Source organism: Mixophyes fleayi, chromosome 5 (genome assembly GCF_038048845.1).
Source record: "Mixophyes fleayi isolate aMixFle1 chromosome 5, aMixFle1.hap1, whole genome shotgun sequence".
Taxonomy (NCBI): Eukaryota; Metazoa; Chordata; class Amphibia; order Anura; family Limnodynastidae; genus Mixophyes; species Mixophyes fleayi.
In genome coordinates this window covers 110091835-110354752 of record NC_134406.1, presented here as the reverse complement: position 1 = coordinate 110354752, position 262918 = coordinate 110091835, and the positions used below count along the sequence as shown (strand labels likewise).

Here is a 262918-nt window from a genome sequence, read left to right as displayed (position 1 = left end):
TTTTGACCCCACAATCTTTCCACATCAATTTGACGGGTGCCTCATATTTCTCGTACCTTGTTCTTACCACTGCCACACATTGTCAAAGTTAAGGACTATGCCACTGTTTTAGGAGAGGAATTAAGGTAAGCAGGAAGCAACAGGCAATCACACAAGTGGACTGGTCACTACCTTTCACAAGATTAGTACACTCCTAATCTCCTAAAACCCTATTTGTTTCTGTGAGCATTTAATTGGTGTTAATCTTCAGAAATTTGAAATTGAGATTAAACATTAGCCTTTAATAAATGAAAAAGTATTATATAGATAATGCACTTGGTAATTATTATTATTGTTTATATGTTGCCACAAAATTCTGCAGCGCACATAGTGGGGCAATAGACCAACGGGCAAAAGAGAAAGCAAGCAAAAGCGATACATAATACTGAACATAAGACATAACTGCTAAGGTATAAAACAAACAAGTGTCATAAAGAACATGCACGATGCATTACACAAGGATGCACGAAGAGTAGAGAACTTACAATCCAATGGGGAGTGGTGAGGCTGAGACAAGTAGGGTTGACATGGAGTGTGAATGTGGGCAGAGGTTGGTTGGGTCAGCGAGAATGGAGGTCGGTGGGAGCCTCACAGGTTTTGATGAATAGGTGGCTTTAGAAGAAGCCTTTAAAACTTTGTAGTCTAGTGAAGAGTGATTCGGTGTGGGAGTGTATTCCATCAGTGCAGAGTCACACTGGAGAAGTCTTGCAGATGGTAGTGTGATATTATTAATTTGGAGGTGTCGTCATTTGCAAGGCAAGAAGGCAGTGTGGAATAACATGAAGATGGAAATGTAGGGGGAGGAGTAGTGGGTGAGGGCTTTGTGGGATTTTGTAGGGAATGGGAAGCCTTGGGTTACAGATTGGCAGGAGAGGAAAATTAGTCTCACCATAGTGTTGAGAATGGATTAAAGTGCAGAAGAAACTGCTGAGTAAGATTGGAGGATATTAAAGTAGTTCAGGTGTGAGATGAGTGTTTTGGTAGTATCAAGGTTGTAAATGGTTCTTATCAATCAAAGCAGTGGTTGGAGAAGTAGAAAGTGAGCCAGGGGAGGACTTTGCTAAGTGAAGGAGTGTTTGTCAGTTGTGCCAGATTCTGGGCTAGAAACCATGACAGCCTCAGTTATACCTTTGCATCTCAGGTCAATTAGATTGTTCATCAGTTGCCTTCATGGACTCCAGGAGTAAACAGGTGCTAGGCATTGATTCATTAGTTCTGTGAGGGCTGGGCTGTTTAATTTGGATTGGTTTATAAGGCTGTCAGCAGCACATATTCATTGCCAGTGATAGAGTATTTGTATCTGGTTTTGTATGCTGTGGGTTTTTGTTTTTGATAATCATGCTTGTTACTGACCCAAGTCATTTTTGACCATTCTTCTCTGCCATCTGCGCTGACCTCAGTCTGTTAAAGATTATCTTTTTCTTTTGACCCCTGCTGTTCTGTTTGCTGCCTGCACTGCCTGAATTAGGATTGGTACCTAACTTTTCTTTACTCTCTTTCTGTGACGTTTGTTACACCTTTGGTTGCTTGGTGTATTTTGCTGTCATTACTTAAGGGTTCTGCCTCAAATATTCTATTGTTCGCACAAGCTTCTAGTTAACCCTATACTACCTTGCACACAAGACTCGGGGGCAACTGAGTACTGCCCCCTGGCCTAATGAGATCTGGATGCATACACAGCTATGTTTTTTGAGGGTAATGGAGGCCTTGAGTAAAGATACGTGATGAGGGCACTATCTAGCTGCTTCTTAATGCATGTCTGCTTATTGACTTCTCCAGCTGATCATACTTAATTTGTAAGCATTGCAGCTATTTTACATTAAGTTGTGGACTTATTTTGGGATTACTTATTACTGCAGGAAAGCAGATTTATAAAGTGGTAAATGATGGATGTGAGAGTGTTAGTATTTCAATACATGGAAAATGCAACATTTGCATTTATTAACACTGTATGACACTTCATTACTTTATATTGAGTGCTAATAGAGATGCAGCTTGGATGTTAGTAGTAAGTGTGAAAGTCGCATTACCCTAAGTTGATGATCTCTCCTCCCAACTAGTATCTAATGTCTACGACTTCTAAATTTGGGAGATACCGTATGTTGCCTCTTTAAAAGCTAATACTGAATATCAGAGGTTATTGTATGTAAAAAGCGCTGACAAGATGATTGCAGCAGAAAACCCCATAAGCATTTGTTAACTGATAAACAGCATGCAAGTGTTTCTTGAAAATTGTAGTTAAACATACAGGTTTGCAAGATTTGTCTCATTAACTGGTTTAAAAACAAATTCACAGCCTCAGGACTTCAAAACCGTGAGAATAGGATCATAATTCTAAGTTGCATTCAGTGTTTTGACAACAAAATTGCTCTGGTGAGACTGGAACAGTGTTCCCCATTCACATTAAGGTTATGCTGTCTAAACATATTATCTTGGTGGAACTTTGATGTTTACCAACCAAATTAGCTTTGCAATTCATCATTGAACTTGATTTGTTTAAACCCTAGTGACTGGATCACGTAGAAATTATTTATTGTAGAAATTTATTTCAATTAGTGGTGCAGGCGCCAATTTACATAACCGCAAATGTACTTATTTTTTTATGTTGGTATGTGTTTGTATGGAAATGTATTGATTTCGGAGACAGTATGTCATGTTTGTGTTTTGTAAAAAAAATTTCCTATAGGGAGTCCCAAGTAAGCATCTGAGTGGAGGGGATGTGTTTTTGAAGACTGGTAATCTCATGTTAATTAGACCTTTTCATCGCTGAATGACCAACATGTCTGTTGAGCCTGAAGGCACAGGGTGGTAATTAGACTGGCTGGTAGACTTCCTATACTTCCTCAGGATGCAAGTGATCACAGATTAATGTGTTATTTCTCTTTCATCCATCTGGGGGGACACTGCTAACAATGTGGTAGGGTAGGGAGGAGTCTGGCACCCAAATAGTTAATCTTTTGCTGCTGACAGGCATATCCCCCCGCCCCTTCCCCACAGAACTCAGTTTGAAGTAGGTGCCCTAGGAGTATGGGCTGAAGTTTGGAGAGCTGCACAGTGAACTGAGTTCACTGGGTTTAGGCTTTTTTTGTTTTTATCTGTTGACATAGTGCACGAGTGGCTCTGTGAGACAGAGCGCACTCTTGAGCAGAGAAGCACTGTACAGCGGGGGAGCCGCGGCACCCTCTGACAGGTTGGAAACAGTGAGACTTCTCGCAGTGTGAGATGCGCTCTCACACTGCTAGCAGAGTGAGGCGCTGCCACAGGCAGTAAGCACCGGTGCTCTTGCCGTCCCCGGGGCCATGGAATATACCAATTCCCCTCCTCAAGGGAAGAGGAGGGGTAACTTGAGCTAATGGTCGCGCTTTGCAGAGGGGAATAGAGGAGCGGATAGCAGTGATTCCACTCACAGGAAGTGGAAATTACTGTCAGTCTGCACAGGTGAAACAGAGAGAGCCAGGGAGGGGGAAGTTAGAAAACCTCCCCCCTCCCCCGCTGAGTGAGCAGGTGGAAGATTCCTTTTGGCGCCAAATTACGGAAGGAAGGACACAGCAGCCATTTGGAGGAGGCACAGCTGCTGGCAAACATCTCCTTGCTAAGTATCATTTATTTTCTCTATATTGCATGGCTAGAGAAGTATAATTGTTATGGGCATATATATTAAGTAGAGCCTGTATAAAACAACAAAATTTGGCTCTCCTGTGTTGATTCAGAGATGCTGTAATGTGTTAAGACATACTTAGTTAGTATTTCTGATAACTATTGAGTGTTTGTGCTTGTCTGGTTGTTTGTGGCTTTGTTTTTTCTCCCAATAATGGCTGATAAAAGTAAAGCAACACGTGCCAAACATATGATCTGTTCAAAGTGTAATGTTAAATTAACCAGTGAACGTCTGGATCAGGGGCTTTGTGCTGGTTGTGCTGTGACACCTGTAATATTGCAGCCTAAAGACAGCCCCATTAAAAATCAGGGGACAGAGCCTCCAGAGTGGATGGCAACCTTTTCACAGGGTGTTAATACCCTTGTGAACCTGTTATCTAAACCAGCAGAGATCCCAGTGGTGGCTATGAGACTTCCATCTACCTCTGAGATACAACCCCAGTGAAGTTAGGAGGGGAAATGAGTAGTTCATTACTTCCAGATGTTGTACAATTTCCTTCCCCGGCACTGCAAGGGTCACCCCACAGTGGGGAGGCGGGATGGTCGGCAGTGGCTAGAGGTCTTGACTGACTAAACCAATTGCTGGAAAATCTTAGACATATTCGTAGTTATAAAAGACATAGATCAGCTAATACGCTGTTGTCTCTATCTGATTCAGAGGGATCCTCGGTGGAGGAAGGTGAATTGTTAGAGGATTCTGATCTTTCATTAATAGAATCAGAAGGAAGCTCCGGGCACCAGGGTATGGACGATCTGGTAAAAGCAGTACGTCAGACCTTGGGGTTTATTGAAATAGAGGAGACGAGGTCCTTGGACCAGTCTATCTTTAAGAAGGCTTCTAAAACAGGTGGTCAGGTTCCCTCCCTCAGCAGAGCTGAGAGATATTGCAGAGGCCTCTTGGAAGCATCCGGACAAGAGGTTCACTGTGCCTAGAAAATTTGGTTCATTATATCGTTTACAAGAGGAGGACATGACCAGATGGGAACAGGTGGCGAGAGTAGATGCGCCTGTGGCGAGACTGGTTCGCCAGACCACGCTACCCGTACCAGGAACAGCAGCCCTACAGGATTCGACCGATCGTAAGTTGGAAATTTTTTTGAAATCAGTCTTTACGGCTGCTGGTACAAGCTTCAGACCGGCATTATCTTCGGCCAGGGTAGCAAGGGCTATGGAAGCCTGGGCTGGGCAGCTAGAGTCCGCATTACAGGATTCGGAACAGCTCCCCCTGGCCATGCACCTTAAGGAGGCGGCAGGATATATATATATGAGGCGGCTCAGATTTCAGCCTCCATATCATCTATTTCTGCTACAGCAGTAGCAGCAAGAAGAACATTATGGTTAAGAGCCTGGGATGCGGATTTGGAGTCAAAAAGATCATTAGAATCCATTCCGTATACTAGTGGGATGCTATTTGGTCCAGAGTTGGACTCCTGGATCTCACAGGCCTTGGGGGGTAGGAGTACGTCCTTGCCTGTGAATGCTCCCAGACCCAGAGTTCCAAGGTTTAGTTCTTTTAGACAGCCTTTTCGCGGTGGCGCGTCTGGCAGAGGCCAGACAGTCAGGTCAAGGGCTGCTGGAGGTAGGAGACAGTCGCTTAGAGGAAGGTCATCCTTTTCCTCCACGGCAGCAAGGTCCTCTTCCGCCAAGCTGCCGGATAGACCAACAGCATGACTACCACCCTCCTCTGATAACGGAGTGGGAGGACAGCGGACAGGTGGATTCAGGGGATCATGAGAAGGGGTTACATGATAGAGTTGGTGGAGCCTGCTCCACACAGGTTTTTTGTAACCAGTTTACCCCGCTGTCCTCAAAAAAGACAGGCAATGCTCTCTTCTGTCGATTTTTTTGCTTCTTTTAAAGAAGGTTATTGTACAGGTTCTGGAGTACCAAAGAAGGGAGGGGTTTTACTCAAACCTATTCTTGATACAGAAACCGGATGGTTCATTCAGACCAGTGCTGAACCTCAAGCAGCTAAATCTGCATCTGAGAGTAGATTCTTTCAGGATGGAATCCCTAAGATCTGTCATAGATGGCCTGGAAGCAGGCCAGTTCATGGCATCAATAGATATCAGGGATGCCTATCTTCATGTGCCGATCAGGGAGGGGCATCAGCCGCTTCTCAGATTTACGGTAGGCTCAGCTCACTATCAGTTCGAGCTCTTCCGTTTGGGCTTGCCACAGCCAGGGCCGTCTTTACCATTGGGCACAATGGGCAGGTGCCCGGGGGCCCTGCAGCCCAGGTAGGCCCGTCTGAGGCAGCACCAAAAAAAAAACCTGAAAAGAAAGAAGAAAATACTTACCTTGTGGTCAGCTGGCGATACGGCTCCCTCCCTGGTCTCCTCCTCCGTGCGGCGCTCGCAGTGCATGTCGGGCATGACGTCATCACGCCCGCCCGACATCCATTGCGGAGCGCGACGGAGGAGGGGATAATGGGACCCAGCTGGTAATAATAATACTGGGCCCGGGTAACAGCTTGCCAGGTCGCAGCACTAATTTAATTAACTCACGCGCCCGGCTGTGTTTTGCCTGCCGGGACACGTACAGGGGCTGGAGGAGCATCCTGACTGTTGCCCTGGCAACGGCCGGGTAGCAGCGGAAGTGACGTACCGGTCGTCATGATGAGGGGCAGTGAGGAGCAGACTGTCCTGAAGAGAGATAGAGACAACTGCAGTATTTGTGCTTCTTTATAAAGGCCCAGACCTAGTCTTCACCACAAATATAAATGGAAATAAGCAGTAGAAATTTGAATCAATCCTGGTGGATATGTGATCAGTTTAACCAACCGGGGAGAGGAGGTAGGCTGTACTGAGTCAACCAATGGTACTAGTTTTGGCTGGGCCCATAGTAGAGCTTCAGGGAGTGCATTTCTTTCCTGGCTTTTCCAAGGGACATACCTCTTTTATTTATGACACATGAGAATGTTTATTCTCATTATATATTATTTGTGGCTTTGCTGACATTGTGGCTCCTATTGTCGCCTTGACCCGCAAAGGAATGGATTCAACTAACTGGTCGCCTCAAGCAGTAGCCGCATTTGAGACCTTAAAGAAAGCTTTTGTATCTGCTCAGGTCCTTAGACAACCAGATCCCGAAGTACCATTTGTTCTTGAAGTCGATGCCTCCGACGTCGGTGCTGGTGCCATCTTATCTCAAAAGGACCCCCATACTCACCACTTGCATCCATGTGCCTACTTTTCTCGTAAGTTCTCTTCAGCAGAAGCCAACAATGATGTGGGTAACCGGGAACTATTGGCGATCAAATGGGCCTTTGAGGAGTGGCGACATTGGCTGGAAGGCGCTACACATCTAATTTCTGTTATAACGGATCACAAGAATTTCCAATACATACATTCGGCCAAATGCCTGAACCCCAGACAGGCCCGTTGGTCGCTATTCTTCACCCGCTTCAATTTTGTGATCACCTACCGACCAGGTTCTAAAAATGTCCGGGCAGATGCTCTGTCTAGAAGCTTCTTTGCACACCATGTTCCAGTTACAAATTCAGAGCCTATCATTCCCTCTTCCATAATCCATGCTGGGCTAACCCAAGACCTGAGCATCACACTTCAAAGGTTTCAAAGCTTAGCTCCTGATAATACTCGGAGGGATGTTTATTTGTTCCAGTTCATTTAAGGAAGGCGGTACTTGCAGAAGCACATGATAGTAAGACTGCTGGACATCCTTGAATTCAGAAAACATCAGAGATCCTCTCCCGTACTGTCTGGTGGCCATCATTGTCTGCTGATGTCAAAAGTTATGTCCTCTATTGTGAGGGTTGTGCCAGGAATAAAGTTCCCAGGAGTTGTGCTGTAGGCCAGTTGGTTCCATTGCCCATTCCTGCAAAACCCTGGACACACTTGTCAATGTACTTTATAGTCGATCTGCCACTCTCTGCAGGACACAACACCATGTGGGTGGTAGTTGACCGCTTCAGCAGAATGTCACACCATACCACTACCCAGGCTCCCTAGTGCTCGGGATTTGGCTATACTGTTCATCCAGCATATATTCCATCTCCATGGACTTCCTACTGACATCGTTTCTGATTGTGGTTCCCAATTCATAGCACAATTCTGGAAATCCTTTTGTACCCTTCTTGGGATCAAGATTAGCCTCTCGTCTGCAAACCACCCTCAGTCTAATGGGCAAACTGAAAGGGTTAACCAGTCTTTAGAGCAGTTCTTATGATGTTACACTTCTGAATTTCACGACAACTGGTCCTCCTTGTTACCCTGGGCAGAATTTGCCTATAATAATTCATGTAATTCATTTACTCAAACTTCTCCATTCTACTGTAATTTTGGTTTTCATCCCAGGTCCAATTCCTTGTATTCCCTCAAATCCGCTGGTATTCCGGAGATTTGTTCCACAGCCGCTGATCTTAAGGCCATCTGAAAAAAAGTGCAAGCCTCATTCTTTGCAAAAAAAATTCGGATCGCCACCGTACCACCTTTTCCCTCAAAGTGGGCCAGAAAGCGTGGCTTTCTACATGCAATATTTGGCTCAGACAGCCTTGCAAGAATCTGGGGCCTAAATTCATCGGTCCCTTCTTCATTGTCAAGCAGATTAATTCTGTAGATTTTAGATTGAAAATCCCTGGTTCATTGAGGATCCCCAACACATTACATTGCTCTCTGCTTAAGCCTGTGCTATACTCTGACCAATACCAGCCTTCAAGTTCGCATCTGCAGAATCGGAACAAACCGCAAAAATACACCATTCAGAAGATTCTCAACTCTAAAAGAGTGCAGGGTCAGGTGCACTTCCTAGTACAGTGGAGGAATCGTGGTTTGGAAGAGCGGTCCTGGGTCCCGCGAAGACGACTTCATGCTTCACAACATCTGAAGGAATTTTTCAAAAAATTCCCTAGGAAACCTGGGTGTCGGGGTTCCTTAACCCCTCCTCAAGGGGGGGGGTACTGTTAGTCATGGCGGTGCCCGCGGGCACCACCGCGACTCGCTGTGTCTCCTCCCGACGTCCTGGCCGTCGCTATGACGACCAGGCCGTCGCTTCCAGAAATTCCAGGGCAACGGCCGTACGCCGAAAACTGTCCCTAGGTGCTCCGGGCGCATGTACAGCAAATAGCTGGGTGCATGCGCAACAAATATCACAGCCTGTGGGCTGATTAAGTGGCCTTCTGATATGTACTAGCCTGTAGGCAAATTAATCTATTTGGTATATTAGGCAGGGGCTGTGAGTAATTTCAGAGCTAGGCTCTGATTGGCTGGTAGTAGTATTTAAGGCACTGAGGACTGAGCCTCACTGCCGGTTATAGCTTTGCTGTCCCAGTCTTGCTGACCTGCTCCTGTTCCCTTATACCTGTCCTGTGGATACTCTGTCGGATTTCTCGTGTATGACCCCCTGCTTGGATTTTGACTCTGCCTGTTTTATCGTGACCCTGACCTTTCTGGCCTGTACCTCGGACTCTGCAACTTTGCCTGTGACCCTGACCTCTGGCGTGTTATTTGACTACCCTTCTTGCTTGTGACCCTTGACCTTGGCTATCGTTTGACTACCCGCTGCTTTCTACCAGTCTCCTGGCCTGCCGCTGTGGTCCTGCATTACCAACCCACGCTATATCTGGAGTTAAGTCCTGGGGGCATCTGAGTACCGGTGAGTGCATCTAGCTCTAAGGGAAAGGCGGCTGCTAAAGGTGAAGACCTTTATCATCCAGTTCTGTGGGTTGGTGATCAGAGCCAGCAGCCTAACAATTAGCTGCTCTTTTGTCAGTGGTACAGAAAGATTATGTTCCATCATGTGAAGCTTAGCTGGAATAGTGAATTGCATTAGTCCCAGTTGCTCACATGTAGAACTAGACAGTAAAGGTTATCGTTGTCCTTTCACAACTCAAAGGTAAGCACATGCATATGTCCACGAACAGTACCTTCTGTTTTAAACCGTCCTAATAATTTCATCAATTCTCCAAATTAAAGCTTTTGTTTGGTATTACTTGGCTGTAGTGGGGATCTAGGAGCTAGATTCATCTTTTCTCTCAGACTCATCACATCACATGTTGCACCTGAGTCTAACTGGCAGGGTAGCCTCTGATTATTTAAGGTGAGATATGCAAACCACTACTGGCCTGCTGATCTTACAGTTCAAATACTTTCAATACATCAACTCAGCACTGTGGAGATCTGTTTCAGTTGGATTTGTTTCTTCTCACTGGTCAGTGAGTTCTGCTGTGCAGTACATCTCAACAGCTGATAGCAGGTCTAATTCTCGTTCTCAAGAGATGGCGGCATGTGCTCTTACTATTTATCTGTCTCGTTTAAGTTCATTTTTTTTTTTTTTAAAGACTTTATTACGTTTCGTCACATAAAAATACAAACAACTGACATGGTCAAAAGGTAGCAGAAACAAATGATACCTTACAGCAGGCCTGTCCAACCTGCGGCCCTCCAGATGTTGTGAAACTACAAGTCCCAGCATGCTCTTCCAGCTATCAACTGGTTGTCTACTGACAAAGCATGCTGGGACTTGTAGTTTCACAACACCTGGAGGGCCGCAGGTTGGACAGGCCTGCCTTACAGCATAGGCAAGAATTGAAAACCAAACTCGATTAGGATATTTGCATAATATAAACATATACTGGGTATAGTAGCACAGAATTGGAAAAAGTCCTTGGAGAAGAGTATAGAAGTGTGACAATGTATAAAGTGGGTAGGGAAAAGGGAGAAAGGGTGGAGTGGGGGCGGGGGGGGCGGGTTGAGAACGAATCCGGGACCCCCGCGGGTCGATTGACGCAATGAAGCATCTTTTTATTTTATTTTTTTTATTTTTTTTTAAAAAAGTCTTTATTAGATTTTGTCACAAAAAGTATTATAGACAAATGATATCTAACAGTAAAGGCAAGATCAGGTGACTAAATTTGATTATGATGATAGGCCAGTATAAGCATATGTATTAGGAGCAGTGACACAGGACTGAAAATAGACCCAATAAGGGAGTATAACAGTGTAACGATGTGTATAAAGGGGAAGGAGAGCGGTAAGAAAGACAAGGGGGGAATTATGGGGCAGCGAAATAGTGAGACCGAGACCCCCGGGGGCCGAGTGACAATAATAACATGGGCACCATTATAAATGAACCAATCACCCCAAATTTGAGAGAATATGTGGGTTTTATTTAGATATGCAGATTTTTTTTCCATAGATGCCAGGCAGGGCCGGATTTACCGCTAGGCAACTGCCTAGGGCCCAGCGGTACCCTGAGGGCCCTGCCAGGGCTGACGGTGAGTGGGGAAGGCAAGGCAGAGGGGCTCCCCTCCGCCTGCCATCGCCCTCTGGCCGCCAGCATAATGCTAATAAAGGATTTAAGAAAGAAAAAAAAAAAGTCAGCTGACCGTCGGGACCCGGCAGTCTCTTCTCCTTCTCTGCCACTGAAAATGACGTCGGGCGTGATGACGTCATCACGCCCGACGTCATTTTCAGTGGCAGGGAAGGAGAGGAGCACTGCCGGAGCCGAGAGGAGGAGCAGTGGCAGCGGCAGCGCGCCATAGAAAAAAAGAAGTAAACAAGAAGAGAACAGAACAGAGAAAAGGAAATTAAAAGGTAAGTTAACTAACGGAGGGCCCATGAAAGAGGAATTTGGAACAGCCATTAAGGGAGGGGGCATGATGACAGAAATGTGGGGCATGAGGGGCATAATCATAGAAATATGGAGATGAGGGGCATAATAATAGAATATGGAGCAGAGGGGCATAATAAAAGAAATATGGAGCAGAGGGGCATAATCATAGAAATATGGAGATGAGGGGCATAATAATAGAATATGGAGCAGAGGGGCATAATAATAGAAATATGGAGCAGAGGGGCATGATGGCAATAATTAGTAGCAGAGGGGCATGATGACAATAATTAGTAGCAGAGGGGCATGATGGCAATAATATGTATCAGAGGTGCAGGCATAATAGAAAAAAAAAATGTAGCAGAGGGGCATGATGACAGAAATGTGGAACAGGCAGTGTGAGGTGAAATAAACAAGGGGAGAAAAAATATGGAAGGCACAGTGTGATGATGAAGGGTGCACAGTGTGATGATAAAAGGGCAAAAGCATGATGGAGGGCACAGTGTGATGATGAAGGGAGTACAGTGTACTAAAGGGGAAACAGTGTGAAGGAGGAGCCGATGGTGGGGCGGCCGGGGGGGGGAGGCATTTGGGGTCCCAAACCAGTATCTTACCTAGGGCCCTATGAGGTCTAAATCCGGCTCTGATGCCAGGTACCAAATTTTATTAAGTAGTTGTTGTCTAGGGGGGGGAATCAGGATTTTTCCAATACTTTGTAACTAGACATCTGGCAGCATTGAGGGTTTGATTGGACAATTTGTCTGCATATTTATCTAGGGCCTCGGGGGAGCCGAGGAGAAATGACCAAGGGCACTTGGAGACCTGGACGGAAGTAACATCACTGATGAGAGCAGCAAAATCATCCCAGAAAGAGGCAATACGTGGGCAAGACCACCAGACGTGGAGAAAGGACCCCTGTTCCCCACAACCTCTGCAGCATGAGTCAGAGGTGGAACCATATATTCTTTTCAGTCTAGTGGGGACCAGATACCAATGATAATATATGTTATATGCATTTTCCTTAACAAGGGATGAGATGGATGTCTTAGTGACTCTCTCTCTAATTGTTGCCCAAGAGTTCCCATCCGGCGGTCCACCCAAGTCAGCCTCCCACCTGAGTTCATGGATGGGAGAGTTAATTTGTTTGAAGGAGACTAGGAGGCCATAAAGTGTGAAAATAATCCCCCTTTCCAGAAGCGAATGTACACACAAGGATTCCAGGGGGGTAAAAGGTCTTGTTATATCAGGTTTAAGGAGGGAGTCAACATAGTGTTTTACTTGGAGAAATGCAAACGCGCTGACATTAGGGAAGTCAAATTTCTTTCGCAGCAACGGTAGTGAAATACATTGCTTGTAAAACATCCCCCATCATCCTGATATCTCTGTCCAGTCAGGCATTGAAGTGGGAGGAGCATTGTCCTGGGGTAAAGGCAGGGTTGTTCCAGAGAGGTGTTATAGGGGAATGAGTGGAGGTGAGCTTGCAGTAGTCCCAGATCTGGCATGTGAAGAGGTCCATAGGGTGAGATTTCAACCAGAGAGAGCTGGCGCCCATTGGAACCCCCAGAGCTGAACCTAAGGAAGATACATGGCAACAGGAGGCCTCCAGATCAATCCATCGAGGACCTTGACACTTTGTGAACCACGCCACAGCCTGGCTCAGTTGTGCAGCCATATAATATAAGCGGATGTCCAGGAAACCCCTTGCCACTGATGACCGTTGCTCTGCGCAAAGTAATGAAACTAGTGCGTGGGGGTTTATGCTGCCACACGAATCGAGAGTACCATCGATGCAATTGGATTAGAATGGATCTAGTTCCCTGCACTGGGAGGGTTTGGAAAAGATAAACCAAACGGGGAAGGATAATCATCTTGAGAACGACTATTCGACCCAGCCAGGAGATACATTTTTGCCACCTGTGCAGATCTAGTTTAATTGTTTTAATTATGGAGGGAAAGTTTTCTGCATATAAGGATTCATATTGGGCAGTAATATAGACCCCAAGGTATCTTAGTTTGTTTATGCCACCAGGAAAAGTTAAAGTTACTTTTAAGGAGACCCAAGGTGGGAGATGATACATGGAGAGCGAGGGAATCCGTTTTCGATAAGTTGATTTTATAACCAGAAGCCGAGCCATAAGCTGTAAGAGTGAAAAACAGGTTTGGGAACGAGATGTGGGGAGATGTTAAAGTAACAAGGATGTCGTCCGCAAATAGACTAAGTTTATATTCCTCGGAAACGACCCTAACCCCTTTAATATCTGGGGAAAAGCGGACCATGGCCGCTAGGGGCTCAATCACAAGAGCAAATATCAGAGGGGAAAGAGAGCACCCCTGACGAGTGCCATTGGTGATTGGAATCGGGGAAGAGACCATCCCATTTACTGAAATCCTAGCAGAGGGGTTTGAGTATAAAGCTTGAATGCCTTGAAGAAAAATACCCTCAAAACCAAATGCCCTAAGGGTTTCCAACATGAAGGGCCAACTGATTCGGTCGAAGGCTTTCTCTGCGTCCAGAGAAAGCACTACAGACAGTTTTTTAGGAGTTAATGTAGTGAATGAGACTAACAATTCTGGTGTTATCACAAGCCTGACGGTCTGGTATAAAGCCCACCTGATCTTTGTGTATCAGAAGAGGTAGTACCGGTCAGCAAGGATTTTCATGTATATCTTGATGTCTGTGTTCAAGAGTGATATGGGTCTGTAATTGGCACAATCCGACGGATCCTTGCCCTTTTTTGGGATGACAATGATATGTGCTTCAAGAGCTTCCTTTAAAAACGAGCCACCCTTTAGTACAGTGGATCCCAAACTTTTTCAGCTCAAGGCACCCTTAGAGTTTCCATAATTTTTTCAAGGCACCCCTAAGCCAAAATAATTACCAAGTAGTCCTCCGCCTTGCTTACCACTAGCCCTGGCCGAGGCACCCCTGTGAGATCACTGAGGCACCCCCAGGGAGCCTAGGCACAGTTTGGGAACCACTGCTTTAGTACACTGTTAAACATGTCAACAAGATAAGGTGAAATAAGTTTATTATAGGTTTTATAAGTAGCTGTGAAACCATCAGGACCCGGCGCTTTGTTAGATTTCAAGTTTTTGATAACACCAGAGATTTCTTGTATTGTAAAGTCAGCCCCTAATTGCTGGATTGCCTCTGGTAGAAGTCTAGGCAAGTGGCATTGGGAAAGGAAATGCTTAGAGGCCCTTAGATGCTAGTAATCTGTCCGCCTTATCACCTTTTTCATAAAAGGTTTGATTTAAACTTTTAAGATAATTCTCTGCTCTGGTGGAAAGTAAAAGATTTAGCTCTCCCCTAGCTGCTGCAAGTTTAGTATGATCCTCTGGCAGGCCCGAAGTTTTATGAATTCTATCAAGGCTGGCTAAATGTCTGGCAACCTCCAAGAATTTCTGTGTCCTCACTTTTTTAGCATACACAGCTGCTCTGATCAGACTTCCCCGGATTACAGCCTTATGGGCATCCCAGAGGGCCATGGGGGAAATAGAAGGTTCAACATTTGACTCATAGTAGTGGCGAATTTCTGTGTCTATTTGTGATTTGAGAAGAGGGTTAAGTAGGACCCTATCATTAAGGCGCCACAAAACTGAGGGCCCACGATATCCCCCTTTCACCGGGTCAATAGGATATATCCACGTAAAGTATATGTTGAGCTAAATCCACGCACAGGAAGACCATGTCCAAGAGCTTGTGCACGCCATGAACCGGTGAAAAGAAAGTAAAATTTTTTGCAGTGGGCTCCCCGACTCTCCATGCATCAAATAAAAGGTGTTGAGAAAGAAGAGACCTCAGGGCCTTAGAGTTATTATCAATGGAATGGTGGGTTAATTGGGGGGGAAGTAAGGACCTGTCCAGAATATTGTCTAGAGTAGTATTAAAGTCACCCGCCAGGATTACTCTACCCGCCCAGTGCAGGGATAAAAGATCACTTATGGAATGGAAGAATTGAGCTTGGTTCGTGTTGGGAGCATAAACATTTAGGAGTGTGTAAGGGATATTACTGAGGTCACCTATCAAGAGAATATAGTGCCCCTCTGGATCCCTTATCTCCTTAGAGACTGTAACTGTAAGATGTTTAGCTATAAGAATAGCAACCCCCTTTTTCTTTCGAACAGGATCACAAGCATGAAAAGAGCAAGGATAGTGTCTGGATTTAAGTTCAGGATGGCGGGGGCCAGAGAAGTGGGTCTCTTGTAAAAACACTATGTTGCCCTTCAGTTGTGTGATAGTATGAAACAGGGTGGACCTCTTCCGTGGGCAGTTCAGCTCTTTAACATTAAGCGTTAAGATTTTGATACCCATAGGTATGTAGTTAAACTGCGAATGCTTAAAGAGAGAAATGAATGGTGTTTATGCCACCGGGAGCCCAGAGTGACGGCCTCGAGTGAAGGGCCGAAACAGGGTCGGGAAAGTATAGAAAAAGACAAGGAAATGAGGGCTAGGGTCACAAAAATGAGTAGCCCGAGAGGACGGACCCGGGAATGAAGACGGCTTAGTACCCAAAGATGTCCGAGGCTGGTCCTAATGACATGGTGGTAGTGTGGCTCCTGGCATTCGCTGGATTACAAAGGTGTAGGAACCTTACAGGTCCATGGTGCATTAGAGGACCAAAGCATAAAATAGACAAAGTAGTAGTGCAACAACATAGTGGAACAACAATGCAGTTTGTGACATCACTAAAAACAACAATACCTAACCAAATGACTGTGGTGCATGGTGCATGTAAAAAACAAAAAAAACAATCTAATGAAATATTAGACTTATCTACAGATAAATATGTAAAAACGGCATTTGAGAGGAGTCCTTGCAAGTTCTGTGCCCGTAGTAGAGAGCGATGTAGTGGGTAGATTCGATAAAGAATTGCAGAAGTCCAGGATGTTTGGTAGGCCTGAAAAAGTAAGACAAGGAAAGGGCACACAAGCAAACATAACAAATACAAACAAAACAGTCCTGAAGGTGTATATACTCAAAAGCACTCGCCGAGTAATAAAAAGAAGCCCAACTAGGGGCAGATAGAGCCCAAGTTTGATAGGCAATAAAAGTTCAGGTAATTGGAGGGTTGGCCTTCTTGGGGAAAGCGGTGTGCCAGATTTGCCTCAGAGCTCTCTGTGGTAGAGGAGTAGCGCCGTGTTCAGAAGACTGTACCGGCCCAGGAAGGTTCATTTTCTTAAGCAGAGATCCAACTTCTTCTATGGATTTAGCGGACTACACTTTACCCTCTCTCTGGACTAGAAGAGCGAACAGGAAGCCCCATCTGTATTTTATGTTGTGATCTCTAAGGGTTTGAGTCCCATCTTTCATCTCTCTCCGTTTGATTAAAGTAGAGGGGGCTGGGGAGCGTGACTTGACCAGACATGGCGTAGGACATTCAGTGCTGCTCTCCCTGCAATATCCGATTTAATTATCCGTTATCTATGCACCTACTTGGAGTATACAGGCACCCACTGCATGATTAGGCTTCCTGGAGTCCGAGTATTGCTGTCCGGTCAGCGTGGAGTACCTTTAATTGCAACTGAGAGGAGTGCTGGTGGTGGAGGATCTCTGACATGGCCCTGCGACCTGGGAGTTCGCGTTATCTGTGCCGACTGATCTGAGGGGAATCCGCCTGGCTTCCCCCCCTCCCGTAAATTGTTGGGGGATAACAAAGGCGGTGAAGTGTGCCGCTGCAAGGTGCCCAGATTTCGGGTGGGAGGCAGCCATTTTGAGGAGTGACTGTGCGGCCTAGGAGTCAGCGTCAGGGTGAGTCTGCACCCCCCTTCTGACATTCGGTTCTCTGGTGGACCTTCCCTCCTCCCATCCTTGCTCCCTCCTCACTGGATCTGGCTTCATCGCCCGTGGTGCCCTGCCTGCATTAAGTGTCTCCACTCTGGGTTTCAGCCTGCACTGTTGCACAGAAGTAGTGGGTGTTTGGGCTTCCCTGGCTCCATATACTAAAGTCTGGAACTGTCTTTGATTATCCTGAGGGGAATAGTGCACAAGTAGCCCTCAGTAATTTGTGTTGCACTAATACATCTGTGTTCTGGAATAAGGAGTGCCCTGCTGGTTAGAACTTAGCCACGCAAGTCAATCTGTGTAAACAAAAAATGTCTGACATGGAGGGCCGACTCCGCAGGAACAACGGCCGCTTTGTGGGTCTCCCTGGGCGTGCAGAAGGATCCGCTCCTGAAACTTTCCTTGAGACCTGGCTAGTGCAGAAATTCGGAAGAGAGGCCTTTACCGCTCAATTCACATTCGAGCGTGTACCATCGCCTCCCACCCCAGGCCCTTGTGCCAGGGGCTCCGGCCCGTACATTTATAGCCAAGTTGCTCCATTATAAAGACAGAGACACTATACTTTGATTGGCCAGAACGCAAGGACCCCTCAAATATGAAAATCATATGGTGTCAGTATTTCCGGACTTTGCTATTGAAGCCCAAATCAAGCGATGACTTTGAGAGATGCAACTACCTTATGCCATGCTTTTCCCCTCGAGGCTCCAGGTGGTGGCGGACGGTCGGTCACATTTCTTCACCACTCCTAGAGAAGCTACGGCCTGGTTGGACGGAAGGCCCCGAGCGAACCCACTGGAGTGATGAGACTTAATCCTGGTTTGAAAAGACTTGTCTCATATATCAATAGGCATTATATTTTGTTAGTAATTTAGAGAAGATGTCTTAGTGCCTTACATGTCCTATTATTTAAATTGTAGAGTGCAGAGACTATATTGAGGGAGGGCCCTTCGTCGCAAACTAGGACCAGCTAGCTCTCCTCTCCTTAATATTGGTAAGGTTGTTATAGTTTCTTAGTTTTCTAGTTAGATAAGGGGGTGGTTAAGGGAAAAGGTATACAACTGTTTTTGTCTTGGTATGCGGGGTGGGGATGGGAGGCTGGGTGGTTAGATAGCATGTTTAACGTAGTTCTACTAACATGTTTAACGAATGCCACATTCTCTGTTTTTCACTTTGAATTTGTAAGTTGTTGTGTGCTTTTACAATATCAAATGTTGCTGTACTTAACCCTTGGAAATATGCTAACAGATGTGGGGGTCTCTTAGGATGAAAAACGGGGGGCTTCGGCTCTTTTCGTGGAATGTACGGGGTCTTAATGATCGTACTAAAAGGTCTTCGGTCCTGACACAATTAAAAAAGTACAATCCAGATATAGCTTGCCTTGTGGAGACCCATTTGGTGGGAGGTAGGGTCAGGCCCTGAAAAAAATATTAGGTGGGCTGGGCATATCAGTCGGTGCATTCTTCATATTCACAGGAAGTGTCGGTATTGTTAAAAAAAGAATCTAAGGTTTGAGATAGAAGAGGCCCAGCTAGACCCCCTGGGAAGATATGTGGTCCTCCGAGCCTTGATAGACAATTCTCCTCTTATACTCCCCTCGCCGTGTATGTCCCCACGCCCTCTATTTTGGAAGTAATCAGGAAGGCCTCCAAATTTATTGCCCTCTCACCACATGTACCGGTACTGTGTCTTGGTGACTTCAACGCAGTCATGGATGAGGGTCTTGATAGATGGAGAGAGTCGGCTTCTGGGATGGGTGGCGGGCCCTCCTCTCTTTCCAAACTGGTAACGGGCATGGGATTAATAGACATTTGGAGATTTCGTAACCCCTCTCAGAAAGTGTTCTCCTGCTACTTATTATCCCATCATGTTTTCTCTCGCATAGACCTGGCTTTAGTATCCAATAAGTTGGCCTCATTGGTTAGAGAAATTGTGTATCTTTCAAGTGGAATATCTGACCATTCCCCAATATTGTTGGTTGTGGTCCTGACTCCTAATACTGGAATTAGATTCTGGAAATTTAACCCATTCTGGCTCACTCTAATGGGAACGTCAGAGACTTGACTGGGGATTGTAAGTTTTTTTTGTTTCACATAATGCTGCCACGGTCAGGCAGTCGGTCCTCTGGGATGCCTTCAAAGCGTTCCTTCGCGGCACGCTGATAACCCAGTTTGAGGTACAAAAGAGGTCCTCCAGGGCAGAGGAAACAAGATTAGATCAGGTCTGCAGAGACTTGGAACAGGTATATTTGACCACTAGGCTCCCCGGGAATCGGCTGGCCTGGCTGCATGCGCAGAAGAATTGGGCAGACTATCTGTTAGACAAATCTACACGTAGATTTCTCTTTTCCAAACATACTATGTACGCACAGGGAGATAAGAATAGTAGTCTCATGGCATATCTGGCTAGAACCGAGCTGCAACCCCAAACCATAACCACCATTTCTGATTGGACAGGGACTATCCAGTGTGAGACTGAGAAAATTGCCATAGTTTTCCGAGCCTATTATGAAAATTTTTACACCTCCAGGACGGACTATTCCACTTCGCAACTAGATGAATTTCTGTCATGGGTGCATTTACCTCAACTTTCGTTGGAAGCGGTGGATTCCCTTGAGGCTTCTATCACTTTGGAGGAACTTGAGGCGGCCATTGCTTCCTCTCCGTGCAGCAAGGCCCCTGGGAGTGGATGGGCTGCCCATGGAGTTGTACAAAAAGTGCAGTGTCTTTTTTTGTCCCTACGTTATAACACCAATATAATAACTTCTATGAAGCTGCTGCTTTACCGCCATCCATGTCAGAGGTAGTGATAGTGGTCAAACAGGGTAAGGACCCATTGCCTGAATCCTATAGGCCATCTCTCTTTTGACCACAGATGTTAAAGTTTTGGCAAAAGTACTTGCTAATAGATTGAATAGGGTCATTGATCAGCTGATCCACCCAGACCAGATGAGGTTTATGCCAGGGAAGTCTACTGCCATTAACCTTTGTCGACTTTATACACATTGGCTAATGCCCGGTGGCCATGGTGACGGGACAGTGATAGTATCCCTAGACGCAGCCAAAGCTTTGGATTCGGTAGAATGGAAGTATTTATGGGTAGTCATGACAAAATTTGGTATAGGTCCCACGTTCCTGTCTTGGGTGAAGCTGCTATACTCGGCCCCAGTGGCCAGAGTCAGCGTGAATGGTCATACTTCTTCCCTGTTTGCATTGGGAAGAGGCACGAGGCAGGGGTGTCCCCTCTTGCCAGCCCTGTTTGCCATAGCTATAGAGCCTTTGGCCTGTATGATAAGGACACATCCGGGTATCTGTTGACTCAGGGCTGGGGATGGGGTTGACAAGGTTGCACTCTATGCCAATGACATGCTCCTATTTTTACAAGATTCTGGGCCTTTCCTGACCTCCCTACTGTCTTTGGTATTTGATGGCTTCACTGTCCTGAAGATAAACTGGACTAAATCTAATATTTTTCCTATTGGTGGGGAGTTCCCGGAGAACGTTACTGGGTCCCTTCCATTGCAATGGACCGTGAAATTCAAGTACCTAGGAATATGGATCACTAATGTACACACTGAATATATATCTCTTAATATTAACCCAGTGATTACTTGTCTTCGGGCCAAGATATCTACCTGGTCTAGACTCCCTCTAACGGTGTCGGGTAGGATTAATTTGAAAAAAAAATGGTTATGCAACCGAAATTCTTGTATCCACTTCACCACTCCCCAAATTAATAAGTACATGTCCTTTCTGGTCTGGGGGGAGAAGCGAACGCGAGTTAGTCTAACTTCCCTGTGTCGTCCTAGAGCAGCGTGCGGATTGGCTCTCCCTGACTTCAGGGCTTATTATTTTGCTGTGTAACTGGCTCATCTTAGGGACTGGGTTGGGAAGACACTGACACCTGTACTAGTTAGTGTTTTGAAAAATTGTGTGGGGTTTGATAAATCCCCTTTACAGGCCCTATTAGGCACAAAGGTCACTAAAACAGTCCACCAATACTTAAACAAGCTTTAATGATTTGGGGCATTGCGAGGAGGGCGATGTGACCCGTGGGGCTGGACGAAGATACTCCAATATAGGCCAATAATACCTTAGCAGAACTTTGTAAATTAAAAGTTTTCCCCAAGTGGAGAGTGCCCCACCTCTCTGGGGCAATTATATTCTAGTGGCACCCTTAAATCCTTTGCAGAACTACAGGTGAATTTTCATTTACCAAACAATTTATTTTATACATATTTACGATTACGGCATGCCCTAGAGGCGCAGTTTGGTAGCGCCCTTCTCATCTTCACTCCTGACCCTCTTCGCTCACTTCTTAGGCGAGTTGGTTCCACAAAGACCGTTTCAATGTTATATTCCAATATAATTTCTATACTTACCGCTGATGACCTACCTTGGTTGAGACAGGGATGGGAGGTTGACCTGGGACCTTTTGACAGATGAGGACTGGACTTATATACTTGATAGCACGCAAGAGGCCACCTCGTGTACCAGGCATCGACTGGTTCAGTTGTACATTTTACACAGTGTATTATTCCCCCTGCAGGCTGCTCCGGATGGGTGCCAGATCTGACTCTAATTGTCCAAAATGTGCAGGATGCACTGCTACTTTCTGGCACCTGCTCTGGGGTTGTCCTGTTGTAGGGGACTTTTGGTCAAGGGTGGTGGACTTTATTCAAGATACAGGCATAGATATCCCGCTATTGTACCCTAAGACTTGCATATTTGGTTTAGGCATTTTTATTGGATAGGTCGGAGACTAGATATGTCCTTAACCTCTTCACTTTAGCTAAGGTTGCAATCGCTAGGGTGTGAATGGCACGTGAGGGGCCAGACTTTGGTGCCTGGCAAGTTTTGGTGAATGCTGTAGTGGGAGATGAAAGATTCATGTATCAGTCCCGGGGTATCATGCCAAAATACTACAAAGTATGGTCACGATGAGTGAAGTGATTGACTCCCTGGCAGCAGACTTTGATCCTTTCTAAAATAAGGATTAGGCCATTCTTGTTATGTGGCAATGCTTCGCTAGTTATCAGTCTCAATATGAGGAATGCTTGTAACTTAAATATGTTTGACAATGAATATTACTGAAACAATCACAGGTATATAACTGGTTCCAGCAGCAGCAGTAGTGTTAATTTGCATATTTAAAGTGTGAAGTGAAACCAGAGGGATGCTGATTTTGTAACACTTCCTCAGTGTCCTTACTAAAGTCCTATGAACAATTTGTTGGTTATGTGAGCACTGCCAAATAATGAAATGACAAAGCCCAAACAAACAATTTACCATGAGAGTAGTGTGTACGGTGTGATCTATTATACAGGAAGTTTATGTTTTAGGGTTTTGCAGCTAACAGGCTATTCAGTGATATGAGCACCATGTCAAAAATGACCTTAATTGCATCTAAAAATACTTCCCATACTGCCCCCCAAAAACAAACAAATTAAACAAATGCACTCCAATGGCGTAGCAATCTTATCTTATTTTAACCAATAATGACCATAATATATACAAAAAAAAGGATTTATTAACATCAAAATATTCTGGCCGGTTGCTCTGATGCAAAATAAAACTATATATTAGATTGTTAGATGTAAGTAACTTTATATAAAAATAACGTTGACATGTCTCTAATAAAGTCTCTCCAGTCCTGAAAACTTACAACAGGAATAAAATGTATTGAAAGGCTGGCAATATAAATTGTAAATATATACTTTATAACTATGTTTTTAAAATCATTAGACAAGCTTTATGGTGCTCAGATGCCGACTCCCTTCATATCCGTCCTGCAGTGTCCTAGTGTCTGATTCCTGGAACTCAGAGCTACACAGAAGTTTGCAGCATGGGGAAGCCATAATAGGCTCCGTAAGCAACCAATTAGAAGCAGCCTAAAAGCATATCAGAATGAGATGGCAGAATTACTGATTCCCTGTCCGACTGTCTCCCACATGTTGTGCCTTGAGGAGCTCTTAGTGTCTCAAGTGACACATGAAAAAAGTCTCATCTTGTCTACAACATTCGGTTATCAGAGATCAACTAGAGGGGTTGATATGGGGACAATTAATGCAGGGGGTTTGTGTTAAACTGTAGAATCATTTTAGCGGGCTCATGATCTGGGAGAGAATCAGTATAGGGAAAAAAATTCACATTTTCCCATTTCAGAAGATGGGAGGAATGAACTCTCATCACTACTGAAGTGGATCCTGAGACCTGGCCTCCCTGTGTACAGTTTTCTTTTTTGCACATAAGTTAAATACTGTCAGTTTTTTCATGCAGCACACAAATGCTTGATAGCTTATTTGTACACTGAAAGTTGATATTTGTGTGCTACATGAAAAAACAGACAGTATTTAACTTATGTGCAAAATAGAAAACTAATTTTTTGCACTCCTTGCATTTTAACATGGTTTTGTTCAGGAGACTACTTACTCAATTTTTTTCTTAACTTTCCTTAATGAATCAGGCCCAAGAAGAAAATCAATGAAAAAGTGCTTCATTTTTTGAATGAGACATTTTTTCACAGGTAAAAATTAAGTGTACATAGAGTGTGTATATATATATATATATATATATATATATATATATATATAAATGTACTTGTATTACAGGAACTCAGTGCTGACACCCAGGCTCCCTAGGGATTAAACTCATCATTGTACAAAGCATCCATGTACTATTAACCACAATTTAAAATCATCCAAATTAACTTATTGCCCTTATTGTACTTATTGTTTTCATTTTTAAACTTTAGTGTAACAGCTAGTTCCCTGATGTATAGGTAGTTATACCAGCTCCACTGTGGCTGCTAAGGGTATATTTCTAAAAGTAGCCAGAAAAATGAATAGTGGTATTATATTATAAAATATCTGCATATATAGTATAACTGTTAAAAACTTTTTTCTGATTAAACCTGGGCACACATTGATTCAATTATCATGCAGAACACAAGATAAACAACCATTTGGTCAGGGCCAGATTAAGAGCCACTTGGGCCTGGGGCTGAAAATCATAAAGGGCCTATCCGTTTCACCTAAGGTGTGGCCAGTGATGTGTGGGTGTGACCAGTGGTGTGTGGGTGTGGCCAGCTGTGTGTGGGCATGGCCAGCACCATGGAGGGCATAGCTTGCACTTCCCTCCAACCACCTACATTTCCCTCCCATCTTCCTTTATATAAAGAGTGCACCACTAACTGGTTCGCACAGCATGTATGTAAAGTGAAGAGTGGCAGGGGCAAACGCAGGATTTGTAGAAGGGGGTTTCCACACCACGCCGCCAGTGGGCGTGACCAGCATGCATGCGGGCGTAGCTATAATTTTAGACAGTGCTTGGCTGCTCTCCAACTCTTCCTATCCCCATAATATACATGGACAATGCTGCATGCACTACTGTTAGGTGCACGCAGCTCTCCCTTTTCAAGCAGAGCCGTGTGAAGCGGGAGCAGAGTCCAGCTATTTCAATTATACAGTGCCCAAGGCTTGGTGGGGGGTTTCCAGGCACTAGGAACCCCTCCCCCCTCGGTTTGCATATGAGTGGAACTACGTCCCAGCTGTCCCACATGTCGGGACAAGCTCCTAGCTGATCAGAATAGTCCCCTAAAATCAGGACTATCCTGTTGGTATTGGGACAGTTGAGAGTTAAAGGTATATTTATTTTATTTACCATTGAAGATAAAAATGCAAACAATGTTTTTTATTGATTCAAACAAACTACAATTAATGTGTGAGAACATGATTATTAGCTGCTGATCATTTTCATACCTCCTGACACCTCAAAAGGCTAAAGGGGAATGTATAAGTTTTGTTATATATAACTATCCTTTTTTCAAGTGTTTATGCATCTGAGCAGACTTTAAAATACAAATAGTCAAACACAATTACCAGTTATAATCTCCTTTGAAAAAAATGGTAATTTTGTTGGAAGAAAAGAAACTGATCCCTATACTAATACATATGAGCCATTCACACATACATATTATATTTTCACATATCCATTGTTGGACCTGTTGTCATATATTCCATGTTGGACCTGTTTAACGTATAATAAGGAAAAGGGGTTGTAGATGGTAGTTGGAAAAAGGGCCCCAAAGGTTCTTAACCTGCCTTTACTTCCATCCAAACAACATGTTTGACTTTTAACTCAATATAGACAGATCTATTCTTTGAATTGTACACAATCAGCATAATTTACGAAAGTTATTGTATTTTTTAAACTGTTTCATTCAAATGGGCATATATTACATTAAAGCAATAACTGACATAAATAAAACTATTTGTTTATAGAAAAAAAACACAAAAACTATGTACAGTAGCCGACATCTTGTCGCTCAATGTCTCTAAATAGCTAAATATGTTATTATCGTGATTCTTCTCTTCTAAAATGCATTTCAATAGTTATTTTTCTCATCATTAAGATAAATTACAACATTTCTCGCCTGTTATTACATGTTCCTGTTCATTGAGGTCTTTCTCTTGTCATCATTTAGGCAACTGTCACAACAGCTTGTTAGCTTTACCAGTCTCCTAGGAGACATATTACCAAACCTTAATGAGAAGCTGATCATCAAGCAGAACACCAAGTTAAACAGTGACTAGGTGGGGGCAAATGTTTTTATGGAACATTATAATTTATCTTTCTTACATTAAGAACATAACTCATCAGTGTTTTAACTCCTTCTCTGACTGTACATAGTATGTTATCATGTCAACAACTTACTTTTCCAATAAAACATATTAGAGAAATGTAAAACATTAAGCAAGAACAAAAGGTAAATTAGCAAAAATAAAGCAAAACATGAACAAAGCATAATGCATTTCAGTTACAGTGAATGGGGGGAATATGAGATAAATTATTATGATCAATTTATATGTTGCCAACATATTACACAGCACTTTATAGGGCATATTTATACATCCCTGCAAGTTCTGGATGTAGCTTACAGTCAAAGTCCCCTATCATTGGCACACAAACAAAAAAAAATAGAAGCTGATTAACCTGTCAGTATGTTTTTGGTGAATAGGAGGAACCCATGCTTACCTGGGTCAAAAGGCCCAAGTGTTGCGAAGAGATATTGCTTACCACTGTGCTAGCGCTAACACTAGCATTGGATTAACACTAGAACTAGCATAAGCACTAGTGTGCTGTAATGCAAATCCATCACTACACGAGAGAGGATTTTCCTGATTCCCCATTTTGTAATGTCCTAAAATCAAAGGTTCCAGTTCTGCTACTTCTCTGCATAATTGATAATATGTGCGATTTCATGCAGAGAGCAGATTGTATTATATCAGATAGCAATGCAAATAAACATAACTGATATTAAAGAATGCTTTAATATAGAAGGCTACAGAGAAAAGTGGCAATAAAAAGTAATATGAATGTGGAACACCCTCTTTAATTATATTACTTTTATAGCTAAATTAACTTTTTTTCCCCAGAATAAATAACTAACAGTTATATACAAAAAAAAATCCAGTTTCCTTTCTGGATGTAGCTGAATATTAATGGGAAAAACCTGCCTAAAAACTCCACCTCCAGGTGTAAGAAAAAGGTGGGCCACCAAGTGGTTTCAGCATTTATCTGCATCCTGGGTATCAACAGTTAATATGAGAGTAGCCTCTGCTTTGGTGAAACTAATTCATCAGAGTGAAGCTGAAGAGATGGAACACTTTTCCCTCCAGCAGTCTATTTATGCCAAGAAGAACTACTTGTTTCATTTACTGTTACTTTTATACATAATCCACTATGTTATCTCCAGCAGCTTCATGACAGGTTCGTTTTTTTATTACATTTATATCCACAGCATGACAAGTTGAGACACTGATACGGTTTCTTACTAACATCAAAGCCATCCTCTAATTTGTATTTGCAGGGTTGAGTGTCGTTTTTACATTATACATTGCATACTTCTGTGTTCCAATTTATATATTCCATATTATTTACCTGTGTGTATTTATGCAAGCTCTATACTCTTTGTAACTGTGTCTGTATATGTTATGAATTGGCATGTCTAGATGATAATGTAGCATTACCTTCACTATTTATTCCAATACAGATAATCATTGCATGTTTGGCATTCTGTTTAGCTGTAACTGTTACTTGTTCTAAGGTGTGTTTGTATAACTGGTTCCTACAACAACTCTTCCCTAGAAGTAGTGTGAACTTGCATTGTGAAGGTGTGAAGTGAAACCAGGAAGATGCTAATTTTGTCTCACATGCTCAGTGTTCCTAGAGAAATCCAATAAACACTCATTTTTTTTAATTTTAATGAAATGACAAAGCACATACCTATTATGCCATGAAATCATATGTATCCTGGATTTCATAGTAATTTGCTTTCACTATAATACACAGCATACCGCTTATAGGGGCATATTCAATTGTTCGTGTTATCGGAAAAGTAGCGCGGCTTGCACACTATCACCGTTATTACAGTAATAGTGCGCGTAATTACCGTTATTACGGTACCTTTAACGCTGGCTTTCAGCTCGTAGCAGGGAGCTCGAGCTGAAATCCGTCTTAGAATTACTGTAATACCGGTAATACTTTTAATAACGCGGACAATTGAATATGCCCCTTAGAATATAATATAAATTATATTCTTAAAATTGCTACTATTTAACAAATTCTCAACCAGCTGAATTTATGCCATACTGTCCTAATCATCTAACATTTTCAATTATTTAATCAGAAATATTGTTCACATGTGTTTTTACAGCCAACACATATTAAAGAATAATATGCTGTACATGTTCATATGGTTTGTTTTTATTACTTTATTCATATATAATTCTGTTTTCTTGTGCAGTTAGTTAAGTTCAGAGCAGGTAAAATCAATATTAATATTATGTCATTTACTGTGTCTAAGACATTGGTGACAGTAAGCTTTGAAAATTCAATTATATATCTTTTACTAAACTGGCAGTAAACCCTCGCAATTAAAGCACTTATTTTACCATGTGCCAAGTACATAGAAAATGATACATTACTATTATGTAGTATATTATATAATGTTTTGTAAAAGGCTGTGGTTGCTATTTATTTTTAAAAGTGTGTTTTACGGAAAGGCAAATAAGGTTAAAATATCTGCTATTTTTTATATTGTGTACATTTCATATTCAATAACATAATTGGAAACTTCTGGGAGCTTTTGATAGGAGGATACAAGCAATGTATTTGGTGACACAGCTGCCAGGAGATAGTGGGGAATTAGTTAAACTGTTTAATATGCACAATGCATTGAAAATATAAAATTTACACATGGGGCTTGATTCATTAAGGCACGCAAAATGAACGTAATGTGAGGGTTTTTTTTAACAAAAAAAACGCACATAATTTGGGCATACACACGTCCACATTCAACTACAAGTGGATCTGAAGAAACGTCTCTTGTTGAATACGGGTGTAGGTACACTCTGCATATACGGCACTTGCAGTATTGAGACAGACACAACACACTGCAGGATACAAATAATACATATGTGCAATATAAGTTAGATTGCACAGAAAAAAAGCATTAAATTATTGTCACCTCTTAATACTGTAGTCATTAATTAAAACATTTTATTAAAAAAAATTTTGGTTTATCCCTCCATGAAATACATTTATCAGAATGTTATTAATGTTTACTTTACATAAAATGCATTTTTACAGTTGCTCTTCATTGCAAATACATGTTCTGGCATGTATATGAGACCATCATCACTATCACTCAGCACTTACACCTACCCTGTAGCTAGTGCAAGTGATACAACTGAAAAAGTGTTCTTTAGAGATGCCCAAAGCTTGAATCGAATGCTGCTACGTGTGCTTGACATTGGCACGCCCTTACTGTACATTGATTACATGTATACACCCCTTCTCCTCCTTGTTCCGCCCTTCAAAGCGTAGGCAGTCAAAAGTGTCATTCTCATGTAAACATGATTTATGTTTGGTGTATGTTTCGGTTTTGCGATTGCAAAATATGCAATGTAAATGGACTGCGTTCCTTAATGAATCAGGCCCAAGGTGTTTAAACATTGTAGACACATATGCTATGTGCATATAGATTTTTTTGTGTATATATGATGTGCTTCGATTTGCAGAGATTTAAGTACATAGTCAGAGATTATTAAATGAGATAAAGGAGTACAGATTTTTTCATGGACATTCCTTGCTGTGTGTGGTAGGGTGCACAGCCATTCACACTTTGCAAGATGATATGATTTTTGTGTTGTAAGCTAATTGTAAACTAATTGAACTTGGACATTGTTATTCTATACTTTTAATATCAACGCTTTACAACCACTTCAGCAGGGAGCCATATTTCCAAGTGCACTCCAAGCAATACAGCTTAGGTTGGTTTCCACCACCAATATGTGGTCCATAGGAAGCCTGTCCATGATTAACTATACACAATTTTGAAATAAACTTTATTTGTAAAAAAACAAATTGTTGCTCACCACTTTATTAAATAATAACATATTTCTAATATCTTATTTTCTTACTTCTTCTTTCCTGATCAGATGTAGTAAAAATAAAAAAAAAAGGCTTGACAAATCTTTATAAAAAAAATTAAAAGAAATAAAGGAGATTGTAAGGGTTTGGCGTGTCTTTTATTCAAATAAAGTTTAGTTCAAACATAAATAATAATAATAATAATAATAAACATAATAATAATAATAATAATAATAATAAAAAACGCCACACAGCACTGTGGTCATGAGTTCGATTCCCGACCAGGGCCTTATATGTGTGGAGTTTGCATGGGTTTCCTCTGGGTGCTCTAGTTTCCCCCACACTCCAAAAACTTACTAGTATGTTAATTGGCTGCTGACAAAATATACACTAGTCTTTGTGTGTGTTAGGGAATTTAGACTGTAAGCTGCAATGGGACAGGGACTGATGTGAATGACAAGAAATATTTTCTGTAGTGCGCTGCAGAAATGGTGGCTCTATGTAAAAAAAAATATGAATTATTTTCCTTGTTTTCATCTTTATTCTGTGCCTAAATTTTCAGGAATCTTATTTTCTTCTTTCTTCCAGTAATCCATGATTTAAAAAATAATTACAAATCCCTCAACAATGCTAGTCATAGTCTGCTAGTAGCCCCAATGTGAATAACAACCAGGGAGCCTGTCTACAAGTTGCCAAACAGAACAGCATTTCTGATACAGCACAGAAACCCACTCTGATTGAACCCTTGTTTTAGGTGGGGTATGAATGAATTGCAATGTAACAGTGAAGTTCATTGATATATTTTATGAATTAGCTTTATAGATACAATGTAGTTTATTTTAATGTATCTCCATATTCAGGGCCATCTTAACAGCATTATAGGTCCCCGGGCAAAGCAGTGCAACGGGACCCTGCCTAAATCTGAAACAAAGCTACTGTCACGTCATAGCCTTCAAACTTCATTGCGCTCAGTTCCTTTTCTTTTATTATTAACATTTAGCAAGTAGCAGGGGAAGGCAACAGACATGGACTGTTAAAAATATTATAAGAACGTTATTCTAGCTTTACATCTTTAAAAAATGATGTGTTTTTATTTTGTCTTGCTTATGTTCCTTTAGTATGTGTACGTGGTTTTCATCAAGGTCAGGATATGTATTCGCAACAGCAAGATCACATGTACAGATAACAGATTATACTGAGGTGATTAGTCCACCTAAATGCTTTTAATAAAGGGGGTTTGAAGGTCCTGAATAAATCTCTCGAAATAATATACTGAAAAGATGGCAAGCCCAGGACTGCCAAGAGGAATTAGGGCCCCAGTACAGCAAATTCACGGGGCCCCTTATAGTCGAGTATGGTAGTAGTGGTCATGCAATTGGAGGTGTGGCTGTGCATCACTGGGACGTGTTTAGCAGGCAAAAAGCACTAGGCCACCCTCCTACAGAAAAATGCATTACTCAGCAGCTTTAGTCACAAATGCCCCCTCTCCAGCACACCACCTTCTTACCTTATTCTCCACTGCACAGCACACAGGACGGGAAGATATCCAGCAGCCCGCACGCAGTGAGTACCGTGTAACTGCTTGAAGACTCCAAGTATTTGTTTCTATATAGTTAATATTTTTTCTGCCATTTTTTTTACACAATTCTGTATTGCCTCTTCTAAACACTCCTCCACTATTTCCCACTATCTTTACAGTAAGGGCAGTCATATTATAGAATTCACTGCCAGGGAAGGTTGTGATGGCAGATTCAATTGGTATGTTTAAGAAAGGTTTAGACAAATTTTTAGCGGAAAAGTGAATCCAGGGTTACGCCCGTTAATTAAAATGAAGGATAGTAGTGGATCCAGGGATAAATAGGACTGCAATATTGGGTCAGGAGGGATTTTACCTGATTGAAACAGATTGGCAGTTGCTTCATCTGGATCAATGTCAAATATAAGTGAGGGATCGCAGGGGATCCAAAATAGGTTGAAGTTGTTGAACTGGTGTCTTTTTTTCAACTTCATCAACTATGATACTATGTTATACACATTGCTTTTATCTTCACCTTCTCTCCAGTTCCTAGTTTAAAATCTCCTCCAATACTCTGAACATCTCCACCCCAGCGCTGCTAGACCCTCTATATTAAGGTGCAGCCCATAACTATTGCAGATAGAAATTCACTCAGTTCTGCAAAACCCAAACCCTCATTTCTTCTCAACAACTTCTCAGCCATTTATTTACATCACTCCTACTCTCTTTCAGATACACAGTCACAGGTAGTATTTCTGAAAATACTACCTTAGTAGTCCTTGATAAATTAATAGCCCTATTATCATTATTAATATGGCATCACAAAATTCTGCAATGGGGAAATACAGCATAATACAAAGATGTAGAGGGTCAACATGTTCAATACAAAAGCAAAGGCAAAAATAAAGGACAGTCAAGAACTATTAATGTAAGAATAGTATGAAATGAAGCATAACATTATGCATACGACATAATAGGTAAGGCATATAACAAACATGTGTCATTTAGAATATGCAAGATATATGAGCACACACAGGTGGGCGAGGTTGGAGCAGACAAAAAGTCATGACGATAGAAATCCCTGCTTGTGAGAGCTTACAATCATCATCATTTATTTATATATATAGCGCCACTGATTCCGCAGAACTCATTCACATCAGTCTCTGCCCCATTGGAGCTTACAATCTAAATTACCTAACATATACACACACAGACAGAGAGAAAGAAAGAGACTAGGGTCAATTTTGATAGCAGCCAATTAACCTACTAGTATGTTTTTGGAGTGTGGGAGGAAACCGGAGCACCCGGAGGAAACCCACGCAAACACAGGGAAAACATACAAACTCTACGCAGATAAGGCTATGATCGGGAATTGAACTCATGACCCCTGCACTGTGAGACAGAAGTGCTAAGCCACCGTGCTGCCCAATCTCACTACCTTAAATAATTTTTTTAAGGACTGACTAAATTTGTCATTGGCACAGAAATTTACAATAACCGCTGGGTCCTTGATAGCTCCTCCCAACATTCTATTGATTCGATCCACAATATGTTGCTCCCAGCACTAACTGTTTCTGTCTTATAAATAATTGTATCCACTACCACCAGCAACTACACTTCTGTTACAATTTTTACTGGAGCTGTCATTTGTCTTGTTGCTAGATCATCTAACAATGTAACTTCAGAACATGCATTCCCAATATCAGCGACCTGACATATTTACTGTTGTGTGTCAGATCACGACTAACTTACCTGGCATTCTTCCCTCTACCACTACTTCTAAATGGAACCTAGCTACCTACTTCAGGATCATATTCTCCAATATCTCCACCCACTTCTATACTACCCCAACCAGAGTCCTTGCAAAGTCAGAGATAATGTTAAATTATTATAAATGGCTAAGTATATTAATATAATTAGCATTTTGTCCTTGCAACTTTTGTACAAACTATGAAAGTCTTGTTCATTTTAATAAAAGACTGGAAATCATTTATGATGCACACTGGATGTGCACACATTGGTTTTGCACCTAAATGATCTGCCCAACACTTCAAGGTGGCATCTATTCTCTGTTTGAGATATGCCTCTGCAAACTAGAAGTGTACCTAGGTGTGCAGAGGGGTTGAAAAGAGAGGTACGCTGTACAGAAGTGTAAACATCATCAAAGTCCAACCTACTGACACTTTAGAACCACCACTTTCATTAAATTGAACATTTTTGTTTTTTTCCTAAAATTCACTCGGGTTAACCTCATTTATGATCTATGTTTGTGAGTGGAAATCTGAATTGTTTTTATTATACTGTATATGTTACTTTTGCATGTGCAAAGCTTTTTAATACACTGCTTAAAGTTCAATATGATGTTCCACATGGGTTTGCAAGAACCCTGTCTTTAAAAGTATAGGATAATACCCAAAAACTACCAGCTCTAGGTGCAAAATCCAAGACCTTTTCTTTTCAATAATCGTGCTCAGCAAAATAAATCTTATTTTTGTACTGCTCTACAAAAGTAGGTGCACTGGTGTGCTTACTCTGTATTTAGCAAGGAATGCACTGTCTCTGGTCATCTCTAGCCTATAGCCTGTTTTTATGCAGGTTTAGCCATCCAATTTCATGGTGGAAATCTAACAGCACTTATGCAGATTATGGTGCTTGGATGGTATTATTCTGCATATCGGCCATATGGCTCTTGTAAATGTCCTCCACTAATTTATATGACTCACTTAGTCTTCCCCATTTTACTACAACATTCATTTATTTATTTCATTTCTCTAGATCAATGGTATGTTGGCTGCTATAATCTGAGTTCTCTTCGTTCAGAAGCTATCAGATACAAGACTGCACCTGCTGGAGAGGCAGATTTACCATCATGCTGCAAGTTTTGTCTGCAGAAAAAGTATGTTTATTTTTATTCATTAACATTACTAATCTGATCGTCTGTTGAGATGAAATTGTGTGCTATAGAAAATGGTAATGTACTATATTGTATCTTTCCTTGCTGTTAATCATTTTGAAGGGAAAGCCCATCTTTGGGATGCAAAAAAAGAATAATAGCTCTGGCTGAATCAGTTTTTCCATTGGCTTCCAAACGTGCCTTCTAATAAACTTTATATAACAGAATGTTCCATTTTCTTTAATACTGGATCAATTATAAATAATTTATTGTATACATGTATTTCAATTAGTGGTGCAGTGTGCCAATGTATATCTTTACAAATGTACTGATTTTTGTATTGGAAATGTATTGATTTCTGATGCAGTAGGCATATGTTGGAGGAAATTTATTTTTATAAGAAACGAAGAATGGAAATTCCATGCTAATTAAGTCTTTTCATGTGAGTGACCAGCACAGCAGGAGGTTGTTACCTTTTTAACATGTGTATCCTGTCCTGTTAAAAAGATAGGTGAACTACATGTAAAAGTAAAACTTTACTGGACCATTCACAGTGGTTGATTTTTGATACTATTATACTGTTTTGCATACTACCTCACTGTGGATATTATATTTAGTCTGAAAATTAAATTTTCTAAAATGCTCATCATCATCATAATAATAATTTGTTTGCAGAATATGTGTTAATTAAAGTCGCTTACTTGAAGTTATAGATTGCTATAAACTCCAAAGGAGATGGTAAAATAACAGTGTTTTCTCCTATGTTCTGTTCTAAGCACAATAAATTTAAAAGCTTGTAATCCTTAAACCAGATAAGCTTTTCTAATTCAGTTACTCATTAAAAAAGTGAAATAATTAAAGATTATCTTTCAGGGTTCAATTATTTTTTGAATAATACCATTGTTAAACTTTCTTAAAGTAGTACAAGAATGATGTACATATTATAGTAATGCTAACACAAAAAAAGACATTCACAAGATGCAATGTAACAAAGCCTCTCTTCAGATAAACAGTTCAAAGAGCAAGGATTTTGGTATTACTTTCACCCCTTTGCAACCAAAACCTTCTTGGAATTATGATGACATTACTTCTGGAACTTGGTTTTGTATGCAATTAAGACTGCATCTGGTAAAACACAATCCCATGAACTCCAGTGGCATTTAAAGATTTTTAAAAGGTGTATCTGCCAATAAGGATGTAAGGTCACGTGAATGCTGTAAGATATATTGCAGTATTAAATGCCTAGACATGCAAATATGTGTTCTCTAAGAACAATGGTCTTATAAGTTAGCTGGTTTTAGTAGAGAAGAACAAGTTGATGTATATTCTTGTTAATTAGTCCAAATATTAAATATAAATATTACTAGATTGACCCAAATTCAATTACAGAAAATAATGGTATTCATCATATTATTCTGAATGTGATATAAACTGTTACATACATTATATATATGCATATTAAATGCCTTTAAGCTTTTCTAGCAACTCAACTAATCATCTTTTTTCTCCTAAAAAAATGTTTTTTTAATTTATCCATTGAAAGAAACAGTGAAAGGCTACATGTTCCTCATTTGAAGGCAGGAACATCAATATATTAAATAGTACTCCCAGTTACATGTTAAAGTTCAACTAAACTGCTCCTTTCTCTTAGTGGTACCCTGGGACTTTAAGCTGAAACAGTTTTTCTCGGAGTTCTAGCAGTACTGTAATAAAAAAGGATGTTGTTATGCCCACCATATATGGTGGTGGGATTGCATGGACCAATAGGAAACTAAAAGAGGGGTGGACCAATCCGCTCCAAGGTAAGGACAAACTTAAATTACCGTATTTCCCCAAGTATAAGACGCACCCATGTATAAGACGCACCTTAATTTTGGGGCCCAAAATGAAAAAAAAGCTTCCTGAGATGACTGGGGTCTCCCACTGCCGGCTGGACGTCCCGCGCCATCTGATACTCTGAGCATGCTGCCCTCCTGGCGGTTTCCAGATTCCTGAGTGCCCCCGCCTTCTAAAAGTCCCCCCTGGCCCTGGTGGCTCCTAGCTGAGTGCCTTACCTCTCGGAGCGCCTATCACGGCAATTGTGGCCTGTTTCCGGTGGAGACCAGGGGATGGAGTTGGAACAGCCAGGCGGACCCGCTACTTCTGATTACGCGGCGGGACTTCCGGTTCACCCGGATTGATCAGAGTCAGCACCTCATCACTGGAGCCTCTAGTGCAAGTTACCCCCACTGCTCCTCTTAATCGCTGGGTTAAAGCTCGCATAGGGATGGCTCCTGCCAGCGGGGACACGCTATTCCATACAGCCAGCGAGGACTCCTCTCTCCTCTCTCACATCTAGGTGCCGACTTCTTCATTGAGTTAAGTAAGACTTGCAGTGTATAAGACGCACCTTTTTTTTAGACCCAAAATTTGGGGGGAAAAGGTGCGTCTTATACATGGGGAAATACGGTAAATATGGTTAACTATAACATATAATATAAGGGGGTGCTCTCAAAACTAGAGGAATTCAGAAATTGAAAAAGTACAGTTGATAATAGATATCAGCTGAATTAGAGCCCAGACCAACTGTCACGGCTCTCAGGTGTATTCCACAATATTATTGCACAGAAACAGTGCTGATGATATTAAATTGCAGAAAGGCATCAGGCCATAACAGTACGCCCCCTTAAACAAAGCAGATTCCAGACACGTTGTTCTTTTCCTCTCCCCAACCTCGACAGCAGATTTTTTCTTCTTACGGGCTTTGAAACGATGATTTTTCTTTTCAGATGCAGGTCTCCCGACCGGAGCTGAGCACATAGCTGCTTCAGGATCTGGAATATCGGCAGATGCTGGAGCTTGCATTAGAGATAATGTTGGTTCCGGTGAAGACATAGAAGTTTCTATGATATCAGAGGCTGGATCAAAAAGAGAGGGTGGTCCAAATTTCTTTGCCACTGCACCGATGAAGATACTGGTATGATAGAGAATGGGGTGATCAGATTCTATCAAGGACAGCGCCCACTCCAGAGCCTTTCCTTTAAAACCCATTAGTATGGTAGCTACTTGATTAAAGCTATTGGCATAATAAGTAGGATTAAAACGGAAATTATTGAAACACTGCCGTGTAAGAGCACAAAATTGATCCAGGTCCCCATCAAAAGGCAGAGGCTGAAACATGGGAAGGTCACAAGCGGTAGCCTTGGCAATTATAGCACAGGAGTCCATGGGTGGGCACTCAGAAGACTTTGGCTGTGGGTTGGCAACTGTTACCTTGGACTGGGCACACAACTCAGGGAACTCGGATAGAGCACATTCATCTGAAGGCCTAGACTGGGCACACAGCTTGAACTGGACAGCGGTAGGAGAAGCCTCGGGTGCGGAGCACTTTGAGGAGCCTGGGACGCGGCAGCACTGCGAGGAGCCCCAGACCCGGCAGCACTGCGAGGAGCCCTGGACCCGGCAGCACTGCGAGGAGCCTCGGATGCGGCAGCACTGTGAGGAGCCTCGGATGCGACAGCACTGAGTAAGAACTCGGGCTGGACCGCACTGACCAGCAACTCAGGCTGGACCGCACTGACCAGCAACTCGGGCTGGGCCGCACTGACCAGCAACTCGGGCTGGACCGCGTAGACCGGCAACTCGGGCTGGACCGCGTAGACCGGCAATTCGGGCTGGACCGCGTAGACCAGCAACTCAGGCTGGACCGCGTAGACCGGCAACTCGGGCTGGACCGCGTAGTCTGGCAACTCGGGCTGGACCGCGTAGACTGGCAACTCGGGCTGGACCGCGTAGACTGGCAACTCGGGCTGAACTGTATTGACCAACAACTAGGGCAGGACCTTCAATAATGTCTCTTGAGCGGATTGAAAGGGTAGCACCCTCTCTGAAGCAGATAGTATCTCAGGACTGGAAACAGAGGCTGGAAACTTGGCACAGGAGCTGGAAGCAGGAGCTGGAAGTGTGGCACTGGAAACAGGGGCTGGCACCTCAGGACAGGAGGTGGAGTCTGGCACCCCAGGACAGGAAGCGGAGTCTGGCACCCCAGGACAGGAGGCGGCGTCTGGCACCCCAGGACAGGAGGCGGAGTCTGGCACCCCAGGACAGGAGACGGAGTCTGGCACCCCAGGAGAGGAGGCGGAGTTTGGCACCTCAGGACAGGAGGCGGAGTCTGGCACCTCAGGACAGGAGGCGGAGTCTGGCACCTCAGGACAGGAGGCAGGAGCTGGAAGCTTGGCACTGGAGGCAGGAATAAATGGTGGAACATAAACAAATTTGGAATGCAGAGAGGAAACAACAGAGGATGGATCAGTAGGCTGATATGGTCTACGGATAGGACAGTCATGTAAGAAGTGCTCTTTGCTGGCACAGTACAGACACAATTTGTTTGTTATTCTGCGCCGCCGCTCCTCTTCGGAGAGATGGGGGCGTGGACCACCTGTGAACCGGGAATTAGTTAAACCATAGTTCTTAGTAAACTGCAAATTTGTAGGAGCACAATTACAACGTGTTGCTTGCACAGATTCCACAGCAGAGAGGGTTGGTGGAGACAAATCACTTGCTTCTGCATTAGAAGAGACAGAGTCTAACAGCCTCCTGAGTGGGTCCATAAGCAAGGTAGAAAATTTAGCCAGCTGGGAGCGTAGCAGGATTATGTCCATTTGTAATGCCTGTAGCATAGATGAGTCTGAAAAAGCTGACACAGGTGTGGCCCCAGCGAGATCCATGAAGTTTGGCTGGTTCATTCTGTCACGGCTCTCAGGTGTATTCCACAATATTATTGCACAGAAACAGTGGTGATGATGGTAAACTTAAATATTTATTGTAAATACAGGCAGGGGTGGATCTCAGTGGCTGAAGGGCCAGACAAGGCATGAAATGAAATGTCCAGAAATAATATTCAAAACAAAGTCTTTTAAACTTGCCAGGCTCCAGAGATGCAGAGTGAAGTCAGAGTCCAAAATCCAGGTAAGCATAAACAGAGTTCCAGAGCTGAAAAACATGCGGATATCCAGAGCTGCAACACATACAGATCTCCAGAGCTGTAACACATACAGATCTCCAGAGCTGTAACACATACAATGAACCAGCAAGGAATGATTGCCACAGGTCAGTCTTTATGGTCTGATGATCAGCAAAACACTTAACAGCACCTGTAGGGACTTAGTGCAGAAAGGCATCAGGCCATAACACCAACTTTCACGTATTAAGCCACATGCAATTATAATACGTATCTGATATTTAATAATTGTGACCGGCTTTCTCTATGGGTCCATTTTTTATTTCTCTAACACTTTATTTCAATCTTTTTCACTTCTATATTTTTAAATTCGCCGACTTCAATGATATTTGGTTATTTATCTAATTCTTTTAAATTAATAATCATCAATAAAGTTGATTTTATATTTATAATTTACAAGGACAGGAGTGCCTCGCATACTACTTTGTTCAGCTGATATCTATTATCAACTGTACTTTTTCAGTTTCACCAATAGGAAGCTGCAAGCAGACAACGTACAGCATCTTATTGGTATGCAAGGCTGCATTCCCATGTGCAGAGATATCTGCATACCTCTCAACTGTCCCAAATTAGGTGAGTTAGTCCTGATTTGAGAGGACTGTTCAGCCGTCCAGTGGGTCGGCACCTTTGTCCCAACTCATGGGAAATTTGGCAGGTGTGTACTAGAGGCAGGTACCTCTTGTGCACGTGACCAATTAATAATGTTTTGGGGGAATGAGAGGAGGAGGGAGAGGTGGAGTTGGTTGCATTAGACATCTTCCCAGGACCACATCCCTAACATGATGCAACTACGCCCCTTTTTGGAGGAGGCGTGGCTATGTCCCAATTTAGTTACTTTAATATTTAACTATCAGAGTGTCAATTTCAGTCCTCTCATTCTCATTATCCCCTTCCCATTTGTTTGTTGATATGATCATTTCACTTTGTTTCATAGCAATAAAGAACAGCTTCTTATCACTCGCTACCCTATAAAAAACACCAAAAAACACAGGTAACTATGGTATTGTCTTGTTAGAGGGTGGTAACACATGCTGCTGCATTTCACAGCTGATCACAGCACCAGTTTATTAAACAGGGTAGACCAAGTGATCAATAGCCATAATCTGCAGTGACAGTAGGCAAGCAGCAGATTCTAAAAATAAGTCATACAATGTCCTTCATACAAATCACTATAATGCTTTCTCTTCTGCTTAAGTTGGGAACCATGGGATGGTGACTGGAAGGGACATGGTTATATGTCCATCTCTGAAAGGGGGCACCACAATAATATAGGCATCATCTTAGTGGTGAAGGCTCTCATACAAGGTCCACATGGTGTAATGGAGCATTGGTGGGGATTTGGGGGAATGCCTAGCTGTGCTTCCCTTGTGTATTTGAGGCTGCACAAGCCAATGAACACTAAACCAATGTGCTGGCCATATCATGAAGCCACTTTAAGCATTGTGAGGCTGGTTTATATTAAAATAATCCCTACTTGAAGTGTTAAGTTGATGGGGGACAATTCTTTGCCTAGTATTGAATCTAGTGCACACTATAGAGCCCTTGTAGAGATGAGACTGTATTTAAAATCCTTCCTAAACCTCCTGTATTGATTTGTGGGCAAGACAAATAACTGTCGCTGAAGGCTCTTACCTGACCCCTGTATTAAACCATGACATGATCCTTCCTTATTCCTGGCTTCACTTGATCCCCTTATTGCAGTAGGGTTCTGTACACTTTCATTTTAACACTAGATAGGACAGTGAATGATATTTACAGGGTTCTTCCCAAGCCCTCTCCTGCTGGGGGATTGGATGCCAGTTACTGCCACTGAGACATCTAACCACAAAGCAAATCATAAAATCTTATTACTTACCAATTTTTCTGTGAATAATTAATTGATGCCCAAAAATTATAACTGTAACTATACGGTCAACAAATTGAAAGTAAAAATCACCTTAATTTAATTGATAGATTATATAGAATAATCATAGACATTATTGGAAAGTTTCAACCATTTATAGTGTTGGGAAAAATTAGAAATCTCATTGGTTGCCACGTAATCAACCAACCAGAGTTTCACTCATTTAGTGCTTGACAGATCTAGTGAGTGAGAGGTGGGATCATTATTTTTTACCCATTTCCATTAATAAATTCCAGCATGCAAGAAAATAAAAGTAACTGTACGGAATGATGTTTGTCCATATTCTTTATTGTAGTTTGCAAAAGTCAACATGTTTTGACAAAGGTGTAGTAGGTGTAATCTGGGTGGACACTGATAACACCTACAAGCCAAAACCCAATACAGTTTATTTATGAAAAGTAAATATGTGGACATGAACTGTTTCTTTATTTGTAAGAGAGTGCCTAGTTGTCTGCGAAGTGAATTTCAAGGTGCACACCCACTTTTTGGTCTATAGAAACACCCATATAAAAGGGGAATATGCCTACATTTATTTGTGAATATAATGGAAAATATACATAATGGACACATTAAAAATATCAGTACAAAGTACATCCTAATTCAGCTTTAATATAAAGTTTTTCTCCTAAAATACTGTTTGGTTTAGTTTCATTTACGTCTTAAACTAGTCATAATAGTGTATTTTATCTTTGTGCTACGTTTGAGTGTTTAAAACATTGTATTACTTTGTACATCTAGAATTGGTAATTTTCACTAAAGTGCAACTGTAAGATGTAAAATGCATCCAATTAAAAGGTATAGACTGAGACCTGGATTACAGCACCTCTGAGCAGGTGCAAAAATTAGAATCTTTTGTGTGGAAAAACTTCTGTGTGCCCAACAGTAAAAAAAAATAGAGCGCCTTATAGAGGGCACTCAGAAAAAATAAATACTGCCTGACCAGACATTGTGAGCAGCTTTTTTAAAGCAAACTTCTCAACCTTGTTAGACACTCTGAAGAAATATCTTACTGACTGAGACACACAATTCATATCATGGATAGGTAGAATAACAGCAGTAAAAATCAACACATTACCTAGAATCTTATATCTGTTTCAATTCTTCCGATCAAAATCCCATAGAATGTACTGAAAGCATTACAATAGCTAGATGTGTCTGGTCGGGCAGGAGGAGCAGATTAAGAGTATTTATAGACACAAATTGGAGCAGAGACTGGCTCTCCCTAACCCTAATACAATACAAAAATGTTAGTGCTATAAACAGTCCTACTCTAATAGCTACAGTAGTTTATGGGTAGCCATTGAATCTTGCTTATTGGGCATATTCTCACCCTATACTGGATTTTAGTCAAAGAGAGACCACCTCCCACTTATTCCTCCCCCTCCCCTCTATGGCACGCTTTTCAATAAGCAAATGAGATTACAGCACAGAAGAATGATTATCATTATGGACCACAATTTTTTTTAAAGTGTTGACAACATAAAATGATGAGCTATTGGTGAGATATCTATGACAGTAAATAACATAACTAGCTTAACTTTACCAGACTGTCCTTCATATACTTTACTGCAATGCTCCCTCCAAGCCACATCCAAATATACAACCGCACTGTTGGGATACATCCTTAGTGCAGCAAAATGCTCAATTGCCTCTAATTGGAAGCAAACTGACCTCCTCCTATAACTGCTGTCATTTATTGAATATGACAGATATAACATTTTAATTATATAAAGAGTATTCCCCCAATTAAATTTCAATCTACATGGTCCCCTTGGCTTGGATACTATAAGGCCCCTGATTAAACCTCTCATTCCCATTAACTTTTTGTTTCAATTCTATCTTGAACTGAAGTTCAATAAGTAAGTTGTGAAGAAGAGCCGATCTGGATTTTTCCCCATCCCATACATCTCCTTACTAACTTTACCCTCTACCCTTCGATCCCCTACCATCCACATTTCCCACCAGGGTTTGTATTATGTTTAATACTCAATAGTGGTGTTGACCTAATTCTAACCTCTGTCTAACTATTGTTCCATTGAAAACCTGAAAAAAATGTATAGTGTATGTTATGTTACTGGTCTAACAACAGTTTTCCATCTAATCAGGAACTTAACAAGGGACACGCACACAGTAAAATGCTAACTTTTGCTGTCATTAATGAGCATTATTGAATTCTCTGCGCTGCAATAAAGTATATGAATTATGTAAAGCAAAACTGAACTGACACAGGGCTTGGGGGTCCTGGAATGTATTACTATAACATTTTACTAACATTTACTTTATTCCTGTCTGTAATAATTCTCTTGGACTATTATTTGGGCACAGGTGTGAAGTAACCCGAGAATAGCTCACCTAAAATGCCTATTATTTAATACTTCATTAACATCTTCTCATAATCTTAATATGTTTTCTTTTTTCTTATATTTCAGCTTTAAATTTACCATCCAAATAAATGAGTCAGACTGCTTTTGTGCCAACAGCAGTGTATTTGATGGATTAAACTATTATTCAAGCAGTTTCTCACCCAACGCTACACCAATGAATACAACGTATAACAAATGGAATAATGAAAACTATAGATGTACACCTAGGTAATTATCCTTTGTTTGTCTTACATGCAATGCTAAATAATAGATTGCGTTCTAAAAAAATAAATAAACACACACACACACACACACACACATATACTGTGTATGTATATATATATATATATATATATATATATATATATATGTGTGTATATTTAATCTTCTTCGTCATATTATTTCGGTATGCATGTATTTTAAATGAATTTATTTTCTTGTTTGTGTATTTATTCAGATGTACAGAGCCTATGTGTTTGCCATATGGAGATGGTAAAGAAATGGTAGCCATTTTCACTAGTGCTGGTCCTAGTAATATCAGCATAAGCCTCCACACTGACCGAATGCAAACAGGGAGGACTTTTGTATTAGAAGTTTCTGGGTATTTGGAAACTTCAATGGCGAAGTCTACAGGTACGATCAGATGTCATTTCACCACTAATGACAATCCTTGTATTAGATCTTGTAATACTAATTTTTGTCCAAAAGTTTCAGGTTGTCAGATCTGTGAAACATCTGTAAAAAAACAATTAGGTAAATATTGAAGCAGCTCAGTGCTGCTCTGCTGAATACTACGGTCCAGATTGGCTGGAACGCACGGACTGCTAGCTGGGAGGGCTTAATTAAGGTTGTCCTCCCTGTAGTTTTTTTCGTTAGAGTACAGGAGCGCTTTTACTCCATCTCCTGCGTGCTTTCATAGCAACGCTACTTTCCCCGGTTGTCTAGGAGGAAACAGGAAGTGGGGCAGGACTCCAATGCCCGATTTGTGCTACTTGGCATGTCCAGACCTCCGAAACCGGAAGTTCGGCTTTTCGCGCCGCACATACACTTGAGACAGTGAAGGGGACAGTCGCAGCATTAGTAGCTGCGTGCCATCAGTTATATAAAACCCCAAACCCCATATAATACTGTTGTACTACAAGCAACTGTGAGTAACTGCATTCATCTGTTGTTATCATCTTTAAATAAACAGCAACCTGTTTAAGTTGCAAAAGTGTTAACATCCACATTAACACTGCTGAACACCTTTAGTAACAGGTATAACCAACATTTTTCAAAAAACTTTATTAGTAAAAACATATAAAAAAAAAGGTATATAATCAGAATCTGATAAATATAAAATAGTATACTATTGTTCCTAATAATATTCACACAACCTTTAGGTCTTGGTATTCCAGAAGACAATTTATGTCAATTGGCATTATTAAAATATGTTAAAAAATATATTAAAAATATTACTGCATTAACATGAAAAATAATCTCTTTTAAAAATGGTGGTGATATACATAAAAAATTATTATTAGTAGTAAAAAAATTATAAAAAAAGTTTTCCATCTGTAACCAATAATAGGCCTTCAAATTAGACGGCTATAGTTTTAGGAAAGGATCTAGATCAAAATCAATATTCAAGCCAGCAGGAGTCATTGTTTTCATCTCAAAAATCCATTTTGCCTCTGTTCTGGCTAAGGTCTCTACAAAATTGCCCCCCCTCTAGAATTTATGAAGTTGCTTTATACCTTAAAATTTCAGTTTATGCTCTGAAACACTGTGTGTTGTGAGACCTTTTTTGAAATTGTAAATATGTCATAAGATGTCTTTTGGTCATACCTACATATTGTAGGCTGCTAAACCATAAACAACACCTTCCAAATCACATGAGATGCTTTGTTTGATTAAGGAGTTGAGTAAGGTAAAGGAGATGGTAAGGAAAAAGAAATGGTTGGTTTCGTGTTCTCCGGTAAAATGTATAAGACCACTGGGTAAAGGACAAATGATTTGCAAGGATGACGAATCTAGCCGCTGCATGCTAAATAGATTGTAGGAATGAGAGTTTAATTTGAGGAAGATCATTAAGGAGGGAACTGCAAAAGTCAATGCAGGAGATGATGAGTGCAGGAATTAAAGTTTTTGCACTGTCTTGTGTGAGATATGTGCATATTCTAGAAATGTTTAGATGTATGTAACATGATTTAGATATAGAGCCAATAAGGGAAACAAAAGATAGATCTGAGTCAAAGATCACACCTATCATCATCATCATCATCATTTATTTATATAGCGCCACTAATTCCGCAGCGCTGTACAGAGAACTCATTCACATCAGTCCCTGCCCCATTGGAGCTTACAGTCTAAATTCCCTACTATAGACACACACTCACACACAGAGACAGACAGACAGAGAGGGAGAGACTAGGGTCAATTTTTTTGATTGCAGCCAATTACCCTACCAGTATGTTTTTGGAGTGTGGGAGGAAACCGGAGCACCCGGAGGAAACCCACGCAAACACAGGGAGAACATACAAACTCCACACAGATAAGGCCATGGTCGGGAATTGAACTCATGACCCCAGTGCTGTGAGGCAGACGTGCTAACCACTAGGCCACTGTGCTGCCCACCTAGACAACAAGCTTGTGGGGTGGGCTTTATTGTTATGTTGAGAAATGATTAGAGACCAGCAGAGGATAGATCATTTTGGGTATCATCCACATAGAGATGATACTGAAATCCAAAGGAGCTTATTAGTTTTCCAAGAGAAGTGGTTCTACCAAATGTCCCATCACTCACGTTCACATCTTTTGAAGTACATGCTATCCGCATTTTTTTTTTTTTTAAACTTTTTATATATAACAGCAGGTAGATATAAAGCACAACAGTGCATGTCACTAACAGTAAACGAGTACCAAGAATACACATTATAAAAACTCTGGTAAAGAAAATAAAAGACGTAGAAAAACAATATAAAACATATAAATATAGTTTTCACATCATGGTACATTTCAGGGGGAAGCTGGGAGTTAAAGATCTACAGGGTGATTATAAGAGTAAGGAATTTTCCCAAAACCAGAGGTAGATCATGTAATGTTGTAGATATAAAACGAGTGGAGCAAACTGCTGGATTTTTTTATTTTTTGTTGGGAGTAAAGAGGGGAGGTGTCACGGGCACTAGGAGTCTTGCCCAGGATTTCACCAGATGACTGGGCTTACCAGAGTCGTGAAGTTCACACAACGGTCCTCTGGCAGCGGGGTGACTAGCGGAACAGATATCACAGCAGATGGAGAGAGAATTCCAGTAAATAATAGGAAAGTCAGTGACTTGCAGCAATCCTTGGTCAATGAATCAGCCTCTAGCTGATATAGTGGAAAGGCAGATTTGAACACGGAGATCAGGATGGACGTGAGTAGATGCAGGGAGGTAGCAGGGATATAAGTTGTTTGTGTACAGCAAGTTGTACCACTGCTTATGGTGAAGAGACTTGTCCAGGTGCAGGTAGGTAGCGGGGAAGTCAGTGGTCTGCGTATAGCAAGTTGTACCACTGCTTATGTTGAGAAGACTTGTCCAGGTGCAGGTAGGTAGCGGGGAAGTCAGTGGTCTGCGTATAGCAAGTTGTACCACTGCTTATGGTGAGAAGACTTGTCCAGGTGCAGGTAGGTAGCGGGGAAGTCAGTGGTCTGCGTATAGCAAGTTGTACCACTGCTTAATAGGTGAGGATGAGTACAAGTGTTGATGAGTGGAAGCATACAAAGATAATAGGATGCAGACACTGAGAGCACAGAGGAACTTGATCCAAAAGGTATGCAGCGTATCCAACAAAGTCTATATAACGGTATGTGTGGCGCTGCTTGGTAGAGACTTGCTCAGCACAGATATGCAGGCCAATAATGGATAGTACAATCACAGTTATGCATATAACGACTGAGTAGTACGGTTAATTCCAAACAGGTATGCAGCGTAACAATAACAGTCTATAGCGGGTATGGATACCGCTGCTGAGCGTGGAGACTTGTCCTAGCGGATATGCAGAGTAAACATAGAAAGTCAATAACAGATAGGCATACCGCTATTCAGTAGAACAGTCTGTCCACAGGGAGATGCAGGAACTGCAGAGACGGTGGACGGCAGAGACGAGTATAGGAACCACAGGTGAGTAGATCCGGTAATCAGAGTCCAGCTGAGGACACAAGCAGGAAACAAGAGACTGTAGCAGGTATGGAAACCAGCGATGAGTAGCACAGGGAATCCACAGGAACTGAAGACACTAGTAGTACACAGGAGATAGTAGCGGGTATGGAAACCAGCGATGAGTAGATCAGGAATCAGCAGGAAACTGAAGACACTAGTAGAACACAGGGAACACCTTCAGAGACTCACAGGGAATGAGACTCCAAGATCAGGCAATCAGGTAATGCACACAGGTGCCTTAAATAGGGAGTTGCCTGATCAACCAATTTGGATTAAAAGCAACAGTCACAAGAGTTCTTGGGAGCTGCGCATGCGCAGTCCATTAGGATGGCGGACAGCCGCGGTTTAGGACAGGTGCCGGCAGGAAGGCTAGGGAGCCACGCACCAGCGCAGAGGCACTCACGGTCCGGTGAGTGACAGGAGGGGACTGGAGGGAGGAGGTAGGGACAAAAAAGAAGGGGGAAGAGCATATAGAGCTTATAAGAGGCCAGGCATAGAACTGTTGTTAAAGCTATACCAAGGATCCCACACCTTGTGGAACATGGGAATTGTGTCATGGAGGAGACTAGTCACATATTCGCTATTCACATTTTTAATCCATTCTCTCTACGTGTTGCGGTGATCTATCGTCCCCCTGGAGCACACCGACAATTTATTGAGGATTTCTCTGCATGGCTCCCTCACTTCTTATCTTCAGACATCCCCACCATCACCATGGGTGATTTCAACATCCCCATTGATAACCCACCTTCCAAAGCTGCTTCCAAACTACTCTTTCTAACCACCTCACTTGACCTCTCCCAGTGGATTGAATCATCTACTCATCAGGATGGCCACTGCCTTGATCTTGTTTTCTCTAGACTATGCTCAGTTTCTAATTTTCTTAACATACCCTTCTCTCTCTCGGATCATCACCTTATCAGCTACAAAATCACCCCCACTGCTCTGACCTCTCTACTGTCTAACTCTGCCAAGCCTCCTTATACCTGCATAAATCTTAATCTAATCTATTAATCTTCAACAATTTTCCACCTCTTTCCAACACCTTCTCTCCCCTATCTCTACATTCTCATCCCCTGAGATGACAGTACGTTATTTTCACCAAACCTTAGCAACGGCCCTTGATCAAGTGGGTCCAGCGACACTACATACTACACGTCGACTTCGATGTCAACCGTGGCACACTAAAGCAACACGAAATCTTCAAAAACTTTCCCGTAAAGCAGAACGTCACTGGCGTAAATCTCACACCTCTAATGACTTCTTCACATATACTTCTGTCTACCGCTCCTATCGAAATGCTCTGGACACTGCAAAACAAACATACTTTCAATCTCTTATCTATGCTCAGGCTTCTAACCCCAAATGCCTTTTCAATACATTTAAATCTCTTCTCAATCCTCCCACCCTGAACCCTCCATCTACTCTCAGTGCCCAGGATCTTGCTTCCTACTTCAAGGGCAAGATTGATAAGATCAGACTAGAAATGGTATCCTCTTCCTCGACAAGCAATCAGCTCAATTCCTTCCCACTACCCTCTTACACCCTCTCTTCATTTAACCCCACAAATGAAGAGGAAATTTCTACTCTCTTCTTATCTTCCTACTCTACCTCCTGTCTTCTTGATCCTATTCCCTTGCAAATTGGTAGATCCCTGTCTCCTGTGCTCATTTCACCTCTAACTAAAATCTGTAATTTCTCACTCCCTACTGGCTTCTTTCCATCACTATACAAGCACGCAGTGATTACTCCTACTCTAAAAAAACAAGATTCCGAATCAAACTCTCTCTCAAATTACCGTCCCATCTCTCAGCTCTCGTGCCCCTCCAAGCTTCTAGAGAGACTTGCCTACACTCACCTCACACGCTTTCTTTCTGCAAACAATCTGTTGGATCCTCTTCAGTCTGGCTTTCGTTCTCAACACTCCACAGAGACTGCGTTGACTAAGGTTGTCAATGTTCTGATCACTGCTAAAACTAAACGCCATTACTCTCTCCTAATTCTCCTGGATCTCTCGGCTGCATTTGACACCGTTGACCACTCTCTTCTCCTACAAACGCTTCAATCCCTAGGTCTTCAATACACTGTTCTATCCTGGTTCTCATCCTACCTTTCTAATCGCTCTTTCACTGTTAATTTCTCTGGGGCCACCTCTGCTCCACTTCCTTAATCAATTGGAGTACCGCAAGGCTCAGTGCTAGGTCCTCTGCTGTTCTCTATCTATACCGCTTCTCTTGGAAATCTAATAAGTTTGTTTGGATTTCAGTATCATCTCTATGCGGATGATACCCAAATGTATCTATCCTCTCCTGATATCTCGACATCTGTGTTATCCCGTGTAACTTTCTGGCATATCATCTTGGATGTCCTCTCGCCAACTCAAACTTAATCTTTCTAAAACAGAGTTAATTATATTCCCACCCACCAACAAGAGCATACCTAACATTTCTATCTCTGTTGATAACATGACCATAAATCCCACCCCACAAGCACGCTGCCTAGGTGTAATCCTTGACTCACACATCCTTTGTTCCCCACATTGACTCTATATCTAAATCATGTTATATACATCTAAACAACATTTCCAGAATTTGCACATATCTCATGCAAGACACTGAAAAAACCTTAATTCATGCACTTATCATCTGCCACATTGACTATTGCAATTCCCTCCTTACTGGTCTTCCCCAAAACAGACTTAAACCCCTACAATCTATTTTGGATGCTGCGGCAAGACTGATTTTCCTTGCAAATCATTATTCCTCTGTTGAATCACTCTGCATGTCTCTACACTGGCTGCCTGTTTTGTACCGAATCCAATATAAAATACTTTTACTAACCTACAAGGCCATCAACAAAGCTGCACCAGCATACATCTTCTCTTGTCTCAAGATATCTCCCAACTCGGCAACTCCGTACTGCACAAGATCTTCGTCTCTCATCCACCCTCATTACATCCTCCCATTCCCGGTTACAGGACTTTTTTCGGGCTGCACCCACTCTATGGAATTCTCTCCCTTGCACAATAAGACTTTCCTCTGGTCTACAAACTTTCAAGCGTTCTCTGAAAACCTACCTCTTCAGAGAAGCTTATAATATTCCTCAACCACCCTCTTAACCTCCCTACCTTACCCTATTACCACCCGTTACACAATTTCACACAAGACAACTACCCCCGCACCAACTTTGTTGTGTGACAGGATCATTTAGCCTATGAGTCACTTTTACCTTTGCAGCCTGGCTGGGCCGAAATGCAAAATGTAGACTTAGGCTTAGCCTCATGTGTCAAACTCCCATTGTCCCATAGATTATAAGCTTGCGAGCAGGGCCTTCTCACCTCTTTGTCTGTTTTACCCAGTTTGTTTATTAGTTTACAATGTTTGTTCCCAATTGTATAGCTTATAAGCGAATATGTTGGCGCTATATAAATAAATGATGATGATGATGAAGTGGTATAGATAGGGAAGAGCAGACATAACCAAGATCTGATCCTTGTGGTAAGTGTAAGCAAGTGTAGGCAATTCATTGTCATCATCTATTATTTATTTATATAGCACCACTAATTCCGCAGCACTGTACAGAGAACTCATTCACATCAGTCCCTGCCCCATTTGAGCTTACAATCTAGATCCCCTAACATGCACACATACAGACCGAAAGTGACTATGGTCAATTTAATGGCAGCCAATTAACCTATCAGTATGTTTTTGGGGTGTGGGAGGAAACCGGAGCACCCGGAGGAAACCCATGCAAATATGGGGAGGACTTACAAACTCCGCACAGATAAGGCCATGGTCGGGAATTGAACTCATAACCCAGTGCTATGGGGCAGAAATTCTAACCACTAAGCCACCGTGCTGCCCACGGTGCTTCCCAATTCTCTCAAGAAGCTTGGAGGGGCATAAGAGCTGAGAGATGAGACAGTTATTTGACAGAGAGATGGGTCAGAATTTTATGTTTAGTCAATGTATGCTTGAATAATGATGAAAAGATACCAGTAGAGAGAGAGAGAGAGATTACAGGTAGTTAAGGTTGAGATGAGCACAGGAGTCAGGGATCGACTGATTTTTGAGGGTATAGGATAAAGAGGACAGGTAGTAAAGTAGGAAGATAAGAAGATAGTAAATTCTTGATCTTCATTTCTGGGATCAGATGAAGAGAATATCCCTGACGGTGTAGGAAAGGAATTGAGATGCTTTGTCGAAGAAGAGGATACAATTTCATGTTTGTTCTTTTCAATCTTATCCTTGAAGTAGGAATAAAGATCTTGGGCACTGATAGTAGTCAGAAGTTTTAGGTTGTTTGAGAGCAAGAGGTTGTGTATAGAAATAAGCATGTTACAAACAGAGAATGGATTCCATAGGGCACATATAAAGGAATTTGAAAGAGATGGAAGACTCGTGATATGTTTGTGGTTTGCTGGATTTCTGTTATGTACTGAATAAGACATATGTATGTGGGAGATGTGGTTGGGGGTGGGGGTGCTGGATTTTTTGATATATCACCAGCTAATAGAAGCAAGAAATGAGAAAGATAAAATGATTGTAAGATGTGTGACCTTTTATTTCCTGGAGACAGAGTAAGGATGTTACAGTTAATTAATTCAAATAGGAAAAAAGTTCATGAGTGTTAATTAGACGAGAGTGAAGTTGTGAGGGAGAAATGTGGACAAGGATGTGTGTTGCAGGGAGGGTGAAGGATAAAATAGTTCTAAAGATAATGTCATGAAACGTTAGTAAGAAAAGCAATTGTTAAACATTCGGATTTAAGAATAAAATGCAAGAAACTGAGACAAATAAACTAGGAAATGCAGAGAAAAAGAAAATAAACAAATAATACCTTTAGTTTTAGTAGATGTATATTATGTCTGGTTGACTTCAGAGGTTGTTCCACTGTGTCATTTAACTGTGCATTCCCTATCACTTTGTGAGAAAACCCACTTAGTGTAGGAAACCCCAACAAATACCCCTTAGAGTTTATGCTAAGATATAGTTGGGAAGAATACAAACTAGCCACATCTTTGCTAATTGGTCAGCTGATCAGATGGGGAAAAACTATTGGTCTTATTCAGGCTAGATGAATGCCAGACTAGTGTCATAAACTATGCTTCACAGATAAGCAGTCTGACAGGTTATATCAATATATAACACAGTCACCATAACTACTTAAAAAAAAACACAGTTGCACAGATAAGTTACAATGTGATAATGATCAGTTTAGGAGAGGATGAAAGTTGTAGCAGCAGATGTACATATAAGAAGCATAGTTTCACAGATGAGAAGTACAAGTTTTAATGAGATGAGGTTCAGATTAGGAGCAGATGAGAGCTGTAACAGCTGATGTAGCTTGTTGGGGTTGTCATGTTCTCTGTTTCCTAATTATATATGAAGTGTATCAATCCAACCTCTGTGCAGCAAATTGTCCATGGAAACTGAATTTAAGTGTTAGCAACTATAAAACTGTTGCACATGATTTTATATGTCCTGAATTAGGAAAATATGTGCAGATAAGAGCTACATAATAGGGAGTGAGCAAAACTGCATCCATGTAACAATTGTTTTTTTTACAAGAATATGACATTGTATTGTTGCTTTATTATACAGTATAACTTTTTCTTATGCTAAATTCACAATGAATAGTACCTGCCAAACATCGTGTTAATATTTTCTTTTGTTCTTTTTTTTTTAGTTGGTGATTATATTTTTAGAGTTGCAGCATTTAATGAGTTATTGAAAACCAAAGATGAGATTGACCCTTACTATGCGCAAATAGCCCCAACTGGCTTGTCAGTGGTGATGAATTCCAGCATTGTACATAAAGATGAATCAATTTTGTTCAACGCAACTCTCAGTACTGGCACTAATGTATCATACATGTGGAACATTGGGGATCAAATTATCTACATCAGCAATGGCAAGAATAAACAAATTGTTTGTCTATTTATGTTTATTGATGGATAATTTAGCAAAGTTTCAAAATACACATTTTTCTCTTTTTAATTTGTTTAGGACCTGTCATTAATCACAAGTTTCACACTACTGCGACTTACAACATCACTGTCACAGCTTGGAATAAAGTGGGAAAGCAAGAAGCCTGGAAGGTTGTAAATGTGTTGCCCAGAAAGAAAGGTATTTACCATGTTGCCATATTATTTACTAAACTATTTTTTTCCTATATTTCATATTCATATGTAATATTTTGTTTATTGTAAAATTATTTTTTTCTTGACATTTTTCTTGAAATTTGCAAAATAACACAGTTTGACAGTGATATGCGTATCTCTATCACGATGTAGAGATAGAATTAATCCTACAAATATGTTTATAATGAAAATACAGATACGCAAATAAAAATAATTAATTAGCTGATTTTTTCCACAAAATTACATATAAACTGTTACGAGCCGCGACTGTCTGCGGTTCGCTTCCTCAGTTCATGTCCCGGCTGTTGCCATAGCAGATGGTGACAAGGTCTGGCTCTCTACACGAAACATCAGACTCTGGCAGCCATGCAAGAAACTTGGTCCCAGATTCATTGGGCCGTTTGTCATCAGTAAACAAGTTAACCCCGTGGCCTTCAGATTGAATTTTCCATGCTCTCCCAGAATCCCCAACACCTTTCATTGCTCACTTATTAAACCGGTCTCTTTGCCCACCAAGTTCAGTCCTCAGCGTGTTCACGGACCTCGTCCTGTTAACATCAACGCACATCAGGAATGCAATGTAAAAAAAAATCTTGATTCTTAAAGAGTCCAAAGACAAACCACTTCCTGATGCACTGGAAGGACTATGACCCAGAATAACGTTCCTGGATCCCTTAGAAACATCTACATGATAGTAAATTACTCAGGGAGTTCTTCAAATGATTTCCCAGGAAACCTGGGTGTCAGAGTTCATTAATCCCTCCTATTGTTACGAGCCATGGCAGTCCACTGCTCGCTTCCTCTGTTCGTGTCATCGCTGGTATGGCAAAAGCCAGGATGTCAGTTCCCTCTTCTTGTCCTGGCCGTCACAATGGCAAAGACCAGGAAGCTCAGCATTTACAACGTGACCCGGAAAGTGTGACAGCTGGACACGTGCGCATTATGTCTGCTCCATTCTATCCGCAGCTGGGGCTAATTATTATTGTACTGGAGCTGGGCTTCTGATTGGCCAATGCTATTATTTAAGGCAGGGAGGGCTTAGCCTCCCTGCCGGTTATAGCATGCAGTCCTGTGGATTTGCTGACGTGCTCTCTTTGTTTTCTGTCTCCTGATTGATCTGGTGTTTGTTTGTTTTTGGACCATGATTGTACGTTGATTGCTCTGATCTTTGGCTTGTTTCCTGGATATTCTTGTTCAGCCCTGACCGTTCATCCTGTTCCTAACTATTCTGCCTGCTACAGATCACTGACCTAGGCTTGCGTCTGTCTATCCGCTACAATCCCGGTTACTGCTTCCTATTTCCTTGCTGTGGTATCTCTCATAAGCTTACACTACAGTACTCTAGAGTCTAAGACCTGGGGGCATCTGAGTACCTGTGAGCGTGTCTAGCTGTACGGGGAAGGCAACTGCTAAAGGTGAATACCTTAACTCCTGGTTCTGCAAGCTTATATAGCCGATAGCTGTAATATAAACAAGAGCTCTAATAAACAGCCTTAATAAAACAACAATTTTAAGCAATATAGTCAATTGCTGAACTTTTAATATTATTCACTCATGATAAACAATCCTAACTGAAGAATATTATAATAGAAATGTTACTGATGTTACCTTATAACACAATATTCAAGTGATTGTTTTTAGTATTCATATGTGTATCCAAAAGAGAACATGAAAGTATAAGTACAAAGTATCAAATGACTTCTCTGAGGATATTGCTTCTAGCGATGAAATGCGTTAGAGTGTAATCATTTTACTGAGATCTTTTGAGTTTGTTCACTCCTGCTAAAAGAAACTTTCAAGGGATTGTCTGTGGCAGTCTTGTTAAGGAATTCATCTACAAAGTGAGACTTGTGCGCAACTCTTAGTCTCTGCCAGCAGTAGATTCTGCAGTGATATTTGCAGTCATCGACATTCAGGAGCAGTTGCGGTTTGTCACACAGAACCTTGGCAGTTGTGATTGCTGTTAGCCCAGATCTCCGTTCAAGTGAGAGACATACGAATGCACAGAGGAGAAGCTGCAGCTTGCTACACACAGAAATATCGGACGGCTATATCAGGGACTTATACTTTCATGTTTCTTTTTGGTTACACAATTGAATACAAAGACTTGAATAATGTGTTATGCGGTAACATCAGTAACATTTCTATTATAATATACTTCAGTCAGGAGTGTTTTTTATATGTGAATAATATTAAAAGTTCAGCAATTGACCATATTGCTTAAATTTGTTGTTTAAGGATGTTTATTAGAGCTCTTATTTATATGTAATTTTGTGAATAAATTCAGCTAATTAATTATTTTTCTCCATGTATTTGTACTTTGATTATATACATATTTTTATGATTGATTCTTTCTCTACATATTGGTTCTTGTGCGCTGTCACATATCTTTTATACACATTTCCAAGTTTTTGTCAGGGGAGTGCAGACCCCCAGCGACTGGCAGCCTTGATTCACTATACATACCCAGCGCTGAAAGGTTTTGTATTGTATACTTTGACAGTGATATGCATGTATAATGGGAAAATAAGTTGAGGGGGAGATTAACAGACAAATGGGAGAAAAAATAAAGAGCTGAGAGGGTGCCTTATTCTCGATTCTTCTCATGACAATCATGTTGGCCTTTGCTTCGTTTCTTGTTAGTCATTATCCAATTTATCTATTCTCATCACTTCGCAAACATTGAAGATAGGAAATTCCCATGCTTTTGCAATGATTTTTGACCTCTAGGAAAATTAATACAATAAGAGTCTTCTCATATTTTATTAACCCCCGTAAATCTTTTAATTCAAAGGGGGCGCCCAGGGGTGACATATATAAATATTAAAAATAGAAAAAAATTATATGATATTTCCTTGAATAAATGTTTGATGTCTGATACTCTCCCAGTCCCAGCTTGCCCACAGTGGTGGGCAAGCATTTAGAAGCTCGCATACCAACAAGATCATTTTCAAGCCTCTATGTTCAAAAGTGGAAACTGGTTGGAGTGGCTTATGCTCTCTGTTGAGGGGGTCATAGTGCTTTATTTGCAGGTATCTAAAAAAAACAAAGGTTTTAATAAAAACTGTATAGCAGAGCAGGACTGAGTGTCATTAATGCTTTAAAATGATTTAATTTGGAAAGGCCCATGGAATTCCAACAAGGATCCTGAGTCCAAGCCTGGAGGTAGTGAGCATTACCTGAAATTCTTGCACATCTTAGGTATGGGGAGGCCATAATAGTAGCTCATTGTTTCATTATTTTCAAAGAGTTCCAAACTTGTTGGATCGAAGGGGAAGTGGCATCACAATAAAGTGTCAATCACTGTTGGATGGCTTAGTATTGATTGAGCAGGTTATAAACCTCAAACCCATCTGTGAGTATATATAGACTCAAGTAGCCTGAATCATTAAGAAATGTAAATGCTGAGACGTGCTGTGTTTTGGGTAAAATCGCTTTGTGCATACCAAAAAATTAATTATACACCAAAGAACGCAGCAATGTCCAATTCGTTTTTGAGCACAAAGAATCCTAACTAGAGCCTACGATTTCAGGGGCGGAATGGAGAGGGGAATGCGTGTATGCATGTAGTCAATGTACAGTAAGGGTGTGCCAAGCTCGAGCGCACACTGCAGTGTCCAATTCAAGCTTTGGCCATCTCTAAAATATGTGATTTTCAGTTGTATCACATGCACCAGCTACAGGTTTGGTGTATGTGCTGATTACAAAGTGATGACGGATGTGTTTGCAATCAGTAGCAACTGTAAAACATTATTTTATGTAAACATTAATAATATCCTAATGTATTTTCTGTGGCAAAAAAAATATTGTTTTAAAAACCCACTGTTGTATATTTTTCTGTTTTATCATTAATGATTATATTATTAACATTAATTTAATAGTTTTTTTTATGTGTGGTCTTTTGTGAGTTGATGTTGGACATATCCTGCAGTGTATTGACTGTTAGATTAGAGCAGACCTAAACCCATATTCTATTGGCATTCTGCGATGGATGATGCCATAGGTGTGCAGCAGGAGGTCTCATAGATAAAGAATAACCTCAGGAGTTACCTTATATTCAGACAGAACGAGTCTTGAGATGTATATCTTCTTTATATAGTACTAAGTACCAGGATCAGTATAACAACAGCTTTCAGTAATAGCTTCTTAACATAACATATCAGTAACATGAGCTGCTCAGCTCACCTCCTTTTCCCGGAGAGTCTCTTCTAGAACACAGAGAGTTGAGACAGGAAATATACAAACAAGTACATGCATATACAGCAGACAAACAATACACCTCTGTATGAATACAGCGCCATCTGCTGACCCTCCATGGTAACTACATGCATATAAACAAACCCATAGTCTGTTGTACATATTTCAACACCCCTTCTCAACAGACTGGGTTTCTTCAGTTAGACCCATCTTTGACGTAAGTCTCCAATGTCTCTCTCTGGCAAGAGGCTTAGTCAGGATATCAGCTGTCATATCTTCTGTTGGGCAATAGTTCAACTCTATAAGACCTTGTTCCTGTAGATCCCTCAGGAAGTGATGCTTGACATCAATGTGCTTGGTTCTTGGGTTCACTCTTTCTGTTTGTGCTAATGCAAGGATTATCCTCATATATCTTGATAGGTTCTTCTTGAAGCATTCCTAGGTCTGATAGTAGTTGCATTAACCATACCACTTCTTGACTGGCGTGAGCTGCCGCGATATATTCAGCCTCTGTAGAAGATAGTGCCACGGAAGACTGCTTCTTGCTTGTCCAGCTGATTAATCCTTCTCCGATAGAGAATAGATATCCACTTGTGGATTTTCTGTCACTTGTGTCTCCAGCCCAATCTGCGTCAACATATCCTGTTAACTTGTGACTTGTGCTTTCTGAGAGCTTAAGCTTCTTGTTAATCGTTCCCTTTAAGTAACAAATTACCCTCTTAACTGCATTCCAATCCATCTTGGTTGGTTTAGAAACTTTTCTGCTTAAAATCCCGACTGCTGTGGAGATATCTGGTCTAGTGAAGGTTGCAATATATAGCAATTTTCCTATGGCCTTTCTGTATAGATGGTTATCCTGTAACAGGTTGCTCTGATCATTTGGTTCCTTTACATAACTTGTCTCCATAGGAGTGCTTGCTGTCTTTGCTTCCTGTACACCAAATTCCTCAATGGTTTCCTGAATCTTGTATTTCTGACTTAGTGTGAATGTTCCATCATCTTCTCTTGAGATTTGCATTCCCAAGTAATGTGTTATGTGGCCGAGGTCTTTTATTTCAAACTGACGGTTTAGTTCTTGTAGCAATTCAATTTTGTCCCCTTCTTGTTCGAAACAAACTAGCAAATCGTCCACATAGATCAATACATAGAACCATCTTTCCTCTGCCAACTTTGTATAGAGACATGGGTCTGCTTTACTTCTGACGAATCCCTTCTCTGTCAGAACTCCATTTATCTTTGTATTCCATGCTCTTGCTGCTTGTTTAAGACCATATATACTCTTGTTAAGCTTACATACATGATCTGGGTTTTGAGAATTCACAAAGCCTGGTGGTTGTTCCATGTATATATCTTCCTTTAGTTCACCATGTAGGAAAGCCGTCTTTACATCGAAATGTTTCACTTGCATACCTTTTATGGCTGCTGTTAGGAGTAAGGTTCTAATGGTAGTGTGCTTCACAACTGGAGCAAACGTTTCATCATAATCTTCTCCAAATTTCTGTGAATATCCTTTAGCGACCAGTCTTGCCTTGTATCTTTCTATTTTTCCTTCAGAATCATACTTGACCTTAAAAGTCCATTTACATCCTATGGCCTTATTGTCTACTGGTAGTCTGGTCAATGTCCATGTCTGGTTGTCTTCCATTGATTCCATTTCTTCCTTTGCGGCTCTTAACCATTTCTGCGCTTCTCTTTCTGAAAAATTGGCAATTTCTTCCCATGATGTAGGTTCTTGTATGTTAATAGCTTTTGCTTTGTAAGATAAACGTGCAGGTGGTTTTCCCTTATTTTCTCTTGAAGAGCGTCTCACCCCCTCGGATGTATTCTCCCGAGTGTCGCTGGTATCTGTCTTGTGTTGTACTTCAACTTCTTGAGTGATCTCTACTTCATCTGTTTCTTTGGATTCTGTACTTTCTTCTTCAGTAGAGTCTACTGGAATTATGACATCATTTCGTGTTTCTTCTATGAATGTCACACTGTTGCTTCTAATTACTTTTCCAGTTTTTGGATTTAAGATTCTGTAGCCTTTTGAATGTTCACTGTAGCCAACTAGAACGCCCTCTACTGCTCGGTTCTGCAACTTGCTTTGTTTTTCAGCGGGAATGTAGGCGAAGGCTCTGCATCCAAAAACTCTAATGTGCTTTAAGCTGGGTTTCTTACCACGCCACAGCTCGTATGGTGTCTTCCTTACTGCCTTGGAAAATAGTCTATTTTGAAGATAGGTGGCTGTCGCTGCTGCTTCACCCCAATATTTGTCAGGTAGTCCTGAATCTGTAAGCATGCACCTTATCATTTTTGTTAGTGATCTGTTTTTCCTCTCAGATACACCATTTTGCTCTGGTGTATATGGTACTGTCTTCTGATGCTCAATACCGAGTCCTCTTAAGTACTGTTCTATTTTCTGGCCTGTGAACTCGCCTCCATTGTCACTGCGAAGAGTTAGCATATTCCTCTTGAACCTGTTTCCGGTCATGGTCACATAGTCTTGCAGCTTTTCTAAGACTTCATCTTTACTTTGTATTAGATAAGTGACTGTGAACCTGGAATAGTCATCAATGAATGTCAGCATATACCTTTTGTCTCCTACGGTTCACGTTTTCATAGGTCCACATACATCACTATGTACCAGGTCTAGTGGTCTGGAAGCTCTGTTTTCACTTTTCTTAGGAATTGTCATCCTTGTTGCTTTTGCTTTTATGCAGCATTGGCATTTCATCATTTCCGAACAGTCTGACACTGTGAGATCTCCTCTGCATTTCCTTTATGCAATCTGGGTGTCTATGTCCTAATCTTCTATGCCACTTGTGAATACAGTCAGCGTGTTTCTGTGCGCTCAGCTTTGCCTGCTGTTCTGCGATATCCAGACAGTATAAATGTTCTCTTATTCTGGCTGTAGCTAGCGTTTCTCTTCCATTTTGGATAAAACACTTATTATTATGAAACTTTACAGTAAGTCCTTTTTCTACTAGATTCTTTACTGACAGCAGTGCTCCTTCAAGCTTGGGAACATATAGTACATCTGTTACGGGTATCTCTGCATAGCTGCCATTACCCTTGGAGCATAGGAATTGACCATTCCCTTTCCCTTCTGCAATGAAATTTGTCCATCTGCCAGGTAGATTGTTTCTTTATGGTTCAAATCAAGTTCAGTAAAGAAGTCCTTGTTGTTTGTCATATGACTAGTCGCTCCTGAGTCTACATACCACTTTTCCGACAATTGGGTTACTGTCGCTTTAAATGTTCCATTCCAATTGTGTGCTCCTGTATCTGTAAGTGTGGCTTTGGCTCTTTGTTTGTGTAATCTTTCTGGTGGTTTGTGCTGCTCTGTCTTCCATATGGTGCAATCTTTTTTCAGGTGACCCACTTTCTTGCATCTGAAACATGCTCTTGTTTCCCTGGTGTGTGGCTTAGTGTCCACCATTTTAAGTGCTTTCTTTATGTCACTCTCAGTATTGCACTCTGCAAGCTCCTTTCTGCATTGATACTCCTTTATAAGCCTGTTCTTCACAAAATCTAGTGTGATTTCTGCTTCAGGTCTCATTTCTAGTGCATTTATTAGTGCACTGTATGTATCTGGTAAGCTGCACAGGAGGATAGCTACTATGTGGTTGCTTTTGATTTCTTCTCCCATTGACCTGAGCTGTATGGTTATCTCTAGTAGTGCACTGATGTGTTCTTGCATTGTCTTGCCTTTGTTAAATCTCATTTGGTATAGTTTTCTTAATAGGAATAGTTTGCTGTTCAAACTTGATCCTTCATGCACCCTCTGTAATGCAATCCACATGTCTTTAGCTGTACTCTCTTGTCTTATGTGTATAAGCTGATCATCTTCCACCAGTAAACTTATGGTGGCTCTTGCCTGTTTGTCCTTCTTAATCCACTGCTGATCCTCTCCTTCAGGTCTGTCTGCACTTATGACTTCCCATAAATCATCTCTGGTTAATAGCATTTCTACTTTAAACTTCCATGTCTGATAGTTCTCATTAGAAAGCTTGCTAGCAGCTAGTCTGAGATCTGTGTAATTGGCCATAACCCTTCCTTGTATGAATCTCTCTATTCTTCTGTGGTATTAAACTTGTTTTACTCACAGTTTTCTCTCCAAGGTTCTCCTGGGTGTTTCTTGTGTACGTTACACAGTCTGCTGTCTGTGCCTGCTGGGACTTGCAGTGCAGCTCGTGATCTGGATGCTGCTTAGGATGCACTCCTGATAACTTTATCTTGTATAGACTCCAGTCTGGGCCCATAACCTATTGCCATTCTGCGATGGATGATACCATAGGTGTGCAGCAGGAGGTCTCATAGATAAAGAATCACCTCAGGAGTTACCTTATATTCAGACAGAACGAGTCTTGAGATGTATATCTTCCTTATATAGTACTAAGTACCAGGATCAGTATAACAACAGCTTTCAGTAATAGCTTCTTAACATAACATATCAGTAACATGAGCTGCTCAGCTCACCTCCTTTTCCTGGAGAGTTGAGACAGGAAATATACAAACAAGTACATGCATATACAGCAGACAAACAATACACCTCTGTATGAATACAGCGCCATCTGCTGACCCTCCATGGTAACTACGTGCATATAAACAAACCCATAGTCTGTTGTACATATTTCAACATATTCAACAACAGACGAAACTTAAGATCTGCTCCTTGTTGAATACGTACGTACGTATACCCAAAATATGTGTGTTACTAAAAAACGCATGTTATGTTCGTTCTTGTTGAATGAGGCCCAGTATGTATTTGAGATTGCTTAACCACTAAAACCCAAATAAATACATGATTTTGCTCTGCATCAAATGTAGGCAGACCTGGCATGTCCACTGGGTGGGACATGAAACAATATAGCAGTTTTGAAAGGAGAGAGAGTTTGGCAGCACATACAAAACCCAACCAAGAAATTGAGTATTTGCTGCAGGCTCGCTGTGTGCTGAGCAGGGTAATGGAAACTGGTGTCCTCAGCCTGTCAGACGACAGCAGACACCACCTTGATCTGAGCTGGTGGCGTTGAGTAACGGCTACCAGCATCTTTCTCATGGTAGTTAGGCAGCAGAAGTAGGTATATAGCTAATCCGTGTTTCAGAGCTTGCTGCATTAAGAGCAGACAATTAAGTTGGTCTGTCCTTGTGGCCTCTCTGGAGAAAAAATCCTCTTCAAGTTGATCACCTGTGTTGTGATAGTTTTTACTAGAGCTAGTGTGCTGTCTGACCTGATATTACTGTGACCTGGATTGTTTATTGAATTTCATTGTATACTCCTGCCCCTAACCATTGCCGTTTAACTGGATTTTTGAAATTTGCCAGCTCTGACCTCAGCATGTATTATGGATTTATTCTATTGACCACAGTCAGCAGTGACCTCAGCTTGTCTTTTGATCATGCCTTTATACTCAGAGTGCACTGACATGTAGCCTTAATTTTGGACTTATCCGGCTACCCTTCTGGTTGTCTGCTACCTTCTTCTGTGTCCTCTCCACATCGCCGAGCAGTGTTGTGTTTTATAAACTACTACTTCTATGAGTTAAGACCTGGGTGCAACCGAGTACTGTGGAACATATCATGTCCCTTATAAAAGTTAAGACCTCGTGAAGCAGTTCTAGTAGTTTATGATACCTGCCAATATTGTCCATAACACTCTGGCAGAGAAATAATAAGAACATGAAATTTAGTATTATTAAGTACAAGTCTGTATATATGAGGATATTAAAGTTAAGGGCTTTGTTATACAAAATAAAAAATCATCTACATATAAGAATTTTGTATGGCAGATCCTGTAACGAGACGCCGTGCTAATCGTGATGGCTCACTCCGTAACTTCCTGGTGGCCAGGACACTGTTAGGCAGTGGCAGCTAGAACACTGTTTAACGGGCTGAGCTCTGTGTGTGTCCCAACCAATCCCCCCGGAACAGCGATCAGCTGAGCTACTGCAACGTATCGCTGCAGAGGCACTCATTCTGAGCAGCCTTGTGGATTGGTCAACTGTACTTTAAATAGCAGGGAGGGCTTAGGCTCCTTGCCGGCTTTGATGTTGTGCCTACATCTCGTTACCTGCTGTTTGCTAAATACCTTTGCTTGTTGATTACCAGTTGCCAGACTTTGCCTGTTTACTGGATATTCTCTGTTTGCTGTCCATATTGACCTTTGGCTTGTGTTTGGACCATCCCTGCTTTCTGCCTGCCCAGAACTTCTGACTTCTGTTTATGGTTATCCCTACTCGCTGCCTGTATAGTCCAGCTGGTGTACTATTACTTGGTCCATCAGTTAACAGCAGTCTCTACACCTCACCACCAAAAATAAATCTTTACTAGACTGAGGGGCTTCCAAGTACCTGAGACAGTATTGCTCTCTACAGGAAAGGTGATTGCTATAAGTGAATACCTCTCTCATACCTTGTTCTAAAGGTTCATCTGGTGACCAGTGGTAGCCGTTACAGATGCCCCAACTCTCCACCCCTGAAATATCAACAATGTTTCTAATAAGAGGTGTGAGGTGTCAACAGGTAGTACAATAATTTCCAGTTTACATTGAACATTAACTGAAGGCTTGAAACATCTTTAAAATAACCAAAATGCATAGCATATAAAACATTATGGTACTATTCTGATCTCATAGGTAGCAAAAAACACCCTCTTGAGTGGTCTACAGGACTACTCCATGAATTTACCCTTAATAAGGGCCAGAAAAAGTGAAGCTGGGAAATTGTAAAGGGAACAATTTATCCTAAAATAATCTTGATCTTTTGTATGGAAGATATGCATGGTAAAAGATCTATAGATTGAGGCATGGTTGACATAATAACCACTCAGCCAAAAATATTAGATAGGTATTAAAAATATACCAAATCCAGTCTATAACACAAAAATCTAACGAGTTTATGCAACAAATGGGACTGATATGATATTCTAGATGTAAGCACCATTGGTAAAGTCCAGCAACCAGTCTGCCAAAGATGTCATTGTAAGGGAAAAAAGCAAGAACAAAAAACACCCAAACACAATTACCATATCTTGTGGTGTATTTGGATACTCTGCAGTACAGCATAACAAAACATGTCACGAGGTAGTTATAGATATAGTAAACAAGGCTATTAAAGAGGTTTTGAAGCAGGCAGCTAATTCCAACAGAAAGAATTGTTAAAATACCTAGTCAGGATCTCCAAGTGAATGAACCGGCCATACAGACACTGAATTCAAACATCTGCAATGATAAAAAATAACTGTGTCGCAATATATGGTTAACTTCTCAAATGGTTAGTCTAAAGCAACAGGGGCTGTCTTGGCAGGATTAAGGTTTCATGTTCTTTATCAAAGGGTTGGACAAAAACAGTTTCCCCCCTCCCACTTCCTAGGTAGTAATATAACAGAGTAGCATGAAATAAACTTTAGCCTATCCTGGATGAATGGGGTATGTTTTACTTGCAGTTCATGTGTTATGAACTAAAAGTCTTTACTTGCCTGGAAGCTGTTGTGCAAAAGTATAATTGCGTAGAAAGTGAAACATTTATGGTGCAGAGTAAAATTACTACTTTGGTATTAAAAGGAATACTGAACATTATACTTTTAAAACCAAAAGACTTACATGTGACCTTCATCGTCATCATTATCAACAATGCTGTACAGAGAACTCACTCACATCAGTCCCTGTCTAAATTCCCTAACACGCACAGACACACAGACTAGGGTCAATTATGTTAGCAGCCAATTAACCTACCAGTGTGTTTTTTGGAGTGTGGGAGAAAAGCGGAGCACCCGGAGGATACCCACGCAAACACAGGGAGAACATACAAACTTTTCACAGATAAGGCCACCTTGGAGTATCATGCCCTGGTTAAAGCACTTAGTAAAAGAACTCCGCTGTGTCCTTATATTTCACAGTAGAGTGTACATTATTTAATGTATAAAAGCAGCAGAGCAATGTAAAGATATAAAATATTAAGAGGGCTTCACTATATTCATATTATAGTTTGTATTAATTTGTGTTCCGTTACTACTGTGTAACAATATATCTATTTGTATAAACTGTTTCCAACACATTTTGGTTTTCTCCAGCTGTTGAATATATTTTATGAGATTTTTCTTTTTGGATTTTTATTTTTCATAGCGTATATGGTGGCAAAGCAGAATTTCTAGAGGTTGGTTTCAAAAGTCTTGATTTTGAAATTAAGGAATTAAGCAAAAAAATAATTTACTGCAATAAACCTGGAACATACACTTTTTTGTATTCAAATTGTTTTACATAAATAAGAAGTATGGTTGGCTCACGAAGTATTGCTCATCCATAAACAAACTTAAATAAATTCATACAAAATGGATAATGTTACTTTTTCCCGTTTTTTTCATGTCTGAGTTACATCTCAAACAGTCCACTTTTTAAGTCAACCCCCCCCCCCTAGATTTTTCTTTTCTCCACCAAGCCCCCTCTCTTCACCCAGCTCTCTTTTCTAACCCTCGCTGTTTCCCTGGGTATTACTTTTCTACACTCGGCTTGTTTTCCCTTAATTATATAATTTTCCCCGGAGCTCTCTTCCCATTCCTCATCCCTTTCTTTTTCATCCTTCTTTACCCAGCTCTCTATTTTCTCTTTCCGGTGTTCTTTCTTTTTTACTACAATTTGCTATTCTTTCAGCAACACTCTTTATTATTATCTCTGCTGGCATCTCCCACTCCTGGCTCTCTCCCTTGATCCCACTCTTAGATAAGATAAACTGCAGCTTCCTGTCCAGTCAGTTGGTAGTAAGCTTTACCTCCTTCTCAGCATCTGGCTGACTCCACAGTGTAGCCTCCGCCTTATGTAATTCAATCGGAGTAGACCTGGAGAACATACATCATTTAATCTGATTGGTCCACATGGTGAAGTGGGCTGCCCTGGTAGTTTTACCTTCCTCTGGCAAGCTGGGACATAGGCAAGTCCTTGAATAAGTTGTGGTAGTCTGGCAAAAATAAAGATATTATGGAGAAGTATATATTAAAAGTCTTGAACAAAACTTGAATCAACAGTCACAGCACCTGTATAGGCAGTGGTAGTTTCTAGGACTGATGTGTTATAATGTAAAAAAAAAGAATAATCCAGAATGCAGCCAGGGATTGAGAACCAGAAGAGACATCAGCTAATTCCAGGGACAAGAAAAATTGTCAACCAATGTCAGGAGAAACACGACCCTGGTATGCCTCACAGCACTGGGGTCATGAGTTCGATTCCCGACCATGGCCTTATCTGTGTGGAGATTGTATGTTCTCCCCGTGTTTGCGTGGTTTTCCTCCAGGTGTTCCGGTTTCCTCCCACACACACTCCTAAAAATACTAGTAGGTTAACTGGCTGCTATCAAATTGACATTAGTCTTTCTCGGTCCTGGTGTGTATATATGTTAGGGAATTTAGACTGTAAGCTCCAATGGGGCAGGGACAGATGTGAGTGAGTTCTCTGTACAGCGCTGCAGAATTAGTGGTGCCATATAAATAGCTGATGATGATGATGATGATGACAGGAATACATGACCAATGTGCTGATGTGCAAACATTTGGTTGCTTCCGTTTGGTGTGAGTGGAAATTTCACATGGGAAATCTTTGTGTCTATGATTGCATAACTAGCATGCAATCTTGGAGAACCACTGTGAATAAAGGACTCTGCCCAAACATGCATACAAAATGCCTACTATATGTAGGGTAAAGAAGTTAAAGCAGGTAAGACCTTCTGAGAAACACTAGTCCGGGATTTAGTAAAGCTGGGTACACACTACAGAATTTTCCACCAACTTTTTATGCCGATCGATTTTACATGCGATTGATGGTCCGATCGCTTGGTCCATGGACTACATACACACTTGCCTTGTTTAGGACGATAAAGGGAAGAACGGACGTTCCTTTAGCTGTTGTGGATCGGTCGGAAACTTATACACACTACACAATGGAAACGAGATTGGAAAGAAAATATTTAACGGTATGACCGATCGAATGAGGAGACAATCGTCCACTTGGGCAGACTTTGGACCATTGTGTCACAACACACACTGGCCCGACTTTTGAACGAGCGGTCCTATGTCGGCTGATTGAGCCGATTATTGGACGAAAACCGTATACTGTGTACCTAGCTTTAGCAAGTAACCTGACAGAGGCACTAAACTGGAAGTAGAAGAAACCGCCCCCCAGAAAATCAGAAATGAATGCCAGGCAGGCAATAGCTCCGCCCCTCAAGGCAGATCATGTTATTCCCTACGTGTATGCCCGTTGTAGGTGTGTTTACTAAAATACCTGTAGTCTCACCGGCCAAATATACACTGTAATTTACCCTTTATGTAAAAAATGAGATTTTTTTTTTATTGACTGGTTTATTGCTGTCTGCAGAAGACTTGATAGTCTTTGTCATTAGCCATATGCCTTGTGTGCTTAAGGTGCACCTTTTCTCCTTTTCTCTAAGAATTTAAAGGATAGCTTAACCCCCAAAATTATTTCAGTATCTGTTTGTAAATTGTGAAAAATATTTTTTAAATAATGATGTTGTTTCATTTTTGACCATATATAGCACCAGAGTTGGACATGCATCATTTTTTGTGGTGTCAATATATGCATTTCCACACTGCTCATACATAACAAAATGTGTACATATCTAAATTTGTGATTACATATTTGTTATTTCCATTTTGACTACTGCAGGAAAGAAGATTCCTATTGGATTTTACAATGAATAAGGAGTGTTTGTATTTAATTACATTCTATATGGAAAATGTGACTTGCATTTATTAATAACACTATCAATTTACATTTGTGTATATGACACTTCATTACATAATATTGTGTGTAAAGTGAGTTTTGCAATTATTTACTAACACTTTAACCGCATCTCTTTGGCTGATGAAGAAATACTGCTGTTTTTGAATTGGTCGTATCTTGAGTTGTGTGCTATTCAACATACACAAGAAAATATGCACATTTGCACCATCATTTTTATTCCTTCGTTTGGAGTGCAAAATGTGGCCACATGTAAATGGGGCCTATAGTATTCATGAATATTAGAAAAACCAAATTATGACCGCATACATTTCCTGAAAGTAATAAAAATCGTGCTTTTTACATATCTTTTTTCAACAGTTTCCATTTTTACCAATGGGACAATCTTCTCAACGGACACATACATCACTTTTACAGCAGTGACTGAAGAATATGGACCTTTGCAATTTATTTGGCAATTTGAAGGCAGATCAACAAAGAGAACAACAAGTAGAAGCATAGTAAAAAGATTCACCCAAGCAAACAGGCATGTAACACATGTATTAATGATATTCATAAGTTTAAAAGAATGATACCAAATTTACTTAGCTTCTTTCTGATATTTACAATATACAGTTCATTCTGTGAAAATGTCCTCTAAAAAGTCACCATAAATGGTTGTTGTTTATCTATGGTTGCTGAGGATAATTGCTAGGTTTATAAAGGACACATATAAATCATACATGATTTGAAAACCAGCAAGTTTGCTTCTCACTGCGATTCATAAAACTTGAATTTGGTTTAGTAAATCTGCATTACCATTAATTGTCAAATGTTCATAAGCTGCTCCTATCTGTGGTTCACCTCACAGCCCGTGTTTGAATCTGGGGCTGTGTGACATTGCAGAGGGAAAATCTGAGCTGGAGGACAAATCAGAAGTCAATCCTCTGTCCTCTCCCCTTCTGTCTGTACACCTCTTCCCTTGGTGAACTTACCAACTCCTTATGCCAATGATACCCAAATTTACCTCTCCACAAGCTTCTCATAAAGTCTGTTGCCTGGGCGTCATTCTTAAATTCCTCTCCTTCACTTCCCACATCAAGTCCCTCTCCCAATTCTGCTGTTTACACCTGTACAACATCAACAGGATCACACTTCCTCACCCTAGGCATAACCAAAACTCTCATCCAGTCTCGCATTATCTCTAGTCTTGGCTACTGCATCCTCCACCTCTCTGGCCTCTCTCTAACCAACTTCTCCCCAATTCAATTTAGTGAATTTCCTGCCTCTTTCCCCACTGCCCCCTCTCCACACACCTATACATCCACTGCATGCCACCCACTCTTGTGTCAGCCCCTTCCCTTTAAATTGTAAGCTACCACGGGCCCCCGGTTCTCTTGTTCTCCTGCCTACCCCATCCTGTTCTGCTGTGCATACGCATTCATTACATTGTGCCTGGTCTCTATGTCACCCCCTACTGCGTCTATTGCGCTGTATGTGCTTTTCTGTGCCAGCGCACAGTTCAGTCTCAAGCTAGTTTTCTTCCAGCTTCTCTCTGATCTGTCACTTTACCCATTCTATATTATGTAATTGTTACTGTTTTGTTCTTGCCCCCTTTGTGCTGCGATGTGGATCTTGGAGGCGATTTATAAATAATTGTTATTATTATTATTATTATTATTATTATTAATAATAATAATAATAATAATAATAATAATAATAATATTATTATTATTATTATTAATAATAATAATAATAATAATAATAATAATAATAATAATAATAATAATAATAATGCTGCATGTCAATTTTATATGGTTCCAGATGAACTGACTGATTTGGCAGCCTATCATTTGCCTCCACTGCCACCATGTAAAACCACTTCCACAAGAGAATCTCATCTCTCTATCATTACAATCACAGATTTCAATGCCTCATCATTATCAACATCATCAACACCTATATATTCTATACTCCCAGCATCCTGCCATTTGTAATCCATTAACTCACAGTGCAATAATACTTTAATATCTGACATAATCCAGCATGTGAGGAATAGTTTGGATTGCCTTTTCTAACATAGCTGGTGGCTTTTAGTAAACCTTTTTGGGCTTTTTTTGGGCAGTCACAGACTAACACTAAGTCCACAAAAGTCATTGACCACTAACATGCTTCTATGCAGTACAGCTGATTGCTATAAACATGTCCATTGTGTACAGTTCATGTTGTCCCACACTGTCCTTCTCTTGTTTGCCAAACATCTAATTCTAAGGAATAAATGGGCCACTAGATTTTTATTCTATGAAGTTTTATTGTCAATACAATACTGTGATGTGTACATAAATATGTTTGCATTCTTTATTGCATTATGTCACTGTATTATTTGCCTGTTCTTGCCTCATAGTACTTACAGCTAAAACACAAGACTAAATAATTAAACCGAGGCTTTGTCCTGATGAGGGTGCAATGTAGTTTGTTGGTAGGCTTGCTGAATTTTCTCATTACCACCCATCCTAGTGAATATCCAGTGGTCTTAGCTCCACAAGAAAATATTATACTTCACCTAAACTGCAGTTATCAACAATGAAATGTTGGCTGATTGGGCTCTTCATAGAGCATTGTCAGATGTTTTATAGGAATCTAGTCCTACTAATCCTGGGTTATATATTTCCAGCTGCAAAAAATGTGACTGTCTTGGGAAACCCAGAACACAAGATGCCAATAGGTATCTTGCTGCTTATACTCTTGTTGGAATAGAGTTGCTGGAGTATGCTGTAAGTGACAGTCTGAGTTGTGTCCATGGATCACCTATGGGTTTCAAGTGCAAGTCTCTCCCCAACACCTCTACTTCCTACTGTTCTCTCTCTCACTATACTGTTCATTCACTGACTGCAGCAGAGTATGCAACTTACACAAACCAATGATTGTGTGCGCAGTGTATTTTCAGCATTAAATGAGCCAGGTAGGTACTTAATTTATCAAGGATCCTGAAGGCCTATGTATGAACCCTTAGGTACCTCAGATGAGTTGACTAAATGTGAATTATCATTTGACAGTGTCTGAGTCACCAGAGTACATTTTAGAAGAAAAGAATAACCTTTGGGAAAATGCAATGCTTCACATAACCATTCAGCTAAACCAACACAACCATGCAGCTACATTTTTTAATGCAAATTTTCATTTTTTTTCACAGGTATAATGTGGTGGTTAACGCTTCAAATCGAGACAATACCTTTATTTCTGGTGTTCACACAATATATGTACAGAGAAAGGTAATTCCCAATCGCCTTGTCGCCAGTTCTTCAGTATTAATAAACTCCAGTGTGAGCTTTCTCTGCAGAATAAATTCTGGAACAAATGTTAGCCATTTGTGGAACTTTGGAGATGGTACTGAGAGGCTTGGAAAAGACAATGATACCCATGTGTATACAAGGTAAGCTTAAAATTGAAACTAGTATATTTACTAAATGAACCTTTAATTCATGTGCTGGAATAAATCTTGAACAAAAGACCTAGGGCCTGATTCATTAAGGATCTTAAATTAAGAAGTTTTTTTTATTTCAGTCTCCTGGACAAAACCATGTTACAATGCAAGGGGTGCAAATTAGTTTTCTATTTTGCACATAAGTTAAATACTGACTGTTTTTTCATGTAGCACACAAATATCAACTTTAAATTTCAGTGTACAAATAAGCTATCAAGTATTTGTGTGATACATGAAAAAACAGTCATTTGCACTCCTTGCATTGTAACATGGTTTTGTCCAGGAGACTGAAATAAGAAACTTCTTAATTTAAGATCCTTAATGAATCAGGCCCCTAATGCGTAACATGATTTGTGGTACTTGCTCCCCTTGCGGCAGCTAGGCCTAGCAATTTCTTTTGGTCTTGCTAAATGATTAATAAATTTAAGACTAGAGGGTTCCAGCTAATGCCATCCAATGGAGCTTTGCGGGCAAGCATGTTGTGAGTTGGAGGTCTTTCAGGTATACGCAGAGCTCCTTATTTTTCAATCTGGGACATTAACTAAACTTCATAGAGGCCAAATAAGACTTCCTTATTAATTGGTGTCAAATAATGTAAAGCTTTTCTAAGCATCTATTCCCAGGATATCAATTCATAAATCTAGGAAAGTAGGCTCTAGAAATGAAAGATTGTGTGTGGAAGAGCCAGGACTGTCCTCAAATACCACATGAGGGCCATAGGTTTACTGGCCCTTTAAGTAATAATATAAAATATCTGTTTAATGTGAAAAACTTCATACTAAAGAAACTACATTCAAATAAATAAGTTACTGTAGGTTTAAAATATGCAGTTTGCTGTATTATATGTCACTCTTATGTACATTTCTAGAATACATAGTGTATTCTGAAAGAAAAATCTAAATTAAGTGCAGTCCTGGTAGACTTTTGAAGAGGAGGTAATTCCAAAAATAAATAAAAGATATCAGCAACTATGTAAAAATAAAAATAAACATGTCATACAGCAATGTAATGTAACAATGTCATAAAACAATGTAAGGTAATACTGCCCAGCATTCAATCTGCATAGATTAATGGTTAATTTGCACAGTGCCTCAGAAAATGGCACAGTAGCAAGCATCTGTTAGGTGCACCCCCAAATAGGAACTTTTATATAGTGATAAATAATAAATGCTGATACGTGCCATATTTTGCATAAAATTGCTCTGCGCATGCCCTGGCCCCTGTTCATGACTAGTGGTTAAGTTTCACCCAAGAAACTAAGCCCTTCCCCCCCCCCCCTCTAAAAAATTTAAGAGAGTTAAGCTGTCATCAACAACACAGCAAACAACTCTGCCTTCTAAAGAGATGGCATCACAAATCCCCAAGGCGAGTCCAAGGGTGTTGGTGGTTGCGAAGCCTGACCTTCCCATCACTGTACAGGAAGAGGTGGCTCCTTCCACCATTTGCAGCATGCCCTCTGCATATGCTGGAAGGATCACCCACAGTCCAGTTACAGATTTGGCTAATGAAGGTGTCAATGTTGTACACCGGGAGGAGGATATTGATGTAGCTGGCGCTGAGGAGGAACTTGACGAGGAGGATGCTGATGTGGTTATCTTAAATGAGGCATTAGGGGGGGAAACAGTTGTTGTCCATGTGATGAAAAAGCCCATCGTCATGCCTGGCCAGAAGACCAAAAAATCCACCTCTTCGGTCTGGAGTTATTTTTATCCCAATCCGGACAACAAATGTATGGCAATATGTACCTTATGTAAAGCTCAAATAAGCAGGGGTAAGGATCTTGGCCACCTAGGGACATCCTCCCTTATACGTCACCTGAAGAACCTTCATAATTCAGTGTTTAGTTCAGGACCTGTGGCTAGGACCGTCAGCAGTCCAGGGACACCTAAATCCCTTGGTCCTGTTGTATCCACACCAGCAACACCCTCCTCGTCAATTTCCTCCACAATCTCGATCAGAGATAGTCCTGCAGTCCAGAAATATTATTACCAGAGATTAAACTACGTTCACTGTTCCTGCAGTCCAGAAATATTAGTACCAGAGATTGAACTACGTTCACTGTTCCTGCAGTCCAGAAATATTAGTACCAGAGATTAAACTACGTTCACTGCTCCTGATTGGTTAAAGTGCGAATGTCCTATTTCAACAACATCAGGGTGGGTAGGAGGGCCCAAGGACAATTCCATCTTGCACCTCTAGCAAACTCTTGCAAACTGCCATCCTGTCTAGCACTGCAGTGCCATTCCTAGATGGGCCACGTGTTTGTGCCGCCTACTTGTGTCGCTTAGCTTAGACATCCAGCTACCTCGGTGCAACCTTTTGTGAGGTGTTCAGAATAGACTGGAAATTAGTGGAAATGAATGTTATTGAGGTTAATAATAGTGTAGGAGTGAAAAAAAACCCAAAATATGGATTTTAGCACTTTTTATGCTTTTTTTAAAAAAAATCAGAACCCAAAACCCAAAATCAGAACCAAAACCTTTCGTGGGGTGTTTTGGCAAAACAAATCAGAACCAAAAACCTCAAGCTAATCAGAACCCAAAACCCAAAACACCAAAAGTGGCCGGTGCACACCCCTAGTTAAAAGATGATATTAATTTAATTGATTTTTTTTTTACTATGAGAATTCTTTTGTTACTTCATATTCTACATATGTATTGGACATATCCTGCAGTGTTTTGTCTGTTAGAGCAGACCGTACCTAGACCCATATTTATCAACAGACGTATCTTAAGATCTGCTCCTTGTTGAATACAGGCATGCGTATGCCCTATATTTGTGTGTTTTTAAAATAACGCACAATACGTTTATTTCCATTGGGAAAACAATAATCTCCAGGTACAAAGGATTAATAACACGTGACACTCAAATTGTCTAACATGTATATAGTTTATTTAATGTAAGAATTAATATAAAAGAGTAAATATAATAAAAAAAGAAAGTGACATTAATACAAAGAGTAAATAATAAGTGTTACTTAGCTGCTAAAATCAGATTGTCCCAGTAAATATTTTTAATCACAAACTCACAAATTATCCTAGGCCCCTATCTTTCTCCGTGTCAGGATGGCACATAACCTCGAAAGCTAGGAAAACAAACTGAGAACAAACAGGTGCTTACCAATTCTGCAGTATTCCAAGCTGAGGTGACGTTATGTCGCAATTTCCTTGCTTTTATAAACATGATTTTGGACTTACTATTGGTTTAATACTGATAAGAAGTTATGCATGTGCAATACGTACGAGGCAACACCCTGAGAAAATATGTGAAGAAGTCTCTAGAAAGGCCTTGATTATATAAACATTGCAAAATCACTTGATTATATAAACCTTAAAGAAATATGTACATGAAAGTACAAATAAGAAAAATCATTTTGTCAGACCTGCCACAACATTTGTTTTGCGTTCCTTGAGGAATCAGGCTCCTTGTGTTTAAATATTATTCCTTCTGACTCGATACTGACCTGGCTTCTTCTTGACACCAATAATTTGCTTGTGGTGACTCTGGCTTGGTTTATGTTTCCTATTCTGCCTGCCCTGACCTTGGCATTTATATTGACCACAATTTGTGTATTGTTCCTCTGTATATTCAGCTCCAGTTTGGGGGTCCCTGGTGAAAAGCAGGATTTTCATTAGACTCTGCTCCATTTCAGCCCGCACCAGTGCTAAAAATTGAGATTGTATACGGTGGTATGCCATATTGCCACTTCTACTGCTATCGTTGTAAGACTATCAAGTTCCATTCACTTACATTTTCCATACCACTACTTCTAAATTTCCACTTCGACCACTGACCAGCACCAATTGCTATCAGCACAGTGAGTTAATATCAAAGACAATTTGTTACAGCAAACTTCTGTTTCTTTGCAAACACTGCCATCTTGCTCTGTAAATCTATGTACTTTGGCAGAAATCTAGGTGCACTTGCACAGAATGAGGTACACAGCAGGTGCAGATCTTAAGTGGCATGAGGTGCTTCATAAATTGCCTATGCAGTGTTTATTGATGTTTAACTTGAAAAAAGCTTTAGTTTTTTAAAGGATAATATACTAGATATAATATGCGCTCTTGTCACAATTTCTCACAACAATGTAAATCAAGTTCAGTAGCTTCTCCACCTTGTATATCCTCATGTCCTTGTAAACTTCGACAACTATAGTTTTGTGGTTTAGAATAACACCTGTTTAGGATCAAAACTGTCAAGCAAGATATGATGTAAGGAACAAGGTTACAGATGATAATAGATGAATTATTAGCTAGATCATGGGGTTTGTTGAAAAACCTATATTATTGAAATCAAAATAGATTTCCATAAAAAGTGGTTAAAATACAATTTTAATTAAATGATAGTTTCAGTATTTACTATGTGATAGATACCTGTAACAGTTTAAACAATTTTTAACCTTCTTGCAAGAATCTCTTCCTAGAGGTACTACCCTTCCCTCTTTTCTGATGTGCCATCCCAACATCAATGGTATTGATTGACAGCATAGCTCCTATTTGTGGTAGCATTTGATCAGCCCCCATTATGTCAACAGTGCTGCCATTGGACTTACAATTAATGGAGCTGAGATTTCCTACCCAGATCTCTTGACCTTGACCATAGGTTTTAATGCAATCTACACTCTGATCGTGCTTTGTTGACTTCTGTAACTTCTGAAAATTCTCCAGCTGTCCTCTTCCTCTCTTTGAGCATTATGTCATATCCTTTACTATCACACATACCCTACCCTTCCTCTCACATATGTCCACACAATCATCTAGGCAAGCACATAACCTTGACCTCACAGATTTGTCCGAACTACTTCTGCTCTGTCCTAATATTTCTTTCATGCCCTAATATTTCTAAATTTATCAACTGTATAAACGGCTTGATAAATTTGCTTTAGTCACTATTATCCACTGCATAGCGGAAGCCCCAAATTTGACACACACAACTAACTTGCTATTATTAAAGGTGCTCTCATACTATTAAGCCTCTCTGTCTATTACAAGTTCATGTTATTAAATGTCCACTGTGCTCATTTCTCTTTCCACTTCAAGTCCTTCATTTCAACAATCCAAATAGTCTTTTTCACAGTCACTCTCCTACAAGACTGTATGCCAAGCAGCACTTCACCTATGGAAATACAAGCATACATTCACAGTGGCTAATTCAAACCACTTAATTTTGCTGAGAATTGATCATCTCTGACTCAGACCTTCTTGATGCTAATGCAGTATTCCCTTTCTTTGTGGCTTGAAAACCCGTCTTCACTTAGATTGTAAGCCATTGTGGGTAGGGGCCTACCTACATAACCTCAAGATGTCTCTGTACATTTCTCCTGTAACAAATTGTTTATGTTCTTATGTACAGAGCTATGAAGTATGTTGGAGCTTTTTAAATATAGTAATATAATCATTATAATAATATTAGAAATAATACGTCAGAATGACCAGTTTTACAGTTTAGGCCAAAGTGGGCTGAAGTTTTCTTCTGTGTGGAGCGCCACTGACCACCATAAAGGGGTTGAAATCTGCCTAGATTATAATTATTCTTGGCCAAATATACTATCAATTAATGGCTATCATTGCTATGTGTGTGAGACAATTTGCCTACTGCAATGAAGAAGCCACAGGAGAAGTGAATTGTTCAGCACAACCATTCAATTTAGCTACACGAGTGGACAATTTTACACATATCTGGTCTCTGGGTAATGAGGCTGAATATACTCATCATTCCCTTAAATTTATTATTGCAGAAGTTCATATATATTTATATTTTGTGAGTTATCCTTTAATGCACAATTGAAAATGTAAATGACACTTTAATTCTGCATTAATTGATGAATTGTGTCTTCTTCCAATTCCAGAGAAGGGGAGTACACAGTGAACGTTTCAGTCTTCAACAATGTCAGCTCTGCGTTCTTCACCAAGCAAATTTTTGTTGTGAAGGAAACATGCCAACCACCCCCAGTAAAAAACATGGGACCACTGAAATTACAGGTATAAGTAATGCAATCGCTTATATTTGATTTTTTTTTTTGTTAACTTGAAAAGTTTTATTAAATAAACAGATGTGACAGCAAGCTGGAATAAGGTATATTTGACTTTCTTCTTAAGCATTAAGAAAAAAATAGGCATGATAGGCATGTATACATTTTAAGGGTTAAATTAAATTGTTTTGCAAAAGGTTATGCTGAGCTCCAAATCATACTTTGCATTTTAAGATTAAGTGGAATGCCCTAAATTATAGAGGGATCTGTAATTGTGTAGTCCCTACAAATAGGATTTTCCCCTTTTTGTCCTAGTGAAAGGTTTTAGTGTATAACAATGTTAGGAGGTAAAATTATAAAATTGTAGATGACAAAATAAAGTAAATAAGATAGTTTGTAAAATAAATGATAAATATTATATATCAATGTTGCAATAGTTTGCCATTGCATTGTTGATCAGTATAGTAATAGTGAATACTATTAGCCAAATTGGTGGTTAATATGCTCTGCAGAGCCATTACAAATATATAATAGATGATGTGGATGCGTCCTACCTCGCTTGCCAATCAGGTGGAGACACAGAGAGCTTGAACCTACACTGAGTGGGGGCTCAACTGGTAACCCATACATTGAATGGGGATAGAAGATGTATAGAACACAGTGGAGAGCAGTCTATTACAGAGCCCATCCACACTGATTTGATTCTCTATAAGTTAGTTCTATCCTAATGTAACCCCCTGTCACTGTGTGTGGTGTGGGGTGCGAAGGTCACTCAGTGCACCTCTTTCTCAAGCCCTGGCTAGCTGATGGGCATGGGTGTAAATGATCAGGGGGTCCCAGCACATGCAGGTGTTTCTTTGTAGTTAGTGGGACACAGGAGATATCACTTTGTGGTGCAGTGCAATAAAAGTCAGAATAATTTGGGCGCCAGACCATCTCTATCACAATCTGAACTCTCTATTTACACCTTTCTTCCTCTAGCACGATAATCGCAATGGTTGCAGCAATAAAGAAATATATACAGCTCCTTAGTCCTCCAGCACAGTTCTTAATTTGCAATATGAATGTGGTTGCACGAATATCTCCTTACTCCTCCTGCACACATCTTACACTTCTGGTATTGTCACAGTACATACCAGGTTCTCCTGGTCACAGTAGTTCCACAACTACTCCCAGTTCAGCCTCTGTCTGTTTCCAGTAAACACAAGCAGGACTCACAGTGTAGCTTTCAGCTTTGCTAGCAAGGGTAAAATCTCTTGGGCTATAACACTCTTCTCTAGTGTTCTCTCTGCCCCTCTCTGGGTTTCCCACAACTGCCTCTCTTTGCTACAACCCTCTCTCCAGGAGTCTCTGCTCTTACATCCCTAAGTGTCTGCATACTGCCACTTGCAGCAATCCCCCCCTCCTTCTCTCCAGGAGTCTCTGCTCTGGGGACTCGCTCCCTATTCAAGGCACAAATTCCTTTCACTAACACAGACACCGCGCTTGCGATCCCAGGCAATGCTGGGGAAGCCTGGGAGGTCCCCAGCTTCTCACATCATCACTCTTCTCTCCCTCTCTGTCTGTCTGCTCCTTATCTTTCTCTTTATCTTTTTACAGCCCCTCCTTCTTCTCACTCTGTCTCTAGCATACTGGGCTGGGTTGTCCCCATAGCAACCAGTCTGAATCACTGCTCTTTCTACAAACACCTAACTCGCCACTAGGGGGTGTTACACTTACTTCAAACTAGCCTACTTGAACACCGGCAAAGGAATACACACACTATATTAAAACATGCCTGAAAACAACCAATGAGGATACATTTTTCAGAAATTAGAAAGTCACATCTATAACACTTCAACCTTTTAACTCTTGGGGCTAGATTTACTAAGCTGCGGGTTTGAAAAAGTGGGGATGTTGCCTATAGCAACCAATCAGATTCTAGCTTTCATTTATTTAGTACTTTCTACAAAATGACAGCTAGAATCTGATTGTTTGCTATAGGCAACATCCCCACTTTTTCAAACCTGCAGCTTAGTAAATCTAGCCCTTGGTCTTGTGTTTTTGACTTTTTTAATCTTTGCACACTGATTACAATGATAAATAATCCAACTTTTTAAAGCTTTCCTACCACCTCGGAAAAAGATCTTACCAGGATGCCCCAGGTTGGGTCAGAGCCGGATTAAGAATAGGGCTAAAGGGGCTACAGCCCAAGGGCCTCAGGCAGCTGGGGGCCCGCCGACATTTATCGGGTCTCTGACTGTCACTTGTTCAAGGAAAATGGTAGGCAGCTAACAGCAAATGTTATACTGTTAACTTCCTGCTGTCACTGTAGGACTTACCGCGTAAATGCTACAGGGAGTGGAACAATGGAAGGAGGTAAGTTCACGGGGGGCGGGGGGGCCCTCACAGTATCCTTAGCCCGGGGGCCTCCCTTCCCTTAATCCGGCCCTGGGTTGGGTACTAATTTCTGACAGTGAAAATACAGATGCAAATAATACTGACACCAAAATCCTGACAGTGTAAATACTGATATGGAGAAAATCCCTAACAGTGTAAATACTGATATGGAGAAAATTCCGACAGTCTAAATACCTACATGGAAAAGATCCAACACGAATAAAATACTGACATTGTGACTGCCAACAGTTATAATGGCAATGCGAACCGGTTCGCCGGCTGTAGGAAACAGTGAAAAAATTAAATGAATTAAAAAAATGTACCCTAATGCCGCCAGCCTAGGGCTGGCTGGAGGAAAATTGGGGGGAAAAATAGCGTAGGATCCACCCCATTCTCTTTCAGCCCGCCCTAGGTTTAGCCAGCTGGGGCTGGTGGCACCATAGCAGGGGAACCCGTAGCAGGGGGTCCCCCTGCCATGATAATAATGATGGTCAGCACGGGGCTGGATTCCCTAAGGAGTTGGGGTTCCACAAAAAAAAATGTGGGCCCCCTCCCTAGATTTTACATTGGTGACCTACAGGTCCCAGCAAGCCCAGCTTGTCATAAACAATCTGGGCATGCTGGTGCTTGTAGTACTACAAGCACCAGTATACCTATGGCTGCCAGGACATGCCGACACATGAGAAACCACAAGTACCAGCATGCCGTGCCTTGACGCCCATGGTCCGCTGTGTCCTGTAGTGCATCAATGTAAAATGTAAATTAAACACAGCCTTTGTTCAAACCACTAAATGTTATTAAAAATAAAATAAACAATCCTATATACCAACTCTGTTCTTCTTTCTTCTTAACTAACCAGTCTTGTCAGCTTTTAATCCAAAGTGAAATTTGCCCCCCAAAAATTAAGCCCATAAAAACATTCCAATCGCTGTACAAAAAAAAAAAAAAAAGCCCCCAAAAATTTCCAATCTTCCATCTGGCTGCCTGATCTCCAAAATAATGCAGCTTGAACAAGTCATGAGGAGACAACAGCATCAACAGTTTATTGTTGACTAAAATAAAATATTCATATTGCTAAATTCACCAGGCCTATAAGCAGCAAAATATTAAGATAACAAATATAGAACAGTAATAAAGATAGGAGATTTAGTGCTAATAAAATATTATTAATCAGACCCTTAGGTGGAGACGGAAAAAAAAGTGTATAATCAACTGTTGAACTGTATTATATACGTGTCCACCAATATATTATTGTCCACAGTTATAGATCGTATTGTATGCTTGTATCAATAAAGATGATACACTATTCAGACTTGTATCTTTATTAGTCTTATCTTGCCATGCATACACTTTATTTCCTGATCTGTACACATAGTTATATTTTTCTCAAATTGAAGTCAGGAGACAAAACATTTTACGAGCAGATTTAATTGGCCACTATGTTCCTGAGAACATCGTGGCTGCGCTTTATTACCGTTTATACAGTAAAAAGTAACACTTAATTTTGCTCGCGTCTCTATGTGGTACGAGCAAAAGTGGGCGGTATTTTCACTAAAAAAATAGCTGCGGCTGTTTCGGGACACTATGCAGGGATTTTTTTAGAATTGAATCTGCCCCTTAGTTTGTCACAGTGGTTAATTTTAATCTTGAAACAAGGGACATATATTCATTTTTATATTCACAATTATGTGTCTCTTATTGTTTCAAACAGTTGCGCAGAACCAAACATGAAATCTCTTTTTATATATATGCAGACATAGTGCAGACATTTGTCCAGAGCCCAGTAGGGGATTCAAGGTGGCAGCATGGCTTATCTCCACTCCCCCTTCAACCCCCTGATCCAGCACCCACCAATGTTTAAGAACGAGACAGCCAGTGGTTTGCTCAGGGAGGGAAAGGACTGTGGAAATTTGACGAAATAGTTAACAGTTCAATACATTATTATATTATGATACAGTACAGTACAGCCAATACCAAAAGATAAATACATACCGCTGCTATCGCTTTGCATGCGCTTCGCTGCGCTTCCACGGGTTCCAGTGGTAAGTATATCTTTAGAATACTGTGGTCAGAGTAGACTGCAGACTGGGAGCGCAGCTATGGATATATATACATTCAGTGTTACAGAGAGAACAATAGAGATGACGTGGCTTGCTTCTATAGGTCCAGACTTCGGGTGGTTCCAGGGTAAACAGGTCATAGGCTAGTTCAAACTAAAGAATCCAAAGGTGGGGGTCATCTCTCCAGGGGATGTTCTCCTTTCTTCCCGCCTGACTCTCCAGTTACAATTAGTCTATTAACATTTTGTGGTCAGTATCATATTAAAGGTTTATTCCCTAACATTAACTAGAGTATGCAATGTGCGATCTCTTCGCCGAATGCACCGGACAGCTGCTGATGTAAAGGGGATGATTATGATATCAGACATGACACATTTCCTTTAACCTGAACCTTAAATAACACTGAGGTGTACATATAATCATAGCATATAAACTAATATTAAACTAAATACTATCTGCTCATAAATTACTGTGTAACGGAACCAATATGAATATGAATTACATAAATAACTAAATGTTGTAATGTGAGTGTGTACGTGCGTATTTTACCGTGCGATCGCAATATGCCACGTGTAGCAATCGACCAATAAGACAATATCAACCAATATACTTTCGTTCATCCAATTATACGACTTCGACACTGGATATAAGGAGCCACTCCAGGGAGGGGGGAGAGGGTTCATTCTGTGGATTGATTCCAGGAAGGTGCAAGGTCTGGTGTTGAGTTGCCGTTCTCTACCATAATTCTACATCTGCAGATCCATGGGGATTCAAGTTAGGACAGCCAGATGACTGTAATTCCTTAAGCTATTAGGGTGGTCAGCCAGCCATTTTGCTTTTCGCGGGAATCAGTCTCCTCCCTCCTGTGGGCGCACCAATATACTCAGAACCTGGGGAGTGTCTCCTGATGGAGTGAGGTGATGACAGGTCCCCGGGTGGAGCAACAGCCTTCTTCCCAAGACACAGGGCAGCGATGATCACTGGGTTTGCTGGTAGAGCACAGAAACTCAACACTAGTCAGTCCTGCATCTTCAAATGAATCCTCAGAAAATACACACACACACACACACACACACACACACACACACACACACACACACTTTTTACACTCTGGGTCTCTCATTCTTTAATATTGGTGGTTGCTGGGCCAGGGGGTTGGAATGAAAGTGGAGATGAGTCAGCCTTTCACATTGACTTTACTGCTGTGTCCTTGCCACAATGTCTGGGCCAATCCTGGGGTAGACATTGGGTAATCCTTGGCTTTCCCCACCTCCAGATCTTAGAAAGCACACAGTCCCTACTGAAATGAACCTCTTACACACTTTTGGTATGTGTCAGGGATTCCAGCTTTTCCTCACTTCCTGTCCCTTCCTTCTTACTCCCCCATGTGTCTGCAATAAGCCCTCCCCTTATCCGCCGGGCGAAATTTAAGAACTGGTAATGAAGTGGCAGTCCATGTAACCTTGCGAATTGATGGGCCGGTGGGAAATGTCATAATGGTAGTGTGGCTCGGTCCCATCACAGCACTCTTAACGCATAGGTGATACTGTTATTGACCGACTGACATACAGATATTCAGCGCTCTTAATTTCTCACTGGGGTTATACCTATTCCAATTCTTAAACTTCTCCCCAAGTCATAAATTTTTATGGCACTCACAGCTAAGTAAATGTAATTTTCTTATGAGAAATACCCGACATGCAGCTGCTGCCGGCTCCCACTTCTGGGTCTTTGACATCACTAATGAAGTCAGGGGCGGACCTAGATTTTATTTTTAGGGGAAGGGGGGTGAATTAGAATAATCACGCTCCTCCTTCATTCTGATTCTCTGGCCCCGGTTGGCACCCTCCCCACTCCCTACCCTGTTTTGATCGGTGCCTTGGACACAATTTAAAGATAGGCTTCTGCTGCTAACTGAGCTGGTCCATAACCATATAAGTGCAGAATGTTGCAGTCTTTTACACTTTACCGAGCTGCCATAATACATTATGAAACAACTGCACTACAAGTACCTCTGAGTAAATTATGACAATTATAATAATATAATGTAAATGTATATATGCGTGCACCTTTGGAAAAATATAATTTAATATGCAAAATCAATGTATATTTTACCTTTTATAGATTCGAAGATATGAAGAGCTACATCTTGGAGTGACATTTGAAGCTGCAATATTATGCAATATCTCTGAAGGACTTCAATACCACTGGTCTTTAGTGAAGTCAGATGGCAGTGTTATTCCCTTGCCGGCTCATATTAACAATAAAAAACAAACAATAACATTACCAGCATACTCCCTATATTATGGAAACTATACAGCTCTAGCTCGGGTATGTAGCCATTCATCATCATCATCATCATCATTTATTTATATAGCGCCAACATATTCCGTAGCCCCTTACAATTGGGGACAAACATAGTAAACTAATAAAGAAACTGGGTAAAACAGACAAAGAGGTGAGAAGGCCCTGCTCGCAAGCTTACAGTCCATTGCAGGAGCTTATGTAATGCTGATTCTGTGGCTTGTTTATATGTATGTATGTATTTCTACACAGCAACCCAATAAATTACTTGATGTAGTTTTCAGGTTTACAAACAATAACTATAAAGCACTAACATAAACAACAGTTTTAAAAACGCACAGCAGAAATATTCACCTTATTATGAAATCATTACATTTTACAAACATTTATATTAAATTTATATTTTATCTTTCAGGTTCAAATTGTTGGAAATGTGGTGTACAGTAATTACACTGTGGCATTTAAGGTTCTCCACAGCGATCCAGTGAGTGTGATTGGAGATGGCCATCATTTTTTTATAGACAGAAATACAGTGAAATTTTTTAGGTTGAATGGAACAGCGTCATTTGACCCAGATAATCCCGGAGCTCATTTAAGGTAGTTCACTAAGTTAAATGCATATTAAATAAAAGAAGCAATCATAGTACACTCCCAACAAATTATGCATCTCCACCAAGAACCAGAGTATGAATGATTTAATGTGATTACAAATAGGTTCAGATTCCAAATTTCCACCAAATTTTGGATAATATTGTTGCATGTTATTCACAGCCATAATTTTAACACAAAATAACATGTTTGATCTTAATATAGCTTATTGCTATACAAATCGATTCTAATTTCACATAAGTAGACTGTGGTGGCATATTAGATGATTAAAAGACCTCTATGCTACGTAATACAGTATAAACCTTCTTATGTAAAGGCATTTACACATGAGACAAGTACAATATCAGTACAAAACCAAAACTACAACACAGAACCAATACACACAAAAAAACAACATCTAGAATGAAGGTGGGTAACTGGAATTTATAACGTAAACACATATTTGTCAACATTTCATATTGGAGAATTGGGAAAAATTAGACTATGCCTCAATCAACTAAACCCATAACCCGATTCACGTAAAACACACCACACCAGAATCCACCTACATCATCCTAAAAGGAGAATTGCTTATGATAACATGGTTTCCAGTACATCCTTGGATGTATGCAAATAATGGGTTATTATGTGTTTGTATGTATATATATTTTGATGTATGCTTCCAAACATCCAATAATTTCAAGAGACCAGCATAGTGCTGGTCTCTTGACCTTATTGGATGTTTGGCAGCACTTGAGAAAGGTGGTTGAGGGAAACGGCAGTTTGACATCTTCCTAACATATGCTACCATGGACTACTCTCTATGTTACTAGCACAAGATGAGTATGCTGTTTAGCTGTTTATATGCTGCTTATGATATATTTTTGCATAAAGATTTCTTAATGGACTTTATTCTATTTTTTTTATACCATATGCAATAAACCTTTTTGTAAGGACTGCTGGTCTCCAGGATTTACTTGGATTAAATAAATAAATAAATAAATATAAATATACATAACACACTATGTCCAAAGTATTCGGACGCTTGACCATTACACCAAAAGGGACTGTAATGATATTGTATGTATACTGTAATGTGCGTATTGTCGCTAACCAATAACGATTGTCGAACCTCGATTTGTGTTTCCAACGCACAAAGATTTATTCGCAATAAGTTGAAAAAAAATATGCTCAAGCGATGTAATAGTAAATACAGCCGTTACTTAACGCAGGCGCTCTGGATCCAGTGCAGTCATTCAATCCTGAAGTCTGGGGACAAGAAGTCTGCACTCTGGATCACAAGCTGCTGCTTATATACACAATCAAGTACAGTAATACAATGAAGATGGTATGGCTTGCATCTATTGGTCCGGGTCTTAGGAATGTCCAAGGGGTCGTCAATCATTGGCTGGTTCATCCTAAGGAATCCAAAGGAGGGGGTCATCTCTGCAGGGGGTATGCTCTGCTCTTCCCGCCAGAATTCCTTACTCTTAAGTAGTTCATAATTCCCTATCATTCATAACTTGCGTATGCACTCTGCGATTCCTTCGCAGAGCGCACCAAACAGTAGGATATGTAACAAGGTTCATTATGATACCACTCATGATGTTATTCCTTTAACCCGTTCTGTGTATTTCACTAATATGCATGTAACTCTGATATAACATATAAATACTACTATATTTCGACATAACTGACTATGTGTTGCAACTACCAATAATGTGTACTATTTTATAAGTATGCGTGTTTGTGCAAATGTATGGTAAAAGACCAATTACTGTTGCTGCCACGTGTAGTGGATGCGTACGCCCTTTCACGCCATAGCGTGCCCTTGTACGACATAGCGTACCGTACGCATCTTTTCAGACAAAGACAACCAAGTTTGCTAGACTTTAATTGAAATGACTTTATCCAATTTGCTGACTTCGACAGTTCCACCCTTTGATAGTGTAATAAACTATCACCCAATCACCGTTTCAAGTTCAGGATTATACAATACTTCTTCACAGACCATGATCTCGGTATCTGGTACCACCCTTTCAGTCTCTTTCTCAGTGTTACTCTTATGAGACCGTTTTCCACACTTCAACACAGTAGGAACACATTTGACAACTAAACCAATTGCTAAGATGACACCCAGTATAAGGAGAAGGAGCTTACCTACACTCGCAATCATTTCCTGTACACATTCCCCCAGACCAGAGAACCATTTTGCTGGGTTCAACCATGAGAACCAACCCGCCACCTTTTCCCCGACCTCATATAACGAAGAATTATGGCTCTTTCGAAATTCCCATTTCAGCTGCAAAATTTCATCCATCTTCCGGTCTATAACCTCTTTAGGGTCTTCCGTATTATTAGTAATGTACGTGCAACATTTGACACCGAACTGGGTGGCCAGTGTCACACAGTACCCACCAGTAATAGAGGTGAGATAATTTAGTACCAGTCTATGTTGCACCAACTCCTTCTTGTACGCTTGTAGCTCCCTTCCAGTATACCTGAAAGTGTCATCATACATCTCGGTGATATTATCTATTAATTTAGCTAGGTCTTGGATATACTTAAAGTTTAATGTTCCCCGAGCGGTCCTGGTGAGATCTAGAGCAACCATAACTTGGAAACCAGCAGTTTCACTAATCAATTTTGTAGCTATGGGTTCCTCACCAGGAATCATATTTCTCTTGCCACGGTGTTCATACTGTGTGTGTATGTATGGTGGTGATGTAGTCTTGTGAATATCTACCATTTCTTAATGAGTAATAGTCATGATTTCAGGAACCAGTTTAGCTAAGAAACACAAGCCCTTGGAACTCGGAGTCACCCAGGAATAAGCTTTCCTCCCACAAACAAAATACACATCATCAGGGAGAACATAAGGAACAGTATGCCCATGAATTATATCACACAGAGTTTTGATAAAACTACCCATGCCTAGTGTCTCCATCTGCTCTAGACACGTGTCGGCATTAATGATATTTTCACATTTATCTGTAGAGACTTTTCCAATAGATACCTTCTTATGTTTGGTTATACGCCCTAACTTGTGACTTCCATCAGCATTCCTGCCTAGTAGTGACCTTGTGGGTCTCTCTCTAAAATGAGTGTGGCGAGCCATTGTCTGATCTGATAGGTCAGCCTCCCAATTCTCCAGGCGCTTTGCATGAGATATGTTTAGGCACAGCAAAGATCTGCCTATGGAGAATTGTCGAAGCGTCAGACTAGGGGACCTAGTGTTATTGTACCTCCCTTCTATGGGCCTCCCACCCCTTAATTCGAGTACTTCGGATATGTTTAGCGGGAATGGCACTAGTCCTATGTTATGCTGCCCTTGAGGCACGTGAGAGCACACCCAACACTCAGTTTGGTTTAGCACCTTACCCACCAGGGAGTGATAATCCTCCAAAGGATGTCCGCCTATATTCAGAGTACTGGGGGACTGGCATCGTTGGATGCATCTCTCGTCAACTAGGGAGTTGCAGAACTTGCAGATACAATACTCATCAGACAATAGCCCCTCACACTGCCTCCGAGTTCCTGAGCTAGCAGACCTTTTCATAACCCCTGGACCAAGTTTGATAATGGGCTGCTCAGGATATCCTATTAACTTTTCTTCGGCCTCCATTTCATCCGTATCACTCCCAGAACTCTCCTCCATCCTCCATTCTCCTTCACAAAAATAGACTGTCCTAGAAAAAGTAAAAACAAGGAAAATCCTGGAACAAAAGAAAAACAAAAACCGCCACTCCATCGCTGGAAAGATAGTTCTGAGGCAACGTCTCTGGTTCAGGTGTCTTAACTGCAGGCTTTAGGTCTCCCGGAACAGGCTCACAAGTGACAGCTCTATGTCGTCGGTCTGAGTCTTGTCTTGCACTTTCTCCGGATTATGGACTCTCCTGCAGTGGGTGGAATGGACCCAAGTGTCTCTCTCTGCAACCTTCAGTGATGTAGTACTGGTCAGCAGCACTTGGTACGGGCCTTCCCAACGGTCTGTTAAACAACCTGAACGTAAGAAATTGCGGATCATAACATAGTCTCCAGGTTCAACATCATGACAGTTCGTTTCTGGCATACCAGGTGACAGCATTTTTAGTTTTTGTTGTTGTTGTTTCAGCTGTCTACTCATTCTTATAAGATATTGTACAGTCACTTCATTATTACACTTTAAGTCGTCTTGTGGACTCACGATCAAATGAGGTTGTCGTCCGAACAGTATCTCAAAGGGGGACAGATTAAAAGGAGGTCTAGGAGTGGTTCGAATGCTGTGGAGGACCAACGGCAAAGCCTCAGGCCATGCCAACCCAGTTTCAGCCATTATCTTACCTAGTTTGTTCTTGATAGTACCGTTTACTCTCTCCACCTTACCACTGGCTTGTGGTCGGTAAGGGGTGTGAAGTCTGCTACTGATTCCCATGAGTTTACACATATTTTGGAAGACATCACCAGTAAAATGGGTACCCCTATCACTTTCAATGATTCTAGGGATACCGAACCTACACACAAAGTCTTGTACAATTTTCTTTGCAGTGAACACAGCAGTATTAGTGGCTGCCGGATATGCTTCTACCCAACCGGAAAACACATCAATACACACTAACACATACTTTAGATTCCTGCACGGTGGTAGTTGGATATAGTCAATTTGTATTACCTGAAAAGGTCCGTCTGTAGGAGGGATGTGGGATGGCTCAGTTGGAATAGTTTTCCCAACATTTTTCCTCAAACAAGTAAGACATGACATTGCTTTCTTACCAGCTTGAGAGGAAAATCCGGGAGCACACCAGTATGCTCTCACCAGTTTGCACATACCTTCTTTACCCAGGTGAGTCAGGCCGTGTGCTGCTTCAGCCAGGCTTGGATAGTATGTTCGGGGAGCTACAGGCTTACCTTGTCCATCCCTCCAGAGTCCTGAGGACTCTTGACCACATCCCTTCGCCTTCCAGACCGCCTTCTCCTGCAGGGAACACAAATCTTGCATTTCAATTAATTTCTGCGTGTCTAATGTCTGAAAAACCATCATAGTCTCGGTCGATACAGTCATAGGTTGCCCTGCTGCCCATTTAGCAGCTTCGTCTGCCCTGTTGTTGCCCAATGACACTGGGTCTTCTTCAAAGGTATGGGCTTTGCACTTTATGACGGCTACTGTTCTGGGTAACTGTATCGCTGTCAGAAGTCCTTTTATGTGTTGTGAGTGTGCCACTGGTGTACCTGCTGCTGTCGTAAAGTTTCTAAGACGCCAAAGGGCCCCAAAATCATGCACTACCCCGAAGGCGTACCTAGAGTCAGTATATATGTTGGCTGATTTACCCTCTGCCAATTCACACGCTCTCCTTAGTGCTACTAGTTCCGCCACCTGGGCTGAGTGAGGTGGACCAAGGGGTTCAGCTTCTACCACATCCTGATCGTCTACAACAGCGTAACCAGTACATAGCTCTCCTGTCTCTGTCTGTCTATGGCAACTTCCGTCTGTATAAAACGTAAAATCTACATTTTCTAAGGGGGTGTCACGTATGTCGGGCCTTGCAGTAAAGGTCTGATTCAGGTGTTCCATACAGTCATGCGTGTCAGTATTCTTGCCTAACTCATCATCAACCAGGGTCTCCTCACCTCCCACCCTTTGTGTCTCTTGAGACACATACGGAAGGTATGTAGCTGGATTTAGGGTGCTACATCGTTTGATGGTGATGTTTGAGGGTGCCATCAGGGCTAGTTCCCACTTTGTGAATCTAGCTGAAGAAACATGTCTGGTTTGGGCTGAATTTAACAGAGCTGATACAGCATGGGGTGTATAGATGGTTGAATTATGTCCTAATACTACATCCTCGCTCTTACTTACTAGAAGGGCCGTTGCTGCTACACTTCTGAGACATGTTGGGAGTGACCTTGCCACATTGTCTAATTGTGCACTGTAGTATGCTACCGGTCTGCTAGCGTCACCATGTTTCTGTGTGAGGACACCCGCTGCACAGCCATCAGCTTCTGTACAAAATAGCTCAAAAGGCTTTTCATAATCAGGTATTCCCAATGCAGGTGCTTTTGTCAGACTATCTTTAAGATTAAAGAACGCTTGCTCCGACTCTTCTGTGTGTATGACACGTTCTGGTTTTGAGGAAGAGACTAGCTCCTGCAATGGTAATGCCAGAATAGAAAAACCTGGGATCCAGGACCTACAGTATCCACACATCCCCAAGAAAGTACGAATCTGCTTCTGGCTCTGCGGCAGGGTCATGTGTTGTATGGCCTCAATTCTGTCGGTTGTCAGGTGTCTTAGCCCCTTAGTGAGGCAGTGTCCTAAGTATTTGACCTTAGTCTGACATGGCTGTAATTTATCCTTTGCCACCTTGTGCCCTGTTTGTGAAAGATGAAGCAACAACAATTTAGTATCATGTAAACATGACATAAAAGAATCAGAGCACAACAACAAATCGTCCACATATTGAATTAGAACAGACCCATTGTGGGGTTGAAAGGATTGCAAACAGTCATGTAAGGCTTGGGAGAAAATACTGGGGCTGTCAATGAACCCCTGGGGTAGTCTGGTCCATGTGTATTGTACTCCCCTGTAGGAGAATGCAAAAAGGTATTGGCAGTCAGGGTGAAGAGGGACTGAAAAGAAAGCAGAACATAGATCAATGACAGTAAAATGACTGGCAGACGGTGGAATCTGCATGAGGATGACAGCTGGATTCGGCACTACGGGGAATTGGCTCTCAACAACTTTGTTAATTCCCCTTAAGTCCTGGACTAATCTATAGCCCCTCCCCCCACTCTTCTTCACAGGGAAAATGGGACTATTTGCTGTACTGGCTGTACGAATTAAAATCCCTTGTTGTAACAGCCTCTCAATAACAGGATATACCCCTAGTTCCACCTCCGGTTTTAATGGATACTGTGGGATTTTTGGGGCTATCCTACCACTTTTTAGATTGACCATGACAGGGGCTACGTTTGCCATCAGTCCAGTGTCCTGTCCATCTCTGGTCCATAGGGAACCTGGTATTTCCAGCAACATCCCCTTTACTTGAGATGGACTTTGTTCTATAACAGGAGAGTGTAACATTAACCTTGGAGGGGTGTCCAATATGTCCTGTACCTCATGTGCAACCTTCTCGGGTATATCTAGGAACACACCATCTGAAGTACAGTATATGACACATCCCATTTTACATAACAAGTCTCTCCCTAGCAAGTTAGTAGGAGCCGCTGCAGCCAAGAGAAACGAATGCTTAGTATGCAGAGGCCCGATAGTAACTTCGGCGGGTTTAGTTAGAGGATAATGTAACACTTTTCCCGTCACCCCCATAGCTGGAATAGTTTTGCTGGTCACCTGTAGATTGAAAGGAGAGGTTATCACAGATCGGGCCGCCCCTGTATCTACAAGAAAAGTTTGTTTCCTGCCAGCTATGTCAACTATCATTGTTGGTTCTTCACTCTGACTCTCAGTTAACCTCACTGGCTGTAGACTACAGGTATGACCTGACCCCTAGCGCTGACTAGTGATTTCCCGCGCAGCATTTGCTGCCGTAATATGCGCGGGTAGATGTGAGTCTTCTAGTCTATGTGAATCCTTTCTTGGAGGATATCTATGTGACCCACCCTTATGTGTATTGAGTCTTTCTTTATTACAATCTCTAACGTAATGTCCTTCCTCGTTACAGTTGAAACACCTGATCACTTTAGGTTTCCTGTTATATGGGTTGTATGCTGGTGGTCGTGTATGCACCCCTTCTAGAGCCTATATACAGCGCTGCGGAATCAGTGGCGCTATATAAATAAATGGTGATGATGATGATGATGTATACTTACCGTCATTAACCTATCACTTTTCTCTTCCCTTTTTCTAAAAAGGTTCTTGTCATGCTCCACAGCAGACTCCCTAAGGAAGTCTACCGTGACGCCTCTCCAATTAGGTAATGTGGTTTGTACTCTCGTCTTTAAATTTTCCCTAAGGCCATCCATCAGTACCCCTACAGCTACCTCTCTGTGGTGTGGGTCCTCACTTATGTTGGATATCCCAGTAAATCGTGCAATCGCTGTTATAGCTCTAGCAAAGTAATCTGAGGCAGTTTCACTATCTTTTTGTTTGATGGTGAAAATCTTACTCCAATTTACTACTACTGGAAAACAGATGGCTAAGTGTTTGACAATTTGTTCTATATTCCGTTGGTTAATCTCATCAGTCAGGGTGTCATCTTCCTCCAACAAACAATCTCTAATAAATTTTTGTATGTTAGTATTGGGAGGAAGACACGCCCTCAACACTACCCGCCAATCCTTACTGGTTGGTTCATGAGCATTCCCTAAGTTTTTAACAAATTTTTGACATTTAGCTAACTCTTTTCTAGGATCTGGGAATTCAGTCATAATGGAACGTAATTCTGATCTAGTCCAGGGACAATGCATTGTAACATTTCTTAAAGGAACTACACCATCCTTATCCGGTTTCCCATTGGGAACTGATATTGTGCGGACCGGGAACACACCCTCTGGTACACTAACTTCAGGGGACGCTACAGGATTTACAGGCCCTAGATTTAGAACACTTTCACTCCTAGTGATCACGCTACTCTCACCTATCTCAGCCATTTTCTCATACTTGCGCTGAGCCTCTAGTACATTAACAGCATGGGCAATGGCCGAAATCACAGTGGGTTCATCTTCGTTTTCAGATACACTTGATTGAAACTGATTTAAAACAGGGTACAACTTAGTAATTTTTCTATTTTCAGTTTTAACAACGGCTGTACTTACCCCTCCCGCCACATAAGGTGGCGGGGGCGCGCTTGCGCTGAGTTCGCCACGCTTCTCAATGGTTACATCCGCCTTGCGCGCGCTTTTCGCCACGCCTATTTCCGGTTTGCATTCGCTGCTCTGCCACGTGTTACCTTCCATTTGCCACAATTTTAAACAATCATTATGTCTATTTCTCTTTTTCGTTGACTTGATCAACCATATTTTATCTTTTACAGTATTCAGTACCTCTGCATTAAAACTCCCTATTGTTGGGAAAGGCCTATCACAAGCTTTGGTCATCCCGACCCACGTGTCACAATACACAGTTGCATATGCACCATACTTCTTACACATGAGAAACCTCGCTGAACCAATAGGGCCTTCCTTAGGCAGTGCACTGACCATCTCTAGCGTATGCTTAGCACCCATGTTGAACAATATACCTTCTACCCGGAACACAGACACACCGCAATGCTCTGTTCCTTCCGGCCAAATGTGAAATACAGACACACCGCAATGCTCTGTTCTTTCCACCTAATAATTTCAACTCTGTTGCTATACTCACCGCTAGAGATCTATAATCCTCGGTGAACGTATTTCCTTTAGCCGCGTTCACTCGCTTTTCTCGCCCCTGGCGAGGATCCCTAATACAGAAATATCACTGTGGGCCCCAAGGGCTATCAGCTCCTCGATACCCTGGCTAAACCACAAAATCTGCTGAGTTTATTATCGCTGGGAGCGCAAAGTCGATACAATCAACCTGCCTTTCCAGTATAATTCCTCCTAGCTGCTTCACCAATTCGCACTAACGGTGCGACCGGATCGCACTGCCTACCAATACTAATTATTAGCAAACCTTGCGATCTATTGGTAGCGCTTTGCGAAAACCCAGTTTTCGCATTCGGTATACCTGCCCTGTATACCGTCCTTCAGTTGGGCAATCCGCCTCGTCAGACAGCAACTGAGCACCTCAACAATAAAACAGTGTATCTACGTTACAACATCACACACTATACACCTTTTCTGCGCAGAAAATCAAAAGTTCCCAACAATAGTAATAATGTCTCAGAGGCTTTCACAAGTAATTATACTATGCATGTATAATAACTATCAACACGATTGTTTAACCACGTGGCAAGTTTACCGGAAGTTCGCGTACGCACAGCAGGAAGTACACATACGCTAAACAATGCAATACAGTTAAAACGCACAATGACAGAAAAAAAGAAACAGTTTTCTCTTTTGTCCCTAGGTTCTAGTTAGCGTGCCCTAGATAATGCAAAACGGACATTCGGTTTCGCAACACAGAGTAAAATTCAGGTTTTGAACACCATGCGTTCTTACCCGTTTATGACGCGTCTCCACCCTTTGTTGAGGAACCGAAATCCGTTGGTCTTGCGTATCATCGGCAACGAAACCTCCAAAGCTCACGAGCCCCCAAATTGTAATGTGCGTATTGTCGCTAACCAATAACGATTGTCGAACCTCGATTTGTGTTTCCAACGCACAAAGATTTATTCGCAATAAGTTGAAAAAAAATATGCTCAAGCGATGTAATAGTAAATACAGCCGTTACTTAACGCAGGCGCTCTGGATCCAGTGCAGTCATTCAATCCTGAAGTCTGGGGACAAGAAGTCTGCACTCTGGATCACAAGCTGCTGCTTATATACACAATCAAGTACAGTAATACAATGAAGATGGTATGGCTTGCATCTATTGGTCCGGGTCTCAGGAATGTCCAAGGGGTCGTCAATCATTGGCTGGTTCATCCTAAGGAATCCAAAGGAGGGGGTCATCTCTGCAGGGGGTATGCTCTGCTCTTCCCGCCAGAATTCCTTACTCTTAAGTAGTTCATAATTCCCTATCATTCATAACTTGCGTATGCACTCTGCGATTCCTTCGCAGAGCGCACCAAACAGTAGGATATGTAACAAGGTTCATTATGATACCACTCATGATGTTATTCCTTTAACCCGTTCTGTGTATTTCACTAATATGCATGTAACTCTGATATAACATATAAATACTACTATATTTCGACATAACTGACTATGTGTTGCAACTACCAATAATGTGTACTATTTTATAAGTATGCGTGTTTGTGCAAATGTATGGTAAAAGACCAATTACTGTTGCTGCCACGTGTAGTGGATGCGTACGCCCTTTCACGCCATAGCGTGCCCTTGTACGACATAGCGTACCGTACGCATCTTTTCAGACAAAGACAACCAAGTTTGCTAGACTTTAATTGAAATGACTTTATCCAATTTGCTGACTTCGACAATACTTTTCCCCCTTTTGCAGCGATGACAGCTTCCACTCTTTTTGGAATGCTTTCCAGAACATGTTGGAGTGTTTCTGTGGGAATATATACCCATTCATTCTGTAGAGCATTTATGAGGTCAGGCACGGATGTTGGACGAGAAGGCCCAGCATGCAATCTCCCTTCCACTTCATCCCAAAGGTGTTCGATGGGGTCGAGGTCAAGTCTCTGTGCGTGCCAGTCAAGCTCTTTCACACCAAACTCATCAAACCATGTCTTTATAGTCCTTGCTTTGTGCACTGGGGCACAGTCATGTTGGAATACAAAAGGGCCTTCCCCAAAATGTTGCCACAAATTTGGAAGCATAGCATTGTCCAAAATTAGTTGGTATGCTAAAGCATTAAGATTTCCCTTCACTGGAGTTGAGTTGTCTAGCGCAAACCCTAAAAAACAGCCCCATACCATTATCCCTCCTCCACCAAACTTCACAGTTGGCATAATGCAGTCAGACAGGTAATGGTCTCCTGGCATTGCCAAACACAGAATCGCGCATCCGACTGCCAAACAGAGAAGCGTGATTCGTCAATCTACAGAACACGTTTCCACTGCTCCACAGTCCTGTGTCTGTGTGCTTTATACCACGCTTGGCATTGTTATTGGTGATGTGAGGCTTGCTTGCAGCTGCTCGGCCATGGAAACCTATTCCATTAACCTCTCGTTGCACAGTTTTTGTGCTTACATTAATGCCTGTGGAAGTTCAGAACTCTTCAGCTATGGAATCAGGAGATAGCCTTAGAAGTCGTTGACACTGCTCTGTGATTTTACATGGTCTTCCACTTTGTGGTTGAGTTGCTGTTGTTCCTAAACGCTTACACTTTCTAATAATATCACTTACTTACAGTTGATCGTGGAATATCCAGCAGGGATGAAATTTCACGAACCACCTTATTGCTAAGGTGGCATCCTATCACAGTACAATGCTTGAAGTCATTGAGCTCTTCAGAACAACCCATTTTGTGTCACAAATGTTTGCAAATGAAGACTGCATGGCTAGGTGCTTGATTTTATACACCTCTGGCAACAGGTCTGATTGAAACACTTCAATTCAATAATTAACAAATGTGGCCAAATACCTTTGTCCATATAGTGTATATACATACAAATACACAGTTCATATTCTTGATGGACCACAGATAATTCAAAGAACATCAGCATTTGAATTTCATGTAGCTAGCAGAACATTAGAAAGACAGGTTCGTGCTAGTCAATACATAAGTTCATATTAATACTGAATCAAAATGGAATGCAATCTCAGACCCTGAAAGGTAATCATAATTCCAAATGCTGAAAGGCTGCCGGATACTTACAGCAATGGTCGTGAAATGGACTAGCTGGGATTTTGGGCAAGAAAGAACAAGATATAAAAAGTGATGAAATGACCTTAGAAATTGTCAGGTTTTGGGGGTCAGGCACCTACTAAGGAACTGTTCACTTTCTATCCTTCCCTCAGGTGACAGATTACCTGAAAAGTATAATATATATATTGTTTTTCCTGTTTTATTTCAAATAAATTGGTTAGAATTTATATGTCTGTTTGCCAATGTACTGTCATATTTAATAATGTTCTGTATTTGTTTTACTAAATAATTAACATGTCATTTCATTTTATAATGCTAGATTTTTATAGTTCATTTTTGTTTTGTTTACAATAACCCTGATTAATTTAGGTTGTGATACCATCTAGAGATCAATCAGGGAGCAATTTAAGACTTCCTAAGAGTGTCAATTCTTGAATTGACACTTAGGGCTAGATTTACTAAGCTGCGGGTTTGAAAAAGTGGGGATGTTGCCTATAGCAACCAATCAGATTCTAGCTTTCATTTATTTAGTACCTTCTACAAAATGACAGCTAGAATCTGATTGGTTGCTATAGGCAACATCCCCACTTTTTCAAACCCGCAGCTTAGTAAATCTAGCCCTTAGTAGTAGTAGGATTAGGTGTTTATAATGAATGTGAGATACAGTTTTGGGGAATTTTAGCAATTTTTAGACAGAACAGGTGTTTTTGTTTAAATTAACCCTTTCATGTCCATATGTCAATCATGCCCAAGTGGGTTTTGTTGTGACACCCCTTTACAACATGCCTATTTTAAGGCCAGTCTATATTTATTATGTCTTTAATCTATTATTAGTCTGCTTTAATCAGGTTTTAAATTATTTTTCAAGCTTCCATTGGAATTGTGCTCCAGTGACAACTATACACGAAAATGTATGCTTTGACTCAAATGTGAGTAACCCACTTCAGAGCGGAGATGCAATTGTTTCTTTTCAAACTGCTCTGCTCAATGAGAAATACGATCAGTTTCATTTTACTTTAAGTGTGTCCAGTGGAGATCGCAAATCCTTAAATGCTGAAACGTTTTTGTCCATCAGTCCCAACACAAACCTTAGGTATGTATGCAACTGCTACAAAAATGCAGTGTTTTGATGCCAGTTTGTTTACAGTAGTGGCCATATAATCAAATAGACTGACATTGTTTTCTCAGGATGATTTCATTGAGGAAATATTTTTTGTCTTGTAGATAAAAGTAACAATAAAAATGTTTGTGTTTTTAGTTTGTGTAAGTGGTGATATGGACACTATTTATGTTCCATAGGCAACAGAATGGTTAGGTCCACCTCTGCTGAATATTAAGAAAAAAAATCCTTCCTAGTAAAACAAGAATAAATGCAATTTCAATCATATACTGTACCCCAATTTAGAAGGTTAAAACTCCTATACAACCATAAACACATGATACCATACCAGAGCCGTAACGACGGTGGTGCGGGCGGTGCGACCGCCCTGGGCGCAAGCCCAAGGGGGCGCAGCCGCCCGATACCTGCCTCTGTGCCCAGACAAATCGCGGCTCTAATCCAGTTCCCCTACAAGCAACAATCGATTCCCGGCATCAATATAGCTTCAATACCTGGAATAGCTTGGCGCTTCTGCCCGCAGTGGAACGCATCATTCCACCGAAAGCAGGAAGTTCGGCATTCAAATGCCGAACTTCCTGCTTGTTCCACTGCGGGCAGAAGCACCAAGCTATTCCAGGTATGCTTAAAAGCTGGTTTTGTACAAAGTGGGGTAATGGGCAGAAATCCTACGGGGTGAATGTTGGACTAACGGCTCTTTCCCATTTCTCTGACCACACTGAAGTCATTACAAGCTATATTGGATAAGCCAACTGCCATAACACATTGTTAGCTTCATTATACAGACCCCACTGCGCAGTCAACACATTACACAGATGTGCCCTTTTTCACATTTTTTTTTTTAACTCTGCGCTGTCCTCGTTCCGTTGCTGCATTTCAAAAAAAGTGATTAGCAGCTCCTGCTTTACATGATGCCTGCAAGTTTCCCCTGGCATTATAGCAGCTTCCAGTCCAGTAAACATTTGGCCGGTCAAGTCCTGGAGGTACTTACATTATAAGCAGTACTTGACATATGTGTCTAGAATCTAGGTGCCACTTATCAGTCTGGGAACCACTTTTATTTCAGCTATACCTGGTGGAGTATATCCCACATGTGGTGCCAAACATATAAAGATAAATCATATCTGGCTCCAATTATAACATACTGAGTCATGTCTGGTGTCACATAAATAAAGCTGAAAAAATCTGTAGCCAAGTATACATTTTATACAAGTATACACATTGACATGCAAAGTATTATATGCTAAGCCATATGTGGTGCAAAGTATAATATGCCAATTATAATATGCTTAGCAATATCTGGTGCCAAGCTTGGAAGCCATATGTGGGGCAAAGTATGATGTACTGAAGTTTAACAAAATTGAGCAATATTTAGAAGTATACTATAAAGAGGCATATCAGTGGCAAGTGCAATATGCTTAGCCATATCTGATGACAAGTATAATATTCCACAACTGGTGCTAAGTATACAAAGTACAGACTTATCTAGTACATATAATAACATGCTAAACCCTAATCGGCCAGCCATACAAAGTTGAGCCCTATCTGGTGACAAGCTGAGCATATTTTTGGACTGTTGAAATTGATTCTCTCTGCTTGGTACCAGATAGGACAGGAAGCTGAGCTGCTATAGACCAGAGATTGAACAGCTAATTAGCTGGTACTGTGTAGGAAAACATGTTTTAAAAGCAGGATGAGAGGAGAGAGGGGTAAATGTATTAACCTGCGCCGATATTCGGTGACTTTGCAGGGGAAATTTAAAGCAGCTATGGCTTTAAAGGCAAAACTTGCTTTTAAAGCTATTGCCGCTTTAAATTTCCCCTGCAAAGTCGCTGACAATCGGCGTCTTGCAAAAAGCACAGGTTAATACATTTATCCCTAAGACTATTGGGTTCCACTGAGGCTGAGTGCCCCAGACAATTGCAAAATTTACTTCACCACCCCCACCACACATTAGGTTGGCCACACCCACTTGTCAAATGCCACTCCCACTTAGATGGGGGACGCCGGTGCCCTGTCTCGCCCAGGGCACCAAAATGTCTAGCTACGGCACTGTACCATACAGCCGTATGGGGCCTTTATATCTTAATATAATGATGACCTAGTGTATCCACTCAGAGTGATAGTTATATGATCAGTACCTATAGCTACTATTCTGGTCTGGAATCTGAAAGTCAGGTGGGGGGGATCGATAGTGGTATGTTTTATAAATTAAAGACAAAACGAATGAACAAGTAAAAAGATTACAACTACATGTAAACTTAACTTTCTACCTGCAGTAAATTATTATGGATATATGAAGTAATTGAGTAGTTCCATTGTCTGTAGAAAAGCACTTCTTGTTCTTTTCTATGGTCATCCAATTCTTAGGTGATTTGATATTTTATATTATAGGGTACATTATCATATACAGTACATTAGCAAAGTATAATTGTTATAGGTCCGCCATAATGCCAGTAGTTTGTCTACTCTATACTTTCCCATCCCCGCAAACTAATTGCTTTATTGGATATTCATAATAATATGACAGATCTACATTACTTTTTATTGTATATGTATAGTGAATTCATTTGTTTATTTTAACAACTTTTATGTTGTTTTTGATCATTTTTTTCCCATCATAATCTGACCTATATCATTCTTTATTTTATTTTTAGGTTGATTGAAATTAATTGTATTGACTGTAAAGGGTCTTCTGTTAACTGGAACAAACAATTTTCTATGCATGCCACTTGCTCAGACTGCAATAACACAGAGGCTATATCATATCATTGGAAACTCTACTGGATAAACGCAACTGAGTCCAGCAATCCGGAAGGTAGGACAGATTATGCATGGCATGACATGTGGATTGTGCCACCAGCTTCTATTTGGCTACCACTAGCAGTCAATAAGAAGATGATGGTGCACATCTAATGTCATTGTACGTGAGGTGCTGTCTCTGGTTCTCTTCCCTCCACTTACTAAGAATTCAGGGTGTTCATTGTCCCAACACACAAGTTTTATGCTGTTCTTGGTTAATACTGAAATATAGAGATATTTTCAGTCCCAAATCTTTAAAGCCTAGGACAGACTTTCAAAATTATGAACAATTGGCAGCTACAGTGTCAGCATGTCCTATTTGACAAAAGAAAATGGCACAAAGACCATGTGCTCTGCGATTAAAAGAGCTTCTCCACTATTGGACAACCCTACCAAGCGTATTCTGCCTTCTCTTGTTTAGATTAATATTCTTCAAGTTCAGAATTTCTGCTTGGTCACAGGTGTCTTCCCAGTTATTTTTATTGGGCTTTTTATAAAAGTGATTTCAAAAGTTATTTGTTGTGTAATACCAAATATATCTCCCACATTTTTTCCATCAGATTTTACCACTGTGGTAATGGTGTCCACGGCTCTTCGGTCTTTTGGTTGCAGTAATACCTCCATGCAAATTGATATATATTTTTAAAGTATGTGTATAAAATGTCTAAAATCCCATCTAGAATATTCCAGAAACCAGGAAGAAAAACAATGCTTCTGTCTATTAATAAATATACTACGTATATACTATACATATACATAGTGGGCCTGAGTCATTAAGGAGAGCAAAGCATAAAAAAGGAGTAACCTTGCACCCGGGCAAAACCATGTTGCATTGGAGGGGGAGGTAATTTTAAAATGTGGGGACAGATTTATAGTTGGGATAGAGCATGTCGTAGATCAACTTTAAATTTCAGTCTAAACATAAAGTTATCAAGTATTTGTGTGCTACATTAAAAAACAGACAGTAATTAACTTATAAGCAAAATAATAAACTAATTTGCACCCCTTGCATTGTAAAATGGTTTGTTCCAGAGAACATTTACTCCTTTTTTTTGCCTTACTTTCCTTAATGACTCAGGCCCAGAGAGTTTGCAGGCACTGTGGTTCATTTAGAGGTGAACGCACTTGTGTTCTGAACATATAAAAAAGCATATTTACATGCATATGTTCAGTCAGATGCATTTCAAGATGAAAAGAGCTAATTTTTAATACAAAATAAAATTAAATAGAAATAGTAAAAATAGAAATGCAATTAAATAAATGTGAATAAATCTCTTCAAGTTAATATAATATAGCTACCAATGAAATCAGTTGGTAGGGTCTATACACAATCAGCCAATCAGAAGCAGCTAGAAGAGGTAAGAAAATGTGTATTTTGCACACAAAATTTACATACATCCAACTCTAAGCCTCATTTGGGATATGAAAAAAATCCTATTCAGAAAACCAACCCATATGTATGCATGTATGTATGTATGCATGTATCTATCTATGTGTGTGTATGCACATATTAGAGATGCTCGGGCTCGGTTTTCTGAAAACCGAGCCCACCCAAACCTAGCAGATTCGAGTACCGAGCGGAGTCGGCTCGGTACTTTCACACACCCTTGGAACTGAAAACGAGGCAAAACGTCATTGATGCGTCAGCGGATTTTGCAAGGTTTGGATTCTATAAGTACCGTCCTCCACGTAGATCCAGCGCCATTTCACAGACAGACACAGAAGGGGTAACAGCGTTCTTGGCAGTCTCCAGTGACATTGTACTGAACCATAACTCACACTGAAACAGGAGGGGTGATAGTGTTTTTGTCACTCTCCAATCTCCAGTCACATTGATCTTGTTACTCTCCAGTCAGTGCCGTTGGTCACACAGAAACAGGGATAGCAGTGTGTGACAGGATGGACCGCCTATGCCACCCTGTCTGTTGCTGCTGGGAACCGGCTGGGCTTACTTTGCCACCATTCCCTTTCGTTATCCCAAATGCGCCCTCTTGCCGCAGTAGGAGGGGCTTATAATGCTGCCACCACTGAACTCCTTTATGGCGCTCAGAACCACGTTCCTTCTGGTTAACTGTCACTGCTAGTGTACTCCTGTGCTGGTACACTTGGGCTGGTAACTCTGGACCTCTTACTATGGATCCGGGTTGCTGTAGATGGATCCTCCCTGGCCTATCACACTGACCAGAGCTGCAGGTAGCAGGCAGAGCGGTGGTACTGGAAAAGCTTGGGTCCAAACCTCAGAATCAGCCAGAGAACTGATTAGATTTTAGGGTCTAATCGGCAGGTCACAGGATTACAGTAAAATTGAAGAAGTTGTCAAGCAGGTCTTTGAAGCAGAGTGATGTTTATTGCTCAAGTGTCCTGACAAGGACAGTGCCACTGATTTAAGGTATCAGTGGTCATGTCAGATGGAACATCAGAATGATACATTTCAGTGTACAAGTCAGTACATTTATACCTTTCAGACAGATGCTATTTTTAGCATCAGTATATACTCTATTTACACAAACATAGATTTACATGTATTGCAAAGCCACTAATATTTATACTCAGCTATGAAATTCTGAAAACCCTTGCTGTGATTTCCTGGATCTTATTTCAAAAGGTCTGACTGGCATGAATACTTCAGACAGTCGCCGAATACCCATTCCCACAGAACAACAAAAAACCCCAAAACAAGCTACTTCCCCACATCACAATATAACAAAGGCCTGGTAAACACAGGCTCATTGTATCAGATATATACATGAGAAATAGGAATATCCTATAGCAAGGTTAAACAAGAGACAAATTTCTTCCCCTGGTCTCAGAAATAACGATTTCCTATCTCACAATATCAAAAAATAAGTGCACGTGCAATTACATAAATAAGTGCCCTGCGCTATTTGCTTTAAATAAATTTTTACCAAAAGTTATTTAATAGTGATCCAGTCACACCCCTCCCCCCCCTTGTCCATGTGGCAACCAGGGTGCCATGTCCAAAGATTTGGCTCCCAGTCTGCAGTATCCTAGGGTTGCCGGAGGTGATCCAGAGGTTCTGGCTCTTCTTGCTGAGAAAGTCCATCCGCATTGCTGTGAGCCTTTCCTTGCTTGTGAATTATGTCAAAATCATAAATTTGAAGTGCAAGGCTCCAGCGCAACAAACGGCCATTTTCCCCTGAGGTGTATTTTAGCCACTTTAAAGGATTATGATCAGTCACCACAGTAAAATGTCGTCCATACAAATAAGGTTGTAGTTTTTTCACTGCCCAAACAATGGGCAAACATTCCTTTTCAATTGTGGCATACCCCACCTCCCGGTTTAGCAGTTTTCTGCTCAAATAGGCCACGGGGTGCTCCTGCCCATCAGGCCCCACCTGGCTAACTACTGCTCCCAGTCCATACTGTGATGCTCCATTTTCACAATAAAGTCCTTGTCATAATTAGGCGCCAGCAGTACTGGAGCACGAACCAGGGCTTCCTTTAACCACTGAAATGCCAGCTCACAAGCGGGTGTCCAGTTAACTACTTTGGGGAGTTTCTTCTTAGTGAGATCTGTCAGGGGCTTCGCTACAGTGCTAAAGTTTGAAACAAAATGTCTATAGTAGCCTGAGGTCCCTAAGAAGGCCAGTACTTGATTTTAGGTTGTGGGCCGGGGCCAGTCTCGGATTGCCTCTACCTTAGCTGGTTCCGGCTTAACCCTACCTCCCCCCACACAATGACCCAGCTACTGCGCCTCTGATATCCCCATTTGACACTTGTCTGCTCTGATGGTAAGACCTGCCCACTGAATTTTCCCCAACACTTGCCCTATATGTCTCAGATAGTCCTCCCAGGATTTACTGAAAATGGCAATGTCATCCAAGTATGCCTGAGCAAAGCTTTTACACCCTTCCAGCAGGTAATCAACCACACGCTGGAAGGTGGTGGGCACATTCTTCATCCCAAATGGCATGGACTTAAACTCGAACAGGCCAAATGGGGTGATAAATCCCGCCTGGTCCTGAACTTTAGGGGTCAGCGGTATCTGCCAATACCCCTTGCTCAACTCAAAAGTGGAAATATAGTTTGCTCCAGCTAACTCGTCTAACAAAGCGTCAATTTGGGGCAGGGGATAGGCATCAGATACGGTCACCTCGTTCAACCGGCGGTAGTCTACGCAATACCGCGTTGTTTTGTCCTTCTTGGGAACCAATACAACGAAGGATGCCCATGGACTATGCGATGGCTGGATCACCCCTAGCGCAAGCATTTCTTGTACCTCCTTGTATATAGTTTCCTTGTCCTCTGGTGAGACCCGATAAGTGGGTTGCCTAACTGGCCTATGCTCACCAGTGTCCACATGGTGCATCCCCAAGGAAGTCCGACCGGGCTGCCTACTGAACTGAGTCGCAAAGGGCCACAGCACTGCTTGAAGCTGCTCCCTCTTGTGGGCAATCAACTGCTCATCCCAGTCTACTTCCTCTACACCATCTTCCTTTCTGGCATCCACGAAAAGGTCAGGTAGTGGGTCACTTCCTGGTTCCTCAGTTGGTAAGCAGCAACCCGCTGCTACCAACTCCACACCCTCGTGTTATGCCTTCAACATATCTATGTGGTAGGTCCGCTGGCGCCTACCGTCGCTATCAAATGACACCACATAAGTGATGTCACTCAGGCGTTTTGAGACCGTGTACGGTCCAGCCCAGGCAGCCTGGAGCTTGTTCTGGCGCGCGGGCGTCAGAACAAGGACCTTATGTCCTACTTTAAACACTCTGGCACGCGCGCCCTGATCATACCAAGTCTTCTCTATCGCCTGCGCTTCCGCTAGATTAGCCTGCGCTAGCTCCATGAGATTCTCTAACTGATCTCGGAGCTTCAACACATACTCCACCACAGAGACATCCTGGGTGGGTAGCTCCCCTTCCCAAGACTTCCGGAAGAGGTCAAGAGGCCCACGGACTCTGCGGCCATATAGTAGTTTAAAGGGGGAGAAACCGGTAGACTCCTGCGGCACCTCACGATAAGCAAACAGGAGGTGCGGCAGGTAGTGTTCCCAGCCCCCCCCCTCCGAAGTTACAAATGCCCGTAGCATGTGCTTCAGAGTACCATTGAACCGCTCGCACAGTCCGTTAGTCTGGGCATGGTAGGGGGCAGTACGGATTTGCCGCACTTCACACTTTACCCAGAGACACTGGACCAGTTCACTCATTAACTGTGTCCCTTGACCAGTTAGAATCTCACTAGAGAACCCTACTCTGCTAAATACTCCTAGCAGCGCATCCGCTACCTTTTCCGCAGTTATGGAGGACAGAGCTATAGCCTCTGGATACCGGGTAGCGTAGTCCACCACGGTGAGGATCTATCTCTTCCCCGATCTACTGGGCACAGGCAGGGGACCTACTATGTCTACAGCCACTCGCTGAAAAGGTTCCCCAATTTTTGGCAAGGACCTGAGGGGAGCATGAGCACTGTTGTGCCCAAGAAGCTGACACACATCACAGGACTTACAGTGGGCCGGACGTCATCCGACAGTCCAGGCCAGAAAAAGTTCTGTGTCAGGCGCTTCAGTGTTCGGTCTCTGCCCTGGTGTCCCGCCATAGGGATTTCATGGGCAACTGACATTAGTGGTACCACCAGTTGAACTTGTTCCCAGACTGGTCTATCCCCATCTACCTTCCTAGCTACACGGTACAACAACCCTTTACACCAGCTCACACTCCCTACCTCCCTCGCTGGAAGGCTGGCGCCTCATGCATTCCAGTGAGGGATCAGAGAGCTGCGCTGCCCTGAACTCTTCCCTTCCTCACTATCGTCTAAGTCAGGATATGCTGCAGGGGGGTCTATGCTGGGGTGACTAGGGTCAGTCAAAGTGTGGTCAGTCAAAGGGGTGTCACTGTGGTCATCTGTACTCACCGCTGGAGCTGGCATACTGCTAGGGACAGGAGCATCACCGGGCACCCCCACAAAATCAGGTTGGCAAGAGACAACATCCTCTGCGTTGCTAGGGGACATAGTCTTTCCAGAGGAAAAGGGCTGGCTGTTTCCTGAAGAAATAGCAGATGGGGTCTTTTCCTCTGGGCTGGCTGAAGTGGTGGTTGCAGGTGATGACTGTTGTCTAGCAGCTGTGGTCTTTTCATCTGGGCTGGGCTGTGCAGGTGTAGATCCTGAAGACTGTAGCTCTGTCACTTAGCATCCAGCCAGCTCGCTGCTGTCTTAGTCCGAAAGTGTATGAAAATAATATTGTGACCTGTGAGGTGGTCAAAATTTACTGGAATTGACTGAAAATTAGTGTTATTGAGGTTAATGATAATGTTGGAACAAAAAAAAGAGCAAAATTATGTGATTTTAGCATATTTTAGCAAATTTTTCAAAAGAATACAGATCCAAAACCAAAACATGCAAGGGCGGTTTTGCCTAAACCAAAACCAAAAACACAAACTTAGTACAGATACGAAACCAAAACACGGGGGTCAGTGAGCATCTCTAGTATATATGTATGCAAATAACTTCTAAATATATAAAATAAATGGTCCAAAAGTAAAGAATTGTAATCAGTAAGTTGGAAAGAAATGTTAATTAATGGAATACATTTTACAGTTCCCTTTTGCCGGATAAAAGAAAGTATGGGAGTTCCAAGCTCCCTTGGTGCAGATCATTCTTACAATGGAACATCAATGGAAGTCCGTAAATCTTACCCTACACCAACCTATACAGAAAAAGAATTCACAAAAGAAAATTTACTTGAATCAGATGTGTTACCAGAATTGAGTCATGGTAATACTGAAAACACTGAATCTATAAGCAATTTGTATACGCCGGATTTACCTGGACCACATATGGATCTGCTAGAAGAAGGCTCAACAGGTGGTAGAGAAGTTATGAGTCATGAGCCAGCAAAGAATAGATCAAGAGATTCAGATTTTGATTCTACAGGTATTTCAATACACTCTTATATGAAGATAATATTTGTTGGCATGACACAATATTTATTGATTTATGTTTTAAAAGTTAACTGTAATGTTTTTGAATGTTATGTACATAGTTGCCTATTTTTTCCACTTCCCCTCCGAGAGATCCTGGAGGGGAAGTCCAAGGGATATTCAGGGGTGCATCAATGCATTTTGTGCATCCACATGTTACGTGTAATTGGGATAGTAGGCAAGTAATAATTCACTTGAAATACACAGAAGAACTAAAAGACCTGGGGCCTGATTCATTAAGGATCTTAACTCAAGAAACTTCTTATTTCAGTCTCCTGGACAAAACCATGTTACAATGCAAGGGGTGCAAATTAGTATTCTGTTTTGCACATAAGTTAAATACTGACTGTTTTTTCATGTAGCACACAAATATCAACTTTAAATTTCAGTGTACAAATAAGCTATCAAGTATTTGTGTGATACATGAAAAAATAGTCAGTATTTAACTTATGTGCAAAACAGAATACTAATTTGCACCCCTTGCATTGTAACATGGTTTTGTCCAGGAGACTGAAATAAGAAGTTTCTTAAGTTAAGATCCTTAATGAATCAGGCCCCTGGTTTTGTTTTATTACTATTTAGAACAGTGCTCAAAGTGGAAATGTAGAAATGGTTGTATGGAAAATGTAAGTGAATGGAATTTGATGGTTTTACAATGAAGGCAGCAGGAAAAGTCGCTATGTCGTTCCACCATATACAACCCAACTTCGACCACTGATTCAGTATCAATCCTACCCACACACGTTTTCTTGTTCTGAATATCATGTTATGCTGTAGTATTTATTAGTGTGAGTTAGTAAGTAGGTAGGTAAGCCACTTAAAACCAGGCATTTATAAAATATGAAAGCTTTATGGTTGAATGGCTATTAGTTGACATGTCTGTTACTATACAAACATTTAGCTTACAGTCCATCTCAATTAATTGCATAATTCATATAAGGAGACATGTATAAGACATACATGTGAATAGAGCACATATTGAGCTATTATTATTGTTATCTTTTATTTATATGTTGCTACAAAGTGTCTGCAGTGCTGTACATAGTGCATAGGAGAAAAAAGAACACTGCATACAGGGAAGTGCAAATACAAAAAGTGTAATTGAATTGATAACCTGGCTGAGGCAGATAGACCTGGCAGAGAGGTATGAGCGAACAAAGAATGCTTGGAAGCCAGAAAGGGGAAAAAAGAGAGGTAGGAAGTAGTATGGTCTTGGACCCAAGAGTGTGGGCACAGCTAGCATGACTAGAGCCAGTAATGTTGGGGATGGGAGAGAAGGGGACCGAGCTAGGTACCCAGAGTCAAGGTTGAGGAATGAAGCTTGGGTGCCAGAAGCAACAGGAAGGGCACAGAAGGAGGAGGACACAAGGAATAGAGGGACCTGCTCGCTGGAGCTTACAATCTATAGGAGGGGGCAGACAAACAGGAAACACCAGGGGGAGTTGGAGTGAGGGGACTAGACATCTGAATGGAAGTAGAAGAAGGATAAAGAAAGGGGATAGGGGAGGGGAGAGGTTAGACAGAGGTAGGGTAGACAGTACTGAACAAGTGTGTTTTGTGGGATTGTTTGAAGGTTTGCAGGCTAGGGGAAAGCCTGATAGAATGAGGGAGATCATTCCATAAGGGGGCAGCACAGGAGAAATCTTGTATGCGGGAGTGAGATGTGGTAATCAGATGAGAGATGAAGTGGTGGACATTGGTTGACCATAGAGGGCGGGCGAGAAGGCGTAAGAATCGAGATGAGGTTGCAGAGGTAAGGAGCTGTGCAGTTAGTGAGGGTATTCTAGGTGAGGGAGAGGAGCTTGAAGAGGTTTATATAGCATATTGGGAGCCAGTGGAGAGCTTGACAAAGAGGAGAGGCAGAAGTAGAATGGCAAGAGAGGAAGATTAGTCTCACTGCAGCATTGAGCTATGGACTCAGGGGCGAACGCAGGATTTTAAAAGGGGGGGTTTAAAAAAATAGAGAGAGCTCCATTTCGGCGGCACTGTATTGTACAGCAGTCGCGGCGCTGTCATAGAAGCGTCCACGGCGGTGCTGTATGCCGCGGACGCGTCTTTGACAGCGCCTCGGCTGCTGCACAGTACTGTATAGGGGCACTGTTTAGCCCCCGATCTGCGCGTAGGGGAGGGTTTTCTGGAGAACCAGAAACCCCCCTGCGTGCGCCCCTAGGACTTAAGATGTTATGTTAGTTTAAGCTAAGATGGAACTTGCAATATGAAAACTCTGCCTCAAGGGGAAACATAAACTTCTAACAAATTAACTCTCTAAAAAAGACAATATGCAAATAGTACAAACAACTTAAATGCTCTGTTGGGAATGTAAACTTTATTATTCTTCCGCGCCTGGTGCATGATGATACATTTATTTGTAGTATGCCCTTCTGTACATCCCCTAAAACAATTTGATAGCTTAGTTTATTTTCTGTTCTGTGTACAGATTAAAACACTGACATGTTTAAAGCCATGGATATAATAGAGCGCATTGAATTGAATTAGCGCACGCATGTGTGTGCGATATTATTGCCCATTTTCACTTTAAATAAGTAGAAAAAGTAGAAAAATATTGAGGCTGCATACACAGTTATTCCTAATCAATAAAAAAGACATACATTATTTACTTAACACTCTTATTTTTCATTTACAAGAAACTGTCTTGTATAAGTACAAAACACCACAACAACCAAAATATTATTTCTAATAGAAATATGTAGATATGCACCAGATAGAAATAATTATAGAAAAGGACTGTTATTTTGTTATATTACCATGCAACAAATAACCCTGGAGTCCCATTCATGCCACTAACACCTATTATTCATTATTTTAGAGTACAATATTAAAACATTTTATAAAAAAAAAACAAGCAGAATTGACAACCTATTTTTTACCCTGTATCAGAATGTAAACAGTCAGTGTAAAGACTGAGGTCCACAATGCACAGTTGACATTTTACAATAGTGACATCTTAATATTGAACCGTGCAGTATGTCAGCATCTCATGCATGATACTTGGAGAACTACAATTCCCATCATGTCATGTTTACTAACTTTGATTATAATATCATTCTTCTGCATTTTTATATACTACTATTTCATGTATAGTAAGTTATTTAACCAAAACCATAAAAAAGATGGAAAGAATTGTATCTGGCATGCAGAAAAAAAAGGTAATTTTACTGCAAAATTGAACAAAAATGGGACATTTTCAGGGACAAATCTTTACCTGGAAATTAGGGACATTCATTATGGTGAGTCTGTGTGGTATACCTGCCAATCCATTCAATTTAAGTTATATCTATGCACACACATGTACACATAGTCATTTTCAGTACAGGACTTTATTAACTTGACATTGTGTTTTTATTTACTTTAATACTGAGATAAATCCAAGGGGTAATAATTAAAAGAAAAATTGTAGTTACTAATTGTGTTTTTTTCTGCTAAAATCCAGCACTGCATATGTATGATGGAGTAAGCGGCTACATAAGTGGAGATGGAGAGGGTGGAATTAATTTACAGAGCCATGCAGAAAATCAGACTCTAAATGGTGAGTTAAGGTTATTTTCTTACTCATACTATTTTTTATCTTAAAAACGATCAGACAGCTGTTTGATATTAAATAATGTATCCTGCTTTCAAACCCTATGCAATACTCTGCCTATCCATCATGAAATGCATGTATGGGATTCCCTATGGTTACAATTTTACATGGAAACTATTACCTCTAAAATTACTAAAACAGATATTAAGCATTAATGCTCAAGAAGCAAATCAAGAGAAGGCAAACATAATTGGAGTGAATTGTAATAAGCATTTAAAAAAAACCCAAACCTGTCCTGTTGGCTAGTATACAAAACAGAGTAGATTTTTTGGGCTAGTATACAGGGTTGTTTCTCCCACGAGGTGATGTGAAAATTTACTTCTGGCGGCACAAATCTAGGGACAGCGGATATAAGGTTCCCATTCCAGATTGCTCTTGCTCAGCCACCAGTCTGTCCACCTCTATCCATCACTCACATTGTTCTTGGATCATTGATTGCAGGAGGAAGTGGAGCATATTATTATCTTTAATAATAAAGCACCAATATATTGCAATATGCAGTACTTTGAGGGGATCATGATACAAATAATTAACATACTATGACATGGAACAGAAGGTATAGATGCCCGTGCCCAAATCACCTTACCATACATTTTTATAACATCTCCATTATAATAGATGTAATGCCTTTTGCATTCGTTTTTTACCCGAATTTTTTTTTCTTTTTCTTGACAAGCTAAAAACGTAGCATTGATCAGTTCTGTGCTTACCTTCACACATAATCATCTTATCACAAATATCACAAATGTAAAAGAGTTAAAAATTTGTGAAGGTAGTGGGATATTATATAGTAGTACCAAGGAGTGTCATCACACCAAGGACAGGGGTGATCTATACAAAGATCTATTAGAAAATTATCTCAGTTCTGCTGGCATTGTTGACATCTGTTTCTCCTTTGTTGATCTTTGTGGCCTCCTTGTTGCAACAACTTTTGTGAACATGGGGGAGAAATGTATGTCTAGCAGTAAGCATGATACCAAAGAAACATATCTTGTGCTTGGCTACTCTGAGCTGGCAGATAACCACAAGAGATAATGTTTCTGTCTGATGGCAGAAACATAATACAGACCACAATTCTGGAGGCTTGTATACAGTGAAAATACCATGTTTTGTGGCTTAGAAACTATGGCTCCCAGTTGAAAATGTCAGCACTCACTGTATATTTATACTTTTACAACACATGTAAAATTTCAAGTTGTTATGGAACTACAAGTTCCAGCATATCCTGCAAATTAAATATGGATGTGTTTAATTATAGAAAGGCTGGGAACCACGTGATGCATACCTTTATGCAGATTTAACTCTGTGAATACACCTGCTCTACACCGCACCTCTCTTGGAGAAGTGGCAGGAGTTGGCTTTGCTTGATCTCACCTCTCACACTGTATTATAAGAGTGTCCCTGTGTTAATATGTATTGCAGTGTACGGTGATGGCATAATTTCATATGTATTGTTTTACTTACTCTTACATGTTGCCAAGTTGTTTCTGTAGGTATAGCTAGATTTGGTAACATATTCCCTAAGATAGCTATTTCCATCTGGGCTTACTGGGGTAGGCATTTAGAAAAGCTGACTAAAGTCTTCCTCCGCTCGTGTTGAGTCGGAGGTGCTGATCAGCTAGGTATTCTCTTTTGGCCAAAAAGACACTGAGGGGTTAAATCAGGGAGTTCTCTTTTTTTGGCACAACAAATGGCTGCCCATCTTCTCCAGCTTTAAGCAGACTTCCCGGAAAGGTGTCTGCTGCAATACGAGAATGCAGGTACGCAACGCAGCGGGAAATTGTTATCCTCACACTGCTTTGAATCTTCATAAAAAATAAATGATAGTCTTTCTTTTTCTGCCACATTGAAATTGTGCTATACCAGGACTGCATTTGTAGCAGTAGAATTGGATTGATTTTCATACTGTACTTTTCATGTGTGAGTTTTTGCATATAAAAATTATTTTAGTCATCCTATTATAGCACTTTGTTCTTACGTTGAAGCATTTATGATTTCTGTCACTTTTCTTGCACATCGTGTGGGTCGATCCTACCAAAACAGTGCTAAGGGTTAGGATTCCAGCTAAGGCCTTGTATAACAGATGGGCCCACTTTTGAAAGAAAAAAGGGGTTGTCTTACTATATGTGATGAAAATATTTTAGGCCATATTTTCAGTAAATACAATTATTACATGATGTTTGGATAGTAAAAGAGAGTAAGCAAATCTCACCAATTTTTCACACCTTTAAGGAAAACAATACTTTAAAAATAGATGTCATAGTTTTCATACTTGAATATCATTGGCATGTTTGTATTCATGCTAATAAGATGATTCCAAACAACCTTCTTTTGTTCTCATGTGACCAAAGAACAGTTTCTATGTACTATAAGAGAAATGCTGGTCCTTACTGCTGTCTTAAAAGTCCATGGTAATCTCTGAAAGTAAACTCTATCTCATATAGAGGCATATATTTGCACATATTAAACTACACTAGTATGTTTTATTGTCCAATAATAAAAAATAACAATGAAAAGAAAAAAATAACAATGTTCTTAATTATGACAGATTATGAGTCACATTTCTTTGGTCATATTGAGGAAGGTATTGGAGGTTCTGGGACAAGAACAGAAGGTGAGTTCAATATATTTACATTTCTTTAGAATTTTCAGTGATATATTATATTAAATAAAATATATATTTCTGTCTTTTTCAAGGCGAATTTTACCCTGTAGATGGTTATTCAGATGACGATATGGTCAACCATGGTGGCGACAACCTTGTGGAATTTTCAAAGACAGCATCTACTACTACTGTATATTTTGTAAACTGGCTAAAACTGCCAATTAGTAAAGATGTATTCACCGGTTATACTACATCAGGTATGTCAAACCCAAAAATGATTACTATGTGATGCCATCACCCATTAAATATTCCAAATATATGTTTCTGCAATTTGACTTTAGCATTTAACCTTATCTCTTTGTTACATCAGAATCTGGGTATAAATTAATTCTGCTTTGACTGTACTATATAAATCTGACAGTTTATCTCATGTCTAAGAATATGAGCGTTTTAGCCCTGACATTAATTGATATTCAGATATATATGGGAAATGTGGAAATTCTCGATTCTCTGAGACTAGGAATTTATAAAATTATACAATATTGTTCCTTTGTTTTGCTTTGGTTGATTTAACTATAATATTCTTGGTAGAAAATGAAGTGCTGTTTAGAACAAATTCACAAATATTTGTTCCAAACTAATTTTAAGTTTACAACTGTTTTGCAAGCAACTGTGTTACTTATTTTATGAATATATCCTATTTTAGTTGCATTAGATATAGGAATATAAACAAGTCTGTAGTGTGTTGCTAGTAAACAGTGTCCATAAGATCACTTGTAGCATAACTACACATACGAGATGGGATGGGTGAGACCAAATATTACAAATAATTGTAGTGTCTTTGTCATTAATCATTTATTGTTTATTACTATAATCTAGCCCAAAGGCAATCCTCATTTAAAAAACAGTACTGTACAATTTGTAATATGAATTCCTTATATTTAATGCTGTTTTTTGCTTGTTTGTAAACTAGCCTGTTAAAAAGCTAATTTCCTATATATTGATAACCTAAAGCGCATCCTTATTTTTCTTTAACAAATTAACATACCATTTGTACTAGTAAATTCTAAAATTTAATACTGTCACTGTATCCTTAAATATATGTACTAGCAGGATGCCTTTAAATTAGGCTATGGCTGCAAAAAATGTGTTTTTATATACATTTCTTACATCTTGTTGCCCCAAAACCATGCTATCTGGGACACCTGTCTCTTGATAGATCCTTCCCTGAATACATGTTGTATAAAAGTAGGCTTTGCTTTTGTTGCAGTGAGTTTTTATAACTTATACTACTGATTTATTTTATCAGGTATTTCCTCTCAGACCATTACATTCAATCCTTATGTTTTGAAGCCTAGCAAGATGTATATGCTGGATGTTACATTGGGTGAGTCCTGCTATATGATTAAAGAGGGAGACTCCAATATTTAGGCAAAATTTTCAACCCTAAACCCCTCTTCTCACAAATAGTGCTGTGGGCTGTGGCTTGTATGGTTAGCTTTTCTCAAACAATCAGGCTGAGCACAGTGTGTATTTAAAATGTTCTAGTTTCCCAAGTACTAGTAGGGATGGTTATCTCCTGAAGCCTGGGCCGGACAAGAGACTTTTGTGGTTCTACTAAATAGGTTTTACTTTGCCCCCGGCTTCCCCCCATTTTCCACTCGACTCCTGCCACTGTCTCTCCACTTCTCCCTCGCTTCCACATATCCATCTTTGTCCTGACCCTTTTAGTGGGCACAGGTTCAGCCTCCTATTCTATATCCTCTTCCCTCCATCCCCACTCTCTCCGCACTCGTAGTCACTTTCACCTCTTTGCTTATGCACCAGCTCTCTGCTGAGTTTAAATTTTTGTGCTTCAGCAACTTATTTGTACTTTCTGTACTTATTGCACTTTGTCTTTTTTCTGCCTGCATGTCCTGTGTTGTTACCCTGTACTTTTGTCGCATGCTCTATGTATGGCACTGCTGACTCTTTGTGACACCTCATAACTAAACAATAATAATAATAATAATAGGGTTTTTAAATAACCTAATCCTAGGCATTTCCCTTTAAGATGTATAAAGAGTTGTAGACCTGTCTATCTCTATAAGTAACTCCAATTTGTCATGTTATGAAGACTTCCCTGCGCCGCATTATATGGCTCAATAACTGGTCAAATTATTTAGATTTAATCCACTTCATATGATGATCATAGGATGAAAATAGGCAAAACAGACCCTATTACATGTACTCAAGGAGAGGGATGAGAAACTCTGGGAGAGTGTATGCTAAGATAAAAACTAAAATATGAGATTTTTCATATATTATAGTAATTGTGGGACTCCTTCCATTGAACCAGGCAATCCTCGATGAGCTAAGGTTCCCGAAACAAAGTCAGTAAGCAGTTTACAGATTTCTGACAGCTGCACAGTATTCAACAGAACACTGCACACTATAAGCAAAGCTTCTACATCTGAGTCAATACACCACAGGTTGCTGAGCCTAACAAGTGCGAGATTACATCTCTGCAAAAAAATTATTCACACACATTACTCAAACAACAGTAGATGTTCTTGTGATGAATATATATAACCTTATGCTTATTGTCACTACCTATACAACTTGTACATCAGTGCTACTTGGTTGAATGGATGAGGTGCGTCCCACATGATGCATTGCACGCATCAGATCTAACAAAATGTGCTACATTTGATTGTTTTATTCATTACATATGATCATATATCAGCTCCAGTTTGAACAAACGTAGTTATAAATCTTAAAATGTAATTCCTGTGTTATCCAATGTCTATTGTCGGCTATTGGTTGGAAGAAAAATAATAATAAATGACAGATAAAAAAACAAAACAAAAAAACTTTAAAAGAAAAAAAAAATGTAAACAACTAAGAAATATTATTATCATTTTTTAAGGATATTTTTTTATTTAAAAACAGTACCTCTGACTTCCTCTCCTTGCAGCTTCTTCTACCAGTTGGAGTACTTCAATGCTCAGTCATTGCTTTATACCACTTAACTTGAAAAACTACTAAGCTTCTTTGAGTTTCAGCATCCCCTTTAAATGGAATACACCTAAATGTAACCTATCCTCTATGGATCTTTCACTAACTGTGTTGGCCCACATCACTGAATGTCCTTCCGCCATTTCATCTTGGATGTCTTCTCACCACCTTGAACTTAATCTTTAAAAAAACTGAGCTATTAAACTTTCCAACATAAGCTAGTTACCTGGCATCTCTATTTCTGTGAACAACACAGCAAAAAGGGCTACCCTTCAAGCTCACTGCATCGGTGTCTAATTCGACTCAGGACTGTCCTTTTTTCCCCCACATCCATCTATCTCCACATCTTGTTACATGCATCTACAAAACATTTCCAGAATATACAAAAATCTCACACAAGACACTGCAAAATCTTTAATTTATTCACTCTCAATCTCCTGCATTGACTATTGAAATTCCTTTCTTATTGGTCCCTAACCAGATTTTCACCACTAAAATTCACTTTAAACACAGTGGGTAGAGTATTTTTCCGCACCAAACCTCCTTCTACTGCTTTACCAGTCCTTAGACTAGTTACCTATACTTTATAAAAATCCAATAAAAATTATTCCATATCTGCACCTTTCATCCTCGCACATCTTTTTCCTCCAATTCCGTTATAGGTCTTTATTTGGGCTGTACCCATTCTGTGGAATTCTCACTCTCATACAACATGACTTCCAACTCGCAGCTATACCTTTAAAAGATCCCTGAAAACACACCTCTTCACACAAGTATTTCAAATACTTAAACCACCCTCTTAAACTCCTTAAAATATTCTACCCAATAATCACCTCTCTACACAGTTCACACAAACATTATTCACTTTCTACACTACAACCTACTGACTTCCAAACCAACGTGCTGTGTAACTGGATCATATGGCTGGAGGACATTATGTGAGTGCATGTAAGCATTAAGTGATTATCTACCATCCACTCATGTGATGTCCTCTTCAGTCAAGTATAATCCGCAACTGGCAAACTTCTGGCCAATCTGGTTAAATAATGTAATGTGACAAACTGACCTGTTTTTTCTGTGTTTTTTAGCATTATGGGGTAACGAGTTTGGCAGATCACAGCTATACTTTACAGTCAATGAAATGCCACAGAAGATGACCTGTCAGGTTCAACCCAAAGATGGCATTGAAGTGTTCACCATTTTCAGTATTTTCTGCACATCAGGCAAAGAGGTATATGGTCTGGGTATATGTTTAACATAAATACATGTTTGCTTTCAAAATATTTTGTAAATACTATGTCAGTAACTTAATTTATTAAAAAAAAAGAACCAAAAGCGTATTCCATATTTTAAAGATTGGTCCTACCAAAAATCCCAGTTGATCGAACCAAGTTGGTTATATTGAATTTTAAACTGGTTTGAATAGTTCAAGCATTTCTAATTGCAACCCTAATTAAAGAATATCCACAATTTTTTTTATACAAATTTATTTTACTGCTCCTTTATGGTTGAAAGCAAAATTGAAAATGTCAAACATTTCTACAGGAGCAAAATTGTTGCAAAACTTTTTTAAAAAAATAACCATGGGTGTCTGTCAATATCTATTGTGGTGAATAGGGAAGAGAGAAAGATGTGAGGTCTGACTTTTTCCAGATAAATAGATTAGAATTTTTTTTGTCTCATTATAAGCTACAATTTTGAGAGAAATGGTATAGAAGGGAAGTGGGAAGGGTGCATAAAGTAAATAAAACTAAAATATTACAATGAATGGCATGGTGCAGTCTGTTGACAGCATAGTATTGGTAAGATATACACAGAAGAATGCATAGTAAATATATCTATTGATGGGTTTGCCACAGTCAATAACCATGAAAAAAACAATGCCCTATCAAAGAAGTATGTTAAGAACATTTTATGTAGATACAGACCAGTATCAGTGGTAATAGTGAGTAGTGTAGTTATACTGTGTGAGCTTGGAATGTTCTCAATCTCTCCATGTAATCATTTGGCAGTTTAGCTAGAGGAAAATAGTTTCCATAAATTTGCAAAAGTTAACTCTATTGTCAGTTTTCACTAAGGTGGATTCTCTGGGGATTTTCAGGCTGGTAGAGGGCCTTTAAGGTCTAAGTAAAATTAGGTGTTTCTAAGGGGGACTTGTACTAAAATAAGATTAAACCTGTCTTATGACCAAATAATAATATGAATCTAGTACTGTGAGTGAGGCATATTAGGGGGCTAGAGATAAGTGGATGTTTAAAAAATATCTGACTTTTATGTACTTATAAAAATTTTGTCTGATCAGGCTAAAAACAAGACTTAGTTCTTGGACTGGACATTTAGTAGAGGATATATATCGGTCAGCCAAGCGATGCAGGCCTAGGTCTAAATGTGGAATAAATTAATAAATGAATCATCTAGTACCTTGATTGCCAAAGAGTCAGAGGGGAATGGGTAAAGCTGATGGGACATTAAACATTGTCCAAAATGTTAATTGTGTATTGGTTTCCTGGATGTGGAGTAAAAATCTTGCATATCCAATCATAGGTTTCTAGAGGTGGGTGGTGTGGGCTGCTAGGGAGCACAAGAAAATAGATTCTTGAGGGAGACAATAGGAATATGTGGTACTTTATTAATAATTTTTGAAGATGATGTATAAGTAAATGGTACAAATATACTGAGAAAGGGGATGACAAAGAGAAAGGAATGGAGAAATGAAGGAGAAAAATAGAGGAATAGAGGGGTGGACAGGAGAAAAGAGAGAAGATTACTGGCAAACCAGAACCAACAACAAAAAGAAAAGAAAATTGAATTCAGAATGGAGGGGGGGGGGGGTAAGGTGATTCAGTGTAGGGTATCTGGGTGGTATTACCAAATGAGGTTCCCATAGCAGTGATGAGTAAAAATGTTGGTAGTGTAGGTATTATACTATAGATTAGCAAAATGCAGTGTGTGATCGTATTATCTGCTTATTAGACTGCACATGGACAGAAAGTGTCAAATAAATGTACTGAGAATTGTAAAAATGGAGGTGGGTGGCACAAAATAGGAGAAGAGATAGTAATCAGAAACTTCAAATGGCAATAAATAAATTACGAGTAGATTATTATTATAGGAATGAGAGCAATAATGCATAATAACATGAATGATGTTCTATAGGTAAAAGTAGAAAATCCTTCCTTGTGGCACTCAGTTGAAACACTTTTCAAATTCAGGATTAGAAATGATTTTAAGATATTGTAATCTACCTTTATGATGTTATTTGCTAGTCTCATACTGAGGCCCCTAGGTGTGGTAGCTGGTAACATGGGCGAGTCATGAAGTGAGATTTAACGGCCCTTCAAGATATAAATGCTACATATGTTTTATATGCTGTACATTTTATTTTTTGTCTTTATGGTTCCCAGGATCTTTACTATGAATTCAGCTATCAAGTAGGAAAATTATCAAGGAAGACGCTATATAAAGGAAGAGACATTCAATATTATTTCACCTTGCCTTCAGGTGATCCGGCTGGTGGATATCAAGGTAAAATATTTTGGTAATTGAGGATGTTTTAGATTAGGAGAAATTTACCTTTGAGTCAGGACCTAAAACATAAGTCCCTAAGCCATTTAAAGTAGATCCCCATGACCATCTCTTTGTAAACTTATTGATCTGAACTCATCACACTTTATTTTTATATGGTGTTAAAATGCTCTTGAAAATACTATTCTGCAATCCAGTTAATCTTCTCTATAAAATAGCTGTTTTTAAAGCTTGATAAGGAAAAAGGGGTCTACATAGACATATATAATAAACCACCTATTCAATATCTTTTTTGTAGCAAAATGTGTGCATGCCAATATTAAGCCATCACCAGATTATTTTAAAAACAGTAATATATAAAGTAATATGATCTATCATATTATGTTTCAAATATTTGGCATACATCACAATTACGCATTTATATTGTTTTTTATGGTGCAGAAGAAAATTTTTATAACTTATGACTGATGCTGTTTAATTATTATTTTATACTGATGATGCTTTATACTAAATTTTAATTTAGCAATCATTATTTAACGTTACCAACATATAATAAAGATGCTCAGGCTCAGTTTCCTGAGAACCGAATACACCCAAACTTAGCAGATCCCAGTATCGTGCCGGCTTGGTACTTTTGCGCGCCCTCGGAAATGAAAACGAGGCAAAACATCATCGTTACGTCGTCTTATCTTGCGAGTCATGGATTCTATAAGTACCTGCCTCCATGGCGATCCAGAGCAATTTCACAGAGGGACACAGAAGGGGTAGTTCAGTTCTTGGCAGTCTCCAGAGCAGTTGGGCAGCGTCATAGGTAGAAAAAAAAGAGGAGGGGTAGCAGTGTTCTTCAAAGTCTCCAGTGACATTCAGGAGAGCTCCATTGGTCCATTGCTAATTGTCATTGTTGAAATAGAATTAATAGAATTAATTTCACAACCAGCAAAGGAAGGGGTTCTTTACAGTAAGGGCAGTCAAGATATGGAATTCATTGCCAGGGAAGGTTGTGATGGCAGATTCAATAGATATGTTTAAGAAAGGGTTAGACAAATTTTTAGCGGAAAGGTGTATCCAGGGATACGACCGTTAATTTAAAATAAAGGATAGTAGTGGATATAGGGTAAAAATAGGACTGCAATATTGAGTCTGGGGGGATTTTCAAAATTGAAACAGATTGGCGGTTGCTTACTCTGGATTAATTTCAAATATAAGTGCAGGATCGCAGGAGATCCAAAATAGGTTGAACTTGATGGACTGGTGTCTTTTTTCAACCTCATCAACTATGTTACTATGGCAGGCTTGGTCTTCTAAATCTGCAGTCACATAATGTACTGTGTTATATTGATAACACACAAAGAGGAGAGCTCCATTTCTCCATTGCTAATTGTCATTGCTGAAATACAAATAATAGGTCTGGCAGGCTTGGTCTTCTGAATTTGCAGTCAAATTGTACAGTGTTATATAGGTTACACACAAAGAGGAGAGCTCCATTTCTCCATTGCTAATTGTCATTGCTGAAAAAGAAATAATAGGTCTGGCATGCTAGGTCTTCTAAATTTGCAGTCAAATTGTACAGTGTTATATAGGTTACACACAAAGAGGAGAGCTCCATTGCTAATTGTCATTGCTGAAATAGAATTAATAGGTCTGGCAGGCTTGGTCTTCTAAATCTGCAGTCACACAATGTACTGTGTTATATAGGTAACACACAAAGAGGAGAGCTCCATTGCGCCATTGCTCCATTGCTAATTGTCATTGCTGAAATACAAATAATAGGGCTGAAAGTCTTGGTGTGAATCTGCAGTCACATTGTACTGTGTTATAAAGGTAACACACAAAGAGGACAGCTCCATTGCTAATTGCCATTGCTGAAATAGAAATCCTAGGGCTGGCAGGCTTGGTCTTCTGAATTTGCAGTCAAATTGTACAGTGTTATATAGGTTACACACAAAGAGGAGAGCTCTATTGGTCCATTGCTAATTGTCATTGCTGAAATAGAAATACTAGGGCTGGCAGGCTTGGTCTTCTGAATTTGCAGTCAAATTGTACGGTGTTATATAGGTTACACACAAAGAGGAGAGCTCTATTGGTCCATTGCTAATTGTCATTGCTGAAATAGAAATCCTAGGGCTGGCAGGCTTGGTCTTCTGAATTTGCAGTCAAATTGTACGGTGTTATATAGGTTACACACAAAGAGGAGAGCTCTATTGGTCCATTGCTAATTGTCATTGCTGAAATAGAAATCCTAGGGCTGGCAGGCTTGGTCTTCTGAATTTGCAGTCAAATTGTACAGTGTTATATAGGTTACACACAAAGAGGAGAGCTCTATTGGTCCATTGCTAATTGTCATTGCTGAAATAGAAATACTAGGGCTGGCAGGCTTGATCATCTGAATTTGCAGTCAAATTGTACGGTGTTATATAGGTTACACACAAGGAGGAGAGCTCCATTGCTCCATTGCTAATTGTCATTGCTGAAATAGAAATACTAGGGCTGGCAGGCTTGATCATCTGAATTTGCAGTCAAATTGTACAGTGTTATCAAAATGGATTTACAGCAGTACACAGAAGAGCAGGAGCACCAAGCAGCTGCTGGCACCAGTCATGATGATAGTATTCCCTCTACGTCATCTGGTAAAGCCTATGTTAAAGTGCATAGTGTTTGCAAGTCAGGGATTTTTTTTTTTAAAGAAACACCTGTCACATTGGTCAAGAAAAAAAGACCTGTAATCCAGGTGAAGTTATCTGCAGAAAAAAATAAAATTGCCAACATGCTATTCTACACACGAATCAGGCCTTCGCCTTTATCTATGTGTACTAGTTCTGCAACTGTCACAGAGGCATCTTCTTGTAAGATGAGTCATGACCAAGCAAGACCTTGTCATTCAGACTCCAAAAGTGATGTCCAAATACTTTTACGTGTAAAAGCCGATCTGGAAGTAAACAGTAAGGCATTAGAGGAAAATGTATATTCAGATTCAGAAATGACACACATCCCTGAGCAGAGTCTATCCACGAGTGCTAAGTGTGAACATTCTGATAGTGTACCCATAAAGAAGGCACCTTTCAGCATTTCTGCAGATGTGTGCTGTGATGAAACGGGGTGCTACTGGACTGAGAACTTTGTATTCATCACCCATTTCTCACAGTTTAATGTACTTTTTAATCCTTGGCCCAGTCTAAGTATATACACCAGAGAATCGGTGTATTATGTGTATTATTATTTCATGTTATTAGGTACATTTTGCCCTTGCTATTACCTGCAATATTGTATGTAGTATAAATATAAAGAATATTGCCATACTGTGTGAAAATAACAGGACAAAATCAGTAAGTTTGCTTGTGTTAGCTAATGTAATTACCATTTGTCTAAAATGTCTATTGTATGAGGTGCAGCTGAGATTTGGTTTGTAATCAGAACAATGTCTGAGTTAACCAGCTGGCAGCCCATGTTATTTAGCTACGTCAACAAGTAATCTGAGAGGTAATGAGGTTAGAACTTGTAAATGATATGCAATGTGCCTCCACAGTAATATATTGGGTGAAATAGCATTGGGAAATGTATCAATATGTATCAATATAAATGTTATTGTATCAAAATGTATCACAGATTCAGATGGCGTAATACAATGCTGATACAATGTGTCAAAAGTCCTATTGTTTCATGTAAGCGTGCAGTGTCATTCCCTGGTGTAATATTGTAACCCCATGTGTAGTGTATCCAGCCAAAACAGCTTATTGAGTCAAGCCATTCTATTGTCTAATCAAGATAACAGGGACAGTATGTCTAGCAGCTAAAGTGTTGACTGGGAGACCCCTTCTGTAAAGGTTTGAGACATTTAACCCTTCGTCCAGTGTGGACAGAAAATAATATAGGGCGAGGAGAATGCCAGGGGAGCTATTCTAGTTTGGAGGATCCTGTTGTAGAAGACATTAGTGAAAAGGACTCTTGGCCAGGCATTGTGGTGCCGTTGGAGGAAACCCTACCAGGACAAGGGAGGTGTGAGCCAGTATCGCAGGCTGAGGGACACCCTGTTTTGCTAATCGGTAGTGGTAATATTGCGGGAGGATAAGACCCTGAAAGAGACAGAGATAATTACTTTGGAGTGCTGACTGCAGGAGGCTGCTGGAGGATACATGCTACCATTTACCCTGTAACTTGTGAACGTCTTGTGGTGTTGTGCTGTCGTAATAAAGTCTTATTTTGGATATATCCTGGTCTACCCGAGTGAGTTGAATCCCACAGAGGGTAACTTCCATCCCAGCTAAGGGTGGTATCCTCACATGTGCATGAACAGCCCAAGTGTAGCCGGTGATACACAAATTGAGCATGCCACTTTGGAAATGCAAGAGGATGAGGGGGATATTTGTGTATCCAATGCTAATGAGGGTGCTAATGAGAATGTTGATGAGGATGATGTTGTTTGTGTAAGTCCTGCTCCGGTGGAAGCAGTTCTTGCACATGATAAGACGAAGGCCAGTGTCATGCCTGGACATAAGACCAAAAAATCCACCTCTTATGTGTGGAATTATTTTTACCCAAATCCTGGCAACATTTGTAGCGTATGTAAAGCCACAGTCAGTCGAGGTAAGGACCTTAACCATCTAGGAACCTCATCCATTTTATGCTATTTGAAGCGGGTTCATGGCAAGCTGTTGGAAAAATCAGAAACTTATGCTAAAAAAATAACAACAAGCAGCCCATCATCAGCTAGTTCCCTTTTGTCAGCTAGTTCCCGACAATCTACACCCACACCACCGTCCTCATCAATATCCTCAGAAGCGATCGGAGTAAGTCCTGCATCCAAGTTGCTAAGGCTAGATGACTCCTCCACTATCCTGGATTTCTAAGAAAAATTCTTGAGCGTTAGTCCCACTGCTGCTGCTGCTGAATCTTCATCCCAGAAGCAGATCAAGAAGAAGACTACTAGTAGTTTACAACAAATGACAGTTAAACAATCCTTTGCAAGAGGAAGCAAGTATGAAAACTGTCACCCAGTCGCAAAGCGGATCACAGACCCCATGGCGACTATGCTAGTATTAGATCTGCATCCAATATCCACTATTAATGCAGCTGGTTTTAAACAGTTACTTGAGGTCTTGTGTACCCCTTACCAAATTCCATCACAACACCATTTTACTAGAAAAGCTATTCCTCTACCAGAAGGTTCGTAAAAATTTAATTATTGGGCTGCAAAATGCAATTCTACCCACTGCACATTTAACCACAGATATGTGGACAAGCGGAACTGGGCAAACTAAAGATTATATGACTGTGACAGCCCACTGGGTTGGTGATTCGCCTTCACCAGCAGGAACAGCAGCAGCATGTACCCAAGTACGTCACATTTGTCAGAGGCAGGCTACTCAGTGTATCACCGGCTTCACTAAGAGGCATACAGCTGACAATCTGTTACAAAAACTAAGGGATGTCATTGCAACATGGCTTATCCCGCTTGGACTCTCCTCAGGATATGTCATTTCTGATAATGCCACCAATATTGTGAGAGCATTACAGCTGGGTGAATTTCATCACATTCCCTGTTTTGCTCACACAATAAACTTGGTGGTGCAGAGCTTTTTAAAAAATTACAGGGACGTGCAGGAGATGATGTCTGTGGCCCATAAAATATCTGGACATTTCCGGCATTCGGCAACAGCATGCAGGAGATTGCAGCAGCTGCAAGAGCAATTTAATTTGCCCTGCCATCAACTGGAGCAAGAGGTGGTGACAAGGTTGATTTCCACCCTGTATATGCTTCTGCGGATGGAGGAACAATGAAAAGCCATCCACGCTTACTCCACAAGCCATGACATTGGGAAGGGAGGGGGGATTTATTTTACTCAAGCGCAGTGGAGAATACTTTCCTTGTTGTGCAAGGTACTGAAACCATTTGAAGCAGTCAACTGTGAAGTGAGTTCAGACACTGCTAGCTTGAGTCAAGTGATTCCCCTAATTATACTTTTGGAAAAGCAGCTTGAGGAACTGAAGGAGGACTTGTAGATCAAGTACTTTATTCGCTTCGCCAGGAACCAAGAGTTATCAAAATCTTGAAATCGGATCACTACTTTTTGGCGACTGTGCTTGATCCTTCAAGAGCTATGTCTTCTCTTTGTTTCCAACTGAACCAGATCTGAAGAGATGCAAGGAGCTCCTGATGAGCAAGATGACAGCTCAAGTGTTACGTGATAGGACGGTGTCTCCTCCTTCAGTTTCTCAGTCAACCGCTGCTAGAAAAAAACGTATCTTTCCCAAGAGACCCAGGGATGATGCAGATGACTCAGCACAACATTTTGACATCTGGGGGTAAATGTATCAAGATGCGAATTTGCAAATCCAACGTTTTTCTTGGGAGTGTTGAAACTTGCAGATGTATGAACCTGAGATTTCATTTAAAACCGCCAGAGTTGTGTTTCTGTCAAAATCGCTATTTCCAAAATCTATATAGATCAAACTCCTCACTGTTTGCCAATCTAGCTATACAAGTCTCAAATGTATGAAGCTGCGATTTAGCAAACTCTCCTGACTTTGCTTTAAAACATGCCAGATACCACACGCTGCATTTTAGCAGTGTGTTCAGTAAACACATTACTGTTACACTGCCCTGCTATACAGCCGGAGCTCCCGGCAGCTGTTAAAACTGATAAAAGTAAAAAAAAAAAAAAAAGCGTTGTGTCCCCCTCTATTCACTATTAACTCTAGTGCTGCCAGCCTACTGCTGATTATGTGAAAATCGGGGGGAAAATTGCGTGGGGTCCCCCCGATTTTTACATAACTAGCACAAGGCAAAACAGCAATGGTGGGTGGCACTATAACAGGGGGACACGCGGCAAGGGTCCCCTAGGGAGTAGGTTCCGCTGAAAAAAAACTAACGGGCCCCCCTCTAGGGACAACTAGCACAGTGCTGAAAGCATTAGGGCTCTTCCTACACTCCTGGGCGGTGGGTGTAGGAGAATAAACGGCAATATAAGTTGAAAAAATTAACGGACGCCATTTTGTCTTGTGGAACTACAAGTCCCAGCCATCCAGGTGTGGGCATGCTGATACTTGTATAACTACAAGCACCAGCATACCCATGTCAGCCAGGGCATGTTTACACTTGGAGAACCACAAGTGCCAACATGCCCTGACACCCACGGCTGGCTGGGACCTGTAGTTTCACAAAGAAAATGTTAAATAAACCACCACACCCTCATTATTGCCACATTCATTTAATAAAAATAATAAAACAATTAAGACACTAAACACCCTCATATATACTCATTTATACCACATATTTTTATTAAAAATAATAAATCCCCAATATACTAACCCCTGATGTTTTCATCTGTTGTCAGCAGCTTTTAATCCTAAAATGGCTGTAAACCAAGTCCCAAATAAATTTGTATCCAATAGTCCGGCTTGAAATGTCCAAAAAGATTTTGTAATTTTCAAAATCCTGCCTGAAATGTCCAAGAAGAATTGTAAATCAAAAGTCCAATAATTAACTTTTTCTGTATTTTCTGGTTTTCAGTACATACTGGAAACAGGTTTCTGGATAAAACATATCATGATTGTACATATTTTCAGTATACACAAAATTGGAAATCATGAATATCACGATGCCGCATGACGGCTAAGTGGTTAGCACTTCTGCCTCACAGCACTGGGTCATGAGTTTGATTCCTGGCCATGGCCTTATCTGTGTGGAGTTTGTATGTTCTCCCTGTGTTTGCGTGGGTTTCCTCCGGGTACTCCGGTTTCCTCCCACACCCAAAAACATACTAGTAGGTTAATTGCCTGCTATTAGCACTAATGATCAGCCATGAACTCTATCAAAAAAACTGTATCAAAATATTTAGAAACTAATGTATTGTTTGACTGTAATGAATTCAGGATATTATGTTGTTCTTTATATATTAAGAATGTTTTTTTGCTGGTTAATATTATTACTTTGTCAAGTTTGTGGCATCTATAAAGGCCATATTGGTTACATTTCCTGACATAAAACATTTTGTGTTTCAGTTACCATTTACACACAAATAACAAATCTGCATGGATCACAAACACAACCATGCCCTGTGAATGTGACTGTACACCCCATTGTCTTCAGCAGTACAGTTAGTAACTCCTTACCAGAGCTGGAACTGTAAGTCCCTGAGAAATTATTGTCTGAAGTATCTAATATTGTGTCTTATTTACCACCATTAATGCTATATACCTTATTTTATCTAGGTTTCATGACAGCCTAAGAAATCTTTCTACGCTTGTATTAATGGGGAATCACATTGAAATTCGAAACTATGTCATCTTACTAACCACAGTCCTCAATCGATTATATACAGAGGACTCTGAAATGGCTTTTGAACAACATTTAGAAATTAGAAATAAGCTGATTTTCACTGTTCAGAGCTTATCTTTTAGTAACCAGGTAAATTAAATCTTCATTTGATTGTATACATGTATAAACACTGTGATACAGAGTACCATAAAGGAAAAATCATTCACATGAATGAATCTAAAAAAACCTTAGATTAGATTAGATCAAACTAGAAAGAGTAACACGATGTTATGTGTTATATATATATATTATTTATAAGATATTATTGAGATGTACAGTATATCCTTAATATATATTGTGAGTCGGCAAGCCAACATTTTATTGTCCATCATGTAAAAAAACAAACCTTCCCTCTCCAACAATATTTAACCAATAGTATAGAACCCATTGGTTATAGTATATAGACATAAGTATATACTACATGGATATATAGATAGAGAGATATAGATAGTGATAGTATTACAATGAGTAAATAAGCATACAAAATATCAACATACAATTATGATTTTTTTATAATTATGATTTTTGTATTTTCTTAATTTATTAACATTTTTAAATGCAGGATGAATTTACTGATATTGTGTCAATGCTAAGAGATCTTTTGAATGTTTCCAATCAGGTATGTAATATAAAAGTACCAAACTTTGACGGTAAGATTTCATTGCTTAGTTTTTATTTGTACATTAGTTTAATTGACAATGTTTTGTTGTACTGGACCATGAAAATAAAAATGTGCAAATATGATGTGAGGAAGATGTGCGTATATATAGCAGTTTTGAGTGACCTCAATACATTATTGAATCGTATGGTCAAAGACTTTACTGCCACTGTTATGATCAGTAATATGGATGGAAAGTCATGTTTTATGATATCAATATAAATAAGTTTAACACTTCCACTAATATAAAAAAAAAACTTTTTGTCATGATTAATATTCATGCAGCTTTTGCTACAGAAGTATCCTTAGAGAGCAGAGTCAAGGGTGAAGAGCAATGTGACTGAGACTGAGAAGATGGATCTGCTTCTATTCATATCTTTTATTTGCGCCCCCCAATTTGTCAATAGTTTTTAAGGCATTTTTTAAATTGAACAATTACAAAATGCAATGAACATATCAAAGACATACCACTGCAGAAGTTTTACACATTGTCTAGTTGGTTAAATAAAGATACAAAGAAACATATCAAAATATAGGACACAGTTACCATAGCTAGAAAATAAATTGTGTAATGGGTCATTCCACGTCAGTTCAACCAGGTGTGTCTACCACCAATCTCAGATTTTAATTCCCCTTTTTTTAGTTAAAAGAGAATGTCGAAAAAATTATTTCTGCCAAATATCTTGGGGTGATGGAGCTTATGGAAAAGAATATTGGATATTGGTAAGAAAATGAAACAGATTTACTGAAAAGAATGTTGTAAGATTTCTGATAAAGACAAGGTACATGTAAAATGTAACAAACAAACAAAAACACACAAAGTCCATAAAACAACTACAAAAAAAAACAGTTATATGTTATTATACTGTCTGACCATAATATTTCCAAAATATTGATTTTTCAATGTATTAAACTATTTACTAATCGCGGATTATTTATTCCAATTTATTTGAAGTATCACGGGTGTTTATTAAGGAATCACCATGACATTTGGACCCCTAAGGTAAATTTTCCTCCTGAATCCAAAAATTCAAAGCAAATTACTGTAACTGCTTCATGTTTCGAGTTACAGCTAAAATGCAAACATTTGAAATAGAATTAGAAATGCTAGGTTAAATCAAGATTAGCTATCCCAATTTTCTAAGGTGCTAAACAAAGGTATACATTACTACCACAAAAAAATCAGCATGGTACACTATTTCATAGTGGAGAAAAAATATAATGAAGTTGACGTTTGATTGTACTGTTGTACCACATACATAATTTACACAAGAAACTATGCTAGGTTAAAATCCATACACAAAAAGTGAACAAAATGAGGCAATGGGATAACCCTTCTATACAGAAACTGAAACTTAACAGAAACTGATGGGAAGGGGATTCTCACAAAAAATAGCCAGAAAAAGCTTAAGTGTTGTGTCACTGAATTGGGCGAAAGAACATGGTGAGTGTCAACTTCATACTGTTATTATGCCAGGACACAAACTTTGCCCAAAATGCAAAATTCAACTGTCACACTGTAACGACATAGATATGCCAACAGAAGAAGTAGAATCCCTGGCGGAGAGTTTAACTGAACCTGCTGAAACAGATGAGCTGAATCAAAGTATTACAAAGCTTGGTTGCACACCAGTGAAATTGCATGGTGGAAAGAGAAGACAATGGGTGGCATATGCTAAAAGAAAGAAAGAGCGGGCAAGTACAGCCATTCAATACAGCTTACTCAAATATTGTCTCTTTCTAGTACATCACTAGAATCACCCCAGAAAGTAATCAAATGTTCAGGTTGTGATGTTTTACAGAGTCTGATATATGAATTAAAGCAAAACTGTGAAGAGCAGACAAGACAAGAAGTAATAAAAATATTAACTCTGGCACCAAACAGCTGGACAATTAAGTAGACAATTTAATGTCACAGAATACATGGTAAAACAATCAAGTAAACTTAAAGCAACCCATGGTATACCGGCAGAATCTAAATAATATATAGGGAAAACCCTTCTTGTTTAAATGGTTCATCAGTTGCAGCAGTTTTACGAAGATGATGAACATTCTCGGATGTGCCCTGGAAAGTTTGTTTCTGTAAAAGTTTCAGGAGAAACAAATTTACAAATTGAACGAGAGTTTCTGCTAGAAAACTTGAAAGAACTTTCTTTCAAAGACCGTTTTGTTCCTATCGACCTCCGTGGTATATCAGCGTTTGCTGCAAGAGGCATGCATTCTGTGTGTGTTTGTGAAACTCACCAAAATGTAAAATTATTGGTTGCTGCTCTACCACTAAAGATGGACTACAAAGCCCTAACTGAAATCCTTGTTTGTTGTTCAGTCTCAAAAACTTGTATGCTTCATCAACATGACAAATACCCAGGTCTGTAAGCACTTCTGAAAACAGTTGTAAAACGTTTTCATGATAGTAATGTGGATGAAGACGACACTATTGTTTATAAGCAGTGGGTCCACACTGACCAAAGTAAATTGATTACAATCACTAGTCCAGTGGAACAATTCCATGAAGTTATTTGTAGTGCTGTTGATGATGCAACAGACCATGTGTACACATCTAAGTCCAAGGCTGAATACCTACGCCAGTTGAAGGAAACCATTTGACCAGAAACAGAAGCTATTGTATTAATAGATTTTGCAGAAAATTATTCATTTGTGTATCAGGATGTAATTCAATGATTTCACTTGGACACTTCACAAGCAACACTACACCATTTGCTGTATATTTTAGGCAAGATGTTTGTGATACTTTAAACTGGATGAGTCTGTGCGTTATAAGTGATACCCGTGACAATGTAGCCATAACTGTGTATGCCTTCATTACGATAATTATGAAACACTTATCGGAACTATTACCAAAATTGGAGTATGTTATCTACTTTAGTGCTAGTGCACAATACAAGAACTACAAACACTTTTTGAACTTATGCTTCCATAAGGATGACATCAACATTCAAGCATAATGGAATTTTTTGCCACATCTCATGGTAAGAGTCTGTGTGACGGCATTGGAGGGATAGTTAAACATCTAGCCACCTACACCAGTCTGCAAGCAGTGAAAACCCAGCACATTTTGACACCTTTGAACCTGTATAACTGGGCAAATGAAAATGTGAATGGCATAAAGTTTTACTACGTGTCACAAAGTGAAATACAAGACGGCAAAACCAAGCTGCATAGCCGTCTAGAAACAGCAAAGACAATGGCAGGAACACATACTCATCATAGATTTTGGGCTATTAGTACTGATGAGGTACACATATACTATTTGTCATCAGACGACATAAAGACAGGAGGAACCAGAGTTAGTGTCACTATGGCCACAGTCACAAAAAATATAGACAAAAGTGATTTGCAACCTGGAACATACAGAGCAGCAATATACAATAACATCTGGTACATAGGGTATATTATTCAATGTAATGAGGAGGAACAAGATGTGCTGGTACACATCATGAAACAAAACCAATCAACAAATGTGTTATCCTGCCCTTCAAGAGATAAGTGTTTTGTTTCTTTTATTGACGTACTCTGTGTAATGAAAGTGCCTACTGCCCAAGGAAGTACTGGAAGGCAGTATACAGTGTCTGCTGACACTGTAATGAAAACTACAGACCATTAAATAGGTTACAAACAAAGGGCAAATAATGTGATTGTTGATTCAACTTCAGTTATGGTTACGTTTTTAAATTTCATGGTTTCTTGTATAACGTCTGTATATGGTACAACAGTAACCGAACGTCAACCTCATTATTTTTTTGTCCACTGTGAAGCAGAGTATCTTGCTGATTTTTTTGTGGTAGTAATGTATGCCATTTCTTAAGCACCTAAAAATGAGATAGCTAATGTTGATTTAAACCAGCCTTTTTAATTATTTCCAAAAACTTGCATTTTTGCTGTAACTTGAAACATAAGGCAGATGCAGTAATTTGGTTTGGATTCAGGAGGAAAATTTACCTCAGGGTCCAAAATTCGTGATGATTCCTTAATAATCACCCATGATACTTCAAATAAATAAGCCGTGATTAGTAAATAATTTAATACATTTAAAGATCAATATTTTGGAAACTAATGGTCAGACAGTCGAGATATAAGGCAGAAATAGTTTTTTGGATATCCTCTCTTAGCTAAAATAATTTCATAAAAATCTGAGATGGGTGGTGGGCATTTCATTTTTGGGGGGGTGATCTGATGTGAAAAGACCCTAATGTAGAATATGCAGATTGTTATTATTTAACAAATTAAGGCTTATTACCTATTCCTCAATAATTCTGCATGTTCTAGGCCTCGGGATCTCGATATCAGTGCTCCACCTGTTCTAACTTTTGAAGGTTGCTTGTTATATATAAGTGGATTTCTATTTAGGAATAATATTAGCTAGCATTGCAACCAGTAAAGATATTGACAGCTAAACAGCTGTCTTAGTATACTTGTCATATATATCTCCTTAAGATAACACAAGAAACATTGTAGTGGAGACAAAAGAAATGTTTACAATAAATACTTTTTCCAATTGTTATGTAATATGGCCACTCAGCATGCATGTAGCTTATAAGTTACCAAGTGACATATAACATATTGTGTGTATAGTGTTTTAATCAGATAAGTTCAATAAATTCTATGAATCATATACAACTGAGCATTGTTTATAGATCATATTGTTAGATAACACCACACTCAAAATACCAAATTATCCTAACTGGTAAAGCTGCAAAAAATTAGCAAGGTTTCCCTCTTTGAATACAATGTAAAATAAAGGCAATTAGCGGCACTCATTCCAGATGATCCAGAGTAAAGAATTATGCACACAGACTGAGAAGTAGAATCGGTGTGGTGTGCAAATTTAACTTTGTCACTTTTTGTTGTGCAACAGACTGTGTATTTATTTTGACATTAATTAAACACTTTAATTGTACACACGTGGATTGCAATCAATTAAGTAACCTCTGAGAGCATCTAATTGCACCATGGTTTATTTAGGTGTATCTTGGCAAATGTTATGCATTTAATCAATTATTTCCTCCTTTTAATTTGTGATAACTTAAGAAAGGCTTAGAAATAACATACACATCAGACGCAACTGTCCCTTCACATGGAGTCAGGTTATGGCCACTTAAAATTGAAGAGGTGGAGCAGTGGAAGGCATGTTGGAACAAATGTGACTTATGTAGGCTGAGAGTCAGAAGTATATCAGGAAATGTAAAACATGCGGATGCTTGATCACTGGTGTAAGTTAGGAACTAATAATGATGACCAGCAACATAGATGTGGCTCAACGTACCCATGTAAGAGATGTCTTTTTTGGAAGCAATTTCCGTCTGCATTTTAGACGGAAATTGTATTCTACCTCTACATGAGGCCCTTGATGTCATAAAAGATGTATGTTGCAAAGAGGTTGAGAAACTCTGTTCTTCATAAATAATACTGATAATAGTATGAAGCATGTGCCCATAGGATGTTGTGAAGAACAATTGAAATAAATGATTTGCTTTATGTTATTTAGAATCATGATCAGTGCTTTTCATCCATTCACTCTAGGTTACAGTGGACAGTGCAGTGCTTATTATTAATTATACAAAATCAATTGTGAGAAGGAGCTTTGAGAGCAGTGAGTCTGGAAGACATTTACTACAAAGAGCACTGGCAGAAAAAGTGATTTTCCTGATATCCAGTGCAATGGAAGTGTTATCCAAATCAATGGAAATGAAAAATATATTTTTGGATGGAGTGGAATATATCAGTGATTTGATGCTGGTATGTTTAACTTTTACTTATTTTTGTTACTGCATGTTAATATTTTGCACAAAATCTTTCATTTAAGTTTAAAAAAATAAAGCACCTTTTTACATTTATTTTTTCAAGCATATTATTTTGACATTTGCTTCATGACTGATCGCACATTTCACCATCTTTATTTTTTATACATATGTAATGGATTGTTTTATACCAATGGTATGATTGGGTATAATTATTTCACACGCTGCCTCTAGATGCCTCGCACTCATAAAAAAGTTTATAGAAGTGGGCACTGTGCTGTGCTGCATTAACATTAATTAGATTAGATTACACTGCTTGTCTGAAGTTTTAAATGCATTTTTGAATGCATGTTAGAATGCAAGTAAAACCACATAGCAAACGTCTATCAAGGACGTAATCGTTTATTATGTGCTTACTATGCATTTTCACTTGTGTTGTAACAATTTCTTTTAGTAACATGTGTATAGATTTCAACTGTTTTAAAATGCATCAAAACCACTGAAATGGAATAAATAGTGGCTTAAAAAATGCACTGACCGCAAATTAAACAAGTTAAACACGTAAAAAAGCAAATATGTTCTCACTTGGTGCAATTATTTTTTAGTTTCACATAAATTTATATACAATCTGTGCATATGCTGGGGAAAGTAGAGGGGTTACTTAATGGTTTCCAGTAAAGGAATTTACAGTTATCCAAACAGAGTTGCAGTAGAAAGGATTTCCCATTGAGTGGTGTGGGTCATCACATAGCTCTGTATTGAAAAATCTATACAATCAGTGAATTTATGGTCATCACCATTTTTTTCTGGAATCTGGCTAGCACATCTAAAAGAAGAAAATTCTGCAGTCATATTATTTTAGTAATATCCATTAAACATATAGTTTTCATTTATTTGTATTTGTGAACCTGTGGTGTATACAGGTTGTTGTTTGCTGTTTAAAGGAACTGCTGCCAAATTGTGGTGAGACTTCTCTTTAGTTATTGGGCTCAGATGATATTTTATGTGTTGAGCTTTACCTAATTATGGCTATATCAGCAATCTGAAACTAAATTTAAAGAGCTTTCATAACTATGTTGTAATACAAGTTATATTTACATTTTTCGATTAGCGTTCTTACTCCCATTTCTGTTCGATTTGTGATTGGCATATTCTTCTCCTTAATAAGTTATAATAGCTAATTAGTAACATTTGTACATTTTCATAAAATGTATTGAGCTGCTGAAGTTCATGGCCATTTATTAGTTGCTTCCATTAATTATAATTCTAAAATTATTCTGTGATGTTTTATTATGATATCAAATTTTCTTAAGTTCATAACATATCTGATAGAAGTATAATTTCAGTTGTTGAACTGTTTAATATTTGAATAAATGGAATTTTGAATCACTTGAATATAATATTTTATATTATTATTATTATTATTATTATTATTATTATTATTATTATTATATAAAATTGTTTTGAATTTTGTTTCTCAGAAGTACATCACTTTAAACAATGAGCAACATTTTACAGTTAGTACAAACCTCCTGGACCTTCATGCCAGCGTGTATGAAAACGTTCAGACTAATGTCCAAACAATTGGTTCTTCAACATTTTACCTGCCACAATTACTAGGCAATCATAACAGAGGAAAAAGCACAAATATAACATGTTACATCAGCCTATTGCAATATTTCAAGAAAAATCCTCACTTTTGGAACACATTATCTTCTGACGTAAGTATGTTTTGTTTTTATATATCACAGCCTGTTAATCCTTTATATTCAATGCCTTGGAAATGTCAACACAACCTTACATTTTTTACACTCTTCACTTATCTACAGTATATGCTATTAACATGCACATGTTTTTATAACCATTGGGTCCTTACGTATTTGTGTCAGCTTTTTTCTTTTTTGTAATGAAAAATAGTCTGAAAATTCTTTCTGAAGGGAAAGCTCAAGCTCTTTCAAGGTGGCTGAACACTGTTAGCCTGAATTAGAGATGCATGTAACTCCATAAAAATGTGACTGGTGTTCAATTTATTGCACTGGCATGGCCACAACTTACTCCCATATTGTTTTGAGCATATCTAATCATTGTGACCCTGCTTCGGTTGCACCGAGGGTGTAAGCTTCATAAAGCAACATTCATTCTAAAAATAACAAAAACATACCTGGATTACCATTGTTACGTTCCAACTTTATTGTACCTGTTCTCTGTGACAGGCTGAAGTTAATTATTGTGCAACGTATTAAATAAAGAATATATATATATATATATATATATATATATATATATGTATATATATATATATATATATATATATATACACATAAACATTTTATTTAAAAATACCTGCAATCAAGTATCAATCATAATCAAGTATCACCTGCTGAGCATAGCAAAGCACAATCAGTATAAAAAAAGGTGAATCTCTGCTTGACCATATTATAGCTGAAACATTGAATCAAATATTGCTCGTCAGGGTCAAAAAGCGCATAAACCAATCAATCACAATCAATGTATTACAGTCTTTTCAGATCAAAATGGATCCGGGTGTCGTATTTTCCGCAACGTGATTCTCATTGTGGAGTACTTCTATATATTCATATATCAGCTCTATGTTTGAGCATTTTCATCACAGGAAGCTTTGCACTTATTACATCCACATTTAAAAATATTTCAAGTTAGTTGTTTTTCTGACTTAAAGCTTAATCATGCTGTTTGCGTTTAACCACAACCCAGTGAGATTGGCGGATTTACTCTGGTTCAATACCCTGTCCTCTTTAGGGATAACCCATTTTATTAAAATAATTGTGCTCTTGTGTGTCACACACACGTTATTATTACATAGTAGGTCAACATCATGCCTCATAGGGACACCACTTTCCTAATATTCTATCAAGAAGAAAATCAAATGGAATGTTTAGGAGCGGATTAAAACCACAGTTAGCACTCAAGATTTTTAGTTTTACCTTAAACAAAAGATTGACATGTCATTGCCTTGTGGGGACAGTTTCATGTATTCCAGCCCAGGGCTGCCATCAGAAATTGTGGGGCCCAGTACAAATTAAACTGACAGGAAACTATTTTAAAGAGGAAAAAAATGCAGCTGGAACAGTGACCCAGCCCAAGGTAGTCCACTACGGCCTGGAGGAGCAGATGCCTCCTTGCCCCACAGCCCAACCAGTCCTTGTGTACAGGGCACATTTTTATAGTTAATTTTTCGCAATAATGGTATATGGTGATTAGCCTTTTACTTTGCTGTTGATGTAAGATTTTTCTCACCGCTTGATAGGTCCACTTTAATATGCTAAGTAGATATATTGACACTCATAACTAGACATCTATGGGACATCATGACCTTGTCCCCCGACCAACCACTCGAATAGGCAGATGACTAGACCTACCACCTCAACCTCTGTATATCCAGCAATTCTTAGTACCTTCTTTATTTTAGTTTTCAATTATTACTTTTTTAACCATGGAAAACAGGAAGCATTACTCAATTTTCATTTTTAATAATCAGTCTTTGAATTAGCCAGCCTTATTTTGGAGAGACCTGTAGCTTGATGCTCTCTTCCAATCATAGTACCAAGTCCCTGGGTTGGTTCAGACAGGGTTGGTTACTTTATTAGAGGCCAAAATATGGAGAGGGTGATCCTGGTCCTGGCATATGGAAATTATAAAAGTACTTGATATTAGGCAACTAAATAAAATTACTTACTAGAAGTTGGTTGCTGCAGCCTCTCTGCTTCTTCTTCAGTGTGAAAACCATCACCTGACAGGGAGAGGATCACATGATCGCAGGGGTGGAGCAATCATTCCCCTGTGATAGCATTCAGCTGCCTGGCTGTCACAGTGACAGTCAGGCTAACGGCAGCAGCAGGGACGCCGAGGACTGGAGGACAGCGGCCCCCCTTGTAAGTCTGTGCCGCCAGGGACCCCTGGTGAGCACAGGTCCGATACAACAGTACCCCCTGCACCCCCCTGATGGTGGCCTCAATGTTTTACCTCCACCTGGAGACTAAATAAACCATTTGGGAAAATTCTTGTTATTATTGATAATTGTCATGTATTTCTGGGAGGCAGTAAGATTGTTTGTGTACACTAATACCATGCCAAAGGAACTCTGCCAATTGATCCAATTCTGTGTCTTTAAAGTTGAGAACTTTTGATAGTGAAGCTACATAATTTGAAAGCTTAATGTAAGACCGTGTTTGGGGATTTTTAGCACCACATTCCTGAGCAAAAAGTGTATACTGTCAGAACCTCTGAAATGTGACAAAGCCTTGCAAACATGTAGACATTTTCAGTGGTCACCCCACATTGTTCACAGGTCTCTGCAAGACGTTCCATTGCACTTTGCATTACGCATGTTAGCAGGATTGGAACTTTCCTACCTTGATTTCCTTGGATTTCAGTCCTTGTCAAGTGGAGGCAGAGTTTCTACTCAAGCTCAGAAATCACTATCACAACATCTTCATAAAGATCTGAAGTACCTCTGGAAGAAAAAGTAGTTAACGGCATCTACAAAACGCCCCTTCTTTGATTGAATAAGATTACCTGAGCAAAGGTGACCTTTGCATGTAATGCCCAATTTTTAATTGAAGGCTCAGCTGATAACTTGTTTTGGTACTCCTGCTGTTTCTCATTAAGATACAAGTGATTTATTTTACATATTCAGAAAAAGGATATAGCTAAGTCATTTTCCATTTTGACACTTTCAGAGTTTTTAAGGCAGCCGAAGAGATCAGCTCATTCCATCTTGTCTCATACATCTTCCTGAAGTTGCATGCATTTCCCACTGTAGCAATGCTGCCATTCATCAATGCTCGGCATTCCACAATACTTTAAATCTGTTTAAAGCTATGTCCCACTTTCAGTGCCAGCGAAGGACTCTTAAATGTACTTGTTTGATTGTAGTAGCCAGCTACAAGCTCGCAGTGTTTACTATATGCTAAAAGTTTGATGGAATAATAAAGTCTTACATTCTCTCCAAAGGGCTAACTTAGCCTTCCCATTTCTTGAACAACTAATCTGATCCGGGTATAGAGATGCTGTCCCATCTGTATAATGCATATATCATTTTAATTGTGAGTAAATGTAATCTCCTCTCATATAATTCAAAAGCTTCCAAAATCCGCTGTTAATGCCAGGTGGAACAGGTTCAGCAAAGGCACACAGAGACTGAGAGAGAAAACTGGTTTTGCCAGGTTTGGGTTTGTTGCATTTTTGTTTTTGTTGTTTTTTTTCTTTGTCGACACAGGTATTTTCTTGCAAACAAGTTTTGGCAATTGAGTCAATGCATGGAACCTTTGAGAACTGCACCTGTTTTTGGTTGTTTGCAAGATTTAGAACTCCCCTTCCTATCCTAATTACCTCAGGGTTGTGTGCAAAGTTACTTCTATTTCAAACATGTCTTAATTGTATACACCTTTCCTTTGAGTACTTGGGAAATTTAAGTGCCCTTGCAACTTCAGTCTCATTATGATGAACATGTTCTATATGCCTGACTATTTTTGAGAGGTTTCTCACAGTATAAGCAGTACTTCATTTTGTTATGTCATTTTTTTGGGAAAGTGTTTAGACAGGCACTATATCAGACTTTCAATAATCTGTGTTTAAAACACTGTTGCTATCTGTTAGAGAATCATTGTGTGTAGATCAAGTCTCTGTGTTGTTCATTGTTATAATACTTTCCTGCAATGGTGTATAATCACTGGTGTTGCTGGTGTCTGACCTATTCTGCCTGCTCTTAGGGGTCAGGGACACTCTCATCTTCACTGTTATTCATTCTGTAATCACTGACAATATTCATATTTAGCTTTATAAAAAAAGAGAGATAGATAAATATCCATAACAATACCAAAATATATTAAAGAAAATTACAGAGAATGTTATCCCACACTGTTCCTTTTTTCCTATTGGTGAGAGAAGGTTGTGATAGTCTCGCTGTCTCTAGTATACAGTCATGGTTAAAAGTTTTGAGAATAACACAAATATTATTTTTCACAAAGTCTGCTGCCTCAGTTTTTATGATGGCAATTTGCATATACTCCAGAATGTCATGTAGAGGGATCAGATGAATTGCATTAATTTCAATGTCCCTCTTTGTCATGGCAATAAACTTTATCCCCAAAACAACATTTACACTGCATTTCAGCCCTGCCACAAAAGGACCAGCTGACATTGGATCAGTGGTTCTCTCGTGAGAGCGTTGACTAGAACAAGGCTGGAGATTTCTCTTTCATGCGGATTGAGTTAGAATAAAATACTGGAGGCTTTAAAAGGAGGTGGTACTTGAAATTATTGTTCTTCCTCTGTTAACCATAATTACCTGCAAGGAAACACGTGCAGTCATCATTGCTTTGCACAAAAAGGGCTTCACAGGCAAGGATATTGCTGCTAGTAAGATTGCACCTACATCAACCTTTTATAGGATCATCAAGAACTTCAAGGGGAACTTCAATAGTTGTGAAGAAGGCTTCAGGACGCCCAAGAACTTCTAGCAAGCACCAGGACCATCTTCTAAAGTTGATTCAGCTGCAGGATCGGAGCACCACCAGTCCGAGCTTGCTCAGGAATGGCAGCAGGCAGGGTTTCTGGGTCTCTCCAGGAAAGCATCAGGGACAGACTGATATTCTGCAAAAGGTACAGAGATTGGACTGCTGAGGACTGGGGTAAAGTCATTTTCTAAGATGAATCCCCTTTCAGATTGTTTGGGGCATCTGGAAAAACGCTTGTCCGGAGAAGGAAAGGTGAGCGCTACCATCAGTCCTGTGTCATACCAACAGTAAAGCATCTTGATACCATTCATGTGTGGGGTTGCTTCTCAGCCAAGGGAGTAGGCTCACTCACAATTTTGCCTAAGAACACAGCCTAGAATAAAGAATGGTACCAAAACATCCTCCAAGAGCAACTTCTCCCAACCATCCAAGAACAGTTTGGTGACGAACAATGCCTTTTCCAGCATGATGGAGCACCTTGTCATAAGGCAAAAATGATAACTAAGTGGCTCGGGGTTCAAAACATTGAATTTTAGGTCCATGGCCAAGAAACTCCCAGACCTTGATCCCATTGAGAACTTGTGGTCAATCCTCAAGAGGTGGGTGGACAAACAAAAACCCAGAAATTCTGACAAACTGCAAGCATTGATTAGGCAAGAATGGGTGGTCATCAGTCAGTATGTGGCCCAGAAGTTGATTGACAGCATGCCAGGGCGAATTGCAGAGGTCTTCAAAAAGAAGGGTCAACACTGCAAATATTGAATCTTTGCATAAACTTAATGTAATTATCAATAAAAGCTTTTGACACTTTGAAATGCTTGTAATTTTACTTCAGTATTCCATAGCAACATCTGACAAAAAGTTCTAAAAACACTGAAGCAGCAAACGTTGTGAAAACCAAAACTTTTAGCCATGACTGTAGTCATGTTTGTGGGGACCTCATTTTGTGTCCCCACATTGTTGGTGTGTTATCAGGTCAATGTCCCCACTTGTACAGTAGCACAAGTACAAACAAACTCTCACCAATTTCACAATAATAAAAATAGATAAGGATAGATAATAAGGGGTGTGGCCTGGTTGCCTAAGATGGCAGATGCATCCAACAAGCGCTCTGTCTAGCTACCACTGTAATCTGCCAGCATCCGAGTGATAATGCTCCTTTCACTGTTTGTCAAAGTGTCTTTGGCTATCTGGTCAGCCTTCCTACCTATCTCCACACACACTCCTTCCTTTAGCGCCGAGACCACCGGGAACTTCATTGGGACTGGTTAAGGGGCCTTCCTGCTGGAGAGAGCAATCTGCCTCTACACTCCCCGGGTGGCTCGGAGACAACGCTGGCCTATCAGACCTCAGGTACTGCAACGCCTGGATTCTTAGTAGTGTGACTAGATTCACCCCTGTTACTTGGCAATCCACTAGTCGCTACTCACTCACTACCCGCTGTGGGGACTCTAGCGCTCTGATCTCAACATCACACGCACCCCTGTCCCCTGCAAACAAGAGCATCTTTTCAACAGAATATGTGGGTAATCTGTCAGTCTGTTTTTCTTATTTTTTGTGATAAGCCCTTTCCCAACAAACTGCTCTGACCACAGACTATTTTTGCTACACATACAGTGCTAGTACTACATTTTGACTCTTTTGCACTCCGTACATAAATCTATCACGTGCATCTTATTCTGCACAGTCCATGATTTTTACTAAACCTATTGCATGCCTGCATATTATTTCTTGCACAACTCAACTCTTCTCTATAGACACTATATGATGTTGAATACTTTTGTGTCAAAAAAGAAAAAAGTATTATAGGAGTGATACCTTTATTGGCTAACCAAAACAAAACTTTATATTTGCTAGCTGTCAGAGCACAGAGGCCCCTTCATCAGGCAAGTTTACAAATGAATGATTGAGAAAAGAGATGTTACATCAAGCAATTTGTACAGGGGGGGTACATCATTAAGATAAGCTAAAGTAATAAAACTGAGGTTTTGCTTACGGATTGAAGAGTGAAAGTCGTAGGAGTTCAGAGATACATTGTACACTATTACGTTGTACACTAATACAGTGTACAATGTGGCCTGAGGGAATCTACATTGGAGAGAATGTACACAGACACACCGTATAGAAGCCTCTGGACACCCCCGTGGGTAAACACTGCTCTGGACCAGGACACAGTATGACAGATTTAAAAGTCCTAATTCTGAAAGGTTTTTTTTTTAAATGACAGGGAGAGAAAAATCTGGGAATTCAAGCTGATAAGAACATTCCAGTCATTGACTCAAGGACTCAACCTAACACCTGGATTTATGACCCATTACATAGACACACTTGGCAACCCACAGCAGAGTGACTCCAGGGGGTAAATGTATCAAGGTCCGATTTTGACAGTGTGTTAAAATCGCGGCAAATCGCAGTGAAAAAAAACTGAAATGTATCAACCTGCGATTTTGACCCCACGCTTTTTTTTTTTAACTCTCTTCTATTCTTTACCATTTTTACACTGCCAGGGCAGTGTAACAGTGATGTGTTTCTACAACAGGCTGCTATCAAGCAGCGTGTTGTATCTGGCGTGTTTTCAAGCAAACTCTCCTGAGTTTGCTTACTCGCAGCTTCATACATTTGAGAGTTGTATAACTGCAGTGGCAAATAGTCGGGAGTTTGATCTCTGGCGATTTTGGAAATAGCGATTTTGACAAAAGCACAACTCTGGCAATTTTGCATGAAATCTCAGCTTCATACATCTGCGAGTTTCAACTCTCACGATAAAATCGCTGGATTTGCAAAATCGGACCTTGATACATTTACCTCCAGATCTCTGAACTCTGAGGACTTTCACTCTTCCATCCGTAACTAAAACCTCCGGTTTATTACTTTTGCTTATCTTAATGATGTATTCCCCCCCCTATACAAATTGCTTGATGTAACATCTCTTAAATGTTGTGCCCTTTTCTCAGTCATTCATTTGTAAACTTGCCTGATGAAGGGGCCTATGTGCTCTGAAAGCTAGCAAATATATTTTCTTTTGATTAGCCAATAAATGTATCACTCCTATAATAACTTTGTCTTTTTTGACACAATTTTTCTGGCTGACACAGTACTGCAATAAACAAAAAAATTTTTTTTTGCTACACACTCTAAAGACACTGAAATTTTCAATTATAACAGATTCCCAAGACTTTGCTGCCCTCCAGTGGACATTAGCAATTCCAACACTTGCAGTATCTACTACAACTACAGTATAATTGTGTAAATGATTGTAATCAACACTCTCCTGCAAAAACTGTACTGCACCTGCCTACTATTAGAAACTTTTTTGACCAGATGTAAGTTCCCTGTCGAATCTGGGATCTGAGGGACCTTGACTATGGCTAACTGGTAGGAGTGCACCATTTTTCCTACCATCCATTCCAGCCTGTTCCCCCTCTTAGTCCCTTACAGCCTGTCAGGCGCCGTTGCACCCTCCCGGCTGCCACGGACAGGTGCCTTCTTCTTTCAGGGTAACCATGGGATGCGACTTCCGCCTGACCGTCCCTGGAAGCATTCTGTACATCCGCATCCCACTGCTGAGCAACGGGACAAGATCCCTTCTCTGCGGCAGCAGTCAGTGATGTCATTGACTGCCAAATCTTCAATTAAGGCCCTTAGAACTCTGGCACCACTAGGGTACCAAAGTATTAGGTCTCCTAGTTCCAGCGCTTACCTGAATCTTACTTGTTCCTGCATCATTGTTCCCTGTTCCTGACTCCTGCTTGTGATACCTTGGTTTGACTTTGGCTTGGCTACTGACTACTCCCTTTGAATCCTATTTCTGTCAGCATACCTGTTTGGCTTTTGACCTTTGGCTTTCCTGACTACTGTTCGGATTTTGCTCTGGTACCACGTACCCTTCTGGCTATTGACCTCGGACTTTCACCTGTTTCTGCTGGTGACTGTTTTTGAGGGCTGCGGCCTGCACATTACACGCAGCGAAGCCTATAGTTTCTTGTGGGGATCCCTTGTGAACACCAGGAGCATGTTAGACTCGGCACCTCTTAGCTCAGTAACGACAACTACTGGCAAACAGTTACCATCCTCATCCTCCCTCTGGCAAATGTACCCTTTTCCTTTTTGTTTTTTTGGGGCACTGTACAATGTCTCTGGAAAATGTCTGCCAAAAATAATAAAGTTGCACCAGGCAGCACAGCTCCGATCTTTGTCACTCCTCAAAAAAATGTAGAAGCCTCTTCACAATTCTCTGATCAATGTCGCTCTTCCAGCCCTACTTCTCAATCTGCAGCTGAAATTGATTGCAAAGTTTAAGCAGCTATCACTAACCTAGAAAATGACATCAAACTTACCTTTCAACAAGAATTTAAAACAGCTTTTGTCAAATTCAGATCAGAAATAGCGGCTCTTGGCTCTAGCATTGACACTCTTGAATCTATAACTGACAAACTGTGCCATGTCCAAACGACCTTTAAACAGGAGCTCACAACACTAAGCTCAGAAATGGAAACCATCAAAAAGAAACAAGAGTACCAAGAGAATAGGTTATGACAAAACAACCTGAAAATTCATAATGTTCCAGAATCCGTGACAAGTTCCTCTCTTTCCTTAATAGTTTCTTCAAACACCTAATATCAGATCTTACTGATTTTGAACTCTTGATTTCCAAGATATGCAACTTCATTTGTTTCAGCACTTAGCTCCTGCCACCAACCAAAACGCAGGGACCTTCAGCTGGTGACTAGGATCCTGCGTCAACACAACTACAAATACAAATGGGTAGTTCTCTTGAAGTTACAAGTTTTCACAAAAATTCTATGATAAAGCTGTTGAGGCAGAATCAATACTTGCTAATAAGCTGCACCATAAAAAAGCTCTTGAACTGATCTCTGCAACAATCTATCTATGACCCTATACAAAAGTGCTCATGAATTCCATAATTGTTATAAAGATCTACACAATCTATCTGGAGCCCTGTCTTCTGCTGAATCTCTGGAGGATCAGACCAGCTCTTTTCTGTCCTTGCTTATATAGCTGAGCCTCTCTGACAGTTATTGTTCCTTCCTGACTGCAGATACCACACAGGAGGAGACCTTATCAGCAATCAAATCATTAAAATCATCCTTAGCTCCCTGCCCTGATGGTCTCACTCCTCAATATTACAATAAGTTCTCCAGTATCCTCGCCCTGGGTGCGACACACTTTTTCAATAAAATCTTTACCAGATCTTTTTGCTGCTGCAACGACCTTGGCCTCTATCATTGTCATACCGAAACCGGGAAGAGATCCTCCTTCCTGCTCTAATTATAGACCAATATCATTATTAAATGTTGAACTTAAAAGTTATGCAAAAAAATTAGTGAATAGACTGAATTCCCATCTCCTCAATAAATCCAGATCAGGTCGGGTTTATCCCTGACCATCAGGCCTTGTATAGCACAAGACGAGCCATTGACCTCATCCACTTTATTCATGTGCTCAAAGCACTAACTTTAATTATGGCGCTTGACGCTGAAAAATCTTTCGATCATATCTCATGGACACTCATGTCTAGAGGTCTGAGGTCTATGGAGTTCACTGCCACATCCCTTGATGGATTATTAGCTTTATACCAATCCCCTAGAGCAACAGTATTGGCCAATGGAGTTGCTTCATCTCGTTTTCTAATCTCAAATGGCTCGCGGCAAGGGTGCCCCATCTCGCCCTTAATATTTACACTATTAATTAAGCTTTTAGTTGCACAATGAAATCTTCAAACAATGCTATTTTAGGAATAAAATTAGGGAAGACAGAGTACAAAATTTCCTTGTTTGCTGATGACATCCTCCTGACCTCATCTGATTTGACCACAACATTACCTCAGCTGCTTAAAGACCTTGAAATCTATAGACATCTCTCAGGTTACAAAATTATCCCCCCAAAAAAACAGAAGTACTTGACCTCTATCTCACGATTTTCACCAGAAAAGATCTGGCCAAAAATTCCCCTTCAAATGGCCTCAAAAGAAATTTAAATAGCTGGGCATCCACATTGCAAAACAATATAGCCAGCTCTTTCAAGCTAACTACCCTTGTCTGCTGTTCCAGGTCAATTCTGACCTAGAGTGCTGGAATTAAAACTTCATCTCTTGGATAGGACATATAAACTGTGTTAAAATTAATGTTTTACCTAGGTTTCTCCACCATTTTCAAGCCCTGCTAATTCGAGTGTTCCTATGTAATTAATCTTTTACAACATTATACATTGCAATTTATATGGGGGCAAGAAACGCCCCAGAGTTAAGCTTTGGTTTCTACAGAGGTTGGTACAGGGCGGGGCTCTAGGAGTCCCTAACTTCAAACAATACCATCTGGCAGTGCAACTCGCCCAATGTGTATTATGGAATATCCTTGGTTCAACAAGACTTGGACCTAAATTGAGGCAGAGAGCTTGGGTATTTGCTCGGTCTCCTCTATTCTGTGGCTACCTCGACCCAGCCGTTTGAAATCAATTCTCTGTCAACCAGTTATTGCTCACCCATTAGAGCTTTGGGATCAAACAAACACAATATTTAAATTCACTTCAACTCCCAGCTCAATTATTCCACTCTTTGATGATCCTAGATTTCCACCAGGCTGTATCTTGACCTCTTTTCAATTTTGAAAGGTGGGAAGTAGCAGATACCTGAATGATATCACTAAGGATCTCTCCTTCCTTTCACTTGATAACTTAAATACTTAATTCAATATATCTAATAAATATTTCTTTCAATACTTGCTGCTGAGGAATTTCCATTCCACCGTTAAATCCCACTATGCCAGACCATTGACTTTTTTTGAATGCTTCCCTAAGACACTCTTCAACAAAAATTCTCAGATCACTTCTGTATTGGCAACTTAAATCCTCAGACACAGATGTGAAAGACCCGCATACAGGGCCCTCTTAAGAACATCTTTGGCCCCCTGGGCACAGCAGTGCACCCGGGCCCCTATATATACAAAAAAAAAAAAAAGATTATATATATGGGCCCTGCAGCCCAGGGGGGCCCGTCGGAGGCAGGAAAGAAAAAAAAACCTGAAAAAAAGAAGAAAATACTTACCGTGCTGTCAGCTGGCGATCCGGCTCCCTCCCTGGTCTCCTCCTCCGTCGCGCTCCGCAATGGATGTAGAGCGGGCGTGATGATGTCACGCCCGACATGCACTGCGAGCGCGACGGGCCCCCCTGGGCTGCAGGGCCCCCGGGCACCTGCCCATTGTGCCCAATGGGAAAGACAGCCCTGCCCGCATAAACAAGCTTGGTAGGAGTATCTAGGAGATTCTCTGGTCAATGAAGACTGAGAGGAATAAGAACAAATACTGCCTCTAGTTCTATTTGTGTAAAGATAAAAGAGAATGCACATAAACTCCTGTATCTATGATACTTAGTCCCCACTAAACTGTACAAGATTTTCCCAGATTCATCCAGAAAATGCTGGAGAGGCTGCTCAATTGATGGCTCATTTCTCCACATATGATGGCAATGTCCCAAACTAATACCATTCTGGTTAAGGCTTGTAATTTTGCATCACTTTTATCCCTTTTTCTCGATGTACACCTCCCTCCCAAGTTCTTCCTCCTTCCACTTGGGATCCCAAAAGCCACTGCTCAGCAGAATAAGATGTCTAAGCAACCATGTGTCATATAGTCGCTGATTGAAAACAACCTCATGCTCCAACAATGTAGACAGTCATTAATAGAGTCTGACACATTTATAAAATTGAATACATGACTAGCATTCTTAATAATACATCAAAGCTGTTCACCAGAGTATGGGAACTGCAATCTCCTTGTCCTCCTGGTCCCCCAAGCCCCCCTTACACACACACACACGCCTTTCCCCCCCTCATTCTCCCTTTATAGCTGCAAGCCACAATGCCACCTTAATGGAATTTATTTTTTATTTTTCTGAAAATAGTTCAGCAATTATTACTTTCAGCTTTTTATATTTTTGACATATGTCAATTTTGTGATCCTGCGCTCTTACCCCCTTTATATGTTGTATATGTGGCTACTTTCCTTTACTTATTGGTGTATTTGATATTATGTATAACTTTGTCAAATGGTGTAATATGCTGATATTCAAATAAATAAAGTTGTTAAAAAAAATAGATGTAATAAATATTTTGCATTTAATTTTATGTGTTTTACCAGTGACAGTGAATGTAAAACAAGTAAATTCCTTGGAAAGAGTACCTACGTCACAGTATTAATAGGCAAAATAGTTGAAAACATAACTGTGGGTGCAAAAAACACTTAATTCCTTGACAAATATGCCCCTAAATCTCTAGCGAGGACAATGTTTTGCTAGTGCATACCTGCACTGCTAAGATGTGTGGAGGAGATCTGGGTCCTGGGCTCTTTCCTATAATCTACCATTAATTGTATTCAAGACTAGAACATCCATACAATTCTATAAAACTTCTTGACCGGCATGCCATGGAAATGTATATTTTATACTAATTTTTAAGTACCACAATTCTTCTTTGCATGTAATTTTTTTTCTTTGGGTAACTTTTGATGTTTGGTATATGCTGACCTGTTTTATGTTCTTTTAGCTGAATGGCTATTTTACAAGCCTTAGTCTCCATGACTGTTCTACTGGAAGAAAATTCAACACTCGAGACAATCTAACACCGGTCAAAATGGAGATTGAAAACAAGAGAAACCAGGTAAATCAGCACTTGCTTTGCTATGAATTCATTTGGTACTTCTATAAAGCTTCTGCTATTTGTTTTGCTTGTGAATGGTGTGTCAAATCTAGACCAGATTTTGGATTGATGTGAAACCAGTATTTGTATTAAAATTATTTCAAAGTTACAGCATTAATATATATATGTATATATACACACACATACATATACTGATCAGCCACAACATTAAAACCACCTGCCTAATATAGTGTAGGTTCTGCTTGTGCTGCCAAAACAGATCTGAATCGCAGAGATATGGACACCTCTGAAGGTGTCTTGTGACGTGATATCTGGCACCAAGACGTTAGCAGCAGATCCTTTAAGTTCTGTGAGTTGCGAGGTGGGACTCTATAACTAGTTTCTCCAGCACATCATCATCAACAACATTTATTTATATAGTACCAGCAAATTCAGTAGTGCTTTACAATTGGGAATAAACAGTAATAAAATGGCACTGGGTAATACATACAGACAGAGAGGTGAGAGAGCCCTGCTCGCAAGCTTACATGGGACAATGGGCGTTTGATACACAAGGGTAAGTGCCACATATTGCATATTGGTCCAGCTAGAATGCACAGGTAAATAGAACATCCCACAGCTGCTTGATCGGATTGAGATCTGGGAAAGTCAAACCTTGAACTCTTTGTCATTTTCCTCAAACCATTCCTGAACAATGTTTTGCACTGTGGAAGAATGGATTATTCTGCTGTAAGAGGCCACTGCCATGTTAGGAACTCCCAAGTCAGTAAAGTGAAACTCGGGAACTACTCAGAAGGCCAGGTGTTCGCTGGAGCCCCTAGTGGTGGGGACAGACTGGGCTGCGGGCCGACCGAGGGTCGAGTAGCGTATACTGACTTAAAGGAGTTTCCCAGAAGTGAAATGATTGGTGGACTGTAGTATGAGAGAAATCCAATGTCAAAAGGTCACAGGCACAGAAGCAATATCCAAGGGCAAGCAAAGGGTCAAACTCACAGGCAGAGAAGCAAAATCCGAATTCCAGGCAAAGGTCAAGGTCAGAAGAGAAGGGTCAAAGGTCCAATAACAAGCAGGGGTCAAACACGGGTGGTCAAATCTAAGGTAACAGGAACCTAAATGGATAGTACAAGCAGGCAGCAGGACTGAGGACAGAACGCTATAACCGGCAGTGAGGCTCAGTCCTCACTGCCTTAAATAGTACAGATGGCCAATCAGGACACAGTCCAGAATATGTCCTCAGCTGCAGTATGATAGAGATGCGGAGCCTGCAGCCAATGGTATAGGCAGAGTGCCAGCAGTAACCTAATCTGTAATCAGCCTGATAGCTGATCCTACACAGCCTTGCATTGCTGGCCCTACCTAATCCTGTGCGCACGCGCCCGACTGTTTGACAGCTGGCCGGGCGCGGCGTCAGGAAGACCAAAGCGTCCCGGTTGTTGCCCAGGCAACCGGGACACAGAAACTGGAAGTGACGTCCTGGTTGCCGTAGCAACGGCCGGGGCATCACCAGGAACAGCAAGAGAGTCGCGGCGGTGCCCGGAGCCGCCGCGACCACTAACATGCCATCAGGGAGTACCTTTGCCATGAAGGGCTGTACGTGGTCTGCAACAATGTTGAGGTAGTTGGTAAGTGTCAAAGTAACATCCACATGAATGTCAGAACCCAAGGTTTCCCATCAGAATATTGCCCAGAGCATCACACTGCCTCCACTGGCTTGTCTTATTCCCCAGTTAAACGATGCACCTGGCTGTCCACATGATGTAAAGGAAAACGTGATTCATCAGCTCAGGCCACCTTCTTCCATTGCTCCATGGTCTAGTTTTGGCACTCACATGCCCATTGTAGGCACTTCAACACTTGTCAATTTTTCTTGTTTATAGCACATCAACTTCAAGAACTGACTGTTCACTTGGTACCTAATATATACAGGTGCAATCATAAAGAGATAATCAATGTTATTTACTTTACTTGTTAGTGGTTTAATGTTGCGGCTGATCAGTGTATATATGCACCTTTTTCCAAACGGACCTTAGCCTGGCCGTAAAAGCAGGCGTTCCGGAATCTCCACAGGGAACAGTAGTAGAAAATGAATTGGATTTTGGGTGAAACCCGAAGTTGCAAAAAAACGGGGACGTGTGAATAGTGGAATGGCAAGAATTATTGTACGCAAATTCTGCCCAGGGCAGGAGAGAGGACCAATTATCGTGAAATTTAGACACATAAATGCGCAAAAACTGTTCCAGAGCTTGGTTCGTCCTCTCTGTCTGTCCATTCGACTGAGGATGATATGCTGAAGACAGACTGATAGAGATCCCGATGGACTTACAAAAGGCTTTCCAAAACCGGGCAATAAACTGGGATCCTCGATCTGATACTATATCTTCAGGAGTCCCTTGAAGACGAAAAATATGCGTCAAAAACAAGGTGGCCAGGGTTCTGGCATCCGGTAGCTTGGGCAAAGATATAAAATGTGCCATCTTACTGAACCGATCGACAACTACCAGGATGGTGTTATGTCCTGCGGATACTGGTAGGTCAACAATGAAATCCATCGACAGATGGGTCCAAGGCCTGCTCGGTGCCGGCAAAGGTAACAATAGCCCAGAAGGACGGTTCCTATCGGTCTTGTTTTTAGCACACTCAGGACAAGCCCGAACATAATTCTCCACATCGTTTGACAAGGTGGGCCACCACAACCAACGAGAAAGAACCTCAATAGTCCTACGGATTCCCGGATTCCCAGCAGAGCAGTTGTTGTGGCCTTCAATGAGAACAGATTTCCTTAAATGAACGGGGACAAATAATTTGTTGACCGGTGTCTGAACTGGAGCGATTCTCTGGAAGCACCGGATAGTTGCTCCTAGGTCCTGGGTGAGACCAAGATGAACAGCAGTTGTAGGAACAATAGACAACGGGTCCGGAGACTGAGGATGATGGGCCAAAAAACTTCGGGACAAGGAATCGGCCTTAGTATTTTTAGATCCTGGACGGTATGTAATAATGAAGTTAAATCTGGTGAAAAATAAGGCCCAGCGGGCCTGCCTAGGATTCAAAGTTTTAGCGGTCTGAATGTATTGGAGGTTTTTATGGTCCGTGAAGATGGTGATGGTATCGGTAGCTCCCTCTAAGCGTCCCAGTTGTTGCCCAGGCAACCGGGACACAGAAACCGGAAGTGACGCCCTGGTTGCCGTAGCAACGGCCGGGGCGTCACCAGGAACAGCAAGAGAGTCGCGGCGGTGCCCGGAGCCGCCGCGACCACTAACATGCCATCAGGGAGTACCTTTGCCATGAAGGGCTGTACGTGGTCTGCAACAATGTTGTTGGTAAGTGTCAAAGTAACATCCACATGAATGTCAGAACCCAAGGTTTCCCATCAGAATATTGCCCAGAGCATCACACTGCCTCCACTGGCTTGTCTTATTCCCCAGTTAAACGATGCACCTGGCTGTCCACATGATGTAAAGGAAAACGTGATTCATCAGCTCAGGCCACCTTCTTCCATTGCTCCATGGTCTAGTTTTGGCACTCACATGCCCATTGTAGGCACTTCAACACTTGTCAATTTTTCTTGTTTATAGCACATCAACTTCAAGAACTGACTGTTCACTTGGTACCTAATATATACAGGTGCAATCATAAAGAGATAATCAATGTTATTTACTTTACTTGTTAGTGGTTTAATGTTGCGGCTGATCAGTGTATATATATATATATATATATATATTGTTAGGATTCCTAGCAAACTCAGGAAGCGGCAACAGAAATATAAAATCCAAATGTCTTTATTCAGGCAAAATGTATAAACAAGGATTCAGTTCATGGAATATGCCGATTTTCAGGTAGCAGCATAAACAGGTATAACTCCAAAACTAAATATGAACGGGTGTGATGAATGGCAGAAAAGTCCACAGAGCAACAGCATCCAAGCAATTGACAAATACAGTTAAAATGCAGGAACAAATATAGAGTTACCCTATTGCCAGGATCCACAAGTCTGTCCAGGGAAGCAAACAGAGTAGCTGCATCGAGTGACCAGGCAGAGGTCTGAGCAACAAAAGTTCAAGCAGAAACCAGTGTCTAGGCAGAGTTCAGGGTCACAAGCAAACAAGCATAAACTGGCAATCAGGCCGAGGTCACAACGGGAGATCAAGCAGCAGTAGAACAAACAATGGAACAAGGAGAAGCAAGCAGCAGTCAGGGATAAATGATAAACTGCACAGAGCACAGATTGAGGCAGGTATTTGAACCTGTGAGACAGGTGCAGTTCTAATCATGCAAGGAGATTAACTCCTACAGGCGTGGTGTAAAGTTCAGGAGCAGAACAGCAGCACGTCTGGTGGATTTAAGGTACTGCTGCCACATACGAAATATAGGCAGAGCCGTAACACACACACATATATATATATATATATATATATATATATAATGTACGTGTGTATATATATATATATATATATATATATATATATATACAAGTTAACCCGTGCATGATACTCATGCATTCTAGTCAAATCAAGCTACTTAAGGTCTTAAAAAGGTTCTTGTCATGCATTTGGGCCTAGACCAGGCCTCCTCAGGGGAAGAGCGTTACTTCCCGACGCAAGCGCCCTTTTTAATGTGTGTTCATGAGGTGAAATTACCTCACGAAAATGAGTTTGAGCCCTCAACTCGTATATTTAGCCTTTACTACCCCTCCCACAGGGGAAGGGGGGGATGATGGAAGTTAACTGACTTGACTATTCTAATTTTTTTGTCAAATAATGTTAGTATACCAAATTTCAGGTCAATTGGATGAGCCCTTTCTGAGAAAATATTTTTTCCACACACACACTAACACACGCCGCTACACATGTGTGTTCATGAGGTAAAATTACCTCACGAAAATGAGTTTGAGCCCTCAACTAGTAAATTTAGCCTTTACTACCCCTCCCACGGGGGGAAGGGGGGATGATGGAAGTAAACTGACTTCACTATTCTATTTTTTTTGTCAAATAATGTCAGTATACCAAATTTTAGGTCAATTGGATGAGTCCTTTCTGAGAAAATAGTTTTTTCCACATACACTAACACACGCCGCTACACATGTGTGTTCATGAGGTGAAATTACCTCACGAAAATGAGTTTGAGCCCTCAACTCGTAAATTTAGCCTTTACTACCCCTCCCACAGGGGAAGGGGGGGATGATGGAAGTTAACTGACTTGACTATTCTAATTTTTTTGTCAAATAATGTCAGTATACCAAATTTCAGGTCAATTGGATGAGCCCTTTCTGAGAAAATATTTTTTCCACACACACACTAACACACGCCGCTACACATGTGTGTTCATGAGGTAAAATTACCTCACGAAAATGAGTTTGAGCCCTCAACTCGTAAATTTAGCCTTTACTACCCCTCCCACGGGGGGAAGGGGGGATGATGGAAGTTAACTGACTTCACTATTCTAATTTTTTTGTCAAATAAGGTTAGTATACCAAATTTAAGGTCAATTGGATGAGCCCTTTCTGAGAAAATAATTTTTTCCACACACACACACACACACTAACACACGTCGCTAGGCTTTTACTTTTATAATATTAGATAATGCTAAGAATTTAGTAGGTCAGTGTATAACTCCGCCCAGCAGGTGGCGCTGCAGCTTGTTTGGTTTTTTTTTACACACAGACTAACACACGCCGCTAGGCTTATATATTAGACAAATTAACCCGTGCATGATACTCATGCATTCTAGTCAAATCAAGCTACTTAAGGTGTTAAAAAGGTTCTTGTCATGCATTTGGGCCATAGCCCAGGCCTCAACCACCAACCACTCCCCACTGTCACCCCCGGCAACCACCAACCACTCCCAACTGTCACTTCTCCTTCAAGAAATATATATATATTTTTTTTAAATCTTTATAAACACTTTTAACAATTAACAAATTAAATTAACAAATTAAAAACATCTTAGTATATCAAATTTCAGCCCTTTCTGAATTTTTTTTTCCACACACACACTAAGAATTTAGTAGGTCAGTGTATAACTCCGCCCAGCAGGTGGCACTGCAGCTTGGTTTTATTTTTTCCACACACACACTGACAGACTAACACACGCCACTAAGCATTTATATTATAGATATATATGTATATATATTTCTACAGCATAGTATAGATACAAATTACAAGTTATGACTTATGTGTGTTTTAAATATTTTCTTTCCAGGATAAAACTTTGAATAAAACTAAGTTTGTGCTATTTCGGGACAAGATAAATTTCCATCAGTTCAATACAACTGCTAACAACAAACAGTCAGCACTACAGATAACAGTTAGGTTTTTTAAGCCCAATTCCAGAACTTTCCCTGTTTTACTTTTGATAAGGTATGTGAAGCATTTCTTGTACTATTCTAATTTGTCTGCTGGATAAAGACCATCAGTTTTTTCCCTCTGTCCCTTCCTACTCCAACATCTGTTTATTTTTTTGGGATTCTGTGGCGCCAAATAAATGGAATAAGATGATGATTATGATACTGCGGCAGTGTGAGTTAGGAAAATATAATTTACACAATATAATTCTATCATTTTAATCTTCATTGTTTCTCTATGAAATTTGTACTATTTTGCAATTTGATAGATAATAGCAATGTTTTTAAAAATACAATAATTTAATATTCATTAGTTTGAAATTAAAGAAAAATGCAAAAGTCAAACAAACTGCCACACATTTTAAATTAATTCTCCATGCAATATATTAAAATCTTAGAAGTGGTTTCTGCCCATATCTGCATGGTTCTATTACTCTTACAGTGTAATTAGTCTTACAATTAAAAATGTCAGCTATTTTGCTAGAACACATACATTATTCAAAGTATTTCATGTTATTCTTCATTATTTATTCATGGAATAATATGCTTCATATAAGTTGTGTTAGCATATATATTTCATGTGTCATTTTAATGTTATAAATAATGGAAGCTGCTTATTTACCTACCAAAAACGATGCCTAATATATTATGCATATTATGCTAAACAAATCTTCCTCAGTCTTACCATTAAGCTGTGGTGGCGGTATTTTTTTCTCGGGATCCTAGCTAAAAGAAAGAACAAATATTTATAAACATTAGAAATGTATGGATTTAAGATGTCTGTCTTATATGTATAATTTTTAACAGGCACTCCAAGAAGCCTTCTCCATCAAGTTTTAACATGAAGCAAATCCATTCATGGGATGAAGATTCGGCTCAGATATTTATTCCTGCAGATTCCATTAGAGGTTTGTTATTTCTATTTTTGTACTTAATTTGCCACTATGAGGTAGGCAGGAAACTCATCATTACTATAACTTCATTAATTGAAAATCTGATCTAATCTACTCTGTACTTGCTTCAACCCATTTCTACAGCCAAATCAGTTTATTTGTTCTAGATAAGACATTGTTAAACATAGAGTGACCTTAGTTACATTGATTGTGTGGCTAACCTGTATTTGTAGCACCATTCTATTACAACCATTGTTTGAACTTACAATTAATAGCCGCATATGCTATCCTCTCCTTCCATCATTCTTACGCTTTGGAACAGATACAAACCGTAACTTAGCAGAATTGAATAATGCTCAATGTTTTTCTTTGAATCAGTAAATTGTTAAATGACTAGGTGCAATGATTATGTAGTGTATGATATATTTGAATAGCAAATATTTAGGTTATCTGCTCTCCTGCATAGCAGTTGGGATGTAGATGTGTTTTACCATCTCTTACAGCCAGTTGTATATTGCAGTGACTTGTACATTGAGAATTAGGGAATCAGCAGATTATGTACAGTTTGGAAAAATATCAGCCATTTCTTTTTTTTACTGCCAGTGTTCCTCCTCTTCCCACAGTGCACTATGCTCTAACTGTAACAGGATCTAAAACAAGAAATAGTGGATTAAGTTTAAAACATTCAGTATCACGCAAACACAAAGGGCCTGATTCATATTCGGACGCAGCCAGCACCCAACTTGCTTTATAAAAACAGGCATGGAACTTGACCATAGTTCCGACTGTATTTAAATCTAATTGGATCTCATGCTACAATTCAATTTGAATCTGGGTGTAAGTACAGAGTGCCTAAATGTTACTTACCGAAAGACAGAACAGATTGCAGGATGCGCACATGCATATGTTCAAAATAAACTCCGATCATAACTCATGCAATAAAAAAATATATAAAATAAATTAACATCTGATAATATAGTCAATAATAAAAAGTGTTTTTTTAAGCCAAAATATTTTTTTTACATTGAATACATAGATCAAGATGTTCTTAATGTATTCTGTACATACAATGTGTTTTTATATTCACATTTACTTGCATACAAATGTTCCTTGCTACTTAGTGGCACATTTGCATGTAGCTTTTAATACAAAGACGATGTCGTGACAGTCATCATTAGTCGGCACACACATCTGTAGCTGGTGCAAATGGTACAGCTAAAAAAATGGACTTTAGAGAAACCCAGGACATAAATCGGCTGCATTTGCATCGGAAAGCCCTAGACACGCCCTTACTGTACATTGCCTGCCCTTCAAGTTGTTGTAGGCATTTGTAAATGTCATTTGCATCAGTTGGCGCAAGGTCCATTTCTGAGTATGTACAAAGCTTTTTCACGCAAGATATGGCACGAAGGGACTTATGTCCAAACATGAATCAGGCCCAAAATGTCCTTCTTGTGAATACATAGGCAAATAAAATGTCCCAAACTTACTAATTAGCATCCTTTTACTTCTTTATTTTCAGTCACATTTTATTAAAAATAAATAAATAAATAAACTGGCAAGTATTTTAAAAGTAAAGTTTTTTTGCATTTGTAAGGGATAATGTATCCTCTGATGATGTGAATGAGTTCTCTGTACAGCGCTGCGGAATTAGTGGCGCTATATATAAATAAATGATGATGATGATGATCAGCGGGGTCGATTAAGAATATATACAAAAACCTTTTATCACTAATAGACAGTACTAAATAAATTGAAACTAATCAATGAAATAAACCAGATAATAGTTAAATAAACTTAGATCTAGGGTCCAAGCAGATAGAGATATTATTGAGGACTGACTCAAATGGCTAGTCACATAGGCTAGGGATCAATACAGTGGGTAGATTTACTAAAACCTCTAAAAAAGAAGTGATGTATCTATTTGTCCACAAAACATAGATACAGGATCCAGTTACCTGGCCTTGATGGATGCAGACTACAAAAGACACCCCAAAAATAAATATATATCCAAAATAGCAAATTATACAGTTGATGTGCAGTGGACACAATGTTTATATTGGAATAACAGACAATGGAATTTAGAAGACTGTTCTCCTCAGAAAGGAACCACAGAAGCAATGCTCACTTGCAGGTAAAGTTGTTTACAAAAAAACAATTCAGTCAATGGGCCTGAGTCATTAAGGAAAGTAAGGCAAAAAAAGGAGTAAATGTTCTCCGGGACAAACCATGTTACAATGCAAGGGGTGCAAATTAGTTTATTATTTTGCACATAAGTTAAATACTGGCTGTTTTTTCATGCAGCCCACAAATACTTGATAGCTTTATTTTTATATTGAAATTTAAAGTTGATCTAGGACATGCCTTATCTCAACCATAAATCTGTCCCCACATTTTAAATTGACCTCCCCTTCCAATGCAATATGATTTTGCCCAGGTGCAAAGTTACTCCATTCCTATGTTTTGCTCTCCTTAATGACTTAGGCCCAATATATTTATCTTGTGTGTATGGACAACATTATGTACTAAATAAAGCAAAAGCATGTTACTTATATTCTTACAGCATCAATATATAACACCTGCAATACTCCCTGTGGAAAAAGATAGGGATTGTCACAGCTCCAGGTCCTTAATACTTGAACATTGTTGCAAAATTGTTTATTCATGAATAGCTATGCATTCATATCAAAGCTGCATTTCAATTCAGGATGAAAAAAAATCCCCATTCTGTGAGCGCCTCTCACTGGAGCTCTGTGGACTGCTCCATGCAGTGATTTTTCTTGGGTCTCTGTCATTCATCTTACAGCGCTGGCTGAAAGCTGTGTAGGTGGGTGCAATCATGCGGACCACTAAGAAGCTACAATCATACAGACTGCAGCTTCTTATAGGTCCCACTCACACTGCCTCCACAGATATATTAAGGGCATGAACCTAGTAGATATGTAGATATCTGCCACTGAAACAGAGGGTTGGGAACCGTGGGGAAAGACTTTTTGTGTTTCAACATGCTTCACTAAGGAAGCACTGAGCCAGTGAAAACTGACAAGTGAGTGGGAATGTTACTTTAAGTACATCAGCCTGACTTTCTCTTCAGACCAATAGGTAAAAAAGCCCAATTTGAGCTCTGTGCAATCCAATTTATACCTTCATAAGCAAATGGTTTATAGTTCATTTAATGTGACAACGTGGTACTTCATGTACACTACATACAATGCCTAATTCTTCATTGTATATGCAGACATATGTAGATGAGGTTACTGGTATTTAGAATCCCATATAAAAAATAAGTTAATATTACTTTGGCTATTTCAGTAAAACTAAAAGTACCACTAAAAGAAAGCAAAGCCCTTTCATTTTGCCTTTGCCTATTCATAGAACTTTGCTAACAGGATTTATATTTGGTATGTTGCGCAAGGATGTGCATAATGTGTTTCTGCATGATGCCTGTATGAAAATAGTGTGTAATAATACTAGTTAAAAAAGTTGCAATGATAATTAAAATAATGTTTCTGTTTTAGCTGTACACGTCTAGGTCTGTACACCACTGCGAGTAGACAAGTGTCTTCTTACTTTAACATGGAAGATGTCTCACAATTTTTAAGGTAAAGGTACTTTTTTTTCTTCCTAAAAATAGCTTGTTGTACAACATCCTATGATAATCGTATTTGACTTTGAGTATGAAAAACCTATACACTATATAAATACCCAAATAAACAGTTCTATTACAAGTAAAATGTAATAAATACAACAAATGTTTTTATACAATTTTTACCAAAAGGGGCAAAGCTTACTGGTGAGAGCATAGTGTGACATTTAGGAAAGGATAATCACTATACAGGCACTTGTCCTGTACCATATCAAGTGCAAGATGCTATCTGTGGGATATTTATAAAACTCATTGCTGTCAGTGGCATAGCCTGAGAGAGCTGGGACCTCAACATCTCCGTATTATATTGTTTTTACTTGATTTTAATTCTTCTAATGCCCTGAGTAACCTGAGGTTCCAATTCTTGGTTAGATACATTTGTTTATAAATCTTACTATGTGGTCCAGCTCACTCTGTATGCAGAAATACCTCCTGCAATGTATATACCTTTACATGGGTAATAACAAAGTTTAAAATAATAAATGATCTACCACCATAGACAGCATGTAAGACTAATTTATATTATCCTCACTGTCCACATTTCCCATGGTGTTTGAACACTGTATTACTCCATACATCATCATCGCCCTTTACGTCTATCTTGTATAATTTATATACAAATTTTATAGAAATAATTTGATAATAAACATCCAGTATACTAACTCCAGCCTACAATACTCACCCTCTACATCCTTCCCTGCCAAGCCTTTGACTTTCCCTCCTAATCTGCCCTACACCCTGCTGCCGCTCATGCTGTCCACTCAAGCTTACAGAGCCAGATTTACATTTAGTTTCCCTTGTTACAACCTGTAGATGCAAAACAGCTAAAACAAAATCTGACAACAAAACTAAAACAACTAAACATGTATGTATTGCATTTTAATTTTTTCAGCACCACTAAAAACCCAATTCCATGTGTCATTGTTGCACTTTGCATTTTCCACTATATTTTATTGGTGATTTTTGGTAAAATGAAAGACAAACATGAAGACCAAAAGGACGGCTTGGTGTTCCTTCAGGATAATTCTCCAAATGACCAGCAGAAATATGCTATTATGGTTGATGTAGGCTTCCGATCCAGACCAAAGTCAACAGCTAAGGTACTATAAAATGACCTATAAATAAAGCTTCTCAAATTTGATCAGCATTTTGGTTTATCACCTTAAATATCATTATGTTTGGTCGAATTGCAGTGCAATGCCTAAAGATGGCAAAATAGCATTTATGAACATAAACATAGGGGTATTTCTGAGGTCGTACTAGTTTTAAATGGAAAAGTGGAGTCTTAGTGAAGTGTATTTTTCTTATTCTTGTACCATCTTTCCTTTATTTGCACTACATAAAATATTTCTCTTAACATAATAGGAAAAGAAAACACTATATGGTAATCTGAATTCACTAGGAGATAATACATATTTATTTATTTCACAGACATGCAGTAACTGCACCGCAATATATTAAATAAAAATGCAAAAAAATTAAGAAAAACATGTAGTTCTACAATAAATTCCTTAAATATTCTTTCACAGGTTCACATTGTTTTACATGGTGAAGACGGTGTATCTGAGACTCGTGAGCTATATTGTCCAGACAAGCCTCTGTTTGAAAGAAATTCACGTCACACATTTATTATGAGGTAATTCAAAATCATACAGATTTATAGAAGACTAGTTGAAATCCAATGGATTATATATGTTTATGTAGTTGGTTGTCTATAATAAGTAGTTTGAAATATTTTCATTATTTTGTAAACTGTTGGTAAATGCTGAGCTTGTAATCATAGGGAAAGACTGTACTATTAGTTCAACTATTCCAAAGTTAAACTAGTAATACAATTATGGCGTTTCAAACAAAGCTTATCATTTTTGTGTATCATTTATGACTCAATGTCCCATATTTTATTTATGTTTTTATATATATATCCACATATTACTTATTTTTCCAGTGTACCTGACAGTCTTGGGCCATTATGGAAGATTCATGTTTGGCATAACAACAGTGGTCATTCTCCAAGCTTGTATCTTAGTCATGTGATTATCAAAGACCTTCAGAGTGGAACCAGTTGGTTTTTCTATGCTGAGTGCTGGCTGGCAGTTGATGAGGGAGACGGAAAAGTTGAGCGTGAAGTCACATCTGTAGGACATGGATTAGGATTCAGAAGGGTAAATTAATATGTATTTATTTCGGAAACAACGCATTTCTATCCTTCTTTACACCACAATATCCAAGGACAGCTAGCATAGTGGGCAGGGAAGAGCAGGGGAGGGCTGGCCAATTTTAGCCCGTGGGGAGGGGGGGGGGGGGGACTCGACTCAGCAGCCTATTAGGAACATTTGAAAGGAAGAAAATGCAGGTGGCTCATTGTCCCAGCCCAAGGTAGTCCACTATGGGACAGGCCCTTTATTCTGTTCTGTACATGTTTGTATAGCTAGTTATTTAGTCTCATTACCCTGTATCAGAAATTACAGAATAACATTTTCCCTTAAGGCTTCAGGAAAAAATTGGCATAAACATTAATATTTATCATATTTTGCATGCAGATTCTGGCACATCAGTACCTCTGCATTTCTTCCCAGAACAATGTATTGTTGCTGCTACCATTCAGTAGAAGTGCTTGCTCACCAGCTCTGAAGTGGCTGGTCTTCACTTGCAACAACTTGTGCCAGTATGATTAGGGAGGTATATATAGGGAAAAACTAAAAGTAATTAAACTAAAATGTGACTATGGGCCTGCATCATTAAGGAGAGTTAATCATAAAAAAGGAGTAACTTTGCACCTGGGCAAAAGCATGTTGCATTGGAGGGGGAGGTAAATTTAACATGTGGGGACAGATTTATATTTGGGGTAGTGCATGTCCTAGATCAACTTTGAATTTCAGTGTAAAAATAAAGCTATCAAGTATTTGTGTGCTACATGAAAAAACAGCCAGTATTTAACTTATGTGCAAAATAATAAACTAATTTGCATCCCTTGCATTGTAACATGGTTTATCCTGGAGAAACTTACTCCTTATTTTTGCTTTGATCTCTTTAATGACTCAGGCCCTATATGTTTAAAATGATTAGTTATATAAATAATGTCTTTCTCTATTTTTGGACCAGCTCTTCTACTGCAAATTCACAGAATATTTGGAAGATTTCCACTTCTGGGGCTCAGTCTTCAGCCGGCCTTCTTATAGTTGGTTTACTCATACACAACGGATCACTGCATGTTTTGTCTTATTTGTGGGTTACATGTGTTTCAACATTGTCCTTATTCACTGGAAAGATGAACAGGTATGTAAAACCCTGTCACTGTGTAAGGTCTTGGGTTGTGAACATAAGTGACCAGAATGCTCCTACTCATACAGGTTTTACAGCAAGGTAATGTAGCATGATATTGCAGTGCAACATAAATAATAAGTTTGACACAAGACCATCTCTATATTTCAAAACTGAATCTCTTTATTTACATGACAAAACCTGAGAAGAAATGAGTCAACTCTTGGTTAATCCCATACTATATATGGTAACAGCTGTATGGCAATATATAACACCCTGTAGCTATCAAAATAAAAATATGAGGTATGGGTTCATATTTTGATCAAAACATTTAAGTCTACATCCCAACGTAAAGGATACCTCATTTTATGCAAGTTCTATACTGACCTATATGCATCAAACACCATTAAAATGTGGTTAAAATCAGATGCACTCACTTCCCAGGTATAGGGACTTACATCTAGCAAGGGCTGGCTTGTGGGCCATACCGAAATCAGACTAAAATACTCTTGACGCTGGAATGCAGGCTTAAATGTTTATTTTTCCAGATACACACAGATATGCAGTGTTAAGGATAAGCGATAATTTTGTTTTGTATACTACTCAGGATAAAGAGGGCAGCACGGTGGCTTAGTGGTTAGCTCTTCTGCCTCACAGCACTGGGGTCATGAGTTCAATTTCCAACCATGGCCTTATCTGTGTGGAGTTTGTATGTTCTCCCCGTGTGTGCGTGGGTTTCCTCCGGGTGCTCCGGTTTCCTCCCACACTCCAAAAAACATACAAGTAGGTTAATTAGCTGCTATCAAATTGACCCTAGTCTTTCTGTCTGTCTGTCTGTCTGTCTGTGTGCATGTTAGAGAATTTAGATTGTAAGCTCCAATGGGGCAGGGACTGATGCGAGTGAGTTCTCTGTAAAGCGCTGCGGAATTAGTGACGCTATGTAAATAGCTGCTGCTGATGATGTATACATATATGGGAATTTTTATTGCCATGCCGCTGGTACCATATATAGTATGGGATTAACTGAGCACAGGATTATTTCTTCTCTGGTTTTGACTGAAAACATTGTTTTACGTTATTTTAGCAGCTGTCTATCAAGTCTATTTAAGGCTCTTTTGGGTGTGGCCCACAAACCAGCCCTTGCTAGATGTAAGCCCCTATACCTGGGAGGTGAATGCATCTGATTTTAACTGCACACAGTGCATCAACCAGTTTGTGAAGTTTTGTATGCTCATAAGTAATATTCATAAATATTTTATTTAACTATGATTAGGTGGTCAGAAATAAGTAGCTTCCTAATGTATTGTGCATATTTTGCCACAGCTTTTGGCTGTTTTGGCATGATTACAAATTCTTTATCTGGTTACAATTAACATAATTAAATATGTTTCTGTTTATCAATTGCAGTTATATAGTTTAGATTTTTATGAATCACTGAAATATTTTGCCTAATGTCTTTTGATGTTTTTCTGTCACTTTTGTAGCTTTTGGTCAAATATTATTATTTTTTTGTTTTCTATTCATTTTGAAGTATACTGCTGAGATTGGCCTTATTGACATCTCTACAATTTCCATGATATCTGGACTGCAAGTTACTCTGGCTGTGTATCCAATTGTTGTGTTATTATCCCTTCTCTTTAGGTTTAGTGAGGTAAGCTGAAAGTTTTTAATAACAAAATTGATCCTAAATAAACATTTGTATATTTATGAATTGTGTATCCAATTGCTGTGTTATTTTCGCTTCTCTTTTGATCTAGTGAGGTAAGCTGAAAGTTTTTATAATTATAACAGGTTTGATCATAAATAAACATTTAATTATTATTATTATTATCATTATTATTATTATTATCATTTATTTGTTGGGCGCCACAAGGTTTCCGCAGTGCCTTACATAGTACAAAACAGTAGACCATACAGGGTGAAACATTACAGAACAATAAACACAGAGTACCAATGCTTTAGAAACTCTGGGCAGACATATGGAGTAAATACGGAGCAGAAGATTCGGTATGGAGACAGGAGGGGCGAGGGGCCCTGCTCATGCGAGCTTACATCCTAAGGGAAGGTGGACAAAAAGGCACGAAAGGGAGGGAGTGATACGAGGGAGAAAAAGGGGCAGGGGAGAGCCGGGAGAACTGCAGAGTAGATGAGGGGTTAAGTGGATGGTTGGAAGGCTTTCAGGAACAGGTGAGTTTTGAGTGCCCGTTTGAAGGAGCATAGATTGGGTGCGAGACGGATGGAGCGAGGGAGGTCATTCCAGTGCAGGGGGCAGCTCGGGAGAAGTCTTGGATTCTGGAGTGGGAAGAGGTAATTAGAGTGGAGGAGAGGCGACGGTCGTTTGCCGAGCACAGGGAGTGGGCAGGAGTGTGGATGGTGAGGAGGTTAGAGATGTAGGGGGCAGTAGACTGGGAGAGAGCTTTGTAAGTGGTAGTAAGGAGTTTAAAGAGGATTCTGTAGGGGAAAGGCAGCCAGTGTAAGGCATGGTAGAGAGGGGAGGCAGAGGAGGAGCGGCGTGAGAGAAAGATGAGTCTAGCAGCCGCATTGAGTACAGATCGGAGGGGGGCAAAATGGGAGAGGGGGAGGCCAGTGAGGAGAAGGTTGCAGTAGTCAAGGCGGGAGATGATGAGTGCGTGGATGATAGTTTTGGTGGCGTCTTGTAAGAGGAAGGGTCGGATGCGGGCAATGTTGCGCAGTTGGAAGCGACAGGCTTGCACAAGGGATTGGATGTGGGGGGTAAAAGAGAGAGAGGAGTCAAGGGTGACACCTAGGCAACGGAGTTGGGTGACAGAGGAGATGGTAGTGTTATTAACAACGATAGAGAGGTTGTGGTGGGAGGGGAGTCTGGAGGGAGGAAAGACAATGAGTTCAGTCTTAGAGATGTTAATTTTGAGAAAGCGTGAGGACATCCAGGAGGAGATGGCAGAGAGGCAGTCAGATACGTGAGATTTAATAAGTAATCTTGTTACAAATAAACAATCAAAACATCTTGAAATATAATTGATGCAAAAAAATGAATCAGACATATAAATTCCTTCATATTTTGTTTTTAACTCATTGTAGAAAACTTTGATTAAGGATTCTGGAGAAGACAGATTTACAGTTGTAAAAGACCCTCAAATGAACTCTATTGAAGGTGAGAAAAGGTGTCAACAAATTCTATATATGTATATAGATAGAAAGGTCCACATAAATGGCAAAATAAGAAAGCGTATGAGCTGACTGACATACACTAATCTTAAATAACAAAAATAAAATTAATAAATATTTAGCCTTATGGACGCATCACTCATCCTAAATATAGAAATCTGGGCTCATTTTCTGCGCAAACTGTAACTTTGTTAACTATGTTAAAATCTACATATATAACAAAGCAATAAGCCAACTTATCTGCCCTAGTTAAATTAAACAACCATGTGTTAACATAGAGTCCCTCTAATAATCATGATGCAAATAAAAAGATAACTCTGTATGTAGCACCACATAATATACAAATAGCAACTAATTCAATACATTGGTCAGAAGCTGCCAGCTTTAGCATTCCATTTTAAAGATTCACTGCATATGGACCTTTTGGTATAAGTACTGGTATAATCAGCGCCCTCCACAATTGTATGTAGAGACTGAGCTTCACAGCGTGGACTGAATCATTAGAATGGATTGTGCAGTGGGCAATGTATTTGCAATGTATTTGTATATTAGGCAGTATTAAATATACAAGTATCTTTTAATTTGCAACAAATAATTATTAGAGAGGCTCTATGTTAAGTCAGAATTTTATGCCATCTCAACTGTATTTCCTCTTAACTCCCTCTACCACTGCATGCTGCCTGTATCTCACCTCTTCACATGCTCTCTCTTCACTGACACGTTCCCATCCTACTTTAAACACGCGCTGATCTAAACAATCCTAAAGAAACAATCTCTTGAGCCTCTTTCTCCAGTTATTGTCCTATTTATTTCCTACCAGTTACATGCAAGTTACTTGAGAGGTTTGTGTGCAACCACCTATCTTGGTTTCTCTCCTCTCACTCCCTTCTCAACTCCCTGCAGTCATGCTTCTACCCCAAAACATTCCACTGAGACTGCCCTCACAAAAGTGATCAACAATCGACTTACAATAAATTCTAAGGGTTACTTCTTTACAGTCATCCTCCTGGAGCTCTCTGCCATTTTCAACCACAGGAGTGAGGCTGAAGAGTGGGTGTTGGAGAGAGCAGCTTCAATGTCAACCCAGACTCTAAGGTCGGGGGGCGAATGAAGAAGGACACACTGGGTGAAATGAGTAGCTTGGTAGTATTTAGTGGGGAACTCCAGGGCCTCCGTCCTGTGAGGGTTTATGAAGGAGGTTCATGCGAATCCTCGGTTTTCTCGCCGACCAGATAAAATTAATGGTGAACTGTTGTAGAAGTTTAAATGAGCTTGTGGGGACTCTAAGGAGAATGGTTTGGAATAGATATAGGAGTCGTGGAAGGACATTCATTTTAAAGGCGTTTATACGACCCGTCCAGGAGATAGTGAGTTTGTCCCATTTAAGAAGGTAATCTTTGATAGCCGTAAAGAGAGAAGGGATATTAGCTGTGTATAACTGCTACTAAGTGCGATTCAGATAGACCCCAAGGTATTTTAGTTCAGCGGGTTGCCAACGAAAGTCGAAGCTGGCCTTAAGTGCTTGTGATTGTGTTGGAGGGATATTAAAGTCTACAATTTCAGATTTAGAGGGGTTGCAGCTCTCTGCCATTTTAAACCTTTATCTCCCACAACAATGTCTCTATCGATTAATAGAACATACAAAAATATTTCATACTTTCCTGAATACACAAAAAATGTTGAGGTTAGCATTCCTTTATAATGCTTGGATGCATGTTCAGTACAAGTACCCAGCCTTTCCATAAGTTCTGGATTTAGGTTAGTCTTAGTCAATTAATAATGATATGTCATAAATAAATTAGCCTTAGCATCCAAACTTGGCTAAGGTAGCACAAAGATAGTCGCATAAAGGACAAAATACACTTTTAGAGTTCTTCTTGATACATTCTAAATTGACATCAAAACCTTACGTTTAGTATTCCTCCTGAATTAGTAGTAGTGAAACAAAAACGTTAAATATGCAAAGTGTTCAGAATGATTCATTCTACCGGGTTGTATTATAGTTCAAACATTACACTAACCTTTCAGTTTCAGATGATTTGAATTGCATGCAAAATTATTCACTTGATGGATTATTTTAGAATTGTAGGGATGGCTACACAGCTGTATGAGAGTCTAGGATTGCATTTAAATGATTGTTTCCTGGACTTATTAAATCACATAACCTGTTCTGAGCCAGATATAAAATCCAGTTACCTTCTCTTTTTCAATTGAAGGTCATCACCGATCTGCATCAGCAGCAGACACCATATTTGAATCCAATTTGACCTGGCAGCACTTCCAGTATTGGGCCTACGATGCTTGGAAGAAGAAATATGAGGTACTAAATGTGTTTTTTTAGTCCTTAGCAGACACTTTCATATTTAAATATAAGCTTTAAGCTGTTACTTTACACGCCTGAAAAGTTCTGCAAAATAAAATATATAAAACCATTTTTTTTCTGTTTTGTTGTTGCATTCCATAGCCCGAGCATCATTTATACCTCAATCTTACTTGCTTCTAATTTGGCTTCACCCCCACCCCTCTCTATTAAATTGACATTTTATATATTAGCATTTGAAAATTCAACAGTTTTCTTTTTTTATGAATATGAACAATATCATATCATTGCTTGAAAGTTTGACATGTTTTTTAATTTCTGAAATTATGTGATTACTACACACCTTAAGTTGAATACATGATGCCAATTAGGTGAATTCACTATTCATTTACTTTCCTTTCTTCTTTTTCTTACAATGTGCAATATTTATTTACACATATGATACCAGGCTACTGGATGTCTCCATATTCCAGGGACATCCTCGTTTTAGTAGTTTTGTCTCAAGAATATGACTCCAGCAGTGTGCCCATAGCTTCAGCTAGGCAAATTTTGTCATTATAATTACTTATGGCATGGCCATAGCATCGCTGATCATTGAGGAGAACCAGAGGTGAAATGGTAAAATTTGTAAAAAAATAAAGGTTTGGGGTTGGAGCAAACTGAGGAAAGGAGGGCATTAAAGTGTGTTTATTGTAGTATTTGTGTGAGCAACTACACAGTACAGTTTCTCTATTTGTGCATGTAAAATATAAAGTAATTTTATAAATATGTTGTTATTCTGACAACTTAAAAGTCTTGCTATTCATTTTATGCTGATCACATAAGGTGGCAATATATTCATCACTGCCAAGAAGTGTGCTGGAGCACATACCCAAGTAGTGCAGGAAAAGGTGCATATTTTCCAAGCACCGTAGCTCTAAGCCACTTAACTTAAACGTAGCATGCTGTATTGTTACCATGATATGTACAGGAGTTAATGTAATTTCAGTCACCGTACATTAAATCATCCTTGTTTACTATAAAAAGATGGTACCAATATTATCCTTGTCTCTGCCCAAAACAATACCCAATTTAGCTAAGGCCACACCCATTTCTGGTAAGCCACTTCTTTTTGTGGGTGCTAATAATTGGGAATGTTCTGTTAAGATTCGGGCTGTTCGCAGGTATATTCCTTATCAAATACAAGTGCAGAATATTTTAACAAGTATAGTTATATTTAGTCAGAAGGTTTCTTAAGAGACAAGGCCTGCAGCTATATTGTTTATCAATTTTCATGTGTAGCTGCATACCACCCAACATTCCTTATTTAAAAATAAGCAAATGATCTGGCCAGACCAGTTGTTATATAATGCAGACATTGCCGTGCCAGACCACTAGAGGCATCAGTGAGATTATTCAGCTGCATTGTAAGGTTTTAGTCTTATTGAACAGAACAGAAAATGAATAAACTAGCATTGTGTTAATCCAATTCTGACTAAGGTACCAGCTGCATGGCAATAGGGATATAAACAAAAAACACTGTTGTCAGGGATTATGCTTACTATTGCAAATATGTGTGTATCTAGCAAAATGAAGGTATTAGTTCATATTTTGATCATAACTATTAAACTTGCAATCCACTTCAAGGGTCCTCATGTTTGCAAGAGAATGTGTTTGATTTGCAAGATGTGTTGTCTGCTAGCTCCCCCTAGTGTAGTCTTAATGTGAGATGTCAAACAGTATATGAGAGTGGTAGAAGCCAGTACAGTGTTTTTTGGCACAGAGAACCAATGCATCTTTAGTGGATAATGATGCTTTGAGGGTTTGTAAAGATTGTGAAATGAGCTACGATAATTCTGGCCAAAGAAATCTGTAACTTTTATAAAAAGTTGCTAGTTTGAATTTTTTTTCATAGGTTAATTTGCCTAAAATGTTGACCAGTTTGTTTACAAATTGTATTTCTACAGTCACACACTTTGCACAATTCAATATGAGTCCTGGCTTCTATGATGTCACTCAGTAATTTTAAATACCATTTGTTCCTCTGTTCTGGGTTGTAGAGGGATTCTTCTGCCTCAAGCATTCACTGTGGCAATGGCGGCAGACGGAACAAGAGTGGATGTCCATCGCTTTCTACTCAAAGCTCAAGTGGATTTCAAGATTGCAATTCTAATAGTGGTCACAAGACTGGGCAGAAAGAATTCAAGGCTTGCACAAATGGCACTTGCTCACAATACTCCTCAGGTATATTTTAACATTAGTAAGGCATGTGTTGTATAATAGCATTTTCCGGTGAGTTTCACCTAAATGTGTCATAAAGATCATATATATTTTAAAAATGTATGTCTCTGAACATGCATTTGCTTTACATGGTTTTTGCATTTATCATCATGTCATTGGGAAAGTTGCTAGCTGTTTTTTTCTTAATTGTCACATTTCACTACTGTTAGAAATGCAAATGAAAATATATATATAGGAGAATAAGGGCTTGAAGCAATCTCTATTCAATTAGTGTGCTTCTTCACTGTATGGTTATCTGCAATGTCAGTCTCAAATTATTTCATAGCTTTACTTTCTGGAATTATATAAACAACATGAAAACTTTAAATAGCCATTAAACCTAAAATATATTGCTGCAATGTGAACAGGCATGCTGTGACTTGGAGCTCCCACACCTTGACCAAATTAAAGAAATTTTACTTTCTCTATGTACTTGTTAAGTAGCTGTAAGCTATTGATATCTGTTAATAGTCATTTTAGGCTCTGGAGGGTTCATTCAAGGGGCATGTAGACAGTGTGGAAATGTAGTGTATATGACAAAAGTCTTCTGTTATGAAGGTTATTCAACTAAACTGGGTGAAATACCACCAGCAGGATTTATTACAAAGAGTAGTTTGAAGAGAGGGTAGTCATTTACAAGGTATTTTGCATTTAGGGGCCTATTTATCAAAGTGAGTTAGGCTCTATATCAAGCAAAAATGTAATTATTTGCCGGATCTAGGGATTCTCCCTATTTATCAGAGGCCCAGACTGGTAAGGACTATTGACAGCAGTTGCCTTCACCAGGGACCTCAAACAAAGCTTCTCCATGCAGAACGAGTAAAAGTACCGTCGATATTGTCCAAATGCTACCGCTACCTCATATGGCTATACCAGTGCTGGTCCCAATTTTTTTTCTTTTCTGTCTTTTTTTTTTTTTTTTAAAAATAAGTTTTGTAATTTTCTTTTAATGAATCTGAAACTGGAAGCCCAAGGCCTGGTGTCTTAGTGATATTTTTTTGATAAATTGGACAAGCAAAGAGTTTCTATCACAGTGATAGAAATTGTTCAATGTAGATGGGTCTTGATGGGTCTAGATGGGTCTTGATAAATAGACCCCTTAATTTCATATCTCTTTTAAATATCTTTAGCTCTTGTGATTGAAGTATAGTAACTCTTTAATTTACCACAAGGATTTGACAATACTTGTTTGAGCTAGTTTAGGTTAAAGGGTTACTAAACCTAGAATGCAAGTTGATCTGATACAGGCGTAACTGCTGCTCAAGTCATTCCCCCTACTACACATACTATTTTAATACCTGCAATGATCATTGTTCCAACTAAACTGAGCAATCAGGAAATGATACAAATTAAATTAAACACTTAAAAGGCACTACCATCTTTAGTGGTACTGTCATTAAATAAATATGGTGCCCAGATACAGCATTTAAACCCCACTTACCTAAAGCTCAAAATTGCGTTCTTTTGGGCTGCAACATAATTCAGGCCAAACGAGCATCGCCCAAGACTCACTGCAGCTCTCAATAGACCTTTATGCAGCAGCTTCTATAGAGCTGTATTATAGAGCTCTAGATGAGATCTGGGACACGTGAAATGCGCTATTGGCCATAAAATGGGACAAAATGAATGAAAGAAAACAAACCTAAAGATGGAATTGTCTCTTAACCTAATGAGAACTGCTACTTGAATTATTGCATTCAGAGTTTGCTTCAGTTTTTAACATTATCAGTTACAGAATACTCAGTTGAGAGAGAAAAATGATGATTATGTATATAATGTATTTATCTTACCATGACAATATTTAAGACGCTTTTACATTGTACATAATCAAATCTAATGCTGTCTACACACATTTCAATTGGCCTGACATAGCTTATATAGCTTGTATGGCATGAAAATAACTGTGATTCCCATGGCTGGCAAACCTAGGCACCAGGGCGTAGGGGGACACTAAGATGAAGGAGCAGCAACCGGCAGCTTCTTACCTGTGAAGTGCTGGCTATCGCTCCTCCATGTTTGTTAGATCTCACTTTATTTGACAGCCTACATGTATATTCTTTTTATCATCTGCTAATTAGACATATTAGGGTCTGAAAGGCTTTCTGCAGTATCCTTTAATAGAGGTATTGCCAGTAGTCGAAGTGGGCTGGTATATGGTATGTCATACCGCCGCTGCTACACTGATTTGATTGTAAAACTAACAAATTCCATTCACTTACACTTTCCCTACCGCCTCTTTAAATCTTCATTTCAACCAGTAGGTATTACAATAAATAATTTACATAGAGCAACATTTTTTGGTGCACAGAGAGCTCAAGCATATTGTTCTTTTTTTGCTCCTGGTATTGTATGAATTAATTTCATTATCTGTGGTATGTCTGAATTATTTTTTTCTAGATCACAGCTTGTTTGAAAATTCTGTTCTCCATGGATATAAAGTTCTGCCTTCATGGTGTGTCTATGTTGCCTGGACCCTTTGTACAGTGTTTAGCTTGATCTGTGTGGCCATTACAGCAATGATTGGTTTAAGGTACCTATATAATCTTTTTACCTTGCTGTTTCTGATGCATATGATACAACTTTTTCCAATAATAACACAATTGATCAAGCATCTCCAAAACTGGTAACACTTTAGAGGAACTTTCATAGATCTGCACAAAGGTGGTAGTGGAGCCTGAAGGGGTCTATTAGTTCATGGAGTAAAGAGGTGAAAAGAAAGAAAATCATAGGGCTAAGAACTGAACCTTGAGGGACCAAAAAGATAAAGGGAGTGCAGAGGAACATGCACCTGAATTATAGACACCAATTGAACTTTTAGAAATTTAGGTGGTGAAGCAGGAGAGAGCAGTATTGTTAAGACCACGGGAATAAAGGGTATACAGGAGAAGAGGTTTGTTGGTTGACTGTTCTAAAAGTGGGAGAGAGTCAAGGTGGATGAGTAGGAAGAAGTGATTTAGCTTTGAGCAGTTCATTGGTCCCTTTAGTGAGGGCAGTCTGTGTAGGGCTGTAGCCCAATAGCAGAGTATCAAGGATGATGTGACAAAACCTTTATGTACTGTATTTACCGAGAGACTTAAGAACTTTTGATGACAACCACCGTTTTACTTTATACTGCATATATGATACAAACGTGTAACAATATGAAATTATCAGTAATCTACAGCACAAAGATTCTCAGAAAATGAAATTGAGGGATTCCAAACCAAAAAATGAAGATGTCAAGTTTTATATCATTTTTAATTTTAACAGCTGACAATTGGTAATGAAATAATCCATTCAATATTGTGTGTGATATTGCTGTAACTAAGCATGCATTTGACCAGGCCTTAAAGTCTAGATCTCATATAAAAATTACTATTACAAACAAATACATAAATATCTTTTTCTCTCTACAGCTTTGGCCCTACCAAGTGTGTGCTCTGGCTACACGCAGTGTTTTTCTCAATGATCTACTGCATTTTTATTGTTCAGCCCTTTTTGGTAAGACATGCAGTATTATTATTCTTCATACTTGTAACTAACATAAAAGTTTTTTTTAATTTTAATAATGGTAATTTTAAATGTCAAAACTACTTTGTTAAAATCGATTTAACCCTTTCATGAAAGGTAATTGCCAAATCGGCCATCACATAAGCTTTGGAGGAAATGTTCACAAACTGTCTGCTGCTGTTGCAAAAAAAAATAAATCAGGTACTGCCAAAATAAAAACAAACCAATGAATATAGGACCAGCACTAATGACTGACATCAATAAATATAACTTGTGAGAAAGAAATGGAGAGTGTTTATGTATGAAGCACTTTCCTTCAATGAAAAATGTCTCTCATATGTACTTTCTTTCATCCAGCAATAATAGATAAGTTAAAAAGAACGATCTTTGATGCAACATGATTCCATTTCTTATATCATCATCATCATCATCATTTATTTATATAGCGCCACTGATTCCGCAGCGCTGTACAGAGAACTCATTCACATCTGTCCCTGCCCCATTGGAGCTTACAGTCTAAATTCCCTAATATAGACACACACTCACACAGACAGACAGACAGGTATGCCCCCAGATTATATGCAAAAAAACAAAAGAGAGAGATCATAGTGCAATCTCATATACACAGATTTATCCCTTCCAAGGTCCTTGTGAATTTCACATGTAACACATATATCCCAAGTGAACGTTCCAAAATGCTCCCCTTAGGATATGCACTTACAGGAGCCTTAGCGGTATTCAGCATGTAATATGGTCTCTTCTTCTTCACTCCTATCGATCACATCTCTTTCAGCTTAAATGACCCAGCATTAGGTGACAGTCAAGATGATTGAGTGAATTGTGGTTGTTTTCTAGAGATAATTGAGGGTGGGAACTAGTAAAAGATGTCAACAATACGTCCTCGTCGCACAATTCCCAGTAAGCAGGTCTGATTACGGGGAATTGTGCGACCAGGACGTATTACTAATATGGAGTGTTAACTCCAATGGGAAACATATAACCAAGAGATAAGATCCAGGATATTGTTGGTTTTCAAACTGTTTCTCTAATTGTTGAGAATTGGAACAACAGCTGTCCAGAGCAAGGATTACAGCGTGTATATGTGGGTTTTAGAGCTCACCAAGCTGACGTCTTTTACGAGTTCTCACCCTCACCTGTCTCTATCTATTATTGCTGGGAGAGAGAAAGTACATATGAGAGACATTTTTCATTGAAGGAAAGTGCTTCACACATGAACACTCTCCATTTCTTTCTCACAAGTTATATCTATTGATGTCAGTCATTAGCGCTGGGCCTATATTAATTTGTTTGTTTGCATTGTACTTTCAGCTCATCTATGGATCAGAGTTGGAATATAGGTGGCTGCTGAAAGACTGTTTCTTGCGCTGATATATCACTTATACATCTTTTGTGTTTTGGTACTACCAAAATAAAGTTTCTAACCATATTCCAACCAATATTACTAATGCACAGGATTGTCACTGTCACACAACGGACCCGGCGCTCGCGGTCATGTCTTCCTGATGGCGGGCACCATCTTGGTTTTGGGTCTGCGCATACGCAGACCCTTTCTTCCATTTAAGACCTCCTACCCGTTCCCTATTGGTCCAAATCCACTGGAAAAATATTTAAAGCTCCTGACCTAGCTGTCAGGTGCCTCTTCTTTGTGCTCACTTCTCTGCAAGTGTTAGGACCTGGCTAACTCTCTCTCTGCTCCTGGAATCCGCAGACTACTTATTGGACTTCCACGCTGTTCCAGTGACTCCGCTATTATCTACTCTGAGTTACCTCCTAGTGTGCAGCTACAGTACAGTATCTCCTGTCCGCAGACTATTTATTGAATTTCCACGCTGTTCCAGAGACTCCATTATTATTATCTATTCTGTGTCATCCCCTTGTGTACAGCTACAGTTCCATATCTCCTGCCCGCAGACTACACATTGGGTTTCCACGCTGTTCCAGTGACTCCACTATTATCTACTCTGAGTTACCTCCTAGTGTGCAGCTACAGTTCAGTATCTCCTGTCCGCAGACTATTTATTGGATTTCCACGCTGTTCCAGTGACTCCATTATTATTATCTATTCTGTGTCACCCCCTCTTGTGCAGCTGCAGTTCAATATCTCCTGTGTGCAGACTACGTATTGGACTTCCACGCTGTTCCAGTGACTCCACCACCTACTATTCTCTCTGTTACTTCTCTTCCAAACAGGTCTGTCTGGTACTCTCTCAAGGGACCGTGACCTGTGGGACAGGGGCTGCAAAGACCATACCTCCTTGCTGGGGTATTTGGGAAGACCACCTGTTCCGTTAGACTTCGCGTCCTTGGGTTGAGTTGTGCCAAATCAGGCAGATCCAGGGGATCCTAAGATCAACCGTGAATTCCGTGACAGGCACTATCATTAGGTGAACCTAGGCAGTTGCTTAGGGTGCCAATTGTTACACACTGCCTTAAACACTGAATGAGTGATATAATGTCACATACCCAGAGAGTTTAATGCCCATGCCCTGCCCCCACATGGAGCACAGGCCACTGACATGTGAAACTGCTGACTGCTACTCCCTAATGTCAGAGTTGTGCTGGGAGTGTGGCGCTTGGCTATGATGTCAGAGCCAAGCATCACATTGGCAGTCTGAGGATCTGAGGATGTCACCCTAACCTCCCGCCTGCCAAGTAAGAAGCAGTAGGGGTGCTACCAATGGATGGACACTGCTTCAGAAGGGAACAGGCACCACCGATGGATCCCCAGGGTTGCACCAGCCCTGGAAGTTCATACTATGGGCCTAATGCTGAGTTGGATGCTCTTTGGGTGTAATTTATGTTCAAAAAGTCACCTTTAAAAATAGCCTATTTTACGCTTATATGCTTAATTGGAGGCATCTCAAGTTGCATCCAGCGCTCTGCACCTGTAGCATATGTGCCAGGATTAGGTCAGATATACATACACTCACATACACATACCTTGAACCAGGTCATAAAAACAAGAAAAGTTTGTTAACATTGACCCCCTCTTGGTGTATAGTGGAACCTCAGGCCTATGTAATTAAGATGAGAAGTAATAAATGTAGGCCAAAAGTAGTAGAAAACACACTGTATGAAAAAAAACAGTTTTGATACCGAAAAGCACATTCGCTATTGGGATTGGTAGAATAGAGCTGAAACAATATTCCTTCTCACATAAGAATGAATGTAGCAAAAATATATTTTTAAAATACGCCCAAAAACTATGCACAAACAAAGAAGAAAGCACCAATTCACAATCAGTAAACCAGGAGAGACTAGCTAGTACTGACGACTGTCTGTCATCATTGTGTATTTGAACCTGCCCACAAGCAGGTGCTAAAGATCTAACAGACATATTCGTATTAGTATTAGTTTTAGCATGTGTCTACTTGCCTGTCTGCCTCGGCTGCACTTGTGTTACTGTACTTGGCCTACTTTAGACCAACCTTCCCTGCCCCATTCAGCCTCTCTAGTTGTATGGAGGGCCAAGATTCAGATGCGCTCTCTTTGTGGTCATGCGCAGTGCAAATTTTCTTAGTTTACACTACACAAATGGGCGTATCTCCAATTATTCTATTGGTGATTGGCAAATACAGAAAAAATGGCAACAGTTTCACTACAATAGCTTACATATGGTCTCTTCAGGCAGATTCAATGAGTTCCAGACAACAATATTTGATCTCAATGTAACAGACAGGACAGTATGCATTAACCTGTAAATACAAACTAAAAGGTATAATTCAACAGCCATTAAAAGCAAATGAAAGTGCAGGGACTGCTTCAAACAGAGGCACTGGTTTGTGTTGTGGGTGGTAGAGATTGGAAACTGAATTAAATCTGTATGGGATAATACACATTTATGTGACTTATAAGGACATCAGAAGTCATTGAGGAGTTCCATGACCATATAAAAACACAAAGCAGTGAACTGACTGCTTTTATACAATACACATAAGTAGACAGTGACTTTTAATATTACTATTATTATTTGTATTTCTGTTTTAATAAATTATGTTTTGGTTTACTAACTTTTTGTTTATCTATTTTATTTTTTTAATGGGAGAAAAGAAAGTGTCAAAGAGATGTGTGAGTAGTTTGTGACTTTGTGACATGGGAGATGGTGGGACAGAGTGCAGGGGTGGGGACTATACTTGTTCGGACCACTCCTTAGTGTATTGTGGGCAATGGAACCTCTGGCTGAAGTAACTAAGATGAAAGGTGGGAAATGTAGCAGAGAAGTAGTAGAAAACTCAAAGTTTGAAAACCTGTGTAATATATTCATATGTTTGTCACTCTCTGAGTTTTCTCAACATCAAATATAAAGTGATGTCACCACTAGTAATTAGCGATAAGGATATATTTTAGTTATTTATAAAAGTATTCACATGCCACACTTGCCATTCCTGCTGCTCGGTACAGGAGCTGTACGTCAAGTGAATGGGCTTAGTCATGGCCAAATTACTTTTTCCATGAATGGGGCCTATTAGTGTGGTAGGAAGATAAGCACACACACAGGCCAATAGCAATGATTTGTGGTCATCTTCCAAACACTTTAATTGACATAAAGGTCAGATTCATTTAAATTGGATTATTATCAGGCATTATGGTAATTTTTGGCATACACACCCACAAAGCTATGATATTTGTGGATAGTGAGTACGATAAATATTATCTTTGTATTTAGTTTTTGTGGAATCTTTTTTGCAGATTTTACTTATAGCACTTTATGTAGCATGGAGGAAGAAAGAGAGAACTGACTTCTTTTTGGAAGCATTAAGTGAAGATGTCAAGTATATTATTGGTGAACCTTGTCTACATTTGGAAAACTTCACAGCTCACTCTCGACAGAGTAGCCGCGAAACATCAAACTTTGAAAAGGTAAAATGTAAAATAGATTATATTTTTTTAAGATGATAAAATATTTAAGACGTATCTTATTTATTTGTTACTGATACCATTACACTTAAATTGTCCTATCTTTTTGCAGTTGGAAAAGAATAGTTTGTCATGTAATATGGTCACAAGAACATATTACATAACAAACTATAAAAATAAAACTAGCTACTGGGTTCAATTCTCTCTGAAGAAATCTATCATAGTTTCAGATATGTAAATCGGAATCTATATACACATTACAAATGTAAAATAATTTTTTACATGTCCTGATTAATTTCCAATTTTATTTTATATTTTAAACAGATCCTTGCAGCCCGGAAAAGAGCTAGATATTTGAAATTGGCTCGTCCACCCACTTCTGCTCAACTAAAAGTAGTCAAAGACAAAATCAGAAGGAAAACAGTTATTCAGAGAATATTTAGGTAATATATACAATACTAAAACAGTTCCACTGTAGATATCACAGTAAGGCAGGTAATCTAAAACTGATAATTCTGCATTTACAGCACTTATTCTTATTTGTTGTATGGCTCCTATAAACATTATATTATATTTACATTTTTACAAATGTTAAATGAACAATCGCATACTGTCTATATTTATTTGGTTATTAGAAAATAGAACACTACAAGCTTCTTATGCATAGTTTCCCTGGTCAGTGTCTAAGAAAAGTGAGTTTTTTTTAAGGTCATTAATATATAATAATTGACATATTTATGTACTTCAAAGAAAGAAACCCCCCTTTTCTCCAAACCCAGGCCCCTCCCCCCTGTTCTCTCCAGCCCCCTTCACCCCCTGTTCTCTCTAGCCCCCTCTCCCCTCCTGTATTTTCCAGACCCTCTCCAACTCGTTTTCCCCAGCTTCCTCTCCCTTCCCCTGTTCTTTCCAGCTTCTGTCCGCCTTTTCTCTCTAGTCCTTACAGTGATTTAATTATCTTATCTTTGCATTTTCTTTCTGCTTCTTCTTGTTCTGTGATCGTCTTGTTCTGTCTGTATTCTTCTATTCTATTTGCACATCAGCTGCACTGCAGTCATCGGGGAGTCGGACGCCTTCCTAATTGTGTCAGCTCCCTAAAACTGAACAATTACAGCCCTGCGGTGCATGCCATGGGGCTTAATGTCCATCTGGGGGGCTGTATATACCGGGTGTTACCTCCCCTCAGCCTTGCGCCCTGTGCGGCCGCACCACCCTTGTTCAGACCCTGCCTTAGACATTGCTGCCTGTGAAACATTAGCTGTCTTGGTCACTCAATCTCCATCATACCCCAAAAACACTTCTTCTTCAGAGACACTGAAGTCTCCTCTTGCAGCTATAGTAGCCATAATTATAGACAACAATGGCAGTCCAGCATATTTATACATGACACTGGCCAAGGATGTTATATGCCTAATTAATGCACAACCTACCCCTATGCTAAAAGCCTTAGTTGTAAAATGCTTGATTTCCCTCATTTGTCTAGGAGTTTAAATTTTTTTGTCCACTCCTGTATGTCCTTTGTAGACAAAGGCCATCTCCCCTGCACTTTTTTTACATATGTTGATTATTTTCTAGATGCTAAAGATGTAGCGTTGTATAATATTAGAGTCATTTTCCTTATAGTTTTCAATTCTTTTTTTCAGGGAGCTTACAGTGTACATCATCATGACTTCTATGTTAATTTTCATCATAATGGGGAAATATTCACACAATGAATATTTTTTAAACCAAGCCGTGAAAAATGAATTTACAAGGTATGCGATACAAAATATGTTTAAAAAATACCAAATTTGACCTAAATGTTAGATAATACTGTTTTTGCTAACAAATTATATTATCTAATAACTACTGCAGTGTTAAGCAAATTAAACTAAATTATGCCCACTGATATTACCAACCTGGCGTGTTACAGTTAGAAAATAAGAAAATAATAAAGTTATCAGAGAAAAAAACGAAACAAAAGGAACCAGTGCAGGATATTGATGGAAAAGTCACAGTACATATACAAATTTCAATTAATATATTTAAGTACTTCTATCAGGAATGATTGGGATGCCTAAAGTCAACTAAAACTCATTTAAATTTGACTCCAGCCTGTCACACAATGACACCTCATGATTAAATTGTTTTGCAGAGCTTCGTATAGTAAGGTGAACACACTTGGAAATAATGTTTGTGTATATGGCAAAATTACCGAACAGCAGTCATATATTTTTTCTTTTACGGTTTTCTTAAATCTGAAGTTTATAGCCATGCTAGCCATTTGTTACCAAGACAAGGTTGGGCAAGTTTGAGTTAATCAGCCCCCATAACAAATAACCAGAACTGATTCTTTAAGTCCTTAAACTGGACATGTAATCATGTTCTTCTATCCTCTAGCATTGCTTTAATTCTTTGTGCCTTGTGTAGAAATCATAAATAAACAGGAGAGCTTTTTATTCCCATGCGATGCTCTCCTGGGCACTTTTCCTCCAGCCCACATAGCAGTAGAACTGTGATATGTTGCAAAAGCCAGTTTGACAGCAAGCATAGTGCCTGATAGTTAAACTTGGAAGCTGAGCTGAGCTGTCATACTAGATTGCTTGTTTCCTGAGTTGTGTTCTTCTACACATTACAACTCTATTGCTGTGTGGGCTAACGCATGCATGTCCAGGGCAGGGTGCAACGGGCTAAATAAAAGGCTTATTTCCGGATAACCAGGTTCCAGTGGACCTCTGTTTATTTTTTGCTCGTTACATTTGCGTACATTGGGCCTCATTTAGAGTTGGCCATAAATCCATGTGTGTGTGTTCCAAAAAGCCTTCGTAACTAGTTGTGAGCCTATTAAGCTTAAGGTGGTGGAACATGAACAGGCAAGAAGCAAGAATAAGTTGAGTACAGTAAGTACACATAACTGTAGCTATGTTCCTGTGAGTCACCCCCATCTTGATTCCTCCAGCTGATAGTAGTTTACTTATTAGCAAAACATCTGTATTATATAAAACCATGGCTTTGCATGACTTATTTGTCATTTCTGTTTGGGCTACTACAGGGAAGAACAATCCCATTTGATTTATAAAGTGGTCAAGATGTGGGAATATTTGTATGTCATTATATTTTAAAAGCAATACACTACTTAATGACACCTCATTACATTATATTGTGCACGATTAGGATAATGCAATTACTGCATTTACTACTAACACTGTCAAGACGTATCTCCATGCTATCATGGTGTGTAAGTATATATATTTTGCATGCCTTACGTTCACTTGACGCATATATACTGCAATGTTATGACGTGGGTGTATCTTGCGATATGTGTAGCTAAAACATATACATGTAAGTACACATTTTTTGTGACATACTTTTTTTACTAGAGATGCTCAGGCTCGGTTCCCCGAGAACCGAACATACCCGAAAAAAAGTAATTGTTACGTCATCGGATCTCGGATCTCACGATGTTTGGATTCCTTTTTAAGATCTAACATAACGGTGGGTGGGAGGGCGGTCCCAAGGACAATTCCATCTTGTGCGATTTTTCTTTTCTGCCACTGCTGTGCCAATGTGTCCTAGAAGTGCTAGGAACTGCCGTGTGTTTGTGTCATTGCTCTGTCGCTTACCATCCAGCCTGGTCGCTGCAGTATTTGCCCGAAAGTGTATGAAAATAATATTGTGATCTGTGAGGTGGTCAAAATTGACTGTAAGTGACTTGAAATTAGTGTTATTGAGGTTAATAATAATGTAGGAACAAAAAAAAGCAAAATTATGCATATTTTAGGATTTTTTTCTAAAAAATCCAAAACCAAAACACACAAGGGCAGTTTTGCCACAACCAAAACCAAAACACGATGCTAATTTAGATCCAAAACCAAAACCACTTCACGGGGGTCAGTGAGCATCTCTACTTTTTACGCATTCATTTGGGGCACAAAATGCTTTCAACTCTAAATGAGGTCCAATGTCGCTATCTTTTCTGACACTAAACAAACACAGTATTTGAGGCTCTACAGCAGTTGTTCCCTAATTTATGAGTTTGCATTGACTATAACTAATAATGAAAACAGATATTGCCCTATACAATTATATATAATCAGTGGGTTTGTATACGGTGTTATGCCATACCGCCACTTCTCCTACTGCCTATAAAATTCCATTCACTTACATTTTCCATACCGCCACTTCTGAAATTTCCACTTTCACCACTGTATATAATGGTAATAATGTACAACACTTCTTTAAAGCATAATGATGTTAGAAGCCACAGCATTATTATTTAACAAATGAAAGAACAATATCAGTACTTTCATACAGATCACAGAACCTTGAGGTAGCTTATAATGTCTCCTTTTACAGTAAGAGTAGATTATGCCTTATAAACAAGTTTCACTTTGAAACTAAGGACTTTGCTTGTGTGTTTTTTTGTTTTTAAACAAGTTTTTATTAACAGTCAAAAACACAAGATTACTTGAGTATGAATACAGTGTAACAGAATAATAAAATTTAAAATTCACACATAGAAAATCCTCCACTGGTTGGGGGAGGTGTAGGGGGTTGGAGCATTCCGAGGATACGTAAGCATTAAGTCAGAATGACGGGGGGTTTTCTGTTTTAAGTAGAGATTAAAGTGAGAAAAAGAATCAAAGGAAGATAGACAGGTCCGAAGCTGAAGAAGGAGAGAAGAGAGGGAGAAAGGGGTCCGTGTGGCAGGAACCCTCATAGGAGTGGAGGGGGAAGGGAAAGAAGTATGGGAGGGGAGAAGAGGTAGTGTGTGCGCTAAGTGAAGTGGGAGCGGTATTGAAAATGGGACGACCAGGGTCCCAAACTTTGTTGAAAATTTTAGAGGAGTTGTTAATAATTCTGGTTATGAATTCCATGCGGTGGACATTCCACTTTCTAGTAATTACGGTGGAGAGAGAGAGGTGGCAGTGTGTTTCCAGTTAGTGGCAATTTTGGCAGGTGGCAGTAGAGATAATGTTGAGGGCCAGTTTATTCTGGTATTTGGTAGCCGAGGGGAATCCGTAAGGCAGGGGGAAAATTTGGGTTGAAGCGAGAGATTAAACTGAATGATGGACTATAAGAGACAACATTCTACCCAAAACTGGATACGTTTTGGGCAATCCCACCATATATGAAGAAATGAGACAGGAGTTTATATACATTTTCTTTTATCCGAACACAAATTGAGCTGGAGGCAGCGTTACCACAAATTTCAGACCAGTCCTCATCACCAAGAGGGTCACCCAGGTCACATTCCCAAGCCTGTTCATGGGGGTCAAAGTCAGGGAGGTCAGTTTTGAATAGATAGCAGAGATAAAACTAGTTATTGATGCTCTGTGCAGGCACAGTGCCTCCGTGGTGATAAGGGGACGGGAGGTTAAATGAGATTTGACTGTAGAGTGAAGGTTATGGATTTGAAGATACTGGTAAAAGAACCAGGTGGGTATTCCAATTGCCGTTTGGATGTAAGTGAATTAAGGTAACAGGGTGCTAAGAGTAAGATCATTCAGATACCTGACACCTCTGGTGTGCCAAGGAGAGGACACAGAGGGTTGCAGTCCTGGTGGGAACTCTGAGAGAGTCAAAAAGAGGGACTACTTGGTAGAGGTGCAGAGAAAAACTATATAGTTTAGAGGTATAGTCCTAGATAGCCAAGAAATGTGATACCATGGGGTGGGTCAGAACCTTTTTAGGGCGACGTGCCCTTGGGAGCCAGAGGAGGGAAGTGAGGGACAGTAGGCCCAGACCTTCTGCCATAGAGAGACCCAGACCTTGGAGGACACAGGACCATTCCAAAGGATAGATAAAGCGAGTTGAGCCAAGAGATATTATCGTTTAAATTTGGGTATACCGAGCCCTCCACCTCGGGAAGACCTCTCAAACACCTGGAGTTGTATGCTTGGACGTCTGCCTGCCCAGATGAATTTGGATGTTTCATATTGGAGGAATTTTAACACATAGAAAGGTATTCGGATGAGGAGGGTCTGGAAGAGATATAATAGCACTGGCAGTATGTTAATTTTTACAGCGTTAATACGGCCTATCCAGGAGATTAACTGATGGGGCCAAAAGGTGAGGAGAGATTTTATGCAGATTAAGGGGGGATATCAGCCTGAAAAAGTTGGTGATGATTTTTGGTCAGATAGTATTTCATTTTCTGTAGGTGCCAGGTAAATGAGAATGTGAGAGCTAAACTTGATTTATCCGCTTCGGGAATGTAGAAGTCTAGGGTCTCATTATTGGTTGGATTTATCTAATAGCCCGAGTAATGGCTAGTTCGGAAAAGAGGGGGGGGCGGATACTTGGTGGGATAAGCTAATGAGGATGTCATCCGCGTATAAGGCAATCTTATTCTCCGTGGATCTGACTTTGATGCTTGAGATGGTAGTATTGGTGCGTATTCAGGCAGCTAGCAGCTCAATAATGAGAGCAAAAATAAGTGGGGAGAGGGGTATCCTTGACGAGTGCCGTTAGCAATAGTGAAGGGTCATGGGGTAAGGCTGAGACAGTGTCCGCCACTGTTTTGACTCCCTACCAGTCCTCCTTTGTGGGGGACTGGTAGGAAGCCAAAACGCCCCTCAGAAATCTGCAAGCAAAGCCCATTGATCCAAGCACCCAACGGGCAGGAGATGCGTTCAAACGCCTTTTCAGTGTCTAAAGCCATTATGAGAGAGGGAAGTTTGCCACCATTAATGGAGTGAATCAGATTGATGGTCCTCCTGTTGTTGTTGGGGACTTGTCTCCCCGGTATAAATCCAACATGATACGGGTGGACCAAGTTTGGAAGTAGGGGTTTGAGCATGGTGGCTAGGATCTTAGCCTAAAGTTTTAGGTCCACATTGAGGAGGGAGATGGGTCTTTAACCTGAGCAGTGTACATGGTCTTTCCTGGGTTTCAGGATGACGACTATATTGGCAAGAGTAGTGGCTGAGTCAAAGGATGTCCCTTCAAAGATTTGGTTGTAGATGATCTATAGGTGTGAGTAAGGACTGCCGTGAAGGAGGGCTTGAGCGATTTTGTAACTGCCTGTATTTCGCTGGAAAGTAGGGGGTGAGTGAGATGGGGGAGAGGGGTGTCTGCTAAATACAACTCCAAAGTTTCAGACAGAAGGTCTCCCTGAGGTCAGGGGTCAGGAAGGTCATAGAGAGAGGCATAGAAATCCCTGAATTCATTGACCATGGCTAGGGGATCGTAGGTAACGGCGTTGGAGGATTTTTTGTGCAGTTTGTCTATGAGCCTCCAGGCATGCTTCTGAGGAAGCTTCCTGGCGAGCAAAGAGTCTGCCTTGTCTTGCTTCATAGAAGTGCTGCTGACGTTTTTGGAGAATGGAAGCTGCTCTGCGAGACAGTAAAGTGTTAAGTTTGCCCTTCAAGGATTCTATATGCGACAGCTGGGAGGGGTCGTGGGTCTGCAAATCAAGGGCTAGAAGAGTGGAGATGCTCATGGGAGGAGACCTTAAGGTGGCCTTCCGTTTATCTTATGTGGTTGCACTAATTAGTTGACCATGGATGCTGACTTTGTGAGCTTCCCAGATGGCTCCCAGCCAGGGCCATCTTTTCCATTGGGCACGATGGGCAACTGCCCGGGGGCCCCAGGGGCAAGGGGGCCCCATAGGCACGGCTCTTAATGAGAATAGATAATACTGCATAAGAAAAAAACCTGCAAAAAAAACCTTCAAGGGTCACTGAGCAAGTACATCTATCTCTATCTCTATATATCTATATCTATATCTGTATCTGTATACATCTATATATCTATATCTGTTTACATCTATATATCTATATCTATAGCTAGGGGCCCCGGTGCACTGCTTTGCCCGGGGGCCCATAATGTTGTTAAGATGGCCCTGCTCCCAGCACAACCTCCTGTGAGTAATTTTGCTAAAAATAGTCAGAGATCGCTATTTTTATGTCACAAAAGGTTGTGGTATTTAGCAGAAGGGAGTCATCCACAAAGCACTTAAAGCAGGAACACCAATTCGGGTGAAATTAAGATAGAGGATGTATGGAATCCAGTGGGCATCTCAGGGAGGAGATGAAGCCCTGGACCAGTCGGGGGCTGGAGGAGCCGTGCGTCCTGGTTTTGGCAAGCCATTGTGTGATTAAGTGGAGTCAGGAAGAATGTCTAGTTTGGCAAGGGCTACTTGACCTTGGTTCATAATTTTAACGTAATGAGTGGTGTTGACTGCAAAAATATATGGAAAGGGAAAGGGAATCCCCATCGGTATCGAATGCTGTGCTGACACAGGATCCTGGTGACAGGCTTGAGAGCTCTATATTTTTGTGTAGTAGAGGGGGCAAGATCTAGAAATAAATGCAGTAGTAGTAGAAGCAAATAATTATTTCCTAAGGAGGCTGATCTGCCGCAGGTCTAACCCTTAAGGCCCATTGGACCCTGTCTATGAGATACTCTGAATCTCCTGTATTTCCTTCAGGGCCTCAACTTCCTCATGTAAGCGAGATTGCTCCTTGTCAAGGGTCGCTTGTGAGCCACAAAGATCATTCATTTTTGCTTTAAGAGCATCGGTACGGGTGCCCAATAAAGCGATTTCAGAATTCAAATCGTTAGCCGCTTTTGAGAGTTCCTGATTAAAGGCCACTTTCACTCCTTCAAGATGGTTCATCATGACAGCCTGGATCTGAGGATTTAATTCAATTGTTGGGGATAGGGAAGGTGGCGATGTTTCTGAGTGATCCGATTAAGGTAGCGAGGCTTTACTTTTTGCTCCAGAGAAGTTAGCAGTAGAGCTGTTGGTAGGTTTGTTATTCTTCTGAGACATGGAGAATGGGAAGGTAAAATAAGCTCCAGGAAGTGTGAGGAAAAAGTTGAGAAAAGTGGTTGCAGGGGGAAAGGAGGCGGGGTGCTGCACAACAGTGTAGAAAGCTTCAGTAAGGGCTCATCGGGTCCCGGGCATGGAGTGACAGTTCACATCACATGTCTTTGAGTCCTTGATAACATGAAAAACGCACACGGATCAGTAGTGTGGATTGTATAAGAGGGGAAGCCTGGTCGGGACTGGTGCAACTGGAAGGGGGTAGGCTAAGTTTTGGCTGCTTGATAGTTGTGAGAGCAGCAGGGGCAAAGGATTCCCGGGTATCACAGGGATGGGCTCAGCGGGCATGACAAGCACAGAGAATATTGGTGTCTTGGCGGCTAGAGACTTCTAAGGCACTGATGAAAGGCAGGTAGAGTAGAATAGCATTAGAAGTCACTAGAAATAGTAGGTCACAACCTGTGCCAGTAGTAAGACCTTCTGACTTATTAATATGGCAAATTGCTGGTAGAATAACTGTAGAGTGTAACAACAGTTAGCAGCCACCAGAGGGCAGCACTAACTCAGTGGAGAATAGTTAATGTCAGGCAATTAGATTATACAGATCTGCTTGATCAAGGGAAATTGAGGGTGAAAACATTTTCTCTCCAGTGGGGAGGTTTACAGTTCAGTGTGGAGGGAATTGCAGGAAGGAAAAATGATGAGGCACACTATGTGTGGCAGATGGAGAGCAGTCCATTGAATTGCACTGCTGTGTGTAGCCTGTGCCTCCTCACTCACTTCTGGGGACCACCTTCAGGATGGAGGATGCAGAGGTAGGCAGAGTCAGTCTTATCCATGCAGACCAGGTAGTAGTCAGTCAGCAGATCCACAAACTTGTAAAAAGACCGCCGATTCTTCAGGCATCGCTTTGTATTGCTGCGAGGGGGCCCTATTGGAGGGGGCTCCAGCGGAGGCACGTCTCCTAAGACTGGCATCTAGAGGCCTGATAATTAAGGCTGGTCCGGTGGCAATATGGCATCCGGCGGTTCCAAAATTGAGGCTGTGACTTCTGGCGCAGATTAGGTCTCAGGAGCGCCTGGTGGACTGGAGGTGATGGGGCCATGCCAGTGTGAGTCCGTGTGGCACCAGAGGAATCTAGTAGCCAAGGGTGTCAGCTTAGCCAGGTTTACAACAGGTGAAGAGTGGTGGAGAGCCCAAAATGGAGTGGGTTCCACAGAGCTCCAATAAAGCGTGGCTTACCTAGATGACTGCCAGCACACGCCCCCTTGTTTTTGTGGTTTACCATTACTGACAGTTATGACTTTTATCATTTAACACTTTCAAAATGTGACATCACACAAGTCACATCACTACTCACCAAATGCAAGAATATATATTATAGAATACTTTTATTTCATAAACAGAGGTGCAGACTTCTTATTTTCCTCCAAGTCAATGTTTGCTCTGTACATGCTGCAGTTGTGGGTGCAACCAACTTATTTGTTACAGTCAAATCCCAATTTTACACGCCCTGGTTTTGCACAATCCCAGAAGTTACACCTTTGTCACAGTTCCCATACCTCCTTAATATATTTGTGTGGACCTATTTTCAGAATTTACATTTTCCTGCATTTTACTCCACGCCCAGCAATACACAATAAACCAACTTTACAGCATTATGTACACTGCATTACAGTAGTCAATATGTTAGAAATAGAGATAGGCGGGCTCAGTTCCCCGAGATCCGAATCCTACCGAATTTAGGGTATCTGAGTACCGAGCTGAGCACACTCGGTACTCTCCTGCCTATTCGGATTCGAAATCGAGGCAAAACGTCATCGTGACGTATTCGTTTTTCTGAGCTCGGTTCTCGCGAGATTTGAAAAGCATAAATAACAGCCTCCACAGCAATCCATCGCCATTTGACAGAGGGAAAAAGCAGGGTTAGGTCACACTGGCTATATCAGCGCAGGGACAGTGATTGATTATATTTAATACCATTGTAATCAGTTGTTACAGCAGTAAGAGGAGAAGAGAGGAGGGTTTTTGTTCAGTTTCTGGCACTCCAGGTGCTGTTGGGGTGTCCCCCATTCTTTTGCAGAAATTTATCTGGCTGTCAAAAAAGTCCTATTTTGCAGCAGTGCCCAAAAAATATATTTAGCACTCCCATTTGTTTTACGGGTGTCCCTCATTCTTTTGCAGAAATTTATCTGGCTGTCAAAAAAGTCCTATTTTGCAGCAGTGGCAAAAAAATAATATTTAGCACTCCAAGGGCTTTTGGGCTGTGCCCCATTCTTTTGCATTAATATTTCTGTCTGTCAAAAGTCCTGTTTGTGAGCATTCTAAGAAAATAATATTTAGCACTCCAAGTGCTTTTGGGCTGTCCCCCATTCTTTTGCATTAATATTTTTGACTGTCAAAAGTCCTGTTTGTCAGCAGTCTACAAAAATAATATTTAGCACTCCAAGTGCTTTTGGGGTGTCACCAGGGCCGGATTTCCCGCTAGGCATCCTAGGCAACTGCTTAGGGCCCAGCGGTACCCAGGGGGACCTGCCAGAGCCGACGGTGAGCAGGGTAGGCAAGGCAGAGGGGCGCTCCCCTCCGCCTGCCATCCCCCTCTGGCCGTCGGCCCAATACAGGCTTCAAATCGATGCAACATCAAAGAAAAAAAAAGGAAGAAAAAAAAAAAAGTCAGCTGACCGCGCGTCGGGTCCCGGCAGTCTCCTCTCCTTGTCTCCCACTGAAAATGACGGCTGGCATGATGACGTCACGTCCGACGTCATTTTCAGTGAGAATTCGGCGAGGAGCACAGCCGGACCAGAGGAGGAGGAGCAGCTGCAGCGCGCCATCGAAAAAAGAAGAAAACAAGAACAGAACAGGCAATTAAAAGGTAAGTTAACTAACGGAGGGCCCATGCTTGTTCAGTGAGGGGCACGAGAAATGTGGAACAGCCAGGCATTAAGGACACAGAGGGGCATGATGGCAGATATGTAAAAGGGGCTTGATGGCAGATATGTAAAAGGGGCATGATGGCAGATATGTAAAAGGGGCATGATGGCAGATATGTAACAGGGGCATAATGGCAGATATGTAAAAGGGGCATGATGGCAGATATGTAAAAGGAGCATGATGGCAGATATGTAACATGGGCATGATGGCAGATATGTAACAGGGGCATGATGGCAGATATGTAAAAGGGGCATGATGGCAGATATGTAACATGGGCATGATGGCAGATATGTAACAGGGGCATGATGGCAGATATGTAAAAGGGGCATGATGGCAGATATGTAAAAGGAGCATGATGGCAGATATGTAAAAGGGGCATGATGGCAGATATGTAAAAGGGGCATGATGGCAGATATGTAAAAGGGGCATGATGGCAGATATGTAACAGGGGCATGATGGCAGATATGTAACAGGGGCATGATGGCAGATATGTAAAAGGGGCATGATGGCAGATATGTAAAAGGGGCATGATGGCAGATATGTAAAAGGGGCATGATGGCAGATATGTAAAAGGGGCATGATGGCAGATATGTAACAGGGGCATGATGGCAGATATGTAACAGGGGCATGGTGGCAGATATGTAAAAGGGGCATGATGGCAGATATGTAAAAGGGGCATGATGGCAGATATGTAAAAGGGGCATGATGGCAGATATGTAAAAGGGGCATGATGGCAGATATGTAACAGGGGCACGATGGCAGATATGTAAAAGGGGCATGATGACAGATATGTAACATGGGTATGATGGCAGATATGTAACAGGGGCATGATGGCAGATATGTAACAGGGGCATGATGGCAGATATGTAACAGGGGCATGATGGCAGATATGTAAAAGGGGCATGATGGCAGATATGTAAAAGGGGCATGATGGCAGATATGTAACAGGGGCACAATGGCAGATATGTAAAAGGGGCATGATGACAGATATGTAACATGGGTATGATGGCAGATATGTAACAGGGGCATGATGGCAGATATGTAACAGGGGCATGATGGCAGATATGTAACAGGGGTATGATGGCAAATATGTAAAAGGGGCATGATGACAAATATGGAACAGAGGGGCATGATGACAGAAATATGGAACAGGCATTAAGGGCACAGAGGGGCATGATGACAGAAATGTGGAACAGGCAGTGTGAGGTGAAATAAACAAGGGGAGCAAAATATGGAGGGCACAGTGTGATGGTGAAGGGTGCACAGTGTGATGATAAAACGGCAAAAGCATGATGGAGGGCACAGTGTGATGATGAAGGGAGTACAGTGTACTAAAGGGGAAACAGTGTGAAGGAGGAGCAAAAGTGATGTGTTGGGGAAATATTTTTCTCTTCTGTACTTCAACTTATTTGGCAAAATACATTTTTTGTAGGAGGGAGCTGGGAGAGCTTGCGCAGGCTCAGTGTGCTTGGACTGGGCGTGCAGGGACTGAAGTGACATCATACGGAGGATCAAGGTACAGTGCGCAGAGTTGGACCAATAATATCAACCTGCAGGGACTGAAATAACCTTTCTTTTCATCAGCAAATGTGAGTAATGAAAAGTAATCATTATAAATGCTGTAATTATCTCTATTGTAATAATGTCCACTTTTCAGTCTGTGACAGCAATAATATGTTGTAGCTCTGAGAGAGGGTCTTGCTAAATGTATTATCTAGTAGCCAGACGGCTAGGATATTGTATATATTTTGTTTTGTTTACAAGCTGGTGAATAAACTGGCTGTGGTTGTTATCCTGAAGCGTCTGGACTTATGTGGTTACTGCTGCTGTTCACCAAGGAGATAGTACCTATCCCCCTGATTACATTACAAGTCTTTATATAGTGCAAAATCATGGGGGGAGCATGTCTTCTCTGGGAGTGTGTGTTACACACAGTAGTAAATTATATTTACAATCACATGCAAATGATTTGGTTAACATTATTTGCACTCTGTTTTATGTAAGGATTTAATTAAAAGTTATTATTTATTTGTATAACATTGTCTGCACTATCTTTTCTAGTACCTATTAAAAGTTAATATTGTTTCACGGAGGGGGGCACTAAACCAGTATCTTGCCTAGGGCCCTATGAGGTCTAAATCCGGCTCTGGGTGTCACCCATTCATTTGCATTAATATTTCTGGCTGTCAAAAGTCCTGTTTGTCAGCAGTCTTAAAAAATTATATATAGCACTACCAAGTGCTTTTGGGGTGTCCCCCATTCTTTTGCATTCATTTTTCTGGCTGTCAAAACTCATATTTGTCAGCAGTATCTAAAACAATTTGTAGCACTACAAGTGCTTTGGGCTCATAATGGATTCAAAGCAGTCCACATATGAGCAAAATCAGCAACCAGGTTCTGTTACCAGTCCTGATGGTAGTGTTCCCAGTACGTCATCTGGGAAAGGCGATGTCAAAGTACACACTCTTTTGAAATCAGTCAAAAAAACACACACACAAAAAAAATTTACCGTGTTGAAGCGAAAAAGAAGTGTAACTGAGGAAAAGTTAAGTGTTGATAAAAAAAAAATTGCCAACATGCCATTCTACACAAACAGTGGCAAAGAGAGAATGAGGCCTTCACCTTTGTCTATTAGTGGCAGATCAAAGAATGTTACTGAGCCTACAAGTGGTGCACAACTACTGTTACGCATCAAAGCCAAGCTGCAAGATAACAGTAAGGCAGTAGAGGATAATGTTTGATCTGAATCACAAATGACACCAATCCCTGTGGAGAGTCCTTCCAACAGTGGGATGTCTAATCCTGAGCATTCTGTTAGTGTACCCATAAAGAGGGACCCTTTCAGCAGTTCTGCTGATGTGTGCCTGAACAGCCCAAGTGTAGCCGGTGATACACAAATTGAGGATGCCACTTTGGAAATAGACGAGGATGAGGGGGAGATTTGTGTAGGCAACGAGGGCGCTAATGAGGATGTTGATGAGGATGAGGTTGTTTGTGTCAGTCCTGCACCAGTGGCAGCAGTTCTGGCACGTGACAAGAAAAAGGCCATTGTCATGCCAGGCCATAAAATAAAAAAAATCCTCTTCTTATGTGTGGAATTATTTCTACCCCAATCCAGACAACAACTGTATAGCCATTTGTAGTGTATGTCAAGCCACAGTCAGTCGAGGGAGGGACCTTAACCATCTTGGAACCTCGTCTATGTTACGCCATTTGATGAGAGTTCATGGCAAAGTGTTGGGAAAGGCTGAAAGTTCTTCCAAAAAAATTACAAACACTCCATCATCAGCTAGGACCCTCCGCTCACCAACATCCCGACGACTACAAAATACACCCACCACACCATCCTCATCAATATCCTCAGTAGCGCTCGGAGTTAGCCCTGCATCCCGCTTATTAAGGCTGGATGACTCCTGCACTATTATTGATTCCTCTGAAGAAAGCGTTAGTCCCACTGCTGCTGCTGTTGCTGCTGCTGGGGGTGAATCGTCAGCCCAGAGGAAAGGCAAGAAAAAGAGCAGTCCTACATTTCAACAATTAACTGTGAAACAATAATTTGCTAGGTTAAGCAAATATGACAGCTGTCACCCAGTCACCAAGCAAATCACAGACACCATGGCTGCCATGTTGGTGTTAGATCTGCGTCCAATATCCACAATAAACGCAGCTGGTTTTTCACAGTTAATTGAGGTTTTGTGTCCGCGTTACAGAATTCCATCGCAACACCATTTTTCCCGTAAAACTATTCCACAACTATACCAAAAAGTGTGTAGAAATGTAGAGATTGCTCTGAAAAATGCCATTCTGCCTACTGTCCACTTAACCACAGATATGTGGACAAGTGGAAGTGGTCAAACCAAGATTATATGACTGTGACAGTCCACTGGGTTAGTCATTCACCTTCACCAGCAGGAACAGCAGCAGCATGTACACCACTACGTAACATCTGTCACAGGCAGGCCACTCTTTGTATCACCGGCTTCACTAACAGGCATACAGCTGACGATTTGTTACGCAAACTAAGAGATGTGATTGATACATGGCTTATACCACTTGGACTCTCCCCAGTATATGTCATTTCTGATAATGCCAATATAGTGCGAGCATTACAGCTGGGTGATTTCCAGCACATTCCCTGTTTTGCTCACACCATCAACTTGGTGGTGCAGAGCTTCCTATGAAATAACCGTGAGGTGCAGGAGATGCTTTCGGTGGCCCGTAAGATTTCAGGGCATTTCAGGCATTTTGCCACAGCATGTAGGAGATTACAGCAGCTCCAAGAGCAGTTTAACTTGCCCTTCCACCAACTTAAGCAGGAGGTGGTAACTAGGTGGAATTCAACCCTGTACATGCTGCAGAGGATGGAGGAACAGCGCAAAGCCATCCAAGCGTATTGCACAAGCCATGACATTAGGAAAGGAGGGGGCATGTATTTCACTCTTGCACAGTGGGGAATCCTTTCAGTGCTGTGCAAGGTGCTGAAACCATTTGAAGTTGTGACGTGTGAAGTGAGTGCAGATTCTGCTAGTTTGAGCCAAGTCATTCCTTTAATTAGACTATTGGAAAAGCAGCTTGAGAAACTGAAGGAGGAGATGAAAGCAAGCAATTCCGCAAACTATGTTGGCCTTGTCGATCAAGTACTTAATTCGCTTCACAATGATCCTCGAGTTATTAAGATCTTGAACTTGGATCAGTACGTTTTGGCCCCTGTGCTTGATCCAAGGTTTAAGACCTACATTGAGTCTTTACTTCAAAATGAACGAGATGTGAACTTTTGCAAGGAGCTATTGCTCAGCAAGTTGTCCGCTGAACTGGGCCTTGGCTTGACGACGTGTCCTCCTTCAGTTTCTCAAGCAGCTGCTGCTCGTAAAAAATTGAATTTTCAAAAAAGAAGCAGGGAGGACGCAGGGGGCAGACCAGAACAGTTTAACATCTGGGCTGGTTTGAAGGATTTTTCTAAAATATCTGTGACCTTGCCCATAACTCCATCCAATATGAGTATTAACATGCAAAGGATGGTGGAGGATTATTTTCAAGAGGTAATTGATATGGAAATGTCAGACAGTCCCTTTCCTTACTGGGAAGAAAAGCAGGCCATTTGGAAACCCATGTACAAACTTGCTTTGCAATACTTAAGCTGCCCACCCTCGAGTGTGTACTCTGAATGAGTGTTCAGCACAGCAGGGAACTTAGTCAGTGATCGCCGTAGAAGGTTACTTCCCAAAAATGTGGAGAAAATGATGTTTATAAAAATGAACTACATCTTCCACTAGGAAGGCCTTCACCATCCAAGACATCCAAGCATTGACTGTTCTCTAATGGCGGATTCAAGCGGCGATGAATTGATAGTCTGTGATGATGACGTACACACTGTTGAGGGTGAGGATGAAGCTGAAGATGATGACGATAACATCTTTTTAAAACTTTCTATGTAAGTGTAGGGTGCAGTCTACCCCAAAAGAGGAAAGGGACTTGGTGCATTTCCATATCACGTACCGTCTTGAAAGGCTGCTATTTGGGCAATTTCTCCTTAAGGGTAGGGTGTCATACACAGAGTGACCCCAAACTGTCTTTGTCCATTTCTCTTAATATTGTATAGTCTATAACGGCTGAATTTTTTTGTATTTTATACAAGTGGAGGGGGGCCTAGAGAGACAGAAACCAAACTGGCTTTCTCCATTTCAATTAATATTGTACAGTCTATAACGGCTGGACTTTTTGGTATTTTATACAAGTGGAGGGGGGCCTAGAGAGACAGAAACCAAACTGGCTTTCTCCATTTCAATTAATATTGTACAGTCTATAACGGCTGAATTTTTTGGTATTTTATACAACTGGAGGGGGGCCTATAGAGACAGAAACCAAACTGCCTTTGTCCATTTCTATTAATATTGTACAGTCTATAACGGCTGAATTTTTTTGTATTTTCTACAACTGGAGGGGGACCTAGAGAGACAGAAACCAAACTGACTTTGTCCATTTCTTTACATATTTAAGTATAAGTGTAGGGTGTAATATACATCCAAAGACGATGGCTGCATTGCCAATATTCATAGATGGAGAGGAAGACAATCTGGTCTGTGTGTAGAATTAATGAAGGCCTACCAGGAATTAAACTGTTTTTTGGATAATTTATTAGCTTTACAATTACATTACTAATCCAAGAAACAGGTGGAGCACTAAATTTGGTTATTTTAGGCCCAAAAACATTGATTGACAAAATAGCAAAACAAAACCAAACAAAACCAAAACACGCATTCACGGTTTGGCAAAACCAAAACCAAAACACGACGGTAATCCAGATCCAAAACCAAAACACGGGGGTCAGTGAGCATCTCTAGTTAGAAATGCAATGGTTTCAGTTGTCCCCTCAAGATAGAATTGTATTCTGTTGTACAAATAGGATTTTAGTTAATAGAAAGTCCAGCATGTGTAGACATTTCACAAAATATGTGGTCAAATTGTAAATTGCCCTTTGTGTTTTCCTTTATTTACTTTAGGATGTTTAAGGTGTTTTTAGATTTTTCCCTCATTTTACACTTTCTTTTTTACACCAATTCTGTGTGGCGCCTTGGGAACTATAAAAAGGCTTTGATGATAAATCTTGATTTCTCAGTTGGGATAGCCAGTTGTAACATAATAAGGAAGGGTAATTACTAACAATTGCACAGAGGAGACAGATGTCAAAAAGACAACCAAATTGGATGGCAGAAAGATCAGATCCTAGCAAACAAAGTAAGAAAAAGAAAAATCACAAGTAGAAGTAGGAAGACACTTAAAATCAAATATGTGAATGAACCCTTACTAAGATCTATGGTGGCTCCTTGAACATGGCAGCAACTTCAAGAATGTAATGGCTATATACAACCTACTATTGGGTTTAAATATCAAACACTTACAAATTGGCAAAGATTATTTACAAAAATGAATCTAGCTTTAATATTTACAGAAACTCATCTACTTATTGTTTCCATGTACTACATTTAGAGGGGAATTCAATTCCCCCCGAAGTACCGCCGCGCTAAAACTATTACCGTTATTACGGTAGTTCCAACGCCGGATTTTTGCTTGCAGCTCCCTGAGCTGCGAGCAGAAAGCCGGGTTAATATTACCATAATAACAGTAATATATATAACGCGGCGGTACTTTGGGGGGAATTGAATTCCCCCCCCTTAGATTGCTTATGATTAAAACCTCATTTTGTTTTGTGTTTACTCGCAGAAGTGCTAAACAGCCATTCAGTGAAATCAGCACAGAGGATCAATGGTGGAATTGGAGCTTCAATGTATTGCTTGATGGGCTCTATTGGAATAAATGGTATAATAATGTGTCTACCAGTACTGAGGTAAATTAATCAACTGGGATGCAATGAATATGCACTTAGTGGGGCAGAAACATACAAATATTGATAAACTGATCAATGTACAAAATTGTCCACATAGATTATAAAACAGGTACAGTTAACATTGTAATTACAGCTCTAGATATAAAAGGAACACTCTTTAATATCTAACAAAGTGGGCCTGATTAGACTAGCATGTTCTTTACCTAGATCAGCCCCTTTTTCCCTACAGCAAGATGTGCTTACCAGTAATCAGTTTCACCCAGGATTTGTGCACGAATCAGAGGTGTTTGTTAGCAAAGAGAACAGGCAGGCAGACAATAATCAGATGACATATATTCAGTTTTTGGTATACCTGCACTCCCTCTATATTAATGTATAGATGCTGCCAATATTGAGAATCTGGTAGGGGAATCCCTGTCTTTCAAAGTAAAAAAGTGTAATGATGCCCGAGATCAATATAAAGTGATTGCCCATATATCTGTAATGTTCCGTCATACTATGGTGTGCATTCTGTGATAGAATGCTTATAAATTAAATTATACCATTTACCATAACACTAATTATGGCATTATTATAGGACATCTCCCAATCTGTAGACTTGTGTATCCGGAATGGAGCAAAGGGTAAACTGCAATGTTCAGCTTTACTCATACAAAACATTTCCCATTGGCAGTATATACCAATGGTGTACATATGACACCAAATCATAATACTTGCAAATGGAGATACATCAATTGGCAATGAACTTGTAATGAGCACTTACTCTTCCTCATTGTCTTCCGTGTAATGAAAGTGGCTATTTTTTTCCCAGAGGCAAACAGTCTCCATGCAGATACGTTTGTTGTATCGTATGAAATAAAGATTTTCTTATGCGATCGCTGTGGTACCAAAGTACAAGCATTTTAGTTGCAAAATATATTACAGGGAACATTATTGCATGTATATGCTTACACAGTCGGCACACACAACAAACTTTTATCAGTACACTCTTCTTTCCAAAGCCAGAGATGAACAATTTATACACTGTACAGTCATAAAAATCAGTGACATCACAACACAGATAGAGTATTAAGCTCCATATCCACAGGTTGATGGGTCATGACCTCCCAGTGGCCTGATTCCTCTATCCACTATTCCTTGAGGTGGGGGTCATCTTTCCATGTGTGACATGGTGTCCTTCCTCAGGCTCAAGCCTCTAGACCAGTATATACTGGTTCTTTTATGACATCTCTGGATGCTTTTTCGTGTATGAAAAGTAATATTAGTTATACCTACCGTTCACAACGTGCGAACGCTTCATAAATACTACCGGAAATATTCTCATGTGATTGCGAGCAGAAAGAAGCAAAACTCAATATAATTAACATGTTTGAAACATTAATTATCTTCTTCACCACATTATATTTTATATTAACTGAAAGAAATAGATTAAATTTATTTACATGTTGCTAGATAATGATTTGGTTGCGTATTGATCACATCGCAACCGATATTTGTGTGCAGAAATTATTGATTATCAGCTTTATCCAATAGTCTGATTTCAATAAAACCGTACATGTCATGGAGGTGATGTTTCTGGTGGAGCTGTTCTGGTCTTGGTCCCAGAAATTTGGTGTAAGTTTGGAAGTACTTTGAGTGGTGCCCGGATTTGTAATTATATACTCATCTTCCACAGCTAATTGCTCTGATGTTTTGCCAAACTTTCACTGCTTCTGCACCACTTGTGCACAGGTGGGAAGAGACTAATGTAAGTTGGGGTTCCAATGGGGTGTAATGTCAGAAAAGGTGTCTTTACTACCCAACTGGTTTTGTCTGTGGTATAGTTGGGCATCCTCAGTGATGTGTCACTATACTTCTTGGAGCATAATTATTTTTGGTTCTAAGGGAAGTGCCATAGACAGGCTCACGGGGCAGCAACGGGGAGTAAACTTGCACTAAATTTACGTGAAGCTGTTTATGACACACTGGAAGAGCACCATCAATTGGAACACTTCTGAGTTTGAATTACTTCAGAGTTCACTCCCCTTTAACAATGAAGAAAAGAGAGGCACATGGCTAGATGAAAATAATGGTGGTTTTTATTACTGAAATTGGTCTTAAGCATGTAAGACAAGCAAATAAAACAAGGACTCAGGGAATTCAAATATAATGTTACTGGAAGAAAGGTTATTTCATAGCACTCACAGGCTCGTTTATCTCCTTGAATGTCACAGTGGACTGCAGTATGTGGGACGAACAACTAGAATACTGCATACTAGAATACCAGGAAACCACCTGAGGAACAATATCAATCAGTTTGATAAACATAGTGTGCCTAAACATTTCAACAGAATTCACAACCATGACCAGATCTCCCTGTGGTTTATATGTATCAAGAAAGGTATCCAAATCCTGGAGGGAGGGTACCCACATCAAATCTTTATCTCCTAAGGGCCTCAACCTGGACTTCAATCTAGGAACATTTTTAGAAGCTTAGTTAAATAGATAGGGGGTGGGGGTTCTATCTCCATGGCTGCATAACTGCTAAGTTGACATTCTGTACACTCACATGTGTTTAAAAGAGACAAAGGGCTAGATTTACTAAGCTGCGGGTTTGAAAAAGTGGGGATGTTGCCTATAGCAACCAATCAGATTCTAGCTGTCATTTTGTAGAAAGTACTAAATAAATGAAAGCTAGAATCTGATTGGTTGCTATAGGCAACATCCCCACTTTTTCAAACCCGCAGCTTAGTAAATCTAGCCCAAAGAGAGCACCACATGGTGAATGACCTTACAACAATATTATGATAATTCTCTTTCTGGAGAAACAGGGTATATTTCAGGCAAATCCAGCTCACAACCAACTCATACACTTCTAGCAGGTAAGAAGTGGAGACAACTCTAATTGAAACAAAATCTCACTGTGCAATTAGGACAATCTATGGCCACACACCACAAAGAGGTTCTGAAATAGGACACCCTCTGTCCCTACAACACTGATATGAATCATCTCTTGCACTCTGGTGGGAGGCTCTTTTCTTTATGTCACCTTTAAGCCTCTTTATGTCTTCAATACTGACACTTTGTATATGGAGTCTTCCCATGTGGACATTTAGGGAACAAGCACCCTTTTAGAGGCTCTCCATATGCATGCTCAGGGTGGAGTACATGAGCCTCTGTCTGCAGAAATATAATTAGTATATACTCAATCAACCTAATATGGTGAGTAGGATACATTTCAATCCCCTATTTAGGCAATATGCCAGACGAAGTAAGTTATTGTGGTAACTGACTCTCGCAAATAAGCTTAAGATGAATTGATAAAATGTAACATTAAGAATTTAAAACACAGAAAGTAAAATAAAATGATGATGAAAGAACAAAACTAATCCCTGTGCTAATTGGGGCAAATTAGACTAATTAACCATTAAACCACTGGCTAAATATGTAATTTGCACACTAACTCAGAAGAATAAGAACACATTCCAACGAAGACCAACTATACAATAGGCAAAACACATTGGATAATAAAGACACTTTTGCTGACATTACACCCATCGGCTCCCCAACTTACGCTACTCTCGTCCCACTTGTGCGTAAGCAGCAAAAAACATCAGTGCCACTAGCTGCAGAGAACAAGCTTGTCATTATAAACATGGCTCCAAGGACTGCACTTGCCAGGCTCAAGACCTGAAAATTTCCACCAGAAGTACTTCCTCCAGGATACATCAGATTTAGGGAAACTGGGGAATAACAGACACTTACATTACACAGTGTACGTTGAGAAAGTGTAAATGTCCGTTACAAATACCTTTCCAATTCATTTACCTCCACTTGCAAGAATTGCGATTTTGCTGTTTATGAAAGACTAAGGGCTAGATTTACTAAGCTGCGGGTTTGAAAAAGTGGGGATGTTGCCTATAGCAACCAATCAGATTCTAGCTTTCATTTACTTAGTACCTTCTACAAAATGACAGCTAGAATCTGATTGGTTGCCATAGGCAACATCCCCACTTTTTCAAACCCGCAGCTTAGTAAATCTAGCCCTAAGAGACTAAGGAACCTAGGAAACTTTTGGCACATTGGGAATAACTGCCACTATTGCCAATTATTTGAAGCATATGTGCACCATTGGTACATACTGAAAATTTTTCCTCTATTTTTTTAAAAGAGGGGACATTTTTACACAGCTGGATGACACAATGTTGCATTGCTGTCTCATAACACTGGGGTTATAAGTTTGATTCCATCCAAGGTCCAAGTATATGGAGATTTATGTTCTCCCTGTGTTCATGTGGGTTTCCCCTGGGTGGACCAGTTTCCTCTCACACTCCAATGACATAATGGTAGGTTAATTGGCTTCTGACAAAAATAGCCTTAATGGGATATGAATAATTAAATAAACTCTATAAAGTGCTGTATAATATGTAGGCATTTTATAACTAACTGATAATAAATTATATGAAATAGGGGATTAAAATAGAAATTTTATTTATATTGATTGTTACTGCCATTAGTATTATGGTTTCAGTTTAAATGTATAAACTTTATGTAAAGAACGGTCTTGTGTGTTCCCAAAGCTTGCAAGATCTATCAAATGAATTAGCTCTTAAAATATACTATTTTAAATGCTGTGTTTTTTTACTGCTATATTTGTCTTTGACCTGGAAGGTGTATGTGATGTCACAAAAAATTGACAGCATCTGCAACAGAGAAGTACATAATGGCACTAAGTTTAAGTTCGGTACATTGTATTGGTCCCTAAGAACAAGTGGACCAGATACCATTAGTGGCTGTGCTGCTGTACTGACTTTTGCAATTCAGTCCTCACCCATTTTTAGAAAACTCCACACTTTTTCTCATTACCACAAATAAGTCTCTCCTCACCCTTAATAACATATTCTCATTACCCACCAAAACCCCAACCCCCATCTTGATCTCCAGGATGTCACGAGTTTGTTTAGAGTGATAAATACTTGCTGGTATTGATACAGCTTAGTTTGGAGGTGCAGAGTCTAACGTGCCTACGGTCTTTGCCAGTGACCCCCGGAAGGGGTATGGATTTTGCTGCAAGAGACTCGCAGGTTGCGGTTTTCCAAGCCAGACACCAATGAAGTAGCCTGTGAATAAGCATAGTTATACTGTCCGGGGTCAAGCTGTGCGGGATGCAAGGTACAAAGGGTTAAACCAGAAAAGTTATCAGGAAACCAGGAGTCAAACCAGGAGATACAATGCAGCCCAAGGGCAAATCCAAGATCAGGGTCAGGAGAAACCAAGTCAGAAGTCAGGAGGTCAGTCAGGAAGTGGGAACAGAACCTGGAGTGCTGGAGCATAAGGGGACCTTAATACTCTCACACCCTAGTGGTGCCAGAGCTTCCTATTTAGAGTGTGAGTAGGGCCCTGATTGACTAGTAACAGATTTGGTAGTCAGAGCATAGCTGACCGCCGACAGTGGAGCTCAATAGCATCCTGTTGCTTAGCACAATTATGAGTCAATGAATGTGGTATTCAGTTTACATATTAAATTACTATGCGTACTGTAGGTAACATGCATATTTTTTTTGCAGATATTGATATGCAGTTGACTGTAAACCAGCACCTCAGTAGCTAAGGAGTCATTGTTGAGTTGGACACATATGCGTCCACAACAAATCTCTAAAAAGACACACTAGAAAATGTTGAGTCGGACGCTCAAGATGCGTCCAGCTATACACCAATAGCATATGCGTCAGGTGATTCAGGTGTACATCAGATACACTTAGACCGAACCAAATGACAAGCACAAAAAAAGTGTTTTTTTTTTAAACATTTTTGATAAACACATTCACTATTAGGTTTGATTTAAATAAACAACCCTCTATAATACACCAGGTATAATCTTCCTTCTTGGGTGAAAATTAAAGTAGCAATAAATTAATTCTTAAATATGGATACCAATGGAAGTGGCTAGCTAGTTCTGGCAACCGTCTTTGTGACCATCAGTGTATTTGCATTAGCCCTCAGGCGTCCGCAAGTTATATGGCTACTGACAGACGTATCTGCGTCTACGTGCAGACACACCTTACTTGCTCGGACTGCATTTGACCGTCCCTTTCATAAACAATATTTGGTACAGCCAACTCAGCATGAGCTCTAAGTCTTTTCTTGAAACTAATGTAACTAAACACTTAAAATGTGTAATGACAATGATAACATCTGCATCTTTAGTTTTGATTTTGTGCTTATTTATTTTATCAATTTGCAGGCTGGACCAATCGAAGGAAAATTCTTTCTCATTGGAACTCCTATCATTAGAAAATTGAGTGCTGCAAATAAATCTGCCTGCATGGTAAGAAAATGGACAGGACTTAAAAGCAGTAACTTATGCAAGTATGGTTGTTAAGTAAATACTGCATGTGCATAAAAATGTATGAGAAATAACATGGGCTTTAGTTAATAATAATGTTTAATTTGAGAATACTGACTAAATGCCTATTTCTATGTAAATATTTCTCATCATCCTCCCAGGTATTGCCTTGTCCAGCGATAGCTCCTGGGAGAAATTTGAAAGGAGCACATAGATGGATAGCCACAGCACTTTTCCAATCATGTGACTCCAACCTAACAAGATGTACTAGTCAAATTTAGCCTGTAATCATGGGCAGTACAGCACATTGTAATTGATACTGAGAATGTAAATCTAAAAGTGTGAGCTAAAAAACAGATTGTGTTGATAGGCAGTGATCAATGTAACAATGTATTTCTATTCACTTGTTTATTTTACTTTTTCCACAAACAACTTTTGTTTTCTACAGATTCCTTCGTTTTTGGTATCAGAATATCCTGACTGCATTTTCCCGCATGATCTAGTGAAGGAAGCAAAGGACATCTCTGAAACGCAGGTCAAAGGGCAAATCCAAGAAATGTATTACCAGTGTGGCAAGATTCAGTGCTACAGTGGCAGGGGATCAATCATAACTCTTGGCAGATTAAGGTAAACTTGCATAAGGTTCAGTTTCAGCGCATCATGTGCAACATCAGCATTTCATTTTTATCTCTTTAATCTTTTAACTCATTAGGACTGAAGCTTATTCAGCTTTACTGAATTTAAGAAATCAGCAATGGATTGAAAGAGGGACAAGAGCTCTTGCTGTACAATTTGTCCTCTATAACCCTCCAACTAATCTATTTACAATGGTGTCACTGCTAACGGAATTGCCAATATCAGGTGGCATTATTACATCATCAGTTATAGAATCTGTTAGACTCTACGGCATCACCATACTTATGGATTATTTCATCATGGTATTTGAGGTAATTCATTCTATTGCTTTACATAAGGTCATTATATGATGGAATTTTGAAAATAATCCTACAAAACCTATTACTACAGTTACTGTTTAAATTAAATGCAAACACTGTATACAAATATACTGTTTGAAACCACTTGCTATATGGGAATGTTACAAGTAGGAATATGTAGTTTTGTTGTTGAAATCAAAGACAGGTAATAGCATACAGGAGACAGCTCAGGACCAAGAACAAAACATTTTATAATGTACAGGCCAGGGTGATTTATATACACTAACTTCTACCAGTCATGTCAAATCCTTTTCACATTACAGTTCATTCTCGCTTAATGAGCTTTGCTATCTTTTAGGTAGCAAGTTTCATTATTTCCCAGGTGGAGGGTTGTTACCACTGCAATAGTAGTGACAGCGCTCCCATAAATTTCCCAACTTGTGGCCAGAGGATCTTATCTGGCCCACCAGATGATGGGGGGTCTAGAAATATTAATAATATGTATAACAAAGAATAATAAAAAAAATACATAAAGATGCCGCCCCCCTTGTGTTGTTGGAGTAGCATAATAAAACAGTCCCAGCCATAGTCGTTCCAGCTGATGTGTTGTAAGTCTGAGTTTAATAAGATAGCCTTCACCTTATTTCTCCAGACCCAGCTGAAGATGTTTGTGTTTGGGTAAACTCTTAACACAGCCACCTTATATGGGGCAAAGTCAACTATTTGGAAACACAATCTCCATCATTGCCCCCAGCCTAGTGGGTTCAGATTGGGTTGCAAAGGATTGCAATACCAGCACACAGACTTATGCTAAGGACCATATACTCACTTTACTGTAGTTAGGAAGTGAGCCAGGGATAACTATACTTCCCCAGCACCAGGGGTCATAGAGACCACAGTTAAAATGACCCCCTTTCAGTCCTTTATATAAAACTATGCACCTGTCACATGAACAATTAAACTGCCCCTCAGAAACTGCTCAGCTATTACATAGAGCTTTTCAGGCTTTTTCCCAACCTAACAAATAAATTTATAATTTTCACCTTCTGCCAGGTTGAGAGCAGGGATGGCATTTTTGGTTCGTATGGCAACTTATCAGGGTAAAAAAAAAAACCCTTTCTTAAGCCTACATCAACATTCACAGGAGAGTGAAATTTTAAAGCGGTTCAAGGGTGACAAATGTGGAGTGGATGAGACATGGGACCTACATCATGGTTCAAGCTCATTTCAACATGACATATATGTGTAAGAATAATTGGAACCAGGACAGTCAAATTAAAAAGTTAACCCAATTTACAGTTACATTCACAGTGGCCAATTTGACAACCCAGAATTATTAGTTATGGAAGTTTAAACCTTGCTAAAATACCAAGGAAAGAGTTACATTAACTATTTGACATTATATGACCTCAAAAGGAATAGTGTAAGGTTACTTTCATTGCCCAGTCTTCCATCCACTCACCAGAAATATACCAGTGAATAATTTATATATTCCTAGACTTTAAAGCAGCTACGGCAATAATATGACATTGAAGGATGACAGCTTCTTTGTCACAAATAGTAGTCACTGTTGTACCAGCTAAAGTGCAAAGAAGTGATCAGCACAGCCAAACAGGACCAATATATAAATGGCTTCCATATGTGGCACTGATATCGAGGGTATATTTCTTAACATTCATTGATTGTTACTTAAGTTATACAATTGTCTACCTGCATTAAAGTAAGAATGAAGTACTGGAGAAACTGAAAAAGTATCTTACACAAGTAAGTAAAAAATTTGGCAGGGCCAAATACACAAGTGGTAAGACAAAAGTCATGTTGAAATAGAATGGAATTGTGTGTTCTAGAAAATATTACCATACAACCCTGAACTTAATGGTGTAGCAGAAAGATATAACCATGCTCTATGTGAAAATGGGTGTATTATCTATACCGCTGATATGCCAATGACATATTGGGGTGAAGCAATCACGATAACTTGTTATCTCCAAAGTTGTTTAACCAGTAAAGCTACCAGGGCCAGGCTAGAGCCACAAGCATTGATCGTCACTTTCAGAGTTTACCGCATCCTCTGTGTCATTGTTGAATGGCTTAACGTAAAATATATAACAAAATAAAAAGGTAAAAGTAAAATAAAATTAAAGACCCTTTCCCCTCAAAAAAATAATAATATTTTATTGTACCACAAAGTAGTTAACAACACTAGCTCTTTTGAAGGTCAATCAAAGCAAAGATTCAAAAGAAAAACTGCTTTTCTTGATCTGACAAAGTACTGGCTAAGTATTAAAAATATAATAACAATTTACCTCATCTGGGCACCAGAAAAATGTATTTTTCTTTAGATTCTCCTACCACTTTAAGATCTGATTGGTTTCAACCATTAATAGAGACGAGCCTACAAAAGAGTGTTTTCATTTTTTAATTTCTTTTGATCATTTACTCTGGCCTATCTTAGATAGGCTAGGCCAGTATTGTCCTCCCATCTGGCACCAGAGTAGGTGGGTAACGTCCTCACAGCTAACCTATGGAGCTGGTAGTGACTTCACACTTCTGGTAGTGTAGGGGGTAATTATTGCTCCATGCAGTATTACAGCATTGCTTGCAATAAATGGGTGCAGTAATTACCTCAGAATGGCATTAGGAGGTTACACTCCAACCACCACACTGGAACGTGCATTAATATGTTCACACGTATGACAGGGGAAGAGCATTTCCCCTTCACTTCAAGCTGCCAGCGATTGAGTACTATGAATACTAGCACTTTGTAGATGGAAAACTGCTATCATTCACATTGGCCGTCTGACACCAGCCTAACATCTGATTTATATATTATATTGAGAATGTAGCAGGCAAAGTAAATAAGGTATTCAAAGCTAATGGGGTATTTTACTAATTTTAGTGATCTATACCATGGATTACTCAATATGTTAATGTAACTGATTATTTTATATTAACAGTTGATGTTCCTTGGAATGATACTCATTTTCTTCTATCTACAACTGAGTATTATGATTCAGCGGGGCATCAGAAGCTACTGGCAAGAGCCGTGGAACTGGGTAGAGGTATGCCATACTTAGTGCTATGAAATCTGGGTATAAATGCTTAAATTACAGTAAGCTCCATTATGATTATAGCCTATGCTTTTAACCAGATTAGATACTGTGATACCTTTAGCTATAATGCAAAGCAGCAAATATTCTTACTTTATTCATATTGATATTAATATGGGATAAATATATAAATTTTATTCTAAAATACATACAAATGAGCCAAAGCAAATGAAGGCGCTGACATATAGCAGCAAGGGAGAAAAAGTTGAACTATATGCAAACTATTAACCCTGAACATAAGTAAAAGTTTAATCACACAGAGAAACATTATCTACGTTAGAATTAAATAGAAAAAGATTATCTCCCCATTACCTTAAATATGGGACATACTGAAATGGTTAGGCTCAAGGACAAGTTTGTTCTCACTATACTTAGGTATTTGTATGTACACATCATATCGTATGAGGCCAGATTTGATTATAAATATTGGTCTAATTTTTTCACTATGTTATTTTGTTGCTTGATTAAACAAAACTTACCAGGTCGAAATCTGACAGTTTTTAAATACAAGGTGAATAATATAATTGCAGAAACACTGATCTCTTTATATAGTATTCAAACTACATGTGCTTAAACTGCTGAAGTGCTAGGTACTTTCTTATTTGGAAAAGTCCTGTGCTATCACAGCACTGATGGATATCTACCCATAGAGGGCAGTAACAGTATCTGCTGCCTGCTAACACTTTTAGATTTATGTAAATAGGATCTAAGTAGATCTATTTCTTTATATTTGCCTAAATGTGCCTATTATTCTTTGTATAAGAGACTGAACATAAAAATATATGCTGCAAAAAGTATGCCCTGATAGAAAGTAAAATATAAGTTTCACTCTGAAAAACTATGAAAAACTATTTGATTCCTGAATAAATGGGCACATCACAGGTATGGATAAAGACTTGGTCATGAAGGCACATAAAACTTTCTGGTCAGGATGTAATTAAAAACATAATGTCAGGTGTTCAAAAACTTTATTTTACTAATTCATTTCCCCATTAAATCACTTTCTGTTATTTTATTTTCATATGAAATAAATAGAAAGAGTATTTACCCTGAGCCTTTATCCACAGGCACATTCTAATTTTTATTAATCTGTTTTTAAGCGCTTGAAAAAGCACAGCGCAACTGTGTGTGGATTTATATGCATGCACATCATAATATCTAAAATATTTATTAACCCTTATCTACTTTGCAATGGTTTATTATTTCAATTAGAAAATCGTAATATTGTATAATCACATTTTCTAAAATTGTATGGTCAACAGGTTTCTGTAATTGTGCTCAGCCTGTGTTATTATGTCATCCATGTGTACCACTTCATGCTTACGGTAGATATTATCGATCATCTTCAGAAAGGATTTTTTGGAGTATTTATAAACTTCAGCTTGATTGCTGCATGTGAAAAGGTAAGATTGTTTTTATCATTGCATCATTTTCATTAGACTTATACTTCAGTACACTTCAAAGTGATGCAGGCTTGAATTCGTGTGAATTTAATGCTGATAAGTGCACAAATAACCTGTATCAGTTATCAGTTATCCCAAATGATATCCGCTTATCATGAGCCATGTTCATCTAATTAACACCTAGTAGGAATGCAATTTAGTAAATTGTTTCAGAGAGCCGACATTGTGTGAGTAATTCAATCTCAGACACTATAACTGCTTCTACATCTGTGCTTAAATTGAACTACAATGGTACTCAGAAATACAGATATCTGCAGTGTTTTCCACACTAGACATCATTCACTGTAAACTGTGCAATTTTTACTAGTGGAGAACATGGCAACTTTGGGCCTGAGTCATTATGGAACATATCTAGCTTTTTTGAGCTCATCCTCAGTAAAATTAGTCTGTGCATGCGTAGAACCTTTTTACTACAAGGAGGGTACCACTGCACTAGGTATCGCTATTCCAGTATCAAAATATAATTACAAATGTTAGAATAGTTTACTGGGTGGTGCACTATTACACAAATAGCTATTATTGAAGCATGAAGAGGATAGGAAGAATTGTGTATTGGAAGGCACTCAGCGATCTACTTGTTAAAAATAAAAAACTTGTACTTTATTAATATACTTAAAATATACCTCCTAATTGAATAGCGAAATATTAAAGTGACTAAAGTGAATTAAAATAGCAAATCGAATTGCTATGCCCTGCTACTTGTTATCAATATATATAAAGCTAATCAAAATATAATAGTCACTCCTCTTCTAATTATATTTGACTACCTAAGATACCATTGCAACTGAAAATGTATGCTGTGTGTACTGAGGTTATCTTGATTGGAACCAATGGTCATATGATTATAGTTGACACAATTTATAAGGTAATGAGCTTATATGTTGACTCAAACCTCTGATGATGTAAGGAGCATTTTATTATATAAGTATATCCTCATGTTTATATAAGCTCACACCAAGTTGAGTACTAATATATATTATTATTAAGTAGTATTTCTGGGGCTAAAAGGAACTCTGACTAATGTTGATTAGTTTGTATAATCTAGTAATCCTTTGTCCCTGTAATATACTACTGAACTGCTAACAAACAGGCGCTTGATATGTCTGTAGTTCTCCTACTAATATTGATAGTGCCGTTTGTGCAGTCCTGCATACACACACTAGTGAACTGCTACCAATCAAGCACCTGATATATCTGTTAGTTCACCTACTAAATAGCGGTAGTGCCGTTTGGCAATCATACACACACACATACATTTAGATTAATAAATGACCCATACAAGGGTGAGTGATAGTTAGGTTAATACAGGTAGCAAGGAGTGAATATTTGCAGCAGCAGGGTAAACGCCAACGCGTGTTTCGCTACATGCTTTTTCAAGGCATGCGTAGAACCGTCTGGTTTAGGAGTGAAAAAACACTTACTAAAGCCTGCGATTTAGGGGAGTGAATGGGTTGGAGAATGGGTGGACTCACGTAGGCAATGTACACTAAGGGTGTTCCTGTGTAGGTACATCCAAGTCGGCTTCTGCGCTGGATTTCTGCCTTATCTCCTGCTCCAGCTAGAGGTCTAGTCTAAGTGTTTGCGCCGCATCTCACAACATTACATCCATCAGACCCGGCAGCACTAGACCGTGTTAAAATAAAAAAAAATATTAAAAAAACAGTGTGGCCCCCCTACCTCCCAATCAGATTATTCCTAGTGCTGCCAGTCTAGGGAGGTAGTAGCAAAATTGGGGGGGAAAAAGTGTGGGGTTCCCCCAATTTTACTACAACCAGCACTAGGCTTAGCCAGCTAGGTCTGTTAGCACTATAGCAAAGAAAATATTTTCTGGCAACTTGAAAAAACCCAAATAATCATCTGAAACATGCCTGGCAAAACAAAAACCCTGTGTCAGGCGACGCATGTCAGCTTCTGTACTCAGAAGCTGCCGCCATATAATAAATATATGACAGCTGCTAGGCTTTCTAACTGACAAGCCTTTATGTCTGTGTGATCCTGGAATCTATAGATGAGCTAATTCTTCTGAAATCTTAATAAGTGTGAAATTTGAAGGTATCTTTGCTCATATCTGGAGGAATCCAAGCATTTCTGTCTATTTTAAAGTAGTAAATACATGATTCATGATTCTTTGTCTCCTTCATATTTAATCTTAATTTACCTAGCCAAGTGAAAATTAAAATGGCATGATTCAAGCAAAGTCAGGGATTCTCGAACTAGAGACAGTGTTATTTAGAGGAGTTGGTACCAATTATACTTCTGCAGTAAAAACATAAATTTCATTGGTACATGGTTTTACTATGGGTGATCTGTTAATTACACTTTGCATTTTATCCAGCATGGATATAACTTAACCTATAACTTGGCAAACTAACATCTTATTTTCTATTCCTTTAGTGGACCTGTTGTTTGCATGGAATCATATTATTTTTCATGATAATAAAATTAATAAAGCTACTACGATTTTACAAAATGATGGCTCCCTATGTAGCAATATTTCATCTCTCTTGCTCCAGCTCAATGTTTGTAATGGTAAGAATGTTACAGTGTATTACAGTGCATGTTTGTATTTGTGTAATTTTGTGTCATTGGCACCAGTGGGTGTATGGTAAAGCAGAAGATTGGTTGGCTAATTCTTTCTCAATCGATGACTATGCTTACATAGTTGCCAATATTAAAATACAATGTGTTGCATTCTAAGTAGACAGAGGGCAGAGGTGCTCAAACCCAGTCCTTGGGAGCTACCAACTGGTCAAGTTTTCAGGATTTCTATCTGTAGAAAATATTGGGATAATTGCTGACCCAGAAAAGTAGATTAGCTCACATCTGCATGATTAAAGAAATCCTGTAAACATGAACTGTTGGTATATCTTGAGGTCTGAGTTTGAGCACTTCTGGCATAGGGCATTGCTCCTCACTAAATGGGATGACCACTAGACATTATCAAAGTACAATTATTATAATTTCAAAGGGAATATACATTTTTTTATAAGTACGGTTCATGTATGCAATATATATTTTTCAATTTATTTCCAGTAATACACATTGGCAAAGGTCAGTCTTTATTCTCTGCATCTTTGCTCTATAAACATAAGTGGACACTCTCATACTACTTACTGAGTGGAGAGAAAATAAAATATGAATTATAGGCTCCAGAAGTGCAGAGCATCAAATTGCCAAATTTATATGGGGAATTGTTTAATACTAGCTAACCAGTAGTGGGCAAACTATTTTGGAAAAAGTAATCAAATATACCTCTATAAAATATTTGAAAGTATTGCTTTAGCATATAGCCCCTTTAAGCACTCAACTGATATAAAAACTTACAGGTACATATTTTAAAAGGCTGTGGAAATGATTTTAATGTATATATTATCTTTAAATAAAGCATACCATTACACCTTGAGGTGCTGATTTGAAAGGTAAATAGGAATGAGTTTTCTACATAATAATTTTTGTCCAGTGGAATCGTTAACATATAATTATTGTAAAAGTTTACATGTTTGGTGGTTTTATCATCATGCTTTTATTTCTGCAGAAGTCCATATATGATACACATTGTTAATTAAACATTTTGGAACTCAACTTTTAATTTTTATTTTTTTCTGAACTATTGGTCCTACGTTTACATGATTTATTCTAAATTATACTCCTCATGCTCAAATTTTACTCCTCATGTTCAGAATATAGCTAGTTACTAATAATGAATGTTAGTTTACAACCCACAGGTTGATTTCCTGTAAGTAATTATTTTGTGTTGACAACAACCATATTAAAGTCTATAAAAATGAAATGAAAGTTTTAATAATAACTAAATTATTATTCTGGCACAGTGGAATCACAATTTGATAAACCTCTTGTACGTTTTTTTTTTTTCTTGCAGCTCATTGGAATTGTGTTTATGCTGGCCTATTCCTCAATAGGACACCTCATATTCTCTGACAACTACCCATTTAGCAGTACATTACAGTCAATCCAGACTGTTTTTATACATTTGCTTGGAGTTCGCGGATCAAACAATATTAATTATTTGCATAGGCAAATTAAATCTAACCACTTCCCCATGGCTTGTTTCATTGGTACACTCTTATTTATAATTACACTTTTATGGAATGGAATGGTAAGTGGGAATACTATAATACAAATGTTAGATTTTTAAATGTTACATTTACATTTTAAAAAGAACCTTTATGTTTCTCAGATTTAGAATGTGAGTATATAAAAGCATGTGAATATATCAATAATATTCAAGCCATATCAATATTTAGAGGGTAGGAAGAAAGAGGAGGAAAGGTGCACCAAAATGTGACCTCAAACATTGGTAGTATTCTTATAAACCAAGCAGGATCTTTAAAACCCAAAAAGGGCAACATCTTCCATCATCAAAATACACTATAAGCCCCAAGTGGAAAAAGTTAACTTGACTTAGGTTGAAGTGGGTTTACTTGAAATGAACTTTTTGGATTCAGATTAATATGACAAATGAGCACCTTGTATCTGAAAGTGAGACAAAGTTGTGATCAGATCTTCATGAATCATGAATTTTGCATCACTTGGTTGCCACCAGTCCATGCTTTTGACTTTCTGGGAGTTGTAGTACTACTTAATTCTCTGTGCACAATGTTATATCAGAAGCACAACTGCAACTCCCAGAAGCCCATGCACTGATCACTTAGTATTATTCACTGTGTATCTAGTCATTAGGGTCAAAGTTATCATCATCATCAACATTTATTTATATAGTGCCAGCAGATTTCATACAATTAGGAAAAACAGTAATAAAACAATACTGGGTAATACATACATATGTAGAGGTAAGAAGGTCCTGCTTGCAAGCTTGCAATCTATGGGGCAATGGTTTGATACACAAAGGTAAGTGCTACATCATATTGAATATTTGTACAGGTAGAATGTAAAGGTTACAAAGTATTTAGTGGGCTGTATACTCAGTCACACAACTATGTTGGTCTTGGTCAGAGGGTTGTTGTTTTGTGTTAGCTGTGCAGAGGGTGGTAATAGGGTAACCTAGGGAGATTAAGAGGGTGGTAGAGGAATATTATAAGCTTGTCAGAAGAGTTGGGTTTTCAGAGAACGCTTGATGGTTTGGAGACTAGAGGAAAGTCTTGTGGTTCGAGGAAATTAATTCCATAAAGTGGGTTGTGACAAAATGAGTTTGTTAACACTGTAACCATCGTATTCCTCGTTTCTCACATAATGTGGATTATAGCAAGTACTTTTTATAGACCTTGCTTTTGTTCCCCAGCTCGAAAGTGTACAACTACAGTGTCTAATTGCGGATAAGGGGACATTGTAACTCATTGTAAATATGTATATTATTTATTATATATTGGTGATGTGGCAGTGAGGTTGTTAGTCATTGTCCTTAAAGTGAAGCCAGGGGTTTATGGTTAGGGATCAGGTTGCAAGATACTGGAGGGGGAAAACTAATTAGTGTCCATTGTTCTCACAAGACTAGTCCAGACATGTCATCTAGCAGGGGAGGTTCTGTGGAAGGACAGCTCATCTTCACTCCCCTCTCCAACCCCTCCTAGTCCAGCACTGACCAGTGTTTAACAAGGAGAATCCCAGGAGTTTGCAGAGAAAGGGGAAAGCTCTGTGTAAATTAGATATAAGGAGCCAGTCCAGGGGTGGAGGGAGTGTTCATTCTGTGATTTGATTGCTGGAAGATGCAAAGACTGGTTTTGGAGTTGACAATCTCTACCAGAGTCTACATATGCAGCTGAGAGAGAGATCCATGGGTTGTCAAGTCTGGACAGCCAGGTGACTGTAACTACTTAAGCTAGTGGAGTAAGGGACAGATGATGTGGTAAACCTGCCTGGCATTTATTTACTGTGTGTACATAATAAACTAGTGATTGTTTTTATTACAATAAATGTATTGCTTTACTTTCTAACTGTATTTGCCTGAGTGACTTAGAAACGTAGAAGGTACTGGGTAGACTTCATTGGCATAGTAAGGCACCTGTGGATGGCCAGCAAGATTGAAGTGGGTAGTATTGGGCCAAAAAAACGGTATCTTCACATGGGTGCAGCCCGAAAAAGTCCTGTAGCTGAGAGTGGGAGGAAGTGATGAGTGGAAGAGACACGCATATCTTGTGTAGGTGTCGAGTTGAGAGACATTTTGAGACAAGCGAGGAGATGTGTGTTGGTGCAATTTTGTTGATGGCCTTGTATATTAGTAGAATAATTTTATATTGGATTTGTTGAACAACAGGCAACCAATGTAGAGACTGAGAGTGGCTCAGCAGAGGAAGAATGAATTGCAAGGAAAATCAATCTAGCTGCTGCATGCAAAATAGATTGTACGGGCTCGAGTCTGATTTTGGGAAGACCAGTGAGGAGGGAAGATGCGGGAGATGATGGGTGCATGAATTAAAGTTTTTGCAGTGTCTTGTGTTATATATGTATGCATTCTGAAAATGTTTTTTAGATGTATGCAGCATGATGTAAATATAGAGTTTATGTGGGGAACAAGTTGCGAGTCAAGGGTTACACCTAGGCAGCGAGCTTGTGGGGTGGGACTTATGGTCATGTTGTGAACAGAAATAGAAATGTCAGGCAGTTCACAAGGGAGATCCCCGAAGCTTGAGAGCCTCAGGCATAGAACGTGTCAGAATGGGAACTATAGGCGGAGACAAGGCAAAATCCTTCTCCAGATGGAGTCTTGGTGGATATTTCTAATGAATTCCCTGCATCCCGCGGGTTTGAATGAAAGCAGTTACATCTGCTTTCTGTAGTTCATCCTGGGGGTGCATGCTATTTATATGACTTAGTCAATGGCTTTATAGAACATTTTATTCCTGCTCATGCAACATATTCTCTCTCTCTCTCTCTCTCTCTCTCTCTCTCTCTCTCTCTCTCTCATTCCGTTACCTCTTCTCTCCCCCGTCCTTTTCTTCACATGGGTTTGTAGATGTGATCCAGGATGTGTGGAAGTATACACACCAGTAAAGTATAGAATAATCCACACAGAACCCCTCTTGATATTGGTTTTTATTTTTATTATCATTTTCATTTTTATATTTATCTTTATTTTTATATTTATTTTTATTTTATTTTCATCTTTATTTGTATTTTTCATTTTTCTTTTTATTTACAATACTAATGTTTAATTTCAACTTTATATTATTACCCTCCTTCCTGATTTAAATCTGTAACTTTCAATTCAATGTTGAGATAATAATAATACAACAATGAAGTAGTATCAGCACTTTGTAAAATAAAGGACACTACCGGCTATTGGAGATGACAATCACTGTGAAAATGAGAACAATTAGCCACTATGAGTATAAAGACTCCCCCTTGTTGCATACCTGTTGATTTCCCTCTGAAGAAACCCCAGTGAAACGTATGCCAGGTTAGACGTCATTGTGACGTCTAAAACCGGAAGTGGGAGCTCCGGCGGCGGCTGAGCCGCATTTGCCGGCTGTCACATCGTGGGTTCCATGTATAAACCTAGGAGGGTGGTGATCCTATATATGATAATAGACCACTGAATCTCATATATAAGGGGATTTTAATTGGGGTATCATATCACCACGCAATTAATGTGCTGGCGGTAATACTATTCAGGTGCCAACTGCCTGTCTGTGTAAGATATTACATGTTACTAGAGAGACAAGCACTGAATAATTAGATCAAAAGTAATAAGAGTGTTGGGGAAATCTATGCTCAGATTTTGGGGTAGTGAGATGAGCCCCATAATTAATATATGGTGTATTATCATAAAATGAGGTAACAGACAGGCAACATAGTATGGTGTATCAGACATAGGATAGTGGGATTATATATGTGCAAATACAATAGAGATGGGCCGCCTTGGTTCCCCGAGAACCAAACCCGCCTGAACTTCATTGCCGTGACGCAGCGCAGGGCACAGAGCTTCCGACCGTTGCCTTGGATAAGGAGCTGGATCTGGGGTGAAAGCCATAATTGCAAAAAAATGGAGAGACTTTGGTGGATGAATGACATGAGTTATTACAAGCAAATTCCGCCCAGGGTAACAAGGAGGACCAGTTATCATGGAATTCTGATGTGTAGCATCTTAAAAATTGCTCTAAGGCCTGGTTAACCATTTCGGTTTGACCGTTTGACTGAGGGTGGTATGCGGATGACAAACTGATTTTAATTCCGAGTAGGGTACAGAAGGATTTCCAGAACTGTGCAATGAATTGTGATCCACGATCAGAAACAATATCAGAAGGAAGTCCATGGAGACGGAAAATATGCTGTATGAAGAGAGTGGCTAGATCTCGAGCAGTAGGAAGTCGGGTTAATGGAATGAAATGTGCCATTTTGCTGAAGCGATCTACCACGACCCAAATGGTATTGTGTCCCGCAGAAGGTGGTAAATCAACGATAAAGTCCATGGACAAATGTGTCCAAGGCTTTGCAAGAGCGGCCAACGGAACCAACTGACCTACCGGGCGAGTCCTGGGAACTTTGTTCCTGGCACAAACTTCACAAGACAAAATGTGACTCTTGACGTCGGCAGACAGTGATGGCCACCATACAGTACGGGAAAGGATTTCCAATGTTTTGAAGACTCCAGGGTGTCCAGCAGACTGACTAATGTGTGCTTCGGTAAGGACTGCCTTTCTTAAATGAACAGGAACAAACAAGCATCCTACCGGAGTATTGTCAGGAGCCAACCTCTGGAACCTTTGTAAGGTACAGCTCAAATCTTGAGTTAATCCGGCGTGGATCATAGACACAGGAACAATAGGTTCTGGGCTAGTGACCGGAGCATGATGTGCCAGGAAACTTCTGGACAGGGCGTCCGCTTGAATATTTTTAGAACCAGGACGATAGGTGATAATAAATTTAAACTGAGTGAAGAACAGAGACCAACGAGCCTGTCGGGGATTCAGACGTTTGGCTGACTGTATATACTGCAGATTCTTATGATCCGTTATGATGGAGATCTGGTGTGCAGCGCCTTTCAACCAGTGTCGCCATTCCTCAAAGGCCCATTTAATTGCGAACAATTCTCGGTTTCCCACATCATAGTTGGTTTCCGCTGAGGAGAACTGACGGGAAAAAAAGGCACATGGATGCAAGCGGTGGGTCTGAGGATCTTTTTGTGACAAGATGGCTCCAGCACCGACGTCAGAGGCATCTACCTCAAGAATAAACGGTACCTTAGGGTCCGGGTGTCTGAGGACTTGAGCGGACACAAAAGCTTTCTTCAGGGTTTTGAATGCAGTTATTGCCTGTTGTGACCAAACAGCTGGATCACCTCCTTTGCGGGTCAAGGTGACAATAGGAGCCACGATGTCAGCGAAACCGCCAATAAATCTCCTGTAATAATTGGCGAATCCCAGGAATCTCTGGACCGCCTTGAGGTTATTGGGTTGTACCCAATCCAGGATTGCCTGCACCTTGGTTGGGTCCATGGAGAAACCTTCTGAGGAGATTATATAGCCCAAGAAGGATACCTTCTGAACCTCGAACTCGCATTTCTCGAATTTAGCGTAGAGGTGATGTTCCCGCAATTTCTGTAAGACTTGTCTGACATGACCCTGGTGCACAGACAATGATTTGGAATATATGAGAATGTCATCTAAGTAGACAAAAACAAAGTGTCCCAGGAACTCACGTAACACCTCATTAATCAAATCCTGGAATACAGCAGGAGCATTACTAAGGCCAAACAGCATGACCAGATATTCGTAGTGGCCCGAGAGCGTGTTGAATGCCGTCTTCCACTCATCACCTGCTCTAATACGTATGAGATTATAGGCACCACGAAGATCAATTTTTGTGAAGATCGTTGCCCCTCTCAGTTGATCAAAAAGTACGGAGATGAGGGGAAGGGGATAGGTGTTCTTAACCGTAATAAGGTTCAGCCCTCGATAATCGATACAGGGTCTGAGTCCGCCGTCCTTCTTTGACACAAAGAAGCACCCTGCTCCTACTGGGGACTTGGATGGCCTGATTAAGCCTTTCTCCAAGTTTTCATCAATATACTCTTGCATGGATTTGGTCTCAGGACCGGAGAGAGAGTACAAGCGTCCCTTGGGTAATTTAGAGCCCAGAATGAGCTCAATTGCACAGTCGAAGTCCCGGTGCGGTGGTAGATTGTCAGCAGCATTTTTAGAGAAAACATCCCGGTAGTCTTTATACTGTGAAGGAAGCTGCTCCGGAGTAGACTGAACCATTCGCAGAGGTAGTGTCAAGCAAGACTGTGTACAATGAGGGCTCCACTGGACAATTTCTCCTTTTACCCAATCCATGACGGGGTTATGACGGGATAGCCAGGGGTGGCCCAGAATTAACGGAACTGATGGACATTCGATAAGACGGAAGACTATGGATTCCGAATGGAGAGCGCCGATGTTCAACTGTAGTGGTGGGGTCTCCCAAGTAATCTTGCCGCCTGGCAACGGACTACCGTCTAAACCACATACCGTAATGGCAGATTGGAGTTTAATCCGCGGAATCCCAGTAGAACGGGCAAACTCGATGTCAAGGAAGTTGCCAGCAGCTCCACTGTTGATGAAGGCCGATAGTTTCACAGAACGGGCACTGAAGGTGAGCTGTGCAGGAATCAAAACAGCATTTTTCGGGGAAACAATCTGCAGACCTAGGTGAACTCTCCCCTCGTTCCCTAGGCATGCTCTTTTCCCGACTTATTTGGGCAGGAACGGGAGAAGTGGCCTTTTGTGCCACAATAGAGACATAGACCTTGTGATTGTCTCCTGACTCTTTCCTCAGGGGAAAGACGATATGCCCCTATTTGCATCGGTTCCTCACCATCCGTGGAAACAGGAACGAAGGCGGATGGAGATGATGATGTCTCCTTTTCGGTTTTCTGCTCTTTAAACCTCCTGTCGATTTTAATGGAGAGGTGCATCAGATCCTCCAGAGATGTAGGAGATGGGTATTGCACCAAAGAGTCTTTGATCTGTTCCGATAAGCCGAGACGGAACTGACTACGTAAGGCGGGATCATTCCATCCACTATCAGGTGACCATCTATGGAATTCAGCGCAGTATTCTTCTGCCGACCGCCAACCTTGTTTCAAGGCCCGTAAATGAGCTTCCGCGGAGGTCACTCGATCTGGGTCATCATATAGTAGACCCAATGCCTCAAAGACTGCATGGCAGGACTGGTCTGTGGCAAAGAAAAGGCCCAGGACTAGGGGTCACCTTGTAAGAGGGAAATGATAATCCCGACTCTTTGATGCTCTGACCCGGAGGAGCGGGGTCTCAACCGGAAATAGAGCTTGCAGCTCTCCCTGAAATTCCGAAACAGGGACCTATTTCCAGAGAAGCGATCCGGCAAGTTCATCTTAGGTTCACAGACGGAACTTGGAGTGGGTTGTGACACTTTTGCGGCTTCTTCTTGAACAGACAGACGCTCAGCCAATCCCTGGATCATCTGATACAAGGACTCAACATGGGCTGCTAGGGCTTGTGCCGGAGACGGTGTGGATCCACTTGCATCCATTCCAACCTCGTCTCCGTGAGTGGGCCGGTTATAACGGTCGGTGAGGATCCAGAAGTGACGCCCCGGTCGTCAAGGTGACGGGCTGGACGCCAGAGGGGGCCAGAAGCGAGCCACGGCGGCTCGTGACACAGATGTAGATTATTTCTAGATGTCTTCAAATGTGTTCAATGTTTGTTCAACTGTCTTGTTTAACTTTATTTTCTCAGCACTTTGTGAGAAAAACACTTATGGCTAGATATACTAAAATGCTGGTTTGATAAATTGGAGATGTTGCCTATAGCACCCAATCAGATTCTAGCTGTCATTTTCTAGAATATGCTAAATAAATGAGAACTTGAATCTGATTGGTTGTTATCGGCAACATCTTCACTTTTTCAAACCCGCAGTTGAGTAAATATACCCCTTAGTGGAGAAAACACACATCTGCCCGCCACATATTATATGAAGGGAACCAGCCAAGCACCGCATGTTGTAGCAGGTCCAGCATTTTAAATCTGTAGGAAGTTTAAGCAAGGCAGGTGGTGTGTATTTTAATATCCCTTCATTATCATGTATTTTTAAAAAATCTTTAATTTATAACAACAAAAATAAAACCTAGGTCACAGCAAACATGAATTTTAGCATATGACAATTATATATAAGGTGTGAGAACCGAATTTATAAGAATAACACAAAGATAAATATGTCCCCAGGGCCAGCCTGCTGGGAATAGAAAAGTAGTAACTGAGGTCAGGAGAAGAACTTTAGTTGCATGATCTTGTATATAGTAACATTTAAGAAACTGTTTGATTTTTATTTACTGTCATCATTATCATGTTTTTGATAGCCAATTTGTTTGCATGTTTTGCTATGCCCTCTTACTTTGTGAACGGTTGATCATTGTGTTACGCAATCGCTGTACTTTATTATGCATTAAGTAAATGTTTGGGCATAATGTCATTATGTTATATTGTAATGATTATGTAATCTGTAATTATGTACTCTAATATTTAATAACTGCATATATAATGCTGAATATTGGCATATTTGTGATCAGACTAGATGATGAGAAAAATATATATAGACAGAAACGGTCATAAATGTATATAATTATTGAGGCTCATTAAGAGTTGGACGCATTTGTTTCAAAAGCGTAGCTGTAAATTATGCTATGCAAATTTTTTCATTTTTCATCAACAGTTGTACCTATCATATAATGCAGAATAAACATATAAATTCCTCCGCATGAGGACACGTTTAAAGTGTATCCTCTTGTGGTGGCATTCTCAAGATACCAATCATCATCATGTGGCGTCTTTCTATAAAAAAAATAATATAATTTTCTTTTTTTTAAATGATGTGACCCCCCTAACGCTTATGGCTTGGACTGGTAGCAGCAATTTTTGGGGACCGAACAGCATGGGGTCTCCCAAAATCAGTATTTTTTGGCAGGTGCACTACTGGCCACAACAACTCTGGCAGCTCTAAACTGTTTGGGTATGCTGGTGCTTGCAGAACTACAAGTTCTTGCATACCCATAGCTGCAAAAGCATGCACTAGAACTACATGTGCCAGTATGCCCTGGCATCCAGCGTCCACAGGACTTGTATTGCATCTGTTAAATAAAAGCACTCACCGTGAAAATAAGTTTTTTTTAAAAAAAAAACACTTCTTCAAACAATCTAGTTTATCATTGTATTGTTCACCTAAATCAATACGTTTCCTGTTCTGTATTCCAGCTTGTTATCCATTTGGAAAAAAATAAAAAACCCTATAGATAATGATTACTTGCTCCTTGCAGAACTGAGTCGCAACTAGTTCTAATCAATAAAGAGCAGCTTTGCTCCGATTGATCAGTGTGGGAAAGCCGCTCTGAATAGGCTAATAGTGGTTTCACCCCAGGTGGGGCATAGCCTGAATGAATTACATTGCTACAATGTGATTCAGAAAACTTAGTTTTAACACTTTATTACCCTCAACACCCACCGACAAAGGATGTTGTGCTTTCACCACAAGTTCTTTTTTCCTGGGTTAGGCCCCCTTTTATTTATGTGGGCCTGATTCCCCTAGGTAATTCAGCCCTGTGCTGACCAAGATAGGGCTAAGTGACACTATGGTCCTGGCGCACAACACATTGTGGTTTTCCCTGTTATAGTGTCACTAGCCAAATCTGTCATAAGCTAGAGCTGGCAGCGTTTTATGGGGGCAACCAATGCTATTTACCTCAAAAATTGTGGCTACCAGCCCCGGCTATAAGCACGACTGTTGAAAGCACTTTTGAGGGGAGCCACATCGTATTGTTTTTGTTTTTAATGGAAAAACAAATGATTTTAAACATTTTTGAACACACAACAAATACATATCTTGATATCGTATCTGCAGCTACTTCGACATTCACATATACATCACATGAACATGCCTTTACTGTACTTACCCTACAATTGAAAATACCCCATATCTCCCATGTTGTTATTATTATAATTGTAGATTTGTAAGGCGCTACAGTGCTCCGCAGTGCCATACAGTAGGGAAAAGAGGACATACATAAAACAGGGACATGGCAAATTTAAATTTAGATACCTGTTCTTGCTGTTTTTTCTTGCTTGTTCTTGCAGCCTTGTTGTCGTTTAGCTGTCTTGGAAAGTTGAGGTTCTGTTTTGAAAATGCACAAACATTACAAACCCCTTAATGAAAGACTCTTTAGAGAGCACCCTCATGAACACCAGACAATACAGAGATCATACCCCCCCAGCAGACATTTCTTCAACCACCAGCGACCGTTATGCCTCCATTGGCGAGTTATTTCATCATCTACCCCCCTCAGACAATTCATCATTCACCTTAGCTCTTCCCACATACCTTCCACTTGCTCTTCCCCCCAGACATTAGATCACTGTACCCATTATCACACTGCCTCACCCCTCAATACACTGTGTCATTTATCACACCCTGCCCCCCTTCAGCCCACACTGTCCCCCTTATTACACACTGCCCCCCTTCAGCACACAACGTCCCCCCTCAGCATGGAGGAGGGGAGGAGCGCGGCTGCATGAAGGAGAGGGAGGGGAGAGAGCGGCATCATGGAGACAGCACAAAGGGCTGCACAAGATAAAAAAAAAAGTTAAAATATCTTACATTCTGCCATCACTGCAGCCTGATCAGCCTATTGATTGGTCAGGCCCTGTACAAGGCAGATAAAATAAATGCAGACATGAAAACAAAAGGTATAGTGGATCCTGCTCATTAGAGATGTTTCATTTCTTCATAAGTAAGGAGAAATATGTCGGGAATATTCAAAAAGCTTAATATGGACGCAGGGTTGTACATATTTTGCAGATATACACTGAATAAAAAAGCCCATTTCGCTCCTCTTATGGTCGGAAGGAATATTCATATTATTTTAGACTGTAAGTTAGTGTGAATACATGTAAAATATACAAATACAATGTGGGAACATAAACAGCTTCAAATTACATAAGTTTACATTGTCTTTTTTTTGTTTGTTTTAGCATTTTTCGTACAATGTAAAATTTTGGGTGAAATACAAAAACACCAGCTTGGTTTTACCAAAATACAAGTATTTTATTAGATACAAAACCAACATTGAACCATATGTTGGCTCACTCATGTCTTGAAGCCTTTCACTTTCATACAATTCTAAAAATCTTAACACTTGAGAATTAAAATAGATATAGTTAATGTGATAATTACACATAGTTAGCATGTGACAAATAGCTTGCTTCATTAGTGTTGCTCATCCTTTTGCTACTTTTTCAATTATCAGCCTAAAATTATAATTTAATTTACTTAGATTCAAATAGTCTTTACCTGGGTTTGGATCACAAATATATATAAATATGTTGATCTGCAGAGGTCAAATTAACAATACAACACCAAAACACTGGGCCTTGGTGTTAGATGTAGAGAGCTGACTAAGAAAAGTGGCACAGCAGACTACCTAAACACTCCACCTAATAGCCTCGCTATATTGATGACATTGATAGGGAGTAGAAGAGAAAGTGTCATTTCCAAAAAATAACACAATCCACATCATCGCTTTAATTCTACTGCTGGCTAATTTAGGTTGAATTTTTTAGAGCCACCATATGGAATCTCTCTTGCTACAGATAAAGCGAAACAGTGTCAAAGGTCAGATATCCTGGCTTTATGTAAGTGACGGGACCCTGCTAAATACAGTGAAAATTATTTTATTGGGCATGGATCAGTTTAAGTTAATAATTCAGTTGAAAACCTATTAATGACATCACAAGTCGCCAGCTGGATGCAAAAAATATAAAAATTGTAATCAACAGGGGAGATCTTACAAAAGGGGAAGAGGCAAGTAATTGTCACCCAGGGTTTCAAGAAAAGAAATAATAATAACTATGACTACTCTTTTAGAGGACCTAGCCGCATTATGGCTAACTACAGCTCCATTGATTTTCATAGTAGCCTATTATTTTAAAAGGTAGTTGTTTTTGCAGTAGCATGGATTATCGTCTCCTGTTTGCCTGCAAAGATTGATAGCCCTACCGGTCATTGCACCAGCATCTCAATGATATTTTCCACCCACACTACAACAAGTGACATCTTTAGCAATGTGTCTGAGACTACAGCGCGTATTCAGATCTGTATCCCCATGCATCTCTCTTATTCCATATGGGATCACTTATATAGAATGTTGGTATTTTATAAAGCTGGCTGTTCTTACAAACAGCAAACGTTAACCTCGTCACCTGCCAAGCACTGGATGGAGAATAGTGACTGTTTCAAGGCTTAGTGGTCTATCTAACAAAGACATTGCCTTAACTGATATACTGTGAATTCTAGTTGTTTTCTGACGAATGTTTTGTTGTTATTTTATAGTTAAAAGGAATTCTAACTTCAGTGGTAAAATACTCAAAGAAAGTACATCGCAGTAAACACCTTGTGACATTTCACGAAGCTGCATTGCATGCAAGAGGATTGGTGCTTTCGTTAGTTGGTCGACAAAGGCATAAGACCACAGACAGCATTTCTGTAACTGGTAATGTAAGTATTGCAACCACAAATGCTCTAAGTGTGACCCATGGTTTACTAATGACTCCAAAGTAGTTAAAGTATATTAAATCCAATATTTGTTGATTGTAAAATATTATCACATAGGGTAATATTGCCTTATTTATATTAACACATCATTATTTACAATACAGGTGGTTTGCGCCTCCATGAACAAAACTATTTTATGTTTTTGCAATGTGTCAGCCTGGCTGGATATATTTTTTTAGTTGTTTTGTTAACTAAACAATGTTTTTGTGACAGACAGGGACAGAGAGGACTTTCTTTTGGTAGCATAGTTAAATAAACATAGGATTACTAATATTCAGTCTCCTGTTCCTCTCCCTATTCACTCCTTCTCATAGTGGATGTTCTGGTGAAATGACAATTTGACAATTAGTGCATCTGCATTCAGCTCACAGATTCCACTTTGGTCAGGAAGCAAACAGCATAGTCAAAAAAATAACAAAGTACGTCTCCAATTTGTGCCATAAAAACAGAGATAGTAATAATAATATGGCAAATTTTATAATCAAAACTTAAGAATTCACTTGTCTTAAAAGATATTTCTTTAATTGGTACTAACAATTATCCATGTATATACATAAAAAAAACTTTATAAATTCAGGAAATTAGTGTTCTTTGATCTAGCATTGGAATATAAGGAGAGTAGAAGTCCTCTTCCTCGTGTAGATATAAATATAATTAGCTATGTTGGTAGACTAAAGCAGTTTTATAGTATAACACGCACAAATCAATCCAAAAGTGTTTTCACTAGAAATGTAGAAGACCCAAAATATCATGTATAGGCAAAATGATTTGAATAACAATACCGCCAGTCCCACTCCCAAGCAATCTTATGTACAGTCTATAATTAGACATCCAAATCCACAGATGTTGTGCTGAAATATAAGTGTATGATGATCCTTTGATAGTATTACTGATAAGTGGCCTTCTTACTCTTTCTCCATCTGGTTATAAGTCCCCCAAGTTACTGCCAACTATGAATACATCTTAGTCAGCAATTTTGTCTGACAGTGTCAAAAATGATCAAATCTCTAATTATAATTCCCACTACATAACACATTTCGTCACGTTCAAGTGACTTTCTCAAAAACATTGAAGTTTGAGAGGTTCTTATTTATTTCCCTACAGCTCGTCTCAGCAGTTACATAAACAAACAAAATAGACAAACAGATATCAGCAGATATAAATACAGCAAGAAATAAAAAGAAACTTTTCTAAGATTAAAAAAGCAAACCAATTCTTTGATAATAATCTCTATATAGAAACATTTTTCCTTTCCTTCCTCTTTCTCATTAAACACAAAAAGGCACTTGTAACAATGATGCACGAGAGAGATATGAAACAAACCGCAGCCTTAATAGGTCATTTTTACACCACTGGCATAAATGGCAAAACAGTCATAAATTTTACTGTTTGGTTAGTAAAATATTATGTAATGTGTTGCAAAATGACAACATATACAGTATAATGCAATATGGACTAACAACATAAATGGTGTATATTTTCAGTATTCAAAACAATAATCTAATCATGAAACTCTCTTTATTGTAATATAAAATCTTGTTGTGATTTCAAAAACGAAGACCACTGATATAGTTAACACCTATATTACTATAATAGTAAGTTACTAACATTTAACCCCCACTTCTTTAAACTGGCCACATAATTACACTGATCTCCTTTCTCTGCAATCCAATTGGAAAAGCAGAGTGAGCGCATCATTTCAATCCACATGAGCTTGGAGATTAATTGATGGCCCCACCTCATGAATGTATCCTTACATAATCATAATTTAAAAGAATAATTGTAATGAGAAATATAATTTTAATTTAATTTTTATAATCTTTAAATATCGATAGTTCCCGCACTCATTGCTCTAGACTGGTCAACTGCTCTAACCTCAGAGTGACAGGTTACTAACTCTATGCACAATATACTAAGTGCTTAAATCATTATAGATTAATAATTTTTCCGATATATTTCCGACTAGATCAGCTGAAACTCTGCACCGGTATAGTATGTCCGAAAACATAAAATCAAATCTATAAAGCAGTCCAGCCACCTGCAGAAGATAAAACTAAAATCAGCAGTGTCCTGCTGCACAATATTCTATTCCAAATGATCCTCTAACCTTACATTAAAAGGCAATAATTAAAGGGAATTCTACTATCAACTGATGAACAATAACAAATAAGTTCAGCAATCGTTGATTGCTCTCTTAAGAATGACTAAATTATCATTCAGGTTTTAAATTAACTATTATATTTCAGTACTATACCATTTTTGTGTTTAGAAAATGGTATATCAAAGCCTAAAAATACCTACTATATATGTTCAGTGAAATGTAATATTCGACTATTCTACAATGTAATGAGTTTATACCAGTGGTTCCCAAACTTTCTCAGCTCGAGGCACCCTTAGGGTCACCATAATTTTTCCAAGGCACCCCTAAGCAAAAATAATTACCGGGTAGTCCCATTTTTAAGTAGTTGGGTCAAAATGATGTAAGATGTATTTAGACCCCTTCACCATCACATTGTGCCCCTTTATCATATGACTCTGTATCCCCTTCGCCATCTCACACCCTGTGTCGCCCTCTTCGCCATCTCATACCCTGTGTCCCCCTCTTCGCCATCTCACACCCTGTGTCCCCCTCTTCGCCATCTCACATACTGTGTCCCCCTCTTCGCCATCTCACACCCTGTGTCCCCCTCTTCGCCATCTCACACTCTCCCTGTCCCCCTCCTTCAGTGTCTCTCTGTCCCCCTCCTTCAGTGTCTCTCTGTCCCCCTCCTTCAGCGTCTCTCTGTCCCCCTCCTTCAGCGTCTCTCTGTCCCCCTCCTTCAGCGTCTCTCTGTCCCTCTCTGTCCCCCTCCTTCAGTGTCTCTCTCTGTCCCCCTCCTTCAGTGTCTCTCTCTCCCCCTCCTTCAGTGTCTATCTGTCCCCTTCAGCCTCTCTCTGTCCCCCTTCAGTGTCTCTCTGCCCCTTCAGCCTCTGTGTCCCCCTTCAGCCTGTCTGTTTCCCCCTTCAGTGCCTCTGTCCCCTTTAGCGTCTCTGTCCCCTTCAGCGTCTCTGTCCCCTTCAGCGTCTCTGTCCCCTTCAGTGTCTCTCTGTCCCCTTCAGCCTGTCTGTTTCCCCCTTCATTGCCTCTGTCCCCTTCAGCCTGTCTGTGTCTCCCTTCAGTGTCTTTCTGTCCCCTTCAGTGTCTCTCAGTGCCCCCCTTCAGCGTCTCTCTGTGTCCCCCTTCAGTGCCTCTCTGTCTCCTTCAGCCTGTCTGTGTCTCCCTTCAGCGTCTCTCTGTCCCCTTCAGCATCTCTCTGTCCCCTTCAGCGTCTCTCTGTCCCCTGCAGCGTCTCTCTGTCCCCTTCAGCCTGTCTGTGCCCCCCTTCAGCGTCTCTCTGTCCCCTTCAGAGCCTCTCTGTCCCCTTCAGCCTGTCTGTGCCCCCTTCAGTGTCTCTCTGTCCACTTCAGTGTCTCTCTGTCCCCTTCAGTGTCTCTCTGTCCCCTTCAGCGTCTCTCTGTCCCCTTTAGCATGTCTCTCAGTGCCCCCTTCACTTACCTTCTTTCCTGACGTCTTCTCTGCTGCAGCTCCTCACTGAGACTGCCGGACATGATGACGTCACGCCCGGCAGTCAGTGAGGAGGAGGATCCGGCGCTGGATGAAGTTTGTTTTTTTTGTTTGTTTTTTTTCCTTTTTTCTCTTTTTTTCTAGGGCGATCGCGGCACCCTTGTGACAGCACCGCGGCACCCCATGAAGCCGCGGCGCACAGTTTGGGAACCGCCGGTTTATACCGTTCAGTACCCCATTAGATAAACTCCAAACTTTATAAGACCTAACATTTATTGTGTTACATGTTATTTTGAGGCTTCAGTGTTTCTAATGAAGGATTTTTCAGTTTGATTTGTGTGTGTTATACCCTCAGACTGCCCTAATTTAACCATATAGCCAATTTATATCTTTTAATTTAAGAAATAGCAGAAAACGATTTTGTTTTAAAAAACTTCTGTAAAACATTCTGTCAAAAGAAAAACATAGGAAGCCATAACAACAGTGGCTGAAGTGGGGGTGTATACGGTGGTATGCCATATCGCCACCTTGCCTTCTTTGTAAGACTCTCAAATTCCATGCACTTACATTCCTCTTATATGTTCCATACCACCACTTCTAAATGTTCTCTTGAATTTTCCCTCTTTTATTTAAATACTAAATGGATATCCTTACTACCAGTGAGAAGGATATCAGTTTCCTTAAATAGAAAACAGGCCATATAGACGCTAAGAGGTATATTTACTAAACTGAGGGTTTGAAAAAGTGGAGATGTTGCCTATAGCAACCAATCAGATTTTAATTATCATTTATTTCGTACATTCTACAAAATGATAGCTAGAATCTGATTGGTTGCTATATGCATCATCTCCACTTTTTCCAACACGCAGTTTAGTAAAATATACCCCTAAGTGTCTCTAGAACCATGTCCATCGAGCATTTTATTTTTTAAAAATAACTGTTTCAAGAAATAAACATGTTTAAAGTGTACCTACCAGTTATACTGTATGTCCAAACGTATTTTAAGCAAGGCTAAAACCATTGTTTGCATGAATTCAATTTTTGGTAAGAAACTTGGAACGAGGCAAGACAAGGCATAACAATGTAGGTGGGATCATTTCTTAAAAAAAGTTTTGTATCTACTGCTAGTGGAATAGATTGTACATAACTGTGATGATTAATATTTATTATTATGATTTGGTTTTAAGTACATAAGGGCTATTTACTAACATTGTTAAAATCCATAATAAATTATTTGCTTTTATTATCCAACATATACTAGGCAGGTGAACGGTAATTGCTAATGTTAGTAAACAACCCTTAGGGTGTGCTAGTGATAGTGTGCCAGCTTTGTCACCTTTACTGAACTCCGGGTATTAAGACAAATATGGAGGAAAGACCAGCACATTTACACTTCTTCCTACATATATGCATTTGGACAGCGGCTTTGTGTACCCATCATCCAGGGGGGGTGGCCAGAGAAGGAGTTGGGAAAGATATTAATTTTTACCATATGGCCTGATGCATCGCTCGCTCCACTCATCTCTGCACCAAAATCCTCCATCACCTTTTTGTTTTTTTGTGTTGATCAAGATCTTACTTGTGCTTTTAATTAAGTGTTTTCAATTAATAGTAAATGTTTTAATTTCAGTTTATGTGTTTTCCACTTTCAAAATGCGTTAAGTATGCAATTGATTATGTTCATTTTGGTTTATATATATTGCGCAAATATCTGTTCACTTAAATACTGTAGCTATGAGATGTTTTATCTATAGCACATACAGGGTCGGATTAACCATAGGGCTAACTGGGCTACAGCCCCAGGGCCTATGGCATCCAGGGGGCCCTTGAAGGTGCTCAGCAGCAGTATTGATCGGTCGGGGGCGGGGGCGCCCAGGGCCAGATTAAGGGAATGGAGGCCCCTGGGCTAAGGGGGCCTCCATTCCTCCATGAGGGCCCCCCCTGTGATTTGAGCTGCCAGTGCCCCCCACCCATGATCCGAGCTGCCCCCCCCATGATCCGAGCTGCCCGCGCCCCCGCCCCCAGCACTTACCTCCTTCTCCGGCGCGCTGTATGCTCTTTACTGAGGAGATCTCATGAGAGTGAGACTCACGAGATCTTCTCAGTAAGGAGACTAAAGCGCGCCGGAGAAGGACTGCAGTGAAAGTGCTCAGCAGCACTGATCGCGCTGGGGACCGATCAATACTGCTGCTAAACACTTTCAAGGGCCCCCTGGATGCCATAGGCCCCTGGGCTGTAGCCCAGTTAGCCCTATGGTTAATCCGGCCCTGGGGGCGCCCCCAGCCCAATCAGTGCTGCTGAGCACTTTCCCTGCAGTTCTTCCCCGGCGAGCTGTAGTCTCCTAACTGAGGAGATCTCGTGATTCTCACTCTCACGAGATCTCCTCAGTAAAGAGCGCACAGCGTGCCGTGGAAGGAGGTAAGTGCCGGGAGGGGGGGGGGGGCGGCAGCTCGGATCACATGGGGGGGCCCTCACGGGGGAATGGAGGCCCCCTTAGTCCAGGGGCCTCCATTCCCTTAATCCGGCACTGAGCACATATAGTATAGAATGTTCTGAAAACCAAAATGAAAAAAGTAAATAATTTCTGGTACTTTTTATGCAAACAATATCAACCTGTCACTGTAAGGAACACTTTTATTCCTAAAACCTTAAAAGTAAATTTAAAACCGAATCGATGCCTGTATTTTCCTATGCTGCCTTTGGCATCCTCGTTTCACCTTTAATAAGTACAAAGGATTCTGGATTCTTGTTAAAGATCATTTAATGTGTAATAAATTAGAGTTTTCGTGTGAACCAATGTATAAACTTCAATGCAATGTGATACTTTACATTCCAACACATGCCTCCATTCCAAAGATCAACTATAGCTACAAAATTCATCTAATCTACACATTAATCAACCATGCACCTAGTTTAGTGCGGCTCCAGCCACAAATCAATAAGCTCTGTAGCTTTTTTAGTTTTAAAACAGTGGTTCTTGGTTTTGTAAAAAACTTTAGTAAGGAAGACCTTAGTTATACAGAATATCTGGACCTAAATCTAAAACTTCTTTTTTTATTTTATTAAAAGAATTTCTACTTGGATGAATTTGAGGACCTGATAGATGAGCTTCTATTTCGGCTAAATGCTATATCAAATAGCCTCCATCACTCACTTCCAGCAAAATCACAATGTTACACAGAAGAAGAGGAAGATATGAATCAACTTGAGGCCTGCTCTAACTTTTCTTTTAAACAAACCACAACAGAGGTACTGTAAAACAAGATATACAAATATGTGTGTATGCGTATTTATCTATGTAATAATATACATACATATAATATATATATATATATATATATATATATATATATATATTACACAGATATATATTAAGTAATGTAAGGCTATCCCCTTTGTGTGCCCTAGTTCCCCCACATCCCTTCACCTCTCTTCTGTGTCCCTCCACGCAGGGCTGGTGAATATGCTTGGAGACTCCTTCCTTTCACTTTTACCTAGTTTGGAGCAGGGACAGGATGGCATGTTCTATTTGGGAGTGGGATACGGGGCTGTGACATCATATCCCAGTACCACATCCCCAGCACTTTCACAGAGGAGTAGCAGCCGACAGCTTCACAGGTAAGAAGCTGCTGGCTGTTGCCTCTTTATGTTGGTGGCCAGCACTGAGTTTGTGTGTGCCGCAGTGACAACAGAGACACTGAATGGGTAACTTTATGTCACTCATTTAGTGTTTTAGATGTCATCTTTACCTTGGCCTTCTAGGCTACCACCCAGGTACATCTTTTTCTAGCGCTGGCTCTGCATCCAACTCTCGGTCATGTCTGCCTCAGTTTACTTCTTCCCTCATGTGTCCTCTGTGTTCCTGCATGCTCTACAGTGCACCACGAACAGAGGAGGGAGGGAGGGGCAGCGCAATGCTATAAAAACTAGACTGACCCTACCAATGTAAGGCACATAATCGATGTGAAACCAAATAAAACAAATTAGGTGCGCCAAGGGAAACAACCCTAATACATACAAAAATAACTGAAAAATATAAATGAAAGATGGCGGGCTGGGTCTAAAATAAATAAATTATTATATCCAATATAATTAAAATAATCTGAAATATATTTCATACACGTGAAAAATACAAATACAATACATGAAAAATACTTCTAAAAAAGGACACTAATATATCACAACATAATAATAATATTAACATAATATCACAACATAAGACGTGTAAACCAAGCTCCATAATTATCATTTAATTATGGAGGTTCGTTTATACTCCTTATGTTGTGATATTATCAATGTATTTATAATTCTTACCTTTTTTTTATATATTTATTAAATACATATTTGTTTATTCATTTTTACATTCATTTTTTTTATTTTTGGGCTGTTGTTATTTATATATTCCCATCCTTTAGTATAGATGGCATAATATTTACTCATGTTTTCACCTCTAGCAAGAGTTGCCTTTTCTCTCCTATATAGAATTTAATAGAATCTGCCTGTCTTTCCTCTCATATATCATTTCCCTAGCAAGTCACTTTAAGAATGAGCAGTGGCTCAATATGATCAGATACAGCTACTCTAATGAGTGAACTGGGGTTCAATTCCTGGATAAGTTGTTTTTATAATTGTTTTTTTATGTTAAGTATTTCTAATTTATTTTTAAAGATCTCTATACAAAACAATTTCTATGGTATCCTAGGATAACTGTAAACTTTTGTATGTACAAAAAATAAAATTATTTATATATTTATATATATATATATATATATATATATATATATATATATATATATATATTATTTTTTTAATTGCGGAGCGTTCCTTTTCATGCTATTCATTGTTTGCAAATTGTGAACCAGTCATGCATTTTGGCTCTAATTTCCTTATTTGCTTGATGCATTAACGATCTAATCAGTTGAAAATGTAAAAATAAAGGGTTCGATTAATCAAAGCATGTATACTGAGCACAACCTGTTTTAAAACGCATGTAATTGGCTCTGTGGATTGCTGAATTCAAAAAGGGATGGATGTGAAGATATGTGCACTGTTGAATTCAGGTGTAGGTCTGGTCTGCTCTACAACACAAGACACTGCAGGATAAGTCCAATACCTATGTGGATTATAAATATGCAAAAGAATGCACAGTAAAAAAAAAGTCACCTGTCAATAATATAGTCATTAATGAAATACATTTATTAGGATGTTCTTAATGTCTACTGAACATAAAATACATTTTTACAGTTGTTTCTGCTGGCAAACACATGTTATAGCATGCATACGATACTAGTCATCACTAATGATCAGGACTTAGCCTAACCCTGTAGCTGGAGCAAGAGTTATAGCAGAAAAACAAGAACTTTGAGATGCCCAGAGCTGGATTCGGACGTGTCTGAATGTGCTTGAGAGTGGCACGCCCTTATTGGAAATTGACAACGGCCAAATGCCCATTCCACTCCTGGAAATCGTAGGCTGTATTAGGTATGCTTTGTGTACAAAGATGGACTTGACATGGCTGCGCTTACTGGCGTATGGTCCGGTTGGTTTGGGCATGCACAGCATGATTGTACGTATGATACGCGCCTTGATAATTTGGGCCCAAAATGTTTTGCTTGCTAATGGTTACTGGTGAATATGAAACCTGAAATGTTTTATTAAAAAAACTAATATGGCCAAATCTTGGTAACTACTATTGGACAAAATGCAGTATTTGGAGAGAAAATGTAAAATCCCTTTGATACTCATGTTTTATTATATATATTTGTATTATTATTTCCAGTGTGACGATAACTTTCGGGAAGAAAGAATGCTGGTGGACTCGGTCACTGTGAAAAATGAAGTGCAACGGTAAAACAATAGTTTCAGTGATACTTCATACAGTTACACATAACACACCATAGTAATATGACTATATTTATAGGCATATATGAATATAACAGATTATAAAATGAGAGGATCAGTTATGCAGCTGGAACTGTAAGGGGGCAATTGTTACAAGTTGTTTTTTTATTCTGCGTAGATACTACACCATAAATTATTATTAAAAATGCTTACTTTTTCATTATTTCCCATTATATATTCTTTGGTTTTCTCACTTTGCTGCTGGCATGTCTTGTATAGTCCCAGTGGCACCTACAAGCAAAAATGAGTGAGAAGACTCAGCAACATTATGGCAGCCTGTAATGAAATGTTGCCCCCACCTGTATGTTTCTTATCTTTCTTTGTCTACAGGTCTTTTGTCATTTTTGTAAATCTTATGCTCTTTATTCCACCAGTCAGCACGTGTAGGGAATGTTAAAATCATGTCATCTTGTAGGAGTGCTGTACAGCGATGTCACTGTGCAGAGCTCCCACAACGTTTTTCTATTTGAAAGTCCCTACTCCTGCTGATTATCAGATGTACCACAAAGATAGTTCAATCCTCGGTTCTGGGTAGAACACATGACATGTAGGGGTCGCTCATCTGGAGCCCAGTTACATTTGCAGACACTGCACAGTAAGTGACACTTTGGAGGTGCTGTCTGTGCAGAAGTGTAAATGTCCTTTCAAAGTCTAACCTCCTTCCACTTAAGAATTCATTACATTTTTTTCTATCCTAAAATATTGCTCAGTTTAGCCCCATTTATAGTATAAATTATTTCTGAGAGTGAGGGGACATAGGAACTGTATTTATTATGTGCCACTTTTGTGTGTGTAGATTTTTATTACATTGCTCAGAGTGTGCACTTCCCTTCACCACCGAAGGAAAATAGGAAGTAGGAAAATGGGTGCCATCAAAAGTATAGGACGAGGCCTGAAAACTAAATAATTAAAACTGATTAATGAACACCCAGCTATCTTGGCTATTGTTTACAGTTCAGGGAGTATATTTACTAAACTGCGGGTTTGAAAAAGTGGAGATGTTGCCTATAGCAACCACTCAGATTTTAGTTATCATTTATTTAGTGCATTCTACAAAATGACAGCTAGATTCTGATCGGTTGTTATAGGCAACATCTCCACTTTTTCAAGCCCACAATTTAGTAAATATGCCCCCAAGTCTTTTCCAATTTGTCATTATAGGTGCAGGAATTTAAACAGTTGTTTACCATTTCCTTAAAGGTTATTGAAAGTCATGAAGGCATTATGCACCACATAAAGGCATGAGACACGACTGCTTTTAAAATGATAAGAAAAAACGCTGCTTCTAATACTTCATCCTCTGTCATAATTAATTAATGTAGGAGAACTCACAATTGGCAATTGCACCATATGTATATTCTCTTAGAAAGTGAAGTTTCTTTAATAATCTAAAATCCAATGATCTAATTTTCATTAATGAATTATTTTTTTCAAAATGTAATAATATATGTACTATAGGTTGTTGATTGTTGCTTATTTTATTAGTAAATTAAGCAATAGTTAATTTAATTTCTATTTACATATATTAGAACTACTTCTTTGTGACTGAAGTTTATTTTTCAGTACACTTCCTGACTAGTGTTTTACATTGGGACTGCTCATTTTACTATCACAATTAGAAATATTTTGCAATTTGATTTGAAAATATAGATGTTAAGTTCATGGTTACATATTGCTGTGTGTTTGTTTGGGAAAGGATTATTATTATCCTAGAAATAGAGCTATTAATATTCTTTCCCATGCAATGACTGCCAGCATAAAGCATGGTGATAAATATCACCTCGCTTTTACTCATGAAGCCTGCCGTATATAAGGAGCATAGAGACTGGCAGCAAAAGAAACAGTGTGGTGGAAAGAGTATAATTCGTTTTTTTACCTAGTACTCATTGGCATAGCACTACTTATAAGGTGACTGCAGGAAGCAGCACAGTAGGATTAGTATCACAATTCCACTTGTCATAGAGAATGGAAGCAGTAACCAGTTTTGCAATGAGCGGCAGCGACCTGTTGTGGGCTGTACAACACAGGGAGCTAGCACACCACTGTACCAGCCCCAACAAACACTGACTGTGGTCATTGTGAGGTCTGAAACCTATTTAAGTTAATGTAGTCTAGGAACTAATGACATCACATTCCTTCAAAATGGCTGTCTCTACTATGTGTAGACAATTATAGTAACTTAATACAGTGGGGGAAAGTCAATTTGCATTGTAATGGTCTTTCACACAAATACTTCTTTAATGCAATGTCTGTAAAGATTAATGAACGTTAATAATATTATCGTTGTCTATTTAGAACGTCTTCTCTACCTGATGGTTACATTGCTCCAGAGGATACTCAATCAAAGCAGAATGATTCTGAATGCATCCCAAATTTCAAAGTAGAAAGCGAAGAATGCATTCTAAGGACTCAACATGAAAATGAATTGTCATTAGGAAATTATACATTCAGCAAAGATATTTCTCAATATGTCTGTGCTGAAAAAAGAGGTCATCTTGTACCCTGTAATACTAAAGAGGTATTGCCCACTGTTTCTTCTAGGGATCTCTGTGCAGATACCATTAGTCTTCAATGTGATAAAATTGAAAGTAGAAGATGCAGTCAAATGCGCTGCACATCAGCCAACATATTGTATAAAAATCGCAAACCTCTCAAGCGTTCATACACCATAATTATTGAACCTTTGGAAAGCAATAGCACAGCTTTAGGGAACAAAACTAATGAACATGGAACCAAAACTTCAGATAACATGAAAGAATACGAGGGCTCACAACAACAGCAGTTCTATATTTTCCAAGGAAGCCATTGTGAAACTAAAATTGAGAAGGAGATTCAGGCATACACAGAAACAATTGTACACAGACCTATTCAACATATAGACGTGAATAAAAATATGGTACTTCAGGGGGATAATAAAACACCTATTGACTCCAGTGTTGATGTGCTCCAGTGTTCTATTAAACAATGTTGGTAGCTCATGAATATTTTTGTTCTGCATGTGTTGAAGCTGTCAAGTATACCGAATGGACATGTGTATGCTACTGTTCCGTGATGATATATTATAGCTTTGCAATAATATTGTAATGTATTATTTTGTTTCCTTGTGTGTGTTCATTAATTACAAGGATATTTGAATTGTGCACTTTATAATTTCTGTAATTAAATATACTGTATATTAGATATTGTATTTCTCAATTTCTCTTTTATTATTATTGACCATTTCACTGCTAATAATCAGCAGGCTTATTTGTTCCTATGACAGTCTCTCAGGCAGTATAAGGTAAGAGAAAAAACTATTTGTGTATACATTTGATAAAATGTAAGGATGGATTTATACTCTTGACAATTCTGAGTTTGCAAGCAGAGATTATTTATTATTATGATTTTTTTCATGTATACATTTATATTTGGAATCCCACCATCAGATATATGGCACTTGCTTTTGAATTCAGGACTCATATTAGAGCACTACACTCACCACAGTGAGCCCACTATGCTCACCACAGTGAGCCCCATGCCAGTGCCTACACTGCAAGAACTGAAATGCGATGTTTGCAAGGCAGAGCCTGCCTCAAATTACTGAACCATCATCTGGAGCACTATCAGTGGATGCACCGTGGTCACTGGTGGATTATTATAATCTGGTGCCCTGGGCTGTATGTATGCCATGATCCCCATCCCCATGGAAGTTTAGACTACATGTCAGATGTACATTTAGTGGTGTATGAAACATGGCAGATGCATGGAGCACCACATAATACAGTCTTAACATATAGTTAACACTCTCCTGGTCTTGGGTCACATTATGCCCTCCAGCCTCCCACAACTTGTTACATATGACCTCCACCCTCCCTTCCATTGTCACATATGACACCTTCCCTCTAACAGCTCATGTTTTGAGATTTTCTTTCTGTGGAACAGGGTGGATAATTACTGATTGAATCTTGTGACTCCCCCTGCTAACATCATAAATCTGGCCCCACTCCTACACCTACTGACTTGTCCTGACTGTAAAGAGGCAAGACCAACACATGGATGCCCTTGCTCCCACCACACACAGTACCTCAGGCCTGAGCTGGCCGGGCCTGGTACAAAGATGCAGAGGAGAGACAAGTAGACAGTAAGCTGAACAGCAGCACCTAGAGCCAGGCAGCTGCTGCAAAGGCTGGGATGCATAAATAGACTTTTGTTTTTATTAGTAATGTAATCACAGTACATGTAACAATAGTAGCTTTTGCTTGTGAACTTGCACCCAAAAAGGGCTAATGGGTCTTCAGCATCTCTTGGTGCCAACACAGAGGTTGTAGAGTGAAATAATTGGCACTGCTGCACTGTATACTGATCAGTGGGGCTGTACTTTAATGGTCAATTGTGTTCACTGGTAAGGATGTATTATGTACCGGCTAGAGGGACTATATATATATATATATATATATATATATATATATATATATATATATATATATATATATATATGTATAATTACACACACACACATTACTTGGCACTCAAATCATGCTATATATGAATTTAAAATAGGAACTTGAGGATTTGCTTATAGGTTGAAGTTTCAAAAGTCCATTTTATTTCAAATTTTAAGATTCAAATGTTTCAGTTAGAATGTAACTTTCGTCACGGATAACATACCAGAGAAACTGAAGTGAGCAGTATAGCAGTAGCAGACCTGTAAATTGCTTACCCAGGTGAATGAATTAGCGGAAGAAAAACTGTCCTGTTGATAGGGAGCACTATGCTCCGTCTCCTAATTATCCCCGATGGTCTAGTGAGGACAGGAAGTAGGGGAAGATTTCGGCTGTCCGTATAGTGCTAGTGCGCATGCACGGACCAGAAGTTGGGGTTCGCGCCATTAGACCATTAGATTCTGAGGAGAAAGAAGCAATAACTACTGCTGCATCTCAGTATCTGTGACCACATAAATATAAAGTGACCCGGGGTAGAAATTCATTTTGAGAGTTGTTTCTCTGGTCCTAACACTGTGTTCCACCAACATCGGTATCCTGCATGGACGTATAGTACATAGTACAAAGTGTTTAACATCTGCATATCACCAAACTATATAAGACCATCTGCATATATCAGTCTGTTATACTGCCTGACTGCTGTTATAACTGTGAGTACCTTCTAGATTTACTAAACTGTGGGTGTGAAAAAGTGGAAATGTTGCCTATAGCAACCAATAATAGAATGACTGCTAGAATCTGATTGGTTGCACTAGGCAACATCTCCACTTTTTTAAACCCGCAGTTTAGTAAATAAACCCTTTAGTGCTTACGTACATATATTTGTGTGAGAAAAGAAAACCATTAAAATGGGCTATAGTTAGCAATGTTGGGAATGACATGATTATAAAATAAATAAAGTGTGAGTTAATAAGTAAAGTGAAAAAGAAATTCAGAGCTCTAAGTAGATCACCAGAAGTTAGTGCTGGCTGGATCCCGTATAGAAAACAAGAGTCTCAAGGGAAAAAAAAGAAAAGGACAAACCAGACATACATATATGCATTACTTACTAAGGCATAGATGTGCTATTCCGTGGTTCTTAAATAATAATTAAAATATTAAGCTATCTGTATATATGCACCTTTATTTATTCCTACAATTCTATAAAAGGAGAACATATAAAGTAGTTCAAAACATCATTTTTTATTACTATAAAAGTTAGCATATCACACAAAAAAGATTAATGGCCAATACAAAAAATGAACCCTTACTCATCTTTAGATAATACCAATCTGATCTTGTTTAAGTCTATCTGGATATCAAGAGTCCATTTGGTAAATCCAGCAGGCTTTTTGTCTTCATAAAACTTTTGCTATTGGAGCTCTTTTTCTTGACTGTACCTCTGAGGCTGGTTTTTCAATCTGCATGCATGTAATACAACAAAAGTTTTTCCACATCTATAGCAGCCCTTCAGCTTGGCTGGAATCCAATTTGATGTATCGAAATTCTCTTGGCTACAAGATGATTTGAAGAAATTAAGGTTTTTCAAATTTAAATATTTCTTAAATACCACTACGAGATCTGTAAGTAACATAGTTTTAAGTATTGGGTCTTGTTTTAGCATGGGTTAATTTTTCTCTAATTATCTGTTTGATACCATAAGACAATATATTATATCTAGAAATAAAAAATCACATCTGACTTAAACTTCTCAATCCCAGAACCAATATTGTTTTTATTATTCATCCTAAGGAGCTTGTCCCTTTCCATATCTCTTAGTTCCTCATTTGCTTTATGGATTAACTGTAGCGGATATCCCTTTCCAGGAAGTTGTCTATTATTGACTCTGCTTGTGATATAAAAGATACATCTGAGGAACGGTCTCTGACTCTGTGGCATCCAGCCACAGGGCAGCAACCCGCATAAATTTTGGCACATACCACCACAGGATCAGTCATTGAACGAACATTTGGCCTTCTCAAAGTCCACTTTCATTGCACCCCCCCCACCTCATTTGGGTGTGGCCGACAAGCCAGCCCTTGCTAGATGTAAGCCCCTAAACCTGGGAGGTGAATGCATCTGATTGTAATGGTTTAAGTAGGATGGGCAGGAATATAGGTCAGTATAGGACCTGCATACAATGATGTACCCTTGACATGGGATGCAGGCTTAAATGTTTTTATCTCTCTAGATAAACACATATATGTAGTTTTAAGGATAAGAGCGCTGAGAACAATTCTCTTTTTGTTTTATATACATATAGGGCGTGGGATGGGATTAACCGAGTGGGCTTATCTCTACTCTGATTTTGTTAAATATTTTCCTTGCAAACTGGGCATTATGTACAATTATTCATCCTTACATATTATTATTATTATTATTATTATTATTAATTTTTATTTATAGGGTGCCACTAGGTATCCGTAGCGCCATACAGGGACAGACAGAAACGCGATACAGGGTGAGACAGCACAGTACAGTTAACAGAAAGCACGGTAACTCAGAAGCTCAATGAACAGCTAGATTAGAGGTGAGAGCCCCAAGTGGGGTAGAGATAGGGGCCGGAGGACCTCATGGAGGAGACAAGGAGCTGGAGAGCAGAGTTAAGGTGGTGGAGAACAGAAGTAGAGGAGGCCCTGCTCGGAGGAGCGTACAATCTAAGGGTGGAGGGTAGGACGGACAGAGACACAATGGTAGGAGGAGGGAATGGGGAGAGCGGAGGCAGAGACGGAGAGGGGGGGAGAGGAGAATGAAAAGGTGGGAAGAAGGAGGGGGACAGGAGAGGTAGGGGGGTAGGGGAAGACTGGGAGGAGGTCACTGGGTGGGGGAGTGAAGGGCTTTAAGGAAGAGGTGGGTTTTTAGGGCCTGTTTGAAGCTGGACAAGTTGGGGGAAGTTCTGATGGAGCGGGGGAGCTAGTTCCAGTGGAGGGGGGCAGCGCGGGAGAAGTCTTGGATGCGAGCATGGGAGGAGGTAACCAGGGGGGAAGAGAGGCAACGGTCGTTAGCCGAATGTAGAGGTCGGGATGGAGCGTGAATGGAGATAAGGTTGGAGATGTAGGGAGCAGTGGAGTTGGAGAGGGCCTTGAAAGTAAGAGTGAGGAGCTTGAACACGATTCTGTAGGGGATGGGGAGCCAGTGGAGGGATTGGTAGAGGGGGGAGACAGAAGAGGAGAGGCGAGAAAGGAAAATGAGCCGAGCGGCTGCATTGAGTACAGAGCGAAGGGGAGCGAGATTAGAGCGGGGGAGGCCAGTAAGGAGGAGGTTACAGTAGTCCAAGCGGGAGATAATAAGAGAGTGGACAAGGGCTTTAGTGTCATCTTGGGAGAGGAAGGGCCGAATGCGTGCGATGTTGCGCAGCTGGAAGCGGCAGGATTTGGCGAGAGAGAGGATGTGAGGGACAAAGGGGAGAGAGGAGTCCAGGGTGATGCCGAGGCAGCGAAGTTGAGAAACAGGGGAAATAGAGGAGTTGAGAACAGTGATAGAAAGGTCGGAAGGGTTGGGGGAGTGAGTGGGGGGAAAGACAATAAGTTTGGTTTTTGTGAGATTGAGTTTGAGGAATCTAGAGGACATCCAGGAGCAAGAGCGGGTGGTCAACGGTGTCGAAGGCCGCTGAGAGATCCAAGAGAATGAGAAGGGAGAAGTGGCCCCTAGCTTTGGCAGAGAGGAGATCGTTGGTGACTATGGCCAGGGCAGTTTTGGTGGAGTGGAGGGGGCGGAAGCCAGATTGGAGAGGATCAAGGAGGGAGTGGTCAGAGAGGTAGGTGGAGAGGCGGCTGCAGACGAGCCTCTCAAGTAGTTTGGAGGCAAAGGGGAGAAGAGAGATGGGGCGATAGTTAGAGAAAGAGGTGGGGTCAAGGTTAGGTTTCTTAAGAATGGGGGATACAAGGGCGTGTTTGAAGGAGGAGGGAAAGATGCCGGCGGAGAGGGAGAGATTAAAGAGGTGGGCGAGGTGGGAGCAGGTGCCGGGGGAAAGGGAGCGAAGGAGGTGGGAGGGGATGGGGTCCAGGGGACAGGAAGACGGAGGAGAGAATGAGATGAGAGAGTGGACTTCTTCACCCGCAGTGGGGTGGAAGGAGAAGAGGGAGTGGTGGCGAGAGGGAGAGGGAGAGGGAGGGAGGGTGGGGGCGGGCGGGCGGGTGAGGGGAGGAGATTTCGAGACGGATGGCCTCGATTTTAGAGGAGAAGAAGGAGGCAAAGTCAGGGAGGAGGGGAGAGGAGGGGCGGGGGGGAGAGGAGGGTGCTGAAGGTGGCGAAGAGGCGGCGGGGGTTGGAGGACTGGGAGGAGATAAGGGATTTACATATTACATATTGTATACAATATACAATATGTATACAATAATACATATTGCTGTCTGCTGTGTATTTATATCTGAAAGTGAATATAAAGTGATTAAAGAATATTTATTGTTCAAGAAATAGTAAACAAAATTACTTCCATTTTCAAATTGGTTCTGGTAGTTACGTAGGAAATTAGTGAAACTACAGAAAAATATTTCACTGCAACAACTATTCAACATCCCTAGGAAAATTTCCGTTAATAATATCGACCCAGGTTATTTACCATTTCCATACTCTGGGAGGTGCACCCATACATATATATTATTTCATTATACTTAGAAGAAGAGAGAGAATATGGTTTTTAGAGGGGCACTCTGAGATGCATAATAATAATAATAATAAAATATTTCCAATTTTTATGATTAACTCCTTAAACTATGTATTTTTCCTGATAACTTGAACAGTAGTGACATATTTAAACATATAAAATTAATTCAAATGTGTAATTGTGCAATAACTGTGCAAAAAAAGTGAGGTAGGTAAAAGGCCGATGTGAGCACTTGCTGAGGTCCTGGGCTGGGGAGACCCTACTACTGAAGATGGACACTTGTGCTGTGCCAATCTCCCTTAGTCTTTCTTGGTAGTCTACCTGTCGACAGATTCATTTTGTCTACAAGCTTAAAATATAGACACTGTGATTGTCGACAGTGGTAATGTCAAAAGTCACAATATCGACATTAAATGAGCAATGCCAGCGGGTCCGGCGACTGTATAACAAATAAATAAAAACACTAAAAAAACTTAAAACTCCCTACTCCCAAAATAAATGAAAACTTGTGCTGGCAGCCGGTATACCCTGTGGAAATACGGCTGCCAGACCCACCAATAAAGGGTTACAAATAATGGAAAAAAAAGTGTGCTAAACACAATCATCTAGCTCCATTTTGTCTCTGCTGCACAACATCTAGCAGAGACCTACCCATCCGGATTGCTAGCTACTCAGGCTATCGACTACTGATTCGCTATACCAACACCGGAGGCGTCCTTTCACTGCCAAGCTGGATAGGGTCGTTGTACTGCACACTGACCCTGCCCGTTATCTGGCCGGGGGCCTAACCTTGTATAAGGCCACTGCAAACAACTGCAGACCAGGCTGGAGGACTATCTAAAACATGCAGCCAAATTGCATGTCTAAATATATATATATATATATATATATATATATATAATGCAGAAATGACATAATTATTTTGTGATATTTTCAAAATAAATGTTTAGCAGTTTTGTGTTTGAAAATGGTAAGGATTTTTTTGTCACCTTTTCACTACAGGGCATTGCTGTGATTTTGTAGGCATGCGTGTGCATATTAATTATTGTTATGTTGGCTTAGTGTACATTTTGTTAACAAAATTTTCAGATCCTCGGCTCACCTGCACCATGACATTGATAAGGACAGCATCATGATTTAACTCAGCAAATCAGCGTTATGAATATTGAAAAGCTTCATTCAGTTGCAAGTATGAGAGCTAAATCAACTAAACAGGAGTCTGGGGATATCAGGTTGTATGCAGACATGTAAGGGCCAAGTTGCTCCATCCGTCAATAGCAATTGCGGTGTAGATACTTGAGCAGGCGGCAAGCCAATCTGCTGGAAAGACTGCATTGCAAGATTAGGAAGTATGAGATGCCATTTAAGTACAGACAAATACGGCAAAATCATAGCTAACTTGGCAATATTCTGTTTATAATAATGCATGATTAATTTAACAAAAAAATTGTGAAAAACACCTCTCAAGTGTTAACATGGATTTAAGTGTGCATCACAGTATGAATTAATATAATATACATTTAATGTAGAGATGCTCAGGCTCAGTTCCCCGAGAAACGAATACACCCGAACTTAGCAGGTCCGAGTTCAGTACTTTTGCGCGCCCTCGGAATTGAAGACGAGGCAAGACGTTATCGTTACATTGTCGGATCTCGGATCTTGTGAGCTTTGGATTCTATAAGTACCGCCCATAACAGTGATCCAGCGCCATTTCACAGAGGGACACAGTTGGGGTAGCACAGTACTTGTCAGTCTCTAGTGCAGTTGGGCAGAGTCATAGGTAGAAAAGAAAGAGGAGGAGTAGCTCCATTGCTAATTGTCATTGCTGAAATGCAAATAATAGGTCTGGCAGGCCTGGTCTTCTAAATCTGCAGTCACAGTGTACTGTGTTATATAGGTAACATACATAGAGGAGAGCTCCATTGCTACATATCATTGCTGAAATACAAATAATAGGTTTGGCAGGCTTGGCCTTCTAAATCTGCAGTCACATTGTACTGTGTTACATACATAACATACAAAGAGGAGAGCTCCATTGCAACATTGCTAATTGTCTTTGCTGAAATACAATAATAGGTCTGGCAGGCTTGGTCTTCTAAATCTGCAGTCACATTGTACTGTGTTATATAGGTAAAACACAAAGAGGAGAGCTCCATTGCTCCATTGTTAATTGTCATTGCTGAATACAAATAATAGGTCTGGCAGGCTTGGTCTTCCAAATCTGCAGTCACATTGTACTGGGCTATATAGGTAACATAGAAAGAGGAGAGCTCCATTGCTAATTGTCATGGCTGATATACAAATAATAGGTCTGGCAGGCTTGGTCTTCTAAATCTGCAGTAACTTTGTACTGTGTATTAAAGTAATTCTATTGTTTTAAAATAAGCATTGCCCAATCAATTGTATGTGTTTCCAAAGCACAACGTTATTTATTTTTAGCAGGTGTAAATAGTCAACAATTCAATACATTATTATATCATAATAAAGTACAGTACAGCACAGCCAATACCAAAAGTTACATACATACATACCGCTGCAATCGCTGCGCTTCCATGGGTCCCAATGGAACAGTGTATCTGTTAGATAACTGTGGTCAGAGTAGACTGAGAGCCAAAGGAAGCACAGCTATATTATATACAGTACAGTGTTACACTTGAACAATAGAGATGACGTAGATTGTTTCTATAGGTACAGACATTGGGTGGGTCCAGGCCAGACAGGTAATAGGTTGATTCAATCTAAGGAATCCAAAGGTGGGGGTCTTCTCTCCAGGGGGTCTGCTCCTTTCATAGCCAGTATCATACAAAGGTTTACACTCTAATATCAATAACTAGAGAATGCAATGTGCGATCTCTTCGCTGACTGCACCGGACAGCTGCTGATGATTAGGGCTTCAATATGATATCAGGCATGACACCTTTCCTATAACCTAAACCTTTAGTAACACTACAATGTACATATAATCACTATATATATAGACTAATAATAAACCGAATACTATCTGCTCCTGAATTACAGTGTAACAGAACCAATATGAGATTATATAAAATAACTAAATGTTGTAATGAGAGTGTGTGCGTGCGTATTTTACCGTGCGAACGCACCACGCTACATAACACGTGGCGTACGCTTCGCAATACGCACAGCAAACCAATATTAAACCAATATACTTTCGTTTATCCAATTATACGACTTCAACATGTGTTATATAGGTAACATACAAAGAGGAGAGCTCCATTGCTTCATTGCTAATTGTCATTGCTGAAATACAAATAATAGATCTGGAAAACTTGGTCTTCTAAATCTGCAGTCACATTGTGCTGTGTTATATAGGTAAAACACAAAAAGGAGAGCTATATTGCTCCATTGCTAATTGTCTTTGTTGAAATACAAATAATAGGTCTGGCAGGCTTGGTCTCCTAAATCTACAGTCACATTGTACTGTGTTATATAGGTAAAGCACAAAGAGGAGAGCTTCATTGCTCCATTGTTAATTGTCATTGCTGAAATACAAATCATAGGTCTGGCAGGCTTGGTCTTATAAATCTGCAGTCACATTGTACTGTGTTATCAAAATGGATTCACGGCAATACACAGAAGACCATGAGCACCAAGCAGCTGCTGGCACCAGTCATGATGATAGTAATCCCTCTACATAATCTGCTAAAGCCTATGTTAAAGTGTATAGTGTTTTCAAGTCAGGGAAACAAAAATGTGAAAAAACACCTTTTACCTTGGTCAAGTAAAAAAGACCTGTAATCCACACAAAGTTATCTGCAGAAAAAATAAAGTTGCCAACATGCCATTCTACACACGCAGTGGCAAGGAAAGAATAAGGCCTTCACCTCTCTATGAGTGCTAGTTCTGCAACTGTCACTAAGGCATTTTCTTGTAAGGTCAGTCATGACCAAGCAAGACCTTGTCATTCGGACTCCAAATGTGGTATCCAAATATTTTTACGTATAAAAGCAGAGAAAAAAGTAAAGCACTAGAGGAAAATGTATGTTCAGATTCAGAAATGACACAAATTCCTGAGGAGAGTCTATCCACGAGTGTTATATGTAATCCTGACCTGTCTGATAGTGTACCCATGAAGGAGGCCCCTTTCAGCATTTCTGCAGATGTGTGCATTAACAGCCCAAGTGTAGCCGGTATACACATATTGAGGATGCCACTTTGGAATTGCAACAGGATGAGGGGGATATTTGTGTAGCTGACGAGGGCGCTAATGAGGATGTTGATGAGGATGATGGTGATTGTGTAAGTCCTGCACCAGTGGAAGCAGTTCTTGTACGTGATAAGAAGAAGGCCATTGTCATGCCTGGGCATAAGAGTAAAAATCCACCTCTTATGTGTGGAATTATTTTTACCCAAATTCTGAAAAAAAGTTGTCTAGCCATTTGTAGCGTTTGTAAAGCTACAGTCAGTAGAGGTAAGGACCTTAACCATCTAGGAACCTCATCCATGTTATGCCATTTGAAGAGAGTTCATGGCAAGCTGTTGGGAAAATCAGAAACTTATGCTAAAAAAATAACAACAAGCAGTCCATCGTCAGCTAGGTCCTTTCTCTCAGCTAGATCCCGACACCTGCATTCTACACCCAAATCAATATCCTCAGTAGCGAACGGAATTAGTCCTGCATCGAAATTGCTAAGACTAGAGGACTCCTCCACTATACTGGATTCCTCAGAAGAATTCTTGAGCGTTAGTCCCACTGCTGCTGCTGGGGGTTGAATCTTTATCCCAGAAGCAGACCAAGAAGAAGACTACTAGTAGTTTACAACAATTGACTGATAAACAAACCTTTGCAAGAGGAAGCAAGTATGAAAGCTGTCACCCAGTCGTAAAGCGGATCACAGATGCCATGGCGACTATGCTAGTAATAGATCTGCATTCTATATCCACTAGTAATGCAGCTGGTTTTAGACAATTACTTGAGGTGTTGTGTCCCCATTACCAAATTCCATCACGACACCATTTTAATAGAAAAGCTATTCGTCACCTCTACCAGAAGGTTCGTAAATATGTAATAATTAGGTTACAAAATGCCATTCTACCCACTGTACACCTAACCACAGATATGTGAACAAGTGGAACTGGGCAAACTAAAGATTATATGACTGTGACAGCCCACTGGGTTGGTGATTCGCCTTCACCAGCAGGAACAGCAGTAGCTTGCACCTAAGAATGTCACATTTTTCAGAAGCAGGCTACTCTTTGTATCACCGGCTTAACTAAGAGGCATACAGCTGACAATGTGTTACAAAAACTAAGGGATGTTATTGCAACATTGCTTATCAGCTTGGATTCTCCTCAGGATATGTCATTTCTGATAACGCCACCAATATTGTGAGAGCATTACAGCTGGGTGAATTCCATCACATTCCCTGTGTTGCTCACACAATAAACTTGGTGGTGCAGAGCTTTTTAAAAAATGACAGGGGTGTGCAAGAGATACTGTCTGTGGCCCACAAAATATCTGGACATTTCCAGCATTCGGCAACAGCATGTAGGAGATTGCAGCAGCTACAAGAGCAATTTAATTTGCCCTGCCACCTACTGCAGCAAGAGGTGGAACAAGGTGGAATTCCACCCTGTATATGCTTCTGAGGATGGAGGAACAGCTAAAAGCCAACCACGCTTACTCCTCAAGCCATGACATTGGGAAAGGAGGGGGGCATGTATTTTACTCAAGCGCAGTGGAGAATACTTTCCGTGTTGTGCAAGGTGCTGAAGACATTCAAAGTAGTCACCTGTGAAGGGAGTTCAGACACTGCTAGCTGGAGCCAAGTAATTCCCTTAATTAGACTTTTGGAAAAGCAGCTTGAGAAACTGAAGGAGGAGGTAAAACAAAGCAATTACGCCAAGTATGTCGGACTTGTAGATCAAGTTCTTTATTTGCTTCGCCAGGATCCAAGAGTTATGAAAATCTTGAAATCGGATCACTACATTTTGGCGACTGTGCTTGATCCTTGGTTTAAGAGCTATGTCTTCTCTTTGTTTCCAACTGACTCACATCTCAAGAGATCCAAGGAGCTCCTGGTGAGCAAAAGGACAGCTCAAGTGTTACGTGACAAGATGGCGTCTCCTTCTTCAGTTTCTCAGTCAACTGCTGCTAGGGAAAAACGTAGCTTTCCCAAGACAGCCATTGATGATGTAGATGACTCAGCACAACATTTTAACATCTGGTCTTCTCTACTGTAAAAGAATTGACCAAAATTAGTGACACCTCTGCTGTAACTCCACCTGATCCTACTATCAACTATCAACACCCAAGGAATGGTGGAGGATTATTTTTATTTTTTTTGAACGGTATAAAGACAACAGTTTTATTAACAAAGAACAACGTTGCTTGCAGAAGTAATGTAAGCATGAATGTCTAAATATACGTGTATATGTATTACTCAAACCTTCCACTTTGCTGCTCTTTCATCAGTATTGCACAAAGTGTTTGTAATCTGCACTTTACGTCAAAGGTACCTAACTATATTATATTTTTGGGGGAATTGGGGCTGATTCGAAGCTCAGTGATGAACTTGCTTTTTGCTGTGAATTTCAATGGCTCTTTTAGTGCATTGTCTGGCACCCTGGATTGGTTTTGGTCTGATAAAAGCACGCATCCTGGGGGAGTCAGCTCTCGTCACCATGTATTAGCTGTAGAATTACCGCAGTTTTCCAAGGAACAGGTGGAGCGATCAAATGGACCATAACTGATTTCATGATTCATTCTCAGTTTCACTGTACCGGCCAGGTGCTCAGGGTGATGGCGATCTCCTCGTCTTCATCTTCCACAGCTTAGCTTGCAGGAGCCAGTGACACACACATTTGTTTTCTTAGGTCTCTTAGCTGTTCTTTAAACTGGACATATTTATTGTCCTGCTTCAGGGCCTCCTCTGTATTATTCTTCTGAAGCGCAGTGTATCTCTCATGTACAAGCTCTCTTAAATCCGGGATCTCATCTGGTGGGTCACGTTTTAACTTAAGTACGGCCTCCTCACTGCGTCTATATATTGGTTTAAATCTCTGTTCAATGCAGCGTATTCCAACAGGACAGATTCCATGCTGCCCACATGTTCCGTGTCACAGTCTGTCTGAAGCAGATCTAATGCCACTCCAGTTGAAATATCCATTCCTGTGTCTACATAAGTTTGGCAGTTCTTTAGGGATGAGAGGGAGGTATCCACAGAGGAGAAGGAGATTGAATATGCAGCACGTACAGACATGGTTTAATAATGTAGAGTTCATTGACAGCACTGTTAGGCTTAAGGCAGCTAAGCTATTGGTAGCTTGTTTTGTGGAGGCTCAAACAAACCAAGCACTTTAGACACAAAAATGACACTGCTTGTTGCTGTAGTGCTTGCTTTGTTGAACTGTACATGTCCTTTTCAATATCTTACATAAGGATAACTGGGAGGGCCCAAGGACAATTTCATCTTGCACCACTTTTCTTTTCTGCCACTGCTGTGTGGCAATGTTTCCTAGATGTCTATGAACTGCCGTGTGTTTTTGTTATTGTTCTGTTGTTTAGCATCTAGCCAGGTCGCTGCAGTCTTTGATTGAAAGTGTATGAAAATAATATTGTGACCTGTGAGGTGGTCAAAATTGACTGCAAATGACTTGAAATTAGTATTATTTAGGTTAATAATAATGTAGGGGGAAAAAAGAGCAAAATTATGTGATTTTAGCAAAATAAATAAATAGGGATTTTAGAAAAAAATAGGGATCCAAAACAAAAACCAAAACACACAAGGGCGGTTTTGCCAAAGCCAATACCAAAACATTGGTGCAGGACTTACACAATCAACATCTCTAATGTTGACATTTGGCTAACAAATACTTTTAAACAAAATAAAAGACAGCTAATATTTTTTTTCTATTTCACAGAGCAGCAGCACAAATAGAATTCCGCACAGGTGTCCTAGGCTCAAGAGGAGGAAAACCAGAGGTCAAGGTCCGGCAGTTTGAGGCCCAAGAGGAGGAGGTTCTTGAACAGCAGTGGCCTTGAAGGTGGCTAGCCCATCATTGGAAGATCCCAAGGAAGAGGAATAATGTAGCAACTTATTCTATCTGAAAACCCTGTTTGATTTTGTAGACATGACACTGTAGGCCTTAGATGCCTCAGTATTGACCAGCCAAATATATGTGTCTACTTTCAGAGAGTTTACCGGTCTTTGAATTAATTGAACATTATTTCCTTAGGATTTAACCTTGTAGCAAAAATAAATCCAAAGCTATATTTGCTTACAGAAACAAGTCAGTTCCAATAGGAATTTTTAAAAGTTCTAAACAATGGTATTCCACAAGAGCCATGGAGACCAAATGAGTCATGGTAGTGTGATCCATAGAGGTTTCGGAGTATTCAGGCCTCAGAGGCATACTTGATAGTTGTTTTTAAGCATAAGCATATAAAATAAAACAGCATAATCCAAAAGCCTATATTCCATATAATGGAAACATAATAGCAAAATAAAACTGTAAACCCATGTCCAACCTTCAATAATCAACAATGATGGATGAACTCTGCATTTAAGGCATGATTTAATTTGTTGTTTACAAAAAATAAAATTGCCAACCCCATAATTTCCTTTTTTCTCCTCCACAGATGATGTCCACGAGGAAATATATTTGAATGATTGGTACGTGCCCAGGCATACCTGGAGGGAATTCATCACTGAATGTGTATCATGTGGTTTACCCTGGGCAAGATCATGTAGTTTATAAATTTGCTTCGCAATTTAAGTAGAATTTGTTTTATAATGACCTTGTATATACTCGGTTCAAAAAAGGGTGTTATTGATTAAATCTGCTTGTTTCATTGAACATATATTAAATTAATTTAATGCAATGAATGAATGCGTTATTATGAAATAGTGTGATTAATGTGAGCTATTAATGGTGCAGTGACGGTACATAATACATTCACAATCAGGTAGTAATAGTGAAGGTTGAAAAGTGTTTATTGTTTACAAATGGAGTAATCACAGAACATTTTCAATGCAAAATACTATAGACAATTCAATACATACATAATAAGGTGGTAATAGTCAAGTTTGAAAATAATGCTAATGAAGATGGCACTATTGTATTCATGGAGATTATCATGTAAGTGGTCCCTTTTATTTGAGAGTAGTCTTCATTTAGAAATTCAGCAAATGCTACACTCTACATTTTTAAAAAGGTGTACTTTACGCTAGACACACCTGTAAATTCTGAGTTGCTTTGGATATTAAAATATCTAATGTATGCCTGATGTAAACCTGGTACTTATACTACCGGTGTAGAGTTCGATCATGAGATGATTCCGTCTGAGCATACACACATAAATATGCTTCTTTACGTGCACCTTTTGGGACAAATATGCATCCACCTCAGCTCCAAAGAGTATGAGCCCCAGAGTCAGAAAAAAGAACAGAGAGCTTGCATAGTAAGATCCTCATTGTCTTTTCTTCGCCCAGACTCCCATTCCACCATGACCTCTCTATTGTCGTCACCACCATCTCCTCTGTCACCCAACTTCGCTGCCTGGGTGTCACCCTCGACTCCTCTCTCTCTTTTGCCCCCCACATTCACTCCCTTGCCCAAGCCTGTCGCTTCCAACTATGCAACATCGCCCGCATCCGTCCTTTTCTTTCTCAAGATGCCACCAAAACTATCATCCACGCACTCATCATTTCCCGCCTCGATTATTGTAACCTCCTCCTCACTGGCCTCCCTCACTCCCGTCTCTCCCCCCTCCGCTCTATACTCAATGCGGCTGCAGGACTCATCTTCCTCTCACGCCGCTCCTCCTCTGCCTCCCCTCTCTGCCTTGCCTTACACTGGCTCCCCTTCCCCTACAGAATCCTTTTCAAACTCCTCACCACCACTTACAAGGCTCTCTCCAACTCTACTGCCCCATATATCTCTAACCTACTCTCCATTCACACTCCTGCTCGATCCCTGCACTCAGCCAACGACCACCGCTTCTCCTCCACTCTTATCACCTCTTCCCACTCCAGAATCCAAGACTTTTCCCGTGCAGCCCCCCTTCTCTGGAACGACCTCCCTAGTTCCATACGTCTCTCTCCTACTCTGTGCTCCTTCAAACGTGCACTCAAAACTCACCTCTTCCTCGAAGCCTACCAACCATCTACTTAACCCTCATCTCCTCCCTTTTGCTCGTCCTCCCTTCTCTCTTCTTGCCTCAACTGGCTCCTCTTGTGCCTGGTCTGTTTACCCTCCCTTAGGATGTAAGCTCGTATGAGCAGGGCCCCCTCCCCTCCTGTCTCTATACCTGTTCTTCCGCTCCGTCTTTACTGCATATGACTGGCCGGAGTTTCTGAAGTATTGGTACTTTTTGTTCAATGTTCTGTATGGTTTCACCCTGTATAGTCTACTGTTAGTACTGTGTGCGGCGCTGCGGATACCTTGTGGCGCCTAACAAATAAATGATAATAATAATAATAATAATAGTACTTATAGACTGTAGAAGATGAGATGGACTTCACAACTTCTTGTCTTTTAATGCAAACTGCAATACTGACAGAGAGAGAGCTGCAAACCTTACAGACAAGGCTGCAAATTTAGTCACAAATGCTGCCAATCTATCAGGGTGTCACGCTTCTGGTATCACAAACGGAACCAATAGTCAGGTAGTTCTGTAGTAAATAGGATTTATTTTGATATATATTAATCTATAGTATCCAACAAGTGAAATAAAAAATCTCAAGGCAGATAAAGGTCTGATAGAAGTATCAAATAATTGCAATCCAAATCACAAGAAGGCGCAAGGTTCTGTAGAAGCATCTAGTGCAGATACAAACACAACACTCAAGCAAAGGCTTCAAAACAGGAAGTGCCTTTTCTAGGCCCAAACAGGAAATGAGATTCAAGATGGAATCTTCATGATACAGTCCTGGCAATCTTGGATAAGGGCTATTGTATGGGCAAGTTCATAACAGAGATCCAAGATGGAATCTTCATGAGACAATCCAGGCCATCTTGAATGAGGGCAATTCTAAGGGCAAGTTCATAAGACATGGAAAGCTGGAAGATTGCTAGAGCTAGCTGAAAGACTATCAGAGGTAACTGCCAGTTCCAGAAGTGAGTCTGTCACAATCAGAGAGTAAACTACCAAGGGTACTGTACAAGCTTCCAGAAAAGCGAGGGAGTCCAGGTCCATCACAGAGGAACAGAGAGAGACCAGTACTAGCCCAGATGAACAGTGTGAGTTCAGACAAAGCACAGACTTCCAGGGTGAGTCCAGCACTGTTCCAGTTGTCTGCTACTGTTGCTGTCTCTTTGTCATTGTTCCATATATCTACTGCTGCTGTTGCTGCTACCCCATCTATATTACCATATGGTGAGGAGAGTCACTAGAAGTCCTTTCAAGTCTTTGATTCATGTTCAGAGAGCACTGCCTAAAGCTGCATCACACGGGAGCCATTTGCTCATATTTGAGACAGAAGTACAGCCTTGAATTGCCTAGGACTACATCTCCCCTAAGTGGCATATCTAGCATTGGTGAACAGTGTACAGGGCACACTGGCCCATGAGTCAGGAGGGCGCAAAGTCAGGCCCTTTACTTGTTGAGCCGGGCCGGAGGCACGTGCCCCCTAAGCCAGACCTCTAGTGAACAAATTGGGCCGACATCAGAGTTGCCAAATTGTACATTGTGTAGCTGCCAGGGGCGGGCTGAGCAGGGGGGGCTTGGCAGACACAAAAAAGAAAATTTTGGGCCGGTACAGGACCCAGGGCCATCTTAACAACATTATGGGCCCCCGGGCAAAGCAGTGCACCGGGGCCCCTAGATATAGATATAGATATAGATATATAGATGTATACAGATACAGATATAGATATAGATATATAGAGATAGAGATAGATAGATGTACTTGCTCAGTGACCATTGTAAGTTTTTTTTGCAGGTTTTTTCCTTTGCAGGATTATTTATTCTCATTAAGAGCCGTGCCTATTGGGCCCCCTTGCCCGTGGGGCCCCCGGGCAGCTGCCCATCGTGCCCAATGGAAAAGATGGCCCTGACAAGACCCAAGTTTCTATTACTTTGTGATTGACCCCTCCTCTGGGACCAACCACAATCCATCACTGGTTCCGCTTGTCTCTCGCCTCACTCCCCGGTGTCACATGGGACGCGGACCACGTGACAGGTGCCATCCCATGTTCAAAGATCAGCGTGCGCAGATGGAACAAGGCAAGTGCTGTATATGTGTGTGTGTGTCAGTAAAGTGTGTGTGATGTCAGTAAACTATGTGTGAGATGTCAGTATAGTGTGTGTGAGATGTCAGTATAGTGTGTGTGAGATGTCAGTACTGTGTGTGTCTGTGATGTCAGTACAGTGTGTGTGAGATTTCAGTATAGTATGTGTCAGTAAAGTGTGTGTGTGTGATGTCAGTACAGTGTGTGTCAGTAAGGTGTGTGTGTGATGTCAGTACAGTGTGTGTGAAATGTCAGTAAAGTGTGTGTCAGTAAAGTGTGTGAGATGTCAGTAAAGTGTGTGTGAGATGTCAGTAAAGTGTGTGTGATATGTCAGTAAAGTGTGTGTGAGTGATGTCAGTAAAGTGTGTGTGTGATGTCAGTACAGTGTGTGTGTGTGTGTGTGTGGAGTATGTCATTATAATGTGTGAGGGAAGTGTGGGAGGTAGGAGGGGGCTAGTTATTTAATGGGTGCTATTTTGTTTGTGGGGTGGTGGGGGGGCAATTTAATTTATTGGTAGGGCTGTTTGGAGGGAGGTAAATAGGTTTATATATTAAATGTGTTTACTATCTAATGTCAGGGTTGGTTTGAGGGAAATAGATCTATTTAGCAAATGTGAATATTATTATTTTTATGTTGGAGGGCTGGAGGAAGGCCTAATTATAAAATGTGAGTGCTATTAATTTAACACCGGGACTGTTTGGAGTTTTCAAAATTTTATGTACCCATTTTTTTTTCCAAATAGGGCATCCAACATTCCAGGATCCAGAGAAGCAGCAAATGAGTTAAGTAATCAGCAACCACAAGTGGTGAAAGTGACAAGAACAGGTAGAAGAGAGCAGGACAGTCTGCCAACTGTCCTGAATCTGATGGGACAGTACCGAATTTGGGTGACTGTCTCGCTTAGGACAGTTGGGAGGTATGTCCCGCTTCACAGTGTACTGCTCGTGAAGGCAGAACTGTGTGCACCTAACTGTAGTGCACACAGTATTGCCTGTGTATTTGTCTAAAATGATAAAAAAGTTACATCATAGGGTGTGAGATGCTCTGGACCAGGGTGTCAGATTGACACCTAGTGCTCTACTCCTCCTTCCAGTACCACCCCTAATATTATTTGGTTTAGGTTAACCCTAAAACAAATAACCCTGGGCCCGATTCATCAAGGTACGCAAACGCATACGCATCTGCTAATTGGTTCTGCGCATGCGCAAAACGACACTTGAGATGCCCAAAACGACACTTGAGATGCGCAAAATGACACTTACGCTACGCAATCACGGCAGATACTACTCTCAAAGTCAACGCAATTCAAAAGTCCAACGCAAATAGATTTGAGATGGCTGCTGACCACTTGAGAACAAAGGGGTGGGAATGGGCGGAGAGTAGGCGCGGACTGGGCTGAGATGAGACACCATTTGAGTAAAGTAGGCTTTATACATTTTCACTTGAGAACAGTAGGCGTTCCCTCTTTCCAGTTGAGTGAAACTGACGTCACTCCTGTCTCAAATCTTTCACAAAAGTTAATAACGGCCAGGGTCATGTTTAAATCCAAAACACCCAGCGCAAACAACTGTTAAAAGCCTTTAGAAGCATACTCTGCGTATGAAAAATTTGTTAAAAATAAGCTAAACAAACACACATATTATTAAAAAAAAAATTAAATAAAATTTTTTGTAATAAATATTGTCATATAGCGCACTATGCTGCTTGCTGCCTCTTTAGTAAAGAGGCCTGGCTTTTATGGGCCTCTACACTGCAGTTTGGTATGCTAGCCAGATATATTTTCTACTATCACTCCCTATCCATTCCGGCTGCCAAAATGGAGTGCACACTCCATTCCCCATTCATGAAAGTTTCGGGAATGGAGTGCACACTCCATTCCCCATTCATTACAGTTTCCAGAATGGAGTGCACACTCCATTCCCCATTCATTACAGTTTCCGGAATGGAGTGCACACTCCATTCCCCATTCATTACAGTTTCCGGAATGGAGTGCACACTCCATTCCCCATTCATGAAATTTCCAAAATGGAGTGCACACTCCATTCCCCATTCATGACGGCTGCTGGAATCGAGTGCACAGTGCATGGCTAATTTTATAAATTGTGTTAAACTGTTGGCCAAACATTCGGCTTTATCATAAATATTGATTACAAATCTTTTTTGATTCTCAGCAACTAACAATTAACATTAGTCTCAATATGCAACATGGATGATTTGACACTTGTTGATGGTGCCTTTTCAATATAATAAAAGAAAAATGCACATAGAATAACTGTACACTTTTTGAAGGAATTTACACGCATTTTATTAGCTATTGTAAACGAAGTGTTCGATTACCACAGGGTAAGTTTGGACACCAACACAAATATTGTAAGGATATTAAGGATCCCTAAGACACAAGTAAATTAGTGAGGTCTTGAACACACGTTTGCAAGCTTCAAAGGTGCCTTGGCTCTCTGCTATGCCACTGTACAAGTGGTGAGGAGAACAGAATAGAATAACAATGAAAGATGAGCACCAACGTATATAATAAGTTGGTGTCCTTAAAAGATGTAGAAAACTCCAAATATTTTCACATATTATACACTGTAAGAATTGGTATATGGTGAGTAAAAATGTATGCATATTGAAATATATCCATGTTCATTAATACAAATCAAAAGTATATTAATATTGCTACCATTTTTGTGTTCTCTTTTTCTACTTCTGAGAGTATAGATTTACTATGTCTTTGCAATAAAGTCTTTTGCTACAACTCCTTTGATGTGTTGTAATTGATCACAATATTCAACATGACATATAGGCAGATTAAACACCAAAAGCACTCTTACATAAGTCACAGAGTGGAATAAATGCACTCAAACATTTACATAAACAAAGGTAAGCCACATACACGCATGAATCGGGGGTCAAACTCATTATCTTATCATTGCAAGGTTAGTTCTTTATCCACTAAGGTATACTTCAGATAGAAAAACACACACCAAACTGCACAATAACTTTTTCGGTCAGCTGAATCGCTGTCTTAGGTCTGACAAATCTGGCAGGTTGCATTTATTGTTAACTGAATGACGGATAAGGTGCTATAAAAAATATGACCCTACATACACACACATAAAAAAAAAAAATTGCTTGTCCAACGCATCAGGACCTTGAAAGACTTGACCATTTTAATAATTATAAAAAAAAATTTAAAAAAAAAAAAAAAACCATGTTGCATATTTTTATTTCTATTATACTTTACTGAGTATGCTTAATGGAGGCTTGTAAATCGCTTTGTGCTTATGGTTGACCTGTGGGCTTGAACTCCTGCACTTAGTATTGGTGGGTGGAATACATAACCACTACACTATAGTGTCACACATTAAGTTTACACATATTAATTTAATACATGTAAATGATTTATAGGGAATATAATTATAGTCCAACCTATTTTATCCTTAATATTGGCACAGCACTAAAAGCTAAGCGCATTATTTACATCTGTAATAATAGTTTAAATATCGACTAACCGTATATTGAATAACCTTTAATTGGTACGCACCTGTGTGCTCTTAATGGCTTCTG

At 40.0% G+C, this 262918-nt stretch overlaps 1 protein-coding gene across 1 annotated transcript; it reads left to right on the top strand.

Annotated features, from left to right (window-relative positions):
* The first annotated feature begins 43616 nt into the window (after positions 1–43616).
* On the top strand, positions 43617–241269 carry PKD1L1 (polycystin 1 like 1, transient receptor potential channel interacting). Its single transcript, XM_075214369.1, has 52 exons — positions 43617–43788; positions 53025–53249; positions 53345–53471; positions 68772–68933; positions 71580–71819; positions 77722–77854; positions 84408–84614; positions 85003–85184; positions 98399–98623; positions 101305–101465; positions 108008–108343; positions 111842–111937; positions 114540–114605; positions 114689–114853; positions 115906–115983; positions 118682–118824; positions 120998–121118; positions 129117–129240; positions 129327–129522; positions 129995–130051; positions 135632–135847; positions 137331–137570; positions 150904–151017; positions 157216–157373; positions 158165–158265; positions 160192–160384; positions 161769–161852; positions 162789–162996; positions 163426–163532; positions 163842–164058; positions 164999–165172; positions 166689–166808; positions 168218–168290; positions 170521–170624; positions 172664–172847; positions 175281–175413; positions 176279–176363; positions 181083–181253; positions 181575–181693; positions 182891–183001; positions 200152–200275; positions 206499–206582; positions 207049–207227; positions 207313–207547; positions 210493–210597; positions 211908–212048; positions 214503–214637; positions 215989–216225; positions 228423–228587; positions 235258–235437; positions 237968–238035; positions 240385–241269. The coding sequence occupies exons 1-52, from the start codon at positions 43626–43628 to the stop codon at positions 241061–241063; spliced, it is 8451 nt and encodes a 2816-aa protein (XP_075070470.1). The 5' UTR covers positions 43617–43625; the 3' UTR covers positions 241064–241269.
* The last annotated feature ends 21649 nt before the right edge of the window (positions 241270–262918 follow it).

Excerpts from the sequence above, each read along its gene's own strand:
- PKD1L1 (XM_075214369.1), top strand. The coding sequence starts at position 43,626 with ATGTGTTTGCCATATGGAGATGGTAAAGAAATGGTAGCCATTTTCACT. Across the intron at positions 158,266-160,191 it reads TCCTGCAGATTCCATTAGAG|ATACAGGATCCAGTTACCTG; the intron begins GTTTGTTATTTC and ends CACAAAACATAG. Across the intron at positions 170,625-172,663 it reads CTTGGAAGAAGAAATATGAG|AGGGATTCTTCTGCCTCAAG; the intron begins GTACTAAATGTG and ends TCTGGGTTGTAG.